Raw genomic sequence first — 247,485 nt, 5'->3', positions numbered from 1 at the left:
AGGCTCTAATGCAAATGCCATAGGTCTTAGAAGATCCTGTTATTAGATTATCTACTTTGAAAATCTGATGAAGCCTATATCTCTTTCATCAGAAAAGTGCACAGGCATTTTTCAGATAATTCCAGAAGGTTCCTAACCCTTCTCAAGCCTACGGACCCCAGATTGAAAAGAATGAGAAAGATAATCTCTAACACACCTGTACTCCTGACTGTGCCAGCACCATTCTAAGTACTTTACACAAAATAACTCATTTATTCCCCCACAACAATCTAATGAGGCAGGTCCTGTGATTATCTTCATTTTACAAATGAGGGAACTGAGGCCAGAGATGCAGCATGTTGGACTTCTCAGGGCTGGTAAAAGGCAGCGGGAGGACTTGAATCCAGCCAGTCTGGCCTCAGAGACCATACCGTGGTGTCACTTGTTTAGGATTCCTGGATTAGAAACCGTAAGGCAAGATGGTAAGAAGTGAGCTATTGAGATAAAACACCCAGTGTTTCCAAATGTTTCTTTTGATTTCATGGACTCTTGACTTCTTCTCTTCTAAACTTTATACCATAGAGAGAGATCTAAAAATCACCTTGTCCGTATACCTTGACAAAAACTCTTGAAACTTTACAAACATTAAGGCTTATTGATCCTCTGAGTGTTCCATGTAAATAAATGTGAAATTCTGTTGTGACCATTTTAATTGGTATCTAAGAGAATGTTCAAATCTGCATATTTTAAAAGTGAAACATTATCAGTTTTGATCTGGAATTACAAAACAACAGCTCCATGCAATGCCCACCAGGCAGACAACAATCCTATAAGTAGTGTGGAACTTACACAATATTCAGAAGGAGTGATGTCAGTCCTTAGGAAGTTCACAGCCAAAGAAGAGTCAAGAATAACAAATATGCAGATACCCCAATGGACCGTGACCAAAACTGAATCGACTGGAGAACTGAGTCAGATTCTCTCAGCCTCGATAATGAAGGTTTTGACATTTCACCAGGAATAAACAGAAACTTTATGACTAACAGCTTCTCCAACTTCTAAACCTATAAGACATAAAAGAGTACCTGTAGATAAAAGATTTAGTTAGCAGCTCTGTTAATAGCAGACACGAATTGTTACTCCTTCAAGGGTCTCTTCCTCCAGCTCTCTTTCTCTCCCAAAAGACCAGGTCAGGGAGAGAATCAGATGAGTGTCACATTTTAATTTTTTTAAGAAAGTTCTCCATTGCCACTCTTATCAATATTATCTCTTTTAAATAGCTTTATTTAGAAATAAAGATTGATGTGTCTTACTGTATCTCTGTATCTGGGTTTGATATAAAGTGTGGAATAGGCAAACAAATTTTGGGGATGCACAGAACACATTCACAAAGTTTGTGTGCTTGTAAAAATATGTGAAAATTTCATGCTAATAGCCAATAAATGTGTACTTGTGTGTGTGGAGATAATTTTGATTAAATATGTGAAATACGTTAGGTTAGACCAGTTTCGAACATAGAACAGACGAGATTTATTAATACAACTGACACATACAGTTTTACAAGTTGCAAGATGTTTTCATAAGCATTATTTACTTTAGCCTTTCTGACCACCCAGCAGATTGGGTTTAATTATCCCTGTTTTATAGATGAGGAAACAGGCTCAAAGAGGTGGAGTGCTTGGCTAAGGTCACAGAGCTAATAAATCAATAAATGTGAGACATGACCTGGGTTTTTGACTCCATGTTCACTGTTTGTTCTGCCCACGACTGTACTCAGAGTACAAAGGATGAGGAAGTTAGATTTTGATGGTTGGCGGTAAAGAAGGTGCTTCAGGAATAACCTGTCTGAGGATTTGGAGTTTGCCTAAAGAGGGGAATAGGTGGGGAAAGTTGGTGAAAATCACATCTAGACCACCGTTTGTTCAGCAGGTCAGCAGCCTCCCTGGGGCTCCCTGGGGATTGATTGACAGCAGCTCCGGCCACGTGGGGAGCTACCATTTCAGAGGCTCCTCATTGGATTACATGCTTCACATAAATCTTGTCTAATCTTCTCAACAACCTCGGAGTATAAGTACTGCACAGAGCAGAGCATAGAGGCTCAGAAAGGCCAAGGAATTGAAGGTCACATAACTAGAAGATGAAAAAATCTGGATTTGAACTCAGGATCATTTGATTCTAAAGAATGGGTCTTTCCATTTCACCACCCAAGGTCCTAGAGTAGCCATCTTTGTGGAAATCATCAGTTCTGTGTCAGGATAAAAGTGGCATTAACTCAAGGAAGGTAGCTGGAAAGTGGGCAAGACAGAAACCTTTATTAGCCCATTCATTTCTTCCTGCTTTCCTATTATCAGAGATAAGTCTTTTTCTGACCATGTTCTCAATAGCAGTCCTTCAGTTTTTTGGTCTTAGGACCTCTTAAATTATTGAGGACCCCAAAAGCTTTTGTTTATGTGGGTTGTATCAATGGATACTCACTATGTCAAAATTTTAAAAATATTTATTTATTAATTTATTTAATAATAAACTGATTATATGTTAATATAAATATTTTATGAAAAATAACTTTTCCAAAACAAAATTTAGTGAGAAGAGTGGCACTGTGTACATTGTTGTGAATTTCCTTAATGTCTGACTTAAGAGAAGCAGCTGATTCTCACATCTGCTCCCACATTCTGTCTGTTCAACGTCACATGTCTGTAGCCTCTGGAATACACCAATGTATACTCAGGAGAGAATGAAAACACAAGGGCAAATGACATTTTAGCATGACTAAGAAATAGTTTTGGGGCTGGTCCTGTGGCCAAGTGGTCAAGTTTGCACACTCTGCTTCAGTGGCCTGGGGTTCACCAGTTCAGATCCTGGGCACGGACCTACACACCACTCATCAAGCCACACTGTGGTGGCATCCCACATAGAACAACTCAAAAGACTTACAAGTAGGATATACAACTGTGTACTGGGGCTGCGGGGAGGAAAAAAAAGAGTTAGATCGGCAGATTGGCAATAGCTGTTAGTTCAGGGCCAATCTTCCTCACCAAAATAAATAAATAAATAAATAGTTTTAACCTTGTGGAGTTCCTGAAAAGGACTGGAGGATGCTCAGAGGCCTCCAGAGCACACTGTGAGAATTGCTGCCCTCTAACCACTTCAGTATGCACTAAGACTAGTGAAATAACTGAATCTTTGGGTTGGAATGAACTTTACAGGTCATTGAATCCAACCATCTGTCTAATGAAACAAAATTCCATCAAGTCCAGTCTGAGCTCCCCATTTTCCAAGGATAAGGACTATTCTATGTTCAAAAGGACTTCAAATGGATAGAAAACTATTATGTTACGAAGAAACTTGCTTCTCTGTGGTTTCCCTCTTCAGTCTAATTCTGTATAGAGTAAGTCCAATTCCCCTTCTACATATTCAAAATATTTGAAAACAACTCCCTTGTCGCCCTTTGAGTGCTGTCATCTTCTCCAAGCTAAAGCCCTTCCTTGTGTTTAAGAACTCTGGAGACCTTCCTGCTCTGAGTGCTCTAGCCCGATATCTGTATCTTCTTTCCAAGATCTTCAAAAGCCAATTTGAGCTCATATGATGTTGCCAGACCCTTGAAAGCAGATTTTCTCACGGCTTATTCTGTAATTGGCTTGGGTCAATGCTACAAATGCTTAACATTCACAAACAGGAAGAAACATATTCTTAACAGTCTCTGTCTTCTGGTTGGGCAAGATCTTTGACACCCTGTTTCCTTTCCTACTCCCTTCTGTCGTCCTAGTCCAGGCTCTGCTTTCTCCAAGGCATCGTTTCATCTGACCCTCCCCTTCCAACTCTACAGAAAGGCAGTGCTGTATGTGCAGCGCTTTAAAGTTTGCAAACAGCTTTACCATCCTCAGCTCATTTAATTAGCACTGAACCTGTGCACAGAATGCACTGATGCAAATAGTATAAGAAAAACACAGAAGTTTCCATTAACCTGATTTTATGGATTACCATTTTAATACTTTATGCCTGGGATTCTAGAACCTGCTTTGCTGGCTGCCCAACTTTCAGCGCCTCCCTATTCTAAAGCTCTCTACATATTGATGCTAAAATCATCTTCCTTCCCTGCTGATCTGAACATGCCACCATCTGGAGTCCATTTATAGCCTCCCATCACCCTTGGGATAATGTATTTGCCTGCGACCTTTGAGACTCTGCATCTGCTAAGACCTCTGTCTTGCTTTCCTCAATTTAGGATACCAGTGTTTAGTTAACCACGATTTGTTCATCCATCTAGCATTCATTCATGCATGCATTTATTAACTTAGCATCTACACTGTGCTAGGCACTGCATTAGACGCTAGAGGGGAATACAAAGATGAGTAATTTCTGCCTCAAGGAGTTTATTACCTCATGTAGGGCTTATATGTATACTTTTAATTCTAAAAAAGACACACTGTGATAACAGAGGTGGTAAAAGTAGATTCATAGTTATAGGTAAACCCTTAGGAAAGAGTATTCACAAATGGGAAGAGCAGAGAAGGCTCCTAGGAGGAGGTATTATTTCATCTGAGTAAGGACAAGTAGGTTTCCACAAGCAGAGCACAGAGGATGGGACAAGATTGCCTTGGCTTTCTTGCTGTCTGTTGGTCAAGCTATTTCTCTTGTTGACCTCTTCTTCTGTCTTCTTGGGCATTCGACCACAAAGAGGTTTTTTATTTGAAAAAGTGTCTTAAATACTCAAGGGCCTGGTAAACTTGCATACTTGACTTTAAAAAAGAAACTTCTAGGATGATAACAGTTAATAGCATATGAAAAGGCATGAATAGACAGATTTTGTTTCAAGATTATCAATGTAAGGAATAGAAGAGGAACTTACCAGAAATGGCACCCATCCTCATCAGCCAGTCTCTAGCTGGAGCCACCAATGCAAATAGTGTAAGGAAAATGTATCATCCTCAAAGTAAATATTTGCATGACACATAGTGTGTGATGTATGACAAAAATAATAGCAGAGTATCACATAGGTTTGTCATGAACAGTTTGATAGCAGATCTATTTATGATTCTCGAAAAATAAAATAAAATTAGTAAGGCCTAACATTTTTAGGTTTGAAACATGTTTCATTATTTTGCTATGTTTCTACCAATTGCATATTCATTCCATAAGAAAACACAAAAATAGTGTTGGTATCAGGTACACAAATGGCTGTATCAGGCATTCTCAGTAAGGTAGTATGGACAGCATTGGGTTTCTTGTGCAAGATCTGCCTTCTGATCTCCCACTGCTCGACCTTGGCCCTTCAGAATGTCATAGTCAATCCATTTTGATCATTACATACTGAAGCATTGGCAGGCTTGAACAGGGAAACAGAATTTTATTTAGGTTTTCTATTTTTGAGAGCTGGTAAAGCAATGCAAAACATCTTAAATGGGGACAAAATTAAAAACAGGAAATGTTGGGAAAGGATGGACTCCAAGGAGGACTCATGGAGGCCCTAACAGCTACGGTGTTAGGAGACTCATTAGCATGACATGCATTCTGTACATTTGTCAGGAGACAAGCAGGTACAAAGGGAGTGGAAAAATACGAGGGAAAGCCCAGCTAACGGATTCTTTTCTTGGTATTCTTGGTAATCATATGGGACCAGAAAAATTAAAGCAGGAAAAGCCATGAGAGTTCACTACGCCACATTTCCTACAACCGAGACTGGAAAGTCATCTGATGCGTGTTCTCCAAGGGCCCAGCTTAGGGAGGGGTAACTGTGTCTGCTCGTCCTCTGTGTCCTGAGCATCCTAGTCTAGTTCCAGCCTTTACCATCAAATTTTTCAACACTGGCATAGCTACATCTGCAGTCCTTTCTCTTGAGTTCCTGCTCACCCTCTGCTGTTGCTGGTCAGATTTTCACTTGGGTGCCCTTTAGTTTAGCCAGTTTAACTGCTATGCAAAGCTAAAACCCTCAAAACCAGCTCCCCCACCTCCCTGACTTCTCTAAATCTGGAGCCATTTTTTAAATTTAACTTTTTGAAGAGGTAACTCATTTACATGTTTTTTTAAAAAACAAAAAATATAAAAAGTCATACATGAAAAATCTCCCTTCTTTCCTTTCCCCATGTAGCCAATTCCCACCACTTACAAGAAATTTCGTTTCTTCACGTACAAATATGAATATAAATTTCCTTCTTTTTTATCACAAGGGAGTATGTTCTTTACACTTTTTTGAACCATGTGTTCTAGTCCTCTATTGTTGCATAACAAATACCTCTAAACTTAGCGGCTTAAAACAATCTATTAGTATCTCTCCTAGTTTGTGGGACTGACTGGGCTCACTGGGTAGTTCTTGCTTTGGCTCCTCACCTGTGGCTGCAGTCAGATGTTGGTAGTACAGGAGTCATGTGAGGGCTCAGCTGGACTCGGGGTCCAAAGTGGTTCACAAATGGCCGGCAATTGATGCTGGTTGTTGGATGGGAGTTCAGCTGCCAGAGTACCTCCACAGGGACTCTCCAGGTGGCTTGGGCTTCTCACAGCAAGGAAGCCGGGTTCTGAGTAGGAGCATCACAAGAGCGGGTATTCCAAGAGGCAGGAAGTGGAAGTTAGCAGACCAATTAAGGGCTACTTACAGAACTGGCACCATTACCTCTGCTGTAGTCTATTGGCCAAAGTAGTCACCGGGGCTGCCCAGGTTCAAGGGAACCGAGAAATAAACTCCATTTCTTCACGAGGAGTGGCAAGATCATACTGGAGAAGATCTTGGGGGATAGGAGAGACTGTGTTGGTTATCTTTGTAAAATACAATCTGTAACACCACTGGAAGTACTTTTCTATCCCCCAACACACGTCCAAGGCCTGAGCAGCTTTCTTTTTAACGTCTGACACATAACCCCCACCCCTGTTTCCACTGACCCCACGAATTCAGATCCTCATCTCTCTGCAGCTCATTAATTGTCAGAGTTATCTTCCTGGTCTCCAATTTCTCTTCACTCCAAATAGCCAAGAAAACTTGTGTTTTCTTACCATAAGTATCTCCATAAACTTTAGTTTTGATGTAAGTAAAAATCGGCTCTGGTAACTCAGTGGTTTTGTTTGACCTTAGTGATGTTGGCATATATAGGATTTAGATTTTCTTTTAAATTTTCAACATTGCAAAATCAGGAGATTTTATGTAAAAATCCAGATTAAGCTCCTTTTGAAAAATGGGTTCTCATATGTACAAAAACTCAACTGTTCAACTAATATGTTCTAGATACTGAACAAGAGGAAAAAAATATTCAGGCCCTTATGGAGCTTACATTTTTATTGTGGGGAGGCGGACCATAGACAAAATGAATAGTAAAATACATAAAATGTTAGATGGCAATATGCTCTGTGAAGGGTCAGGAGTGGATGGGAAGGGCTATGATTTTAAGTCACGTGGTCACAGAAGGCCTCACTGATGGAAACATTTGACTTCAAAAAATTGAAGGAATAGAGATACAGACATGGATTCGTAGAACTTTGCTTTCTAATAAGTAGGCCATAGCCACATGTAGCTGTCTAAATTTATATTAATTAAAATTAAATAAAATTTAAAATTCAGTTTTTCAGGCACACTAGTCACATTTCAAGTCCTCAATAGCCACATGTGGCTAGTGGTTACAAAGCAGAAAACATTTCCGCCATTCTAGAAAGTTCTGTTGGACAGCATTGCAGAGGAAGAGTATTCCAGGCAAAGGGGTTAGCAAGTGCAAACATCCTGGGGTGGGACCATTGCTTGATTTGAGCTAAATAGTGACATAGGTGTTCTGTTTACATGTTCCTACTATTCCCTGTTGTCTGCCTTATACAGCAGCTGAATAGCAATTGTCATTTATCCCTTTAACCCAAGCCTACTTTCCAAAGGCCCTTACTGATATTGAGTTTTAGACCCTTGGTCAATGTCATAGAATCTATGAGGCAAAATCCAAACTCCCTGGTCTTGCTTTGAGAAGCTGTGTAAAAGAGAGCAAAGACCAGGAATCTGGATTAGGAGACAGAACACATGTGTTCTGTTTTGGAGCAGAGTAAGTTCATGGTGTGATTCAAAAGGTATTACCAAGAGTGAAAGGGCACAAGTACCCCCTAATCAGAATGAATGTTGACCGAAAGTGTCCTGGAGGGCCTCTCCTGGACCAGGACTAAAGGTCTACCGGACTTTCAGTTGGGGTTTCAGGAGGAAGCTTGGAGTATGGGGTGGCACTCTGGGGCTAAGGACGATGACTGATTACCAATCGGAGCGGAAGTATTTCAACATTATATAAACTGGGGCAGCCTTATACGGTACATACAAGTGGAATTTCAGCCTTGAATAAATATCTGTGATAAGTATTTGGAAACTGTAATGGACTATAAAGTTTATTGCAGGGCCCTTTCCAGTAAACGCACACAGCTTAAGGTGACAGGATTTAAGGTTTTCGGCAGCGTGTCATCACCATCTGTTCTGATATTTTCTCCTACTTCCCTCTCTCCCACCAGCATGACAAATTCTCAGTGCCTCATAGGTTCTGTATCACCTTGGCGTTTTTCTCACGTTTTCTCTCTTTACTTGAAGGACCTTCATCCCTCTTTCTGGATGAAATCTGAATTGAATTCAGATTCATCCGAATCTGAATCTGGTTGAATCTCCCCCACTCAGCTTTAAGGCATAGTTTAACTCCCTTCATTGACTTTTCTTTGCCCACCCCAGGTCAGAAGCATTTCTTGCTCCTGTGGCTGGGAATGCTCATTATCCGCACTCACTTGGCAGTTACCAAGAGTACAAGGCAATATCTTTGTTTTTCTATATGTTTATTTACTCTTGGGCCAAATCTGAAGTTGGGCAGAGGTCATAGATCATTCTTCCTTTTTCCTTACACGGCCACATCTCCATATATATTTGCCAGCATCTACCTTGTGAGGGCCTGAGGGTATCATGGTAAATCAACTCAGGGCCCTGACACCCTGTTAATCTTTATTTGTCAATTTTATCTTCTTTTTTTTTTTAAAGTGAATAAGCCGATTCAATTCTCAGAAGTCTTAGGTAACGGTGTCCCCAGTGTTCTACTCACTAGGAGTAAAAGTCCTAGCTGCTGGCCCTTGATGAAGACAGACTGAGCCGGGATGTGAAGATTCACAGCCACCTGGATCTTAAGGCCCTGCTGGAACAGCTTCGCTCTCAATGCTCCACTATTCCGCGCTCCTGGAATGGTGTAAACAATGATTCACACCACGGGAGGCCCTCGCAGTTTACCAGGCCCAGTCATCACACGCATCAGGCTTTCAGGGAAGGTCAGGTTCCAACATGTTAACAGAGATTCACCTTCAGGTCACCAGACTCGCACCTATTTTGCTAAACACCTATCATAACCAACAAAAGTTTTCTCGTCTTATCCTTTAATGATGAGTGTGCCAAAGAGGACAGCGGGGGCGGGGGGGGGGGGTGGGACATTCTGTCTCAATGGTGTTCGATTTGTAGCAGAATACAGAGTCTATTTTGAAGTTCTTTGGCAAAAATCATTTCTACGAATAGCGATTACGATTTGGGGCTAGGCTGTGCAAAAGGCAAGGAGGGGTTGGGAGAAGGAAGGAGTGTCCCAGACTCCCAGTTCGCTGGGTTGAAGTCCAACTTGACCTTGGCTGTTAGGAAAAGGGAGCGAAGCGGGACTTTTCAGCCTAAAGGGAACTGATGGGAGATGGAGTCTGGTGGAGGATTCTGGGAAGTCCACACCTGTGGAAGAGCCGGTGCCCTAGGGGTCCTCCCCTCCTCCTCTCGGGCCCGGGCGGGGCTGAGGGCCCGCTGGGCCGGTGGAGGTGAGCCGCGGGGGGCGGGCCGGCGGGGCGGGGCCGCGCGCACCTGGCGGGCGGGGGAGGCGGCGTCGCGCGCCAATGGGCCGCGGCTGGCAGCGCGCCCCGCGCCGAGCCGCAGTCGCGCCCTCTCGCTGCCTGGCGAAGGCGCGGACGGCGCGCGGAGGCGAGCGCGGAGGCGAGGAGAGGAGCGCCGGCGCCGCATCGCACCGCGCCGCACCGCCGGCGGGGCATGAGGATGGCTGTGGGCTCCGTCAAGATGCAGACGCCGTGCGAGAGTCCGGTCCTGGCCGCGGCGGTGGCGGCGGCGGACGGCGCCCTGCGCCGCAGCCCCAGCGCCCGCGAGCCGGAGCGCGAGCAGCCGCCGGCGCCGCTGCGGCCGAGGCTGCGGGACCTGCCCGCGCTGCTGCGGAGCGGGCTCACCCTGCGGAGAAAGCGGAGCGCCGGCGGCGGCCGGGTGAGTGGCCCGGCCCAGCCCGGGTGGGCATGGGCGGCGCACACGTGGAGCCCGCGCCCACCCTCCCGGGCCGCTGAGGGGCGCGTCTCGAAGTTGGGGAGGTAGCAGAAGGGCGCCCTGGTGCCGGACGGGGCAGCAGAGGAACCTGGGACTGCGGCGTCGTGGGGTGCCCACCAGTGAACGACGGTTTCTCCTTCCCCTGTAGCGCCTGACTTAACCCAAGGGCACCTGAATTCAGGCTGCCGGACGGGGGCATCGCCGGAAGAAGGGCTGTTTGCCTCTCCCCCGAGGGGCAGCTGCAGGTGTCCGGGTGTCGAGCAGCCGGCCAGCCCTGTCCCGACAGCAAGCCTGAGGCTCCCCGAGTGGGATCCCCATTTGCAGGAGGCGTGGGACGTGTGCGCTCGTTTCGGACGCCCTGTTGCATGCAAGCTTTGGGCATCGGGTCGGGCTCTGGCCGCTGGCACCGGCGAGGGCAGACCCAGGAGTTGGAAGTTCCCGGGCGAGCGTCTAGCTCCCGGGTTCCAGAGTCGCCAGCGCTTAGGACTTGGTGACGCCCCCTTAGGAGGGTGCACGCCCCCTAGAATCTACAGTCCTGACTTCCTGATGGTGTGTTCCGATATGATCTCCTGGTGAAGGAGTGTCTCTCGTTGGGTTCTAAGTGCATCCAATGGCCTGAGCAGGTCAGACATGTTTTGTACGTTAAGAGAAGCTGGACAGCCTGCTGATCGGCTTCTGGGAGCATGCACAAGCCACTCAGCCGGCCGGCCCGGGCCTCAGGCTTACTCAGGTTTCTCTGCTCGTCAGGGCTTTGGGGCACCTTTGGTGGGCTCTACTCGGTCTTTAAAAATTTGTCATCATTAAGCAGGCTTTATTGGGAAGCTGCAACAATGTAGATTTTGGGGGCTGTAATTAAAAAAAAAAAATTGAAGTCTTGGTTGTCTGCCTTAAAAGAAGACCTCACTGGAGGACTTTCAGCTCTTGCAAAGATCGGTTTGTGGAAACTTGAGAGTGAGGGAGAAGCACTTGTTTTGCTGTGGCTTTCTTTGGGTGGGCGAGGGTCTGAATTGAGGTGGGTCTTCAGCCTCTCTAGGCTGCGTTTCCCTCTCCTGGGCATTTTTCGTTCTGTGTGGGGATGACTGTCCATGATGTACCTCAGAAGATGTTCTGAGGATTAGCTGGGTGTGATAGGACATATTTAAGTCCAGACCAGGGGAGTTTAGAAACTGCCCACAAGTGACCTTAACAAGTGGCATACAGGATTGCCTGCAAAGAAAGTGAGGAAATGTGTCCCAAAGATGAGACAGCTAAGTAAACACAAGAACCAGAGTTATAGACTTGGCAGAAATCTAGGGAAAAGTAGGTCAAATCGCGTTCCTATTATCCTTGACAGTTACTTTTTCATGGCACAGGATACTGAAGACGTGAGGGCAGCTAGGTGCTCTGTGAGGAGAATGGCTGAGGGTTTGTGTATAGCTAGATCTGTAGTGTTCATCTGCATAGGTTCATATGCTTGTGTTTCTCGCTTGCTGCCTGGGATGATTTTCTGCTCCTTGCTAATATACCTACTTATCGTTATCTTCCTAATTATTCTAAATGTAGTTACTTCTAATAATGTATACTTTATTGACCTGTCTTTGGTTCTGATACTGTATGACTTCTCTTTGGGACATTCTAAACACATTTCATTAGCATATGGCCAGTTTTTTATTGGAGGAAGATTGTCAAATTTTTCAATGTTGGAAACCCATAATTTTCAACTATTTTCCCCTTCTTTGTCTTTGGAACCACCTGTGTGATTTTGGAAACTTCACCTTACAAAGAGGTAGGAAGGAATTTGAAAGAAAGAAAAATAGGTGAATATGTACCTGTCTTAGTCCGCTCAGGCTGCCGTAACAAAATACCACAGACTGGGTGGCTTAAACAACAGGAATTTATTTTCTCACAGTTCTGGAGGCTGGGATATCCAAGATCAAGGTGCCAGCTTTTTTGGTTTCTGGTGAGAGCTCTCTTCTTGGCCTGAAGATAGCGCCTTCTCCCTGTGTCCCCACAGGGAGAGGAATGCTGTTCTTTGGTGCACATGGAGGGAGAGAGATAGCTCTCTTCCTTTTCTTATAAGGTCGCTAATTCCATCATGGCGGCCCCACCTTCATGACCTAGTCTCACCCTAAATATCTCCCACGGGCCCCGTCTCCAAATGCCGTCACACTGGGGGTTAGGGTTCAATGTATGAATTTTGAGGAAATACAAACATTTGGTCCATAACAGAATGGGTTTGAAGGAAAGAGAAAAACAGGTGAAATATGTACCAAACCAGTTGGTGACTTGCCAGCCTCCGGGGTCATCTGGTTACCCCTCGGTCAGGGCAGTGATACTGATAGTAACAAATCATGGCATAGATCCTTCTGTGGACCTTTAGTATCTCATGGGCTGCGCTTCCCAATTACAACTGAGTGGTTATAGGGACAAGTTAACACAAATTCACTACCATTGGTTAAAAAAAAAAAAAAAAAAGAGAGAGAGAGAGAGAAAAGCAGCTCTGCATGTTACACAAGTTGGTAAGAAAGTTTGCAATGTCTGTATTGACCAAGATCTGATTTAGGAATACTTGTGGCTCCTGTCCATGCTGCCTGGGGCTCCAACAAATCTGCACAATCTGATATCAACTGTCACCAAGTGAGCTCTTTGTGGGTTGTGTTGCCCAATCTGGGTGCCTTATATGAGATCTCTTACTGGGAAAAATTAAGCTGACATTTGGTTAATACTGCAGAACTCCTGGTTCCTTGGTTCAGTCACTTCTACTTATGTTGAATTGAAAACACAAATTGGTTAAGATTCTTTGCACATCTTTATGCTAAGTGGACTCTTTAGGCTAAGTTTTGCTTTGTGGGAGGACCCTAGCACCTCCTGAAAATCAGTGGTAAGATCAGGCACACCTTGAATTCCCATCCAAACCTTTTAACCATTTTTTTTAGAACTTTGTCTTATGGAGATTGAGAGAGAATAGTATAATAAACACCCAATTCGACAGTTAGAAATTTGGCCAGCCTTGTTTCATATATTTTCCCTTTCCCCACATTTTTTGAGGAATTATATAATTCCTTAATATAATTCTCATTTTCGAGTTTTCTCAAAGATGTCTTTTTACTTATGATTTGTTAGAATCAGGAACTAAACAAGGTACATACATTGCCTTTGGTTGTTAGGTTTTAAAATCTATTGTATTTTATAATGGTCCCTCCCACCCCTTTTCATGCCATTGATTTGATGGTGAGAGAGCGGGTGATTTGTTTAGTAGAATATCCCACTTTCGGGGCTGATTTCTTGCTTGTGGTGTCATTTAATTTGTTCCTCTATTCTTCTTGTTTCCTGTAATCTGGCAGTTAGATGTAGAAGCCTGATTAGATTCAGGTTCAAAGGCAAACATCCTTTGTAGGTGGTGCTGTGTAAAATCTGTTGCATCACGTCGCAAGACACATGATGTCTGGATGTCTCTTTTTGAGATGTTAAGATTGATTAGTGGGTTCAGGTAGAGTCAGCTTACCTTTCACCTAAGATTTTAGCAACATAGATGGTTGTGGCCTAGATCCATTTCATTGGGGGTCGCACAATGGTGATGATCTAAATCTATCGTTCCTCTTTTTTTTTAGTGTCTATACTTTTTTCTTTTTTTTATTGAGGTAAAATTAACACACAACATTATATTAGTTTCAGGTGTACAGCATAATGATTTGGTATTTGTGTGTATTGTGAAATGATCACTACAATGAGTCTAGTTAACATCCATCACCATACATAGTTACAGATTTTTTTTCAAATTTTTTTTTTTCTGCTTTTTCTCCCCAAATTCCCCCGGTACACAGTTGTATATTTTAGTTGTGGCATGTGGGACATCGTCTCAGCATGGCCTGACGAGCGGTGCCATGTCCACGCCCAGGATCTGAACCAGCGAAATCCTGGGCTGTCAAAGCGGAGCGTGTGAACCCAACCACTCGGCCACGGGGCCGGCCCCAGATATTTTTCCTTTGTGATGAGAACTTTTAAGATCTACTCTTTTAGCAACTTTCAAACATGCAGTTTTGTATTATTAACTATAGTCTCTGTGCTCTACATTACATCCCCATGACATTTGTTTCATGACTAGAAGCTTGAACCTTTTGACTCCCTTCAACCATTTCATACCCCCACCCTCACCCCAGCAACTGCCAGTCTGTTCTCTGTATCTATAAGCTTGGTTTTGGGGTTTTTTTAAGATTCCACATATGAGTGAGATCATATAGTATTTGTCTTTCTCTGTCTGACTTATTTCACTTAGCATAATGCCTTCAAGGTCCATCCATGTTGTTGCAAATGGCAATATTTCATTCTTTTTTATAACTGAATAATATTCCTTTGCATTTAATATACCGTGTTTTCTTTATTCATCCATCGGATGCTTAGGTTGTTTCCATTTCTTGGCTGTTGTAAATAATGCTGCAGTGTACCTGGGGGTGCAGATGTTTTCTCAAGTTAGTGTTTTTGTTTTCTTCAGATAAATACCCAGAAGCGTAATTGCTGGATCATATGGTAGTTCTATTTTGAATTTCTTGAGGAACCTCCATACTGTTTTCCATAGTAGCTGCATCAGTTTACATTCCCACCAGCAGTGCACAAGGGTTCCCTTTTCTCCACATCCTCACCAATGCTTATTTCTTGTCTTTTTTGATATCATTCCTCTTGCATTTTTTAGGTGGAAATTCTGTCTATAAAGAACTTCCCCTCATGAACTGTTTGGGTCTCCTAAAATTCAGATTGTGTAGGAAAGACAGGGAAAAGGCTTAACTTTTTCCTTTTATCAATTTTCTGAGTAATGATTTGTTGCCCTAACAACCTCCCATGATAATCAGTAAGTTTTCCTTTTTAAGTATCATTAAGAACTTGTGGATGTTAATGTATTTGTTTCAGTCCATTACCGTCCATAATTCTTTTTGACACTCAATTTGTTCTTACCTTCTGTATACTTTTTACAAGGTCTCGAGAGTCTCTGATAACTTTCTTGCTTCCTGGCACAAGATATTCTAAGCTTAGCTTGTACATTGCCTGCTGTGGACCTGAAGTCAGCCATTCTCCCAAGAAGCACTGATTGTTTTTACTGAAAACTGCTCATTTCCCCCAACTTTTGCCTCTCTTAGTGGTTGGTCTTAAGCCTTCCATCTTGGGTTTTTGTTTCTTTTTAAATTCTCATTGGGCTGTTTCTGAGACTGTCATTTTCTCCTTCTAACGCAATAGCTGTAACTACTGTTGCCTCTTTCTATATATATTGTCAGAGTGCTGGGACTGACTTATTTTGGGTTTCGGCTGCTACTTATTTTGGTCTTTTCTGCAGTCCTCTACCTCCTTCTTCGTCTCCTTGAAATCTGTTTCATGTACAGCAGCCAGAATGATTCATCAGTTGTGCCAAGTTGACTGTTCACCAAAGTCCTCCAGGGCTCCTCAGCCTTTGGGTTGCTCTTCTCCACCCTGACCTCTTCTCTGGAGCCACCCTGCTCTCAGCCAGGTCCCTATGGCATGGCAGGTGCCTTCACACTTTAGAAACTGGAAGAACAGCTAGCTGGTGGCTCTCTGCATGTGGTTCTCTTTTTCATTTACGCTCTCTACCCAGATGATTCCCTCGCAAAGGGGAACAAGGTAGCCCATTTCCTTTGTCCAAACTGGAACGCTTTAGATGTGACTTAGTACCCTCCCCTGCCAGAAATAAGACTTTGTTGACTGGGGAACACACACTGCTCCAAGTTATACCAGTACTCCCAATTTATAGTCATTTTATACATATAACTTACAGGCAAAACATCTAATTTGTTCTTTGTATTTAAATTAAAATCAGTGGTGGCTGGCCCTGTGGCCGAGTGCTTAAGTTCACACTCTCTGCTTTGGTGGCCTGGAGTTTCGCTGGTTTGAATCCTGGGCACAGACCTAGCACTGCTCATCAAGCCAGGCTGAGGCGACGTCCCACATAGCAGAACTAGGACCTACAGGTAGAATATACAACTATGTACTGGGGGGCTTTGGGGGGAAGAAGAAGAAGAAGAAGAAGAAAAAAGATTGGCAACAGATGTTAGCTCAGGGCCAATCTTTAAAAAAAAAATCAATGGCTAATGCTTCATATCACTTAATTATGTGCCATGCATATTCTGATATAAATTTCCTTTAACTCTTACAACAAGCCTATGAGTTAGATGCTATTATTTGCATTCTACAGATGAGGAAACTGAAACACAGATATAATTTACCCAAGATCACCAAGTGGGTGGAGGGAGGGAGGTTTGAATCCAGCCAGTCTGGCTCCATAGTCCATCCTCTGAATTGACTCTCTGGTTTTCCTCAAATGCACTGAGGGCAAAGGTCTGTTTACTGTAAGCTGCCGTAGCCTTAAAGTACTTGCTGAGATGACCTTACTACTCTGAGAGTGATCAGTGATGCTGCTGGTAATGCCAGACGTTAATTTTTCTTTCACGTGAGCACACAGACGCTTGTGATTGACCTACTGGGTGAGGACACAGGGAAGGAGGGGAAGTATTGTGGATACAGGTGAATGGTAACTAATGTTTACGAAAATTAAGAGTAGCAATAAGTGTGTCATAAGCAGAAATCACCCAGGCCCACCTTGATCAAGGCCAATCCAAAAAAAACTTGTGAGTTTGCCCCCCTACTTTGTTCTTATCTGCTTAGAGTAGCCTGTCGGAAGACTAAGGCCATCAAGGGAGGCGTGGTCTGCCAGGGCAGGTGAGTCAGATCAGATATGAAATGATCTTATTGGAGAAACATTGACTTCCTACCAGCTCGAACCTTGACACTGTATTATAAAACTGTGTTGACCATGGCTACAGATAAAGTAAGACTCCATGGAAATCACTTCTGAATATATTTATTTGGGAAGAAGGAAAAGAAATTATAGATTCATTTATTCTATTTTAATTTCATGTGAATTCTAGCAAAGGAACTCAGTGGCAAGTTAATGCTGTATTTACTCTCTCTCCTTCTCTCCCCTTTGACCTCTCGTAAGGCTTTGGTTACATAATTAGATCAGAGGAAAAGAGCATGGGCTATGCTTCAGAAACTGGGTGTGAATGAATCCCAGTGCCTCTGAAATCTCTGTCTTGCATGAGTTATTCTCTGAGCTCTCTAAGACTCAGTTTCTTCCTTTGTAATGAGATATTCCATGGATCAGGTTTTTCCGAGAATAGAGACAATATATGGAAAGTTTTGGGCACATTGGCGCTTAAATTCTTCCTTCCCCAGCAGATGCTTATTCTAGGCAAAGGGACTTTCATAGACGTATTTATGGAAATATAGGCACAAAAAAATTTTGCTTTCATATGCAATGTCAGATCCCACGTTTTTAAAAAATGTGATATCCTAACATATAGTGCATATTTTAGGTGGTGTCTAAATACTGGTACCATAACAAAATAGTTTCACACTTGCACTGTCTCTGAAATTGACTTGGCAGTAATTGGTGACTTGTATGGCTGAAAATAGCTGGAAAGGTGGGAGAAAAGTCACTGGTGACGACTTTGAGTACTTGTGATTTTTTTTGCCCCAATATTGCATAACAACCCTTGTTGAGAATACTGATAATTCCAGTAATGCTATGTGACCTGGAAGTAGTTCATGAGAAGTTCTAAGATTTTCTGTGAAGGCAAAATAGTTAAAATCAGTGACTTTATTTTTTTGTGGCAAATTATTATGATAAATCATTCATAAATGGATATGGGAAAGGGGAAAGTCCACACAGGCCATTGTGGATACTGGCACATCTTTTTCAGAGTGAATTTCAATAGTCCCCTAAAGGTAGGAGGTATTTTCACCTATGAGGAAACTACAGTCCAGAGAGGTTAAGTAACTTTTCCATGGTCACCCAGCTAGAAAGTAGTAGAGGCAGAATGGAGCCTAGGACTGTCTGATTCCAAAATCTGTGGCTTCCCCACAATACCATGTTTTCTAAGACTTTGACTTAATTATAACCTGTGGTGTATTGAAACAGTGGGTGCGTGAGACATTTCAAATCTTAGTGTAAAACACGGCTAGTTTTCTTTCCAGTGTCTTCAGTTATGGCTTCCGGGATCAGTCTTTAATTACTGCCAAGTTTGGCGATGGCTTGAGCAGCAGCTGTCTGTCATCCCCCAGCGGAACCAGCCATTGTACTGCAGCCCTGGAGGTCTGGGATGACTCATCCCAGGAGCCATGGTTTTCTCGGGAGGTTTGGAGCTGACTCGCTCCATACAACAAATGTGCTTTGAGATTTATAAGGCAAGTAGGTTCCTTTTCTGGAGCGTGTGGAAGACTGGAAGAAGAGGTAGAATGAGTTTCTTGTAATCCAGGATTTATGTTTATGCCTGTGACTTCTTTAATATTTAAGAAACTTGATCAGGAAGTGGGAAGTGCGCATACCTATCAAAGTAAATGAACCTATTTACGGTGGAATAAAATCATTGAGAATACACAAATATCTTTCAATAAAATTAAACTTTGGTATATTTACCTGTTAACGTGGCGTGATTACCCTAAGTGATTGGCTCTTAACTTTTTTGTGGATCCTAGGCCTTTTTAAGAATCAGAGGATAGCCCCCCAGAAGAGTGCATGTGGGGATGGAATTTTGCATCTCACTCCGGAGGGCCTGTGGATGTTATGAAGCCTGGGTCGCCACAGACCCCTGGTTAAAAGGGCCTTCCCTACCCTGCCTTCTAGAGAGAAGCACCATCATTCTATAATTATTTTACTGTTTATCTTTCCTTCCTCTAAAAACCTAGCATAGCATCAAGCGCTCATTCAGTTGTCAGTATTTCCTTGAATTAAAGTATTTTACCGGTTTGTTGAATTGGATATTGTTTGCCTTAGAATGTAGCAAATGCTTCAGTGAGCCCTGGGAGGTGGTGGTAGTGGTGGTGATGGTGATGGTGGTGATTACTATTATTTAACAAATCCTTATAGTACATTGATGGTGTCAGGTTGTTTGAAGTGCTTTAAGAACATTAACTCATTTAATCCTCACAGCAGCCTTAGGTGGCAGATGCTCTCACTGTCCTCTTTTTTTTCCAAAGAGGGAAATGAGGTACAGAGAGGCTAGGTAAGCTGCCTGAGATCATCCAGTAAATGGAGAAGCCAAATTTTGAACCCAAGAAATCGGGCTTCATATTAGGAGGTCTCCCTATTCTGCTGTCTCCCCTCTCTAAGTGAAATAATTAGTGTATCTGCTCGATTATAGTCTCTCTCTCTCTCTCTTTTTCATTATAACACTTTTTAAATAGGGATGCATGTTACAACCGATATAATCATTAAATGGGCTGCTTTCTTTTCCCCTGTAAAGCTATTATTAAATTGATGGTGTGTCTTAAAATTGTGGTATCTTAGAATAAAGGAACTATGGCAAGTCGTGTTTCAGTTTTTAAATGTAGCTGTATAGTTTATCTGTAGAAACATCAAAGTAAGTCACAGCTTTAAAACGTGCATACAAACACAAACCGTATCTATTTATGAACTGTGAAAAGTGTGAATTAAGGTTATATTAACAATTTTTATTGCTTAGGTAATGATTTAAATGTCAGAGAAGAATAAATTTAAATTTTTCCTACAAAAAGCATAAATAGCCTCAGAGTAATGTTGAAGGTAGAAGAAACCAAAATTCTTTTAAATGAAATTATATAGATATATAAAGCTTATATATCTATATATTTATATATATAATTATTGAAAAATAATTTCAGATTTTTTAAAGTAAAAATCTCTGAGTCTCCGTACTTTGTGTGGGGAGTTGGCAGATCTTACCTTCTGTGACTCAGTTGGTCATTTTTTTGTATTTTATCTGCTTTGTTCATGAGACATGGCTTCTCCCTTGTAAAATACCTTTCTTTCATTTGGTACCATTTGTGTTATCTGTAGAAAAAACATAATTCAGGATTTCTAATAAGGCAAAACAAACCTTGACTAAAGTTAGAGAGTCCTGAAATTCAGGGCTTCTGCAATCTAGCTGGTTGTCGTCCTGTGTTTTTTTCCTAGCTGGTCTAGCAACTTAAACTCCAGCCCCATTGGTGGTTTTGTCGTTCAGTTGAATTTGACCTTGTCAAATCATTTACCTGCAGCTGTTATGAGGTGTACATGCAAATACTTGTGATTGCCCAACACTTATGCCTTTGGTGCTGACTGTAAATTTGTTTTACTCTCTCCTGTTACTATTGAGGGAAGTGAACAGCTTATCTCTTCTGCTTGGTCTAACACTCTAAATGTTGACGATAATGAACAAACACTACAAATGGTTTGCTTCTTCATATTGTGCTGTGAATTTATATATAGGTATGAAGTCTTCTTTTGTAGGAAAAAAGGGAAGATATGTGATAATTCCTTTTAGAAACAGGGAAAGTATGATGCTTATTTCAATCTGTTAAAATAGAATTTGTCTGTGGTATGGTAGAGAGAACGTTTTTCTGTGTATCATTTCAAGACTGTTTGACCTGGAATAAGCCAACTAACCTTTCTGAGTCTCTGTCCCTAAAGTGGAATACCACTGTTCTATCATGAGAATCGATGGTGGGAGAGGGGACCAGTTTTCATGTCTTGCTCCTTGTCTGATCAGGTCAGAGCAGCGGTCCTTCTCCATTGAGATGCCAACTCAACCCCTAGAACATTTTGAGGCATATCTTAGACAAATGGATCTTTAATATTCACCACATCTCTTGAGTTGGGGATGGGAGAGATAATGCATTAATAGAGCATTTGAAGATGCAGGAGGAATCTGATTAAATTGAGAATTTGTCATATCGAAAGAGTAAAAAGAACATAACCATAAATCTGTTTCTAGAAGATTAAATGGTATGTTTGGCCATAAACAGAATTCTGGGAGAGATGTTGGAAGAGAACTTGTGATGTCATTGCTTTGGGTCTGGTGGGATCTTACCAAATGGTTTTATCTTCTTTTAGGTAAGAGGTTTATTGCTATTTCTTGTCATCAATGAAAGCTATCTCTTAGCCTTAAATTAGCATCAACATTTGTTTTCCTGTACTATTTCAAATTTATCAGAAACCTTCAAATAACACCTGTTGAGGCATTCGAATTTCCCACTCTTTTTGGCACATAACTCCTTAAAAAAAAAAAAAAACACGCCTAGTCATATTCTAATCTACCTTGAATATCTCATGAATTTAGAGCTTAGAAACACTCAGCAAATTCAGTTCATCAGTAGTTGGCTGTTCACTCTGCCATTTATATATTGCTTTATGTCTACAACATGCTTTCATATACTTTCTTGTTTTACTATTTTCATAACTCTGGAATAGATATTCCTTTCTTATGTAGACTCAAAGGCAGGTAACTGAGCTCTTCTATATGCCACAACCTCACCATCTGTGAAGCAAAGGCAGTGCCCACTTCACAGGGTGGTGAGACTAAGTAAATTAATATGCACAGCACTAGTAAGACAGAGCTAGTTATGTAGAGAAGGTTTAGTAAGTGTGACTGCTGTTGTCATTGCTGTTATCATCATCATCAATATCGTCATCGTTGCCTGACATGACAGATCTGAGGGATTCCAAGGGATCTTCTATCCCTTTGAAAGCTGAAAGAGATCGTATTGGTTTTATTGTTAGCAATTAAGAAGGAAACTGAGACTCAAACATTGGTATGTTGCTGACAGTCATAGTGTGGAAGCCAGAAGAGTCAGGGGCTCCTTAGGCTGGACTCCATTTAGTCCAAGGGTCTCTGATAGGTTATCTATGGACTGTTCTCCCTAAAGCTGTCGAAGATGGGGTCTGAAGGAGGACTTCTCAAACTTTAGCATATCTGAGAATCCCTGGATGGCTTGTTAAAACACAAATTCCAGGGCCCCAATCTTAGAGGCTTTAATATAGTGGCTCATGGATGGGGCCCAAGAATATGCATTTCTGTCAAGTCCCACATGGTGTTGATGCTGCCAGTTTATGGTGCATACCTGGTAGCACTGGTCTAAAGGGCCTGAAAAGTTTGGTGACCTTCATCAGAAAATTACTGAGGCCAGGAGACTACCTGGTTTTCTATTTGCCATTCTACATGATGGAAGGCCAAACCAAGATGGAAGACCATGACTGTAAGACCTTTATTGAATTAACAATATTGGAAACTCCACTTCATGGTTTCCACAGAGTTAAAAAAGAAGTGATGAGCATTTGGGACATAAAGGCTCATGGCAGCTCTGCTGATTATTCTGTTTGTCCATCCCGTGTACTCTCTACCGTTTTTTTTCTAATCTGTACCTTGGAGGCTGCCCTCTGTGGATATTCATCACTGGGGCTCTCTTGCCATCTGGCTTTGGTTTGGGTTCAGTCAGTGGAAGGCCAGGAGGAGAGAGAAGTCAGGGGAATCTCTCTCTCCTCCCTCTTTTTCAGGGTGGTGTTGGCAGTGTCTGTGACCATCTGTAACTACAGCTACTGCTGGGCAGTCCCTCCTTGGTTGCTTCAGCTCCCTCTAGCCTCCAGTAAAGCTGTATCTTCCCCTAGGCCCTCCTACCTGTGGCTGTTAAAGTCTTGTCCTTACTAGCCCATGTATGCTGCAGCATCTCCTGTTGGGTCCCTGAACCTTGCCCACGCATCTTTGATAGACTCTTTTCTGATAGGACCCTTGACTGATATAGGAGGCTAAGGAAGAGCAGTGCTGGGAAGAGTGACAGTAGAAGGTGTAGCCTTGGTGAGAAGACCCTCATGAATGGAGTGGGCATTGGCAGTGATTGAGTCAAGCCAGCTGGCCTAGCCCCTGAAGTGAGAGAGAGGACAGAGGGTAAGGAGTGCAGGGAAGGGGCCCGGCCTCTGAAGTGATGCTGGGCTTAACCACAGAAGGTCCTGAGAGGTCCCTGGTAAGAAGCTATAACTGTGCTAGAATGTGACCCAAGAGTCATTTCTGCATCATTCCTGTGCATAATCTTGGATGGCTAGGGTTCAGAATCAGAGATACTTTTATACAAGAAGTTTGCGTTCTTTCTCTACAATTGTCTGACAGGTTTTTTTTTTTTTCCTGCCCCTGCCTTCTTCCCAGACACCCTTAGCATTGTTAGTCTCTACACAGGAGTTATAAGACCTTTGTGTGGTACTTTGATCTTGCTAAATTTTGTCACAGTATATTGAACATGTTCTGAAATGCCTGCCAAAACTACTTTTACAAAGTAACAAACAATTGAATAGAGTAATTACACCTTTGGTTCCTTTGCCAATGGGTTCCAGTGATGGGCGTGTCAATAAGATGAAAACCATTTTTCATGGTTTTGGTGCTCAGCCAAATCATCTTCTACAGTAAGCTCAGCATGAAGCAGGACCACAACACAAACCCATACCAATTCTGTGTGATTATCGGTTCTTTTTTATTGAAATGTTATGCCCAGGTTGAAACTATTTCACAGCTTTTATAGATAATGTTGGGGTAGTAAAGCTTGAATACCAACATCTAAATACCTTGTCTTAGTAAATGAAATGTTTAAAGACAAAACAGGTCCTCAGTCTCAAGTTTTCTATTGTTACAGTTCTTTAGAAAGAAGAAAATTCCTCTATGAAGAAAAGTTAACTCTGAAATTTTTTCCCTCTTTCTGGGTTTTCTTATATTTATGTGTCAGAAGGGTGGATGTGTGAGGGAGTTGGGGCTCTGACCTCATACAGTTGAGGCAAATTATGATGAGTCACTCATGTTAGTCACTGTGGCACAGATTTAAGGCCTGTGAGCCCTTTGTTTTTGCTAGAGTCTCCTTCCTTTCTGGTCATTTATCCAATAAGACTTGGTGGCTGGGCACCCAGAGAAGACAAGCCACTGGAAGCATGGAGGGGAGGAGCCCTAATGTGCCTCGAAGGGGATGGAGCCTTCCCAGATGGAGGCTGCCCAGGAGTGGTGATATGTGCACGTCACCAGTTACTGGAAACTGACCAGAGGGAATAAGAGGGGTTCTGGCGCAGATGACCCTGGAAAGAGAGTCTGTATCCCATCCAGGGAATGAAGAGGAGCTCACTGGAAGAGTGGGCACGACTGGGCTCCCAGGTCATGCAAGCTTCTTTTCCAGTCTCAGACCCTGGGGCGAGGACATTCTTGCTGATCTACCTTGCTTCCACCTCCAGTCTGGAGTGCAAGTCCTCCCCATCCTCCTAGCTGGGGAAGGAGCCCTTTCTCTTCTTAGTATCTCCTTCTCTGGTTTGGCCCCGAGAAATCTCTGGTTAGCTTTTCACCTGGTTTTTTGAAGACTCATCTCCTTACTCACTTCACCTGAAATGAGCTATCTATCTTCATTTTGGGTTTGGTTTCCTTTGGCTTTACTGTTCCCATTTCCTTCTCCTCCTCCCCCAAGCTTTGTTCCCTCTGGCTTTCCTCGTGGGCTCTTTGCCCAGTGTGCCTTCTCTGAATCAGCTCATCCTATTGTTTGTTCTTCTGTTTCACTGCACAGCCCTCCTGTTTGTTCATCCTTTGACCGTTTACCTGGCCCCAAGTGAGGGCCCATTTCACATGGAAGAGGATGCTAGATACTCTTTTCAGGAGTTTGGGTGATTGAAGGCTACTTTTTCGTGTTAAAGATAATTATGTTAAGACACTCAGGAAAGCCCTCATCTAACCTCCCTTAAATCTTTTTAGACATTTTAGCTCTTACAGCATTTACATCGTTCACTCCTCCTCCATCCCTTACCCCCCCAAACACTCCAGCCCAAGAGAAAAGGAACTTTTGGACTCAAGGAACCACTATCTAACTGATCTGCATTAGTGGATAGAGAGTTTATAAATGTACTGATTGCCGATAAGCATTACATTTTCAAAACTACCTCCTTTAAATAGGGACTTCTGTCTTGGTCAGAGGATGTGTACAAGAAGGTATTGCCTTGGTGAGAAGTACGATTGTGAAATTCAAAATTAGTTTCATTTCTTAATAACTAACAAATCTAGAAGCTTCTGTTTAAGCAATTAGCTTTGGTAGTACAAGGCTAAATAGAAGACAAAGGGGATTAATGATTTTGTTAATTGTTCTTTCAATGCAGGAAGCTGCTTGTAATGTAGCACCTACCTCTCATGTCCCAGACTGCCATCTAGTGCAGCCGTCCTTGCTTTTGCATTTCCCGGTATCTTTTCTTCCTTCTGAAAATCTGTATTATGCACCTACTCTGTGATTTGTCAGTCAGGATAGTCTAAGTTTTACTGCAGTAACAAAAATACACCAACATCTTTGTGGCTTGACACAACGAAAAAGTTTATTTCTTCCTCACAAATAGACCATATTGCCTCTGGGTGCTCTCCAGGGTGGCTGTCCTCCATGTGGCAGCTCTGTTTCCATCTTATGATGTTTCCATGTCATCATCTTCCACAGTGACTGCAACATGTGAGGAAAGAATGGAGAATTTCACCTGGACATTTCAATGCTTCTGCCTGAAGTGACTTTTGCTCATGTCTCATTGGCCAGAGCAAGTCACATGACCTCACTGATTTAACTCACTGAAGTGTCCTCTTCCCGGGAGCTTGGAAAGAGAAAAGAACCACAAAGATTAGTAACATCCACCCCAGGCATCAGAAGCTGAGAATCCTGAAGTGAATAAAGGCATGATCCCAGTCTTCAAGTCCAGCAGGGGAGATAAACATGTTAATGATATTACCATATAGTTTTACAAAACTGTAAAAATTACAAAATACATAGCATGGTAACTACATGATGGAACAGAAAGTACCTGGGAACACGAAGGGGGAGAACTTACCTCCCCGGGCCTGGGGAGGAGAGGAAAACTTCAGAGTGGAGGTTACATAAGGGCTGGGGTTTGTCTGTTTGCCAGGTTTACATTGACATTACCTTGGTGAGGGTGGTATCTAATTTTACTTTATGTGCTGCATAACATCTAAACTAATAATTTGGGGTACAGCTCAAAGAAATAGGCTTATCTGTTCTTTAAGACCTCAAGAAAGAAATGAAAGCAGTCTGTCAGCAATAGAACTGACAGTTCACATGAAATGCAGCACACAAGTACCTTTTTAGTGAAGACTTGCAAAAACTACTTTTACTGAGCAATTATGCTACTGACAGTTCTTTGATCTCAAAAATTAAACTTGCTGTTACAGTATGAAAAGAACAAAGCCAAGTGTAAAATGACAATCAAGGTTAGTTATTAGGCAACAAAGGTTATATATACAATACTTTGATTTGCCTAGAGATTCTAACATATTTTACGTTAGACATAAATGGGAGTGGTGTGTTCACGGTGCCAAGAATTTGCTTTGTAGACAAAAGAAGATGGTCTCTTCCTCAGGTCTAATAACACCATATTCTTGTCCTCTTTCATGACTGTAGCCTCACTGGCCTTCTTGCTAGTCGTCCATCAGACTGGGCATGCTCCCACCTCAGGGCTTTTGCACCTGTTGTTTTCTCTGTCTGAAACCCTCTTTCTCCAGATACCCACTCATCTGCTTCATGTCTTTGCTCAAAGGCCATTCTCTCAATGAGGCCCCTTGGCTACCTTATTTAAATTGTAACATCTACATCCTTCCCATGTCCTATTCCTGTTACCACTTTCTAACATAAGTAATTAATAACTAACTTATTTATTTTGTTTATGATCAGTTTTCTTCCACTAGTATGTAAGCTACCCAAGGGCCAGGATGATTGTTTCAAACATGGTTGTACCCCATGCAGTTAGACCAGTGCCTGGAGATAGTAGGTTCTCAACAATACTTGTTGAACACGTGGGGGACATTTTTTTCGTAAGAGTTTCTCTAAACTGTACACAACATTGTATATTTACATATACTTTTCTTTCATAAAGCTTCACCACTTTTTTATTCAATAAATATTACCATGTGCCAGCTTCCATTCCCTAGGGGAGCAAGATTGAGGACCACTTAGGGAGCTCATAGTCTGGTGGACAAAATTGTCTGGTTCTTCTTGTAATATTTAATTAAATCTATCAAATGTTGGAGTGTGTAATACATGTAGATGTCGAATACGATTCCTAAATTCTAGAAGCTTATTCCTTTTGAGAGTGACATGCCAGGACTTAAGATTTGTCTCCTCATATCATTCCACTTTCGTGGAACGCCTTTCCCCAGGGTTGCTGGGTCCAGTCCACGCTCTCAGCTTTTTCTCTGCCGTGAGACATGTGAAGTGTGGGGCTCACGTGCTTGACCATCCTAGGCATATATTGAATCCTCAGTCAACAAATAGTGAATTATTTTTCTCATAACAATTCCACCAAACTACATGGTGAAGTTGGTCTTCACGTCTTGCTCTCCCACTCAGAAAGTATATTGGAAAAAGATGTTTTAGAAAACCAGTCTGCTTTGGCGAAAAAAAATTTATTCATAAACCGCAGTACTTCTCTTACTAATAATAAAGCTGCTACAGCATATGGCAACTAAGTGTGTCATGACAGCTCATTTAAGAATAACTGGTTTAGATAATATATACTATAAGGAGAAAGGAGATTGAGGTTGATTAGCAGGATTTAAGGGAACTATTGGGCAGAGGTAATATTTGAGGACAGGACTTAACTAGTTGGTAAGACTGTAATAGGTAGATAAGACATTAGAATAGGTCAAGGCAGAAGGAAGCATGGCATGTGATAGGGACAGTGAGGGGTGGGCTTGGCTGGGGCAGGAGAGAGCAGGGTAAAAGGGACTGATCTGTAAATTGAGGGAAGGTGATAAGTGCTCTTGAGCTTGTCTTTGTGTTAGTCTTGTTATCAGCAATGGAAAATGTCGATGGGAAACCTGTATACTATAGAGGTTGCCAGACTTTGTATTTAATGCCCTGTGAATTTTTTTTCTAAGTGAGAGCTAACATATGACGTCAGACTTTCATTTTGTCAAATGAGGGTTGAAAAAATGCAATAGCTTTTACATTTCATAAGAGAAGGACATTTTAGCACAAAGGCAGAAAGAACACAACCCCTGAATAAAGGAGTGCTCTTCATAATTAAATAAATTTAGTTTTATAAAAAATTTACTACATTGTCCTTATTCTTATTGTGCCTCATATTGACATTTGGGAACCACTTCATACAGTACATGTGTGGGTTTTGGGGACAGAATAAAGTTGAGACTGTATGTGGATCTGATCTCACAGATGTAAGGTGGCTGTCACTATCAGTTAACAAAGCATTTCTTTAGAAAGATGTGTCTAGGTAGGTGGTATGCAGAATGGAGGAAGGAGAAGTTAAGGCAGGGAAAGCACTCATGGGGTTGAAGTCCGGGTGGCAGGGGCTGAGGGCCTGATACAAGATGGAGGCATTGGGAATGAGAAGTCTGAGAGTTTGGGAAGGATGGGATGCTAGGATTTAGAGATTTCCTTTCTGTTTTTATGGGCAGCTAAAAATCAGCAAGCGCTCAAAATAAGTTCCTGGTGTTAAGAGGAATGTAACTGTTGGAAATATGACCAAAGGTTTTCTCTGTTCTCTATAGAAGGTCTCTTAGATTCCCAAAACTCTTATTTAAGAAATTGTGAGAGAGAGTATGTATGTGTGTGTACATTTAAAGCAAAAGTTGTCTCTATATGTGTAAGGCAGCTTATGTGAAAGAAAAAGAGGGAAAGGGGATGCTTTTTAAATGACTAAATGGCGGTATTTGTCCCTAGGACATGTATTGAAGTTTCAGTTTTTTGGTTTGGGGAAGGAGAGACTAAATGTCAGTCTGCTACCATTCTGATGCATCCTGTCCGAGCTGTGGCCTCCAAGCTGATGGAAATGGATGCCTCTCCCTTTCCCCTTCTCCTCCCCTCCCCAACCCCTTGTCCTCAGGCTGCATCTGCTCTGTGCCAGGTCTCCACCTTCAATGCCGGATAAGCATTGTGCCAGCTGCCCTCAAACTCAGCCTTGGGTTAGGTGAAGGAAGATAAGGTAGAAGATAGGTCATGTGGGAAGAGAGGCAGCTGACTCGGTAGAAAGGAGAGTGTTTATTTCCTTGAATCACTCTTGATGTTTTCCAGTTCTTAAATTTCTCTGTGCATGAAATCCAGGGAATTGTGGCCTAAAGATACTCATAGCTGCTTTTCACAGTAGACTCAGGTAGAAAATTGTGAACTTCTGTAGCTGGCCACACGAAATCCACCTGCATTCTGCTTGAAATTGAGAATAGTGAACCCCATTATTTCTTGCTTTCATAAATTTCAAGATAGTGGTTGCTTCCCATCCTGTAAGATGAGGATTTGGCTCATTTGCATGACAAATATGCCCCTCCCTATGCCTGCCTACCTCCCTGTTCCCAGTGTTCCTCCGGTGATTGACTTCTTATTGGGCCAGAGCACAGTGCAGGCTTTGTGTTCACATAAACTTGCCTCTGTAATTGGATTTGGGACTGAGTCAGTCAGGAGTATTGATTGCAAACAAGAGGAACCAACTCTGAAATTACTAGAAGGATGTTGGAGTGCAGGTCGACCTGCAGAATTATTGGAAGACTGGAGAGGTAGGCTTCAAAAGAGGCAGGAACCAAGGGCATTTCCAAAGAAGAAGCCACAGAATGTAGGGATTAAGAGCACAAATGCCAAAACCAACCAGACTGGGTTTCTCTGCCACACACCAGCTCAATGACTGTCGACACTTTGCTTAACCATTCCGTGCCGCCAAGGGTAATTATGAGTAATAAATGCATTAATATTTGTAAAAAGTGCTTAAGACAGTGACTGGCAAGTAATAAGCAGTATGTCTGTGGTTCGTGAGTATATATCTCTAATTGAGTTTGCGTGTATTGATATATATATATATATATAGGCATTGAGCTGCTAAATATGTGCCAGTTTGTTCTCAGGCTACAGGCTTTCCTTCCACGTCCACAACCTCTTCTTTGCTCGCATGAGCTTTTCCCTTATCACAAATTGCCACCCTTTGTTCAACGGCTTTGTTTCAGTTCTTCGTGGTTCCCTCAGAAACATTGACTCTGGAACGTTATTAACAACAGAAGACGCATAAAGATCCCAGTCTCTACATTTTGGGCTTTAGTTTTACTCTGCCACCCTTAACAATAGTACAGTCAATTATTTCTGCCAGTTTCTCTTTTTTTTTGACGCTGTTTTCATGATCATTATTAACATCCCCCATCCCCCATACTCTTGTCCTGTTATTTGAAGTAAGAAACAGCCAAAATGGAAACTCCTGTAGAAGATAAACCATCCTACCTCTATGAAGATTTTTAGGAGCCCCCCCCCTCTTTTTTAAAGGTAGCATTACTATTTAAAAAGAAAAAAGAAAAGGAGATGTCTACAATACATATTCTATTCCCTCTTCAGTTTGATTCGGAGAAAATTACGTCTATCCATTCTTTTGCTGAGATACTCTTTCCCTTAAATAAGATTGTTTAGAGTGTTGGTTATTCTGGCAAACGAGAGCATGGTCTAGTTATAGAGAAGCTTTACTTAAAAAAAAAAAAAATCAATGACTAAAGTATATCCCATGCATTGAATATGCTGTTTTGGGTCCCGAGGTTAGTTGGTCACTCCCTTTTTCTCTCTGCACACAAACACACATAGCATATCTAGGTATACAGTCATGCAGTTCAGCCTGATTTTGAATATGTAAATATGTAAGTACTTAAGTATGTCTGTTGAATATTTTGAAGATTCAAGTACGTAGCTAAAAAAAAGCAGAAATTTTTTCATGACAGTTTAACATGAGAATTGTAGAATCATTTTAATGAAATGTTAGCATTTACTATGAATATATAATAACGGGCTCAGTTTATCTCATTTGGGAGGCGGTATAAGAGGAAGATTAAAAGCATTTTGTTTCAGTTATATGCATATATACATATGTTTATGTGACTTGGGTCACCATATAAAATGTACTCCTTACTGTGGTTTGCTGTCGAAAAAGTTTGAAAGGTGATGATTTAAAAACAGCCACAGCCTTTTCCAGTTGTGTCTCTACTCCCCTCCTGGTGGGTTGCTCCCTCCGGCATAGAAGAGTGTGACAAAGCCAGAGAGAAGGTGGTTCAAGATTTAATGCATCACCTGATGGTTAATAGGACTGTGATTGTGTCGAAGTGTTTGTTGTCCTGCCTGAGATACAGAAGTGAGACTTATGTGAAAGGAATTGCCTGCCATGAGTCATGAACTTAATTTATAATAGGAAAGCTTTCAAAAACAAGTTTCTTTATGTGTGTCAAATTTAGTCAGTAATAAGAAATGGGGATTGACTTTTGAAAACCTTTTGTTAGCATTGAAGCTTGACTACAGAAATGTGGGTGAGTGGAGGGAGAAAGCTGTTTGCCAGGAAAGAGCAAAGTTCTGTTCTCTGCAGGTGGAACAGTCCTCATTTTCACCTTCATATTTAAGGCTTTATGTATACCGGTGACTTTTGTGCTGCCTTTAAATGCATTTACAAGAAGAAAACATGGGCACACAATTGGGTTAATTAACTCCTGGAGCTTCATTTGCTGGTGATTACATTTCTAACGTTGCCATTTAAAACCTCATTGAAATGAAGACGAAGGTTTGACAAGGCATTAAATCTCCCCCATGGTGTGGAGGCACCGGCAATTCAGGCCAAGTTTGAGAGTGCCCGAGAAGACAACCTTCAACCTGGATAGTATGGCTTTCTTTATGTGTTTACTTACTTAGTTTAGGAGATTATCATTTGTAAGTAAATTTGGAATTTCAGAATCTATCTTATGTGGTTTATAATTTTTTTTGTCTTTTTTTTTTTCGCTTGAGGACAATTGTCCCTGAGCTAACATCTGTGCCAGTCTTCCTCTGCTTTGTACGTGGGACCCTGCCACAGTATGGCTTGATGAGTGATGTGTAAGTCCATGCCTGGGATCTGAACACGTGAACCCTAGGTCACCCAAGCGGAACTTGTGAACTTAACCACTACACCACCCAGTGGGCCCATGGTTCGTAATTTTTAGTTGTGGTAAAATACACGTAACATAAAATTTACCATCGTAACCATTTTCAAGTGTACAGTTCAACAGCGTTAACCACATTCACATTGTTGTGCAGCTAATCTCCAGAATCATATATGGGTTTGAAGCCAGAAGGGTATAAAAACTTTATTTTAAATATGCTTTTACCCTGGGATTTTAAAAATATTTTAGTATTCAAAATTTTCCCGTTACTTGACAAATGTCTTCTAATTCCTGGCTTTTGAAATATGTAATAGAAATAGCAGGAAAAATCCTCAATTACTTGCTCAATGCTGTCACCTTTCTGAATGTACTCCTTTCTTGAAAGTTCTTGGTCATCTCAGTACCTCTTGCAACTATTTTTAATGGAGTCTTGTCCTTTTATTCCAAGGGACACACATAACATCAAACTCAAGAAATACCAAGCTTCTGCAGGCCTCATGCACTAGAGAGGGGCATATCTCTTAGAAAAAATGAAAAGTTTTCAATCTTGTGTTCTTTTTCCAAGACTTTGGTCTAATTCAGTTTTATGTTCGATCTATGAGTTTTAAAATAGTATTCAAACTAGTTTAGGAACTGCTTTAAAAACAACCTCGGTGATTTAATCTTACCTTCACTGAAAGATCTGTGTGGAAAAATAGTTAACTGAATATAAACTTACAGGCTCTTTAAAACCCCTTTTTCTCCCATGGGTTGAGAAATTCATCCCTATCTGCATGTTGAGATCTGAGTACTGAAATTCTTTTGTATTGAACTGGAGAGTTGCCACTTGGAATTCAGGAAGGAATATGATGGGTAGTGAAAGCCGTGAGGCTGGGATCAAAACATAAATTCTTGCTTATGGCTCTGATGAAGGCAGTGTCCTGTATATGAGGATCACAATTAATAAAAAAGCTGGAGTGCAATTTGCCTATCTGAGACTAGTGAATGCAGTACCTGTACCCTGGGACAGAGGAGGAAGTTAGATTTTACTAGAAACTACGTTGACCATGTATTAAATGTAGCTGTCATTTCATAATCCGTTGTGTATCTCTCATTCTTCCCTTGGAAGCTGATATCTAACCTGGCTGTGTACAGACAAATTCAAACACTGAGAACCCCAAAGTTACTGATATTTGACTTTGGGTATTTATTTCCAAATTGTTTTCTTTAGCTGTTGTTAGCTCTGAGTATTCAGAGGTTGTTAGGAAGAGAAAGTGATCCTAAACAATTTGGCAAATTGACCGCAAAATACTCTGACCACTGATGTTATTAGAATAGGAACTTTGGTTAAAGCCCAATTTATATCCTTTACCCACCATGGCCATTTAGAGATGGAAAGGCTGCCCCATCTCTTTTTGCTGTGCTGATGAAATTTTCCCACTAGTCTTTCATTGTCTTCTGTCTCCCTTTATCTCTCACAGAGGGCTCCTTCCACTCACCTCCATAGGTCTTCTCCATGCTTCTGTCTCTTTAGGGCAGGCAGACAGAGTGGCTAAAGGAACCTCCGTGGAGCAGAAAGGGAGAAGGAGTAAAAACATCCTTCCTAGCAGACTCATTGGCTGGTTTATCTCACTTTCCCTCATCCATAAATACACTTATATTAGAGCTAACTTAAGTTTCGATTTCCTTCCGACTGTGGACGCATTCTTAATCCTTTATGTGTGAAGAGTCACCATTTGCATCTGTGTAATCTTGCTTTTCCTTTATAGGGTGAGAGGTGGAGGATAGTGGCATGAGTGGGGCTTTTATTTTGCTTTTAAAGTAGCTTTTTTTCCTGGTTATAAAAGTAATATATTTAATATAGAAAAATCAGAAGTTTAGAAAGATAGAAAGAAATAAAAATCTACCAGTAGTGATTACAAGGAGACCATTCCATTAGCCATTTGGTATATTCCCTTCTGTCTGTTTTTAAAGTATAGTTGACCTTATACTGTCTCTTCAGTTTTACTTAGTTTTTTCTCTTTTCACCAAAATACTTCCATGTATTACAAGTTCTTTAACATATTTGTAATGGCTGCAGAATATTTAATCATGTACCTGGACGGGGACGTGGGAGGGGAGGAGTGTGGGTGGAAGAGGAACTGGAGAGAGGGTGGCAAGGGAGAGAGCGGAGCGTGTTTAGATAACCAAGGATTGTAAAACCCTTTTAAGGGGTGTAAAAACTCTAACAAAGGTATCCTCCTCCGTTATTCATACACATTGTGTCGGTTAATTCCTCAGTCCCCTACTTTTGGATGTAGGGCACTTTATTAACGTTAGATCTTTCATCTAGAAATAGATTATCAATGTTAACATACCTTGAAAGAGGCCTCAAAAAATTAGGGTTGTGATTGACTGTAGCTGAGCTGAATAAGGTTCGAGAAGATGTTAGCTCTGTTACCAAATATTTCATACAGACAGAAAGCACAAAGAGTGCAGTTGGAGGTGTGGAAAATGAAGTTTGATTAAAAGTAAAAATTGAGGGAGTTCTAAAAATGGAACCCCTTATGAAGTACCTCTTAGAGTAATTGTGCTTAAGAGGAGGGGTGAACACAAAAGACTTGAAGTTGTTTTTGGATCTTATATATACTTATAAATTGGAATCAGAATGTGACTTTCCTCCTAGATAATGGAAAATAGTAAAGAGAGGAGGCAAAATATGTCCAGAGAGTTTGGGGGCAATGACAAATCGCTTTAGTGTGAGGATTCGGGAGCTCCGGTTCTGGCTTCTTCTCTCTTGTTCATCGTGGCTGCATAACGTCCTGCCTTTAGAGCTAAGGCTGGTCTCTGCTTGACCTCCCCGACCAGGAAGGTAGGGGCAACATCATGTCTAAACCTGATTAACATACTTACTGAAAAGTCGCTGGGGAACAGGCCAGCAAGAGAGGTTTGGAGGGGTAAGTACAGGCTTTATGATTGTCAAATGGAGGTGCTGATGCTCTGGGACAGGCTTTTTAATTTACTGTTTTCTGTTAACACCAATAAATGTGCCTTGAGATGGTAACAGATGTTTATAAAAATAGATAAAGTTTTTAAATTCCTTCAGATATGTTTAAGAAATGTTGGATTAAACAGGTTTATTTACTGCAGGAATTCTTTACCATCTTCCCTATGCTTAGATGCATTTTTCACCTTTTAGGAGAGAGAATAGGGTAAGCAACATCTTCAAAACTCATTTCTGTTGGTATCTTGAGGGGTTTTTTATGATTTGCTTTAGGATTTGTAGCTGAAGCAGGATTTCATATCTAGGTAGTGTAGATGAATGCTTTTCAAGCTTGACTGTGATCTATTCACCTGGGGATTTGTTAAGCATCATCTTCTGAGTACGGCTGGGGTGGAACCTGAAAATCGGCATTTCCCACAAGGGCTCAGGTGATGCCGATGCTGCTTCTCCTCAGACCACACTTGGAGGAAGGATGTAGATAACTGTTGATTACTGGCATCTGAGATTAACTAAGATGGGGCATGAGAAAGATAATACTTGCCAGGTGGTTTTAGCGGTATTCCAGAAGCCTCTATTGGGAGGCCTCTAATGAGCAGGGAGTACTGATTGGCAGTTACTGATGCCTGTTGCAGTGCAAGGGGGATTTCCAGGGGGGAAACCAGAGAACTAGAGATCCGATTGAATTCCGGAACATCTGAAGACTGCTCTGGTGACCTGTGGGGCCCATTCTCTAGTTGTCCTTCTGTCTGAAGGATCATTGATTATGTTTGCTGGGACTGTAGTGGGCCTTTGTGCCAGAGTAGAGAGTCAGCAGGAGAAGAGAAACAGTTTGGAGAAAGACTCTCTGTCATAACTTATTAGAGAAGAGAAAGGATGTCTGGACAGATTAGAAGAAATAATTTAGTGGGGAGACTCGAAAGAAGGTGATTCAGTGAAGGTAGAAAATCTAAATCAGTGTCAAGGAATTGGAAAGTGAAAGCCTCCAGTCAGAGCAGGAAACTTGGCAGCAGCAATGTAGCACAGTACCGGTTAGGCCCTGCCCATCAGAGAGAGGGAACCTGGGGAGAAAGGCTGTCTCCAACCCTGGGCTCTGTGGAATCTGCTTGCAATAAATCAAGAGAAATGATAGGGTGTCATAGCTGGAAACACTAAAAGGAAATATGCACAAGATGTGAACGAAATTCTGCTTCTCTAGTATGTTACTGTTAGAATATTAGAAAAGTAGAAGGAAGTGAAAGAAACTGGTGCGGCTTTAAAGTGAGGTTTCAATAGACCTCAGATTTTAAAAAGAAGTACATGAGAGGAAGGAGGACATGTGACCCAAGATAAATAAAGTTTCACAAGCCTGTAAGATGCAAGTGCCAGGTTACTGAGGACACGTGAAATAAAGGCCAACAAAGCTAACAGTTTTATGTGTCATCAGAGCAAGAAAAGAAGGAAGGCGTAGGCCTACTCCTTGTGGCAAATGGTAAGATGTTGACTGATGAGACAAGACTATTCCTGTTTCCATCAAGAGAATGATTTTTCAAACTGGAATTGCACATGTTAGGCAGTAATACGCTTCCCAACTGCTTTAAATGACTTCAGGGGAGCTGGAAAAATGACCTTCAGTGATACTGAAAGTCTGCAGGTGGGATCACAGCACTGCTGTTAGGATTATTTGCAAAGTTGTGGAGGATCTGTGTCATAACCCTGGTATTGCGAGTGTCATAAATTTTTGAGTTGTGTATGTGAAATTGTAGAGTGCTAAGGTTCATACTGATCCTGTCAAATTCTTAAATGAATTATTAAGTAAAAGATTTGGGAACACTGAGGAAGATAAGTCACAATAATCAGAAGACAGTATAAATTTAGAATGAATGACAGGATTTCCACTTGGCAGTGTCCAGGTAAAACTTTTGTTTATGTAAGAATTAAGTGTACCTAGAGTTTTAAACAGCAGTGGTGGCAGGTTGTTACCATTGACAGAGGCTTATAGAAATTCTCTACCCATTTGGGAAGGGGCCGTGGTTCCAAGAACCTTATAAAAGCTGACTGATTCTGAGTTAGCGCTTCCAGACTCCCAAGTATGGGAAGTGGGACCTAACCCTTATGGGTCAAGCAAGTGAATAAAATAGCCCATGTCCAAAAGATGCTTGATGTGAAACCCCGGGGGATGTTGCTACTAGGAGAGTTTTCTTTCCCACAAATCCTATTTTCTTTTCTGGCCAAGAGGAACGTTGGGCAAGAGGCAGAGAATTCTGCCAATGCCCACTGGCCTTGCTTTGTGACAGGCGCTCTGCTATGTCCTAGGGATGTGAATGGAAAAGATGAAATCCTGTCCCTTGAGAAGCTGACAGTGTAGTAGGGGAGACCCACATTCGTGTATGTAATAGTAAAGTTTGCTTAATGCTCAACAGCAGTTAGCACTCACTGAGTGCTTTTTATATAGCAGGCACTGTTCTAAACTCTTTACATATTTTTAGTGAGTGGTTCTCAAAGTGTAGTCCCTCAGCGTTAACGTCCTCTGAGAATGCATAGAAATGCAGATTCACAGCCCTGGCCCCAGACTTACTGAACAGAAACCCCTAGGGGTGCGGCCCAGCCATCTGGTTTAATAAACCATCCAGGTGATTCTGATGCACGCTGAAACTTGAGAACCACTGTTTTGAGTCATTTAATCCTTACAACAACCTTATGGGTAGATTTTATTTCACCTATTTAGAGAAGTGGAAACAGAGGCACAAAGAAGTTAAATAACTTGTCCAAGGATGTACAACTTTTAAGTGGAACAGATCGGCTTTGAATCAAAGCATTCAAATGTAGTGCTCTGCTCTTAACCACCATACAAGGCAGCCTCCCAGATAGAAGGTGCTGTGCACAGAGCCCTCAACTCCGGAAGGTGAAAAGAGTTAAGGAAGGAATTTAAAGAGCTGCAGGGTTTTTTTCCCTTGATAAACTTTTGATGAGAATAAACTGATGCAATGAGTCATGTTAGTCACTGAGGACATTTATAAATAGGAGTGGAATATAGACCCTGTCTTTAAGATTCTTATTATGAAGTAGGGGAAATCCAAATGTAAATAAGTATCTGGAATCTAAAGTGCTTTGGAAGTACGTAAGAGAAAATTCTAATGGGAGATTTGAGCTCATGGATACATTTTTTTTTTTTTTTAAAGATTTTATTTTTTCCTTTTTCTCCCCAAAGCCCCCCGGTACATAGTTGTGTATTCTTTGTTGTGGGTCCTTCTAGTTGTGGCATGTGGGACGCTGCCTCAGCGTGGTCTGATGAGCAGTGCCATGTCCGCGCCCAGGATTCGAACTAACGAAGCACTGGGCCGCCTGCAGCGGAGCGCGCGAACTTAACCACTCAGCCACGGGGCCAGCCCCTCATGGATACATTTTAACATAAACTATATGAAAACTTATATGTATGAGGAGAAAGGTATTCCAGGCAGAGAATATTGTGTGCAAGATTGAGGTGTTTGAAACAACATATTCTTGGATGTTGTAGTACTTTTGTATATTTGACCCTTGACAGTTTTTTGTAGTTTAGACTTCTCTGCATTATAGTATAGATTGGAAATTCCTAATTTTAAAAGAAGTGAGTGAAACTGCTCCTTTTTTGTTTGTTTGTTTTAATCTTGGGATCGCAAAATTGTTTTGACCTATTTCTTGCTTTTACGTAGCATGTCAGTGAAGATGGAAATGTGCCTTAATCAGTTTTGGAGGATGTCATCTTAAATTGCAATGGGAAATAATTTGGTTCAAAATGAAATTCTTATCAATAATTGGTTAAGCATTGGAATATATCGCTAGGGAGATTGTAGAGTACCTCCTGCTTGGTAAAATTTGATGATCTAGACCAGGATTGATGCACTTTTTCTGTAAAGGGCGAGATAGTAAATATTTTTGGCAGGAATACAGCCAGAGACCAGATGTAAACAAATGGGCACAGCTGTGTTCCAATAAAACTTTATGAAAAACAGGTGGCAGCTGGGTTTGGCCTGTGGGCCATGGTTTGCAGGTCCCTGATCTAGATTCCCACCTGGCTCACATACTTTAGATGAAGGCTATGGAATGGGCCAGGTAACCTCAGGATGTCCTTTCTGTTGCTACATTTCTGAGGTTCTTTCTGTGTCTTAGTTGAGTAATTGAGAAATAAAAACTACAACTAGTTTACTAAATATTCCTTCCGCCAGAAGACTGTACGTTATCACCTTTATTGTTGAGCACCTTTCAAAAATTTATGTATAAATTAACAAAGGAACATCTAAGACTAATTTGTTTCCAGAGCCAGACAAGGTAAGAAGTGTGGCTACTCCAAAGTGTATTTCTTTTGCTCATTTCTGTCTTGTCAGTAACATACGAAAGGAAAAGTGCATATTTTTTCCTCTTGAAGACTACACAAAGTGACTTAATTGAAGTGTTTTTCACTGAAAAGAAATAATTGGCATTCAAGTGGATCTTTGTTTTAAAACAAGCACATAAATTATTCAGTGTATAAAAATATACTACATAGATGCTTCTCTCCATACGTGACCATTTAAGACAGAGATGAGAAAGGAGAGAAGGGAAAGGTGGTGGCAGTGGTGGTGGCGGCAGCAGGGTTCCAGAGGTGGCAATGGGTTTCATAGATTTTGAGGTGGCAACATCATGCTTTACCACTGGGCTTGAGAGTGAATGGGTTTCAGGCAGTGTGGCACTAGGGAGAAGTCACCATTGGATGGTAACTGCTACGCACTGTGGAAGGTCATAGGTTTACAGAAGGTCTCAGTCCCTCTAGGGGTTTTCGAGGCTGGTTAAAGGCAGATAGCATACACATACAAATGGAGCCAGGAGGCATTATATTTTAGTGGCAAATATAGACAGGTGTTAGAGCGTTTGGAGGAAGAGATTACTCAGGGAGGCTCAGGGCTGGGCTGGGATTCATGCAACGTTTGCATGGATTGAAGGCAAGGCAGCGTGTGGAAAAGTAGTGCAGGGAGCAGAGGTCATGGCAGGGGCTCAGGCACAGAGGTGAGAAGGCACTTGGTTTGCATGGTGAACATCAGACAACCTGCCTGGCTACCGTGGAGAGTTTGTAGGGAGAAGTGCCACGGGGACTAGACAAGTAAGGCCAGTGTTGACCACTTGCTGAAAGACTTGGAACATTGTGAGCACGCAGAGTAAAATGTTTTTGTTTTTAAATAACTTTTGTTTTTAAAAAACAAGGCGATATGTAAGGAGATGTTTTAGGGACATTAATCTGGTTTCTGTGAAGGTGCTAGAGGCCAGAGGGGTCAGGGAAGCAAGAGGGGCCTTCTGTCGTATAGCCTATGATGATGAGGTCCTTGGGAGGACAGCGCAGCTGTTGCAAAGAAATAGATGCTGTATTTTGGAATAATATTTGAATTTTTTTGAGACTTTATTTGTGGGGAAGAAGGAAGCTATTTTCTTTTTCAATTTTTCATTTTGAAATAATTTTAGACTTGAGTTGGAAAAAAAAGTTCCCTTATAACTATCACACAACTTCCCCGAATGTTGGAATTTTATATAACCGCAGTACAGTTCTCAAACCAGCATCCCTACTCAATTAACTTAAATATAGACCTCATTCGGGTTTTGCCAGTTGTCCTACTAAGGTTCTTATTCTAGTCGGCTAGGACAATGCATTGCTTTTAGTTGTCCCTTTCCTTTGGGCTCCTCCAACCTGGGATAGTTCCTGAGTTTTTCTTGGTCTTTCATAACCTTGACAGTTTTTGCTGAGTACAGGCTAATTATATCGAAGAATGTCCTTCAATTTGGAGTTGCCTGTTTTCTCATTAAATTCAGGTATGCTTTTTGACAAAAATACCAGAAGGGTGCCTTTCTCAGTTTATCATATCAGAAGGCAGATGACGTCAACATGTCTCATATTGGTGATAACTTTTATCAATTGGTTAAGATGGTGTCTGCTAAGCTCCACTAAAAAGTTACTGTTTTTCCTCTGTACTTATCTTGAGGGGGAGGCACTTTGACACTATGCAAATATCCTGTATCTCATACTTTTGTCCACTAATGTTAGCACCCATTGACTATCCTTGTCTGCAACATGTATTATTGTGGTGTTTGCCTAATGGTGATTTTCGGTTTTCCTTTTTTTATTACATTTAGTAATTGGAATTATTCTTTAAGGAAGAGCTAGTCTCTCCTCCCACCCTAAACATTTATTTATTCAATTAGTTATGTCAGTATGGACTCATGGATCGTTATTCTGTGGGTTATAAAGCAATACTTTGATTATTTTGCCGCTCCACTTGTCCCAGATTTGGCTGGTGGGAGCTGCTTCCTGTTGGCTGCTGTGGACAGGGTCCATCTTGAAGTCCAGGTGTGACTGGGTGGGTTGATGGTGTTATAAGCCTATAAGCCGGGAATTCTGTGGCAAGTGGAAATAAGTAAGCTTGCGAACTTAACTGTTGTGAAATCCTTAGTGACTTGATTCCTAAATTTTAAAGGCTTTTCTGTGATTGCGTTAACCAAAGAAGCCCACCCTGGTAGGCAAAACTATTCTCTCGTTTGTAAAGAGAGCGAGAAGAAAGATATTTTCCTAAGGACTGAATAAAATCAAATGGACGCTTTGGGGTTTGTTTCTGTTGTACCTATTGTGTTTATTTCCCCAGAAGCTGCTGGTTCTTGCGGATTTATCTCCCTAGGCAGGCAAGATTGTTTATAAGTATTCCTAGAACCCACGTTAATTTTCTACTTTAGCTTTTAAGTGGGGCAAACATGTTTATACTAGAAGAGAGCCCTTTAATAATGGGAAGTGAAAATGAAGTTTAATGCCGTGGATACCATTAAAAGGGTATGCCCTTTCAGAAGGTGTGTAGGCACTGTTACTCTGCAGACATGAAGGTACCTTGGCTTAGGGCTATGTCTGGGATAGGGTATATAGAAAACACATACCACATGAACAGGTGTAAGGTGGGATTTACTGAAACAGTGGCTCTTTGTTTTGCACAAGCCAGACTTGGAAGCTCAGCTACAGATCCCAGTGCTGTTGGTCAAATGACTTGTACCTCTACCGTGTTCTGACCTCAGTCGAGCGTGTGAGGGAGGTGATGTTTGAAGAGAGCTCCAGGCCTCATTGCTGAACTGGATGATGAGAGGTTAAAATCGCCAGTTTCAACCGCTGATTTTTACAGTTTTTCCTCAGCCCTGACTTAGAACTACATGGGGAGCGTGGCAAAAATTGCCCAGGTTTTCCTTCTGGAGGTTCTAATTCCATGGGTCCTGAGTAAGAACTGAACACCTGTTTTTGTTTCCTCAGTTTCCCAGATGGTTCTAATTTACATCCAGGGTTGAGAACTGCTGGATCTAGCAAATATTTTTTGTGACTTCATGCGGTTAGATGCACTCATTTGTCATGTTACTCTTCACTCATCACAATCTGTGTTATAAGATATGTGTATGCAGTAGTAACTAATGATAGTCTTGGGTTGCAAACTCAGGTGAATTTCTTAACCTCTGTGAGTCTGGTTTTGTCATCTGCAAAATAGGATTAATAAAAGTACCTAGTTAATAGTTTTTCAAGGATTAAGTGATAGATGGTGCCTGTAAAATCCTTAGTACAAGCTCTAGAACATAGTAAAAACTCATTTAGTAACATGCTGCATGTTATAGTAGAGTAGTGGCTTTGGAATCAATCCTAGCTCTGTAACTTTCCAGCTCTGGGGCTTTAAGTAAGTTTCTTAATTTCTCTGACCCTCAGGCCTCTTGTCTGTAAACTTATGGATAGGTGGGTGCAGTTACTAATGTGGGACAGTGCTTAAGACAAAAGAGGTGCTCAGTAAGCATTTCTGCTACCTTCTCTTTCATTCTGTTTTCTTAAGATATCACAGGGCCATAGAAGAACATAATTTTGAGACCGTCATTGACTTTGGTGTTGCCAGGCTATGTTGAGAAGATATTGTTACAAATGGCCTTTGTGAGTGTGACTGACTATTGGGAGCACATCCCTTGAAGGTCTGAGGAAAGGGTTGTAGGCTTGAATTGGACCAGAGCTTGCAGAAAGAGTCGTGGTGCCCTGACCTTCCAGTTCAGCATTTGGTTCATGTCTCCATTTTGCATTATGCTTAACTTGTGATGACTGTGTATTTCTCAAGCCAACAGATTGGCTGGGATTCTTTTTAACCTTTTTCAAGCTTTGACTGAGGTGTAAATGTATCCTGGGGCTTAAAAAGGACACACCGTCTTAGAACTGGACAGCCTACTAGATCACAGCCTTTATTGTTTAAGTTTATAATCTCTTAACATATGTGCCCTCCAGTTACTTATGAAGCTTTCTGGCTTCCTAGGATTGTAAGAAATCTCAGTATACTTGTTCCACTTTAACATCTTCATGTTCTGTTGATTACTCAGAATGGGAAAAGGACAATGGCTGAAGGTGACAGAAAGTTGTGTCATTAATGAATTCTCAAGTTATCAATAAATTTGGTAGTTCTTGTTGGTTCCTGTTTGTAATAGAGCAGGTCATACTTCTGTGGTTATTAAAGTGATTCAGTCTTTCTCCTTTCATTTCTCCCTCCGCTTAATAGCCTAAGTACTTGAACTCAGTCTGAGGAGAGTATTAAGACATTTCCTTTAAGAGCTGCTAAAAAAAGTCTTAAGTCTATCATATGTAAGTTTGATAGTTTCATGGTTTAGACAGATATTTTCAGTGACTCTGGAATGAGTTCCCTACTTGATTCAGACCCAACCTTGTAGACTATTATAGTTTAATTTTAGTGGATACCTAACTTTAAAAAATATATATATGTGTATATATTATTGCTACCTAGTTATTCTTTTGTGTTATGCCATTATTTTTTTTTTTCAGGAAATTCATCTGTGACTGTTAAAGGGTTACAATTTTACAATACATGTTTAAAATATGAGATTTGCTAGAATCATTTAGGGAATCATTTTCCATGGTTCATCAAAATGGAAAAGAGAAGAAATAAATTTGAATTAAAATCTAATTTCATTTGTATTGTTACTAGTTTTTTCTCTGTGGTATGTATGTGTCTTTCATGAGAGAATGATTGCATCTGGCTTAAGTATTTGTAGGAAATTGGAAATAAAGGGGGGGAAAAAGAATCATCATCTCCTCTGGGCATTGTATTTATGAGATGTTATGGAGAGAGCAATTTAAAAGAGGACACCCTGCATCAGTTGGACCAGCATGCAAGATTATAGAGTAAATTGATAGGAAATCAGAATCAAGAAAGAGAATTCATGGGTTTAAAGTGTTCTTTAGATCTTATGTCTTCTGGTAATGGATTTCTAAATTAGGGCTGGTGTCTTGTTCATATGTATGTTTCTGGAAGCTCCCACAGCTCCGTACGTGCTTCATAAATGTGAAATGAATGGAAGTTAATTGCCACAGGAGTGGTTGGATGAGGCCCTGAAATGCTGAGAGGAGGAAAAACAAACAAAAAAAAACCCCAAGGGATTCAAAGATGGGATGAAAACAGCTTGAATAACTGTATTTGGGAAAGAATATTGAAATGGAGAGAGGTGCATTTTCAGGGTGTTCTTGTGATCCTTTTACAGGTAAATGCTGGGAGAGCAATTAGTGAGGTGACAGAGCAGTGATTCTCAAATTCCTGTAAGCTGGCCCATGGTATTCCCTTAATAAAATTATGTAACAGTCTTTTCCCAATATCTATTTAAAATGAGCTAATGAATGGATGATTTCTCTGTGTTCTTTAAGTCTTTGGCACTTGCTATTTCTGGTCAATACCAACATTAACATAAAGTGGATTCTCAAAAAGTACCGAGTTATGGTAGTTATTTTAAGTTTGACAAATCGGTACTTAGCGGAGTTCTCCAGAGGGCTCTGCGGCTTCCCCAAGCTCAGCTGAGTTTGAGAGCTGCTGTCCTAGAGCGTTAATGAAACAAAACTCCCCTGGGACCAGTTAAGCTAGGGCTTCACAGGAGTTTCTGACAACAAATCTAGGTATTGTGTGCTGTAAAAGGCAGTTCTTGTTAAGTTGCTCTTGTGGATTCCCCATGGGCTAATAGCTTATCTAATGCTGTTATCTAGTCAGCATGGAACCATCTCATGGCTTTATTTCCTCACCTTACCAATCTTTTGAAACAAGCCATCCACAGGGGAAGTTTCTGTGAAGTGAAATCGTGTGAGTGTAACACTAGTGTTGAGACAGCCAGATTTAGGTTGGCAGCAGAGAGAAAGGAAGTGGTTTGCTTTCTTTCGTGAAAAAACCCCTACCTAATTCTTTAGAACTTGTTTCTACCTAAAAGCTTTCTTTTTAACTAGATCATGTGAAGCAGTTGCTTTCCTGAGCTGTTTCAGGCAATTAGATGAGTAATAAAGATTGTCAGTTCTGGCCTGCTGTATTGATTTTTTGACGTGTCTCTGTTTAGGGGAAAAATATTACTTATCATGATGATTCATCTTCAAATTATAAATCTGGTGCATTTGCAAATTTTAAATTGTTCAGTATTTCAATAAATGAATACATTACCTGGGCTTGGACGACAGAAGGCCTACTAAGAAGGGCCGATTGGGAGTGTGTATAGACTAGACCAGAAGGGTGGGTGGATGTTTTATTTCAATACATGGGAATTAAAAATGACTTGTCTATCTTATAAATTTCGTTTTCTTTGAAGCCATTGCCAACTTTCAGCAGAGTGTACCAGTTGACATTTCCAGAGAGTCCATTTATTTAGTTCAGTTTAGCTAGAAGATGAGTGGTATGAGAGCTGTGTGAAGTGAGGAAGAGGCAGAATGGGAATTTTGTCTTAGATTAAAATTTGGTGGAGGATTCAGATGCTGGAAAGCGATGACTGGCAGGTTATGTTTTGTAAATTTAGCAAATGATTCTAAGAAGGGAAGGCGGCAGACTAAAAACTATGGAGTCTCAAAAGACAGCAAGCCTTGGAATAGAGATGTAAAGAGCTCTTAAACATAGGTTGGAAGCTCAGTAAATGTTAGTTTCTCTGTTCTTTTTCCTATGCTACAATGGGAAATGATAATAGTTTTCTATTGTGCCACAGCGTATGTGGGTGATGGTGCTGCTTACTGGATTGTGAGGTAGGAAAAATTAGCTCCTACAATTCAGGTAATAAAGATGCAAATATCTATAAGTAAAGGAATAGAAAAAGAATCATTTTTGTGCAAGGTTGTGTGCTAGATGCTGTGAAAGCCAAGCAGTATATAAGCTGCCAGCACTCCCTCAAGGAGCTTATGGATTAGTTGGATGAATGCCCACATAGGACAGCCAACAATGCAGGGCACCCGGGAACTGCCACACAAATAGTTCAAAAAACAAAGAGCTGCAAAGAGGGACAAACCCCAGTGGACTAGGGCAGGTGGGAGGAGCTTCACCCAGGAGGTGACTGCAGAAACCTGGACTTCAAAGTGCCGTGAGATTCAGGAAGTATCAGGGAAGATGGAGGGCTTTCTGAGGAGGAGAATAGTGTGAAAGCAGAAGCAGTATGAGTAGCAGGTTCTTCTGACGAGTGGATCTTGTTGAATCAAAAAAGCCGTGTAGGGAGGCAGAAGGGGAATACTAGAAACCTATTCGAGGCAGGCTGGGGGAGACCCAGAAGGGGAGCCTGGGGCATTTGGATAGACTCACGTAAGCAGTGAGAGACCCACTGTAAGTCCAGGGGGCGATTCAGGTACATCTGTTTAGTTGAGGTTTGCAGGATGGCCTGAGGGCAGGGAAATCCATTGAGAAGCTGAAGTAGCAGTTCAGGTGTCTGGTAAAGAAAGCCTGAGTTAGACCGGTGAAGGTAGAAATGCAAAGGGAGGGAGAAATGGAAGCAAATCACACGGAGGATAAAGTGACAACTACAAAAACATCCCAGTCTTTCTATTGCAGTTTTTAAGTTGAACTCTCAAGATTGGGAGCTGTTCAAATGGAATATCCTGTCCCATTGGAATGAATGTTGACCAGATACTTAGATTGAATGAGAATAAGGGCATTAATCCGCCGTGGCCCATGACTTGAGATTTCAGCATGTTTTTTTGGCTTGGACAACTGCTGGGCCTGCCAGTGTTGCATCTATTGTGTCCTTATGGTACAAAGATTTCTGTTTGGTTCTAATTTTTCCCTTTTTCTTTCTTTCAAAATAGACTCTGTCAAGAAGAATTTCCAATCCATACCTTGAGCATACTCCTTCCCAGGTATGATTTTTTTCTCTGTTACTGTGTTTTCTGAACAATGCTTCACAAATCGTGCAGTTGAATTCTCTAGTTACAGCTATTCCCTTTGCTCCTGATGATGCCATCTCCTTCACCTCGGGATGACAACACAAAAGGTGTTTAAAATGCTCTAATCATTGTATCATGGTGCAAGATATTCACTAGATAGGAAAAAAAATTATTTCCCCATCTTCCAAGTCCTTTACATGAATGCATTATCAGTACAGCAGACTTGATATATAATATAAATATTTTCAATTTGCTGTATTGGTAGAAACAGTGTATTTTAAAAATAGTGGATATTTTACACTGAAAACTTTGTACAAAAAGGGGTTATTCATATTTATAGTTACCTAATAGTAGAATATCTCCATATGCTCGTTGGAAAAAAGATGGGGATGCCTTCATTGTGTTATGTTAAAGAATCAATCGGCAAAGAGTTGCCCTTTTTAGAATAACAAGGTGATGAGCTTTGTGAGGGCAAGGACCTTTTTGCCTTGTTCACTGCTGCATCCCCAGCATCTAGAATGGGGCCTGAGAGCTGCGCATTAAATGTTTTTTGAATAACTGAGTGAATGAACGTTGGTACCATGTCAGGAATGGTTAAGGGTCAGCTGACTCGTACCTCTCTTATGGTAGTACTTTCTGTTATCTGTCTTGTTCAAGTTTTTTTTTTTCCCTCCTAATTTTAACATGTTAAAAATAAATCATGTCCTGCGCTTCTCACTTTCTCATCAGGTTGTGTTTAGGAGGTGATAATAGGAAAATTAAACAAGCATAAGGGTGGGGTTGAAGTGTTCCCTCTCATCCTAGTCAATATATTATCAATTTGTTTGCTTTGAGACAAGATATAAAGTATTTCATAGGTGCAAAAAGAGTTCACTAAGAAACAAGACAGCCAGATGTAACCACATACCCCTAATATATGTTGATTTTTATGAGCCTTTTCTTACGAAGACTGTCCTTTTCATTTAGCTTCCTTTGTGGAACAGCACTGTGCTGTGGAGGGAGGTGCCAATTATAGAAAAAGGAGGTAATATGTAAAGTAGGACATAGGCCTCTCTAGATTCAAGGAGTACCCTCCTTCATCCTCCAAGAATCAGAGATGCATATGGGCGAATTAGAAGATTAAAAAAAGTTAAATGAAAATTTTGTCTGCTAGATGGAATCATGAAGTACATGAAACCGGGATGCTTGGGATTAACTGACCTCTACAGTTGAGTGAAGCTTAAAAGCAAAGCAGATAGCAGCCTGCTATCAAATTGTGTCATGATGTGAGATGTTCACTAGATAAGAAAAAATTATTTTCCCATCTTCCAAGACCTTTACATGAATGTGTTATCAATATGGCAGAGTTAACATATAATCATATAAATATTCTTCAATTTGCTGTGTTGATAGAAACACTGTATTTTAAAAAAACAGATATTTTACCCTGAAAACTTTGTGTAAAAGGAGATTATTTATAGTGAAAGCAATTTAGCATTTGGAAAATAGTTATTATACCTTAAAAACATAAGTAGACCAATAGCAAAAATAACATAGGTAGTTCTAGGTCTGTAGCTACGTAGGCTAAAATGTAAGCTGAGGGACTTGGCCATGATTTTTCATATGTAGTATGCTCTTGGCAGCTCACAAACTGTCACATTATTGTTCTAAATTTACAGCGAATGTCTTTTCCATTTAGATTTATGGAGAGAATTCTTCTTGTGCAGGAAGAGCATTGAGAAATATTATTATCGTTCAGGCAGCTGACCTGATAAAGGACAGAGTGAACCTCAAGGGATTTTACAGGTAACACAGTTTCCTAACACATTGTCAAAAATTCTCCTTGAGAAAAAAACCTGAAAACATGTTAAAATCGTAACCTTGATCACAGGAGAGATGGGCTATACCAGTAGAAGGAGGGTTTGTTTGTTGAAACAGTCTATTTGGGATACTAATGGTGACTTTTCTCTTAGTTAAACTTAGCCGAGTGTTTGACAGTTGGACTCCTGGTTCTGAACTTAGGCCGGGGAATCATCATCCACAGATGTGGATGGGTTCCTAACAGAGTCTCTGTGCTGCTTCCTCTGAGATGTGATATTTTATAATATTTTTATTGGGCATGTGCTGCACTGAGACTTCAATAATATGGGTCCCCTCTTCAGGGACCTTATCAAGGCTCTGTGAGGACGCGGGGTCTGTGGGAGAGGGGACTTCTGCTCTAACTTACCAGGTGAGAGTGAGCCACCTCGTTGGGTGCTGCGAAGAGGGGAGGGGCAGGTTGGCATAGGGATGGCATTTCTCTGCCTTGGCTGCTGAATAGGGCAGAGGTATTAGACTAAATGGGTGGGCTAATGGTCAGTTTTAAAGTACAGTTGGACCAGGAGAATGGTCACTTAGAAAGTTTGTAACATGTTTTCATTTCATGGAGCCATTTAAAGAAAAAACAACAATGAATTATCAGCTTGTTGTTTTGCCAAGTAAAGATATTAAACCACACCAAACAATACCAAAAGAAAACTACCAAAATAAAATGGAAAGGGAAAGAACTATTATCATTTATTATCATTATCCTTCCTTACAGAAATGAGATTACAATAACATGAAAAATAGGAAGAGTACACAAAATAAAAGACACCAAAAAAGTAAGAAAGATTCTCAGAATAAAGGGCGTTTCTTTAGGTTCTCTAAATTTAGCTTTATCACAAACTCATTACAATATTCCTGTTTTTTTCCATTTACCACAGATGTGAACAATTTCATTGTGGCCTGGATTTTGGGGATAGTGGTTCCCAACCTATTTGAGTAAGAAGACCCCCTTTTTATTGAGACATGATTTATGGTAAAACGCACAAATCTTAAGGGTACAGCTTGATGAACTTTTTAAAAAGTGTTTTTTTTTTTTTTTTTGATTCTTCTCCCTAAAGGCCCCAAGTACATAGTTGTATATTCTAGTTGTAGGTCCTTCTGGTTGTGGCATGTGGGACACCGCCTCAGCCTGGCCTGATGAGCGGTGCCATGTTGGCACCCAGGATCGGAACCAGCGAAACCCTGGGTCGCCGAAGCAGAGTGCACGAACTTAACTACTTGGCCATGGGGCCAGCCCCAAATTTTTAATTTTTACACACACTTATGTAACTATTATCCACATCAAGATATGGAGGATTTTCACATCCCAGATAATTACTTCATGCCACTTCCTAGTCAGTAACTATCCCATGCCACCACCTTCTTTCTAATCAAAAACTTGGCAGAATCTGTATTTTTAGGTACCGTTGAGTAACTAGGTAGCAAGGGTGGGAGAACTATAATGAATATTAAGACTTTAAAATCCCATGTTAATCACATTGGTATTTACGTAGGCTTTGAAAAATATGGCATAGATTAGACATGATCTGATCTGTTCAAAAACAATGCTTTTGTGTATATGGACTTGTGAACCCCTTGAAAAAGCTCCAAGATCACCCGCCTTTCCTCGTAAGGAGTTCATAGCCCAAGGTCTGAGAACCGCTAGATTAGAGCTCAGGCCAAGTAGATCTGACAGGCAGGGAGAGGGGCGGTGGTGATGGTGGGACTACTTCACGTAGAGCCTCTTATTTATTTTTATTTATTTTTTAAATATTAACTTTAGACACATCTGATTTTTTTTAACTAAAAACTGTATGTTTAAGTCTTTGGGTCTAGTTGTGAGCAAGCTCATAGGATTTGCTTTAGCTGCCACAAAAGGTATATGAAATATCTGTCATTGTTCTCAGTTTTATTTCTTCATGTGGTTTCCATGGATATAGATTGAAAAAAATAATTGGGAGATGCACATTAATCAGGTTAATGGAAAAGACCCAATCCATCCAAGTTAGAACATACTTAGGGTTTAATGGGAGTAGAATGGGGAGAGAGCATGTGTTTTGCTATTTCATATTCTCAATGGTTGGGCCAGAACCTCCTTTCTTTTATAATCTAAGGACTGATGAGTGTTCTGGGTTTAAAGACAAAGTGCTAATATGATGGCCTAGGTAGGTTATTTCATATGTCTGGGAGTAAACTGGGGGAAAATGTTCCCCATATACCACATGAGAATTACTTTCAAAACTGGTCTCTGAATACCATCACCCCATTTATATTTGAGATGAGGGTTCTGTCTATATTACCATGAATTAATTGCTAAAAATGTAACCAGAGACAGAAGGAGACCAAGATAAATCAAATTTTCAACTCCAGAGATTGGTCAAATTAGTGTTTTGTTACAGCAATCACATTGGCCTTGTAACTAATCACCTTCATAGCACAATGTTCCTACCTAGTATTGCAACTGTAGTTAGATCTACATGTACTCAGAACAGTTTCTGGATTCCGTACAAGACAGAAAATATTCTGGGAGAAAGAACTGCTCTCAGTATTCAGATTGCTCCCTTCCAACTAGCTGTTTTCTTCCTCCCTGCTCTCCCTAAATCCTACAGATTTAGGTATTTTAACCCAATTGTTGCAGACCTGATCAGCAAGTCAGGGGAGTATGAGTTAAATGCAGAGGCATCTCACCTCATTACTAATTAATGGTTTCATGGTGATACTGCGTTTTAGCATATTGACTCAGCCCTGCCCCCAAAACAGAGTGCACCCGTCCCAATGACAAGGTAGAGCTCGGGGTTTGGGGGCTTTATGGTCACCAACATGACCTGGGCCCCAGTCTAAGAAACTTCTTCATCACCTGTGAACAAACAAGCATATACATCTATCTAGCCACCTTTTGCACTTTGGCAGTTTAGTTTCTTTAGTAAATGTTTTGTTGTATCCTTCCATATTCTGGGTGATGTCAGACACACACCAGCAGGCTGAAGAGCTGTATTGTTACCAGAATGAGAATTAAGATGATACAGTATTTAATCCATGGGATAAAATTGTTTACAAGCCCAAAGATGCTGGCTAATTGACAGAAGTGTTGAGGAATTAACATTAATTAATTAACTTCGAGCCTTTAACATGAAAGGTGTCCTATAGAATTAGAAGTTAATATTGACTGGTCTAATTGCCTGTTTTGTTGCGATCTGTTTTCTCATTTTGTTTCAAAAAAACATCCATTTGTTTGGCTATTAATCTTTCTAATATGTTAATCCTAACCTGCAACTGAACATGTCTGATACTCCCTTAATTGCCTTCGAGTATCTTTCAAATAGTGACACTTTACCAAAAAGAGTGATGCTTTATCCAAAGCTAGAATATTTGATCAAATATCTCAGTGGGCAAGTGTACTACCTTATTTTTCCTTCACTCTAGAAAATGTAGTACCTCATGGCATTTCTTTGTATTGTTGGTTACAGTGTGATTTCTAGGTATTTGTGACTATGCCAATCACAAGAGAGAGGCAATATTTTTCTGTCTTAGGAATACAAAAGTTGACATCTTTTGGTCCTTAAATGTACTACAGATAGCCATTTATATGATACATCTTTTTTAAAAAAAACATCGTGGTGACATGTTCTCATAAGGGAGAGAGGGATTCAATGAAATTTCTGCAAATGAAAAACCATATTTCAGAGTTTTCTTCCTTTGGTTTTTCATCAGAGGCTGATAAAGAAGGAGAAGTAGGCATGAAGATACTACTTGTAGTGCCCAGATTGGGGTAGTCTTCAGATAAAGTTGTGTATTTTAAGACAATTACAGAGAATATTTTTGTGTGTGTGGTTAATGGAATCCATCACACACATCTGGGTTTGTGGGTTTATGATCTAGGCTGCTTAGCTAGATTGCTTAGACTATATTAAAAAGATTAACAGTCAAATTTATTCTCTGAGAGAAATTTTAGGGTTTTATCTCTGAAGCATGGCAACCAAAACTCTGCACCACTCACTGTGGTCCCAACTTCCTCTAACCTTCTTGGAATTATTTTATTGTCAAAGAGACTAGATAAAAATCTATAAATAGTTGAACTGAGGTTTATCATCACCCACTTGAGGTACTTATCTTACCAAGGCAAGATATAAAGTATTATCTTCATATAAAGGACTGCTAAATTTATTCCTTCATTTATTCAAATACATATATTTTGAGAACTCTCTATATATCTGGACTGTTCTAATTGTTGGGGATTAATAGTTATGTATAGTCCCTTTTCTCGTGAAAATTATTGTTAAGTGAGGAAAGCAGATATTATTCATTTGGAGAGATGCACAGTTACTAAATATTAGGTGATTTGAAGAAAAAGTGTGAGGATATGATTCTGAGTTTCTCGAAGGAAGTGATATTTGAGCTGAAATCTGGAAGATGAATGAGGTACATATCATTTATTCTTGAGTTGCCTGTTTAAGGAAGCAAGCACATGAGAGGGATGCTATTAAGTATCACTTTTTTGGCAGATGAGTGGCAACAATGTCTTTGATTGTGAATGGCTTTGTTTTTGTCCAGGAGAAGCTGCGTTGGGTCAGAACTGGTGGACTGGCTTCTGGAACACTGTCCTTTTGTCCAGTGCAGATCCATGGCCATAGGGGTCTGGCAGCTCCTGCTGGATATGGGAATTATGTCATCAGGTTAGTATTACATGTTTGAAAGGCACAAAATCATTATTTTATTAAGCTACCAGGCCAAAATATACTTGATTTTCCTAGAGGATTTTACAATCTGGGTTGAAATTGTTTTTGCAGGTAAATATTTGTATTCTCTCTTATTATATAAATAAAAGTGACAGGTTATCTTTTTTTCTTTTTCTTTTGATAGGTCATCTTTTGATTGTTTCACACCTTTTGTAAAAATAATTAGGTTCTTGCTGATTCATAGACTACTACCTCTAAGAGTCTTTTCCTTATTCTCTACCTTCTCTACTGAAAATGCAGCTCACATTTTTTTTTTTAATTGTTGACATCTTTGGTTGCTCTAAATGTGTGATTTATCTTGCTGTACTTAGAATCGTCATCAGAAACTGATTTTATGAGTGGAATGTGTATGCCATTTTAATTGACTAAGTAATCGTGAACAGTTAGAGAGATGTCCTATGAAAATTAGCTGTTTAAACAGAACCGAAAATTCATGTTAACTAGAAACTAAAATAGATGGCAGATATCTCTTTTCTTAGTTGAGCCCAGGGAATTGAAGAATTAGAAGTCAAGCAATCTAGGTTCTTTATTTAGCTCTATCATGCAGCTGCTGGTTGGTCGCTGGGAAGCCCTCTTTTTTCTATAGGTAAGAAATACTGAGGCTCAGAGAACACAGCAAGGTTCAGAAAGCATACCCCAAGTCCCATTGTGAAAGAGTGGTACAGATGGGGATGGGGGTGTAATCTTAGTGAGTTAATAACACCTAGCACCTGATACTCTTATTTAGAAAATCAGTTAACTACTTTTGAGGAATGTTATTATCAGCTTGCTTGTGAGGTTCAGGTTTCTGCTTAGCAAAACATTTTGTATTAATGTTTTTTTGAAAAGTCTCCAGTTCTTGATTCCTTTTAAAACAGGGTTTCCTAGCCTTGGTAGTGTTGACATTTTGTATTAGATAGTCTTAGTTGTGTGGGGCTCTCTTGTACATTATAGGATGTTTAGCAGCAGCCCTTTCTTCCAGTAGTACCCCCTAGTTACGGCAACTAGAAATGTCTCCACACATTGCCAGTGTTCCCTGGGGGGGCACAGTTACCCCCAGTTGAGAACCACTGGTCTAAAACTTGTCATAGTGTTATATCTGTGTACCACTAAAGTAATTAAATGTATTAGTTTGCTTTGAGATGCTAAAAAAATTGCTCCCCACTCCCTTTGAATTGTTATAGATTTCACCTGTCCCTGAAGCAGAAAAATTATAAAATGTGATTATACTGGCCAAAGCTTCAAGTAATAAAAATAGGTTGGTCAATAAGTCCATTTTAATGGGATTGTGAACATGAATGGACTTAGAATATATAATTATAGTCCTACCCCTGTCTTCTCCCTGGTAAGTAGTAGGGCTTTCAATTTATTCTTTGGTTTATGACTCTAAATAATATACTCAAAAAAACTGATCCACACCTTTTCCATTTTCAACAGTGGACCAGCATTTATACTTTCAAGATACCTATGTTTTCTACCAGTTTTCGTCTGATGAATGTAGCTACTTGTACTGTGAATTTGAAAGAGAAGAAGAATGGCAAAACGGTGTCAAACTCCTACTGCAACTTGTGCCTCTCATACCCGCTAGAGCTGGCATCTGTGAACTGTAAGTAGATGCTATTTTGTTTCATTGTAAAATTGTTCTCACTTAGAGAACGTTTCCTGTGTCTAGGGACTATGCTCTGCTCTTTAAGATCACTATCTCTGTTAAGAGGTAGTTGTTATATTCCCATTTCTCAGATGTGAGTTTAGAAAGGTAAAATAAATTGCTGAGAATTAAATCCAGCTAATAAATAACTGAGCTGGTATTCAAATTCCAGACGTCCATGTCCCACCAGCTGTACCAGTCTGCTTCTAATTTAATCATTGCTATGAGGAGATGATCTAAATTAGGAATAAACATGGTTTAGCTTAATTTGGAATAAAATAATAACATATCCACTATCCAAGTCGTGACTTTCCTAAGAAACAGCTCAACAGACATTTCTGAAAATAATCTAGAGGCAACATTTGGCAAATTTAAACACGTGAGTCATTATCACATGAAGGTACTGAATCACTATATGATTAAAACGAATTAAAATTAATTCATTAGAGAAGGTTCAGGAACAGGACTTGAGTCGTGACGTGATTCTGACGCACCTTTGTTTATCCAGCATTAATGACAAGCTTATTTCAGTATAATGAATTACAGATTAAAAATTTCAGTTAATAAGTTTTACGTATTCAGTTTTCAGAATACGTTCCCATACCGTTGACTCTTTCAGTTCTGTGAAGTTAGCAGGGCAAGTGGTCTTAGCCCCATCTCATGGGTAAGAAAGTAGAATCAGGGAGAAACACCTACAACCATAACTAAGATAAGTTACTCTTGTTTAAAAAAAGACGGTTAATACTGAACAGTTAATATAGGCTTTTAGAGAAGAAATTTGTCAGAATATTGATGAGACACTACAGTAATAGAAAGATTGATTGTAGAGAACATATTTTATGTCAGGAACTATTCTAAATTCTTTATATTCATTATTTCATATTCAGATGAGTTCTATAAGACAGTTACAACTATTCTCTATTTTATAAGTGAGGAAACAGAGGCACAGAGGTCAGATAACCTGTCCAAGGTCACAGAAGTGGTGAGTGGAGTGTTAGGGTTTGAATGCATGTCTGTATGGCTCTAATGCCCATGGTTTTAACACCTGCTAGATGTGTTCCAAGGAGTTATGGGAGTCATTCTAGCTTCCCCTTCTGAGACGTTATAAACAGAAGCAATAAAAAATGTTAGTCTGACTCTTGAATGGTTATGAATTCACCACCACTGATTATAGAGGCCTTTGCAATGGCAAAGTCAAATTCAAGTATAACTCATCACTCAATTAGTCTAAGTATGGAAAATGTTCTTTAGTGTAATATGCTTTTAATATAGGTCAGAAGTTTCCTGAGAAAAGTCAAGGAGCATTTTAATAAACTTTAACAAGCTTTCTAAGAAGGAGTGGTTTGCTTTTTGAACTGGAGGTGGCTGTAACTTGGCTTTGGCTCTGTGGAACTGGCATTCTCCAGCAGCTCTTAACCATTTCCTGTCCTGAATGCAAGATGGAAGCATGTGCAATCCCATGGGCATCTCCAGATTGATGGGGGCATGAGGGCAACTGAAAAGAACTTGCAAGCAGTCTTCATGATTTAGCTCCACTTCTTTCTCCCCGACTTAGAAAGCAAACTGGAATGCCAGTGAGTGAGATGACCTTGTTAGAGTAGGTCTGGGTTTCCCGACAAGTTCTAAAAATGAAAATATTTAAAAAATTTGGGTCTTAATATTGATTCCAGATTACTTGTCATCTTCTGTCACACTGATCAGTGAACACAAATGTCATGCCTCTGGAGGTGAGAATCACTGTAGCATGCCTCGTTTATCAATAAGTTTTTTGTGTTGGTGTGAACACATGCATTTGGGAGTGATAATTCTTCTGGAAAAATTGTCATTGGGGAGCTGTTGATCTATCCCATATTATAAGTGCTAAATATAAAAAGATAAAATTACGGAACCACTGCAAGGTTTTTCTGGAGAGAAAATATATATGTTTTTTCTCTACTAAAGTTATAAACAAACTTCTAAGCTGTGGTAGAATGTTTTTGGCCAAATTTTGGAAAGCCAAGGTTTAAGTTATACAACTTGGAATAAACTATGGTTAGAGAAATATTGCCCAGGGACATTGTCCTCTTTTCATTGTTGTCATGGCCCTTCTTATGGTCGATACATATGATCCTATCATAGTTTCTGCTCTACGCGGGGCTCACCGGTCATTCTAGCCTCATCCCACACCCATTTATTCCATCGTGCCCCCTGTGATGCTCTGCTCTTTCCACTGCTTCTTTCCTTGTCTAGTCAAATTCTACCCACCCCTCAAGGGGGAGCCCAAGCCCTACGTTGGCCACAAAACTTCAATGGTGTCTCCAGTCCGTGTCAGTCTTACTTTTAGTAACTTACTACTCTTGCTGTTTGCATCAAATTTTTTTCCATTCTTCTGTCATTCTTAGTCCTATGTTATCCTTTATACTATATTATTCATTAATTTTTATCCCTTCTACTGAAATGCCCTCTAAAGTCCTCTTGATTCATTAACTTAGGTTGTCCACTCATGAGCTGAAAACCCAGTCCTGTGGTATTTTTTTTTTTTTTTAAGATTTTATTTTTTACTTTTTCTCCCCAAAGCCCCCCGGTACATAGTTGTATATTCTTCGTTGTGGGTCCTTCTGGTTGTGACATGCAAGACGCCGCTTCAGCGTAGTCCGATGAGCAGTGCCATGTCCGCGCCCAGGATTCGAACCAACGAAACACTGGGCCACCTGTAGCAGAGCGTGAACCCAACCACTCGGCCACGGGGCCAGCCCCAGTCCTGTGGTCTTTTTAATAACCTTTTTGATATTTGAGGGCTGTGAAGGTCTGCCTTTGTGGTTCTCCATTAGGCCCCTCTAATTTGCTCTCTTCTCTCTAAATCTCTTTAAAATTATGAGGAAACCACTTAATGCCTCTATGTAAATGCAGTTCTGTTCTGTACAAATGCATTTTTAAAAAGAAAAGTGGGGAATTTTTTTCATTTAAGAAAGAATGTTTAAAGCAGGAAGGAAAATGGAGCTGTTGCAGCTTTCTAGGCTAATTTGAGGAAACAAAATTCCTATTCTGTACAAAATAACTTTTATATTCAAACTGAGTAGGTAATTTGACAGAAGTGAGGGAATCGGTTGTCAAGGGTACTATCTCTAGGGCAAAAAAATAAGTCATGATATCTCATTCAAACTGAAAGCCAAATCAGGTTGTCCAGAATGTATTGTTTCCTAATTCTTTTTTTATGGGTTGGGAAGCATTAGGAATGCTGAAGTAACAGTGGAGGGAAAAGTAGCTTAATAATTCCTTGAGGACTAGTAAGAAGTTTCTCTCTGACACTGACTGGTTCGAGAATTCAGGCTGTGAGGAGCTTGACTATTTCATTCAACTGCCATTACAGCAGCTCCCAGCTTGCCAGGGGTGGGAGTGGTAGTGCTCTGAATAGACTGAGTCTATGAACTTTGAATACATAAAACTATATTCTACCAATTACATGGCAGTTAACATTTATGCTGTTATTAGAGGAGTTGTAGACGATTGCTAAAATTTAGCTCACGCTACACTCAGACATGTAAAAGAATGTGTAGCTTCTTTGTTTTTCTCTCAGTCATCTATTGTTTGTGGTCCACATAAGCCTCCATCCTGCTAGATAGCCAGAAAGAAGGAAAAGAAGCCTGTTAATTTTAGTCTAATCCAGTAAAATTATTCTAATGAAGTAACTTTACAAGTCCCTTTAGTTAGCTAAAATAAAACTATGTTTAGTTTATTTTGATAAAAATACTTCGTCTCTCTGTGCCATCTCCCTGCTCCTCAGCAGGATGGCATTGGGTATATGGTGAGCAGTGTGGGCCCCTTGATCCTTGCAGAGGAGCCCCTCCTGTCGGGGTGGACTCTTTCCTGTCCTCACTGATCTTGCCTAGTGGATAGGCAGCCAATTCCCTAGTGACCTCTGCAATGAAACTGGGGTGTTCTGTTGTATCTGCTGTGGAGCCTGGGGCTGGTGTAAGTTGGGTCTGTCTCTCTCGTCTTGATCAGTGCCTTTGGTCCTGCCTGGTGGATGTGCCCTCCTGGATGCCTGCTGCCATTGCTGATGCTCCTGAGGTCTGGCTGTGGCTTCCACAGACATCCCATTCAGCCACTTGACCTCTGCTGAAATAGCTCTCTCTCATTGCATCCCAACGTGACTTTTCTTGATTCTAACGTTTTGTTTGTTTGTTTTCTTAAACATCATACCTACTCATTACTGTTACTGGGCAGTATACTTAATTGGGTAGTGTGCTAATGTTCAGATTTCTTACTGATCAACTCTAGAGAAACCTTGGTCCAGTGAGTTAAGATGAATTTCTTAGCATTCATGATTCCATGTGCTAGAGAGAGAAGCAGAAGGGCACTTGTGATAGATGGCACAGGATTGTGAAGTTAGGACGACTCGTGGCGTGTTGAGGCAGTACACGGCAGCTTGATGCGGCAGGAGCAGTGGGCCACAGCCAGAAGAACTCAGACTTTGGGAGGGCTGGAGAACAAGGCTCAGACTGAATGCAAGAGCTTGCAAATCTATCAGGAAGCCAAGCATTATCTCTACATTGAATAAAGAGAATGACTTAACTGTGTATAGATGCTTCTGAAATAAATTAAATAGTTTGTTACTGGAATTCACAGTAACATTTGTATTTGCTCGATCAACATGTACAGAGTTAATGGGTGTGTGATCTATCTCTGTGTTAAAGGGGTTCCCCTGCTTAAGAAAATGGAGAACAACTGGCTTAGTCACTTGGCCTAAGCTGCCCTGGTGGTGGCAACAATAAAAACAATAACAACAATCATAGTCAACACTAACATAGCACTTGTCATGTGCAAGGCACTGTTCTGAGCATTTTACATATAATGACTCATTTAATGCAACAGTTTGAAGGTACTGTTGTTCTGATTTTTCACATGAGGGAACTGAAGCAAGACAGGTTACCTAACTTGCCAGAGAGACAGGCTTCTATTCTTAGTGACAGCAATGTGAATTGAAGGCAGAAGGTGAAGTTGGAAACAACCTGTCAGTGGTTCTCAACCATGGTGCTTTTGAGAAATAAAGAGGTATAACCTGAGAGCTACTGAATCAGGATTAGGAAGGAGAATGAGATGTAGATTCAGTATTTTTTTTATAAAGTTCTAAAGGTGAGGCTAATACATACCAAAATTGAAATCTGTTCTATAAAGTTACCCTTACAGAAAGAACTCTAAGTTATAGGAAAGGGGAAAGTTAATTAAATCAAAGTCTCAAAATGCTATGTAAAGAATCCAGATAAATCTTAGCATGACACAAGGAATATTTTATCAAGCAAGGTGCTTTTTGCCACTTGGCTGGCACTTCTGAAAATTCTATAAATGTAGCTTCATAAGCATTTATATCTGGAAGGGATTTCCTAGATAATTGAATTTGCTCCTCTTAATTCTTAGCTGAGGAAAAGGGGCAGAGAGCAGAGGGTTCGGGAAAAGGCAACCACTTGTCACCAACACTTATCTGAGTGACTTACTCAACAGGCATTCACTGATCATCAGGTTTGCGTAAAGTACTTCACTGGGCTCTGTGAGGAATATGGCAATATGTAAATAATGTAAGGCCTTTTGTGAGGCCAGCATTATTAGGACAAAGTTCAGAAAACAAAAACAGACCAATACAACTCATGAATGTAAACACAAAAATCTTTCTCAACAAATACTAGTACATGGGATCCAGCAGTATATAAAAACGATGCATCATGAAAAAGGGGAGTTTATCCCAGAATACAAGGCTGGTTCAATGTTCAAAAATCAGTCAATGTACTTCACCATATTCACAGTCTAAAAAAGAAACTATATGATAAACTCCATAAATACAGAAAAGGCTTTTGAGAAGATTCAATATCCATTTATGATTAAAATTCTCAGAGAACTAGGACTATAAGGGGACTTCTTTAATCTGATAAAACTGATAGCTTACATCATTCTTAATAGTGAAAGACTGAATGCTTTCCCACTAAGATTGGGAACAAGACTAGTACATCTCTTCTTATCACTTCTTTTCAACACTAGCTGGTACAATAAGGCAAGAAAAAGAAATAAAAGATATACAGGTGAGAAGGAAAAAATAAAGCCATCTCTCTTTGCAGATGACATAATTACATGCGAAGAAAATCCCAAGGAATCCACAAAAAAATCTACTAGAACTAATAAGTGGATTTAGCAAGGTCATCAGATAGAAGGTCAATATACAAAATTTAACTGTATTTCTGTGTACTGGGACAAAAACCCACTATGTAATACTTAGGTATAAATCTAAGAAAATGTATGCAAAAGCTGTGTGCCAAACACTTCAAAATTCTAGTGAAAAAAATCAAGCAAGACTTAAATAAGTGGAGGATCTAACCATGTTCATGGATTGGAAGACTCAATATTAAGATATTCTCCCCAAACTGACCTATTTTTTCAATGGCATTTGTCTCCTGATCTGTTGGCCTCAGCATATCTGCGTAATAATAAAACCTACATTTGGAAACATTGACCTCTAAACAGGGAGTGTCCTAGAGCTCAGTCTGCAATCTTCTTTTTCTACTCTTGCTCTGGATGTGCCCTCACTGAGTCATGTATTTATGATCAGCTACACAGTGATGACTCTCAAAATTCAGATCCCTGTTTCCTCTCAGCACCCTTTATACAAGGCACCACCACTGCCCTGGCACCTCTGCTCCCTTTATTCTCCTTATCCTATCTACCTTTTTCTTTTCCACCTGACATGTATAAGCAAGGTGAGAAACCTATTGGCAGCCTTAATTTCTCAAATGGTGCTGAATTAACACCTTCTCACGGGGGAGATCAACTTCAAGTGTGCCATTCCTCTGTCCCAAACCTACCCTTTGTATTCCTGACTTTTCCTAACTAGATTTTCATTTTATGATCTTTGGAGAGGAGGAAATACTGTATGAATAAACATTTTTTGAGTATTTCTCAGAAAATTTTCTCATGATGAAACTTGGAGTAAGTTTTGTTTTAGGTTATAGGTGAAGAAAATTTCCCTTTATCACTTTAAATTGTTTGTATAAAAATGCTATGAAGTCAGCTGGTCTTAGTCTTCGTTATTACTCATCACTCCCTCTCCCAAGGAAACAGAGTCCTCCAGTATTTCCATTGTTTACAGACAAGGCTTTGTTCCAGGTGTGGGAACAGATTGCTTATCTTTATCAGAGTGCATCAATATTTAAGAGTAATACAAGAATTTTAACAACAATCGAACTTTTAGGCCTGGTCGTGCTACCATTTGAAATGTACCTATTTAATTAAACATTAAGCCTTAATCCCCAAATCCTCAATACAAAATGTGCAAAAGAGGTTTCAGTAATAACCAATTTTATTCAATTTTACATGAATGTGTAACTGTATACCTCAGATCTTTAATGAAACCTGTCACATTAGCAATTTGCTACGGTTTGGTAAATTTTCTCTATAAGCATGACTAGTAGCCTGATGCTATGAAAAATTAACTTGTCTTGAGACGGTTCAACAGCTGTTTATATTCATGATGTCAAAGATCTCAAGAAAAACCCAATTCTCATTCTTCTACCATCCTGCGTTTTCTTTTGTCATAGGAATTTGCTGTGTTAAGCAAAACAGACCTGAGTGAAATATAGATGTTATGGGAAGATATATATGGGACAGTGCTTGAGTGTTAGATCTGACACCGTTTTTACCCTCTTGGGGTCAGTAGGTACTGGACGTAGTAGCGATTGAGTCTGTGCTCCTTGAGGAGCATTCTTTTTTTGTGGTATCTAGGACTTGCTGGCCATGATTTCTTAGGAAGTCCCTGAATACTTTTCCTTACCTAACAATCGGCAGGTAGGGAATGGAGTCTGGATTGTCCAAGGAAGATGTAAAATCGTGGCATCATCAGCTAACTTACTGTCATTCCTTCTCAGCCTGGTGGAGGAAGAGCCCTGCCTTCTGCTCAAGACGCATTCTTCTATCTGGGCTGTGGGTCTTCCCCTCTTTAGAGACTTCCTGTTTCTGCCTTCTCAATCTTGCACTCTCTGTTGGCTGTTCTCCTTCAGGAAACAAATGGTTCTCTCAATCATAATAACAAGAAACCAAACCTACCTTTAATTCTTCTAGTTACTTCTCCATCCATCTGGTTTGCTTTACAGCCAAAGTTCATGGCCCTCAGCATAAAACCAAAACTCTTTAGCAGTCGCAGACAGGGCCCTGACTTTATCTTTTTCTCTAGCGTTGTCTCTTGCCATTTTTCACTTCCTTGTCTGGGTATTCCTCCTGCAGTTCCAGGGCCACTCCTTATCCATCAGACCCTCACCTTGGATATCATTTCTTGGAATGTGACTCTCCCTTGTGTTGGCAGAGTATCTTAAAAATAGATTTTGCTAAACCTACTGGATATTATGATTCTTTTTTCATATATTTCTGTGCTGTGCATCTCCTTTTTGTCATGGGATCATGTTTGAAAGATTCCTGTATGGTTTGTCTTGCTTCTGGTTTATTCCATGCCCTAGAATTTCATCATCATAGTCTGAAGTCCATTCTAAAAACTGTATTTCCCTCACGTCCTTCCAAACCAAATAGAGCAGGTCAGCGTCAGCCTGGCTGAGCGAGGTGGGGATGTGGTGGGAGGTAGTGGACTGGCCTACCTGGTATCCCCTAAGAACATTATCTTTCCTGTCAGAATTCTGATTTGGAGGCAGGTGTGTTCCCCAACCTCATTAGGTCCCAGTCTAGAATATCTCTGTTTAATGCAAAGATCTATGTGTAGTGTATATGTAAAAAGCACTCAGAAACAAATGAAAAGTCCCTGGGATGGCAGTAGTAGCATTTTATATGAAAGCTGACTTGAGGACATGTTTCATATTGTTAGATTTCTCTGTAATGTGCAACATCTGTGCCCAGAATATTGCTGGCTTAAGTGGACCAGGAAGGTCATGAATGACACCCCAGCTGGATTGGCATGTGCCAATTGTGCAGTCTCTATCTTTTGAGCTACTTGATTCCAAATTTTGTCTGTTTCATGGTTGTTGGGATGTATTTAACACATGTTCCTGTAGAAACGATGTTATATGTAGTGGTAGCTCTTGGCAGCCCACTTATGCTATTCAACATTAAGACACAGATAGAAAAACAGAACTAATACATTTTTAAAGTTATATCAATATACAAGTTAAGTGGTATTATTTGGATAATATTTCTGTAAGAAAATGCTTCCAGCCTTCCACCATAGAATGCCAGGAAACTTCTACTTTTGAAAAGGAGATAGGATTTTTCCAACTCTAAGATGGTATTGGTTGCTCTTGGATCTTGAGACACAAATGTTTTGGTCAAAACCTGATTAAGGAGTGTGGTCTCTATCTCTCATATAGCTTTATTTTAAAAAACCTGATTGGAATAATCTCAAACCCATTATACTAATTCTTATGAAGGAATGCTAACTGAGAGATTCTGGGAACCTCTACAGGGCTTCCAGTTAAATCCAAGTTGCTAGAGATTATACTGGGCCTGACTAGTATAAAGTGAATTACATTGCCCCGATCACAGCTCCCATGTGCTGCCTCCTAATGCTCTCTGTCGGAACTCAACCATGTTGGGCTGGGACCTTCTCTGTGGGGAACTTCCTGCTGCTTTTCTTTTCTGTTGCATCATGAATTGTGTAAATGATTGTCAAACAATAGCCTAGATTGGAAGCTGTCACCATGTCTGTATGAATTATTTTTTAGGGGAAGATGAGGAGCTGAGGGTGATAGTGTTGCTGTTATTTTATTTAAGATATTTTCAATGTTACCAGCTCTTTGGTATGAGATATAAGAAAGTCATTCTTGTTGGATTTAGTGACAAGAAGGTCACTGAAAGGAAGACCTGCTGCAGGGAGCTGGGAGAATGATGGAATAGCTAAAGGGAATAGGTCTTGAGTTTAAGCGGGGTCCCTCAGTTGATTTGACTACAGATATCAAGCTAGTATCCTGTGCAGTGGGAGTTCTGGGATGGTGGTTCATAGCAGAGCATCTTTTGAAGTTTAAGGTACTCAGTTAATTTATTCAACAAATATTTATTGAATGCCTCTTATGTACTAGGTTGTGTTGTAAGTGTTGGGAATGTCACCATGAACAAGAACAGACAGAAATCTCTACTCCCATGGAGCCTCCAGTTTAGTAGGGGAGGGGAGACAATTTCATAAACGAGCAGATTTATGTTGGTTAAAGGTAGAAAACTTTATGAAGATAAATGAAGTAGGAAACGAGGGATGTGGTTATGGGTCAAGAAAGGCCTCTCCAAGAAGTTAACAGAGAGACTTGAAGGATGTGAGGCAAAAGCAATGTGGGTATCTGGGGGGAGTGCTCTAGGCTGAGAGGAAGGACAGCCAGTGCAAAGGCCTGAGGGAGAAGCATTAAAGGCAAAGTAAGCGTGGCTGGAGCCAAGTGAGTGAGCGAGAGATGTCAGCCACTGTAGAGACTTCGGCTTTATACTGAGGGAGATGGGGAGTCATTTGAGGAATTTGAGCAGAGGAGGGACATAATCTAATTTATATGTTGATAAGACCACTCTGGCTCCTGGGTCCAGATAAGAGATTTTGTGGCTGGGACCAGGGTGGTGTTAGTAGAATAGTGAGAGGTGGTCAAATAGGAGTATACCTTGAAGGCAGAGCCAGTAGGGTTTCAGGATGGATGCAACATGCAGTGTGGGTGGGTGTGTGTTGGGGGGGTGGGATGCAAGGATGACTTCCTGCTGGAAGGATGGAGTTGCCATTAATTAATATGGGGAAGACTGTAGGGAGAACAGGGTTTCTTGTTTGTTTCTTTTCAATGGGGGCTGGGTAAAATGATAATGTGTCCAGTTTGCTGGTTAGAGGGCCAAGGGCAGAGGATCACAGGCTTTTGCCGTTCCTTGTCCTTGCACTGTCCCTCTTAGATACTGCAGACCTCTTGAACTTATAAAGATATCTACTCACAGCACTAGGTCTCTGCACTTTTCCTTGGAGAATGACTGGGTCAGGCCTAGGCTCTTGGTAAGCAGAGATCATGAGAAGCAGCCATGGAAATTAGTAAAGACGAGTGCCTATTGGGCTGGAGCTTCCTGTTGGCACAACCCCCAGGGATGGGTCTTCCTTCCTGGGGTCACTCCTGTTCTCTTCTCTTTCTGTCCTCTGTCACTTGTCACTGCCATTACCTCCTGATTCCAGCCAGGGTTTCTCTGTCCCTTCTCTAACCAGTGATGAACCACATTGAGAGCTTCTCTCTTCTCTTATTCACTGAGCAGCACAGCCCCCGTTAGTAGTGGAAAATATGCAAGTATTACAATTAATTCTTTTCTTTATTCTCCCTTGCCCCATCTGTTTCTTTGTCTCTTTTGATATGATAGTGAGAACTTGGTCTTCACTGGGTTGCATTGATGTGTATTTACATACATAAAATAATCAGAATTAAACTACATTTTGTAAAATACATTTGCTGGGCAAAGAGTGGTATTTCTGGGTGTTTTGGCATCGAGCTGGGGAGGGGCTGCAGTGGTGAGGAAGGAAGAAGAGAGGTGAGGTGTTACCCTGCTCTCTTCCTTCCACCTGTTCAAGCTCTTCCCCTGTTTGCCTCTTATTGCCAGTCCTGCTCCCAAGACCCTCCTTTACGTCAGGTGAGATGGAGGTGCCTGCTGGTGCAGGGGACATGAGGCACATAGCAGGAAAGGAAGAGTATTTCTGAATTTTAGTGCTTTCAGTAGGCAGTGGGATAATCCCTGAAAGTTTGAAGTCTGGAGAATAGCAGGACCACATCTGGATTTTAGAAGGGTAATCCTGGTAGGAGATTGGGTGCAAGAGGAGAAGCCAGAGACAAGGAAGTTGATTAGAAGATAGTTAAAATAATTTGCAAAGGCGAGGGCCTTGACTGTCATGGAGGCTTGTGGGGAGGGACTGAAGGAAAGCAGAGCTTGAGGAAGAGAAGTGAGAGGATCTGGTCACTGGCAAAGGCGGGGGAGTGCAGGAGGGCGGGAATGGTCACAGGGAGACTGTGAAGCTGAGTCGTGAGAGGCGCCAGTAGAAAGAGGCCAGGAGGCAAGAAGGAGTAAGTTATGTTGACTTCGAGGAGCCTGTAAGATCCCCACGTGAGTGAAAGTAAAGTTCCTGGAATTGCCTCTTAGAGCTACTTTAAAGACAGATGGAAAAACAAGGTGAGCTCAGGGGAGATTCAGGGGCTAGAGAAAGACTTGGGAGTTCTGGGCATAGATCGTGGTGACTGAGGTGATAAAAATGGGATATGGGCTTCGGGACAACCCTTGGGAGATCTTCGCTCTGTCTCTCTTACACATATTTCCTTTAGAAACATTTCAGCCAAGGCGTGTTTTGTTCTGGAAGAATGATGGAAGATAGTTTAGCTTCTGAACAGGGAGTAGATTATTTGTCACTAAACCAGCAACAGTTCAGCCGTTACTCATGAAATAGTCATTATCAGTCACATGCTCAAGGGCTTCCCTTGGAATTTTGAGTTCCTTTCACAGTTTGTTGAAAACACGTTCATGACAGAGTCTCTGCTAATGCAAAATACCTCATGCCCGTTAACTAATCCTTCAGGTGTCTGCTGGAGTCTGAGAACCCTGAGACGGCATGACAGCCCGCACTTCAATACAGACAGACGGAGCGTCGAAGCCGTTGTCTGGTGCTCTCAGGTCTAGTGCGTTTGGCTCTTAATTTCCTGTCAGATCTGTTCAGTCACCTCAGCTTTGTTATATAAACATGGTTTGGTGGCTCTAAAGGGTTGCAAATCTCTTCTTGGTGTAACTTCATGTATATGGAAACCTTGTGAATAGATAATTGTGGTAATAAAGCTCATTGTTTGAAATACTCATTATCAAGGTAACTTGCTTCTTTGGGACTATGGTCAGTTGTAATCCTCAGTTCCCACTGTTTTTATTGGGCAGATTATTTGCTAACATTTCAAACAGTTTGCTGCACAAGTAATTGAGTTATTTGACAACACTGGCATTGCTTCATACCTGTGTCATGCAATTCTCCTAAAGGCAGGAGTTCGTAATTCATTGCTCTGATTTAAAAGGTGTGGTGCCAATGCCAGAATTGATCTGAGGAGCTTTTCCCTCCTGAAAGAGCTGCTTCTTAGCTCTCCGATGAGCCAGGAGAAGCCCTCCTCCTGCACTGCAAGGCTGGCGCTCCGGCTGGCCCACTGCAGTTACTGAGATCGAAATCAATCATTGAACTGCCATTCTGATAACACTGCTCTGCGGGGCACTTACCACCAATCCCTCCAAGGCCACAGAAGGTGCTGATGGGGATTGCTGTGGACATAGATCTGGGAGACAATTATATATAGTCAGTTGCCTCTAGTTAATTTTTTTCTTTGACCAAACCAGGAAAAAAAAGTAGTTTTATAAGATTTGTCTTAAGAAGTAGATAATTTTATATGTTACTTATGCATTTCTGTGGTGAGAATTTTTCATAAGTAACATTAGAACGGTGATTTTCCTTAACAAACAAACAGATCTTATACTATGTAATATGTACGTGTCTCTTTAGTTATATAACATATGAGTCATTGTCTTGGCTTCTTAACTGGGCTGTGGTCTCTTCAAAACGAGTGAAGTGCTGCTTCTATTGTATTCCACATAATTCCTATCACAGTATTAGGCCTATAATAGACCATTTCATAATAAATCTGTTTTGGCTGAAACTCAAATGGAGTGGAAAATTCATGTTTTATATTTTCAAGATCTGGGAATTTCAGTACTTAACCACCTTATATTTAAATCTACTTATGCTTTGTACGTGCCTATTTTAGTAAATCTGGTGTGTCAGGATTATTCTGTGATATCATTTGGAGAACAATAATGGATCCTCAGGATTTACGTGGTGTATTGTAAGGAGCGTCTTGCTAATTGATTTCGAAGGAGTGGTTGGGCTGCAACGGAGTCCTGTTCCCATGACATTATTGACACTACGTTATTTGCATGGGTTCTTTCACTAATGTGTTCAGCAATAATGCCATTATTTGCCATGTATTCCCCATAACTTGGTAGATAAATTTGAGGAACCAAAACCTAAGAGTAATTTGTTCTTTGTTTTTCAAAGGTCTCATCAAAAAATTGAAGACTCTGAAGAAAGCAGCGATGAAATTCTTGCTCGTCTAACATCTGCGGTGAGGCCTTGTGCTTTCCTTGCCTGGGGGTGCAGAAATAATGAGGCCAGGGTCTTTGAAGTGAGGCAGTTTGGGTAGTTGTGTTGAGAGACACTTCCCCTGTAGCTGCTCATCATTGTGGGTGGCCCACATCAAGGCAAAAGAAGACAATGGCATTGACTTGGTAATCTTGATGCAGCCTCTCCTTCGAGATCATAGATATTCGTGGTGGAAAGTTCCTGGAACCTTAGTGGAGGCGTAATGTCTGATTTTTTAAATACGGTATGACACAACCTATGGAAAGTTGCGACCTGCTGCACAAAGGAGAAAAGACTGTATGTTTCATTAGGGAAAAAAAAAAGAGTTACCTCTGCCAACAAAAGGCCAGGTTGTTGGTTTTTAAGGTATTAGATTGCAACATTTTCATTGTGTTTTTTAAAGCCACTAATCAGAGTTGGGAATTGACTTGTTGATTGAAGAAAAGCTCATGCCTTCTTCATGGAAGAGGCTGGCCATGGTTCCTAATCATCGAGCTCCAGTTTTTGACAGGCTGTTGCAGTCCTATCTCACAAAACCTTTATCCGTGGCCTTGGCTTTCTGGAAACTTTTCTAGCCTCCTCCAGGATTCTTTAGTTCTGCTTTAACTGCATTATTAAAATGGTAATTGCTGAAAATCTTGCTGGATTGGGTTATGAATGTGGATGAAACTGATCTTGCACAGAGTTTTATACACTGGGTCTTAGCACAGCTTGGAAGTTAAAAGCTGCCTTTTCTACTCCTCTGAAATGTAGCTTAGAAAAGCATTTTTAGACTAAATACAGTACTGGTGTATTTTTACACTGGTGGTGTAAAACTTCATGTGAAATGGAATCTTGATGGTGTGTTAAGATATTTAGCATGACTTTGGTGGGTTATTTTTTTACTTAAAAAATGTTTTTTATTGGGGCCAGCCTGGTAATGTAGTGGTTAAGTTCGTGCATTTTGCTTTGGCAGTGTGGGGTTTTCAGGTTCAGATCCCACGCATGGACCTACACACCACTCATCAAGCCATGCTGTGGTGGCATCCCACATACAAAATAGAGGGAGATTGGCACGGATGTTAGCTCAGAGACAATCTTCCTCAAGCAAGAAAAAAAAAGGAAGATTGGCAACAGATGTTAGCTCAGGGCCAATCTTCCTCACCAAAAACAGAAATTTTTTAAATTGAAGTATAATTGACGTACATTATGTTAGTTTCAGGTGTACAACATAATGATTCAATATTTGTATGTATTGTGAAATGATCACTGCAGTAAGTCTAGTTAACATCTGTTACCATACTTACAGAATTTTTTTCTTATGATGTGAACTTTTAAGATTTACTTTCTTAGTAACTTTTAAATATGCAATACAGTATTATTAACTATAGTTGCCACGCTGTATGGTACATCCCCATAACTTATTTATTTTATAACTGGAAGTTTGTACGTTTTGACTCACTTTAGCCATTTCTCCCATCCCTAAACCCCTGCCTCTGGCAACCACCAATCTGTTCTCTGTGTTTATGAGCTGAATTTTTTTTTTATTCCATATATAAGTGACATCATATGGTATTTGTCTCTCTCTATCTGACTTATTTCACTTAGCATAATGCCCTCAAGATTCATCTACGTTGTCACAAGTGGCTAGATTTCATTCTTTTTTATGGCTGAATAATATCCCATTGTGTGTGTGTGTATCACATTGTCTTTATCCATTTATCCATTGGTGGATGCTTAGGTTGTTTCCATATCCTGGCTACTGTAAATAATGCTACAATGAACATGGAGATGCATATATCTTTTTGAGTTCATGTTTTTGTTTTCTTTGGATAAATACTCAGAAATGGAATTGCTGCATCATACGGTAGTTCTATTTTTAATTTTTTGAGGAATCTCCATACTGTTTTCCATAATGCCTCCACCAATTTACATTCCCACAAGCAGTGCACAAGAGTTCCCTTTTCTCCACATTCTTGCCAACACTAATTTCTTGTCTTTTTGATAATAGCCTTTCTAACAAGTGTGACTTGATATCTCATTGTGGTTTTGATTTGCATTTCTCTGATAATTAGTGATGTTGCGCATCTTTTCATGTACCTGTTCCTCATTTTTGTGTCTTCTTTGGAAGTTTGTTTGCTGTTGAGTTATATAGTTCTTTATATGTTTTGGGTATTAACCCCTTATCAGATATATGACTTGGAAATATTTTCTTCCATTCAGTAAAGTTGCCTTTTCATTTTGTTGATGGTTTCCTTTGCTGTGCAGAAGCTTTTTAGTTTGATGTATTCCCACTTGTTGGTTTTTGCCTTTGGTGTCAGATCCAAAAAATCATCTCCAAGACCAATGTCAAGGAGCTTACTGCCTATGTTCTCTTCTAGAAATTTTATAGTTTTAGAGCTTATGTTCAAGTCTTTACTCCATTTTGAGTGAATTTTTGTGTATGGTTTAAGATAGTGGTCAAGTTTCATTCTTTTGCATGTACCTGTCCAGTTTTCCCAACATCTTTTATTGAAGAGACTGTCCTTTCCCCATTGTATATTCTTGACTCCTTGGTTGTAAATTAATTGACTGTATGTATGTGGGTTTATTTCTGAGCTCTCTATTCTGTTCCAGTGACCTATATGTCTGTTTTGTGCCTGTACCATAGTGTTTTGATTACTGTAGTTTTGTAACATAGTTTAAAATCAGGGAGCATGATTCCTCCAGCTTTGTTCTTCTTTCTCGAGATTCCTTTGGCTATTCGGGGTCTTTTGTGGTTCTGTACAAATTATAGGATTGTTTGTTCTATTTCTGTGAAAAATGTCATTGGAATTTTGATAGGGATTGCATTGCATTGAATCTGTAGATTGTGCAGTTTAAAATATTGACCAAAGCGTAGTGCCTATTGTGTGCAAAATCATACTGCCATCTATTTAAAAAGCACTCACTATGGACCAGACCATGTTAACATTGTGTTTGTGCATACACATATGTACACATTCTGTTGGACTTCAAAACAGCCCTATGAAAAAGGTAGCATAATCTCTATTTTATAGATATGGAAGCTTGCAGAGGTTAAATACCTTCCCAGGGTTGCTCACCTAGCAAGGAACAAAGCCAAGATCTAAACTCAGAATTTTCTGCTTCCTAATCATGTTCTCCTGACTACAATGCCTCATTTTTTTCTTAATATAACATAGTTGTTGGGATAGTTTCAGAAGCGGGAAAGACATGTAAGATGTGGTTCCTACAGTCATACCAGGAAGACAAGTACATTTAGAGAGTTAATATAAACAGTCATGTGCTGCATAACAACGTTTCAGTCAACAACGGGCTGTATATACCACAGTGGTCCCGTAAATTAGTACCATATAGTCTGGTTGTGTAGTAGGCTATTCCATCTGGGTTTATATAAGTACACTCTTTGATGTTCGCATAACAGTGAAATCGCCCAACACCACATTTTTCATAATGTATTCCCTTTGTTAAGTGACACATAACTTTAAAGTGATTGGCAATGGAGCACCAATAATAGTGGTGTATAGATAGCAAATTCAGGAACAGTAGCAGAAAGCTTCATTGAAGAGACTAGATTTGAACCACTATTGATGGCAGTTAGGATTAGAACAGGTCATGATTAGGAGGATGTGTACCCCAGCTGTGGGGTTTATTGTGTGCAGGCTGAGGAGTAAGAAAGTACAGTGGGAAAATAGTGAGTAGACCCACCTGGCTAGAGAAGATCCTTGTTAGGAAAAGTGAGTGACTTTTTGAACAACAAATTAACATGATGAAGTAGATGTTTAAGAAAGAAGATGAGTCGGAGAAGGGGAGACTGGTTGAGAGGCAGATGGAAACCTAGTTTATGGTGGTTTTTGTAGGAACCAAAAGAAAAACAAGTTAAAAAATGAGCACAAAGATTTTTTAAAAATCAGTAGAACCGGGTAAAGGTATAGGAGGAGTCAGATGACTAAAGTTCTGAACTTACATGAGTGGAAAAGTGATGATATTCTTAGGAAGCTGAGTAAATATGTGGAAGGAGGGATGATATATTTTTGGACATATTGAGTGTGAGGAGATAGGAACATAAAAATAATCGGGAAACACCTGGAGATGTGAATCTGGAGCTCAGAGAGGTCAGGGCTAAAGTTATGGGAACCAGTCACAGGATGTCTATTGAAGAGCAGAATGGAAGATAGAGTCTTGGGGAGCACCCACAGTAAGAGGACAGTAGGGAGAGGAGAGGACAGTGAGAGGAAGTGGAAATAGCTGAATGATTTATACCATGAAAGTCAAATTCAAGAGAGCCTCCAAAAAGTAGGGATGGACAGCAAAGTGTTTGCTATATATTGGTTGAGATAGTCTTACTGGAAAAATCTCCAAGCTAAAAGACTGAATAAATGGAGGTAAGGTGCTGGAGTCCTGGTATTTAGGAATGAGAATAAAGGGCAGAGGAGAAAATTTCATCTTTCAGTTGATGGCTCATTGGCCTGAATTAGTGAAATATCATTGAACTGAGATTGAGGACCTTGATTCTTAAATCTTCCAACAGTGTGCCCTGGCCAAGTTGAGTGGTTGGACTATATATATCTAAGTTCTAAAATACCTTTATTCATTGTATAAGCATTTATTAAGGGACTGTTGTGTTTTACCTCTTCACAATGTAGTTATTCCTGTTGGCAATGGTATAGAAACTTTGTTATGTAGGTGTAAACATCATGCAGGAAGGAAGATATTTACAAACATCAGTCTAGTAGTTCTCATCTACCATGACCCCTAAATGCATTGAAGGAAAGCAAAAGTGACATCCGTAATGCAGAGTTGCTAATGTGCTCGTCAAGGTTGTGCATGTTTTGGGGACACTGGAATGGAGGCAGTGGTCTCCAGAAATACAATTTACAGTGCTGTCCTGTATATTCACCTTTTTTTATTCAAACTTGGGTGCTTTGTATATGACTGTCTTAAGAAAATTCCTATTTCTTTAATCCCAATAATTTATTTCTTAGTCTCAGTTTAGGTTCATCAAAGGAAAGATCCTGTCATTAAAAAAAAAAAAAAACCTGAAATTCTACCCTGGAAGAAAACACAAGTGAGTTTTCATATTAAAGGAACATGAGAAGACAGTATATATGTAGAAACAGAAATGTCTTTATAATTTAGTTAGATTTACAGTTGTTAAATTTACACACACATGAATGATTGAAATGTTCCGGCCGTGCTTCTGGTGATTTTCAGGAAAGAACCACCTTCCCAGATGCCTGGCATGCAAAAACCTAAACAATAAAACTGTAAGAAGTTTTCAGCGTAGGGGGAAATGACATGGCTATAAAGACTCCTTTTTAGAGAAAGTCTACAGAAGCACTCTGGGCATCATTGTCTGAAAATAGTTTCCCTGTTCTGTATATGGTTTCTACCTTAGCACCTTAGCTTCCTTTCTATTATCTTCTGACACTACAAATTTTGCTAACTTGAAAACCTCTTTCTCATTTATTATGAGTCTCTGTTGGTCTGATCAAGCTGGTAAGCTAAGAAGCACCCTTGAATGACACAGCTTATCAGTTCCCATCCTTGAAGTTGTGAGCATTATTCTGTTTTATTTTTAAACATGAATTCTTCCAGTGTTCATGACAAAAAGAGTATTCACAATTGATGACACAGCTTTCATCTGTTTGTATCACAATCCAGGGTAAACTAAATATAGGGAAGAGTTTACAGTGAATTAAATACTGTTCTCAAATCCATAGTTCTTAGGATGTAGATTAGGAAATAAGCTAAACCTTGAGGCATCTCAGAGCACTGAGAGTACTTGGGAATCGTCCAAAAACAGGAAATGGAAACTTGGACATCCTTAAATAGGAGATAAAAAAGGATTCTAGACTTCCATCTCTTGTTTAAAATCAATATCCAAAACAAAGCTTATTAGTCTCTTTCTCTTTCTTTAGGCTAAATTTTCACAATGGAAATTATAAAGATAAGAGAATACAAACATCTTATTTGGGCTTGAGTGACATTTGTTATTTTTGTTCACACAGTCTAATTGTCAACTGAGGTGATGTGAGTTAGGCTATGTTGTGAATTTTATATAGTAGATGCCTATTTGGTGGGATAATTACGTTAGTAGCACTTATAAGAGGACAGGGGGCACTTGGATGGTGAAAGAGAACAGTGTTGAGTGTCCACAATAAAACACGAACCTGGTGGTGATAGTGGTGGATAGTTTGTGGCCACATCTTGAGAGATGAATTAAAATTACAAATCGAGTGTTCAGAATTTAGGAAGAGAGAACAATGGGAATGAGAGCAAAAGCTAATACTCTGGGACCATTGAACTAGACACTCTTACACCTTGTGTTCCTTCTCCAAGCTGATTCAGTTTATAATTTTCATCAGTTTAGATTTCTCTGTCTTTCTGCAGTATTCCTTTGCTCATTTTCTTTCATTCGTCCAACTTTAATGTAGAACCTCTGCTTTTGATGGTATTTTCTTTTTTTTTTTTTATTAATGTTATGATAGATTACAACCTTGTGAGATTTCAGTTGTACATTTTTGTTAGTCATGTTGTGGGTACACCACTTCCCCCTTTGTGCCCTCCCCCCACACCCCCCTTTTCCCTGGTAACCACCGATCAGATCTCCTTGTCAATATAGTAACTTCCACCTATGAGTGGAGTCATATAGAGTTCATCTTTCTCTGACTGGCTTATTTCGCTTAACATAGTACCCTCGAGGTCCATCCTTGTTGCTGCGAATGGGCCAATTTTGTCTTTTTTTATGGCTGAGTAGTATTCCATTGTGTATATATACCATATCTTCTTTATCCAATCATCAGTTTCTGGGCATGTAGGTTGGTTCCACATCTTGGCTATTGTAAATAATGCTGCGATGAACATAGGGGTGCAAGGGACTCTGGGGATTTCTGATTTCAGGTTCTTAGGATAGATACCCAGTAATGGGATGGCTGGGTCATAGGGTATTTCTATTTTTAACTTTTTGAGAAATCTCCATACTGTTTTCCATAGTGGCTGTATCAGTTTGCATTCCCACCAACAGTGTATGAGGGTTCCTTTTTCTCCACAACCTCTCCAACATTTGTCACTCTTGGTTTTGGATGTTTTTGCCAATCTAATGGGTGTAAGGTGATATCTTAGTGTAGTTTTGATTTGCATTTCCCTGATGATTAGCGATGATGAACATCTTTTCATGTGTCTATTGGCCATATTCATATCTTCTTTTGAGAAATGTCTGTTCATGTCCTCTGCCCATTTTTTGATCGGGTTGTTTGTTTTTTTGTTGTGAAGCCGTGTGAGTTCTTTGTATATTATGGAGATTAACCCTTTGTCAGATAAGTGGCTTGTAAATATTTTTTCCCAATTAGTGAGCTGTTTTTTTGTTTCAATTCTGTTTTCCCTTGCCTTAAAGAAGCTCTTTAGTCTGATGAAGTCCCATTTGTTTATTCTTTCTATTGTTTCCCTCAACTGAGGAGTTATAGTGTCCGAAAAGATTCTTTTGAAACTGAGTCAAAGAGTGTACTGCCTATATTCTCTTCCAGAAGACTTATTGTTTCAGGCCTAATCTTTAGGTCTTTGATCCATTTTGAGTTTATTTTGGTGTGTGGTTGATGGTATTTTCTAAATTCCTTCTCATAGGGTCTTCAAATACATTATCATCACTCCTCTAAGAAATAGCCCTGAGCTTAAAAAATCTTACTTGCCAGTCAAACAAAAATTATAAACCAAGGTGTCTTCTAAAAATTCTAGAAGATCTTGAAGTAAATGAAGCCATAAGAAGCAAAAAGCCATACTAGGATATATAACTATCAGTGAAAGTGTTAGAGAAAGAGAAACCTGGTATGGAGTTTCCTTTTGCCCCTCTTTAGGGAAAAAAGATGGTTATAATTGACTGCTGCACATTGTCAACTTCACAAAATGTTTTTCTCTGCTCAGTGTCCAGAAATTGTCATGTGACTCCATCAGCTTTGACATCAACTGTGAACTTGCTCTCTCGTGATTTCTAGCATTCTTTCTAGTAAAAGTCTTGTTCTTAGTTTTTCCCTGTTTGGGATCCTGTTGTACAGGTAAGATGGATCTGATTTTCCTCTCGTTCACCAAGAACTCCACTTAACTTGAGGCTTTGTCTGATTCTCCTCCCAAGTCATCTTTTCCTTAGATAGAGTTCTCTTGGGAAATATTTGTTACAGAGGCACAAGGAACTGGGTCGTAAGGAACAAAAAATTGCTCTATCACTGAATGCACGACACTATGAAACTCAAGGATACAAACTTTTCAGGATTCTCTGTCTTGTGAGCTATCTCGTTCCTCTAATATTGTCTGTTCTTATAGTTTGCTTTCACTCATTTAAAACTCCTGTCCTTTGCCATGTCTAATCTTTCACCTGAAGCTTCAGTCGTTTTCTTTAAGGGTATGTCTTTCACAGGACTCCGTTTTTACCCGTTCTGGGTCCGGGAATCATATAAAGTGGCTAGGATTCCTTTAGTTTGTCCTTCTCTTTTTTTTTTTAATTAAAAAAAATTATTTTATTTATTTATTTTAAAGATTGATACCTGAGCTAACAACTGTTGCCAATCTTCTTCTTTTTTTTTTAATTCTTCTCCCCAAAGCCCCCCAGTACATAGTTGTAGGTTCTAGTTGTGAGTGGCTCTGGTTGTGCTATGTGGGACACCGCCTCAGCTTGGTCTGATGAGCAGCGCCGTGTCCGTGCCCAGGATCCAAACTGGCGAAACTCTGGGCCGCTGAAGCAGAGTGTGCGAACTTAACCACTGGGCCACAGGGCCGGCCCTAGTTTGTCCTTCTTAATGAATCTACAAGTTGGGATTGGTACATTGGAGAAATTCCCTCTTGAACAGTAGTATCTGAAGATAACAATGACAGCTTTTTAAATTGGAAACTTTAAAATTGGTACTGGTTCTGGAAGCAGATATGGCATGGGGTTTGGGTTTTGATGAATCTTGAAAACGTTAGAATTTTAGAGACTTACTTAAAAGACTATATGACAAATTAGCAAGGTCTAGAAATAATGTTAGGTTAGTGAAACTGGGGAGAATCTGTCACATTTAGTATGTGTTGAGTACAATCCAGTGATGATTTTTGCTGTATTTAGAAATATGTTTTTTAAAATGCTAAAATGCTAGTTTCCAGTCACCCTTTTTCCTGGCTGTCTGCCTCCTCCTTCCTGGGGCATGGAGAAACAGAGGGAGTGTAGTTAATCTCCCTTTTCTTTGTCTATCACAGACCTGAGCAGGCTTGTTTGTTCAGAGAATAAAAGTAAGTTATTTTCCTGGAGAATGACTAACCTCTGTCTGGCTGCCACAGGACCATGAACATCTTGTTACCTTATATTTTTTATCTGTAGGGAACATAACATTCCTGCTCGGAGTCCTTAGCCTGGCTCTATCTCTTCCATGGCTTCGGAGCTACTATGTGATTTGGGGAAGGGCCAGGTAGATTGGGTTTTGAGAGAAACTGTCAAGTGAGGCCCTAGAAGACAAAAAAGCACCAGAGGAATTGTAGCACATTTCTGGCATAGTATTCCTTGTTCTTATTGTTTATAAGGAGCCCTGGGGCTTGTTAGTACATTCCCTGGTTGTTCTTTACAGCTACCCTTATCAGCTAGAGTGTCCAAAGGGCCTTGGGCTATGGATTGTCATCTCTGGGACACTTGGAGAGCTGGTTAAAGCTCTCTCAGATTCCCTCAGGTAGGATCTCACAGGAAGACTTCACAAACCCATGACTGTCAATACCCGAACAGATAGTTGAATAGTATATTTCTATCCTTTGTCAATAAGAAATGGGTATCTGTTGCACATCAGAATGATTTTATTCATTCTGGGAATAGATCCCCAAATACCAAAAGATAAAGATGTACACAAACACAACTTGTAAAATTAATTACTAAGTTATCTCTTAACTTCCAAAGGAACCGTATGCACCTACCCAGATTATGCAGTAATCTAATTTAACTCTAGCCTTGAGAATTTGGTTTTGGTGAGCAGCATAATACATGTTCTTTGGTCTACTGAAACAGTCCAATATCGGGACATTTATTTAAATGCATCTATTTAGAAAGGCATAAGTGTGTAGGACCCATTCAAGAATAAAACAGGTCTCAATGAATCGAAAGAAATATGTGTGTACACATGTGTACATATACATGTGCATTATGGTATTTGGATGTCTAATCCCAAGATGAAGAAAGTCATTTCGATATGCAATACTCATAGAAAACATAGACATTTTCAATTGACAAGGAATAGAAATACGCCATTCAGCTATTAGTTTGTATATTGACAGTCATGGGTTTGTGAGGTGTTACTGTGAAATCCTATCTGAGGGAAACTGAAGGAGCTTTAAAGGATGATCCATGAACATTTCATATTGGGCTGCTGCCTTGTGCATTTGTTTAAAATAGAACTTCTTACAGCTGCTAAGATGAAATGTAATTTTTTTGTCCTTAAGTCAATGTTGTAGCTTTATATAGTTTGTCCATATGTGCAGAAGGACCAGGAGACGTATAAAAAAGTGAAAATTACTTGAGTTTTTTGGTGGTGATGAAGTAAGGTAGTCTTTACACCAGTTTGTATTATTTTATATTGTTGTAAAAATTAGAATATAATCAAATTTAATGTGAATACTCGTATGAATTCTATCTCTAAATTTGAAAGTGTCAAAATGATGGTAATCCTGGTAGTGAGTTGGCATTACTGTGATTACGCTTTGCAGTTTTCTTCTGGTTTATCTGACACTTGGATTGTTTAGCTTGAACTTAATGACTTAAAAAAAAATTCAAGAATAGAAAAAATGCCCATATTGAAACTATTCAGAAATAACTCATTATTAACACTTTAGTGTTTATTACTTTCTAGATTATTTTTCCTGTGTGTATATTTTTTTACAAAAACAAAGACCCTTTGATTTTATGGTCTGTACTTTTCACTTAATATGTCTCAAGGCTAAAAGTACCTCCTACGACATTTATATTGGTTCCATAGTATCCCATTCCACAGATTTACCATTTTCCCCTATTTTTAAACATTGTAGTCATTTTCAATTTTTTGATATTATAAACAACACAGAGATTAATTCAGTGTGTAGAAATTATTGAAGAAACTTGCTTACAGATGTTAATTTATTAGCCATTGTTGATTTAAGAAGACCACGTGAGAAATGGGTAAAAGGCTAAGAATGGCTAACATTTGTTGAGCTTTTACATTGTGCAGGCATTCAGCTAATGCTTTTCGTGCACTATTACATTTCAGTCTCACATAGCAGAGTGTATTTTCATTTGCATTGGAGAGATGAATTATTTGAGACAGGAAGCATTAATTAAGAGTCCACGTTAATTAAAAATAACAATTTAGGGTTCAAAAATCAATTTACCACATTATCTTCACTTAAAACATTTCATAGTTACCGAATAGGTTTCAACAGATTGGGTTTGGGATTTGATATAAAATTCTCTTCTTATTTGAAGAATTTTATGAAATGAGACCTATGAAGTTATATTAAATAGCATTTTAATTTTTAACCTGTTCGGAGTCATTAAATGCTGGCAAATATGGTTGCATGGCTTAGCAATTTAGAAATTTATTCACACTGGTTCTCAGGGCTTCTGGTTTCATTGTGCAAACTCAGGGGTGTGCTCTGGTAAAGATTTTATAGGAGGTAAATCATGTTCCAGAACTAGACTCTATTAGCAAGTTACTGTGAGGCCCTAAAAAGGTGTTGAGGGATAGTTTTTCAGGAAGGCTCGGAGGATCTATGTTACTAGTCTCTGGTAGGCAGAATGGTCCCCCAAAGATGAATACCCTTCTTGGCACCTGTAAATATCACATTACATAGCAAAAGGTACTTTACACATATATTTAAGGCTACGGATCTGGGTTGTCTTCATGGACCTAGTTGAATCCCATGAGCCCATTAAAGCAAAGAACTTGCTCTGGTGGGAGTCAAAGAGAAATGGCAGAGGAGAAGGTAAGAAAACATTCCAAGTATGAGATGGATTCAACATAGACAGTACTGCTGGCTCTGAGAAGTAGGAGCCCACGTGCAAGGACCAGAGAGAGGCCTCTTGGAGCTAAGGTTCCAGGTGGCAACCAGCAAGGAAACAGTCTCCTCCATCCTACAGATGCAAGAATCAGATTCTGCCAACAACCTGCGTGAACTTGGAAGCGTGTTCTCCCCCAGAGCCTCCAGTAAGGAATGTGGCCCTGCTCATATCTTGATTTTGGCCTTGTGAGTCTAAGCAGAGGACCTGGTTGAGCCACTCTGTACCTGGACTTCTGACCTATGGAAATGTGAGATAATAAATGGATATCATTTTTAACTGCCAAAGGGGTGGTAGTTTCTTGCACTGGGAATACAAAATTAATACACATTCTTTGTTGAGTATGTACCCACAGTCCCTTGAATCATAAAACAGCAGTTATCCCTCAAATGTCAAAAAACTGCTAGGCCACAGCTGATTGATACCTGTGAAGTTTCAAGTGAAACTTCCAAAACTAAAGTCTGCCCTTCGTGCCTTTATAAAAGCTTTGGAATTCTGTGGAAATCTAAAAGTTCATTTTTAAAGTAAACTCTGAAAATGCAAGCACTTTAAACACTGTTGACAACTTTTCGCTGAAACACATCAGTCCCTTTTATCCTAGTTGCAATGGGGGGTTAGATAGATGGAATATAATGAGCAGACACAATACTGGTTGTCAGGGAGTTTATAATTTAGCTGGGAACAAGGGCCTTAAACGTGGAATATTAAAGCAATTAAGGACTGAATTGTCTTCTATTTTGCTGTTAAGCTCAGCTATATTAATTATAGTAATGTGATGATAGGCAACAGATAGCACTTACTCTGTGTCAGGCACCATTCCAGATGCTTTATAGGTATTAACTCATTTAATTCTCACAACAATCCTGTGAGGTAGAGGGCTGTGACTCTGCCCCACCAACTGGAATGCTAGAACTTCTGTCAAGGTTAGCATAAAATAAAGAGAGATTTCCTACTCATGTTTTAGGGTTTTGGATCTTGAGTTCTGAATCTTGTTCTCCCAGGAATCCTTCCCATGTGAGCAATTTTTATAGATAGACTTTCTAGTTGGGAAGGGTCTTGTATTCATCCCAATACAAGTGTTTCTAATGTGACACCCCTACCCGGTTCTACAGGAATCTACTCCTACAGATAGGAGGCCCCAACCATAGAAGATCCCTACAGTATCTGGGACCTGGCTGGTCTTGCACTTATACTATTGCACCAGTTTAGAAGCTTACCTTCCCAAAGCACAGTGACTGAGAAAAGACATTTTACCATGTAAGCAGTGAGATGTAATATGGAATAAAAGGTATTATAAGACATGTTTGCAAATTATATTGTCTATAAAGACACTTTGTTAAATAAACTGTATCATGTAAATCTACTGAAGAATCAATTAAATGTGGTATGGATTGAAAATACTCTGGGCTTACCAGAAAATGGAAAAAATAACTTGAGACATAAAAATTAAAAATTTAATGATGTTAACATAATTGTTTTATTTCATTATTATGGCAAAAATCAGAATGTCCAATATAGACTTGTTTCCTTAAAATACATTTTATATATATGAAATCTTTATGTGTCAAGAAATTCATGTTGATCAGCAGTTAGGGCTTTGGGGAAATCCCTGACCAGGAGTAGTAAGAGCAGCTTTGAAGACTGAAGGAACAGATATATCTGCTCTTTTGAAAAGATGTCAGTGTTTTGGCTTACTCTTTTCAGATTTATTTCAACAGGTATATCTGTAGCTTCTCCTATTCTTTGTGCCATGAAATTGATGATGTTTCCATAACAAGAAATGGTCTCCAACAGATATTTTTCGTCTATTTCTTAAGATTTGCACCACCTCTATCTCTGTTGGATGGATTAGATGGCTATAGTATCACCAGCTGTTAAACTGCAGGCTGACAGGTGTCACCACCCCCGGGAGGCTCATGCTTGTCCTCTGTTGATGGTGGATGATTTGGAAAGGAAGCATTCATAAAACAAATCTTTAGAACAGTTCCTTGGTCTGGGTATTTCTGATATTTACCTTCCCATAGGAAGCATCTTCTACTAAACCTCACATGTACCATTTCCGCTGTGGACAGCTCTGATTATTTGAAAGTTCTTAGAGGTAAAACAAGCCTTTTTTGCAACTTCTCTTCATTGGTCTGAATTTTACCCTCAGCCTTTCAAATATTTGAAGCTAACGGTCATGTTCCCCCTAAGTCTTCTCTTCTCAGCAGCAACTAAAAACACTTTACTTGTATTCTTGATCACTAACATATGTACCAGGATCAGTACCAGGAGCCAGGGTCAGAATGATGAATAAAGGAGTCAGTATTCATGGGCTTTTAATCTACTATTGGAGACCCCCAGCTAACGAGGGGATTTCACTAGCCTGTGACAGAGCTATAATTGAGGTAACTGTAGAGTGTTATTGGAGTATAAACAGGGAAGACTTCACTGCATGGTGGGAGGTGGTTGGCCTTCAAGAGAAGATGGTAACTAAATTGGGACCTGAAGGACAAGTAAGTGACAGCCACACAAAGTGGGGAGGTAGAGAGGCATTCCAGACAGAGAGAAGAGCATTTGGAAAGCCCCAGAGGGAAGAAAGAGCATGACCCATTCAGAGAATTGCATGTGTTCTATTTTCCTAAGTCTGGAACATTGATTTTTTTCTTTTTTTAGACATGATTTTCTGAGGAGGGATGGAGATAGAGACAATAATGAAAACCAGATCAGAAGAATACTGTATATGCAGTATTAGACATTGGACTCTGTCATGGTGTCATGGAGAATTCTTTGAAGAGTTTTTTAGCAAGAGATATAAAATTTATGTTTTAGGCTGATTAGTCTTGCTGTAGGGTAATGAACAGTGTGGTATGAAGAGAGATAAATTACAGACAGCAGTCTGAGTGGGAGAAGATGGTGGGCTGAGCTAAATCTGGGATACCTCATTTCTTGGCTTGAGATCCAGGTATATCGTGGTACCATTCACTGACTGGGTATATGGGACATAGAACAGATTTATGGGGTGGAGGGAGATGGTAAGAAAATGACCTCATGTTTGGAAATGTTGAGTGTGGGCTACTAATGGGGCATTTAGGTCCAGGAGGTGGATAGATATTGGGCTCTAAGGCCCTAGAGATGCAGACATAATTGCAGCCCAGTGAGTAAATGAGATTGCATAGGGAGAATGAGCAGAATAAGAAGGAGGTCAAGAAGGCTGAGGATAGATCACTAAGGATCATCAAAATTTAAAGGTAAAGGAAAAGGAGAGCCTTGGGAGAAGAGAAGTAGCAGCCAGAGAGGAAAGAGAAAACCCTGGAACATGTGATGTCATAGAATCCCAGTGGTTAAGAAGAGAATGGGTAACAGTTAAATCCTGCAGGGAGGACAAGGTAAATGGAGACTTCTGCATCCATCGCATTTAGTTACAAGGAGGTGGGTATTTCCTTCTTGTCCTTTTGTGGATACTGGCTACTCCTCATGAATCTAAACAAATGGTACTCCATACCAAGTACAATCCAGATGTTGATCTTTCTGGAGTCCATCATTTTTTTGTGACCTGAATGTCATTCTTCTAGTAATATTCCTAAAAACATTGTTATCCATTCTAAGTAATGTCATTTCCATTGTTAACTCATACCATGAAAATGATCAGATTTTTTTAATGTGAACCTCTCTCAAAGTAGATGTATGTACATGTATCAGACTTAAATAACAGGCTAAAAAACTTAAGTGTAAGACTTTATTCCAGTTCATTTTGTTACTTTCAGGCCACTTCTACGTATATATTTGTCTTTGAACAGTCAGCTATTGTCTAAGTTATAATAAAATTAAAAGGCATATCTATATGTATTCAACAAAAAATCTAGATAAAAGATTTCTAAAATATCCCTAATAACTTTGAAGTAGATGAGTAAGTGTAAACATATTTTATCATCTCAGCATGCTTAAAAACACATCTTTGCTGTGGTGACAGCAATTACTCAGAAAACAACTATTTGTTAAATAAACTATTAGGTGGAGAGTAGTAGTGTCTAGACAGATGTATAAATAACTTTCTAAATTTTCTAATTATTGGTTAACATTCACAGGTAATCACAAGATTATCTGTGTGTGAGACCTGTGGCAACATTAGCTCTTCAGAACAAAATGACTTGGAAATGGGAAAACAGGTCTCTGAGGAACAAAGGAAATCATTGCTTAGCTCATGGTATTCCTTCATGGGACAAAAATCTAGCCGCCATCACCACTCAGTTTTTGTCTTATCCAAAAGTGCATTGAGAGCCAGCCCTGATGGCCTAGTGGTTAAAGTGCAGCGCTCTCACTGCGTCAGTGGCCCAGGTTCACTTCCGGGTCGCAGAACCACACCACCCGTCTGTCAGTTGCCATGCTGTGGCAGTGGGTCACATAGAAGAACTTGTAGGACTTACAGCTAGGATGTACAACCATGTACTGGGCCTTTGGGGAGGAAAAAAAAAAAAAAGAGGAAGATTGGCAACAGATGTTAGCTCAGGGCAAATCTTTTCCTAAAAAAAAAGTACATTGATTATTTTAAGAAGCAGATTTATTTGTGTGTTGTTTTTTTCTGGAATTCTTAAAGTTCTCACTAGCTTAAGATTTTATAGAGATTTAAAAGTGAAAATATTTGAGAATAAAACATGGACGAGTATTAGATTATGTTTCTTACATTTAATTTAGGTAATTGAGAAAATGGATTCTGTGTTTTAAAAACATTTCCATCATGGTATCAAAATTTAAATCTCTAATAGATTTACTAAAAACCTTTGGGAAATTGTGAATTGGTGATTCAGTTCAAAATTAGTTTGTAATGACAACTCTTTGGTTAGCTAAGACCTTTGCCACTATAGGTATGTCCTCCCAAAATGACCTTCATTCTGTCCAGCTTCTCACTTGATTTTCAAGGGCCTCTTCCTCCACAAAGTCTGCTCATGTCTTCTCGGTTAACTTCTCCACAGAGGTACTCCCTGTCACCCAGAGTTTGCATTTGATGCTTTCTGTTGCCTCTTAAGTCTTGGCGTTGATGCAAAACAGCTTTGCGAGCATTTGGATTTTGAGGCTGAAGGCACCATTAAAGTGCCAGAGAGAAAAGAAGACAAAGTGCTGGAAACAAGACTGACTCTTATTCTTGTTGAATTTCAGGACAATTTTGTGAACAGCCCTGCTGCTTATTGAAAATAGAAAACCAAAACATTTCAACATGTTTCTGATGGGTAACCGGGGGAGAGGAAAAAATTTGAGATATGTCTTACCAGTCCCATCATTATCTCCTATTTACATATTCACAAGAGCAAATATACCCTAAGCTACAGGTGTGTTTTGAATTATGTAGTTCTTTTTCTATTGAGAAGACTATATTTTAAAGTTTAAGCTTCCTAAAAAGCGTCCTTGCAATTTTCCTTGTGCTTGAGTAGATAGTGTCTGTCATAGTGCTGACGCAGTAACTGAATCTCATCATTTGATTGTGTTATAGCATAATGTTATACCAAAAATACAGTGAAGGCCATGTTCCTTTACAAATGAATTAGGGGAGAACAAAATAAAAAGTAAAGATTGATTGTCAGTTGAAATGATTATTAAGATTAAAAGGTTGAGTCTTAGGAAAATTACGATATCGTATTCAATGGAGCAGTGATTCTCAACCCTGGTACAACCTGGATCACTTAGGGACCTTTGGAACAACAGCAGCAGCAGCAAATACTGATGCCTGGACCTCTGCCCCTGAGATTCTTATTTAGTTGGGGCCCAAGTAGCAGTAGTTTTTTAAAGCTCCCCAAATGATTCTAATGTGCAGTCAGGTTTGAGAAATAGGTAGGTGAAAATCCAAGCTATTTAAACAAAGCATTTCTTAGTAGACTAAAAGTAGTAACTACATAGCTCTTTCACAAGAAGAAACGTAAGAAAAAGAGGAGGGAAAGAAACTTTTAGTGTAAAATCAGTAGAGGTTTACAACCCCTTGTTCAGTTCTGAAATGTAAAAGCTCTGAGAAACAAAAGGTTTTCATAACTAACTTGGTGACAAACTCTAACCTACACTGAAGATATTTAGTGGAAAATCCTGAAGCTTTTTCTAGTCTTTCTTTATCCCATTTGGTGTGAATAATCACACATATCATTGCAGAAGTATTAACGTGTCTGATTTCTGATTACAAGTTTCTGCCCCGGACCTCACTGAGGGTGTGATATAGAGAGGGTACTTTTCTGAAATGTATAAAATTTTGAATTCTGAGATCCATCTAGCCTCAGGGGTTTCAGATCGTGTTAGGGAAGAGTTGTGATTAGAGAAGGCCAAGGTAATAACGTATTTCCCGTCAGATTAAGAAGAATGCGTTTCTTCTGACTACCTAGGCCGTGGTTTAGCCCCCACATTAAATAAAAGCAATGGCTAACATCAGAACGTGCCTCTTATCCCTACATGTGTATACTTCTTGAGCCTAATCTGAGAAGAGGGTTCCATCTCAGTCATGGTGAAAGAAACAGGTTAACCAACAACATAAGCAGATAAAGTAGAAAAATAATCATTGTTCTATAGAAGACTCTTCAGCATACCAAACTCCTTCCAAATATAATGGTTTAAAACAGTACGTATTTATTATTTTAACCAGTTCCTGAATGTCAGGAATTCAGGAGCATCTTATAGCTGGATGGTTTTTGCTCGGGGTCTCTCAGGAAGGTGTTGTCAAAATGTGGGCCAGGCTCTCAGTCATCTGAAGGCTTGACTGGTGCTGGAGTATTGTATTTCTTTTTCAGTGCCAACAGGTCCCTTATGAGTTCTTAAAGAAAATTCTAGTTTCTCTTTCTACAGTTGCTCAAAGTTTTAGTTTTCAATGTAAACCTGACAGTTATTTGCTAAGGAGTCCTTGAGTTCTTCTAGTATGTTCTGAAGATTCTTGCTGGCACTAGCTTATTAGTGGGGAATGCTTCTCTTCTGATTTTCATTGTTCTCCCTCAGGCAGCTTTTTCTGTCCCCTAGGTCCTTTCTGTGTTCTTTTAAGGTTGCCTATGCATCCACCTCCTGCGGGTCAATGAATGAGTGTTGATTGCCCTGGATAATACTGTAAAAAGACAAATAGGTCCCTGACTTAGTGGAGCTTCCATCCAGAAGACAGGCATTAATCATACAATTGAAAATGCCAGTGTACTTAAAAAAAATTTTTTTTAAAGAGTGCTGTGAAGGTATTATAGGAGCGCATAATGGATCTTACTCAGCTTGTGTTTTTGCTTGATCAGTGCTCTGTCCTTTGTGTTTTGTAGGAAGAATAACCTATCCTTGGGGTTTTTTGTCAAAAACCTTTCCCATCCCAAGGCAGAAACGTGGAAGATATTATACACTCCACTCTGCATAAAACGCTCTTACATCCTCCCTGACCGCAGACATTCAGGAAATTTAGTGTAGTACAGTAGAGTAATCTCATTTATTTTATATTAAAAAAAATTTTAGGTTCCTTCTAAATTAAACTGTGAAGTTCTTCCTCATTGCCATCTCTCATCTCCTTCCCAGCTCCCCCAAAATGCTGTATTGATTTCTTGCTGATCCCATTCCTCCTTTTCTTTCCCCACCAAATCTTTGAAAAGATGTAGTGTTTAAAAAAAAAGATGTAGTGTTATACTATACACTGGGAATATAGTAGTTTCCTTCTTTGAGCTGTTTATATTTTGAGCCTTATTTCCAATTAGAGAAAGAAAAACTGAAGCTCTCGTGAAGAGAATTTCAGGTATGGAAAACTGAAAGAGGAGGGTGGAGAAGACTGTTTTCCATCCTCTGTAAGCGAATTAAATGATCCACCTCGTGCATCATTTTCCTTCTCTGCTTTCTCCCTGTCCCTGAGCCGTGGTGGGATCTTCCTTGGAAGGTCATAAAATCAGGGAGCCGTTGACGAGATCTCACTGAATGTTTATAGCGTGCATCTTTGCCCTACCCCCAAGTATTTGCGACACTATTAAGGAGGAAAATGGCAAACTGTCATGAACCTTACAGTTGATTTCAATATATAAATATGCAATAATTGATGTTTTATTTTGTTGCTGTTTTTGACTAGCCCTGTAAGCATTTATAAAGGTTTTCCTATGGTCACTCATCATTTCTGCCTCCTCCAAGCCTGTTTTTCCCCATAAATTCTTCAACTCAAATTTTCCTACCATGAGCAATTTCAGAGCTCAGACTTCCAAGGTGGAGAGAGGCTGGTTGTCTTCTCATTACTGTATAATTTTCCAGAGAGAGTCTTAAGATATCAAAGAATCAGCTAAATCAAGAGTATACTCTTTAGAGTGGCATTCGTAGTAGCCAGCCAGGGAAAGCACAGCAGTGAAGCAGTTCTGGGAAGAGCAGTTCCTCTTCTTCAGGAGAGGATGGCCTGGCCATTGTGAAAGCCGTCCTAAGTAGAGTCCTGTCTCTAGCATATATTGCTACTTTTGCCTCAAGTAAGTGAATATAAATTAGATTAATTTCAACAGCAAATCTTCATTAACCTTGAACTTCCACGTTCTCCCTTTAAAACATCATTAGTGTAATGTATAAAGCTGCAGGACCCTTCCAAACTCAGCACAACCACCCCTGTCTCTACCCTCTCCAAACACCTGAACACACACACACTTCTAAGCTGAGAAGACTGTGTCCTGAAGAGGAAGGAGCTTGCTCATTATGGAATTTTTATTGCTACCAAACAGATTTCCTGAAGATGATCCTCATGTTATCTTTTTTTTCTCATGTTATCTTGAGAGTGACCATGGTTATCTTTTCTGTCTCTATTTTATGTTCCTCTTAGAGAATGCTTTAAGGAAAGGATTTCAGCATTCAAAGTGTGAGTGGGAGAGAGAGTGAGCAAGCAAAAATCTGGACAAATAAGTGGGGCTTAAGGCGCTTAGGATTTTAAAGGTCATCTTGTCTATTTCCATCTCGTCTATTCCCATTTCACCTCTCCTAGGAGTTGTTTTATGTGGCGTGTTCTCCGAAATGGTTGCTATAAACCTGTCAGACTTCAAGTGAACATTCATTGTGTTTGAGCAGAGGTCCAGTTAAACCGGGATCACCTATCTTAATTTTACTAGAGTTTCTGTATTAACTACAATCTTTGAGGGGTAAATAATAATTAATATCTTTGCCAAAGTATCATGCTTGTTTTAATAATTTATTTGCATTATTTCTGATTGTTTTATGATTATGTTTTTGAAGCTCCTCCCATCATCATGGCAAAAATACCAACGTTTTACAATGTATAACTCTGGCAACGATCTAATTTCTTTTTGAAGTCAGTCAGTATGATTATTCCAGATTTTGGGCCTCAAATTCCTATGCAGAAATTTTTCCATGTTATTAAAAACAAATGAAATCCCTAAAAGTGGCAGCAACTTAGCTTTATTTGCAATAGCTCTTAATTTTGGTTGCATATCTAAAAACAAAGTACTGCTTTTAATAGCTACATTTTTCTTATTCTAATTTGATTTTTTTCCCTAATATTTTATTTAGGTGCAGAGAGAGCTAGCAGCTGTTATTGCCTTGAAAGCAAGAAAGTCTGGTGAGTAGTTTTCATGGCGCTGGAGGAAGATTCTGCTTTTTTGGGGATATTTCACATGTCACGTGGTCGTGAGCACTTGAGTGTATCTCAGGAAGTTTTGGTGTAGAATGCAGAAAAGTATCACTGTCTGTTTTTAAAATCAATTATTCTACCATCGGAATAGCACAGGATGTTATATATACTTCTTTAAAATCTGACTAGCTTGTTTTAATTTATTTCCTATTGCAAGGAAAAACGAAATTAAGAATATATCTGTAGTCCATTGCAACATGAAAAAAGTCTAAGTACACAGCAAAAGAAAGCAAACCACGCTGCATTACCTATCATAATTACAGAAGAAAATTAAGAAAAGACCGGCTTTATTCTATTTAAGGATGTATTTTTTATCTCAAAGTCGTTTCTTCTAAACATAATTGTGTAAGGATATGTAAAAGCAAGCATTTTACATAGGACTGATTGCATGGATCAGATTCCTAATACCTGTAGGAAACAATCTGTGGAAGTGATATGTGGAAAGGAAAAGGGAGCTTTCAAATACATTTTGAAGGAGAGAAAGCCATACTCTGCTGAAATCATTATGAAATGGAGAGTCACTGAGGTAGAAAAACACTTAGAGAGGAGGCACAGAAGGAGGCATCCTTTGCTATTCAGAGGGAGGAGGTCACTGCGGAATGGAATGACAAACAGAAGAGATCTTGGATAATGTTAAACTGGAGTCAGACTTTTCAGATGGAAAGACTATGATAAGATCAAAGAGATGGGAATTTGGAGAAATAAATGGAATGGAAATGTCTTAAGAACACATACCATACGTTTTACATCTTTCTTTTTCCAGTTAGAAACTCTAAGAATTTGCTTTTCTCTCAGGTACATTTTGAATCACACCCACCTTAGTATGAATTAGCTTATTATATTTATACTGCTTCCTTTGTTGATTTGGCTGATGTAGAGGACACAGAGACTAGATGCTATAAAGGTGAAGAGCAGGATGCAAAGAAAGCCATCTAGACCCACAGGGTATTGAACAAAGAGGGCAGCGTGAACGTGGCTCCTCAATGAACAGCTTTAGATCATGGATATTGGCATTTGTGGAGGCCAAGGTGGAGAAAGGACATCAGTATAAAGATTGTAGGAGGGAGAGCTTAGAAATAAATTGTGCTAGAGCTGATCATGGTTCCTGTAATAAGGAGACAAAACTTCGTACAAGTTTGGATGGCAGTGCCTTGGAGGACAGGATTTGGTTTTTTTTAAGTTTCAGAAAAAGTTGGGGAAATCAAAAACTTATAGTGTGTGGTTGCTGGAGAAAAACAGAGCAAATAAATACAGAGAGGGAAGCTGGAGAATGGGGTTGCTAATTTGCACAGAGTGGGATGGGAAGGCCTCTGATAGGGGACATTTGAGCAAAGCCTGAAGTCAGTGAGGGGCTGAGCCCTGTGCATATCCAGACAAGAGCATTTGGGCAGAAGTGTGCGAGAGGAGTTGGAGGAACAGCAAGGAGGTGAGAGTGGCTGGAGCCAAGTGATCACAGTGAAAAAGGTAGGCTTTGGATATCGGGCTAAGAAGTTTGCACTTTCTGGAAGTTAAGAAACGAAGAGGAGTGAACAAGACCCATAATGTTAGATTGTGCAAAATAAAAGAGTGGTATGAAGTCAATTTTATTATGCCTTAATGTGGCTGTATGAAGTTAGTATGTCTGTTTTCCATACTTATTTGATCTGTGGAGCTTGGAATGTGAACACAACCTTGGCAAATTCTCAGAGTGAAGTGGTCTCTTACTCCTACACTAATGATGGGGACGTAAATTCATAGTTGCTCAGGAAAGTAATTTTTCATTATGTTCCAGTATCCCTAACTCAATGATCCATTAACTCCATGACTGGAGGTCCGGCTGTAGGGTATAATCAGAGATGCAAGTGAAGGTTCCGGTAGAGGGAATCTATTATTGTGTTTTTGTTTTTTTTTTTAACAATAAGAAATTAGAAACAATCTTAAGTCCTTGTAAGAGAGAAATGGTAAAATTGCTAAATCAGTGTAAGGGAACGTAAAACAGCTTTTAAAATGATATTTTGAAGAATTAATATAGTAAAATGTTCGGTGGAAAAAAATGTATACAGTGAGCATGTATTCTCTTTTTCATAATAAAAATAGTTTTGTTTTTTCCTTACTATTATAGTATAGGATGCTCATTGAAAAAACTTTGGTAATATGTGAATATATGAAGAAATTGAAAAATCACCCATCATCTCACCAACAGAGATAACCACTATTACTCTTTTCTTGTATATGTTTCCAGACATTTCTCTATTAATATGCAGATTTTATAAAAATGGGATCATTTTATATGTGCTCTTTTAATTGAGATAATTGTGTATTCATATGCAGTTGTAAGAAATAATACAGAGATCCCACGTTCCATTTTCCCCTAATGGTAATAATATCTTGCAAAACTATAGTACAACATCACAACCAGGATATTGACATTGATACAGAACATTTCCATCACCACATTCAAGTACATGCTTTTGTGTGAACTTTAGTCTTCATTTCTCTGGAATAAATGCCAAGGAGTACAATTGCAGGGTTGTTTGGTAGTTGACTGTTTAGATTTTTGTTTTTTTTTTCTTTTGAGATCATAATAGTTTATAATGTAAAATTTCAGTTGTACATTATTATTTGTCAGTCACCGTATTAAATGTGCCACTTCACCCCTTGTGCCCACTGCCCAACCCCCTTCCACCTGGTAACTAAAGAACTGTTCTCTTTGTGTATTGGTTTATCTTCCACATACGAGTGGAATCATACAGAGTTTGTCTTTCTCTATCTGGCTTATTTTCGCTTAACATAATGCCCTCAAGGTCCATCCGTGTTGTTGTGAATGGGACAATTTTGTCTTTTTTATGGCTGAGTAGTACTCCACTGTATGTATGTATGTATATATATATATATATATATACACACACACCACATCTTCTTTATCATCAGTTGATGGGTGCTTGGGTTGTTCCATGTCTTGGTTATTGTGAATAATGCTGCAATGAACATAGGAGTGCATAAGTCTCTTTGAATTGTTGATTTCAAGTTCTTTGGATAAATACCCAGTAGTGGGATAGCTGGGCCATGTGGTATTTCTATTTTTAATTTTTTGAGAAATATCCATATTGTTCTCCATAGTGGCTGCACTGGTTTGCATTCCTATGAACAGTGTATGAGGGTTCCCTTTTCTCCACAACCTCTCCAACGTTTGTTATTTTTTGTCTTGGTGATTATAGCCATTCTAACAGGTGTAAGGTGATACCTTAGTGTACTTTTGATTTGCATTTCCCTGATGATTAGTGGTGTTGAACATTTTTTCATGTTCCCGTTGGCCATCTGCATATCTTCTTTGGAAAAATGTCTGTTGATATTCTCTGCCCACTTTTTGGTGGGGTGGTTTGGTTTTTTGTTGTTCAGTTGTATGAGTTCCTTATATATTATGGAGATTAACCCCTTGTTGGATATATGATTTGCAAATGTTTTCTCCCAGTTGGTAGGTTGTCTTTTCATTTTGATCCTGGTTTCCTTTGCCTTGCAGAAGCTCTTTAATCTGATGAGGTCCCGCTTGTTTATTTTTTCTTTTGTTTCCCTTGTCTGAATAGACAGGATTCAAAAATATCCTTTCTAAGACCGATATCAAAGAGTGTACTGCCTATATTTTCTTCCAGGAGTTTTATGGTTTCAGGTCTTACCCAAGTCTTTGATCCATTTTGAGTTTATTTTTGTGTATGGCAAAAGATAATGGTCTACTTTCGTTCTTTTGCATGTGGCTGTCCAGTTTTCCCAACACCATTTATTGAAGTGACTTTCCTTTCTCCATTGTATGTTCTTCGCTCCTTTGTTGCATATTAGCTGTCTGTAGATGTGTGGTTTTAATCTGGGCTTTCAATTCTGTTCCATTGATCTATGTGCCTGTTTTTGCACCAGTACCGTGCTGTTTTGATAACTATGGCTTTGTAATAGATTTTGAAGTCAGGGATTGTGATACCTCCAGATTTGTTCATCTTTCTCAGGATTGCTTTAGCTATTCAGAGTCTTTGGTTGCCCCATAGGAATTTCAGGGTTCTTTGGTCTATTTCCATGAAGAGTGTCATTGGGATTCTGATTGGGATTACATTGAATCTCTAGATTGCTTTAGGTAGTATGGACATTTGAACTATGATTATTCATCCAATCCATGTGCATGGAATATCTTTCCATTTCTTTATGTCATCATCGATTTCTTTCAGTAATGTCTTACAGTTTTCATTGTATAGGTCTTTCACCTCCTTGGTTAAATTTATTCCTAGATATTTTATTCTTTTTGTTGCGATTGTAAATGGGATTGTATTCTTGAGTTCTCTTTCTGGTAGTTCGTTATTAGAGTATAGAAATACATGTTTAGTTTTTTAAGGAACTGCCAAACTGTTTTCTAAAGTGGCTGTACCATTTTACTTTCTCACTAGCAATGTATACATGATCTAGGTTCTCTGCATCTTTGTCAGCATTTGGTATTGTCGCTATTTTTTATTTTAGCCATTCTAATATGTATGTACTGATATCTCACTGTAGTTTTAATTTGCATTTCTCTAATGGCTAATGATATTGAACATCTTTTCATGTGCTTATTTGCCATCTGAATGTCATCTTTGGTGAAATGTCTGTTTGTGTCTTTTGCCCATTTTCTAATTGGATTGTTGGTTTTTTATTGTTGAGTTTTGGCAGTTCTTTATATATTCTGGATACCAGTCCTTGGTCAGATAGGTGGTTGGCAAATATTTTCTCCCAGTCTATAGCTTGTCTTTTCATCTTCTTATCAAAGTCTTTCACAGAGCAAAAGTCTTTAATTTTGGTGAAGTCCAATTAATTTTTTCTTTTTCATGGATCATGTCTTTTGGTTAAGTCTAAGAACTCTTTCGCTAGCTCTAGATCCCAAAGACTTTATTGTGACTTTCTTTTTCCTTAAAGGTTTTATAGTTTTATGTTTTACATTTGAGTCCGTGATACATTTTGAGTTAGTTTTTATATAAGGTGTGAGACTTAGGTCAAGGTTCTGTTTTTTGGTTTATGAATGTCCAATTGCCCCAGCACCATTTGTTGAAAAGACTATCTTTCTTCCATTGAATTACTTTTGTACCTTTATCAAAAATAAGTTATGCTTATTTGTGTGGGTATATTTCTGCCTTCTCTGTTCTGTTTCGTTGAACATATTCCATTGGTATCCACCAATAATACATTAATGATAACTGTAGCTATATATAATCTACTTTTTATAGGATTCATTTTCATGTCAGTAATATAGATCTGCATCATTTTTATTAGCTATACATACTACACAATTTATTTAATTCTTGGTTGTACATTTAGGTTTTTTTTTCCATTATAAATAATAATAGACCTGAATATATATTTTTGTGCATATGTCTTTTTACCCTTTTCCAATTATTTTCTCATAATAAATTGCTAAAAATGGAATAGCTAGGTGAATCGCTAGGTGTGGACGGTGTTAAAGTTTTGTTTTTCACATTTAGGACTTCAAGTCATCTGGAATTTATTTTTGTATTTGATGTCAGGTAGAAATCAAATTTTATGTTTTCCTTATGCTAAGCCACTTACACCAGTAGCATTCACTGTATATGATGCTAACTCATCAGATGTGAAGTTTATATATGTTCTTGCCTTTATTTCTGGTCTTTGTATTCCTCTGATCTGTTTATCCCTAGGTCTACACTATCCTGTTTCAATTACCAACACTTTATAATAAAGCCTTTTTTGGGGGGCGGGGATAAGGCAAATCTCTTTTTACTTTTCTTGTTCTCTTGAATTTTATTTTGTCAAGCTCCATGAAACCCTCTATAGGAGTTTTTTTTAAAGTATATTGAGTTTATAGATCATTAGATAAATTTTGACACTTTGGAGATACATATTTCCTTCTGCTAGCCTAGGATATCTTTCCATTTTTTCAAATCTTCAATACTATTTTAAAAATTTCTCCATAAAGGTCTTGCATGTTTTTTGTTTGATGTATTTTTAGATACATTGTGGTTTTGATTAAGTGAACTATTTTTTCTCTTTGTCTCTCTCTGTCTCTTTTTTTTGTTTTTGGTTGTCCTCTTCTCATTCTGTGATGATTTCTCAAGTCTTTGTCTTTTGTGGCACTTTTTTTTAAATAGGCTTTGCTTTATAGAGCAGTTTTAGGTTCACAGAAAAATTGAGCAGAAAGTGCACAGAGTTCCCATATATCCCCTGCCCCCACACATGTACAGCCTCCCTTACTGTCAGCTTCTCAGAGTGGTACATTTGTTGCAGTCATTATCACCCAAAGTCCATAGTTTACTTTGGGGTTCTCTCTTGGTGTTGTACATTTTATGGGTTTAGACAAATGTATAATGATGTGTATCCACCATTATAATATCATATAGAGTAGTTTCACTGCCATAAGAATCCCCTGTGCTCTGCCTACTGCCTCCCACCCCTGGCAACCACTCATCTTTTTACTGTCTCCCTAGTTTTGTCTTTTCCAGAATGTCATATAGTTGGAATCATACAGTATGTAGCCTTTTCAGATTGGCTTCTTTCGCTTAGTAATATACATTTAAGGTCCCTCCATGAATTTTCATGGCTTGATAGCTTGTTGCTTTTTAGCACTGAATAATATTCCATTGTCTGCATGTTCCACAGTTATCCATTCATCTACTGAAGGACATCTTGATTGCTGCCAAGTTTTGGCAATTAGGAATAAAACTGCTATAAACATCACTATGCAGGTTTTCGTATAGATATAAGTTTTCAGCTCCTTTGGGCAAATACCAAAAAGCACGACTGCTGGATGGTATGGTAGGAGTCTGTTTAGTTTTGTAAGAAACCCCCCAAATGGCTGTACCTCTTGTGTTCCCACCAGCAAAGAATGAGAGTTCCTGTTGTTCTGTGTCTTTACCAGCATTTGTCATTGTCAGTGTTCTGGATTTTGGCCATTCTAATAGGTGTGTAGTATTGTTTTAATTTGCATTTCCCTGATGACATATGATGTGGAACATCTTTCCTTATGCTTATTTGCGATCTATATATCATCTTTGGTGAGGTGTCTCTTAAGATCTTTGGCTCACTTTTTAGTAAGTTTGGTTGTTTTCTTATTTTTGAGTTTTAGGAGGTCTTTGTGTATTTTGGATAACAGTCCTTTTTCAGATGTGTCATTTGCAAATATTTTCTCCCAGTCTGTGACTTGTCTTTTCATTGTCTTCACATTGTCTTTTGAAGAGCAGAAGTTTTTAACTTTTGATGAAGTAGAGTTTATCTTTCTTATCTGTCTTTTAAGGAATCTTGCCTTTGGTATTATATCTAAAAAGTCATGCCATACCCAAGGTCATCTAGGTTTTCTCCTATGTTATATTCTAGGAATTTTATAGTTTTTCATTTTACATTTAGGGCTGTGATCCATTTTGACTTAATTTTTGTGAAACGTCTAAAGTCTGTGTCTTGATTCGTTTTTTTGCATGTGGATGTCCAGTTGTTCCAGCACCGTTTGTTGAAAGGTCTATCTTTGTTCTGTTGTATTGCCTTTGTTTTTCTGACAAAGATCAGTTGACTGTATTTGTGTGGGTCTATTTCTAGGCTCTTTATTCTGTTCCATTGATCTATTTGTTTATTCATTTGCCAATACCACACTGTCTTATTACTGTAGCTTTGTAGTAAATGTTGACATTAGGTAGTGTCAATCCTGAAACTTTGTTCTTCTCCTTCAATATTGTGTTGGCTATTCTGGGTCTTCTCCCTCTCCATGTAAACTTTAGAATCTACATCTATTGATCTTGTATGTATGTATGTATTGATATTGTAGTTGATATCTACATCTGTTATCTTTTCTAATTGGTTGTTTTTTGCTATATGAGGATTCTTGATTTTTTGTCTAGCAAAAATGTTAAACTCAAATGAATTCCAACAGTTTGTTTTAATATGATCTTGGATTTGGTGTATGGGCAAATGCGTCATCTGTCGTATAGTCAATAATGACTATTTTGTCTCTATCTTACCAATCCAAATAACTCCTTTTTTCTTATACTGTTTCATTAGCCAGGGTCCTGCAAGATAAGGTTGACTAATATCATTGGTAGTTGGCATTCTTATTTTGTCTCTGACTTTAACTAAATATAATATTTTCTGAAGAAAAGTAATGTAAGTGATAAAGATTGTTTTAGAGAAAAACAAAGATATTTCTCTCCTGCACCCCACACATATTTGGGAAGCAATCTAGGGACAAAAATAACCAACAAGTTGTATATTACAATATACAAAGAATCCAAATATGGAAGTACTAGAGATACCTACCTGTTTCACCCTATACTCTGACTGCTTGAGTTGGCATTGAGTAGATGAGAAATGACAATTCCAAGGTACAAGAGAGGCTAAGTTATAGGTATTGTGTTCATTCATTCCTTTATCAGATTCTAATTTGGCACCTACTGTATGCCAGGTACAATGTAAGGTATGAGGATACAGTGGTGAGCAAGGACAAATATGGCCTCTGCTGTTTTCAATTCATAACGTATGTTTTATAAATAAAAACATTAATAATTGACTGACTGTTTGAAAAGGAAAACTTATTACCGTGTAGTTAGGAGGGGATAAAATGCAGAGACATTAAGCACAGCCTTAATTAAACAGAGTTCCAACTGCAGAATAGTACTTTCTGTCTATGCATCTTGTTTTTTTAAAACTATTTTGAGATTTTTTTTAAAAAAGAGGAAGGAGAAAAAGAAGCTGGTATACATCTAATAAAAAAGTATTAAAATGATAGTTGGCACATCTGGGGTTTGACAGAAGGAATTGATTACTCTAATATCTTATGTCTTGCAGTAAAACTGTTAATTAGGGCTCAGGTGGTCATGCCAGATTTATGTCTCACTGCAAAGGTTATTAAAACAATAATTAGTATAAAGTGAAAGTTTTTGGTTTCAGCTCATCATAGAAACAGAAATAAAAGTAACTGCCAATCAATAGATTATATAAATGATTCAAAGCTCTAGCTTTGTAAAAAAAAATCCGTTTTGTTGTAATTTTCTAAGAGGCCATTAGGATGTGCCTTTAAACAGTTTTCTCAATGCTAACCTTGGTGAATGTGAATAACATTTAAGGCTTCACAGGATTTACAAAAATTAGCACAGATATCCTTATACTTCTTTATTTGTGTTGGATTGCTTATTTTACTGCTAATGTTAGCTAATTAGAGTCTTGGAAGATATGTTTGGGTCTTTTTTTCCTTTTTCAGAGAATCCACAGCCAAAGCACGTTTAGCTCTCATTATCTTTAGATCATGTGAAATTTGTGCCATGATGGGCTTCTATTTCTGGAAAGCCAGAAATCTCCTATTGGTAAATCTCCTTGGCAGTTTTTTATATTTCACTGTCTCTGCTTAGCCCATAGCTAGTTAAGTACTTTAAGTATCTAGGATATTAAAGTTTGAAAAAGAGAGAAGGTGTTCTAGGCTCTGTTTATGCCATTAAATGTCATTGTGACCTTAGCAAAGTGATTCCGATTTGTATCATGAGGGGGTTGGCATGGAATCTGGTAACCTTAGAGATTCCTTCCAGCTCTAATATTTAATTATATAACAATAAAAAATTTTCATTAGTATCTTCCTTATCCTTCAAGGAGTCACCACCTTGGGAATATTTTATCCAGAACTCTTTTAGGCGCAACTGATAGAAAAAGAAACTGAAAACCGCAAAGGGAATGTGTTGGTTCAAAGAATCTGTGGAGTTAATCTCAGCAGAAAGAGAGGAACTTGTTCCTGGTAGACCCAACAGAAGTCTTGGTAGCGACCTGGTTGGAAGGGTGAAAGGCCCACCTCTGGGGCAGGGGAAGCATGCTGGGGGGAGGATGGAGAATCAGGTCAGCCCCAAAGGAGCCATTGCACTGAGGCTAGGGTGGGTGTGGCTCCTCAAAGAAAACCAGCAGAAGGGCAATGGCTACTGGGCAGGCAAGAGCAACAGGTGCTCACCACAGGAGGAGTTGTTTGTACTGTCCCAATCTCAAGGTTTAGAGAGGAGAGGTTGTGCCTAAGATCACTCAGGCTAGAAGGTCTGCTGTCAGAATGCAAATCCAGGCTTTCCCATGCGCTGTCTCTGGTTTTCCAGCTATGCTATGCCCCTCTTGTTAGTAATTTTCTGGGTTAGAAGAATAAAGTTGTGATTTGTGATGGCATTCCCATTTTCCACTGTTGTTCCTGAAATGGAAAAGAACAGAGTAAAATCTCATAAACTTTTTAAGTAGCAGATAGCAGCAGTTTTTTTTTCTTTCCAGGATGAACCAGTCTGGGATTCAGGTTAATGTGTTATTTGTGTATCAAGATATTTTATTATTTCTTTGGGATGGTAAAATATATAATAGTATAAAATGGTTTTGCCTGTTGTGTTTAGTTTTAACTTTTTATAAACATTATTTTTAATATGCTAGAAAGGATGAGAGGGAAGCCAGTGTTTTACATTGGAGTTACATGGTCTCTCCTGGTCTTATAGATCCTGTTTGTTGTGGGTGTTTTTGGGTGTTTTTTGCCGAGGAAGATTAGCCCTGAGCTAACATCTGCTGCCAATCCTCCTCTTTTTGCTGAGGAAGACTGGCCCTGAGCTAACATCCGTGCCCATCTTCCTCTGCCTTATATGTGGGATGCCTACCACAGCATGGGTTGCTAAGCGGAGCCATGTCAGCACCCGGGATCCAAACCGGCGAACCCCAGGCCGCCGAAGCGGAACATGCGAACTTAACCTCTGTGCTACTGGGCCGGCCCCTAGATCCTGTTTTTTGAATCTTATATTCAAGCTTAATTAGGTATTTGAATGGGTGTGTGATTTCAACAGCCTGGTTACTGCTATTTGCCATACATTGAACTCTGCTCGTGTAACACGTTCCAGTCATATCCCCTGAATCTGTTGGTCATGGTGGACCCATCAGACAAGATGAGGTCTTTTATCACCCTGATAGTCTGGCTCAGTTCCCCACTTTGAAGATCTAGTGTTAGTAACAATCACTGGTCATCAACAACACTTTTTAGGAAATTTTAGCAGTTTTAAGCTCCCTCCTTAAATACATGCACTTAAGACTGGGGCAAATCAAACATTGAGAGGAAGCTCTGGTGTGAGGTTCGGGGTCTGACACAATTGAAAAGACATACTCTCCTTCAGGGCGGAAGCATTCAGAAGAAAAACTATTCATGTTGCTTTGTCACGAGAAGTGAAATAGATTGACTGATTTTTTTTTTTTTTAAAGACTTTATTTTTTCCTTTTTCTCCCCAAAGCCCCCCGGTACATAGTTGTGTATTCTTCGTTGTGGGTTCTTCTAGTTGTGGCATGTGGGACGCTGCCTCAGCGTGGTCTGATGAGCAGTGCCATGTCCGCGCCCAGGATTCGAACTAACGAAACACTGGGCCGCCTGCAGCGGAGCGCGCGAACTTAACCACTCGGCCACGGGGCCAGCCCCTGACTGATTTTTTTTTTAACAATAGAGAATAAGGCTTTTCCTTTTGCACATTTAGAAGAAAAAATAACCATTAAACCTATGGAATTGCTCCAACTTTTATGTCCTCTACATTTTTACTTTTTGTTTTCAGTTGACAGATTCTTCTTTTAATGTAATGCTGTGCTTGCCTTGACTCTTACCTTTTGTAAACACATTGCTCGTATATAGCATGATAAAATGGGATTTTAGAGTGGAAGTTAATAATCAAATTATGGGCCAGCAAAGACAGGCTCACATGCTAGTTCAATTATTGCTATCTCAAACTGCTTCTACCTGTCTGATTTCCTGTGATAATTGTTTATTGAAAAAATTTATAATGCTCTTAAAACTAAAAGCTATAGTGATCTTCTCTTGAGTATTTTTTCATGTAATCCCTGAGTGCTCTAATAATGACTGTTCACGCTATAAAATACAAGTTCGTAATGGCAAAAGTCTGTTAGCTGTATTTTAAGTAATCAAGATATTATGCTTAATTTTTAGTGATATTTTCAACCACTTAAATTTTCCCAAGTCTTTCACAGCCTGTCCTCAAAGGATGCGTCTTGTTCTCTCAGAACTAATGTTTCCACATGGTTTGTTTTTGTCCTTTTCTTCTCTTTTGCCACCTCCTGGATGCTGTTGCCGGCCAGTGGCCATCGCTCCTGTTTGTGGTCAGCACAGACCTACACTGATTGTCTTGTAACTCCCTGAATGTGTTATTTAGCGTTTGTCAACCCAGAGGAAAGAAGTAGTATGTGTTTTCCCCTAAAATAATCAACACAACATTCTGGTCTTCCTGATTGATTGACGATCTAGGATGTTTCCCCAAGAAGAGCGAGCTTTGCCTAACACCATGCTAATTGTTGCAGTTTCTGAAATCTCTCTCCTTCTCTGGCACTATAATAACTCCTTGTTCTAGCATTTCCAGAGACTATTCTTCTGTCCCTGCTTGCTGACAGATTTTGTGCATTCACATCCCATCTTCCCCCGTGCATGTTCTTATTGAACAGCGATTAATTCAGGGCTTGACAGGTTGTATCTTCCTTTTTTTTTTTTAATGGCATAAAACCATAATAAGAGTCTTGAAACAGTAATTCTCAAAGCACTGTAAAGTTAGAGGATATTGGAAAATGTAAAATTCTTACAATCAGGAAAATAATAGCATTGGTAAAACCCAGGAACAGTTGAAAATGTGTGCAGCAGATGCTTTGTAAATTTTTCCTAACTCTCCCACTGGGATACAAAGAAAATTGCCTTAAAAAAAAATCCCATGACACTGTCTTTTGTAATTAGAGCTATTAAGTCGAAATGATAAATAACCATTCAATGACATACTATAAAAGAAAATAGCCCTTTGCCCTGATTTCTCCTAAATAGCAAGAGATCTGAGAGTGTCATCTATAAGAAGTTGGATTCCTCTAATCCTGAGAATTGTTTAGAATTTAGGAAATTAGAAAGCAAGGCAAGATAATTTTCTTTTTCATCCTTCAACATGATCATGTCCATAAGATTGTAAATGAAACTGATTTGCCAAGGAGGTGAATAATTATAACCACAACAAGAGTGTACTTGAGAATGCAAGGTTTTTAGGCCTTTGTTTTCAAAAACACGCTACAGGGTACTTCAGTGGCAGTATGTGATGCCTGTAAGGCTCAACAGACAGAAGTAATTATCTCTCTAAATGGCAGCTTGTTCTTGTTTTAGAGAATCAGATACTGGGAAGGAGAACTGAGCGCTGATGGTCTCTGCCCCCAGAAATGTGAGGGCTCAGGGACCAGGTTCTTTTCTTGTCTTGTGTGGTCCAGGACAATGATTCTACATCATTCAGATTCCAGCCTGTTATTGCCTGTGTTTTATAAATGTTGCCAAGCCCTGAGAAACAGTTTCCTGAGGTTCGGTGCAGAGAGGTGGGTGTAAGGCAGGAGAGAGGCATTACAGGGAGAGTCGAGTTTTCTGTTTGAGTGCTGAGAGACAGCTCCTAGCATTGCAGCTCCTGGGAACATATTTTCTGTGAGGAAACTAGATGAGTATAATGAATGTACCCTGTGCATAAATTCGATATTCATTCTGCACCCAAGGTCAAATGAAAGTTAATGACCATTTGCACACCAGAGATCTGAAACCCACATTTTATTTCTTTCTCATAATGACAAAAAAGGAGAGCAATTTATATTTAAATTGATTTAAATTTCAAAGCATAAACACAGAGGTCTCCCTGGTACCCTTTTTTTGTAAGTGAAACTTCCTGGCAGGGCTTGACTTTCATTAAAAATTAAGTCCCATCCCATTCCAGTTCCCCAGTGTGGACAGTTTTTTGTTTTCTGTGGAACTACCCTGTTCCCACCCTGCTGGGTTAGTGACACCAAATCAGAAGCCAGCAATGCAATCAGGGCCACTTTCTTTAATGATTTAGTTTTGTATTTGTTGAACTAATTAGCTGATTGAAGCAACTAATGGGTGTCTTTATTACACTGTTGACTGGGCAGCTTCTCCCCATGCCTGCCAGCTCCTTTGTTCTTGGTCTTCTGGGGAGTGGGAACTGCTTCCCAGATGAACATATGATATGTGCCACCCAGTGTCCAGAGGCCAGCCCCAGAGGCTACTATGCTAATTACCAAGTGCCCCAAAAGGATATGCATCCACTTGCATGCATCCACTTGCAACCCTGTATCTGACTGATTCTGCATGTTTGAAGAAAGGTTTACATTTGAGGGGTGCATGCTTGAGGGGGAGGAGGAAGATTGCTTCTCTGTACACCCCTAAGGTACAAAGGAAAAGCAATCTGCAGATGTTTTAAAATATTGACTGTTAGAATATTTAAGGAAATATTAAAAGATATTAGATAATTAAAGGGAAAGCTATATTAATGGCTACAATCATCTCTCTTATGAACTAAAAATTCCTTAAGAAGAATCCTTGCCATATGCTGTTTTTATAAAGTTATGAAATTCTGCAGTCTGGTAAACACCGTCTCATACCAAAATCCTGCAGTCCTGAGCATGTAGTTAGGAAATTTGACTCCCACACTGGCCTGTGTTGACTCTGGAAAGTCACTGGCTTCCCCCACCCTCAGTTTCCATTTTTCATAAAAGGAAGAGGGCAGGCTTGGTCAATCACTAGGCTGCCATGCTTGGCCTGTGGGTCCTGTCCTAAGTACCCAGTCCGAGGCAGCTTTGCTGCTCTTAATTGTACAGTGCTATCTATTCAGGAAGAATATAGGAATAATAACTGCTGATAATTTAATTTGCTTTCCAAACTTTTTTCATTTCACTGACATTTTCTTAGTGAAAATCTGCGGAAGGTCCCCCCGCCCCCCAAACATTTTCTTCTGTGATTTGTATTGACAAGTAAGAGCTATCAAGGGAAATCTTTGTCTTGGCCATATGACCCAGCTATTGTCCATCATTCGTCACATTAAAAGTCTAATTGTGTAAACAGCCTTGAAAATGGAGCTGTTCTCAGTAACCCTGGAATGACAGGAACACAATGTATGTAAATATAAGTAAATAACGTGCCATAGTACATAACACAAGGCAGGCATTTGATTCAGCTGAATTCTACCAGAATGAGTGACGCTGTTACAATAATTGAAATTTACTTCACATGCTTTTCTTTCCATTTATGTAACACGTAAATACTTAACATTCAAGAATATCTAAATCAGACATTTTCTTTGTAAGTGGCTAAACAAACCGTGATTCTAGCTATTTGCATTTGTAGGTTATAAAAATACTTTATTTTAATACTAGATATAGTGATTGAGATCTGTTTTTGGAATGAGATTGGTGATAGAAACGTTGACCCTGGAGTCAATGAAGGCTTGTATTATGCAATTTCAGCTTCAACAGTACATTTTGACTTAGCTTTCTTGTTTGGAGTTGAGGAAATAGAGATGGATGGATATTTTCAAAAATAATCCTAGGTTTCTTTCTGAACCATTGCATGAAAAGTCCTCCTTGACTGAATAAAATTTTGTTTTTCTAAAGCAGTGGTCCTTGAATTGAATTTGCATAACAGTCACCTGCAGTGCTTGTTAACAACGCCAGTTCCTGCCCTGACGGCCCCCACCGCCCCTCCCAATTCAGTGTGGATGGAGGCCCTGTCACCAGAATTTTTAACTAGGCTTCAGCCCTGGGTGATTTAGATGCCACACTTTGACAAACATGTTCCAAAGTCTGTGTGAGCTGCAGTGGCAGGGAACGAGCTGGTATTTTATGAAGGGCGTTGGTCTAAGGAACCAAGCGTGGTAGAGGGAATCAAAATGTTATTTATACTTTTGCTACTGACTCATTTATTGGACAACTGCCTAACTTTTCAGTGTTCCTCTACCTGAATGGAGATTTTCTCATGGGAATGATTACAGAATTATAAAACTCTCATGGCATTGACAATAAATGCTTCATAAATGCAGAGAATTATGACCCAGCTTTATTTGGTGGGCAGACTCAGGAATAAGGAGATATTCTCATTGAAGTTTCTATACTTAAACTTACCAGGAAGACAGTTTTGCAGGGGGGAGTGGTTTGTACTGGTGTAAAGGGGAAGTGAATTTAACCTGACTCCCGATAAGTGCGCCTGAATCAAAGCCATAGCCTAGTAAATTGTGGGCAGATCCCACGTCAATAGAACTAAAGGGCTTGTCTGGTTCTCTTTTTGCCAAAAAGTGGCTATCTTCTATCTATTGAAAATGTAAACATTTAATAAAAATGAAGCATTCACTTTAAGACCCATGAAGATAAATTGAGGAAGCTTACACCCTGTTATTCTTTTCCAGTAGAAAAATGACTGTGAGAAATTTGAGATTGAGGAACAGATGGTAGTTGTTAGAAATGTCGCCTGTTTGCCTCCACTCTGACTGCAATAGAGAGTAAAGCATGACAAATATGATTGCCATCTTAGTTTTATGTGTTCTTCTTTTCTTCATTTTGATTTTTAGTTTTGTTTTCATGTGTTTAAAAGGCCCATTTCTATATCATAGTTCCAAAGGTGGAGCTCAGTGCAAGTTCTTCTCTGTCCTGGAGGACCTTATACAGCAAACAGAAATTTATCATGTATTAGTAAGAAAGTAGACTTCCCCACCCTTCAGCTGGGGGTGTTAAGGGAGCTGGGAGAGTATGGAGAAGCCCTCTTGCTGGCAGTTGGCAGGGGGTAGGGCATTGTCCCAGCAGCCTGTAGTCCCCAGGGAGTGGTGTGTCTACTTTGTCTGGTCAGGAAAGGGGCCGATTCCATCATTGGGCCTCATGGTGTTAGAGCAGCACACCTAGGCTGTAGGCTCGGGTGCTCCAGTCCTCTCAGAGTCATAACTGGGACTGACTATGGGCATGGAATTCAGGCTTAGCATTTGTACCTAAATCGAAATTATCAAAGTTGCATCATTTTGCTGGTAACACTTGGCCTACATGAATCAACTAATTTCAGGGCTAGTCTTGTAACCAAATGCACAGTTTCATCAAAAGATCACATTATTTGAGTGGTCCAGGCCCCTTCCAGGGAATTTTCCTGGGGCCTACTCTAGTGCAGTTTTTCATTACCTTGATTCAAGAAGAAAGTCAGAATGATAAAATAACCTATAGTTTTATCAATTTTATATGAAAATTCAAAATACATATACTTTTATTTGAGAGGAAATATGGCTCAGTGCCTTCAGCATGCATGTTAAAAATAGTTTGGGCTGATGGCCCATACTGTATCAGAACTTTTTCATTTCCACATACATTTTCTTGGTTTTGTTCTCTGGTAATCGTATGAGACTATTTTATTATATAAGCCATTAAAGCACTGAAATTGATGCTCAGAAATGTTAATGTAACAGGCTCTCAGAATTATTCACTACACTGAAATGTAGTTGGGGAATGCTGTGTTCTTTATTTTCAACAAGTGCGCCATGGTCCTCCTAAGCTGCTACCTACTGCCGGGAGCAATATCTTGGCTGTTTCTGATTTGAACTCTTTTTGTGATAAATGGTCTGTTCAGATGTTGCTCCTGCTTGGGGCTAGTTTAACCCCCTCCCACCTTTTGGGTCATTCAGTCCCTAGCACGTGGGAGTTGTTGCAGCCCCACAGTGCCCCTAGGCTCCTCTGATCTCTGCAGATTGGCTGTGCCATTTGCTGCTGCCCCTGTGAGGTTTGCAGTGGCCATCAGGGGCCCACCTTGGCTGAGTCAGGGTCTCTGGGCCTTCCTGGCTGTCTCACCCTATATCTTGCTGGGGCTGTAAACCCCACCTCTTCCTTGCCACATGCTCCATCCAGCCCCTGGCCCTTTGGAGGGCAGGCTCCATTGCAGGCATCTGTCGCCAGGGTATGTAGAAACTACTGAGTTCTTGAAACTTCCCATCCTAGGAATGAAGAACAACTCAAGAAAAATAAGCTCTGCCCCTAGCCTTGCTGTATTCACTGCTGATCCACTGTGAGCATGTGGCCCCCTCTTGGGGCTGGAGGCAGACTTTGAAGTGATCTCTGCTGTGTGCCAAGGCTCAATGTGTATATAAACCAGTGCTCCCGTCCTCAGTGTCCCCTCAGCCATCTCTCTTAAGTCGCCCTCTCAGAGCTCAAGCCCAGCCAGGGAATATTGGGTCCACGGCTCTTGTCTTCCATCTCTGCTGCCTCTTTACCCTTCTCCCGCCTACAGTCCACTTGCAGCAAGATGGGGCAGCCTTGACCTTTTCTAGCCCATTACTTCCTGACCGCCTTCTTCAGGGGGACAGGCCTGTGGCTTAGCCATCCCAGGAGACTTCCAGAGTTGGCTCTTGATATGCCAAAGAAGGTAACATTTCTCTACAGATTTTACCCTTTCAAGCCTGTTGTCTTGCTGCAGCCGGATAGATTTAGATGAGGGTTAAGGAAAATTTTCACATCTTTCCTGGCCTCCTCTTGGGATGCCCACCCCTGATTGATTGATTAATGATTGATCGAACCATTTGGTGTCTTTGCTTGTATTTGCAAACACAAGGACTCTTGGGGAATTCTTGGTGGTTCCTCTGCATATTTTAGAATTCCACTGTAATGTCAATGGGAAGAGTTAGCAGTAGAATTGCTGACAAATCAGGAACAAAAAAACCTTATGAGCATCTTATGAGTAGCAGAAAGTTGTAATATTATTTTTAAAATGTAGATTCCTGTCTCCCATGCAACCTTAGTTAACAAGGCTGTCAGTGTAGATCTGACTTGTTGCTTTTTCTGGTTTACAATCCCAGAGGCAGATTTGTGTAGCTGTGAAAAGCAAATCAAGAGACTTAGGTTCAGTTGTGGCTTAGCCACTTGCTATGACCTAGTGGCTTCCAGAGGTTCATTTTCTTATTCTGTGAAATAGAGCTAATGGCACATGCTTCTGGGGCTTATTAGGAGTGTGGAGAGTTAGATGAGATGGCATACAGCCTGTAGCTTCATGTTGGCGCATAGTTAGGTGCAGAAATTACTTGTCTGTTATTCCCTCAGATAAGTCTTTTAAAATTTTAATTCCTGAGAGAAATTGTATAAAGTAGAGTAGTGGGGTGCATTAGGATCTTTTTAAGTGAATGAACATCTTGCAGTGTCTGAGCATCATTGCTGCTCATATCTTTTACCATGTGACTATGGCAGATTGACCTGCACCTGTCCTGTCATAGGAACACATCCTTGAAAGACACTTAAAAAACCAAAAGCTTTACTGTCTCTCAAGAAAAAATGATGAAGAAAAATTGTAGCTCCGTTAACTCAATTTTTTCATTGAGCTTTTATTTTTAATTGGGTCATATACAAACCTTCTTTGCATTAAAAAGAAACTTTTTTTTTTCTGGTAGGTTTCCTCATAAGAAGGGTAACCGAATAGGCTACTGGGCTCAAATACTGATTAACTCTTTATTACCCTGGCCAATCCAGCAAATATTTATGCTCTAATTAAAGTATTTGATGCAAGATACATTTTGCTCTGGTGACATTATCATTTTTCTCTGTTGAATAAGTTTTCCATTAACTGGACATGTATTAAATGTTATTGAAAAGAAAACATTGTAAAAGCCTAAGTGGAGGAAAGGAAGTTTGGAGGCTCTCAGCTACAAGACAAAGGCATAGAATTGAAATGGAATCCTCTCTGCCTTAGGGTGGGGATAAATCATGCAGTCAGCAGAGCAGCAGGTACCAGCCCAGAACCGTGTCTCAGTGACTAGAGCCGCCTCCAGCCAACTGTATGAGCATGGAGCAGCTGATGGGGGGAGTGGCAGTGTTTCAGCTACCTCTGATTTTAGCCTCCTCACTATAGATTTATTTTGTTGTCTGAGTGCTATCAATTTCCAGAACATCAGCACACCTCTATTCAAATGTTAGTAAAGTAATACATTTCTTTCGTGCAATGAACATTATCTGCTCTATATAAATCCACGGGTTGGGAGGCATGGCGAGAGTTGGAGGGGAAGGGGGTATGTAGGAGAACTTAAAAATAACTAAGTCATTATGGCCCTGATTTTCAAAGAGACTGAAGTCCTAGTAGGAAATTCAAGTCAATTCTTGCTCTGACTTTGCAATAAACCCCCTGCTTTTTTTGTTTTCAGTGTCCCTCCTGTTCAATTCATTTTAGACAGTTTAAATCTTCATGGCATACTGGAGCAGATAAAGAGTCAGACGTGGGTACTTAACTAGCTCCTCCACTGACTTTCTGTGTAATTATGGGCAAGCTATTTAGCATCTCTCAGCCTCAGTTTTCTCAGCTGTAAAATGAGGATAACCATAGTAGCACTTGGAATCTGATGAAGCAGAAGGCCAACCGTAAACCTGCTGTAAAACATCACTGCGACAGCGGAAATAGGAGCTCATTTAACTCAGATTTCTACATGAAATGAATCGAATCACTGTTAAAATGTAAATGGGTCCTGCTCTAGCCAAGGAAGTTGGTCATATCTACTGGAAATTTATTATTGCTCCTTGCTGGATCTGAATATCACTGGTGAATACTTTGTCAGTGAATATAAACACATTGCTGAAGGCCCACCAAGGCAGCTCCATCAACCTGTAGACTTGCTAGATTTTCATTCTGAAACCAAATAAAGCATGGGGTGTTGTTGGGTTTGGGTAACATGATAGTATCCTTGTACGCAATTTACCTCTCTCCTTAGTAAGTGTGTTGGAAAAATTACATGTGGGAAAAATTAAGAATTAAAGTGCCAGAAAAATTACCAAATGAGATGATTCAAAAGAAGTAAATTGCTAAATTCCAAGAAATGGTATTTACCTTTTATTAATAGAAACTCAGTTTCTCACTAGCCCTACTAAAAAAAGTACTGAATAGATATTAACAAATGTTGTCATAAAGATGTATTAAATTATTAACGTCATACTGGCCACATACTTCAATCCAGCCTTGCCAGTACGTCTACCAGAAGGGTATGGAGAAGATGAAGTGAGATAATCCTCATTAAGAGCATGTGTCTTAAATATAGGAAGAGCTCAAGAGCTGTGCCTGTTTAGCATGGTGATGGTGATATTTCCTTTGCTCACATCACCTCACTTGCTGCTAAAGGACCTCCAAGGTCCTCAGCCTGATGTACAAGCCCATCTAACTCCTCCAGCTTTGTTTTCTGTTACTTCTCAGCACTGTGCTATTCACTGGTCCCATGTCAGATCTGGTGCTTTTCTCCCCATTCCTCTGTTTATGCCAGTTCTCCACCTTGACTGCCCTTCTCTCCTCCCTTCATCCACCTATCAGAATCTTTTTCTTGAAGACTCTTTCATAGTCTTACCTTCTCCCTCAAACTGGATGTGACATTTTATTCTTTCTGTATCTGCCTTATAATTGTTACTTTCTGAATTGCTTACCTTTGTTCAGTTCAACAGACAAGTACTTAACATTATATTCTAGATATTACTCCAGGTATAAGAATAAGAAAACATACTCTCTCCCCTCGAGAAGGAACTCATAGTGTAGGTTCGTAAAGACAGAAGTTTGTGTTGCTAGCTATAAAACACTGAGAGAAAAAAATGGTGAGTGTACAGAAAAAGAGCTTTGTTAGGCCAGGAGGAAGGACTCTGCATTTTGTCTAGGTCTGTGGGTGATAGTGGTGAGAACTCAGAAGGATCCTCCCTAAGGAAATGATGGTTGAGCTGGAGAGCCCAGTGGACAAGAAGAATTTCACCTGGTGAAGGCGGGGACAAGGGCATTCTAGGCTAGAAACAAAGAAATGGGGGAAGGTGCACCTGGAAGGAGAGTCTGAGACCGATGGCCTGGTCTTCAAGGCCAGGTTGAGGCTTCAGCCTGAATGTTGGCCATTGTTTAATAGAGTGGGGCCCGTGGGTGTTAAAGCTCTCAAACCTGCACATCGCTGGGCTGAGTCCTACTCATCAAGAATGCTGGGGGTGGGGCCGTGGAGCCTAAATTGGTATCGAGCTCCCTGTGTGACTCTCGTGTTCTCTAAAGGACAGAAGTCTAAAGGGATGAGGGGATGGCATGATCAGACTCGCCTTTTGGAAGTGGAACTCGGTCAGCTGTGTAGAGAACGGATTGAGGGAAGGCTGTCTGGGGGGGGGCTGTGGCAGTGGCCCAGGTGAGAGGTGGTGAGGTCATGAGCTATGACAGTGGTAGAGAGGAGGAAGGATGGAAACATTACAGAGGTAGAAGTGACAGGATTTAGTGAGAGACTGATGTGAGGGTTAAGAGGAAGGAAGAACATGAAGATGCCTGGTGGTGATCTAAACCCAAATACAGACTCCAAGAGGAGGAGGAGGCTTGTGGCATATTGTGAAGGTGATGCGTGCGATTTCAGACCTGTGTGTCCTCACACCCTATTAAATAGATGACTTTCTTGAGGACAGATTGTGCCACTGTACCTATCATAGCAACGTATTTGTAGCAAATACATGATGGTCTGTGAAATGGAAATATTCAGCATGTAACTGGAGCTGTGTGCCTGGAACTCTGAGAAGAGGGCAGAAATGGAGACGCAGATGTGGGAATATGCTGCATAACGGTGAGAGCTGAAACCGTAGGAACAGATCAGATCACTGAGGAAAGAGGCCGAGAGAGGAAAGAGCCTGCAGGAAACTTGTGTGTTTAGAGGATTCAAGGATGATAAGGACCCAGAAGAGAGTTTTAAAACAACAGTCTCAAGTTCAGCTGACAGGGACAGACTGGGAGAGAAAAGAATGTTGGGACAGACAGATACTGGTCATTGCTCAGCTTCCAAAGAGGCGTTCATGTGGCACTGGATGGGCCAGATTAGAAGACTGTGTGAGATGGCTTGATGGTGAATACAGACCACTATTGTTCAAATTTTAACACTAAAACAAATACAGTGATGAGGCAAAGGTTGCAGTTGTTTTTTTCCCTTACTTTTTAAAGAATAGAAAAGATTTGAAGATTTTGAAGCATTTGTGATATGTTGGTAACTGAAAACGAATAAACTTGATCAGCATTTCTTGCTGTAAGCTCGTTGCCATGCCATCACAGAGGGGAACGTATTCCTTGCTGACCGTGGATGAAGTGTTGTTGAGGGGCCTCCTAAAAGAAATATTGTGGTCCCACTCCAGGAATGGTACAAAAAAAAATCACTAGTTATTTAGATAATGAAGAACTAGGTTCTGCTTCCTGTGGCCTGGAAACACCTCAGTGTTTTCCTAATTTTTTATGTCTACAATCTACAGAACACACAAAAGGGCCTGGCCTGATACACTGATACACATCTCACCAACATTTGTGAAAAATACTTTACTAGTTAGGATGCATTTTGATATTTATTTTTTTTCCCCTATTGTTCTATTATATTCTGTTCTATTCATTTAAAAAATGAGGGGCCGGCCCGGTGGCGAAGCAGTTAAGTGCACACGTTCCGTTTTGGCAGCCTGGGGTTCACCAGTTCGGATCCCAGGGATGGACATGGCACTGCTTGGTACGCCATGCTGTGGTAGGCGTCCCACATATAAAGTAGAGGAAGATGGGCACAGATGTTAGCTCAGGGTCAGCAAAAAGAGGAGGATTGGTGGCAGATGTTAGCTCAGGGCTAATCTTCCTCAAAAAAAAAGAAAGAAAAGATGGGCCACCCCAGTGGCACAGCAGTTAAGTTCTGCTTCAGTTGCCTAAGGTTTGCTGGTTTGGATCCTGGGTGCAGACATGGTACTGCTTGGCAAGCCATGCTGTGGTAGGCATCGCACATATAAAATAGAGGAAGATGGGCACAGATGTTAGCTCAGCAAAAAGAGGAACATTGGCAGTAGATGTTAGCTCAGGGCTAATCTTCCTCAAAAAAAAGAAAAGAAATACTGGTCAGGATCCCCATGAAGGGATTTGTGAATGTGCCGTTTGACCAGCAGTGTACTGCTCCATCCTTGACTGAGGTGCACTTGGACCACCACAGATACATACATGTTACATGGAAGGACCAGGACAGGTCTCTGGACCTCATCTGTAAAATGGGGATGATTTTACCTGCCCAGCTCGTCAGGTTGTATGAACATCCGATGAGACCCTTTATGAAAGAGCTTTCTAGCTGTAAAAATGCTGCACAGGTGAAAGATTTTATTATTGCCAAAACTTTCATTCTTCGCAAAGTACTCATTGAATTGTTTTTTTCTTAACTATATTTGCTGATTTGAGCACATTGAGATTGAGACTTGAAATTCTAAATTTGTGGCTGTGGTAAAATTTTTGGTTGCCTTGTAATTTAAGACAATAGTTTGGTTGATTTTTAAAGAACGCTCTCAGCTCTAGTCACCTAGTGCGTTACGATCAGTGTGTGTTTAAGTTCTTAGTCTGGCTCTCACCGTTACAAAATTGATCAGCAGAAATTTAATAAGCATCATTTTGAAAGGACATCAATCCTCTTTGTGTTTAGACAATAATATTTGTAGGGTTATTAGACTTTTCTTAGCAACCGTCTTAGTAAGTTGTAGGGAGAGAAAACCTGTTGTCCACAAGGCAATAAGAAAGGGATGTCAAAGCAAGCCGTAAAATCTTTGGAGGCTGGCAACAGTGCTCATCTTGAATCAGTCTTGCTAACTTATAGATAGATACATTTAAACTACATACTCTTATGTGAATTCCTGCTAATTAATCGACATATATTCTTAGTTCTTATGTGGGCTGTGATGTTCACTATTCAGAATATGTGCTTTAGATCTTGTGCTTGTGACTTTTGTTGTGGTAAGTTATTTTCAAAGGGCTTTTCTTGCTTTTAGACTCTGTGTGTTGAGAGATAAGGGGATGGTTTGTGTTGGCAGAGAGTGAGATTCCTAGCCTTCCTCAGTCCCAGAAGTTGTCATTCCTGTGGACATGTTCCGCCAGAGGGAACTGTCCCAGAATCAATATTTGCATAGGAAAGTTTCCTGACTCTTACTCTGATCAGATAAAAGAAGAGTTACACTCAGAAATCTAAATAGCTGCTTCCTCCTCCTTCCACCACATGAGCTGCACGACTAGAAGTCTTGAAGAGAGAAATTGTCTCTTTATATCTTCCTGACATTAATCTTCATATTAAAGGGTCAGTAGAGTGCTCCCTTTTAGATGACTTTAACTGTGGATTTCACACACGAGACTTGCTGGGGCGATCATAAATCCTCAAAAGTCCAGGATAAATAAGTGTTTGTTCCCAAATGGTGTATGTGAACCACTGGCTAAAATGCATTCTTGGAATCATACTTTTTCAGTATTTCCAAGAAATTGATGTTATTTATGTCTTGGAGGAGACCGCTGTCTTTTCTTCGTCATCAGGATGCTAAGATTGAGTCCACCAGCCCTTTGAGAGTCTCTCCGGTATGCACATTAAGATAGATTGCTGAGTTAGATCTAGATAGATATATTTGCCAAGTCTCTTAACTTGCTTGTGTTTCTGGTTCTTGCTCTATTAACCAAAGTGTAACACTGGGCAACAGATTTTGAGGTCTTCAAAGATGTGGCAATAAATGTAGCATTGTTGTTGGGGATAAGCTAGAAATATAGGACTGAATTTTTATCCCAAGTATGCTTCTATGCAAATCTCTTTCTCCTTGGATTCTATTTGTATATATTAAGAATTATGCCTAAATCTCAAAAAAAAGTGTTAAGTGTCAATCCTGAAATTGTTATTCATTGTCCTGCACATCCTATGTCATGTATAATAAGATAAGATAAGGAAATTTCTAGATGACAGAACATTGTTGTTTTAAAAACAAAAACATGAATTTACTAGGCAGAAATATTCCAAAATTTAATTTTCTTCATTTTTATGGAAATTAAAACTTTTTTTTTTGAGGAAGATTAGCCTTGAGCTAACATCTGCTGCCAATCCTCCTCTTTTTGCTGAGGAATACTGGCCCTGAGCTAACATCCACGACCGTCTTCCTCCACTTTATATGTGGGATGCCTACCACAGCAGGGCCTGCCAAGCGGTGCCATGTCCGCACCCGGCATCCGAACTGGCAAAGCCCAGGCCACCGAGGAGTGGAACGTGCGCACTTAACAAGGCTGGCCCCTTAAAATTAAAACTTTAAAGAGCAAAAATTCAAATAAAGCATACATTAAATGCCAAGGTATGCTTGGTACTTCATGAGGGTGAAGTTGTTCCACATTGGTATAGTATCAAATTACTCTCCAAGAAAATTACTCCCCATTACAGTATGAGGAAAGATTTCTCTTATTATTTCAATTAGTTAAGTGGCGTTCCTTACTTCTACAGCCCACTGCATTTTTAAGTAGAATTTAGGATGTTATTCTATGTTTTATTTTTCCCTTTGTTAAAATTGTAAATAGGATTGTATTCTTAATTTCTCTTTCTGCTACTTTGTTGTTAGTGTATAGAAACACCACTGATTTCTATATGTCAGTTTTGTGTCCTACAATTTTGCCATATTCATTTATTATTTCTAAAAGTTTTTTGGTGGATTCTTTAGGGTTTTCTATGTATATAAAATCATGTCATCTGCAAATAGTGACAGTTTCACTTCTTCTTTTCTGATTTGGATCCCTTTTATTTCTTTTTCTTGCTTGATTGCTCTGGCCAGGACTTCCAATACGATGTTAAATAAGGATGGTGACAGTGGGCATCCTTGTCTGGTTCCTGTTCTTAGAGGGATAGCTTTCAGTTTTTCTCTGATGTGAATGTTATTAGCTGTGGGTTTGTCATATATAGCCTTTATTATGTTGAGGTATTCTCCTTCTATACCCATTTTATTGAGAGTTTTTATCATAAATGGATGCTGTGTCTTGTCAAATGCTTTCTCTGCATCTATAGAGATTATCATGTGATTTTTATTCCTTGTTTTGTTAATATAGTATATCACATTGATTGATTTGCAGATGTTGAGCCATCCCTGCATCCCTGGAATAAATCCCACTTGATCATGATGTATGATGTTTTTAATGTATTTTGCTAGTATTTTGTTGAGGATTTTTGCATCAGTGTTCATCAATGATGTTGGCCTGTAATTTTCTTTCTTTGTGTTGTCCTTGTCTGGTTTTGGTATCAGGGTAATGTTGGCTTCGCAGAATGAGTTAGAAAGCTTCCCTTCATCTTTAATTTTTGGGAACAGTTTGAGAAGGATAGGTATTATGTCTTCTTTGAAAGTTTGGTAGCATCCACCAGGGAAGCAGTCTGGTCTTGGAATTTCATTTTTTGGGTGGTTTTTGATTGCTGTTTTCATCTCCTTACTGGTGATTGGTCTGTTCAGATTCTCTATTTCTTCTTGATTCAGTTTTGGAAGGTTGTATGATTCTAAGAATTTATTCGTTTTTTCTAGATTATCCAGTTTGTTGGCATATGGCTTTTTGTAGTAGTCTTATAATCTTTTGTATTTCTGAGGTGTCTTGTAATTTCTCCTCTTTCATTTCTTATTTTATTTATTTGAGCCTTCTTTTTTTTTTTTTTGTGAGTCTAGCTGAAGGTTTGTCAATTTTATCTTTTCAGAGAACCTGCTCTTAGTTTCACTGATTTTTTTTCTGTTGTTTTTTCAGTCTCTATTTCATTTATTTCTGCTCTGATTTTTCTTATTTCCTTCCTTCTACTGATTTTTGGCTCTGTTTGTTCTTACTTTTCTAGTTCCTTTAGGTGCACTGTTAGATTGTTTATTTGAGATTTTTCTTGTTTGTTGAGGTAGGTCTGAATTGCTGTAAACTTCCCTTTTAGAACCGCTTTTGCTGTATCCCACAGATTTTGGCATGTTGTATTTTCATTTTCATTTGTCTCCAGGTATTTTTTGATCCTTTGCATTTTTGCCTCTAGTTTTTGAGAGAAAACATGAGTTTTTTTCTTTATTCTAAAGTTCCCTCCTAATCAGGCAACAGTAGCAACAGGGAACGAACTCCCTTTGAACAAGCACAAATGGAAGTTTTTGCTGAAAATAGAGGAACAGCTTCTGCCCACTTCTACTGTTCCTGCCGTGCCTTTGGATGCTCAATGGTAGGAATTATCCTGGTTATCCATGGAGTTTAACAGAAGAATTTCCCTTCCTTCCTTTTTCATAATAGTTATAAAAGTAGTAGCTAATATAAGTAGTTGGAGTCAAGTTGTGCGATTTTGGTCACTTGGGGAGGAATTGTTCATTCCACTTAGTTTTCACAGAGCTCACACTGTGTTCACAGCATTTTAGGTGGGTTCCATGGTAAGCACCACACAGTGGGCATAAAAGGCACACACAAGCAAAAGGTACATGAAATCATATTTTAAAAAATACAGGGCAGCGAGCACAATATTTAGAAATACACAAAACAATGCAAACTGAACCCAAAAGTATAGTGGGTGACCTCACTGTCAGCAAGTTTGGTGTGTTTTTGGCCTTCTTTTTGATAGAGAGAGGAAAAAGAGTAAATGGTATGATGCGTACAGGGAGTAACTTACTCTACTTAGGAGTCACCCTTGATTGCTCCTTCTCCATCATCTCCCTTTTCTCCCCCGCTCATATTCAATTTATTGGCAAGTTATGTCCATTTTGTCTGAAAACACAGCTTAACTCCTCCGTGTTTCTTCACCTTGTTGCCACCTCTCTGGCCTGAGCCATTGTCATCTCTACCAAGGCAAGAGCAACAGTCGCTTAACTGGTCTCCTTACTTCTTCTCTTGCTAATCTTACGTCTGTCCTTCACAAAAAAGGCAAAAAGAACTTTTGAAAATACACTTCAAATCATGCACTTACCAATTTAAAATTTCTTAGTGCATCCTCATGTTCTTAGGCTAAAATCTGAATTTATGGTGGTCCGTGCTCTCCCTAGGCTTGTCTCAGATCACTCTCGCCTGCCATGGGTGGCTCCATCCCAATCTTCAGGTCTCAGCCCAAAGACTGCTTCTTCAGAGAAGTACCATCCATGGCCCCTCCCTGAAATGATCACCCCTAGTTGGTTTTCTGTCCTTTCCTCATTTATCATGACCTTTAATTCAATCTTATTTTTTATTATTATTACAGTTATAGTTATTCTTGTTATTATTAGTTGTGGTGGTAGTTGTCATTGTTCATTGGCTGCCTCCCCAGCTAGTCTGTGTACTTTCTGAAGTTCACAAGTCACTATCTGTCTTGTTCACAGGAAAAACCCCAGTGCCAGGCACATAATAGATGCTCAATAAATATTTGTTACCATGAAAGAGCAAACTGTATAGAGAGGAAAATAACTAGATCATTGTGCTTGGATCAGAGTTGGTGGTGAATGTCAGTGTGAAGTTGGAGATTAGGAGGAAGCTAGAGAATTCAAGGAAGACCTTGAGTAAGGAACAGAGTTCAGACTTGATAAGATAAGCAACACATAGGCCAAAGCGTCGCCCTTGTTGTTTTTGTGTTTCTTGAGACTGGTTATTTTAGAAAGTGGTACCCAAGCTGCATTGTATCAGGGAGAGGCTGGAATCAGGGCCTTTGAGTCAGGAAGTTATTGTACCAGCACAGAAAGAGTGACAAGGACTTGGATAGGGAGATGCTGGGGAAATATGCGAGAAGAGGTGGATTCAAGACTCCACGATTTGGAATTTTGTGGTAATAACGCACTGAGCAGTCCAAACGTAAAATTATATGACACGACCAGCCAACAAACCACACTTTTTTTTAAAAAACTTGATAGAAACCTTCATCTTCACCCCAACTCCCTTGTGGGTGAAGCCCGATACTGACATGATGATGTCTGATGGGTTTAGGTGAAGAGGAGAATTGAGATCAAATTTTTCCACTGCCATTTACTTAATAAATGAGATAAGGTACATTAAAAGTACCCAGTGCTATGAGTTAACTTTTCATTCAAATAACAAAAAAATAGTATCAATATTTACATTTTGTGAGCTAATCTACCTAACATTATTTTTTCCTGACAGATTACTATCTGAAAGAATATGACCTCGATGCTACATTTAATATTGTTTTTCTTTGTTTCTTTTTTGTAGCACTTGAGCAAGATGAAGAAAACAGTGACAAACACGTAACTGTGACAGAAGCTGAAGGTGTTCCAGATTCTCAGGTATGATAGATGCTGTGACAGTTCCTCACTGCACCCTTCCCCTGTATTGGGAGTGGTGGACAGTACAGGTGTTGGCAAATGATGAAGGTTTTACCTTTTGTTTTCTGTAAATAGAGGTATTCCTGGGAAAAAATATTATTTTTTATTTAGAGGCATTTTACAAGAAAGGCCCTAAATTGCTAATCATATTTATAATTCATAGAGATTCATGGAGAAGGGACAGATAGGGAGACATACTCCACTTCCCAGAGAAAGCAAGGAAAATACGTGAAGAACCCGGGGATGCCACTCTTAGGGCAGACCATCCCCTGGAGATGGCAGAGTCGAATCAGCTAGCTGACAGCACAGCTGGGACTGGGCCAGACAAATTAGTGTGATGCCTCACCTGCCGAAGATTCTGCGCCAACCCCAGTATCTAACTCATGGCACAGATAGGCTTTTGGTAGCAACTTACCTTCAAATACTGTTGCAGTGTAAAAACTTTGGACACCCTAGTGCTTTCAACAGTTAACTTTATGTAAAAGCACAGCATCTAAAGATTCTTAGCTTGGTTAAACCATTGCATTTCACCTTTAAAGTTCTAAATCTGTTGATTCTGGTCAGAATAATCACATTAGCTTTTTCAATAAATGTTGCGTAGGTTTTAATATTTTGTTTTTGTTTTTGTTTTTTTTTTATTAATGTTATGATGGATTACAAGCTTGTGAAATTTCAGTTGTACATTTTTGTTAGTCATGTTGTGGGTACACCACTTCCCCCTCCGTACCCTCCCCCCAACCCCCTTTTCCCTGGTAACCACCGATCAGATCTCCTTCTCAATATACTAATTTCCACCTATGAGTGGAGTCATATAGAGTTCGTCTTTCTCTGACTGACTTATTTCGCTTAACATAATGCCCTCGAGGTCCATCCACATTGTTGTGAATGGGCCAATTTCGTCTTTTTTTATGGCTGAGTAGTATTCCATTGTGTATATATACCACATCTTCTTTATCCAATCATCAGTTTCTGGGCATGTAGGCTGGTTCCACGTCTTGGCTATTGTAAATAATGCTGCGATGAACATAGGGGTGCAACGGACTCTTGAGATATCTGATTTCAGGTTCTTAGGATAGATACCCAGTAATGGGATGGCTGGGTCATAGGGTATTTCTATTTTTAACTTTTTGAGAAATCTCCATACTGTTTTCCATAGTGGCTGTACCAGTTTGCATTCCCACCAACAGTGTATGAGGGTTCCTCTTTCTCCACAACCTCTCCAACATTTGTCGTTCTTGGTTTTGGATGTTTTTGCCAATCTAACGGGGGTAAGGTGATATCTTAGTGTAGTTTTGATTTGCATTTCCCTGATGATTAGCGATGATGAACATCTTTTCATGTGTCTATTGGCCATATTCATATCTTCTTTTGAGAAATGTCTGTTCATGTCCTCTGCCCATTTTTTGATCGGGTTGTTTGTTTTTTTGTTGTTAAGCAGTGTGAGTTCTTTGTATATTATGGAGATTAACCCTTTGTCGGATAAGTGGCTTGTAAATATTTTTTCCCAATTAGTGAGCTGTTTTTTTGTTTCAATTCTGTTTTCCCTTGCCTTGAAGAAGCTCTTTAGTCTGATGAAGTCCCATTTGTTTATTCTTTCTATTGTTTCCCTCAACTGAGGAGTTACAGTGTCCGAAAAGATTCTTTTGAAACTGATGTCAAAGAGTGTACTGCCTATATTCTCTTCCAAAAGACTTATTGTTTCAGGCCTAATCTTTAGGTCTTTGATCCATTTTGAGTTTATTTTGGTGTGTGGTGAAAAAGAATGGTCGATTTTCAATCTTTTGCATGTGGCTGTCCAGTTTTCCCAGCACCATTTGTTGAAGAGACTTTCTTTTCTCCATTGTAGGCCCTCTGCTCCTTTGTCGAAGATTAGCTGTCCATAGATGTGTGGTTTTATCTCTGGGCTTTCAATTCTGTTCCATTGATCTGTGGACCTGTTTTTGTACCAGTACCATGCTGTTTTGATCACTGTAGCTTTGTAGTATGTTTTGAAATCGGGGATTGTGATTCCGCCGGCTTTGTTTTTCTTGCTCAAGATTGCTTTAGCAATTCGTGGTCTTTTGTTCCCCCATATGAATTTTAGGATTGTTTGTTCAATTTCTGTGAAGAATGTTCTTGGGATTCTGATTGGGATAGCATTGAATCTGTATATTGCTTTAGGTAGTATGGACATTTTAACTATGTTTATTCTTCCAATCCATGTGCAAGGAATGTTTTTCCATCTCTTTATGTCATCGCCTATTTCTTTCAAGAAAGTCTTGTAGTTTTCATTGTATAGATCCTTCACTTCCTTGGTTAAGTTTATCCCAAGGTATTTTATTCTTTTCGTTGCGATTGTGAATGGGATAGAGTTCTTGAGTTCTTTTTCTGTTAGTTTATTGTTAGTGTATAGAAATGCTACTGATTTATGCACGTTAATTTTATACCCTGCTACTTTGCTGTAGTTGTTGATTATTTCTAATAGTTTTTCTGTGGATTCTTTGGGGTTTTCTATGTATAAGATCATGTCGTCTGCAAACAACGCGAGTTTTACTTCTTCGTTACCTATTTGGATTCCTTTTATTTTTTTTTCCTGCCGAATTGCTCTGGCCAGCACCTCCAGTACTGTGTTGAATAGGAGTGGTGAAAGTGGGCACCCTTGTCTTGTTCCTGTCCTCAGAGAGATGGCTTTCAGCTTTTGTCCATTGAGTATGATGTTGGCTGTGGGTCTATCATATATGGCCTTTATTATGTTGAGGTACTTTCCTTCTATACCCATTTTACTGAGGGTTTTTATCATAAATGGGTGTTGGATCTTGTCGAATGCTTTCTCTGCGTCTATTGAGATGATCATGTGGTTTTTGTTTTTCATTTTGTTGATGTAGTGTATCACGTTGATTGACTTGCGGATGTTGAACCATCCCTGTGTCCCTGGTATAAATCCCACTTGATCCTGGTGTATAATCTTTTTGATGTATTGCTATAATCGGTTTGCCAAAATTTTGTTGAGGATTTTTGCATCTATGTTCATCAGTGATATCGGCCTGTAGTTCTCCTTCTTTGTGTTGTCCTTGTCAGGTTTGGGGATCAGAGTGATGTTGGCTTCATAGAATGTGTTAGGGAGTTCTCCATCTTTCTCAATTTTCTGGAACAGTTTGAGGAGAATAGGTATTAAGTCTTCTTTGAATGTTTGGTAGAATTCTCCAGAGAAGCCGTCTGGTCCTGGACTCTTGTTTTTGGGGAGGTTTTTGATTACCGTTTCTATTTCCTTACTTGTGATTGGTCTATTCAGATTCTCCATTTCTTCCTGATTCAGTTTGGGGAGATTGTAGGAGTCTAGGAATTTGTCCATTTCTTCCAAGTTGTTCAATTTGTTGGCATATAGTTTTTCATAGTATTCTCTTATGATCTCTTGTATTTCATTGGTATCTGTTGTGATTTCTCCTCTGTCATTCCTGATTTTATTAATTTGCGCTTTCTCTCTTCTTTTCTTGGTGAGTCTGGCTAGGGGTTTGTCAATTTTGTTAATTCTTTCGAAGAACCAACTCTTTGTTTCATTGATCCTTTCTATTGTCTTTTTTGTTTCAATATCGTTTATTTCTGCTCTTATTTTTATTATTTCCCTCCTTCTACTGACTCTGGGCTTTGTTTGTTCTTCTTTTTCTAGTTCTGTTAGGTGTCGTTTGAGGTTGCTTACGTGAGCTTTTTCTTGTTTAGTGAGGTGAGCCTGTATTGCGATGAATTTCCCTCTTAGGACTGCTTTTGCTGCATCCCAAATGATTTGGTATGTCGTGTTCTCATTTTCATTTGTCTCCAGATAATATTTGATTTCTTCTTTAATTTCTTCAATGATCCATTGTTTGTTGAGAAGCGTGTTGTTTAGTCTCCACATTTTTGCACCTTTCTCTGCTTTTTTCTTGTAGTTGATTTCTAGTTTAATAGCGTTATGATCAGAAAAGATGCTTGATATTATTTCAACTCTCTTGTATTTATTGATGTTTGCTTTGGTTCCCAAAATATGGTCAATCCTTGAGAATGTTCCATGTGCACTTGAGAAGAATGTGTAACCTGCTGTTTTTGGATGAAGTGTTCTATATATATCTATTAAGTCCATCTGGTCTAATTTTTCACTTAATTCTATTATTTCCTTGTTGATTTTCTGTCTGGATGTTCTGTCCATTGGTGTTAATGGTGTGTTGAGGTCCCCTACTATTATTGTATTGTTGTTGATGTCTTCTTTTAGTTCTATTAAGAGTTGCTTTACAAATTTTGGTGCTCCTGTGTTGGGTGCGTATATATTTATAAGTGTTATGTCTTCTTGGTGGAGAGTCCCTTTTATCATTATATACTGTCCCTCTTTATCTTTCTTTATCTGTTTTGCTTTGAAATCTACCTTGTCTGATATTAGTATAGCGACACCTGCTTTCTTTTGTTCATTATTAGCTTGGAGTATTGTTCTCCATCCCTTCACTCTGAGTCTGTGTTTGTCTTTGGGGCTGAAGTGTGTTTCCTGGAGGCAGCATATTGTTGGATCTTGTTCTTTGATCCATCCTGCCACTCTGTGTCTTTTGATTGGGGAGTTCAATCCATTTACATTTAGAGTGATTATTGAGACGTGGGGGCCTCCCACTCCCATTTTGTGTCTTGTTTTCCAGTTTTCTTCAGTTTCCTTTGTTTCTCGTCCCATGGTTTAATCTGTTCTGATGTAGAGCTGCTACTCTCTGTTGTTGTCCTTCTACTTATCTCCTCTGCTCTTGGTTTTGTAGCCCCTTTCCTTTTTTGGATTTTTCAGGAATGAGGGTTTTCCTGAGGATTTCCTGAAGAGGAGGTTTTGTGGCAATGAACTCCCTTAATTTTTGTTTATCTGGGAAAGTTTTTATTTCTCCATCGTATTTGAAGGATATTTTCGCTGGGTAGAGAATTCTCGGCTGTAGATTTTTGTCCTTCAGATTTTTGAATATATCATTCCACTCTCTTCTAGCCTGTAAAGTTTCTGCTGAGAAATCCGCTGATAGCCTGATGGGGGTTCCTTTGTAGGTTAGTTTCTTTTGCCTGGCTGTCCTTAATATTTTCTCCTTGTCGTTGACTTTTGCTAGCTTCACTACTATATGCCATGGAGTTGGTCTTCTTGCATTGATAAAGTTTGGAGATCTATTGGCTTCTGTCACCTGAAGATCCATCTCCCTCACCAGATTTGGGAAGTTCTCAGCCATTATTTCTTTGAATAGGTTTTCTGCCCCTTTCTCCTTCTCTTCTCCCTCTGGTATACCTATAATCCTTACGTTGCATCTCCTAATTGTGTCTGATAATTCTCGGAGAGTTTCTTCATTTCTTTTAAGTCTTGCTTCTCTCTCCTCCTCTGCCTGCAACAATTCTATATTGCCATCTTCCAAATTGCTAATTCTTTCCTCCATATTATCGGCCCTACTGTTCAGAGCATCTAGATTTTTCTTAATCTCCTCTATTGTGTTCTTCATTTCCAATATTTCTGTTTGGTTCTTCTTTATCGTATCAAACTCTTTTGTGACATAGCTCCTGAACTCGTTGAGTTGTCGGTCAGAATTCTCTCTTAACTCATTGAGAATCTTAATGATGGCTGTTTTGAAGTCATCGTCATTTAGGTTATATATCTCATTTTCTTTGGGATTGTTTTCTGTGTATTTGTTGCTTTCTTTCTGTTCTGGAGATTTAATGTATTTTTTCATATTGCTTGATGTTGTTGATTTGTGCCTCCACATGGAGATAGAGTTTAGTTGCTCCTTTCACTTGTTTCAGCTGCTGTGGTGGGAGGAGCAGCTGTTTATATTTCACCAACCAGGAACCCTGTCCATAGTTGCTAACTGGGCCTGGGCCCCTCTTCGTAGCCACAGTGGCCCTTTGGATTCCCTCCTCTGCCGTGGGGGCCGTCACAGGGGGGCTTCAGGCTGCAGGTGCCTACTGTTGCAGCCCACCTAGATGTGCTCTCTCCTTGGGGTCTGCAACGGTGTTATGGGCTTTTCCAGCGGCCAGGGGTGGGATCACTTATATTTGTCGCTCCGTTGCTGTTGGCACCCACCAAATCTCACTTGTCCTCTATGGGTCGCAGGAGAGCTATTGGCATCTTCTACAGTCTGTGGTTAGTACACCTAGCTATGCTGCTTTTGCCCTGGGGTCTTCCAGCCTTGTGGCTGGCGGCTGGGTGTCTTCTACTGGTGCTGTGCAGAGGCTTTCCCTAAGGCTGCTGTGAGCCTGTAGGGTTTCCCCCTAGGCTACTAAGCTGGGTCTCTGGAACTCTCTCCAGCCCCAGTCCTCTCTGAGATCTCTGGCAATCCCTAGCCTCACGGGGTGGGCAACGGCAGCTGGGGGTCGCCCCGCCCTCTGGGATTCTCTCCGGGCCTCTCCCGGAGCCGTGAATGCTCAGCGTGGCCCCTCTGCTAACGGCAGACAGAGAGTTTTGTCTGCTGCCCAGGCGGAGCTCCGGCGCTTCCCCTCCGGGTCGCAGAACCGGCCTTTGAAAGTTCCCCCGGCCCTGGTCCTCTCCGAGATCTCCGGCAATCCCTAGTCCCACGGGGCGGGCAACGGCAGCTGGGAGATCTCCGTGCCCTCCGTGTCTCTCTCTGGGACCCTCCGGGCGCCCCGAGCACCAGGCTGGGTCTCCCCGCCAATGGCGGGGAGAGACTCTCCCCGCGGGCTCAGGTGTGCAACTCCAAAGTTTCCCTCTGCATTTAGGAGTAATTGCAGGGGGTTTAGGTAGGGTTCTGGTCACCTGTTTCCACCGTCGCTCCTCTGTTGTGTTCTCGCTCCTGCCCTAGATGTGTGTGGATCCTCTGGGGGCGTCCGTTGGAAGAAAGCCGCTTGCGGGTACTAGGCTGCCCGTCGGGGTCGGAGAGTTTTCACCTATTTCCACATCCTCCCGGAGGAAAGTCCATCCGCCTTCCGATGTATAGTTGCGTGGGTGTCTTAGACGTCCTGAGATGCTGTCTGGATATCCTTTGTCAAGCGATAAGTGTCCAAATAATTGTAGACTCGAAGGGCGAGAGACAAAGAGGACTACTCACGGCGCCATCTTGGCTCTTCTCCCCCGGTTTTAATATTTTGATAAATTCATGTAAGGAGTTGTTTTGCTGTGCTAATATTGAAAATGCTGCAATCAACAAGTTCATACTGAAATTACACTTTAGGGTCCCAGGCAAAGCTGGGCAGAGATTCCCCTACTCAGTGTATTTGACACTTTCTCAAAGGTTTCTTAAATCATTAAATTATTAATGGGACAGATGTTTCTAAACAGAAATTGTTGTTGTTCTTTATTTGTTTTGAACTTACTCTATAGAGAAAAGTTTGTTGTAATGCAATTTTATTTCTCTGTATATCTCAAAAGGATACACAGACCTATTAGAGTCTTTGTGGCTTTCTTCAGTAACAGTGACATAAGCACACATCTAAAGGATGTTCAGAGGAATGAAATCATGCAACCACTGAATCAATAATTAGATAAGGAACAGATTCTGTTTAGATTTGAGAGTCAAGAGTTCAGTTCACTGGGAGGCATAATTATGAGTGTTAATAGGCCTAGGCTGTGGAGGGAGGAAGGTGCTGTCACATCCTCTGAGGTGTCTGAGAAAGCTTGATCTGCTGTGACAGTCGAAGCACCAGTTTTCTTGGTTTGATTCTGCAGGTCCATCTATACACATGCTCTGGGTAGAATCATCAGTAGTTCAAGTCATATAAGGTGAGCTTAAAGAAAACTTTCAGAATTTCACTATCAGATATCTAGGCAGAATCAGAAATAAAATGTATGTATGCTTATGGGTGTTAATACGTGTGCACTTTATAGATAAATTTATTAATTTGATGTTTGATGTATACACATATAATTGAGTACCTACATACCAGACTCTGATAAGTATTTCAGATTATTGAAGTCTTCACTCCAGATTATCTTTTAAACAAGTTAAGTGGAAATTGGTTTCTCTTTCGTTCCCCATATGTGATGAAATATGTCACTATGAGAAAAATGCCCCTAGGCTGCTGCAAACTTTGGGTGTGTAAAGGGTTAAGACAGTCACTAACCCCAGGGAGACTGGGCCTTGTTGTGCACAGGTTTCCCACCTGCCAGAAAACTCTAGTTCCCCCCTCATATATTAGCTCCTTTCTTTTCTTTCTCACTAAAAATATCTTTTCTGCCTAAGAAACTCCCTGTTTTAACGCAGTGATGTGTGGGTGGAGTGAAGAGAGCACGTAGACTTAGGTTTGCATCCCAGCCCTTCTTCCTCATAGCTGGTGCCTTTAGCCAAGTTCTCTACCGTCTAAACCTGTAAGTTCTTGTAGGGTAGCATCTGTGTCTTTGTCGCCATAGTGTCCCTGCTGTGCTGGGCAGTGACTAATGTGCTTGGTTTTCATCTCTGTAAAGTAGAGATATTATAAAGTTGTCATGAGGTTGAAATAAAGCAACATAAAGATGCCTGCAATCCTGGCACAAAAAATAGTTTCAAGAAATGTTAGGCAGCATACATGAGGTATAAGAGTGCTCTCTCCAGGGCCAGGCCGCCTGGGTTCTCTTCCTGGCTCTGCCACAGTAACCTTGGGCAGGGTCCTCTACTCTCCTGAGCCCCGTGTTCCTTTTCTGTCGTAGTGTTGAGAGGTGACACTTATGCAGCACGTCATATGCACTAGGCACTCTTCTAAGTTCCTTGTTTTTTATTAATGTATTTAAACCTCACAACAAACCTTGTGAGCTAGACAATATAATTCCCCTCACTTTACCTAGGAACTGATGACTCGGGGGGCCAGGAATCAAACCAAGGCAGTCTGGCTCTAACATCCTTGCTTTTAACCATTGTACTAACTGCTTTCTAACATCTGTAAAATGGGGATAATTGTTGGGTTGTTATGAAGATTAAATGAGTATATGTGAAGCAATTAGAACAGTGCCTGGAACATAGTAAGTACTCAAAAGAGTTATCCTTTATGAGTTATTATCATTATTATGATCATCTCTCACAATGCTTGTGGTGTGAACGTTTACGGTGTCTAACACAGCTGGGCTGCAGTGTTACTCTCTGCCTTCCATCATGGTATCTTCACATACATAAACATTCTAGACCCTTCACTCTTTATAACTCTTTATATAGGACAAAAGGATTAAAGAATCTTTATCAAAATGTATAGAATTTTTGCCGAGTTCTACTTTAGGCTTCTAATGAGATCTTCAACGAGTAATTTATGACGTGTTGAACTTTGGAAATTCTTGCTTTGGTTCAAGTAGCCATTGACCACTGGATTCAGTAATTATTTTCATTGTCTCTCATCCCCCATTGGAATCAATCATTTTAATATTAAGTGATGATAACTATTAATTATACAAATTAATTGCCAAATATTTGATGATTAGTTTATCAGTAGCCAAAGTATGACTTTTTTTTTAATAGACTGAAGAAAGATCTTATTTAAGACTGTCATAGCTGTCACAGAAAACACATGATCCTTTTAAATCCTTTGTTAGAATTTATTAGAATTTGTGTATTTTCTCTTTTTACTTCTTTATTATTTGTCAAGTTTGCTGCCCTGCTTAGTAGTATGGTCAGTAATGTATACAGGGCTGAGCTGTGATTTCTCTCAGGTCAAAACAAGATAAAATATTGATGGTCTCCTTATTCTGGTCTGAAAGTTCGAGGAATCAACTATATGTAATGAGTGAACACCCTTTTCTTCATCAATTATGTGAATACATCATGTATTTAGTTTCATCAGAAGAGATAATTATATAGGTGTAAAAGATTAAGAAAGTCTTTGAGGGAAATAACAGTAATAAATTTCATGAAACTATGATTTCTGCCTCCTTCTCTGCTCCCAGCATGCTTTGGCAGGACGCAGTATCACACCGTGTTTGTGTAGGATAGGTCTGTTTGAGCAGCGTGGTGTATTAACACAGGTAATTCCAAAAAGGAGGAAGACCAGAGGAGTGAACTTCCCTGAACTTGCATTGCCTCACCTGTACAGTAAGGGACTAGGAGTCACTGAATGATTTCTAAGGCTCTATGACACCGCAGCATGGTGTTTGAGGCCTGTACTAGTGATGCTCTGGGCATTAGTACACCTGCCTTTACCATCACACTTTCTAGCATATGCGCTTTTCACTGTGAATGCTTCTTGGTCCTTTCCTCAATTATTAAAGGGTATATTTTTCTATTCCAGCTAGGAAGAAATTTTTCATAGTCGTCTTTCTCTTTCTGAATAAATTTGAGAACATAAATATTTGCTACCCTAAAATTATTGTTATTATTTTCTCTTATGAGTTTTCTTCTGAATTTTTCTGGAAATAATTCTTAATATTTTCTGGTTTGGAAATAGGTGCATACAATTGAGTAATGTAATATACCATCCCAACCCATCAGTATTTTATTCTGTCATTAGGATTTTCTGTTTGAAGTAGCCAAAAAAAAAAAAAAATTATTTCTTGAAATTCTATTCAAGATTTAATTTTTGAAGAAATGAGTCTCTTCTGAAGTAATCAATAAGAATTTATCTGAATACTCTGAATTTCTATTGAATAGCATTCTGTTATTGCAAAAGTGCTGTCATGAAAGGTGAACTCTTTCATCCTAGTTTTCCTTCCCTTGATAGCAATTTTTGCGTGATGTTTTTTCTAGGTGTTTTAGAAAAAGTGATTTTTAAAGTTAGGATAATGCAGAAAATGTATTCATACGTAGAACTGTGCTTTTTTTTTTTTTTTGCAAGGAAGATTCGCCCTGAGCTAACAGCCGTTGCCAATCCTCCTCTTTTTTCCCTTGAGGAAGATTAGCCCTGAGCTAACATCTGCACCAATCTTCCTCTGTTTTTTTTTGCATGTGGGATGCCTCCACAGTGTGGCTGATGAGCAGAGTAGGTCTGCACCTGGGATCTGAACCTGGGCTGCCAAAGAAGAGCACGCAGAACTTTAACCACTCCCCCCAGGGGCTGGCCCCCTAGAGCTGGGTTCTTTTTACCTTTTGTCATAAAGCTTGTTCATTTATCATCCTTGTAGCCTTTCCTAAGGGAATCCTGTCCAAGTCTCATTTTACCACTAAAAGAATGGACCCAACATTTTATGACTCCATTTATAAAGGAAACAGACTTTTCATTTACATTCATAACGTTTCTCTTCTCCAATACTGAAAAATCATATGAATAGCTTTAATTATATATTATGGAGACTTTTTTTTTCTTCAAAGCAGACCTTGAAATAAGGTTCTTAAATAATTCTTCTGACGGTTACACATTAATCTTTTATTTTTTTCTGGCCTAGCAGTGTTAGGTAAACTGTTTATAATTAATTTCACATAGAAAAATTAAGTAGTCCAAGAATGGGAAAGTCTAGTCAAGGACTGTTAGTTATCTTACTTCTCCTGCCATAACAAAGCTCCCAAAATATATTAATAAATTCTTGGGTTTTTTTAATTAAATCACTAAATTATGGAGCTGTGAAAGGGACCCCCCCCCAGAGAAGATCTGGCTTAGTGAGGTGCTTTCAAAGAGGACTGCCTTATGTAACTATCTAGGATGTGCCAGCACCTCTCTGGGCTTAAAGTTCTCCAGGGAATTTAGAAACAGTCATAAATACTCCTTGAAAGCCTTTTTTGATAGTTGCCAACGTAAGGAGTGCTACAGAACTAATTATCTTGTGAAAGTACATCTAGAAATTATGCAGAAACCAGAAAATCAAGACAGCTATATTCCTTTTTTAATCATAAGATGATTTAGTTATCAATATGAAATAAATCAATCTGAAGCCCATTTTTAAAAGTAATAGCATTTTGTGTTTAAAATACTCAATTTGTGCACCCATGTATCTGATTCTAATAAAAATGTATTTCCTCAAGAAAGAAAAGTCTGTATTTAGGATCCTAAGCGTGTGAAATGAAGACTGTTTAGAGTTCTTTAAAAAATCCTGCTCACACAGAGACCAAAAGAGTAGGCAAGTTCTCTTAAATTTCCTCTACTAAGTCCCACTCTTATTGCTGATGATATTATTGGTTATTTTTTTTTAATGTATTTGGGACCCACAGACAGAAGGAAAGACTCTCCAAGCAGAGTCTGTGGGAGCTTAACCCAGTTGCTTTGGAGCCTGTGCTGGTGAGAAGAGAGAACAGGCTCATTCCCACTTGCCAAGTTAGTTAGCTCCAAAGTGCTTTCCTCCTGGGTACCACCCCTGCCTGGCTCCAGTCACATGCATGCCCTCTGTTATACAGGGGTGCCACACTGAGGAGCAGAGAGAGATTAGGACTAACCCATTTCACTACTGAATAAACAACCACGGAGCAGGTCCTGAGGTTGCAGGGTTATTCACATCCTCTCTCCACCAGCAGGACAGTATGTTAAACACTGGGGGGAAAATATGGATGGAAAGAGAAGAAATTCTAGATGGTCGAGATAAATGAATTTTCTAGATAACAGAAACTTATTCCTTTGTGTGAAACAGTCGAAGAATATTAATCATTTTTGTATAGAAATCTCCCTGAATGGTTTCCTTGTCTTCTTAGTTTAAAGGAGAATATGTAACACCTCTGATCCTCTTTTACTCTCTAGTATTGATTAAAAGAGCATCTTCGAGATGGCCCTATGTGTAGCATTATCACAGGTATGGACTCTGTTAAAATCCTGACAAATAGAAATAGGTCCCAAGGAGGATGGCTAGGATGGAAAAAGGACCCAAAAATAAAATCAAGTGGGCCCTTAGTCATTATTGACAGTCTTATTCTGCAATCCTTAAACCACTGTCCAGTTTCCTCTTCTCTTAGGAGCTGACAAACCACAACCTACTGCCTGTTTTTGTAAATAAAGTGTTACTGGGACACAGCCATGCTCATTCATTTACATATTGTCTCTTGCTGCTTTTGCACTAAAATTGCAGAATTGGGTAGTTTCACCAGAGACCATATGGCCCACTGGGCCTAGAATATTTACCCTCTGGCCCTTTACAAAAAAAAGTTTGTGAATTCTTGAAACCGAAATGCCTATTACATGCCTTCTTTTTGCATACCTCCAGCATCTTCTCACAGTCCTTACTCAGCTAATAACTTGATACTATTTTTCTGGGAAATAGGGGCCTTCAGAAAAGAATTTCCACATGTTCCCACCATGAGATATGCCAACCTACCTGCATGTTTACCCCTGTGCTTCACCTTCCCTCCTGTTAAAGTGAGTGAAATACTCATATTCATGTTTCTGTCTGAGAGTAGATCTTTATGCTCTCTTTCCCACTCAAGGACACCGCTCCTAAAAGGGACACTCTCTCCCTCCTACATCATCAAATTTCTCTCTGTTCTGGATGATTTCTAATAAAGATAAATATGCTGGACTATCCCTCACCTTAAGCAAGCAAGCAAGCAAGCAAGCAAAACTCCCTTCAATATCACTCTTAGGTAGTGCCCTGTTTCTTGTAACAGACCTAGTCAAAAGAGTTGTCTCTCATTCTCTGTTAAAGCCATGCTCATGAGGGTTTTTGTTTTCCCTACCACTTTTTTTGTTTAAAAAAATGGTATGTTCAAAGTCACCAATTAGTTTCATCAAATTCAGTGTCAATTATTTTGAATTCATCTCTTTTGATATTTTAGCTGCATTTGATACAGTTTTTACTCCCTCCTCCTTGAAACACCTTCTCCACTGCTCACCGGGTTCTCCTCCTGGAGCCGCTCCTTCTTACTCTCCTTTTCTGATTGCTCCTCATCTTCCCAATCTCTCAACATTAGACTCGGTTCGTGGATTTCTTCTCTTCTCTGTTTACATCCACAGGTAACCTCACTCATTCCTCTGGTTTTAAGTACCATCTACACTGTGATAACTCCCAAAGCCTTATCTCCAGCCTGGACTTCTCCTTTGGACCTCCAGGCTGCCAACCCAGAGCTCCACTTGGATGTCTAATAGGCATATTCCTTCCCAGACCTTCTCCCCTAGTCTTCCCAATCTCAGGAAATGATAACCGTACCCTTCCAGTTACTCAGGCCAAATATCTTGGAGACAACAAATTCTGTTGGCCCTGCCTTTGGAATATATCCAGATTCTAACCACTTCTCACCATCTCTGCCGTTACCACAAGTTCCAAGCTATCTCTTGTCTGAAGACCGGTCTTCTAATTGGTCTTCTAGCTTCAACTACTTCTCCTCACCTAACAGTGTTTTCTCAACCCAGAAGACAGAATGATCCTATTAAAGTATAAGTCAGATTATGTCAATCTCATTGAAACCTTTCAAAGGATTTCCATCTTGTTCAGAAAAAGAATCTAAACTCCTTACACATCCTGTAAGGAAGCTACATGATCTGGTCTGACATCACCTCTCTGGCCACTCATACTGGTCTCCCTCTTACCAGCTCTGCTCCAGCCGTGCTTTTCTTTGCTCTTCCTTGAACATGCCAAACATACCCAAGCCTCAGGACACTTGCACTTCTGTTCCTCTGCCTGAAACACCCTTCCTCACTTCCTTTAGGTCTCCACTCAAATGTTATCTTACTAAAGAATCCTTCCCAGACATTCCTATCTTAGTAACACTTCAATCATTTCTCTATCTCCTTGCCCTTTTTTATTTTCCTTCCAATAATGTATTACCATCTGATATTTCATATCTCTATGTTATATAATCTACATCCTCTATTGAATGTAAGCTCCGTGACAGGTAGGGCTTTGTTTTTTGTTGTTGCTGTTCACTACTATATTCCTAGAACCTATAGTAGATCTTGGCACATGATTGCTGCTCAGTTAAAATGTCGAGTGAGTGAATGAATGAATGCATAAAGTAGGAAGATGGAGAAAATATATATGGGGAATGCTAAAAGGATATCATAAACAGTGGTATTTAAATATTCAAAAGATTGTCGTATTGGATAAGAAGAAGGTATAGTTCTGTTGCTTTAGAAGGCAAAACTAGTACTCATAGGGCGAAGTTCAGTAGTTTCAGAGTTTTGTCTAATGTGATAGGGGACTTTCCAACAATCGTGGCTCTCCAACAGTGCACAGGCTGTCTTAAGATAAACTGAGATCCCTGTCCAAGGAAACCTTGGAAACAAACTGGAGGACCTCTTGTGAGGGATGTTGGAAAAATAAATCTCTGACCTTGGTGGAGGAATTCCACTTGCTGTCCTTTGGGAATCTGTGATTTGGGCCACTTCAAGGATTTGTTAATATCCTTCCTAGTTGTTGGAGAAACTTCTAGAGAATAGTCTTTCTTTGCATGGGTGGTCCCATTTCTCTGATGCCCACTCAACAAAATGGTTATCTTTAGCACAAAGCGTTAAGACCATGAAGCTGTGATCACTTACTGGCCCCCTCTCCGTATTTGGTCATGTTGCTGAGTCCATTAAAATTCTGTAGGTTGTATTGGGTGAAACAAAGATTCCATGGTTTTGGCTGTTCTTGCCAAGAGTAACTTCAGATTTCTTTATTAGATCATGTCCTGATATGGCAATGTGAACCATTTTTGAAAGAATTTGAGCAGAAACAGTTTGTAATTTTTGTGTTGTAACGAATGCATTTTTTTTTCTAATCAAAATCCTTGATTCTCCTCCATATTACTCAGGTACTTTGGTGTAATAAAAAATATGATGCTTTATGGATCATTTCCAAACCATGATGGAATTTTAAGCTTTCTTTTTTCAGTTTATTTCTAATAAACTTTTCCACCATATTTTGTGCAGTATTGGAAGTATTTTGCTCATAATGCCCCGTAGTAACTTTCCAGTTGTGAAAAAAAATTATCTTGTGATCTTCTTAACTGTGTATTTGTACATGGAATGGTCTGGTGGAGCTAAAGAGTTAGGAGGTTGTGTTCTGTTATTTTTAGTACTCTGTATCACTTCACCCTTATGGCCGGAGTAGTTCCTGGCTAACTTTCCCATGAGTTTTTAACCTCTTGCTAGGCTTATGTAACAGGAAACAGGCTGTCAGGAACAAATACTGGGATATCAGGAGCAGACTTCAGTAGCAAATGATTTAGTTTGCTCTGCCCTTCACCCTCTTAAAGTAGACTGATAAATGATCTCAACTTTAAGTCTTTTGGTGCTGCGTTTCTAGATTAAAATAACACAGTTTCAGTTCTGGAAAGGCAAAATATTTTACCAAGACCATGATTTAATCCAGGCGACGGAGAAGATGAGCTTATTATAAGGTGAACTTTTCAGTGGTGTCATGTCCTGGGACTGTGGATTTAAGTATATCTTCGCTTTTTCTCCAACTCTTAAGGCAGGGGTGATGTGCAAGCTTCAGGAGAGAGATGATATCGGACGAATTGAACTGGTCCAGAAGCTGGCAAGAGAAAACTGTCAATTTCTGCAGACGGACAAAAAAGAACAGGAGAAATCTGAACACGTAAGCCCTTTTCCTCTTGGGGATGCAGGTTTGAAGGAGTGGAAAATATTTCTGCCCAGCTGTACATTTGAAGGAAAGAATATTTTATTTTAAATTCTTTAGGTTTTGTTTTTTTCCCCCCTCCAAAAGCATCTGCCTTAGTAAAGTCACAGCTGCTCATAGCTCTGAGCCAGTGGTTTATGACACTGGACTTGTAAGATAACTCTTCTCAAAAGTAAATCATGTGGAAATATAAGGACACGTGAGTAAATATGAATCCGTGTCTATTTATGATCCTGATTTGATGGCTTTCAAGTTCGGCTTGGGGAGTTTCACCCTATCTGTTTGTAGAATATGAATTTTGAAAGAACATTCTGATGTATTTTTATGTTTGGTACACGGGTGGATCTAGTGACCAAGCAAATGTGTCTTAGATCACTAGAGATGAATAAGAACAGAAGACCAAGTGAGAGCATCAGAAGGGCGTTGTCCCGGTATCTTATGAATGTTTGTGTTCCAACAAGAGTTATATTGTTTGGATGTAGTGAAACTGGAGGAAAGGGACACTCTGCTCGGTTCTTCTGAAAGCGGTTATTCAGATTGAGCCTTAGAACTGAGAATGCTGCCGTCATGCTGGGAAGACAATGGGACTACTTTCTTCTGCTACATGTTATTGTCTGTTGACTTTTTGTTGTTGTTTCTAAGACTTGACACTCAGTGCTGAACTATCCAGGATTGCTCATGAAAGGGAAAATTCCTTAGTGCTTATAAACATGTCTCTCTCTGACTTTAATTTTTCCTTGGAATTTTATTTTCAACCCTTTCCAAGGGGGAAAAAGTGCTTCAGGCTTTTTCTGTTCCAAGGCCATCAATACAATGTTAGAGTTTTACTGAGCAGGAGAGGAGGTGAAATGTTCAAGAAGGGCAGGCTGTTTAGTTTAATAACATAACACATCTCTAACAGTGGGACATCGAATCATTACAATTGGTCTCTCAAGGGGAGGAATAATTAGGCAGTTTCAAAGCCTTGTAATTGCAGCTATTTCAGAGGTGACTATTGAGTTTAAGTGCAAGTGGAGGTCTCAGGAGCTTTCACTTAGCTGGGTAGTATTGATAAATTTAGGAATTTGTTTAAGTTGTTAAAAGTATCCTAAAATTTGACTCTATCAAAGACTGACTCTTAACCTCTGCTGTGACCTTAAAATATTTGAATATCCTACTATGTGGCTTAAATTTCTCAAAACAATATTCCTTTTCATTCATTTTAATTAGAAGAGCAGTAGTTTTCATAAGCTATAGTTTATTGATTTCAAGATGCATGTTTCCCCCACCTTTTAGCATCTCTGAAATCAGAATGGGTCTTAATTATTGATGGTATGGAACGTGTCATAGTTTACAGTAGTCCCCCTTATCTGCGGTTTTGCTTTCTGTGGATTCAGTTACCCAGGGTCAACTGCAGTTCGAAAATATTAAGTGAAATACTCCAGAAATACACAATCCATAAGTTTTAAATTGTGCGCCATTCTGCCTGGGACGCTATATCACAGTGCTTACATCATTCACCTCACTTCACCTCACTTCACCTCATCACGTAGGCATTGTATCATCCCACATCACCACAAGAAGGGTGAGTACAGTACAATAAGATATTTTCAGAGAGAGACCACATTCACATGACTTTTATTACAGTATATTGTTATAATTGTTCTATTGTATTATTAGTTATTGTTAATCTCTTACTGTGCCTAATTTATAAATTAAACTTTATCATAGACGTGTATGTATAGGAAAAAACAGTTACATGTAGAGTTCAATACTATCCACGGTTTCAGGCATCCACTGGGAGTCTTGGAAAGTATCCCCCATCAGATAAGGGGGGACCAGTGTAATTGTGAGCATTTTTCTTTTTCAGTAGTCCTTAAAATGAATGATATATTTTGCAATGGATTGTATATTCAATTCAACGGACCAACAATAATCTGAGGGTAGGGCAACATCTTTTAAATCAAACAAACAGTAGAGTACCACTTCACCAAGGTTAGAAATCATCTGTCTCAGGCCAACAAACAACTTATTGAAAAGGTACCTGTGTGCCTTATGTTTAGTTCAGTCCAGAATATTACATTCAGCTAATGAGAATATAATATGTTCCAAATATAAAATAGAAATCGGAACTTGGTGCTGATAATTGTAAATACTTTTAACATGAAACAAATTTATGGGTAGAAGGTTTGCAACTTTGCTTATGGTTATCTACTCTCTGTTATCTTTAAACTTTCATTTTAAGACAGTAAAATAGAACACTAAGGATTTTTACTTCTTGCGTGAATGTCATAATATGGATGCATTAACAGCTCTGAAGTGTTTGTGCTGCTGAGAGGAAAGATGGTGTCTAAATGAACATGGGAATTATGGCCTTCTCTATGTAGACTTTTCTACTGAAACTTAAAGTAAGGAAAGGTGAATATTAAGGATCCTTCTTCTTTAGTGATAAATAGAAACTTAGGCATTCTGTGACCTCCCTCCTGCAGGAGGACAGCAGTTGAACTAATCAACTCTCAAGGCTGATATTTATATAGTACTCCACTAAGTGCATTATTTGATACTAGATGCTTACACTTTTAACAATAATTTATTAGGAATAAAAACCATTTGGGGGGCTGGCCCCCTGGGCTGGTGGTTGAGTTTGGTAGGCTCCACTTCAGCGGCCCAGGTTTGGTTCCTGGGCACAGACTTACGCCACTCACCGGTGGCCGTGCGATGACAACAACCCACATACAAAGTAGAGAAAGACTGGCACAGATGGTAGCTCAGGGTGAATCTTCCTCAGTAGGAAAAAAAAAAAAACCCCAACAAAACAAACACAAAAACAATCTGGTAGATTATTTTACTGCTTTTTTTGTCTAAAGCATTTGATATATCTATACCTTTGCTTGCACATGGAGTTCACAGTGTCCATGAGATGGATGTAACATTTTCATTTTTCCTGGCCTCACTTTCTTTTCAATAGGGGCCGTCTACTCTTGCTCTTGAAAGCTCAGTTGTAACACAGAATGAATAGAGGAAACTGCAGTTTACATAATGTAAACCTAGTTCTGCACTTTCCTCTTCTTGTTATGACAACAACAATAATGACCAAACCCTAGAGTTACATATAGATTTTCTTTCTTTTATGATTTTAAAATGCTTCAAGTACTTCATCTACCATTCCTGGGCCAAAGTTATTTAAGTGGACAGTGGTGAAATTTGAGTTAGAATCCAAGTCGCTTATTGACTCATTCTTTTACCAAACCGCAGTGCTTCTCTGCTTCTGGAATGCCACATCCCTTTTTGTACATAAGTGCCAAAGTGAGAAAGCTACTTTGAGGTACTGCTGCATAGAGATAGAAATGAATTTGATGGAATAAAGCTTTTGTTGCTGGTATGTCTTGTTACAAATTGAAGGGGCTTAGGGCTTTCTAAGTAGCCATATCTAATATTTTCTTAAACTGGTAAATGCCATGATTATAAATGCATGCAATTAGAGAAACACTTCACTCTGTGCTTGTGCCAAGATGTTTCTGAAATAAAAAAAGTTAAATGTATAATTATCACAAGTTTCTCGAGAAGCACTTGGTTTTCCTCTTTTATATTAACAAGCAGTAGGCAAAATTAGCCAGCACTCATTCCTAAGTGTTGAAAATTATGTGAGAACTTTAAGAAGGGGTCAGGAATTGGCTATTTCTTTTAAACATTATAAGAATGACATTAACATTGGGTTATTTATTCTTTAAAGAATAAAGAGAAGGTAATCTCTTATGGAGGCATCACGTTTTCTAGCCTTAATCCTATGATTATATCAATAGAGGAAGGGGCTTGTGTTACCAAATGAGGACGTGTCGGCTTGACCTTGAAGAATGACCAATGTTCATAGAAGGGCAGTGCAGGGAAAAGCATTTAAGGCAGAGAGACCAGCAGGAAGATGCATGACTAGATGATTCATGGGGAATGAAGGTAGTGGGCTGTATGGGAGGCTAGAATTCAGTTGTGAAAGACCGAGTAAGCCACCCGAGGGAGTTTAGACTTGCTTTTCTGGCAAAGGGAAGCCATCAAAGAAGGGAAGTGGCATAATCAAAGGTGGTCTTCCTAAAATCCCTCTGGCATCAGTTTAGAGGAAAAATGGAGTGGGGAAGAGGGACGTATTGGAGAGAACCCTTGGAAAGCTGTTGTAGTGAGTCAGGAGAGAGATGTAAGCCTGAACCAGGGCGGCAACTATGGGAAATGAGAAGTCCGCAGATGTTGAGAGTCATTTAGATGGTAAAATTGGCAGAATTTGATGACTGCTAATGGGAAGGGATATGTGCTAATTTATATTAAGAAATTTTGAATTTTTATTGTTTTATGTGGTATAGTGGTAGACATGAGAATGTTCTGTTTATCACCAAAATGGTTGTTCACTTTTGCCAAAAAGCTACATAAGACATTTACCTTGCTTTGTTTTCCTGTAGTATGTTTCCGGTGTCTGAGATACATTCTAAAGCACTTAGTGTTTATCTCATGAACAAATTGTTAGATGGGGGTTCTGGCTAACAGTATGGGGACCACATAAACCTTCTTCTTAGACTAGACACTTTGACAATACCTTAAGGACGGAGAATCCCTGGTAGCCCCAAAATAAACTGAATTATTTGGCCAAATCTTTGGCATTTGCTGCAATGTTGTTTGTACTTCAGATTTCACGGTGACTCTAGAGGTGCTCTCCTGACCCATGTAGACTGAGTTGGTGTTACTAAACTGTTATTCCAGAATACTCTTGGTCATTTATTTATTCAGTACACCTTTATTAAAGCTGATGCTATAGGGATCCAGAATAACTATGATAGCTCTGACCCTGAAGGAGTATAGTCAAGTTGTAGAGAAGACGTTGACACAAATAACTGAGACACAAGGAGGCAGTGATGATTTTCTCAAAGAGATACATAGGAGTTAGAAGAATTTACACCTAGGGAAACAGGATTCTCTATATGGTAGAGGTAGAGTTTGATGTGGACCTTAAGGTAGGTTTTAGGTTGGATTTAAACAATTCAAGTGGAAGAAAAGCATTCCCAGTGGGAAGAATAGCATTCGAAAATGTACAGAAGTGTCAAAATACAAGGTGTTTTTTGGAAATCCAAAACCATTCTGTGTCACCAGAGTACCAAGAGTGGGCATGAAGGGGGAGATGGTGACAAGGAGGCAGGTGAAGGAAGATTTAGTGAGAAATGACATTGGGACCAGACTGCGAAGGGTATTGAGGGCTGAGAAGTTTCACTTCATTCTACAAATAAAGAGGAGCCATTGACTTGTTGGTCTTGTTAGTTTTCATAAAAAAGGAGGATGAGTGGGGCCTTATGTGAGGTAAATGATATTATTTCAGTATAACAAATTAGAAGGCTGAGGCTGATGAGTGATTAAGCAGAACTGGGCGAAGCGTGAACTCAAGTCTGATCATATGTGGAGCACATCTTCTCAGCAATCACCCTTGCAGGGAGGACTGAGAGGAAGGAGGACAGGAAGCCAGGCTGACAAGAATCATGATAGTCCTCAGAAAGACGAACAACTAGGAGGACAGCCCTGGGGGAAAGAGACAGAACAATAATGTATTGAAGGGCTGGTGGTGGTAGATGGGGGAAGGTTGAAAGAAAAGGGAATGCTAAGGTGCTTGCTTAGTTTGAGTCCTAACTTAGATTTGAAAAGCATATAAACGGTTCAGATTTTAGTATCTGTGAAACAGCTATATTAAAATATATATATCTAGATGTGAATCCTATTTTCTGGAATGCAACTGCACTCTTTACTGAAAGACCGAAACTATTTTTCCTGAAATGTAGCTTATGCTTGTAGAGTAGAAATACCAACAGTAGCTCCTAAACTGAGTTCCTCATTTCCAAATTGCAGACATGAGAGTCTATAAAGTGTATGTGAAAGTCGTGCTAAATGCCGCTTTCCCTAGGGACTCTGTCCTTATCCCTCCCTTTCCCGCCCGTTTTCTTTCAGTTCCTTTGTTAAGTCTGGGGACCCACCCCACTTCCTTCCCTTTTCTAATTCACTTATGAAATATGGGTGGGAAGGGGATTTTGCACATTCTGAACCTGAATCTTGGCATAGTCTGCGGCCAGGGTAGGGTCCCTATCACTCAGCCTCAACCGGAATTTCCTTTTCCCTGTTTCCTGCAGCCTCATCCTGGAATTCTGCCTGCGTCAAAGGGTCCCTTGTTCAAGGATTACAAGGGGAGAAGTGGTTTGGGGTATTCTGGCTTCTGCCACTCTTATTTCACATACTAAAAAGTTGGTCTCTGCCTTTTCCCAACGTTTATTTCCCATCTATTGCATTGTGTGTGGTTTTTTTAAAAGCCTAAATGTAAGATGAAAACTCTCTTTTTACACTATAAGAAATACTAAAAGGAAAAGTAGTTTTATCATTCTGTATTCAAACTTGCATTGTACATCTAGGCAAGTGAAATTAAGAGCAATCATGGCATTATTTGAAGTTTAGTAGTAATTTAGTTTAACCAAGAAACTACTTAAAGATAGATAGAATTTTATAACCTTATTGCTTAGTATTGAAAGCCAGAATTCAGATGTAATAGTCAATTCATAATATATTAAGTTGCCCACCACTGAGAAATTGCTGCATAGAAACCATGTTACTTGTTTTAATAGCAAAATCCTGACTATGCGTAGGTTTAGTACCAAAGTACCTTTTCATAGGAAATAGGCTTCCGTGAGCAAGTTGTTATAGTTTATACTTAATCAGAATTAATATAGTCACAGAGTAACATAAAAGTGGTAGAAGATAGTTCTTGCCTCCAAGAAGTTTTCTAGTTGGGGAAAAATTCACACATGGAAAACAAGTAACCATTCAAGACAGTATTTAATAAAGTGTTTAAATAATTCCACAGGCATTCAGAGAGAGGGAAATACCTCTGGTAGACGTATTTCACATTGCAGCAATCCATGCACTCCTTTATTCAAAAACAAGGTTTACAAGTTTGGTTCGCTCATGTACTCTTTAAATTCTGTGTGGGTTTTTTTGTCCTCTAGAAAGTCACCGATGTGCTCGTGCTGTCTGGTGGAACCATCTGCTCATTAGCTGTATTTTTAGGTTCTCACAAGAAGCCCATTGCAAGTCCCGACAGTTTTAAGAAATTGGTTTCAGCATTTTGAAAGATAGAAGAATTTGTCATTATGCTATTTATTTATTTTTCTGAAAATACTCAAGTTTATTTTAAAAGGCCCAATTAAGAAAGTTGATACTGGCTTTGAGATTTATCAAACTCATGTTCTCAAAGAATCTTGCATTCCCAGTGGTACAGATGCTGCTCCTTAAGTTTATTACAGTCTTATACTTGTAAAATTAAAATAACCATAGCCTCTCTGTGTGAGAAATAATTAAAGTGAGATATGGAAAAATAAGTTATCTTTCTTTGGCTTTTGCCCCCCTCAGTGGTATATCTCACTCCAGACCACTGGCAACCTTATATTCTTTTCTTCTCTACCCTGACCAAGGCCTAATCTACATTGACATAACAGCATTATTACCTTGTGGATTGTTGTCTGATCAGGTAACATTAGAAATCTTTGGTGGTTTGGTTTCATTTGGGTTTATAGGGGATGCTTTCAGACAAAAAGGTACAGAAAAAAATGCAGACAGATGGACAGTACTTCATGATAGCTGTGCACTTCTGAGGCTTGGAGAAATAGAAGCCTGAAGAGATGTCAAGGAGTAGGGTGACACATGTACCAAGTTAGAGTGTGCCTTGCTCCCTGGGGCCTGCCCTGATACATCGCTGCCTTCAGGGGGTTAAGGCTTGCCAAGAATTTCAGAGACTGAATTCACAGTTACTTGTACAATAAGTGTTATGCAGGGTGCTATGGAAGCTTCTCCCAGGAAGCTCAGCTGGTCTGGGAAAAAAGGCACGTGTTCCTGAGGAAGAGACAGAATCTGAAGGGTCGGAAGGGTTACAAGGAGAAGTGAAGAAGGACAGGAATTCCAGGCAGAGGAAAGAGCATGTGTGATGACGTGAAGAGGATGCAGAGAGAGGATGCTGCAGCTCTAGAGGCAGAACCAAGTGGCTGGAGCATAAGGAGGCAGGTGGTGAGGGAAGAGGCTTAGGGGCCAGAGGGCGCTGAGCCTTATAGGCTTAGCCAAAAATTGTGTGCTAAGAGCAATATTGAGCTCTTGTGAAGAATTTAGTAAGCAACAGAGAGAGAGAGAGATGGTTAGATTTGAATTTTAGAGATTCCTCTGCTGCAGAGAGGAAGTGGGTTTGCAGGGGAAAAAGGGTCACACTCGCTCCTTTCAGAGCTCTAACTCTCCTCACAGTCCTCCCTGTTGGTTTTGCATGAAGCAATAACCTGCATTAACATAAAGGCTTTGCTGTGAGGAGCTCAAGTCTGGAGCCTTGAGCAAAAGTCCCAGTGAAGATAGAGTGTCCAATTACAATTCAATTCTAATTTATTAGCTTTACCCTAAAATATACTGCTACATCATCATTTTCTTTAAAAAGCTAACTTTGATTCAGTCCTGTTTTTGTTGAAATGAATTTTGAGCTTGCATGTAATGTGAATCCTTTGTTAATAAACACCATGCAGGCATATATGTTCACTTTAAATATATTTACTTGGCTGTTTGATATTTGCCACATATTGATTCCGCCGAAGTTCGGTGATTTCTGAGTGATTCAGACACTTGAGATGATAAAGATAAGGGAAAGGAATTCATAAAAGATTTCCATGTAGGATGCAAAGAACCTTTTTTTCCCTTTTGCTATGGGAAGTGGGTGGAAAGGAAAAGTTCCATCTGGCGTACAGCAGCCCTAAATGTTGTTTTAAGATAGCAAAAATAGAAGATTGCTGAAAATATCATAACAAGATAACAGACTGTGGGCAAGTGTACAGTATATATTTTTCTAATAAATCATGATAAATACCCATATTTACTTAAAACATGACTATGTTCTTATTTGTCATTACATAAAAATTTGCCTTTAATTTTTAAAACATAGTGCAATCCAATACTGAAGCAAGAAGCACTTGGTTTTTTGATCTATAGAAGTCAATGCTGTAACACTTAGGTTTACCTGGAAGAGGTTTTTATATTTTGTTTGTTTGTTTGTTTTCTTTTCCAATATTTCCCTCCTGTATTAAACAAATAGAGAAATAAAGTATGGCATGTATGTTCATTTATTGTACGTTTGTACATAATTAAGTGAGCAAGGCTCAACAGTTTTAACAAACCCTTGTAAATGTCCTCTTGTTCAGGTTCCAGGAATGGCTGGGCATGATTGAAGCAAGCTGAGTCAGAACAAAGGATTAGGGACTCCTCAAGATCCAAGAAACACATAGAGGAAGAGAATAATGGTGATAATGAGACAATTAAGATGGCAGGAAGTGGCTTAGGGGTAGGGATTTGTAAGGAGGTTCATGAAAACTTAATGAGTCATAAGAGCATATCTTGGTGACCTCAAAGGTGGAGATAGGGTGGAATGTGTCAAGGTAAAATTTTGTCCCTGTGCAATCAAAGAGGGGAGAGAGTGGTACTTCATACAGATGATTTTTTAAATCTTTCTTGAGCTTGCCTTAGCTACAATTTATAGAGGTAAAACAAGCTTTATATTGAGACTCTTATGAATAAAGAATTCTAATGATCCCCATATGGTGCAATACATAATAAAATCTCAAACTGAATTTTATGGTTGATAGATGCTATCACTTTCTCCCTGTTCAGTGAACTTATTGTTATTACAAGTTGGGGGATTGTGATGATGCGTGATTTTTTTTTTTGCAATCAACCTGAGTATCCTAAGTTTTCCCCTGAAAGTCATAGGCAGTGGAAAGAACTTTTGATACCATGTGTCTTGATTGTTTGGGTAAGAAAAAATTTTGTTCAAAAACTGGAACCTGCTAAATAGGATTATAAAGAGTTTCCTCTATAACGGGCAATAAATACTATATAATCCATTAATTTTGTTGGGAGTTTGTTAATCACAAAATTTAAAAATATTTCCATTGATAATATTCTAGTAAAATAGATACCTTTTAGCCTCTGTAATCAGAAGCAAACAATCGTTAATAAAAATAGTAATTACCAGAAATCCTTCAGGTTTGTTAGAGAAAGTTGTAATTCAGTCTTTGTGTTCCTGAAGTTATAGTTTGTGGAGCCCTAAAGTGAGGCTAGCCTGATTGAAATCACCCTTGCCCCAATAAAACATTTCTGTTGAACTGTATTTCCCTACTTCTTAGCAGTTACCCTATCAGAAAATTAACACAGCAACTCCTGAAAGGAGACACAAACAATTTTGTCAGCAAAAAATAAATGGGATTATTCAGTGCTTCTCATTAAATATCCAGAGGGAAGCACAGATCTAAATATTATCTCAGTATTAAAACAGTATTTAGATATAACTCTAAAATCATGGGAACCAAGAGGGTAATTGAAGCCATGGAGATAACACTGTCTCCTCTAGTAAATTGTATGACTGAAATTTTAAAAGATGTAAATGCGTGGAACCACAGAATATAAAATGGCAGAGACGGGAGCACACATGGCCCAAGTTGGTGGTGATTTATACCTACAGGTTTGAGATTAAGGAATAAGTCAACAAGATGTTGAAGGGTGGATTTTGACCTTGGATGAGGCAGAATTCTGACTAACCCTTAAAAGCCAAGAGAGGAAACCTTGGCACAAAGCAAAGAGCCAATTTTATTCTGATTGTATTTTAAGGAATATACTTGAATGCCAGATACTTGTGGACAGAAACCTTTCATGACTTGTTGAACTACTAAATGCCATTTCCATTGTAATTTGGCAATCAAATCTGACCTTTATCTCAATTTTAAGTAGATCCCATTTCCATCCCAAGTCAGTACATCTCGAATTCCTGTCCTTTGGGTGTTACTCGTAATCTTGGCCTATAGAGGAGACCTGCACAGACCTGAGAAAAGCTCACCACACCCTGGAAAAATCTTTATTAATAAAGATCACAGCAGCCCTAGGTACATTCAATATCTGCAGCTGCTTATACCCTTCTGCCCCACCCTCTGTGGTGTGCCATTTTTGCATCTTAGCTCTGACTTCTACTTTTGTGCTCCACATGTGGCTACCTTTGGGGAAGAATGTAATGAAAGAGTGTTTTGTTGGTCCCATTTTGGCCCAAAGCTAAGTTTTGAGACCCCTTCAACCCAGAAGAGAAAAGTCAGGAATGGTGTCTTTTCTGACAGAGGATGGTGGGCTCCAGACATCTCAGTCTGAGGGATCCTAGAAAGAAAAGAAGAGTTGGGTAGCACAGGCCTGTGGAAGATCCAGAATGAACTGAATGTGCCGCCTTTAGCTGAATGTGGTGACCCACCATCACTGGGGAATTCCATCACTTACCTAACTGCACTGAGGACGTCAGACAAAGGCCAGCGTCCCTCATCAGTCAGACACTTAGTTTCTCCATCATTAGAGCTTATCTCAGATTCCCATGCTTGAGTTCATGGAGATGATTGGAAAGCATCATATCAGGTGAAGATCGGGCACAGTTAAATAGCTATTTAGCTTGCTGCCTCCAGGAGTGGTTCTTCAACCACAACACATAAAGCTGATTTTGTTGAGGTCCTAAATAATTTTTAATCTCTGTAGAACTTTTCCCTTTTCATATGTAGAACAAATTTTTTAAATATCTGGCTAAGATTAATTTATCCTTGGCTTTATTCACTGAGAAAAGCATTTGTTGAGCAGCTATGAGCCAGGCGTCACACAAAATAGAACAGAGACAGAAGTGAGCAAGATCTGATTGGAGCCCCAAAGGCACCCACCATTTAGGGAGGGAGAAGGATGAGAAAACAAACACAGGAGAGTGAAGAAGGGCAGTATGCAGACAGAAGAAAGAAAGAGGTGTCCTTTGAATAAAGTATTTGTTTCCAGAAAATTGTTTCCTCACATTCTTGTGAGGTATTTGCAAAATTAAACATCATCTTTTTTACTTCGTGGGTTATGACCAGGTAAGGACACAAATCATCAATGGCAAAGATCATAAATATCCAATCTAAAGACAGTTACGTATTGTTGGCATTTACCATTCTCCCCTTCCCTCAGTTTCTAGCTAAAATATATTTTTCCAAAAAAAAAAAATCAGTATATTACAGATAGTTGTTGACCTGTTTTACTGATTAAATTTGTTTTCAAAAACAAGCTTCATTCTCGAAGAAGTTTATAGGTGTTTAACAGTCAAGAATAAGGTATCAGGCAGTTTGCTGGAATTTATAGCACATTTCTGTTAAAGATTTTTTTGTTTAATGTTCTACTGATTGTAAAAGTAATACATGCCTTTTGTAGAGAATTTAGAAATAATAGAAAGCTACTAGGAAGAAAAGAAAAGCTTAGTGATAACTAACCACGATTCCCCCTTGCCTTCCCCATATATTACTTAGACATTATGAGGCTTTCCTTATGTGTCCATAATATGCTTTACTTAATGACCTTGCCATTTGGGGGCAAATATGTTTTCAAAATTTTGCTGTTCTAAATGATCTGACATGCACATTTCTACAAAAATCTTTACCTAAGTTTAGATTTCTTCAGGATAAATTTCTAGCTGGGTAATTACTACTCACAGGTATGAGCTGTGTTAATCTCTTTTATGTTTTTTGCTCCACTACTTGCCATAAAGCTTCTGCCAGTTTTCACTTACATCAGCAGTACATGAAAGTACTTGTCTTGTAATGCCCTCAACCTCACCCTCACTCTCATTTAGTGTTATGATTTTTAGGATGAGAAACTAAGTATTTTTGTTGGATTGATTGGGGAGAAAGTATTATCTTGTTCAAATTTACATTTCTTTTCTAGTAGGGTTGAATATTTGCAATGGATAGCAATCCATTTATCTTTCTTCTGTAAATAATCTATTCACCTCCTTGTCCATTTTTCCATTTGGATTTTTCTCATTGATTTGAATAAGCTCCTTATATATTAAGGATATAATATCTTTGTCATATTTGTTGCATATAGTTTTCCCCAGTTTGTTTCTTCCTTATTTACTTATTTTTATACATATATGTGCAAAACTATTCATGTTTTTTAATTTTAAAAATTGCCTTTAAATTAGAAGGTCCTCAGGCTGGCCCGGTGGCATAGTGGTTAAGTTCGCATGCTCTGCTTCAGCAGCCCAGGGTTAGCTGGTGCAGATCCTGGGTGTGGACCTACACACTGCTTATCAAGCCAGGCTGTGGCAGGTGTCCCACATATAAAGTAGAGGAAGATGGGCACGGACATTAGCTCAGGACCAATCTTCCTCAGCAAAAAGAGGAGGATTGGCTGCGGATGTTAGCTCAGGGCTAATCTTCCTCAAAAAAAATTTTATTTTCTTCTCTTTCTTCTAGGAGTTGTACTTTTCACTCAGATCTTTAATATAGTTGGGATTTGTCTTTGTAATGTAAAAGTAAGATTTCTTGATTAGCTGTCACATGCCAAATTTTTCTTCAGTTAATTTGCTATTTTGTTACCAGCATTAAAAAATCCATTTTATTCTGTAAGAATTGACATTCTGTTAACAAACTTCCTCCACATTAAATATGAGAACAAATTTAGTGAGTCCCATTACCTCTCAGAGCTTCAGTTTTTTCATCTATAAAGTTAGGATATTAGAGATCTCAGATTTCTTCTAGATCTAAAGTTCCTTTCTTAAATTGACAACCCCTCCCCTTCCCCCTAAATTCACCAGCATCCATACTTTTGAATGTTGAACACTTTTGGGAAAATGTTGCCAGTTTTTAGTGGATACCAATTGATTACTTGGAAGGCTTTGAGTAGCCATTTTTTGCTCTGATTGAATATGCCTGTCAATGCCAAAAATCATTCTGTTCTTTTATGTACTAAAAATACTCCTGTGGATAGAACTTCTAAAAATTTATTCTTTGTGAAATGGTGCTGATATGGGACAGACGGCTGATCTAGCATATCCAGCTAGAAGTATCTCTGCTATCAGGGTATTAAAGCCATATTTCAAGTCGAGTCATTAAATATTTGGAATTGTTTTTCTGAGTTCAGAATGTCCTGAGGAGGAGTGAGATACAGAACTCCCAAATAACGACAAACTAAAAAAATGCTACATCTCACTGCCTTGAACTCTTAGAAATAACAAGAAAGCGGTCTAATTATTTATACTGGCTAAGTTCATTAACTAATCACTATCTACAGCCTAACTCCAAACCACTGCTTTTTAAAAATGTGAATTTATATCTCTCCCATGTCTCTCTCTCTCATAAACAATTTACTCTTTGAGAGCAATCCTCATGTTTTCTTTGAACTTTTATCCCCAGTGTCTAGCCACTAGGCTTTCAATCAATGTCTGTTGACCTGAATCCACTAGAGAAGGCAATTGCGGGCGGTTTAAAATCTTTCCAAAGTTCAAGCACTCAAACCAAATCTGCACAAATCTCAGGTTGTTCCAGCTCCAGGATTCCACTTCATCAGAGATGGAAAGTTTTAAATTAAAGGTTTTGTAACATGGAGAATTAACCTTGGAAAGGACAAGCAGAAAAGATAGGGAGGTTCATCTAGAGTCAATTTGTAACTGTAGACAAGCCTTTGAGAGAATTCAGACTTGGTAAAGAGTAGACACAAACTTTCAAACTTCACTGAGTCACAGTTTATGGAGCAAGGATCTTACCTGGGCGGGTTTATATGTGAGGATTTCAGTTCTCTTTGGCACACAAGTACATGTTAGTATTCAGGAAAATAGAAGATATTTTTGTCTGTATTGTCACTTAAGTACTTCCATTTCTTTTCAATCCATTCTTCTCTTCCCTCCACACCCATGCTTCACCCCAGGAAAAGAGAGAGAGAGACCTACTACTTGCAACCAAATTTATTTTTGTCTTACTTTAACCATTTCTCTTTCTTTAATATTATTAACTTTATTTATTTATTTATTTATTTTGAGGAAGATTAGCCCTGAGCTAATATCTGCTGCCAATCCTCCTCTTTTTGCTGAGGAAGACTGGCCCTGAGCTAACATTCATGCCTATGTTCCTCTGCTTTATGCTGTGGGATGCCTACCACAGCATGGCTTGCCAAGCGGTGCCATGTCCGCATGGGGGATCCGAACCTGCAAACCCTGGGCCGCCGGAGCAGGATGTGCGCACTTAACCGCTGCGCCACCAGGCCGGCCCCTTCTCTTTCTTTTTACCTCCTAATTTTGTTTGCCTCTCAAATAGTTTTAACAGTATTTCATTGCATTTTAAATTTTCTTAACCTATTTTAATACCAACTCTCCATGGCTGTGCAATGAACCAAGAGCGACACAGTAATACTTGTCTCCCAGTCTTGTTTCAAACTGTGAAATGAGGTTTCTGAGATGGTTACTGCAGAGACCAAAGGCGTGCCTCTCTGAAAACACCAAGGAATGTACAAAACATGAAAAAACAAGAGTGTTTACTTAAGATGCTTTGTATCTCTTTGCTCCCAGGCCATGTGATCTCGCAGTTGCTATGGTAACTAGGGATTGTTCATTCCATAACTTGCATGAGTACTGAGGCTACCCTTTTTCTTCCTGTTTTGTCCTCTCTGAAGTTACACATGCATGCACGTGCAGACACACACAGGCATATCCACATGTACACACGCAGACACACACATGTAAATTCACATTCACATACACACAGAAGAGATATGGAAAGAGTTTGTAGAGTTCCTTGACTTGAAGCCTTCCCTTTTTCTAAGTGTATTGCTTTATTTTTTATTTTTAAAATTTTTTTTCCAAGCTTTATTGAAGTATGATTGAGAAATAAAAATCATATATATTTAAGGTCTACAATGTGATGTTTTGGTATACATATACATTGTAAAATGATTACTACAATTAAGCTAACTAACATATCCATACCTCACATAGTTACCGTGTGTGTGTGTGGTGAGAACACTTAAGATCTACTCTCTTATCAAACTTCAAGTATTTAATACTTTTTAAATTTGAAGAATATTCTGCTGGGTCTGTTCAGAGTTAAGAGCTAGCCTTTTCAAGTAATTTCAGTTTATAAATTAGGTCTTTACTTGGTTAGGAGGCATTTCCAAACACAACTGAGTTTCCTATAAGAGGAATTTGGGAAGACAAGCCAAAGCCGTAGGAAGCACTCAGGGCTAGTTATCAAGTGCTGCTCTAAGGATCCATACGTCCTCCTGTGGTTCAGACTTTAAAGGCTTCTATAAAACTGCTGCTGTGAGTTATTCAAACCCCAGATGACAAGTGTATCTGCCACCAGAATGTAGAAACTTCATCTGAGTCATGATTTCACATAGGTTTTCAACCCATCTTTGGGCTGCTTGGGAGAAAGTGTAAATATTGATATTTTCCCTTTAGAATAGCTTTGCATGTACGACATACACACACACACACACACACACACACGCACTTGATTTGAGAATTCTTGGAAACTAGAAGGTATTTCGGGGTAACATTTATATTTGTCATTTCTGGACAATCTCCTTGGAAGCAAGATTTCAGATTTTGGGGTTTTTAAAAATTTCAGGTAGTATGTAAATTTTGAGGACCATCAAGGTATACTACTAATGAGAGAAGGAAATAAGTACTGTTCTCAGCATTAAGTCATCTCAGTTTTCTGCAAATCCCAGTGTGACAGAATCTGTCGTGAACATATCGTATAAGCAGTCTGCCTGGATGCCATGGCTGACAGGATTCACATATTCAAAGTATTGACAGGCGAAGTTTTTCTCCAGTAATCCCAGTCGTTGACAGTTTTTTCCCTTTTCTTCTGCCACATGTTAGGAAATGCTTAAGGATCTAATTTAGAATTTGAAGGCATCCTCATTTCTTCTGAATTACCTTCAAATAGGCCTCCATCAGATCCTCTGTGTACAAGGCAGTACCCCTCAGTTGCCCTTTGACCTAGGCCTCTTGATTCTAGAGAAGCCAAGGGGTAAGTCTTAGTGATTTCCCAGCTCAGCTGACCCTTCTCATATTCCGTGGGGCCTGCTAACCGTGACCAGTGTTTATAACTCATGAGTCTTAGCTGAACGAAATAACCACCATATCCAGAACAGAGGGGCAGCAGAAGCAGGGGAGTTCACCCCAGTGACCATGGCTGATATCACGCCTTGTTTGTTGCTGCTGGTGTTTTATCCCGTTTATACTTTAGGCTTGCTGATGCTAAAGGATGCTGATTACTCCCCTGCAGATAACCAGGAGCCCCACCCAAAGACAAGGGGCTCATAAGGCATTAACTAACTCTTGAAATTTTGTTTTAAAAATATAAAAGTCAGGAACAACTGAATTTCGTCCCCCTTTTAGATGCCACCCTCTAGAAGTGGGTGGCTTCTTGGTGAGTGAGATTTAGGGTCGAGGGGTGAGGTGAGTGCCAGAGTGCCGTGAAAATGATCCATTTCCTCAATCCCACTGCTCCTCTAGCAGAAGGGCTTTGAGCCTTCTTTCCTCTAGGTTCAGTGAGCTCTGTAATTAACTCCCTCAATGGTCTCTGGCTCTCAATGGTGCATACAACACCATAGGGAGCAGTTTTCAATGCAGCTGAAAAAATTTAATGACATCATTGTGTGTTTCCTTAAATATGGATGATACTTAAACACATATACACATGAACAAAATTGTAGCAAGGCCCTGATACAAATCCAGTTTGTAACATTTTGGTGTTAATATACTTGGATGTCATACAGTTGCAATATAGTTTGTATGTTTTTCTGCATCTGTTTATTGAGGGCTTTCTCTGTGTCCAGCACTAATAATTGGGTCAATAAGATAGGCATTATCCCATTTCACAGGCAAGAAAACTGATGCTCGGAGAGATTGAACAACTCAGTTAAGACTACCCAGCCAGTAAGTGGCAAGTCTAGGATTTGAACCCAGGCAGGTCTCTCTTCACTTTGGTGGCTATCAGTTTAATTTAATTCAGGTCATAAGTGCTTTGAAGGGCTGCCATCATCTGAGTTTAATTTTTGTACTGATTAAGAATCGGTTGTTACTCATGGGATAGAAATGGACCATACCCCTGGCATGGGTCTGGTGGAAGGGAGTTTGGTAAGGCATGTGGATTGTTAAATAAATTGTTTTATCTAGTCATTGGTGATTGAAGGATAGTTGGAGTGGGACTATGCTAGTCCTTTTGTATTCGCTGTCTTTTTTAGTATCTAAAAATCTTCTGAGGGGTATAAGAGCCTCATATTCTGGATGACACTTTGGGATTTGGGGAGTACCTTTTTTTCCTCTGGAATACAGCTATTAAACGGTGGTCAGGATTTCACTCCAGAGAAGGCAAGTCCCATGGCCCCTGTCCTCTCAGTACAGTTTGAGGCCTCTTCCGCAGCTGTGAACTCAGCCTTTCTCTGAGGACAGGACTTCCCTTGGATGAGAAGTGGCTCAAAAGACCCCAGAGTCAGATTCAAACTCCGTTTCTGCTGTAAGTGAGCTGTGCCCATTAATCAGACTTTTTGCGCACATCTGACTTTGGAGCGTTGGTTCCTAGCCACAGGCGGTCTAGATCTTGACCTTTTGTTCTACAGCCTTCTCGCTTGAATTTCTCCCTTCTGCCCTAGCCTGCTCTCTGGACTGAGTCCCTGTGTGGCTGAACCTTTACCTCCTTGCCTTTGGTAAGCTCTCTCTCCGTGATCTTGGGCCACTCTGATGTATGGTATCTGTCTGCACATCCATCATTCACTAGGTCATTCATTCATTTAACAGGCAGTGTTGTTCTGGATGGTGGGACTGCACAGAGAATGAAACAGATCAAGCCCCTCGTCTCATGCCACTAATATCAGAGTGGAACTTGTCCTGACATCGCTCCTCTCTTCTCCCCTCCATCCCCACCCCCAAATCTGATCATCAAGCAAGAACTTTTATCCTCGAACTAGAGGACTTGCTGGGAAAGATTTAATAAAAATTTGTTTTTATGTTAAAAACAATAACACCTGTGTAATTTAATAACAATTCTCAAGGGTCATGTGGGCAGTGTTGAGTATGAAGCAATTGGAGGATCTGAGTTGCAGTAAACTGATGTAAGTATTAGACAAGAAAGAGTGTTAAGACAGTAAAGCATGCAGGAATTAGACTACGTCAGCTAGTGAAATGCTAACAACATACCCTACTCTAAAGCTATTAGATTTTTTGAGTTGTTTTCCTAACAGCAAGATGATGGACGACATGACCTGTAAGGTGGGCATCTAAATTAATGATAAGTTGACACAAGCTTCTCTGGACACTGAAAGGTCAAATGCACTGATTGTCTTCATTTGCATGCCCTGCTTCGCTCTCATGTCTGCTCTCTGGTGGTGGGCAGTGAGTCCTGACCCCTGTGCACTGTATCACCCTGGATCTCTTGCCTTCCACCTCCAAATGGGATTTGGCCAATGGGAGATGTCGCAGGAGGTCAGAGTGCAGGAGGGAGAGTTCAGGGAGTTTCTTTCCACCTCTGTCCTGCTGCCTCCTGCAGTTCTGGCAGTGATCACGTCCCTCTGTGACTGCCCCTCTTCCTTGGGAGTCTCTCACTCACTCTTACCTCCTCTCACCCCTTCAGGCCCAGGGGTAGTCAGATCTCCCTCTTTGCTGGCCCATGGTTATCTCACCATTTTTTGGTTAATTTCCTCAAACCTACCCACACTTCTGTAAATTGTTCCTTCATTAAACACTTTCAGAACCCCAGCTGAGTCTGCCTCTCTTTTTTGCCAGAATGATCCATCATGCTAATACTGCATATTGAAATATACTTGGGATGAAAAGATACTGACTTTATATTTCAAGATATTACAGTCTATCCCCATGTTTCCTGCTATATTGTGAAGTAGGTTTCCCAGCTGAAGTTGCCCTTAGGATCAAATTCCTAGGCTTTCCCTAATTTTAGTGTTCTTAGACAAGTTGTTTTACATGATAATTATTAGAGGCAATAGGATTTAGTAAACAGAGTTCTTCTCTAGCAGCCAGAAGCTTTCTATCCTGTCATGTTTACTGGTTTTCTGTGGGAGTTTGGTCATATTACATAGCAACTTTATGTTTGTTTTCACACTTACGAAAATCAGACTTTACCTAGATTTTGTTAGTTTTGATATGATGAGTCCTATTAGTGTTGTTTAGGCTTTAATTTGAGTCATTAATCTTAATACATGTGGAATAAAAAAAGAAATCCGTTGTCATTATTTGAATACTCTCTTTCTGCCAGAGTAGCCTGTACAAAGATGTGTTTGTAAGGCCACGACTTTGCAGTCTGGTAAATCTAAGCCAACGCTCACCTTGACACACATCTGCTTACTTAATCTTTCTCTTAGTGTGCTCTCTTAGTCAGGTCTCTCTTGCCAGCAATATTCTTTTGACCTTTTTTTTTTTAAAGAAAAAATCTGTTTACTTTTTTTTCCGTGAGAGAAAAGATTCAGGGGATACATTATCAGCAAATTCCGTGAAGGTTGTTCTCAGACAAAATTGGTTTTGGCTGGAGGAGATTTTTTTTCAGATAACTATTCCAATTCTGCCATACCCACATTTACAGTCCAAGAATAGATGTGGGCATTTGTGGTTTGGTTTGCTAAGCTTCTGTGTGAATTTCCATAGGACAAGATGAGAAGAGATACCTAACTGCTAAATCATGTGCAATTTTCCTGTTTAGGAGAGCCAACATGGGGCTTCTGTGAGAAAATTGGAGTCAAGACAGCTGAATTTTGTGGAACCTTAGTGTTGGGAAAGATGCTGAGATCATCTTGTCCAGCCCCATTCTCACTGAAGAACCATCTTCACGTTTTCTGTGATACTGCTGACAGGCTCTGGTCCAGCTTGAGGGAGAGCTCATTCTGCCTCTGTTGTCAGTACTTCCTTAAATTGAGCTACAATCAGCCTCCTTTATCTAGCCATCCATTAAAGGAAGGTCACCTTTCTAGAACATCCTGAGTAAGCCTATGGCTCCCTCTCTCACAAGGCAGGGTAGCTCAGAAAGTGGAAATTACCTACTACAGTTTCATTCTTCTGGTCTTTTCTTTCTTAGACATTCCAGGTACCTGGACTGTACCTCATTGAGCATGTTTCTCAGACCTCCTTGTAGCTTCTTGATGCAGGGTTCTGTGTACCCTCCATCAGCAATCCCCTGTGCCCACAGGCTCATCGCAGCCCAGGTTTTTTGTTTGTTTTTTGAGGTAAAATTCACATAACATAAAATTAACCATTTTAAAATGTACAATTCAGTGTCTACCCAGCACTTGAGCCCGTCGGGCCTAAGGCAGCTTGTGCACTGGAAACCCCACCAGCCTTAACCTGCTTGTCTCTGTATATCCAAGTTGTTTGGCACAGGTGCCCACAGACTTCCAGACTCCTCTAATCCCTGCTGTGTTTAATTCTATTCCTCCCAGCACTTCATTTTCACCTAGCTGGGTCTTGAGCTTTGCCCTGGCCTGAGCTGGTTTAGCTGTGATCCTGACACCACGCTCAGCCCTTGTCAACCCTCCTCTGCTCTTGGAATTCAGTCCGTTGGTGGCTTTCTCAAACCAGACTGGCCATCTAGAACTAAAAACTGGCCACTATAATGGTTTAGAGCCTCACCATGACTTAGACGTACCTGTTGCGTGACCCATGAAGCAGATTGGCCTGCTTTGGCTGTGAGCTCCAAGGGTAAACCAAGTCCTTTTCGATAGTTGTAGTCTCTAATGTGTATTATTGACCATCTTTAGGGGACATCTGTGTTTCTGGTTAAGCTCTGTGCTTGAGCCCATCTGGGTTCAATCTCAGCTTTACCATGCCCTTGCCCTGATCATTCTTGGCCAAGTTACTTTATCAAAATGGGAGTTTTAATAGTATTTACCTCATAGAATTGATGTAGTGATTAAATAAAATAATGGATGTTCAGCTCTTAGCTTTGCCCAATATATGATAAACTTTCCATAAATGTTTGTTGTTGTGCATTTATCTGCCTGCCATGGCTTGATTCCCTCCTTTCTTGTCCCTTCCTAGTGGGTCTGTTTGTTGCATATGGCTGTGCTATCCCCTTAATTCTTGAGTTGTGGGTACCTCTACCACTGTGAGATAAAACTATATTAGCTTTTAATGATCCAGTAACTAATAATTACATGACGTTTTATACTTCAAAAAATACTTATCATGCGTTTTCTTATATATTGGCCAAGTCCTGGGGCTGCTTCACAATGATTTTTCACATCAGTTCTCCTCAGGCTAAGATCCTGAATTAGAGCAGGTCATTTGATCTGACGTGTAACCCCATGCCTAGCTTTATCATTGTCGAGTTGGAAGAGCATGCCAGCTGTTTTCAGTTTACTCATATCTGTTTGAGTGCTTCATCTAAGTTGATGGTCAAGATGCAGAACAGGGCACACTGGTAATATCCTTAGGAAGAGCTCCTTTCAGCAAAATAGCCGCTATCTCAGCACCATCAGAATTCACTGCTTGAAATGTTTTCTTTGAGATTCAAGGTGGTGGTCTCTAAACTTCCACTCTAAAATGTGCATTTATCCGTTCATCTTTTTGTTCATTCATTTGTTCATTCAGTTAATGTTCTTTGAGTATCTGTGAAGTGTCCAGACCTGGCTATTTGTTGGGAATTCACTGTTGACAAAGATATGGTGCCTGCCTGCAAGTGAGCTTATGCTTTAGAAGGGAGACAAAAAAGTGTATCAATATGTGCTTTTCAGAATGCTGAGTCAGAAGGATTCACGTGGTGCTGTGGGGTCACAGAGAAGAGCCAACCAAAGCAGACTGGAGGTGGAGGGGGCGGGTTTCCTGGAGGAGGCAGTTCTTGAAGTGAACTTTGTGAGATGAATAAAAGTTAGACCAGGAAGGTTGTGAGATGAAAGGAGTCGTAATAAGCTGTTGGCTATAAATGCTGTCTTAGTTTGTCCTGGCTGCTATAACAAAACACCACAGACTTGGTGGCTTATAAACAATAAAAATTTCTATCTCACAGTTTTTGAGACTGGGAAATCCAAGATCATGGCACTGGCAGATTCAGTGTCTGATGAGAGCCCGCCTTCTGCTTCATAGAAGGCCATTTTGGTCTGTCCTTGCATGGCAGAAGAGGCGAGGGCTCTCTCTGGGACCTCTTTTATAAGACTACTAATCCCATTCATGAGGGCTTCACCCTCATGATACACTTACCTCCCAGAGGCCCCACCTCCAGACACCATCACATTGGGGCTTCATATGTTTCAACATAAATTTTTGGAGGGAGAACACAAACATGCAGTCCATAGCAAATGCCTTCCTGTAATTAAGTTAGCATCTTCATTTAGTGTATTCTCAAACTTGAAGGAAAAAAGCATTGCAGCTTGGGTTACTTATATGACTTCTTGAATGCTATGGCATCACACTAGGTGATTTTTTCGTGTTCTCCATTTGAAGTGTTCTCTGATGCTGCCTGCTTCAACCAGGTTTGGTTATGGAGCACTGGGCCAACGTGAGGAGCATTGAGGTTCCTCGTTGGGACCCAGTGTAGCAGGAAGGGAAAATTAGAGGGCACAAAATACACATCTTGCCCAGTTCACAATGTAGCCCACAGTTTAACCTGTTCATGCCTACCCCTCTTTTTTCATGTGCCCTAGACTGAGGGGCAGTGCCATTTACTGAATGTCTTTCTAGTGTTGTGTTAGCTGGGTGGCCTTTTATATGTTAGTTGCGTGGAGCTTAGTTTGGTAGAATTCTGACAGATGGGATAAATAATTATAACACTCAAGTTCAAAACACAATTATCTCATGTGATGAGCACTGTAATAGAAAAGTGACTAAGTGGAGAGGGTAAAGGAAGCCTCGTAGTAAGAGTGACCTTTGAGCCATGTGAGATAGAATTCTGCCTTTTAAAGGTAATTCACTGACTCTCTTTCTCATTAATTTGCATGTTCAATAAACCTTTACCAAGTGAGTATCACATGCCAGGTCCTAAGCTGTGTGTTAGGAAGAAAAATGGAGGTCACATCTCTGCCCTCAAGATGTCATCATTTAGTGGAGAACACAGAAGAAACAGATGATTAGAGGTTAGTGTGGTGGATTTCATGACAGGGTTCTTTGGGCATCTTGTCTGGATAGAGTGTGTTAGTGGCAGGACACTTGTCAAAGGAGGCTCCTTAGATGAGGTAATAAGTATGAGTTTCATCGTATGGAATGCTTTGTACCATTTGGGATTCACTGACTTCAGTGAGCCTTAAAACTCTGGACTCTGCCAGAAAAATGTGCCTACATGTAACAATTTTATATACTTTCAGAGGGTTCTCTGAGTCCCTAAAGCCCATCCATGAACCCCCAGTGAAGCTCTTGTAGGAGTTTTGCTCACAGAGCAGCAGGGACACGACGCCATGGAGAATACCAGTGGCTGCTTTATGTGAGTACTTGGGAGAGGAATATTTTCTGTAAGTTAGCATCTTCAGTTACTGTGTTCACAAACTTGAGGGGACGCGGCATTGCAACTTGTGCTACTTATATGACTTCTTGAATGCCATGGCATCAAGCTAGGGGACTCTTTGTGTTTCCATTATCTCTGATAATGGAAAATCAAGCAAGTAGTTGTGACAATTCCAGCAGGCCTGAGAAATCCCTTAGTAATCACTTTTTCTTGTTAGTGCTGATGATGAGTGAAAATATAAATACAGTCAGATCCTCGGTTCAGGACAGTACAAGTTAAGACCTGCTAAACTGTGAGCATCAATTCGTCACCTTATGTACTTTAAAAAAATCAATATTTTTATCACTCTGTAAGTATTTTCATCCTAAAAATAAATCTTTCATGTGAATAAGTGAAAGAAAAGTTTTATTTAGAAATACCAAAGCTGATCATGATCACAGAAGTTAGTCTAAAGTAAGTCAAAGGTACCGGTTCTATTCATTCGAAATTCACTGGCAGGATAGAAAGGTAGCCATAAAAAGAAAATAAATCAGAGCTACTCGCCCAAAGAATGGAACACAGATGAGGAGCAGAGAAAACTTGGAGGCCTCTTCTGTTTTCATACTCTTGATGGGCTCCATTCAATGGTCCTGTGATTGTCTGATCAAACAGCTTCCCTTCATCCCTCATCCTCCCTCACTTTCATCTGAGGACACATTTATTTTTGCACTTCCTCTGCTCCCCTTCTCCCCACTCATCCCAAATTACATCCCCCTAAGCAAAGCTATGAAGAATCCATCTGGCCCAGTTGTTGGAGTTTCTTGTTCTTCCCACCATCCTTTCAAGAGAAGAGGGAAAGAACTGGTTTCTGCAGATCTGGCGGCTAAATTGTGTTTTTGGGAGAGGGGGGAATTTCTCATTGAACGTGTACAAACCAGGGCTGAGCACCATGGACAAAGGCATAAAGGAACATGGTGCTTTCTGGGAATACACCCCATTCCCCACTTCACTTTCCACATCATTCTTGCACCTACCGAAGCCTCTTCTCTCCTGACGCCTGTGCCACTTGCTTGGGTCATCTTTCCTCCACTGCAGTATGCTCTCCCACTTCCATTAATAGCTTTATTATCTGTTTCCTACTTCACCATCTTCTGAGCCCCGTTCCCTGCAATCACTTTCAGGAATATTCCTGTGTATGACTCTCTCATCACCCTTACACGGAAATGCTTTTTATCCTTGACTTCATTAACCACCATCTCCATACCACTCCATACTAATGGCAAGGCAGCATCTTCTGACTCTTGTCAGTGTCCTCTAGCCAGAGATCACCAGGAAAACAGAGTTGAATAAGTTATGTTTACTGCTTGTTGCAGTGAGGGAGACCTCACACCATGGGGAATTCTGGAGCAGCTCAGTATTAAGAGGGTGTTAAGAGAAAAGACTTGTGGGACTTGGGTTTGTGTTAGGTGATTTTGGGGAGGGTTTAAAGAAGCAGGGCTTTTCTCTGGGTTAGATGTTGTCAAGAAACAGGGTAACTCTATGATTGGACTATCTGTGGGGAAGGAAGACTAAAGCAAAGCTACAGCTGTAATTGGGCAAGAAGCAGCAGCCCCTCGGTATCTGGCTTTCTGGTATTTTCTGGCTTGGCCGATGTTCTTGCTTTGTGTTCCGATATGATTACTGAGTGGCCATGTTTCTGTCTTTTTCCATCCTGGTCACAGAGTGGCCTTGTCTGATGTTGATTTTTCATGAAATCATTGATGTTCAATAGGAGAACACCAAGGCCCAGCTGTGAGTGCCAGGCCAGCTCCTGGAGGTCAGGGGCTGCTTTTCTCTTCCTCAGTTTTCACTGCTCTGAACGGCTCCACTTCCGATATTTAACTTCTTGATCAAAGCCTCTACCTCCTTCCTCCTCTACCATTTGCCTGCTCCGTTAGCTCCTGTGGGGACTTGTCCTCGGTCCCTCCACTTTTCCCTAGTTTATCAGCTTCTTTCTTGGCTCACTTCTTTCCCTAACCAGATATCATGTGGCGATGAGCTGTTTTCGTGGTCTGTTGACCACTGCCCAGAATCCCTCCCCTTGTCACCTCCTCTTGTCTCCTTTGCCAGCACCTTCTCCTGGGTGGACTCCATCATTCACTATTCTCCTCTAAGATTTCTGAGTGCTTCAGCAGAAACCATAACCATGTGTTTTCTACTCTCAGCAGTCCACAAGGCTACCTGGCAATCCTTTTTTCCATGACTTTTTTTATCCCCTGTTGCACCCCTCGAAGCCATTTTTCTAATAATATTCTCTTTAGGCCACCAACTTCACCCTCAACCGCCTCACTCTACAAGATGGTCTCAATTCCCACTCTATTAGGAAGATAGAGACCACCTCATGTAATCTATCTCAGCTTCCTTATTTTTCCTACTTTAATTTTTTTCTAAATCTCCACCCATCCTCTTTCCCATGATCTTCTCTAAAAGGAAGAAATCTCAGGGCTGGCCCCGTGGCCGGGTGGTTAAGTTCGCGCACTCCGCTGCAGGCAGCCCACTGTTTCGTTGGTTCGGATCCTGGGCGCGGACATGGCACTGCTCGTCAAACCACGCTGAGGCAGAGTCCCACATGCCACAACTAGAATGACCCACAACGAAGAATATACAACTATGTACCGGGGGGCTTTGGGAAGAAAAAGGAAAAAAATAAAAAAAATCTTTAAAAGGAAGAAATCTCAATCTTTTTATAGCCCGACCCCTCCACTTGTGTTCCTGACCCTGTTGCCTCTTCTCGATGCCCCTTCACCTCGCTTCCTTTCCCAGCCATGCAGACTCTTCGGTCTGACTCCTTCCCTTCAAAATGAAATTCCTAGGAAGTGGTCTTCCCTGTCTGTTCACTTCCTCCACATTCACTCACACATTAACACTTCTGTTCCCACCCCTGGATCCAAAGTGATCTCGTCATCACTTTTCCTTAGACTTATCATCTTTGTAAACTTGCAACGCATGAGCTCTTTCCTTGAATCTCCTGAGACAGTGCTGTCCAAGTTCTCTTTGTTTTTATTTCTTCATAATCTCTATGAGTAGGTTTCCTCCATGGCTCTGAACCCCCACATCCTACTCCCTACTTTCTGTGTTTTTTCTTCCTTTGTCCCCATCTTCGTAGTTCCCTTTCTCTCCTGTTCCCCCTTGACAATCTTATCCACTCCCCAAACTGGAATAATTCACGGATCTGTCTCTGTCGTTGACCTTTGTCCAGAGTCATCATTCTTTATTTCTAACTGCGTGCTAAACATCCACAGCATGATGTGCTATCAGTACTAAAACATCAGTATCTGAAACTAGATTCATCAGTCTCACCAGAACCAGTTCCTCTGTACATTTTTGCCCCATGTAGTGACATTCCTGTTCTCTGTCCCTGCAGTGAGCTTTCACTATCAAATCCCATGGATTCTGCCTTTGCACCGTCGCTTGCATTTGCCCTCATCTTAGGGTGCTCACAGAGTTAGCCTTATGTTGTTATGGAGCCTATTAACTTGTCATTTAAGGGCAGGGTACTTAACTTACTCATCGTTGCTTGCCTCTTGGGGTTCAGCAAGTGCCTTACCCAAAGGACACCCTCACTATTTGCTGAAGAATGACTATAAATAAGCATTTTAATGCTTTACTTGCATTCCATGAACTGTTTGTCATTGAACATATTTTCCATCATTAGTTCTCCAGATACTTTCATTCTTAACCAAGCAAACACTAGAATAAAGTTTCATACCCAAAACCTCAACCATGGTACTTCTGCTCTTTTTCAGGAGGAACAGTTAGGTAAAGGTGCATGGGTCAGGAGGCATTAATTTAGCCTTCCTTCTTGAGAGCCAGACTTAATACATAGGATTATTATGTTTTCCTGGCAATTTTAGATGACTTTCATCTTTCTTTATACATTGATTTTTCTGCTTTTTCTCTTCTTTATTTTTTAACAGGTTTTCAAAATGGAAACTATCACTATGACATAAGATGCTATTGATAGTACATCAATATGATTCAGCTCTTCCCCTGCCCAGCAGAGTGTGGCTGCTCTGTGCACAGCCCTGTAATACATATTAGTTACACAGACATTAGAGAAGCCCTTTCCATCCATATGTATGTGCATGGCCCGTGGAAGTTAATAATGCCATATATCACGTGCACGTAGAATGTAAAATGTACTTCAGAATGACAGCAGGCTCATGTAAAATGAGTATGGCTTATAATGAGAGGAAAACCAGGGAAAGATTTTTGTCCTTTCAAATCTGCAGTTTACTAAATTATTTCTGTGTGTCTCAGTATCCCAGACCTACATTCTGCCCCCTTATTTTTTTTTTTTTTGGTCAATATATGCCTGTCTCTCCAGGCACCTTATTTCACTTCAGCCATATGGATAACAAAAGAAGCCCTTTGGAGAAATGAAAAATAGCAATTACACATTGGTATTCATGTTACAGGAGTCACACTGCCGTCCTCAGGGAGTTTAACAATGAATATCCAACATTAATTGCCACAGTAACTGCATGTCTGACCTTGCTGAAATGTAATACATCAGTTTTACATAGTAAAATTATTTGCCACCAAAAGATTAAAAAATAATCATAAAATTATATTGCTGTTTAGAACAACTAATATTTTTTGTTTTTAGGAAGATCCTGGAAGACTCAAATGACTAGGTCGCTACCTTTTCTCAGGAATCAGGACACCGGGAATGGAAATCACAGTTTTATCACTGATTGGTTGGCAATTATGACAAGATTAATGCCTTCCTTTTCTTAGGAGAGGGGAATAAAATACATTGACGTCCTTGATAGATCTGTGGAACTGATTAATAAGGCACAAGGACAGAGTACTTTTTATCCATTGGGGGAAAAATATCCTTTTTTTGTGTTTGTACCTAATTATAGGTAGGATTTTCTGCCAGTAGCAGAAATGTGCTAGGAACCCTAGGATATATTTCCCTTTTTAAAGAGGCAACATCATTTTTAAGATGAAGCCTACTTGCTATCAACTTTTCTTCTTTTAATCTTTTGCTCAGATCCTCAGAAATAGAGAGGCTAAATTTTCTTACGTGTATTTCACAGTGCTTTTTTTCTTGGGCTACCTTACTCTTCCTGGGTGTCGCACATCAGGAGAATTTCACGCTACGCACTCTGGAAGCGTTCATCTCTCAGGGCCAGGCTGCACACTGCTGGGTCAGCACGGAGCCCGACTCCGACAGCCACGTCAGCGGGCCATGCTGGCTCTGGGCTGTGGAAGCTGTGTGTGCAGAAATGAATGATTGTTCAGCCTTCTCTCCTTTTTAAAACGGACTGAAGTGAAGAAAGTCTGTGCACTCACCCATGACATCCGAATTTGAGCCTAGATGAGATTCTAACTAGAGATCCATTTTTGCTTGTATTCTGGCAAAACAAGCACACGATAAATTTGAAGGCCATCTCAAGTCGGGGAAAAAAAATGAGCTGAATGGGTAGTTTTTTGCTCACCTTTTAAAGTAAGGCTGTGATGTAGATGAATATATGTATGTGCTATAACTACATAACATGGCTTATTGTTTTAGTGTTTAAATGATGTTTTATAGGACCTTCCAATTTTGATACAGTGATAGTTTCACAAGCATTAACCAGATAAAAGAGAATATAGTACACGTGCAGTTAGTGTGTTGTGTTTTTTAAAACTTCGAACTTTAGATTCTTTCATTCAAATCATTCAAGTGGTTTTAAAAACAAACTCTGAATCCCATCCCCACTTTATGTTCTTTCCTATTTCCTCTAAAGTACTTATGTCTCTCTAATGCTTTATGTGTCTGTAGAACTTGAGCCTGGACACTGTACCATTAGAGGGAGATTTTTGAGCAGACTCCTAATTTATTCTGCATCTTTAAAGAAATTACAGTGGACAGCAACTCAAGAGAATGCAGCTTTAGTTAGCTCCTTTTTTTCTTTTTAATTTTCTCTCCTTTTTTCCTTCTTCCATCCCTCACTCCCGTCCACAATTAAAGCAGGACGATGAAGTGACGACTGTTCAGGTTAAAGACCAAGAGCAGAACGTCCTGGTGCTGAAGAAAGTGCAGTGCTGTGGCCCAGCCCCCCCAGCCGGGAGTGCGGAGAGCGATTGGAGGTGAGAGTTTCCACCGAGGCACGCGCTCCTGTTTCCTTCCCTCGCCTGCGTTCCCTTCTCTGCTCCATCTCACTCGCTCCCTCTGCCTCCTCTTCCCTCCCTCCTTTTTTCTCCGCCTCTCGAGCGTTCTAGCTGACTGCAGAGCTCTTAGCAGCCAGATGGACTCAGTTCCCAGCGAAAGGACAGAGATGGCAAGATCTTTTAGCATTTAGGGGATGCCTTTGTTACTAGCTGTTCACAATGGGCAGCTCCCGGCTGAGGGTCTTTGACTCTAATTTAGAGAGGAAGGAATCCGCGGCGCTCTCAGACCGAGAGCTGCCCTTGCCTACCTTCGATGTGCCTTATTTCAAATACATTGACGAGGAGGATGAGGATGATGAATGGAGCAGCCGCTCGCAGTCTTCAACCGAGGATGACTCGGTGGACTCTCTGCTCTCTGACAGATACGTGGTCGTGTCCGGGACCCCGGAGAAGATTTTGGAGCACCTTTTGAATGACTTGCACCTGGAAGAAGTCCAGGACAAAGAAACAGGTAAGGCAGGGGGTGTCTCCTCCTTCCACACTCACATCTGTGGCTGCCCTTGTCAGTATCCTTAGGGGCAAGGCTCCTACTGTAGCTGAAACCAGGGTGGGCTGAAATAGCATATGCTTTGTGCACCTCCCCCTTACGCTCATGCTGTTTTGTTTAAATCCAGTAAATGGACACATGTAGACCCAAGCAGCTGCCTGGAAAATAGCTGTACAAAGAAAATGATACGAAGGCAGGTGTTCTTGTTTCTTTGGCAGTTTTTTTACCAAATCTCACCTAAAGGCAGTTGGCAAGAGGCCAACATTCAATAGCCAGTGTTTAGTGGAAAGAAATAGAAGGAGTGGGGGTTAGCAAGCATTCACCTGGCCTGTGGAAAGCACTGAGCTGGGGGAGGAAATGTCAACAATTAATGCAACTACCCAGCAACTGTAAGCTTAGCAGCAACTTCTGCCTTTTTCGAAGTGCTGTACAAATTGCTGGGGGCAAGCCCGGCAGTGCAGAATATGATACTGGTAACTTCTTAGACCAGAAATTCTTATTCACTGAAGACTTATTGATCTGACTTCTTGTCCTTTCTGCTTATTCTGGGAGAAAAATACCCATTTAGCCTTTTCACACTTGCACTTGTGGAAACACTGCATTGCATTTACAAAATGACCTACCCACACTTCCTTTATCACAGAAGGGCAAGTACTTGCTTCTCTTAACCAGAATTGTAATTTCTTCCAGCCTGGAGCAATTATTCCAATAAATAGGCCTCTGGCTGTAGCCTAAATTCTGTAACTTGATCCCCTGACTAAAAGGCACTTTTTCCTGCCATCACAGCACCTGTAATGCCCACAGTTTGCAATATAGTGACTGCATTAATAAAAGGTATTGGTAGGTTGAATTAGTGCAGAGTAACTCCTTAGGTTTTTTCCATGCAGGAAGGATTGTAAAATGACAGCTTAGGTGCAAGCAGGAGTTTCCTTGTGTCCCAGTAGTTTTTCCTGAACATAATTGATGTCTGGCTCTTCACTGCATTATAAAGGACACTAAGAGAAACAAAGATATGTGAAATATATAAGCGGGTAAAAAAAAAATGCAAAATGACCCAATCAGTATCCTAGTATAATGTTATTGTTCAATCTCAAAGTTTAAATAAATACCTTATTTGCATATAATTGGGGAGGGAATCAATACTTGTCATTTATGCACAAGCTAAAAGAAAAATGTATTCTTGTGGCATGTGCTGGGTTGTTTTTGTACGTCTATCGATATTTTGTGCATTTGAGCACAATTCCCATGTTCTGCTTCATCAGATATAATTATCATGGAACTGGGCATAATTTTCCATGTACTGATTGCCAGACTGCTTTACACAGGTGGTTTGGACTAGATTACAGGCAAATTATCTGCCCTGAAGAGGACGCCCTTAAACGGGTAGATGTTTTGGGGGATTGAATGCTTTCTTCTTCTTAATAGCACCACAGTTCTATTATACAAGACTTTCGGTCTAGGTCATATTAGGAAGTGTAGAAATTATTAAAGCCAATTTTAGGCCTTACTTGATTTCTTTTTTCTTTCTGTTGTCATTAGTCTTTTTAGAAAGATGGCCTAGGTGCCCACTAACAAGTTCCCACTGTTTAGCACTGAGAATGAGAAATCGCTCTGATTACTGTTCCTAATGTCAGGAGTTGCGTCCTGCTGAGACATGGTGTTGTGCATGGTGTCTAGTGGCTGTTATACTGGCCCTGGGATCAAATATGTCACTTTAGCCACGTGCTCAGCACAGCAAAAAGGACAGGACTCAGTGGCTTGACCTGAGCAGGGCAGCAAGAGCCTCTTCAGGGTCAGCATCTCCTCATTCCTACTCATTTCCTTAGAGTTTGTAGAGGACACATATAAACTTCAGATTTTTGCAAGGATACTTTAGGGAAAAAATGGTAACAACTCTCCCTTCAAATAAAGGAGAATTTTATGAAAATGAAAAAGTCAACTTTGAAGAGTGATTGATGTATATATAATAAGCACACCTAAGTGGAAGTCACATACAATTCTTCAAAACTTTACAACACTCAGAGAAAATACAACAGAAAAGCCACCCTGTGATTTTTGTTGATAAAATTAAGAGAAATATCATAAATATAAAATAAATTTCATGTGCATATTGAAGAAAAGTGGTTATTAGTTTGAATACGAGATGAACCACGTGTTTAAAGTAATTGAGGCCCGTTATCACTGACAAAGGTGAATTCTAGTTCTTTATCTTGGTCAGGCTGTGTATTATAAAAGGACTGTGTGTGCAAGAGCCTAATAATAAACATATGGAAGACAGATGGAGGAAAATGAGAAGGGGCTGCAATAAAAGTATACAGCAGCGTTTTTATGTTCTTGAGCGCCCCTTTTAGAGAGATGGAGCCATATGGGGCGGGGTGGAGCCATATGGTGGTCGTCTACATGGCCCCAGTGGCAATGAGGAAGAAAGGGTACATGGGAGGAAATAAATGGTCCTGGAGGCTGAGGTGAGCCTGCACTGGATTCTTACATTCCTATACCCTCCAGAGGCTGGGGAATATAGCCAAGCAAGTTTTTTCCCATCTCTCTCCCACAAAAGTCACTTAGTTGTGAAAGTCTAGGTGCAAGGCACAGTGAAAGAGACCTTCTGTATCACAAAGGACAAGATGAAGTGATTACTAATTGATGTTAACATGCGAGTGGAGACAAAGTTTACTTATTTGAATGGAATAGGAAGGAGAATGCCAAGGCAATTGAGATAAGGTATTCCTGTTGCTACTTGACTCAAGAACAGAATTGAAAACAACAATTCATATGGTATTCTATCACCAAATCGAACTGAATGATAAAACCAAAAATAATATTAGAGATGCTTAAAAGCAACCTACTGGTGATTTCGCTAAATGATTAGATCCATACAACACTTACCATGCTCGTTTTCATAGCCCTATGTGCATACCTTTCCTCCCTGGTGGTACCAGGCGCAAGGGGTCATCCAGCGAATATCTGTGGAATGAATGAATGAGTAATTCTTCGTTGTTTAAAATGGAACAGCTATTTGAGTCTAGTAACTGGATAATTGTTTGTGAACATGGAAAGTGATTAAAGCTCTTTTCAAAGATTTCCTTTTCTTTCAAGGTTCAGGTTCTGACTTGAAACATTGGGAATGTTAGAGAAAAATCAAGCAGCTCTATCTTTCATCTTCCCAGAAATAGGGCAGACATCACTGGGCATTCCCAGCCCAGGAGAACTACAAGGAAGGCAAGAAGGAAGAGAAACAAGCTGTGAGTAGAGGAGCAGGGGGATGGAGGAGCAAGTTTGCAGCAGCCAGGCCTGGTCTGCAGGGTGTGCGGTGGTTGCTACTCCTATTTAACCCTTTCCCCTCCCTGGAAAGGATAAAGTGCTTTTTGCTTAGAGATGCTTCTGAGAATAATGATCTCTCTTTCAAAGCAAGGGAAGAACTATGTGTCAGATGGATTATATAGAGAAAAACCTTATAGATTTTTCTTTCTAAATCTGCATTATGATGTGTCTACCTTAGGGAAAACACAAAAGGAGGTGCATTATTTGCTCCACTCTTTATTTTCATTTCCTTACTCTATTCATCTTTTTGAAGAAAATTGGCTTTGATTACAGGTTTCCAAGAAAAATAAGCAAACAGAATAGGATAGTGGGACTAGGTAAACCCTACCAGCTGATTCTTATTAAGCTTGACCTGCTTTCTTCAATGCATGGCTGATTTCTTTATTTCGTGAGGTTATCCTTCAGTGTATTCTATTAATGTGTCCTTGGTGTGGAGCTGTCTGCTCAGCCTGCTTTGATCTGTCGTGGATGCCTCAGTATTGGTGGTTTGCTTTCAGCAGCCCCTAGTAGGTTGAGCATGTCATTGAGGAAGCGAGTACCTTACCCGTCTAACGAGGCAATAACATCTCTGCAAGTACCTGGATTTTGTTATAGGAGTGTCTCACTCAATTGATAGAGTCCAAAAGTTATTCTCCGTTGCCAGCTTAATGGCTTTTTTAGAGCAAAGCACTGATGGAACCTTGAGTAAAGCTAGGACAGGTACTTTATTTTTCATTAAAACTTTTTTATTGTCTTTCCTGCCAGCACAAAGCCTGTCGTATGCACTTGATACAAATTTCTTGTGAGGAAAAATTAATAATGCTTTCTTGTGATCGTTGGAAAGGGAGAGGACAATTTAGGTGAACTTCTTCCTTGATTTTCTTACCTTTTAGGATTTTTGGAAAGATGTTTGGTGCCTCTGCTCCAGGTGGCAAGACCTTAAAACCCTGTAGCAGCATGGCTTTTGCAGGACTAAAACTTTGTGAGGGTAGGCACAGAAATTTTTAGGTGGTGGTAAGTCTCTCCATGATTTTGTGCAATTAATATTCACGTAAAATTATCTTGTACTTATCTTTTTTATTTAGTTTTATAATGTAACATTAGACCAGTGGATCTTATCTGTGGCTGCATATTAATAGCTCATGGGGCACTTTTTGTAAGTACCAGTGCCTGGGTCCCATCCCAGAGATTCTGGTTCAGTTGGGGCCTAAGCCTTATGGGCTTTAAAAGCTCCCCAGATGATGCTAATGTGCAGCCAGGTGTGAGAGCCACTGAACTAGAACATTGACTTTGTCTCCCTGGCCTTTTATTTTTTCCTGATAGATGTGTTCTGAGTTTCTAATAGTTATATATTTGCCTCTGAGAGTTAGGAACATCATTCCCCCTTTACTCTACCTGCCCTCCCCACTCCTTGCTCAGGGCTTTATGTCCAACCTCATATCCCCTGGTCCCTGCTCTGAAGCCTTTGGAGGCTGAGAAACTAAAAATTTACGAAACTGCACTGCCGGTCCATCCACTGAAATGGTTTTGAAAAAGGAAACAATCAGAGGAGACAGAGGTACTGGATACACAGCTGTTCGATTTCTCAACTCTTGGAATGAGGAGGTGATGGTATAGTGAACAAAACCCATTTGGATTTTTGCCAGGGTTCTGTCACACTGCAAAAATCTCTGGGTGGTCTTTAGGTCTCACAGCCAGGAATGCTTGCTTCTGTAAGAATAATGTTTTAAGGAAGGAGAAAACACACATAGCTGAGTAGAAAGGATGCTGGAGTGAAATTCTGAAGGCTTGAGTCCCAGATCTGGGCTCCATTAGGAAACAACCTAAGACCTTGAGCAAGTCATACATGAGAGACGATCTCCAAAGTGTCTTTCATCACTAAAACCCTCCAACTCAGAGGGCTCTCTATAACCCCTTTCCTTTGAGAAAATGTCACAGAACCGTAGAATTCTAGATCTGGAGGAGAATTTACATAGAAAACCTCCAGAACCTTGGGGTCACTTTATGCTGAAATCACCCTCACTTAGCCGTTGCGCAGGTCTTGAGCTATTTGGTCTGACTTATGTTAGTTTGTATTCCTGCTGCATTTCTTTAACGTCATAGAGCAGTTAGAATGTTGATGGGATAGGAAGCTTGGAATCCAAGGTCCAGTGGCCATGCCTGGTGATGATTTAAGTCTGTTTGTATATACCCTTGTCCAATGGGAAACGTTTTAAGAAGTTTTTTTGAGAAATTATGCTCTAACATTTCCAAAGAATAGCTTTGATTTATCACCTAATAGTAAAATCCATTTGCAGAGTTTTATTACCAAGCCATTTTGGGATATTCAGAAAGAGTCTGCTGCATAAGAAAAGTGTAACTTTTCCCCTAGGGATGAAATTTACTGCATCCTACCTCTTATACTAGCCATCTCTCTGTAATTTCTTTACTTTTAGCTTTGCACACTACTTCTATAATAAAATATTACAGTGCATTTTCAATTATTCAGTTTCTATATGCACATGAATGAATGCCTTAGAAAAATTTAATTTCTTCGTTCTACAAATATCTTTGACCTCCTATTATGTAGGCACTGTTCTAGATGTGGGGGACACAGCTGTAAACAAAACACATTCCTCACATTCGTGGGGCTTATATTCTAGTGGAGGGAGTCAGACAAAAACCAAAAAAGGGAAATAGTGGATATTAAATGATAGGTGCTAAATAACCAATATCATTACAAGTACTCATTTAGGATGACTATATCCACATGTCTTTAAAAATAAAGAACCTAGAGGATATTTTAATGTATTTAAAGTATTTTAGAAAATTAACATGAAACTGTTGGTTATGTCCAACAAAGTTCAGAACCAAAGAAAATAGACTTAACTGAAGAAAAAAAAAGAAGTAAAAGAAATTTGGAGGAGGTGTAGTTATCCCAAGGGTACTAGCCAGGGCTAGAAGCCATAGAATTGGCATCCATGGAAATATTCAATATCGGCCTTTTATCATCTTGACCTGTGAAAATAGCTTTCTCAGAGACAAATAACTGGACTCAGTTGCCACTTGAGGTCTTTTTCAGCTTTATGAAACTGTCACTTTTAAATATTAGGTTAATTTTGTTTGCATAGATGAAGACTAACTAAATTCATTAGCGCCAACTCCAGCTGCCCTGGGTGTGCCTCAGATGCAGATGCAGAGCGCCACTGTTGAGTGAGGGCTTGTTTATCCAGATAAAGGGAAGGCTTGAAACAGCTATCTGCAGTGACAACGAAAATCCCTGAAGTGCTGTTGAGAGAGAGCTGGAAGTAAAAGTGCTTGCATTAGAATATGGTTTCTGCTCTGCTCTATCATTGTGGTACTATGGGTTTTGTTCGTTTTGGTTTGGTTTGGGTTTTTGGCCATTCTGTTAGCTTCTCTCGTAATTACTAGCATGGAGAATGTAATATATTTGCTGACCATAATTGAAGCATTGGGAGACTTTATAAATTAATATTGACAAAGTGATAATTAGAATCTTGTAGAAATTTTCTTCTCGGTTTCCTCATTTATGAAGGCAGAGGATTTAGACCACATGACATTTGAGGTTCCTTCCAGATTTGAGAGCTGGGATTTGAAGATTGCTCAAGACGCCACTCCTTTTAGCCAGACTTCCTCTCCCTTAGATGGATCCTTGTACAGGATAATTGTCTTCATCTAATGGACATAGGAGCTAAGGTAGAAGAAATGAACTAAGCTGCTTCAGAGATAGAGTAATCATTTGAATCTGGAAATGAACCCAGGTGTATTCCTAGCTTTACCCCAGAGATCATTTTTGTCTAGTGACTAGAATCATAGATGAAAGTCATAATTCAAGTGAAAACCTACCATTCAACTCTAGCTATAAACCCCAAATCAGGTGCTTCAGTAGCCACTTAAGAGCATGTAATCTCCAGCACAAAGACCTGTTTCTTGGTTTCCAGCTGTGAGCATGATGGCCACTGGGTGAGCTAGCTACTTCGAGAAGGTTACAAAAGATGGGGGGTGTGGAGGAAGGGTCCTAGTTCCAGCTGATGCTATATCAGAGCACTCATTTGACAAGTGATTAAAAATCAGATTTTGACTTTGGATTTCATTTGAGGTGTTCATCTTCTGAACTAATCTATTCATACCACCTTTGAACATGCAATATTATGTATGGTAACAAGGGAATTGACGCTTTTACACTGCCAGTAGATTGTGGGTTAATTAAACTCTTGTTGGTAATGAAGCAAGGTGAAATGAAGTGAGACAGAGCTGAAGCATAAGGTCATTAACATACACTGATTAATAATGGAAGTGTGGAGGTTGTCATTACAGCATAACCAGTGGGCAAAGGAAGATGTCTAATGGATAAGGAGATAAGTAGGAGTATACAGCATGCTTTTCAGGGAAACAGTCCCTATTTAGAATGAGGATGGATCACTGGAATGCATTTTTTTAAATTGCATCATTTTCATGTTTACGCCACTGATCTCTTCTGGTACTCTGAGTTCAAGTGTAAGTCTAGAGTACACTGGAAACAAACTAAAGTATTGTACAGCTACGGGAAATTAATTTCAAGAGGATCTGCAGATAGGAAATGGAAAATGAAATAGACCAAGGGCAAGAATTACCTTAGAAATTAGATCTTAAGCCTCCTGACTAAGGATTTTGAAAAACTTGGATGTCTTAACAAGAGTTTTTAGTCTTTCTTTGAATACTTTCAAGGAAAGTAGCAACCGCTTTGTGAAGGGTTACGGTGAAGGCCTTGTCCTAGAGCTGGAGGGGAGATAGAGGGTCTCTCCAAGTTTCCTTCATGCTGTATTCTAAAAGAAGCACGCACGTGACTGCTAGTTTCTGTAAAATCGATCCTGATGATGATTCCTCAACCCTGAACCGTGAGGGGCTTCCCTGTGTAAACTGCAGCCAGTACGAAAAACTTAGAAATGAATGGACTTTCTTTTTTTAACATTGGCACATTTTATTTGCTTTATTTGCCATATTTACATTTAATTTGCTGCACTTCAAATACTTTCCCTCAACCTCGGATGCCCATTTGATACTCATCTTTTTGGATAAATGACTGTGAGGAACCTTAGGTATTTCTTTCTTTGTAGCTCAGTAAATTTCTAGTTTTCTAGAATGGCTGCATTATTTGTATTTGTATTACGAATAAAATATTCTGGTTATACTGAAAGTTGCCATAAATTGGCATATGAATTGTCAATTTTCAAAGAATCAGAGTATGTAAAATTACAATCTTATTTTTAAATATAAAGTATAAAGGTCCTGTCTAATAAGTCACAAAGTTCATGTAGAATTATGAGGTCCTAATAGTCTTTGGTTTTATTATTGTATGAATCAGATACTGACTTGAATCTATCTAGTCTGACATGGGATGAAGGTTGCTTTTGAAACACAAATCCTTAATATAACTTGTATTTTTTCTCATAAAAACAGATTTGAGAAAGATAACAGCTTTGTTTAATTTTCTCTTTACATTCTATTTCCCTAATATATACTCTTTAAGAGTAAAGGCTGCTACTTTTATTTCCGTTCTATCTAGTTCTATATGTATAATCTCTGTAGCACAGTTTCTCAGTTAGTTTGGTGCTGATTTTTGTTCTTGCAAATCTTTATCTTTTTTTGTTCTTTTAAAAGGGAAATGGAGTTTTGTTCTTTTAAAAAGAAAATGTTGTTCTCAATTCTTAAGTTTTTAAAACTACCATATTTTCTCGGTGAGTTTTGGGTCTGTTGCATACTTAATATTGTGCTTTAGTAGAAACACTTGTAATTTTGAGTCTACCTGTATTTCCAGAAACTTGTTTAAATGTGTGATGCAAATCAGGCATTTTTGGAGCAGCAAATTGAAAGGAGCAACAGATTCTGAAATTCACACAGAAGAGATATTGTGTTTATAGTGAGTTTGACAATCTAATAATTTTAGCAAAACCATAATTTCACTGTAACATCAGCAACTGAAATTACACAAACTGTATTTAAGACAATGTTGAAAGATGAAAAAACTCTCTTTTCTCTCTCTCAGAGTTCTTGTTTGTCATCTCCCCAGACAGTTGATGGATTTAAAGTGAAACCGTCAGATGTCCTTGTCTTTATTTTAAAATACTGCGACATCTTCCTGAAACAAAATTTTGCCTCCTATTAGAAAATGAAAACTACACAAGTGATTTGTCTGTGTAAGAGAGTGTACTTCAGATAATCTTATAAGTGAGGAAGGAATGTTAGTGGATGATAATTTGTTGATTATAATCACTTCATGTTAATCTCTCATAGCATGTTTCAATCAAATTATTGCTTCATTTAAAGGGTGCAATGCCACACAATTGCTGTAATTGACAAACACGTGTCTAAAAGAGATATTCTTTGAGTGGGAGAATTTTTGCCTTTAACATACCTATAATTGAGCTTTTCCTCATTTCTCTTTGCAATCTTTTTCCTTAAAACCTTCCCCTCCCATTTCCCATTATCCTCATTTTCTGCCCTTGGGGCTTTCTTGCTCTACAATTGAAACCATTCTTTTCATTCTGTTTGCTGCGTTTTTGCCTCCTTCTTAAGGCTGCTACTTGGCTGGCAGTCCTTCCCTCAAATCTCAGAAATAAACATGAAATTAGACAGAATTGTTAAATATGGGTGAACAGAAAGTATGGAAAACTGAAATATCTTGTTGTAATCTAAATAGTGACAGAAAATTATTTTCAGAGCAATTCTGTATCCTTTTCTGCTTCAGACATTCTGTTCTTGTCTGTCTTCAGCATACAGGATACTTGGTGAATCTTCTAACTTTTAAATCTTTTAATCCTTTAAATGAGCTTCTCTTAGTGTGAAGATGAAAAGTACAAATTAATTGCACCCTGTGTACCTGGCTAGATATTTCTACTTAAATTCTCAGTCTAAAAATGAACGTAGTTTTGGGGAATGGGTGTATGTGTCAGGACCCATGATAGATAGTGGCTCTTATATGAAAGCATCTGCTATTTTCCTTCTTAATACATCCCTTTCAGTGTGCTTTAAAATACCTGTTATGAAGAGAGAGTTACATAGCACGTAGAGCAAATTGGATTTTTTTCTCCTAAATTTTCTTCCTGTCTTGCTTAATATCACATATTTTGTTTTTGTGTAGCAGGCTATAGATATTGTAAATCTAGTGTCACATCATACGTTTTGTTAAGAAAAAAAGAACAGAGTGAAGATCTTTTCATCCTAATTTTGGATCTTCTCTCACATCACAGTTCAGTTTGATCTGAATTTGAAGGCATTGCAAGCCATTTTCATTTACCACTGATGACTTGTAGAAAATTTTAGTAAGCTCAAATTCTTCTAGTGCTGACTGCCGTACTGGGAGTGTACATCTCAGAATTATGATGATAATTTACACTATTTGACAGTCTTCTGGGCAGAGTGTTCTTTTTTAAAAAAAACACAAAAACAAAAATATGCAAGGCAAATATGTCTTCATCAACACGTTCTAGAAATCCACGGTAGTGAGATCAGGATAAATTCACAATACTTATCTTTCCTTAAATGTTTCCTTAAATGCTTTTGTTAATTGAGAAACTTGAGAACCAGATCACATTACTGATCATGTGTTTGAGTTTCTGAAAATTTTCTGTGTGTATGCATTATTTGTAATTAGGCATGGTTCCGTATAACAGGAAAATTTTAACAGTGACTTGAACAGTATAAATATACTTCTCTCTCATATGAAAATAAATATGGAGAAATGCAGTCCAGGCCTGGTAAGGCCACTCTGAAATCAGCCAGGACTGAGATTCCTTCCACCTCTTTGCTCCATTTCCCTAGAGTCTGACTATCATTTCAGGGACCAGGATGGATGTCAGCATCCCAGTCCAGGCAGCAGGATGGAGCAAGTCATGAAGAACACATATCTGTTTATCACACCTGGCTCTACTTTTGTCTCATGGACCAAAACTTAGTTTTGTGGGCATATTTAGCTGCAAGTGAAGCTGGGAAATACATTGTTTTGTTCTATTTTTTTTTTTTAAGATTTTATTTTTTTCCTTTTTCTCCCCAAAGCCCCCCGGTACATAATTGTATATTCTTCGTTGTGGGTCCTTCTGGTTGTGGCATGTGGGACGCCGCCTCAGTGTTGCTCAATGAGCAGTGCCATGTCTGCGCCCAGGATTTGAACCCACGAAACAATGGGCCACCTGCAGCGGAGCACGCAAACTTGACCACTCGGCCATGGGGCCAGCCCCTGTTTAGTTCTATTTTTTAAAATATCTGGGAAGCAATATGCCCCAGAAAAATCAAAGTTTGATTCGTAAAAGAAAGGAAAATGGCATATAATTTTATAAGTGGAAGTTCATGTTAATTTGTTTTGATACTTTAGACTCAAGGCCATAATTATATATTTCTGTTTCTTCAAGGAAATATAAACATACTGTGATTTAAAGCGTTGTATAATCATTTTTTAAAAAGCCTATAAAAGTGTTTTGGATTAGCTCTTATGTTCTTCTCAACAAGTGAATATTTAGAATAATCTCATGTATTCTTAACATGCAAGGTTTACTTAACTGTAAGTACGTTTCTCATGTCTGATTTGAGCCACTGAACCCATGTTTGAGAATTCTACATCTTTTACTCCAAAAGTCTCCCTAGGAGGAATTAGAAATATTTTTCATAAAATAAATCAAACATATACTAAGATATTTCATATGTTACAGCTTTGAAGAGGTTTTTTTTTTTTTAACAATAGCACAAATTAAATTTGTTCTTTAGGAGTAGCTTATAGTATATAATTGTATAAATTCTGATCTTATATTCTTGGTGATATTTCAGAACTTGCTCATTACATATCTGCTTTGTGGGTCAAGTCATCATGAATCATCTGATTTCAATGCTAAGAGAAAGGCCTAAGGATGTTCTTACGTGTGGGAGTAGTACATTTATTTTAAAATGAAACAACACTGACTTATTAGAATTGTCTGAGACCAAGGAGCTTGTATGAGTGCCGTTAGCCCAAAGGCGAAAATATCTTGGCCAGTGGTAACTGATACCTGTTTAATGGCATGTTTACCCAGATGTTGGCCTGATACGTGCAGATGATAACTGAGTGAGGGACAGCCAAGACCTTGACTTGAAAGTCAATTCTTTTGATTTAGGAAAGAGTGAACAAAATATAACGTGACTAATGGCTTTCAATATCTGTAATGTTTAATACTGAGAAGTTTATTTAGAAGGAAAGGAAGAATTTTATGGTTTGACCTTTTAAAAAAATTGTTTTAGTTTCTGCTTTTACATTTCAATTTTTAACAATATAAATATGTATAATTGGCCACCAAAACATCTTAAAAGTCCACAAAAGGTATTTGTGGACTATCTTAATCCTTCCATGATATTGCCAGTTCTACCTTTAGAAAAGTAAATTGTCCAGTCTCTTATATCTATTTGCTATGGTCAGGTGTTCACTAGAAAATAAAAACAGAATAAAATTTGAGTAGGAATAAAGGAAGTCCAGCACGCTGGCACATAGATGGAAAACAACTTCGTAGGCATGTGTTTGGCGATTCAAGGCCAATGAAAAAACCAAGTTCCTGTATCAATGGCGCTTCATCCCTTCCAAACTCGAGATTCTGTGACTTTCCTGCCCTTCCTCTCACCTCCCCCTGATACAGACTATTTGGATCCGCCTCCTAGGAGATAGGCTCAGCTCACCTTGGGATGTAGGCCCCTTGCAACATTAACTTTCTGGGGATCCTTCACCTTACTTCACCTACTTCTGTGATCATTCACCTTACTTGTCTCAGCCTCGGTGTCATCATCTCACAAAACAGAATATAAGACCTATCTCTTGGGGTGGATATGAGGAGCACAAATCACGTGAGTAAAGCTCTTGGTACAGCATGCAGTATGTGGTCAAAAAAAGGTGGCTGTTGTGATTATTTTCAAATAGAGGAGCTACTGTCTTCCCTTCTCTACTTTTCCTCATTGCCCACTGAGGCTGCCACCAGCTGGAACCACTGGATGTGGTTCAAAGCACATTTGGGGCTCTCTAGGGCTGGAACGTTTGTGCTGGGTGGTGGTGGTGGGCAGAGATTTGCTTAAACATTCACATGAATGGACTATTCATCATCCTGGGGCTTATAGGCTGCCTTGGCAGTCCTTTAATGATCTCACCAACCAGCTTCCAAACCCCTGTGGACATTGAGACTTTGTCTTACAATTTTGTCTTTTTCAAAGAGCACAGTGCTCAGAGCATAGTGCTCAACCCTTAGTGATAGGTGTTCAGTCAACAGTTGTGACCAAATCTTTCCTTATGACCCTCAACCACAAGTCTCTCTTTCACCTGTGTGAGGAAGACAGCAACTGTGTGTTATTGAAAAGAACTCGAATGACTGTTCCAAAAACCAGAACACAAAGGCATGCCTGCTTTCAGTCACTGGTTGAAATATTTGTCCTAGAAATATTTGTAAACACAGGCAATACATTAAAGTAAATTTTATTGTATTGGAAGTTTTCAGTTTGTGTAAGATCTTGTCCCAGATTGTTTAGAAAGAGCCTTAGTTGTATTTACTTTAAATTAGTAAGTTTGTACAATATCTTATCTTTAATATATCTAGCTATCATGCCAATTCTTAGCTTTAAAATAGTTGACTATCCATTGCTAAGCTTCTCTCTAGTGTCTCTAGAGTTTGTTAACCAGAAACAAACAAAATTTTACTTATCTGAAGCTCAGTGCTAATGATTCATAATAACCAGGAAAAAAAATTAACATTCAACTGGTGCTATTTTTCAAGTTTTGAAAGAAAGTTGATAATACAGATTCTTCTTGGTGCTTAGGAGATAAAAATATCATACTTGTCCCGAGGCTGGCCTGATGGCCTAGTGTTAAGTTCAGTGCATTCCACTTCAGCCGCCTGGGTTTGGTTCCCGGGTACAGACCTACACCACTCATTGGTGGCCATGCTTTGGTGGCAACCCACATACAAAACAGAGGAAGACTGCCATGGATGTTAGCTTGGGTTGAATCTTCCTCAGGCAAAAAAAAAAGAAAAAAAAAAAGATTGGCAACAGATGTTAGCTCAGGGTTAGTCTTCCTCAGCAAAAAAAATATATATATATATCATACTTGTCCTAAGTTGATTCAAGAGTTAGAGTTATTCCTTGAAAAACTATGCCTGAGACTTGTGATTTAAGATTTAATGTTTAAATTAATTTTTCTTTGTTTCATGAAATTTTAGAATGTTTAATCGGCAAGCACTTAGGACCATAGTGTCTATCTTAAGAATGCAGTATGTGATGTTAATCATACTAAATGGAGCAACTTGGAGAGGTCACTTATGTTAGACTGGGTGAATCTTAAAACCAGATATTAATTTTTGTTGGTAGATGCTGGCAGATTGGTATTGAAGGCTTTATACCCATGACAATTCCCATGTTCTAATCTATACTGTTAAATAAAATGGTACTTGCACTGATCATGAAGAAATTTTTCCTCCTGGGTCATTTGTGAGAGCAAATGCTGTTACTAATCAATGAGCTGTACAACTGCAAGAAGAGTCTTTGGGGAAAAACAGTGTGATAGATGGTGTGAGAGCTGATTATCAGAATATCCTCAGTTCCTTTCAGCCTAACTAGAGCATGCTCCTACGATTTACCAAGGTGTATCTCTCTAAAGCCTTCAGACCAGGGACCATCCACACACCAAATGCAGTAACCTTTGAATGCTCAGTCTATGAACCTCCTTCCAGCCACTTTTGACACTTAGGATCTGCTCTCTTTTCCAATCCTTCTTTCTTTTTGCTTCTGTTACATTTCTGTCTCCCAATTCTCCTGTTTCTCTCCTGTTTTCCTCTTCTGTAACTTGTCTTTCTCTTACCATTGTCCAAATGTGAACATCCACCCCAGCTCAACCCTAAGATCACTGCTTACATCTTCCTAGGATTGTATTTGAAAATTCACGTTGTTCTCAGCCTCTCTTTATACAGTAGTCCCCCCTTATCCGTGGTTTTGCTTTCCACGGCTTCAGTTACCCGCAATCAACCATTGTCCCAAAACCTTAAATGGGACATTCCAGAAATAAATAATTCATAAGTTTTAAATTGTGCGCCCTTCTGAGTAGCATGATGAAATCTCATGCCGTCTTGCAACATCCCACCTAGGACATGAATCATCCCTTTGTCCATCATATCCCACACTATATACACTACCTGCTCGTTAGTCCCTTAGTAACCATCTGTGTTATCAGAACAACTGTCATGGTATCACAGTGCTTGTGTTCAAGTAACCCCCCAAAGCACAAGAGTAGTAATGCTGGCAATTTGGATATGCCAAAGAGTAGCCATAAAGTGCTTGCTTTAAGTGAAAAGGCTCCCTTTAATAAGGAAAGAAAAAAAATCACACTGAAGATGCTAAGATCTATGGTAACTTTTATTATAGTATATTGTTATAATTGTTCTATTTTATTATTATTGTTGTTAATCTTTTACTGTGCCTAAATTAAACTTTGTCATAAGTATGTATATATAGGAAAAAACATAATATAGAGAGAGTTTGGTGCTGTCTACTGTTTCAGGCATCCACTGGAGGTCTGGAAACATACCCCTCTGGATAAGGGGGGCTACTGTACAGTAGCTCCTGTCATTATCCAGCCCTCTTTAGCAAGCTCTGGTTTTTTATGTTTTTACCCAATAGCTTTGCTTAAAGTAAGCTAGGGAACCCAAGCTTTAATGTGTTGAAAAGCAAACTCATCCTCCCTCTGCTTATTCTTCCTTTGTCCAGTCTGACTTCACTGAAGCAGCAAGCTTAATCTCTATCTCTTGTCACTTCTCATCTTGATAATCTCCGTTCACTTCCCTTTTCCTATAGAACAAGCCCCCAGCTCCTTAGTCTAGCACTCAAAGACCCTCCAGGAACCAGCTCCAATCTACTTTCTAGCCTTACGTTTGAGTTATACCATGTAATATCTTTCGTTACTCTTTCATAACTATGCCATAGACCAAGACTTACAAACTCTCCTGTCCACAGACAGTCAATATGTACAAGGGAAGCCAACTAGGGCAGAACCATATAAACCAGAGAGTGCACCCTGCATAAAAAGGATAACTCAGCTCTGAACTATGGTTGCCATATAAGATGTGGGCCTGATGTTGCCAGATCTCATTTTTAAATATTGTTATCTAACAAAAAATATCTTTGAGGGCTAAACAAGGCCCAAAGGCCCCAGGTTTGTGACTCAGCCACAGACACACCCACACTTCACTTCTTTGCTCACATTTACTTTCTCTCTTTCTCCACCAATTCTTCTTGGAAGTTTTTAGGGGTCATGTCATCCCACCTGTTTGGTAATCCTTCCATGGCATATTGGAGTCTCTCCTTAACCCCTGCGACATTTGTGGTTGGTGCTGCTCAGCTGAAATGTTACCTCATTAAGTTCATTTCATGGGGATACATGTTTCAGCTCCTCACTCATTATGAGCTTGAAACCATGACTCACTCTGCACTTTCCTGTCTCTCAACCCCTAACCTCTTAACAAATGCCTTATATTTAGTCAGTTCTTAATACTCAATTTTTGTTGGTTGGTTGGTGGCACTTGGAGAATTGGGACAGGATCTAAATATTAGTTTATGAAAATAAAGAATAGGTGGTATTTATTGAGTGCCTGGCGTATGCCAGTTTCTCTGCCATTTGCTGTAGATACACTATTCTGTTTAACCCTGACTACAGTTCTGCTAGGTGTGGATATGATATCCACTTTACAAGTGACTTAGCTAAGCCCCAAAGATGCTGAATATTATGCCTAAGGCTACCACGTAGAAAGCTAGCTCTCTGATTCCTTTTGCGTTCTTTACACTGTTTTCTGAGCTTCCCAGCAAGCTTGGCAGACACAGGTGTGAGCCACAAATGGGTTATAATTGTGCCTGGATGCTGAGAGCAGCTGATTGGCACTGGGACAGCAGGAGCTCCTAAGGCCTGTCCACCTCTCTTAACCCCAGGGCGACCTGCAAACATGACCTTTTGTGTGGAGAAGGTGGGCAAGCATTATGTTTATTACTCTAAGCTCCTTATAGTGACATTTTTAAAAAGCAGCACATGAGATGTAATATAGCTAAGAACGTATACCTCTTGTATTCAAGTACATCTTTCCTAGAGAAAGAATGATTAGGATTCCCAAATCCTACAAATTAAAGTAAAACTGGATTTCATTATTTGAAGAGTGCCACCTAAACCCTGTCTGTAGTAATTGCCTCTCCTTAAAGGAGTGTCTTTTAAGATTTGATGTAGAAACAGCATTAAATGAATAAGCATTTCTTATGCAACCAGTATGGAAAAATTGAATTAGTTCTCAAGATTTGGTGGTTGTAGAAGGGCTAAGGATTACTCTCATGAATTGTAAAAATATGCAGAAATTGAATGAATTTAAAAGCTGTGATAAACAGCTGCACTTGAGGTCATTAATATTGCTTTCAGAAAGGTAAAATACACTCAGAAAGAAGCATAGCTTTTAATGGTGTAGCCCTTTAACCTATGACTCAAACATGATTGTTAAATTTTTTTTTATTTGTGCTTAATCAAATTACTTGGTACATTTTGGCACTGCTTCTCAGAGAAGAATGGTAAGTTGTAACATTCCAGGGCCACAGATGGGCCCTTTCAGGTACAAAGCTTTTCTTGGCTCCTTGAAATAAAGGTTAAGTAGAACATATTTTAGAGTGCCTTAAATTCCATTGCATCTGAAGTAGAAATACAGGTGAAACAAATCTGCTAACGGTGCTTTGGGGAATATGAGTTAGTACAGAAATGTTGATTATTCACGTTACCATACTTCGATTAAATGGCTGATATAGGCAGTTGTCTGGCAAAATTCTTTTCATTCTCTTTCTTGGTAATTCACTTTAACAGGTGAATGGTTTCACTATTGCAGTGCATTTTGCTTATGAGTGCTGAAAAATAACTGAAGCAGATGTCGCTAATTGTTCCTAAGTAACCCTATACAGTCATGCGCCGCATAAGGACATTTTGGTCAACAGTGGACCACATATACAACGGTGATCCCATAAGATTAGTACCACAAAGCCTAGGGGTGTAGTAGGCTATACCATCTAGATTTATGTCAGTACACTCTATGATGTTCATACAACGACGAAACTAACTACATGTTTCTCAGAACGTAGCCCCTGTTAAGCATGACTGTACTCCTTATGGTTTCTAGACTTCAGGGTTTGTTTTTATGTTTCTTTATTTTTTACCCAAAAAAATCCCATTAAATTTAGACCTTTTGAAAACATTTAGATCAGTTCCTCTGATTGGGTTACATTTACATGCCAGAACCCTCTAAAAAGGATCTGTGGCAAACCAATTACTGTGCTACCTTCCGCACAACTCTAGGAAGCTCTGGAAACACTTGGGTTTTGCAGAAATAAAATGGAACTTTTTAGTGCTTGATACTCTTAAAATGAGACTGAGAAAATATTTTAATTTATACATAAAAGAAAAATACATTCAAGTAGAATCAAATAAAAGTAGACAATTCTTTTCTTATACCTTAAAATTAAAACAATTCCAGATGATAGGGAAAAGTCCTATATTAACATCATTATGCTAATTATAAACATGAATTTTAGAGCCATTTCTATCAAGCCTTTAGATTTTAACAGCACATTGATATATTTTATTTCAAGTTACATAGTACTTAAAACTGTAATACTATTTGCTTTCCAGTTTTGGTTATCACGTGTTACTTTTATACTGCAAGAGTACTTCCTGCATCTAAAAAAGCCACTATGAAAATATTTTTTTTATTTTGGGGGAGGGTGGTATTCCCAAAAGGATAGCTGAATATTTCTGCCAGTGATGAGCCAAGATCTTGGGATTAGATTTAGTGATTGACTTAATGAATAGAATTTCAAAGAAAAGTTTTTTGTATATTAATACCTAGGTTGTCCAGTTAGAAATCAAAATGAATAAATCTTTTTATTCAAATGTTAGTGTATACGGCAACTATGAGTTTGTTTAAATGAAAAATGCTTTTATACACAAAGGTACTTTTCTGCCCAGAGTCTTAAATTACTATTAATTAAGCACTGTATAACATAATAGATAATTATAGTGTTTTAATGTGGATGCCAGTGGATTTGCTAGTCTTTCTAAATGGCTGTTGTTGGCTAATAGTCTTCAGGGGATCATTTATATAGCCATTGTGGTTCTAAAAATATCTCTAAATACCAATGGGACAGCCTTTTTTGAAGCATAGCTATTATAAAATGCACTTTTATTTGAAGTGTGTCATTTTGACTATATCGCTCAATTACTTTCATGTGCAGCAAAAAAAAATACCAATGCTGAAAAAAAAAAAGGAAAACTCTATCTAGAGAAAATGTTCAGAATAGTATGGTGTTAAATAGAAAAAGATTTGAGTTAGGAGTATTGGGATTCTCTTCTATTCATTAGAATTTTTAGCTATTCTATTCATTAGGATTTTAACTAAAGATGTTTTTATGTAGCTTCATTGTTTTTATTTTAATTAATATTTCTTAGAGAGATAATTAGGTAAATGCTGTTGAATATTAAATGTGGTAGTAGCTTGGAGGAAAATAAGCATTTCGGGGTCAAAGCCCTTAACAAAATATTGTCATATGAGCTAATTAATTGAATTGAATTCCAAATGGTTTTGCCATCATCCAGCCACTCTCATAGTCACTCAGTTCATTATCTAAGGCTGTTCCGGGACGGAATGACTGGTTATGTCAAAGTTACTAATGGAGTAAATCTTGATTAGAATGTAGTTCCAACCTCATTAAATTAACTAAGTGTAAGAACATCCCAAAGAGTCTGAACCTGTGTATCACATCAAGCATTTTAAATGCTAAATGTGTGAGGTTCTCAGGGCTGTCCCCCAGTGGTGACATTCTGTATATTGTCTGATCTACAAGGGCCCCTTGAAAACCCTAAAACAGATTCTAGGCTACTCTGTGGTCCTTGCTGCCTATATCTAACATTGAATACAAAAAAGACTCCATTTCTGATCAGACCAGAGAAGTTGAGGATTTTCATCAACCACATTTAGTATAGAGAAATATGAGAATTTGTGAACATTGCTGTTCAGTAGCGTCCCAGAGTGACAGTTTTCAAATTGTATTGTAAAATATCCTGAGAATTCAGGCATTATGCTATTGTTTGATGCTAATTTAAACTATTTTTAAATCTGTAATAAAAGACACACAAAGTTTCAAATATGTATTCCAAATTTTTCATGCAGTTGACTGGTGATTAGCTTGTGCTGCCAGGTTAACTGGTTTCGGGGCAGATCTTAGAATAAAGCTTCACCTGCCTTTTTGTGCAAGTGTTTGAAACTGCATATAATCTTTGCTATCAATTTGGAAATTATATTGGAGGTCAGAGTTTACCTGTAACTTTTGTAAACAGGGACTCTAGTAGAGAGCGCCTAGCTCGTCTGTGAATGCAGGCTATGCTTGTCCACTCACGTTAAATTGTCCAACCCACCGCATTCCCACAGTTTTCTTGTACTGGACTTAGTTTACGCCCAGCAAGTCCCAGACACTTCTGTTTGAGAACTTGCTTTTGCCATAGAGTCATTCTAAGTTAGACCAGTGACTGTTGGCATATTGCAGTGTGATACAATATTCTAAGTTAGGCTTATTTTACATTTTAGGTGCCAGTTGTCAAATTTATTTTTTTAATAAGGAATGCTCTTATCATAAATAAATATCTTTTTAAAAAATTCCCTTAATACTCTTCATTAACACCTCTGATTTATTTTAATTAAGAATATCTTGGGGCCAGCCCCTTGGCCAAGTAGTTGGGTTCATGGGCTCCACTTTGGTGGCCCAGGATTTCATGGGTTCGGATCCTAGACGTGGACATGGCGCTGCTTCTCGGGCCATGCTGGGGTGGTGTCCTGCATAGCACGTCTGGAGGGACCTGCAGCTGGAGTATGCAACTATGTACTCGGGGGGCTTCAGGGAAAAGAAGAAGAAAAAAGATTGGCAACAGATGTTAGCTCAGGTGCCAATCTCTCAAAGAAAAAAAGAATATCTTGCAATTAGAAAGCAAGCTTTTTTTTTTTTTTATTTTTAAACAATACGATTTACAACCACTTCCCTGTGTGGATCAGGATTATCTTGATGTTCTGCAACCAAACAAAATATAGAAATAAAGTAACCATTGCAGCTGATAATAGGACTGTAGATGTCATTCACAACTTTTATATCAGAGTTTTGTATTCATAAACATAGCCTTGTTGTTTCTCATTGATCAGCTTTTAAAGTAAATGTTACTGGTTATTTCTAAAAATTCTGGAGCTTTTCCAGTCTTCAACATTGAGCTGTCATGCTCTGCACTGGGTAATTCTGTCTACTTACACATTTTTAGGATGTAGATCTTAGAGAGCATAAATCCTATTGAGTATACAAGCTCATTATTCTTACAATTTATTACTGTTTCAAATAACTAAAAGCTTGATGTCCAGAATGTAAAAGATACAAAAATTAAATCATATAGTAAAATGAATTTTAAGTTAAGGAGATTAGATGAAGACTATTATGGCAAAAGCTCCATTTTGCATTCTGCTTGTAATCTTTTCTATCAGTTTGGAATTATATTGGTGGTCAGAGTTTGCCTGTTTAGCAGGTCCATATTACATGTAAGCTAGACTTTTCCAACAATGCTCAAGATAAAGAGGCAGTAAAAATGGAACCTGTTTTTGTTGAAGAGGTAGAAAAGGAATTAGGAAGGAACATGTTGTGATTCATTGTACCTGCTCTCCATTTTTAACTGGACTCAGCTCTGTCTCTCTTCACAGCATTAAGAAAATCACTCACCACTTTCCCAACGTCTTACAGTTGCGTTTGAGAGATAAAGGTGAATGGCCTTGGAACCTGTTCTGTGTCCTCTGGGTTTTATTATCCATTCTTCTTGCCCTAGATTTAGGTAAATGGCTTTAGAAAGCCTTAATTTATTAGAACATGCAGGCTTCATTCCCTGTAGGACTGGAGTATGTACCTGAAAAATCTTCTAAAATTTATTTTTAAAAGCACATTATTTATGCGGTATAATGTCTTTACCCACAAATAGAAATAATGTTTTAGAAGGAAAAAAAAAAGATGACAAAAGTTGTATATTTAGAGAACCTTACAACAAAAAAATCTCCTTGCTTGAAGCATTCTGTGTAAGGAGTTTTAAAAAATCTTAACTTTAATAAATAATGTAGGGACTGGCCCCTTGGCCAAGTGGTTAAGTTCACACACTCCGCTGCAGGCGGCCCAGTGTTTCGTTGGTTCGAATCCTGGGCGCAGACATGGCACTGCTCATTAAACCACGCTGAGGCAGCGTCCCACATGCCACAACTAGAAGGACCCACAATGAAGAATATACAACTATGTGCTGGGGGGCTTTGGGAGAAAAAGGAAAAAAATAAAATCTTTACAAAAAATAAATAATGTATTTTGTGGTTAAAATTCTCCTATTCAAACCCCTCCCACTACCACTCCCATTTATCATCTTTCTGTTGTGCTCACTGTTCTGGGCCTGGATGAGCAGTTGCCTTTCTTATTACCGCTTTGCTTACCTTGTGTTTGTTTCTCTTCCTTTGCAGAGACCCTCCTTGATGACTTCCTTCTCACGTACACTGTCTTCATGACGACTGATGACTTGTGCCAGGCGCTGTTAAGGCAATATCCTTCATTAACTTCAGGATGCTGTGTCGGCTTTTTCTCCGACAGATGTCTCACATTAGGAATTAACTGCCTTTCTTAATTTACTCAACCCACAGTAGAGTGTGGATATGTTAAATATTAATGTAATGATATCCAAGGTAAAAGGTGAAATGAGACAGAATAGACAGGGGGAAGTAGAAATGCAGAGCTGCTGTTTTCACATTCTACATTGCGGGTAAATTGTACTATTTATATTATATCTTCAAACCTATGTCTCAAGTCTTTAGAAACCCGGAGGGAAATTCAGCCTACTGAATAAACCCCAGAATCGAGAGGTAGAGTGGATTGGCAATAAGTGAACTTATGAGACAAGCAGTCAGTTAGTGCTCTACCACATATGTGTGAAAATGTACATATGTGCTGTCATGTTTCTGGGCAAATGTCCCAGGGGACAAGCCATTCCCCACATATGGGAGGTCTAACTACCCCATGTAATCAAATGTCATCTTTTCAGAGCTTTGTCCCAGCTCTCTTAGAATGATGGATGTGATTAAAAGGTTAATGACGAGTTAAGGAAGTGTTAGGATTTTATCCACTAACTAGAAGAGATGCAACATAGACACATTGAAAGGCCAAAAAGCTAAGCCAAGTAAGTAAACTCAGAGTCTGCAAATGGGCTTCTTACCTCACAGTGTTTAAGGAAGCAGCTTCAGAAGCATTTAAGTAACCGGTTAACTGTTAGGTTTTTATTAAACCCAACTAAAGGTTCCACTAGAGCCCATATGAAAATTTTTAGGAAGATGGACTTTTTTTTGTATATACTGAAGTTTTACTGAACTCTGATGATAATGGTCTTGGTAATATTCTTTTCCTGTTGGATAATTGTTACATTTCTCCCCACTTGACAGGCCTTTCCTATAAACGAGTACTCTACAACTCCATCAAGGACATAATTGAACTAAAATCTCTCTTGATAAATATGTAAGCTAGAAATGGTGATTACTTTTTAGTCCTTTACTATATTGCATGGCTAAGCCAAGCTAGAGATATTTTGAAACTTTTTAGAACCAGTTCATAAAACTGATCTTGAAACATTATTAGTTATTTTGAATTAAAAAAATTTCAATAAGACAGATTTCTTCCACAGCTTTCAAGTGGGGTGTTACTAAGAAATTTAGTAATAAGTACAAGATTTTCAATTTCTCCTTCTTTAAAAATGTTTTAGAAAAATATCTATGAGTTAATTTTATCTACATTTTAATAATATATTTCCAAAGGAATTACCATCATTAAATAACATAGTTTATTTTACAGCAAATTAGATGCCTTCAAACTATTGTTTTCAAATATGATCCTTATATTATTTGTGATTATTGTTGACTAATTCAATACCTCATAGAATTTCCCTAAAGAATCTCTACAACTTTACTTAGATATAAACATGTTTTGGGGGGGTTTTTTTGCTGAGGAAGGTTCACCCTGAAGTAACATCTGTTACCAATCTTCCTCTTTTTGTATATGAGCCACCGCCACAGCATGGCCACTGACAGAAAGGTGGTGTAGTTCTGCACCCATGCCACCGAGGCGGAGTGCACCAAACTTAACCATGAGGCCACCACGGCTGGCCCTATAAACATGTTTTGCATCTTTGATTAAGACATTTTATATGAAAATTTAGTTCTGATTCTTAGCAGCCATTTTACTAAACATCAACACCCATGAAATCCAGAACATTTTAAGCCGGGAGTCTTCCTACATGGCTATTTCTGTATATCTGCAGACTCTGCCTTTTATGAAGTAATACAAGCCACAAACAAAACTACAGTATCCATATTTAATCCAAGTATTTTTAGATACATCTTAGTGAAGATACCTTTTCTATCCCGCTACTATCAACTTCTAAGGAGTGGTCCAAGCTATTTTTTGTTGCTTTTTCCCCCATCATTTTTGCACATTATTTATAGATTAGTTGCATTTGTGCTATGTCTGGATATCTTGGATGGATATTTTTATTGCAATAGGATTTAATACCTTTCAGCTTTTAGCATTATAAATAGCATTATTTAAGCTCACAGCCCTAGGTTGGCTAATGTTCAGTGCATTACACTGAGGTTATAACTCACCCAATGCCTTCCCACTGTTCCCCTCTCTCAGCAAAATTTATAAATCAGTAAAATCTAGCATGGGAAAAATGTGAAAGAATGAATATACCCTGATACAGAAAACCAGAATAAAACAACTGCAAATTTAATCAGTTAATATTTTTAAAAATACAGCTTATAGGATGGAGAACAAGATTAAGCAAATAAATGGTAGTAACTATGGGTGGAGAAGAGAGTTGAAGTTTCAGTCCCTGAAATTGTTTTATCCTGCAGGTCCGTAACTGCAGAACGGATATGCAGCTTTAATAAAAAGCTGCTCTCTTCACTTACACATGCTGACCTAAAGAAAGAAGTTGTTAGTATTTCTTAATTTTCCAGATTGTTTTCTTTATATTATTTGAAGCCATTATATTCACAGGAAAAGAAGAAAACATTTGTATAAGTGGAAATAATGTGGAATAAATTTTTATAGTTTGCCTTCTAAGTGAAAAACTGGAAGAAATAGATACTTTAACAGATTCTTTGTGTATTGCTTGGGTTTATTTCATAGGTAGAAATGAAAGAAATCAGATCATCTTAATGTGTTTTCGAAAGTTGAGGAGACAGTGATTGAATGTTTTAATATATTTACAAAGCCTGATATAGAATTTATTCCTATTTTGCAATTATATACCAGCATTAAAGAATATAGAATCCTGTCCAACAATACCAAAGCCTACATGTGTTTGGTACCATAGCATTTCCTGTTCCTAGTTAGCTCTCCATGTGTCCAGATACTCAGAAATGATCATTTTGGGGACAAAAACACTAAGTCAGTTTGGAAAACACCATGCTTCTATCTCATTCCTAGGACTTTAAGCACAATGCCTTTGAGATTGTAATTTTTGTATAATTTTAACAACATAGTTAACATGTGGTCATTGTATACAAATTAGGAAATTCTTATGAGTATAATTATTATAATTTATAATTATTTATATTTTATTATTACAAAATAATTCAAGTACTCTGAAATCTCATTACCTTGAGAACCCTGTGTTAACTTTCAATATATATTTTTCCACGTAATGAAACTATTCACATAAATAAGCATTGTTAATACAAATGGATCATCCTAACATATTCTTTTTTTAACTTGCTTTCTACTCAACAGTATGTTGTGCATGTTCTATATCAGTAAATATACTGCTGGACCATCATTTTTATGGCTGCCGAATAGCTTCCTAAGTGGACATGTAATAATTTAGTTAACTGTCCTCAGTGGTTGAGGCATTTAGGGTATTCTTTTTTTTTTTATTCCAGTAAAAAATGAAAATTAGCAGTCTTTTTTTCTTATGTTTGCACATTCATCCAAAACTTTTTTTCAAGTGAATTCCCAGGCATGGGCATTTGAATCATATCACAAATTATGCTCTAGAAATCTGGGCTTATTGGGGGCTACTTGAGAAGTAACTTGTTTTACAGAATGTGAATTTCTGAGGATCAAAGGGTATTTGGCCTCGTTCTGATCTAACCATTATGGAAATAATGTTCACCTATGTAGTGAGGCCAGATCTTCTCTTGGAGCCACCCTTGGAATCTTTGAGGTGGTGTTAACCTGTGCTGCCTGTGGAAGTATGTCAGCTCTGTCAATGGGATTGTCTAACCCTGATCTTCATGGCCTGCCACTGAGTGTACGTAAATCATCTTTCTCCATTTACTTTTGCTTTTCTCAGTGCACACCTTTTGCTCTCCCTACAAGTGTTCTTTTCTTCCTGCATGCTTAGATACTAGTAGATTCTTTGGCAAATATGCTTTAGCAAGAATAAATGGATCTCTTATATATTTTCATTTTCAACAACGTAATATTCTTTCTTAACCATTTGCACCTATTCTGCTAAGAAGTATCAGGGCAAAGAAGAAAACTCAGATGTTCCTTGTCGAAAACGTAAGGTCTTACATCTTGTTTCCCAGTGGATTGCTCTGTACAAAGACTGGTTACATGAAGATGAACATTCAAAAATGTTTTTAAAGGTAATGTAATACTTCCAAATATTCTTTGATGCCAAATAACAGATTTTATTCTCAATTATACATTAAAAAAATCTCATTTTGGGTAGCATTCAACTTTTTTGTGATATTCAAGTTGTGATTCAAAGAAAGTATACATTTATTTTGACTTCTGAGGCCCAGTACTCTGTACATAGTTAGAAATTTTCTTTTAATTTTAAATCATTCATTATGAAAAAATGTAGACAGCAAATTTTACATTCACTAATTTAAGGTTATTGTACATAATTCATGGGAATTTTTTATTGCAAAAAAGTAATTAAGGAAGGTAAAATAAAACATACTTTAAAACTTGATACTATTTAATATGTTGAGATTTATTAAAAGTTTGGACTAACCAGTCTCATATATACAATATTTAGATAAAATTTTATCATTTAAAAACTACATTGATAATATATACATTATAAACCTTTTTCAGAGTATGATGTATTTCGAGAATTTTAAGCAATAATAACTTATAAAGGAGATACTAACCTAGATTTACATTTGGAGTTAGATAAACTGATATATTTCTAATCATTAATAGGCTTTTCAACACAGATGATTCTCTGGAGATAATCTGTAGACAGTTGGAGTCCTTTGGCCACCAAAACCATACTAGGTGTGTAGGTTAACAGAGAGAAGGGGTAGAATGGAATCTGTGCAAGGAAGAGTTCTATTCCAGAATAGTCAAGTGTCTAAACTGATTCTGCTTTTCATGAAGGAAACCGCTTTGAATTCAGAATTCAGATATCATTTAGACACCTGCTTAAGAACTGGTTGACTAAACTAATGTTATTTGACTCAACTCTTTGACTAACTCTTTGACTAAACTTACTATTTTCAAAACAATTGGGTAATTCAATTGATTTTTCCCTACCAAGTGATTCCATGGATATTATTTTTTAAAATATAGAGTAGGCACAGAAATCTTGAGTAGTGAGCCAGAGATCTCCAAGTTTCCAGCACTCCCTTCCTACAGCCCCTAAGAGCTGCTAGAGAGCCGTGCCAGTTGAGTGAGGGGCTAGGAGAGGTGGAATCCCACTCAGGGTCTCATGGTACCTGGTTTAACTCCCTCCCTTGTCCTGGGTTCCTCGTTATTTCCCTGGGCAGAATGACCAGTGTATGAATGTCTTAATCCTTACAAAATGGGCATTAAACCAATTCAGTTGCCAGTTTTCTTTTTCCCCCAGACCATATACAGGAATGTACTGGATGATGTATATGAATACCCAATACTTGAAAAAGAATTGAAAGAATTTCAAAAGATACTTGGAATGCACCGTCGCCAGTAAGTATTTAATTTTCCTTATTGCAATTAAGGAAAGAAAGCAGCAAATGTGACAGAATTTGAGGTGTCTTATACAGTTCATTTTGAACATTTTGAATCTGGGATTCATCTTGATTCCTTATCTTTTCTAGTAGCAAATTGTGTATTTTGTTTTTATATCTCAAAATGAATGAACACTAAATCAAACTCATTTTGACTTTTTATTTTTTTTTAACCCTGCTTGATACAGTAGAAACAAGCTGAGCCATAACCTGGATACACAAAAACAATAATTTAATAAATTATTATTTAATTTCAAAAGTGTAAATATTGAACTTGTCATTTTGGAGGCTTTAATGGAGTAGGAAAAAAGTTTTATAAATAGGTTGCAGCAAGTCATGGAGCATTTTAAAAGCTCAATTTTATGGATTCCCTGAGGTTTCTTTATCAATTTAGAAAGAAAAAAGAAAACCATTTACTCAGTGACTTTGGGCATGTGCAAGTATCCTCAACGTCTTTGATTAGTCTTTCAAATTGCCAATACCTGACTTTACTCTGATTTACCACTAACTCTCCATATTAATTTTGGTAAATGAAAACATCAAGTCATTCTTCAGTTTTCAGATACAGCTGCAAAGTTAATCTGAAGGGAAAAAATGTTCTCTGATTTACAGTGTAGTTTCTACTTAGTAAATGTGAAACACATCTTTTGTCAAGTTGTTAAAAACTTCTAAGATTTCAGTAGTCACAAATGCATTTCTTATAGAAAATGTTGGTTCAGGCCTTTCAGATTACTGATTTGACGTTTAAAGCCTGACTTAATTTTAGTAAAGGGAAATCCTGTTGCAAATTAAATGTGTGTATAAATTAAGATTAGAGAGAAAACAAATCATATGTAACCCTTAGTCCACCATCACAAAAATCACACATTTAGAAATTGAGAAATGAGGTGCAAGTTAGGACAGTGTGTAAGAAATGTGTTGTGAATTTTGCGGTTCTTTCATCACAATTTACACTACAGTAAGTTTCCATAGCCTAAGACTAGTGTGAAAATATGCACAAATGAACAAAAAAGAAAAAGAAGACAGCCTTTAAATCAAAATAATCCCCCAGAAGTTGGTCTGTGCTACAAGTCAGGCCTGTTGGGAAACTTTAATTCATGGTTTCGTAGGTTTAAATGCATTAATGGAATTTAATACATTTAATACATTCCATTAAAAAAACACATAAAAATGGGAGATAATAGATTAAAACAAGAAAATGATATTAAGGCATGCTTCTTGCCTTTTTGGTATAAAATTATGAAATATCTGTAGATTCTGGAGTAAAATTTGAGCTAGGGACCTGCGGAATGTCCCTCAGGTCCACATAGAAACATTATCTTTTAGATGTGCCTTGGCTGACGTATTTAGCTATCTGAATAACAATAATTTCACCTAAAATTTGCTAACATATGAGAAAACTTTTCGAGTTTTTGTGGACTGAATAAATCCAGTTCTTCCCTCACTGCTCACTTTCTGGGGGTAGGAAGCAAAATATACCTGTTAAGTAGATAGGTTTTTTTCTTCCTGGTTCACTGGAAATCTAGAGCCCGATGTCAAGCATGTTATACATTGTAAATTAATGTGTTTCATCTTTTTGAAAAGCAAAAACCTCTGCCCAGTGCCTGAAAATTAGTCTTCCATGACAATAACTGCGTTATTCTGGGTTTGAGACAAAGACTGACTTCCTGTCCTCTTCCTTTCAGCACTGTGGATGAGTATTCACCGCAAAGGAAGGTAAGGCAGACTCTTCTCTATCTGAAGTGCAGTGATCTGGTTTGGAGACCTTGCCTAGCCTCTTTTGGCATCTCTTCGTGATTAAAATGAACAGCACCTCAAGCAGAACAGGGCTGTGGTGGGAGAAGCCTGGGGCTGCGGCTTGCCGGCATTCTCCTGTGCACTTCAGTTTCCCTGTGCTGGTGCAGATCCGATTTCACCATGTGCCTTTGACATTATGACATTCTGCATATTTTTGTGGTGCATTTTGGAATCTCAGAGTTTCCCCAGTGTCTCTAGAGTGATATCAATTTGAATTTTAAATGTCAATGCAAAAAAGGAAAAAACCCAGGCAAGAATCTTGACTGCAAGAGTAAGGAAGTCCTGTAAGGAAAAGGTTTGCACTTCTGACACAACAGAAAAACAGAGGAGCGCAAGAGGGAATGTGTTTCCTATTCGACTTGAGGGGAAAAATGCAAATGAGATGTCAGGCACAAGTTTTGTAGAAGCTGATGTGTCAGGTGGATAATCATATTGAATAATGAAGCTTTTTCCCTTAAGAAAGTCTTTGCACTACAGCAGAGGTATGAAACCATCTCAAGGTTGCTTTATCCAAAAGCAAGGTTGATGTTGGGATGTGGAAACAATGTCTTTTTCAGGAGAAGAATCTGTGGATGTTTGTAGTATCTAGTAAAAATCATGCCGATATTCTCCAGGATGTCGCAGGGAATAATTATAGGGGCTTTTTGCCTACTACTGGCCTTGGCCAAGGTCTGTCATAGTGCTCAGACTCTCCACCTCCACATGCATTAATAGAGGCAACTCCCAGTTTATTCCTCTAAGATTGGATGGGTGGATTTCATATTAAAAAGAAAAAATTGGCCAGCTCTTTTGGAACATGTTGTAAACAGCTGTGGTTTTCCAAAGGGCAGGAATACATTCATTCATTGTTCTCTTTCTCCCCTCTCACAGAATAAAGCCCTTTTCCACCAATTCAGTCTTAAGGAGAACTGGCTCCAACACAGAGGAACTGTGACTGAAACAGAGGAAAGTGAGTATGATTTTAACAAGGGTTTTGGGTAGGTGGAGTCGCAGTTAATCACCCTCATTCTCCAACATTAACACATCAGCCTGCCTTTAACCATTTCCAGCTGTCACACTCTGAAAGGCACGTTAACATCAAAAATGATGGTTTTTCTTTTCTTGCTTTGAGCATTACAATTTTCTTGATCATATACCTGTGCCCCAGGGACCAAAGCCATTTTTAATTTGGAAAGTAAGGAAAGGAGATTGCAAAGAGCCTCCTGCGTTCTTAGGGAGAGGTGCAAAATTGCCTGGACATGCAACCTTTTCCTCTTGGCCGCCTTCTTCCTTGCTCTGTCAGCCCATTGCCTATGACTAACTGGAAAGTCCACTAAAGCCAATGTGCAGGGCTTTGCTGAGTCAATCCCTGAGATTTAGAGAAGAAAATCTTGGAGAGAATAATTAAAGGAAGGATGTGCAATCGCAATTCCTTCAAGGCAAGGCTGTGCTGGGCAGTGGCACATAGCCAGTATGTCCTCAGTCTCTGCCCGTCAGTGCCGAGAGGGCTCGTGACCCACCCTGAAGAGGGCTGCTCAGTCAATACAAGGGAAAAGACCTTTTTAGCGCCCAGAAGGTGCTGACGTGCTGTTCTACGTTAGTATTTTATAATGAAACAGGAAATGGTTTCCTCCTGTTTGGAAGAAGGTTGAGTCAAGTGCAGAGCTGGGAAGCACTTAGAGCAGTTAAAACGTTCACGCTATTGTGACTTGGAGACTTTCTCTGTTAACTTGCCTTTCTCAATGTGCTAAAATTCTAAGTGTGCACATTTAATATTTGCTCAACTTCTTGAACACTTAACCAGCAAAATGTCACAAGGATGCTTCTTCTGTTATGTTGCGTTTGTATATAATGATGCTCATCAATGGGACTCTTGTATCATAAGTAGCATCTGTACCAAGTGAAAGAGCAAAGGAAGTGACCTTACCTCCTAACTCCTTACTTGCTGACCATCCTTGACCATTTGCCTTACGGTTTAATTATATAGTTTTTCAAGCTGAGTTTCAAAGAGTTTGAGTATTTCACGATCCTGGCCTCTTTTCGTTCGTCAGTTTATCAAGCAAACTGTAAACTTGCCTCATCTTTAGTGATTTGTAGAGCAGATCTTTGCCTTGCTCAAAAATTCCATTTTTCTATGGAAGGTAAAAAGCCTTTTTGTCTCTCAGAAGTCTGTTGACAACGTATAAAACACCTGTTTGTTAGATGCTATTGTTTTAGTGACACACTCAACCAAACCAAAAACAAAATGCTGTCAGTGCCTCCTGGTGGTGTGTTTATTTTGACGTTTGTACGTGTAAACTCAGTTAGGTTTTGGCTTCATTTGCATTTCTCTGAAAACATTCCTGGGTTTATTTTTGTGGTCCCATTTAAATTGCATATGAAATTTCTCTAGGAGCTGTACTCTCACTCCCCCCTTTTTTTTTTTTTTTGCAGTATAGAAGAGAAGAGTATCTAAGTATATTACTGTTCTTCTGTCTTTTCTAAAGAAGCCAGTGGTTTATACATTTGGAATAGCTGAGATAGGAAGCAGATAACATGTCAATTATCTCCATTGCTATTAAAACAGTTTCTGCTATCAAATCATAAAGAAAAATTTTTCCAGGACCTGTTCACCCTGATAGTGAAATGTCCTAGTAATAATTATTCACACTGCAGACAATAAAAAGGAAATTAAAAAGACTAGAAGTGTGACCTCTATTTGGAAACTAAACTCACCACGATCTTGATTCAGGGGCTCATTCTTAAATGATCAAGAAGGCTGAATACAGAAACCATGGCAAATGACAGCTATTTGGATAAGCTTATGAGAGTTCTAATAACAAACTGTAGTGTTCTTGATTGGGCCACAGTGACTGTCCAGAAATGGAGTATAAAATAAAAATGTATGAGGTAGACTTTTTTGTGTTTTTTTTTTTAAGATTGGCACCTGAGCTAGCATCTGTTGCCAATCTTTTTTTCTTCTTCTTCTTCTTCTCCCCAAAGCCCCCTAGTACATAGTAGTATATTCTAGTTGTAGGTCCTTCTGGTTGAGCTATGTGGGGTACTGCATCAACATGGTTTGATGAGCAGTGCTTTGTCAGCGCCAAGGATCCAAACTGACAAAACCCTGGACCGCTGAAGCAGAGCGCGTGAACTTAACCATTCGACCATGGGGCCAGCCCCAAGTTAGACTTTTTAATATACTGCTTTGGGAGATCTCAATAATGCTCAAAGAAAGGACTCAAGAATACAGTCCATGTCCCACAGATTCCAGTGTATTCTGGTCAGGCCATCTCCACCATGAGGGCATACTTGCATGACGTGGGTCTCTCATTGCTGTATGAGAAACCTAAGTACTACTCATGCTTGTTCACCAGCTGTATAACATCCACATCTCGGGTGTGCAAGGACACATTAGTATGCATATACCCTCAGGCGCCCATGTGCACACATAAATATGTAAATCTAGTTGTGCATGTTTAAAGAGACTAGTAAGGTGATGTCTTGGTTTGGAGAAGTCTGTACCTCATGTCCACAGTTCTCTGTTTACTAACAATTCTTTTGCCTTGTACAGTTTTTTGTCACGTGTATATAACAGAGCACTCCTATGTCAGTGTGAAGGCCAAAGTTTCCAGCACAGCCCAAGAGATCCTGAAAGTTGTGGCAGAAAAGATCCAGCATGCAGAAGAGGATCTGGCTCTGGTGGCCGTCACATTCTCTGGGGGTAAGTTATTTTCTGTACTTGAATATTAATCTTTCACTGGATCTGCTCCAAAAGGTGAGAGTTGACATTTTTATAGAGTAAACATGCAGTTCATCCCTTCTGGGTCCGCAGCTGGGTGACCACAGTGACAATAAGAAACTGCCTACCAGAGGTGTTTCCATGACAACAGTTGGGCACTGTTGGATTCTGGATTTCTTCCCCAAGAACTGCATAAAGAGGCATGCCAGTGTTTTGAAATATATTATAAAGCTTTTCTTATTTTGCACTCTAGATAAGCCTTCTATTTTCATATTTAAATTAACTTGGGAAATTGCTAAAGGATGAAATTACTTTACAAAGGAAAAAGAAAGACGGCCTAGAACTAGTCATATTGCTGGCTGACAATTTAATACTTAAAGACTCCCTGTTGAAGGAAATACAAACTATACAATAAGCCAAAAGCTCACAGGCAGTGTTCCTTTAGGTGGACGTGGGGAGTGAGGTCTGATGATAGCTTTTCCTTCTGTTGGGCCTTATTTATCCTCAGAGAATGGTTTATTGTCTGTTTTGAATAAGATCACCCAGATTACAAGCTGACGCTATTGATCTACGTGACCTGAACAGGCCCTCTCGTTTTCACTGGAGCCTGTCAGATCTCAATGTCGCTGACCTCTTTTTTGGCTTACAATCTTTGTTTAATATCTCATTAACCCCAAGAAAAATACGAAGACAGTGACTTAGCATCAGTAGTTGAAAAATGGGCATGCTATGTGAACTAATCAACCAGAGATGGGGCAGGCCGGGGAGGGGATCAGATAGCCGCTTTCCTCTTACCTTTGTTATCATTCTAGAGTCGGAGGATATCAGGATATATTTGATGTTAAAGCATCACGTGACAGAGGATTGCTTCTATTGCTTTGTTACTCAGAGGCAGGTAAAATGGTCCAACAAGCTAGTCAATTACATATGCAGACAGATACAGCCCATCTCCCAAGGCCTAACAAACAAGAGTCCCTCCTCCCTCTCCTAGGGCCCCAACTGTGCATCCATCAAAACACTATCTAGAAAAAAAGAGCAAGAATTTGATAAGCATGTGGACTGCATGAATTTTAATCAGGGAGTGGTTGAGTTTTTAATAAAATATTTCAGATAGATCTATGTATATTTAATTTTAAGTGACCAAAAATATTAAATGATTCTAAACAGTATTAAGCTTCATCAAAAGCAACATTTGCCTCTTAAGACAGTGCCTTTACAAAGAGGAATCATTGGGTCCCCATTCAGACAGAAGGTACTGGAGAAGGAAGGACCCTGAGTGAACTTGGTAGCACAGTTGAGGCCCATCTCCTTCAGAGTCTGACTCACAGGTAGGCCAGGGCCACATGTGAATCTGGAAATTAACGAGTAGCTCTTTACTGTCCAATCTATTTGATGGCTGTGAAATGCCATTTTACACTCTATGAAATTAGATTCGTCAGGGTGGGCAGTGGCAGTCTAATGTGTACACACTCATTGCTAATCATCACTAGAAGTATCAACTTATCTCTTGAATTATCTCACAGTTTTGGAAACCTGCCATCACTTTACATCAATTAGTAGTTTTGTCTGTTAAGAACCTTTCTGCCTGCAGCTTAATATCCCCCAAATAATAATCTTTTTATTAAGGAAAAAACCCAGAGCCTAATGTATTCCTTGCCCTAGTTACATAATTTTAAATAAATAATATTTTAAATGCTACTCCAAAATGAAATGACAGTGAAATCTACTGTTATTTTCTTTTTTTGAAAAAAAGTTTAAAGATGTTGGCAATGATGTTTTGTGGATTTTTCTAAAAGGCCCGGTGCTGTTATCTCATAGCTTTCAGGAGGTTTCTGTTTTGTACCCAGGGTAGGTGTATGGATATAGTACAGAAACCTAGCCAGTTATTCAGAGCTTAAAATTCTATCAGCTTTAATCTTCTATAGTCTAGTGACAAACCTGAAAATAAGAAAAAAATTTCTTAGTAAATGGAAAAATTACTGTCAGAAAGCCATGCCATTTTATTCCATAGCAAGTGTGGAATAGCTCTCATAAATTCAGATTTAATGTGTACACATGAGCACACAGAGGGTTGCAAGAAATTGTAGCTAAACAAAGAGGGAGGAGATGGAAGAACTTCAGAGCCCCGCTGTGTGGGACCATTTACTACACACGTCAACAGCCCAACATGACAGTACTATTGATCTTCATGATGCTGGGCCATAAAAAATATATTAGATTATCATTTATGTACTCCATATTAAGCAGAAATGTTCAAAACAAAATTTGGCATTTGAACTAATTAAGTTATCTAGAAAAAGATATGTAGGATGTTGCATTTCCCAACCATGCTGGATAACTGAAGGGCTACCTCAGGAGAAGCTGATTATGTTACAGTGGAATAAACTTGTGTTTTACTTTAGTCGATTTCCATCTGCATTTTGTAAAGTTAGGAGGAGGACATTTTTCTGTGAAGAAGGCTATTGTGTTACAGGAGAACTCCAACTATGGTAGAAAAAAGGTCAAAGGATAAGAACAATTTGCAATAAGGGAAATAAATTGAAGAAAAATATATGAAAAATATTCAGTGTCCCTAGTAGTCAAGAAATATAACTGGGAATCTATTTTTGGTTTTAGCAAAATAGCAGACTTACCAAATGTAATGATCTCTGTTGGTCAGTGGACAAGTTTTATTCCTATTTTTAGGAATTCGATGACTAATTTTCTAAAAAATAGGAATTGGAAAGCAACTTGGAAGTTTGTATCAAAACCTTTGAAACTATTTATTCCTTTTGACCCAGTAGTTCCACTGCTGGGAATCTATTTTAAGAAGAGTATCTATAAGCAGCCAAAGATTTATGCACAAGGTTATTGACTTCAGCAATATATATTGTGGCTGCTATAATAATAGATTCCATTCATCAAGACCCTATTATCTGCCAGGCCTGGTGCTAGTATCTTGCCATCTAATTTATATGACCAAAAAAATTGGAAACCATTAAATATTCAACAATAGAGGAAAGATTGAATGATGGTATAATGGACTATTCTGTAACCAATTAAACATACTTATATAAATAATTTTGACAAGTGGGTAAGTGCTTATAATAAAATCAGAATGTAAAACCATATATGGAATAATTGCAAATATATATGTATATGTGTACCCATAACGATTATGAATGTATATGTATAAATAATAATTGTTACTGTATGTGTGTGTGTGTGTATGTTCACACACACATTTACATAAACATCAGAACAAAAATATTCCCAAATGTTACCAATATTACCATTGTATGATTTTCTTAGAGTGATGGGATTATGAGCGAATTCTACCTTCTTCCCTAAACTGTTCTGTGTTATAAAAAATGACTAAGTATTATAAGAAAGAATCACAAGAGGGTTCCACTTGAGGGATAATGAGCAGTGATGTCCATAGTCCCACTGGTATCATTGTACAGAAAATGCAGAACTGAATTAAATCTACTTTACATCCTATTTACTTTTAAATATGTTTCTTTGGCAAATTTCACTCTTCTGATGTACCATATATGCCTACTGTTCTTCTTGTGTTTCTAATTACCCTTTTTTTTTTTAAATAAAGAAAAGCATGAACTTCAGCCAAATGACTTGGCCATCTCTAAATCCCTTGAAGCGTCTGGTCGGATATATGTCTATCGGAAAGACCTGGCAGACACTTTGGTAAGGACCTTTAGCCTTGTACTTGAAACCATAGCCACTAATGTCAGACTCAAAGCATATTTTTGTATATTTTTTAATGAATATTGGAAAAATATATTGAACTGTTTCCTCTGTTAGCCAACAATACACTCATCAAATAACACTTTTGCAAAGCAAAGAGAGGCCCATCTTGAGAAATTCTAAACCCTTCCTAAGTCAAACCCTGCTTCTTTCTGAGCCCCTAAAATAAGGGATTTTAGAAAAGTGACTCCCTCACCCAGGGAATCTTATTTCCATTTCTTCTTTTTTGGTGCATATATGGAGATTAGGTTGAGAAATGCACCCTGTGTGGATTTAGGAGAAAAGAGACTCTGCTGTTTGTTTCCGTCCATTTACCATTCCTCTCAAAGAGAGGATGGGTTATCAGCCTTCCCTGTGTAAAATGGCCTCATAATAGGGGGACATCAGATGCCATAGAAGAGTAAGAGTATGAAATGTAGAACCCGCACTGTGTTATTTTCAGTTCTAAATTTAAGAACATTTACGTCTAAGCCGATGATTTGTTATTATTATTTCTAAAAACCTCAGAATTGTGGTTGCTTTCTGAATGGTAGGATCAGGCCTCAGATCCATGACCCACAAAAAGCAGGCTCTACCAGATTGTGATTATATCATCCAGACTCATGGCCCTAGTCTGTTTCATAGAGTCATTGCTGGGATGGGCCTTTTCAGCTGGCTCCTGTTGTATACATAATTGAGGAATGTATGTACCACATGGGTTAACAAAACTGCTTATAATAAAAATATGTAAAATTATCTACAGGATATCAAGCTACCATAATAATATTAGTCACTGTCATTTTTTACATTTATTACCAGATTCATATGTGCTGAGTAATTGACATACAGTATATCATTTAACATGCCTAATAAGGAATTCTTTATTAGGCATGTTAAATGAATAGGAGTGTTAACATTCCCTATGGAATTTAGAGAGGCTGAGTAGCTTACTCTAGCTGCCTACAGTGCTAGGATTTCAGACTGATGTGTTTGACTCTGGAGCTCCTGCACATTCCTTTCATTTGTACATGATGAGGGAGAAAAGGAGAGAAGGGGAAACCTTTTTTCTTACTGGGCCTTTCAGTTCTGAGTGTCCGTCAGCAGGTCACAGGTCCTGCATCTGTACATGATGTAACTCCATCACTGAAACATGACAAACTGGACTCTGCACAGCATCTTTGAGCAAATAATGAGAATGATTTGACTTTACCCCTCCCCATGAAGGAGGACAATGTAATGTGTAACTGCTGTGGGCTCCTGGTGATGAAGGGAACCTGGACTCTGTCTTCCACACCCTCCTCCTCCAGGCCACATACAGCTCTCTTGCATTTCCCTTGCATGCATCTCCAGAGCTCTCCTACCACTGTCCAGGGCCAGCTCCAGAAGAACATAATCTGGGCCGGAGGCAATGTCTTAATGGAATAAGTGGGTGCTATGAAGTATTCTGAGATGAGCCAGATGCCGTCCTGCCCTCACATGTTTGCCCCACCAACTTTGCACACCATCAAAGTTTCCCTGTTGGAATCATAACTTTAGGTATTTCATCTCTAAAAGATTTCAGTTGAACTGGAACCTTGAAACGACCGCTAGTACCCACTATCCTTGCACATGGATTAATTAATCTTCTTGGAAAGCGGGAATTAGAGCCCTGAATGAATGGGATAGAGAAATATAAAGTGTTTCTTGGAGAAAGCGGTGGACAACCTTGAATAACCAGAGGGCAGTGCCAGGGTAAAGGGCACATTTAGAGAGAAAAAGCCAGGTGAAAATGCCATTACACCCCTAAATTAGTGAGTAGAAATTTGTGTTACTGCCCAGCTCTTGGCTCTCCCTTGGAATGTCTGCAGTGCAGCATGGCATCCATCTGGTCCCAAACTAACCAGACCAATCCTTGAGAAACGTGGGCTTGTCCCCCATCTCAACACCTCAGTATTTTCACATGCATTCATTCCGTCCGCCCTTACTAAGCTCCACTCTGTATCCCACTCTGGGGATCCCGGGATAATTTGTACCTTGACCTACTCTGAAGAGAATCAAGGCTGTGGAAAAGCTCTGTGAAGATCATTTGTCATTCATTTTTTTTTAATTAGGAAAATTTTTTATAAATGTCAAACTTCTAAAATGCAAATAATTTGTTTCATAGTTTAAAAATAGATTAATATTTGGAATCTGAAATATTTCCTTTATCTTACTATGTCATTTATTTATGTAGAGTCCCATTCTTTTTTTTCCAAGTCATTAACTATTTTAACATCATTATCTCTTCAAGTCCAACCCTTCAAATGGGAGAATTTATATTTTAATAAGAAAATATCAAATATCTTGGAAAGATGTCAGATAATTTTTAATAAATGTAACAGTGAAACTAATGCTGTGGCGGCATTTAATAATTTCATGCCAGATTTTAAGGAAATCCTGTTACCAAACTCATACTATTTGTGTCGGGAAAGCAATAGATACTTCAGATAATCATCCCCCATGGAATATAAATGAAGTAACTTTGATCTTTTATTTCTTGTTTAAATTTCTATCGCTTTCCGCAGGCATTTTAATAAAATTTGTAAATGTGTGTCTGGGATGAGGCTTGCTGAGCATATTTCCTGTAAAAGCCATGTCTGTCTTTATTGAAGTGCACCATGACATTTCTTTTGTTTGTTTTTATACTAGCCTTGCTGGCACATTAATTCTTACCAGAAGCCAAGTGATTTCAGGGCTTTTGCTTTCATTATGCTGTCTGCCAGGCAGTGTTTTATAATCAGATTTGTGCGTGCACATGTGTTGATGGGGAGGGGGCAGACTAACTCAGTGAAGTATCATTGATCACATTCTGCTGTTTCCAAGGCTGTTTCCTAAATTGGCTGTAATTCACTGAAGGTGAACAGACCAGGGAAAATATTAAGTGCACTCAGACAAGATTACTTTTCTAATTTGGGCCTCTAGTGCCTTTCTACAGCCAGTCAATTCAGTGCCAAACATTTGGGAATTACTGAGGAGCCTTTCGCTTCTGTCTGTCGGTTTAGAACCCGTTTGCAGAAAATGAGGAGTCACAGCAAAGGTCGATGAGGATTTTGGGAATGAACACTTGGGATCTTGCTCTGGAATTAATGAATTTTGATTGGAGTCTCTTCAATTCAATTCACGAGGTAAGTGGAATGAAAAGATAAAATAAATGCTAGTGCTATTTTAGCTGTAAATTCTTTTTGAAGACTATTTGTGTGTGACTAGGTTTTAAGAAGATCCATCATCTGGTGATATAGTTCTGCTTAGGATACCATGGCCCAAAAAGATATTTGGAGACTTGAAGTATATTGAAAGACTGACCACACCTAGGAAAATCAGAATACACGATCATGCTCTATTTGCTTCTAATACAGTCATATGTTTGTATAATGCAGTATAAATAGGCTGTATTTTTATGTGTGAATACATATGTATTTGTATATATGAAGCTCTAATAGGATTGAAGAGCCATTTTACATTTGATACTTTTGATATTGATATTTTAATTTTTCCGTGAAGTTTACAGTGGTTATACAAGAATCATATTTATGTACATACCTGCACACACACACACACACACACACACACATTCTTTTACTTAAGAACATACTATAAATTTAGACTCTGCTGTGAGACTTCAAGTGCTTTCTTGAAAACTGAGATATCTTTCAAATTTTTATGTCTATCAACCTCTCCCTTGAGGACAGCTTTAACATTTATAAAGCAATAGGTTAGAGGCAAAATGCTACTGACAATTAATAAATAAATTTAGCCAGTGGAAAGGCTCATAGGAATCGGGAGATGAAAAATGTGACAGCTCTGTGCAACCGTATGTTGGATCTGCTTTGCCATATAGTGAAATTTTTCATTACAAAATAGCCTTTCCTTCTGAAGAAGGATCTCATGCCCAACTTAGGGACCCTTGAGCTTCACTTCATTTTGGAATGTCTTTTAAATGTCCTTGTATTTTCTCATTAAAAAGCATTGAGCGTTATAATCTAAATTTGAGCAAGTAGTGAGTTCATTCAAGCCAAATGACTTGTGACTTTGCAAATGTTGATAGGGATGTGTCCCTGCTTATGCAGTGGGAGAATGTGAATTACTTCTGTAAAATACATATTCACACGCACACCCTTCCATTTAGAAGCAAATCGCTTCTATTGTTTTGCATTTGATCCGTCCATATAAATAGTTACTGGTCTTACTGGATTTTGTAAATTTGGGACCTTGCCCTAATCTCATTCTCTGTTTATGATTTGACAGTATCTTATATCAGTGTGAGTTGTTCTCAAAGAGTGGGTTCCCAGGCCAGCATTATCAGCACCACCTAGGAACTTGTTAGAAGCACACATTTTTGGCCCGGCCACAGACCTACTGAATCAGAAAATTTTGGAGGTGGGGCCCAGCAATCAGTGCTTTAACAGCCACCAGGTGATCCTGATTCATGCTAACATTTGGGAACTCTTGTCTAGAGAATGTACCAGTGAGGGTCTAATGCGCATCTTAATGAATACTGGTGGTGTTCATTTTCACTTGTATTTGCCAATATAACCAGTTTGGGAAGTTTCCATTTGATTCAACTTGTGATTTAAACTTTAGAATGTCTTAGATTTTCATGTAAAGGCATCATCCTTACATTGTAAAAAATGACATTTATATAAGGATTCTAAGTAAACATTATTTAATGAAGCAGCTCTAAAACTAAAGATAAATTGTATCAAATTTAATATATTGTTATTTTATATTCTCATAGCATTGTGATATGAGAGTGGCTTCCCCAAGTAGGTCTTAAAGATCGACTAACTTTTGTATCACTTTGACTTTGAATGTGCTAAAAATAGATGCTGGCATGAATATGTTTTCTTTCAGCAAGAGCTGATCTACTTCACGTTCAGCAGACAAGGAAGTGGAGAGCACACCGTGAACCTCAGCCTCCTGCTCCAGAGATGCAATGAGGTCCAGCTCTGGGTGGCCACAGAGATCCTGCTCTGCAGCCAGCTAGGCAAGCGAGTGCAGCTGGTGAAAAAATTCATCAAAATCGCCGCCCAGTGAGTTTCTTGTGATGAAAAGGGCAATTTCTTTCTTCTCCTTGAGAGAGTACATTTTTTTCCTTGTGATGATAAGAAGGGTTGGGATGTAAAAGTATAATATTGAGTTAAGTGACCAAAGGATTGAAAAGGTCTGTTCTTGAATATTTATGTCTTTGCTTCTAAGTATTTAAGGTAAATGTCAAACTGCCAGACGAAAGCACTCTACTCTGTTTACAGAACTAATAAGCAGGCAGTGCACACACGTGGTATCCTGCAGCTAAGTCATAGTGTGGCCAGGCGAGCTACCGTAGGCTAGGAAAATGGGGGAAGACGACGTGAGGGGGTGAGAATCATTGAATATTAGGTGAGTTCTAGGATTCTGCTCTTGGCTCCTTGCTACCCACAGAACGAACTTTGCAAACTCCTTAGCAGGACCTGCATGGGCTGGTCCCACCTGACCTCTGAGCTTCATCTGCTGGGTGCACCCCATGCTGCAGCCACTCTGAATGACTATTTCTTTCCTGTGCACAGCATCCTCCAAGCCTGGACAAGGTGCTATTGGCTCTGCCAAGAATGACCACTTCTACCCAGCAAATTACTGTCATTCTTAAGTAATTTCTGACTTTCAGATGCAAGGTCAACTACTCCCTACCTCTGCCCTCCTCCCCCCCCTCCCCCCCCCCGCCCATACACACATGCTTTTTTCCTTTTTTAAAAAATTTCCTTATTTATTAAACTTATCTGTTTATATTAGGATTCCTTCACTGGGCTCTGTTAGCCTCCAAAGAACAGGGATTAATTCTAATCAGTCATTGTACCTAGGGTGCCTGGTACAGAAGTTGGTAAATAGCAGTAACTCAGTAAATGTTGGTTGAGTGACATTTTAGTGGCTTGCTGGGAGCATCTCTTAAAATACCGGGTTAGTATCCTGAGACTGCTCTTCAGACAGCTTCCCAACAGAAGCAGGCAGCAGGAGTCAAAAGCTCTCCCAGTCTTCCCATTTTATTTCTCCTTTGTCTTTCAAAGTAATTTTTATATCAAACAGCTTTGAAGTACCTGCCAGGGTAATCTAGTCAGGAAATAGGTATTGATCACTCAGTATATGTGCAGACTCATGCAAGGTGCTGTGGGGAAATCAGACTGAGCCCACACCCGCTCCCTGCCTTGGAGGAGTTCGCAGTGTGCTGGGGTGTGGGGGACACTTCTTTAACTCAAACAGCTAATGTGCAAAATAGAACAGGGGAGTGCCCCATTATGAGGTGAAATTCTGTTGGGGGCTTTAGAGGAAGGGAAGTTCATATGCCAATGATGTAGTAAAGGAGGATTCAAGAATCGTTTGTGAAGGAAGTCGCATCTGAGGTTACATTTGAATTCTGGGTGGAATTTGACAGGTAAGAATTTAAAAGGGCACACTCTCCCCAGAGGTCAAACTCCCTGGAGGAGAGAAGCAGAGAAGCTCACTGGAGGCAGAGAGCCTGTGGTCAGGGAAAGGAACCCCATCCAGCTTGGCCAGAGTGGAGGGTATTTATAAGGAAGTTGTGGGAGATTGATCTGCAAAGGAAGATGGGGCCAAATTACAAAGGATGTTGAGTTTCAGATTGAAGAGTTCGAACTTCATTGAGAGGGCAGTAGGGATTCATTGGAAGTTTTTGTGCAGGAGACCCATATAATGAGAGTCATCCTTCAGGAAGGTTGATCTGAAAGTAGCACATAGACTGAACTGTGGGCAAGGAGACCTCCCCAGGCAGGATATTTTGTTTACTTTGGTGAGAGATAGTAGAAGTACATGAGCTGGTGTTTGGTGTAGCAGGGACTGGAATGAGAGAGAGATAATAGATATACCTAAATCTTGGACCGTGTTTATGGTGAATGCTCCTTTTTTTTATTTCACCAGTGCTTTCCAAAATAGTCTGTGAAATTCCTAGAGGTGAGGCTCTTTTGGATCAGAAACTTTCTTTTAAATGCCAGTTACTTGGAGAAGTGGGACATTAACGTCCCAAGGAATAAAATGACACCACACAGTTTAGTTCCCAGTATAAGATTATATCTATCCTCAGGGAAATGAAATATATTCACATCGTCTCCATGTGGCCCCATGCTTTTGAATTATTTACTGTACTGATCTCTGTCCCTAGTCCATGGAATAGAATGCCAACAGAAACATAAAGTTAAATTCCTCATAATCACAGTTGTAGGAATAACCAAGGGAACACAGTAATCTCCATGATCACGAAGTGTCTTTCCTGCCTAAGGCATCCATTTGCATATTCATGTTCCCCTTCTTTCTCGCCATCCCCATCCCCCACCTCTGTGGATTGAGTGGATTTTATTTCCTTACACAGACAAAGGAGTGTTTGCTAAACTGGAATGTTTTAGTGTCAGACAGTCTGTTCTTATCTTGGAATGAATGAACCTTGATGACAGAGAATTCCAGACTGGAATGACATCCAGTATTTGTACTCTCTCAGTGCGTCTTCTAGAGAAATCGTGTCTGTGTTAATTCCTTTTTTCTTTTTACAGATTTAGATGTTGGTTATATGTGTTTTTTTTTTAATTTTAAGTATGACTAAAAAAAGAGATCTGGACCAGGAAAATTGTTTATGGGGAGCTAAAACATGAAAAGATGATACTTATATCTAAGATTTCATATAGGTAAATGATACTTTACATATCATTACATTACATACATACATATAGGTAAATAAAAAAGGGAAAATAAACCTTTTTATAATGAATAATAATAAAACCATTTCCCAGGAAATCTTGTTTCAACTCTAGCAAATGCTCTCTGAAAGGCTTGCTGTATACTAAGCATATTTGGGTGATGAGCCGAATATGAGAATGAAATAGACATACACTCTAGCCTTAAAGAACCTACTGTCTAGCAGGACCTCTATCATGTAGTAGGAGAGAGCCTCCAACTGAGGTGCTTCTGGCGTAGAGATAGAGCTAGTTCTCACTGACCACAAGAGCCTCGACAGAGGAGCCTGGCACTTCAAGCCATCACATCAAGAGATGGGGCTGACTCAAGTCTGTTCTGGCTGGTGTGAACTTTCCAGGGGTGTGATGAGACAGAAAGGGTACAATGAGGGAAGTGAATGGCAGAAGGGAAGTAGAGTCACAGTATGGACGCCTTCAGGCACCAGTGATTCTCATAAATGGATGAATTTCTAAATCATAGACCAGGAAGTATCTTGTTTGTTTGTTTATGGAATATACCAAGCTGGGTCCACCCGGGAGAAGGTTGGCAGAAACCAGGTGAAGGAGCCAGTTAGACTGAGTTCCAGGTCCTCTTGGCTACCAGCAAACTGCAGGCAGAGTCGAAAAGCTGGACAGGAAGACTATAAGAGGAACAGACCATGCCCAGTGGAGATTCAGTGGTGAGGGGCCTGCAGGACTGCTGTGTTCACCCCAGATATTTTGGATACTAGGTGTGGAGGCAGCAGTGCCTTTCCAGGTTCCACTGTTAATAGAAATAGAACTTCCAAAATGCTCCCAAGCATGACCCTCACTCCTTCTAGTCCAGGCGCCACTGTACTTTGGCAGTATCTATTCCACGAGGCTGGCTCTAGGAGCAGGCCAGTTCAGCCAGGACCTGCCAGAGCACAGCCAGCTAGGTGTATTACTACGTTAACAGCCCACACCATTTTCCTAGTTCTGAGCTAGATGCTCTTATACACAACTTCCAATGCGAGAAATTGGTATAGTTTTGGGGGACAGAAGTTTTCAATATGTGTCAAGAACCTCCTACAGTCGTGATAGCTTTTGACCAATCAGGTAATGACTGGAAGTCTAACTCAAAAAAATCATAAGTACAGTAAAAAGTTTTATACACAAAGATATTCATTGCAGCATTCTCTGTTGAATTGAAGATAATTTAAATGTCAACAATAGTGAAATGAATTAATAAATTATGAAATGTTTTGATGAAGTGATATATAGCCATTAATGATAGTGAAGAATTCATAATATATAACATAACACAGTATATAACTGAAAAATTAGAATACAGAATTATATATACACTGTTCCCAAATTCCATTTGAGACATTGATGGAGATGTCATGGAAGAGATGGCATCTGAGGGAAGCTAAATTAATATATACTAGGTACTTTTTATGCACCCAGCTAACTGCTAAGCAGTTTCGTATTTCTTCATATGTAATTATCAAGTTAGGGTAATTTCTTAATTTTGAAGACTTGCCTCAGAGAAGTTGTTTTCTACTGTGCCCCCGATAATGGAGTATTTGGAATACACAGGCAATTCTGGAAGCCCAGCCTCCATCTTCTTATACCAAGCCCCCTCAGCTGGCTTTGAAAATCAGTGGAATTTTGACCAATTAAGTCGAATGATTGACGTTATACAGAACAGATAACCTTACAGAGTGAATGGAGGTCAACATGATCTTACTTTGCATTTTATTTCCTTTATTCTTTAAATGAGAAATGTGAGACAGTATCTCATAATATATACCATATTTTAAATATATACATAATATAGTAGTTATTTTGTTGATAGCAAAGAAAATACATCTAAAGGTAATGGAAAGGGAAGCTTAGACCTGTGAGGTTAGAGGGGCTTGTCTATCAAAAAATAAAGACAGCATACTGATTAAAGAGGTGGGACTAAGCTGTTATAATAAGAGTGTGGTATATATAAAGAAACAGAAATTCAAGAGTTTTCAGTTGAAATTGTAAATGCATCCAAAACAGATTTAAAAAGGAGGAATCTTTTGAAGTATCCAGAGGATATCAAGAGCACAGATCTTTTCCTAAAGGTAAGGATGAGCTGAAGCATTTGGAAGTGTTTCCTTGGTGTTAGAAATAGTTGAGAGGAAACCCGCTCCCACAGGGGCAGTCAAGGCTGTGTAGACCCTGGAGCAGAGTTTAGCCCTGCCCTAGAGGTCGAACTCTGTGGCCTAGGAGAGTCTTTTCAGCTCATCTTTTGTGGTCATCTGGCAAAAAGATGTTGCTTCAGAGTGCTTTCTGCTTTCTTTTATTCCATAGCTGCAAAGCCCAGAGAAACCTGAATTCTTTCTTTGCTATTGTGATGGGTCTCAACACTGCTTCTGTCAGCCGGCTGTCGCAGACCTGGGAGGTGAGCCTTGGGGGTCTACATGGGGTTGGGGGGGAGGGGGGGTGGAGGCAAATAAAACTGAACAGGAGTTGTTCCAACAAAAAAGCCTATATTTAAAATGTTTATTTAAATGGTTTAAATGAGATAAGTACTACTAGGAAAAAATGTTAAAAATTTATGTGTCAAGTTGGTAGGAACTATTTTGGCCAAAGGTCTTCCAAATGGTTCTATAATATATATGAAAGATAAAAATTGTAAAATTCTCCCCAGCTAGAATTAGTTTTCTGATCTGCTCCCGTGGTAACGTGGTTCCACTTCCATGGTGGTCCTTTCAAAAGCTCACCTGCCTGAAGATATACGAATGAATTTAAGCTTCAGGGCCTCTCACTTGCAAGGCTTCTGGCAGTGTGTTCACATGGATGATATGTATCTTTGTAAAATTTGCAAAAGTACGATAATTTTGTATTTTTCTGAAAGAGGGCCCACAAAATGTTGTAAGTTTCAGGCCTCCCTAATCCTGGCTCTGCCTCTGTTAGTGTTGTACAATAAAGGCTGTTTGGGTTCAAAGATGGAGAGGCCCACTCAAGTTAGCACAAGTTCTACATGGACCCTAAGGATATATGTGAGAAGGACTGAAACTGGAGCGTACCTAAATTTAGCCAGACACAGATGTAGGGCTCTTTGCCTCTCCCATGACCCCGTCACCTTCTTTCTTTGGGCTTTTCTTTCTTTCTCTCTCCATTCCCTACTGACTGGCTACCTCGCTCCATGTACCATTTCTCTCCCTCATCCTTTCTCTTCAACCATCACGTCTTCTCTCTTATAGCTCCAGCCTGCATGTGGCTCACTGTGGTCTCCTTAGCCTCTCTCCAGGCCTCTCAGATTCAGCCCCTATCACTATCTGCTCCATTCTCTTCAGGGTTCCAAGTTCAAACTGCTGCAACAGAAAGTGATAGGCCAACGATTTTTTTTTTTCTTACACTAATTTCAGCATAGGTCTCTGGTCAACTTATGGATTCACTTTCTTTGTGTCTGGGGTCATACTCTGATGGAATCCACTGTGGTGACCTGAGGGTCAGAGTCAGTGCTTCTTAAAGGAATTCGAAAGAAAAGAAATGAAAGGCCCGCTCTAGTTAAGCAAACAAGATGTACACGCACATTATAAGATTAAAGGAGGTGGGCAAGAATTGCCGCAATTGATCAGAGCAGGAGGGAAACAAATGACTAGCCAGGGTCAAGGGAGAGTGGAATTTTGAATTAACCTGGAAAGAAACTTTGATTTGCAAAAATTCAGAGGAGAAATAATTCAATTAAATTCCCACAGCCTGCATTTTATGTGCATATTGACTGCCTACTATGTGCAGGGCACTGCATCAGCGCAGTGGCAGATGGAAAGTGGGTAGACAGTTCAGGGCAGAGTATGCCGTGATGAAGGACGTCTTGAACCAGTTCCAGTTGGAGCACAGAAGAGCAAGTGGAGGGACTCATTCTGCCTCAGGTTAGCTGAGAAGACCTGAACAGCAGGGCCTTAGAGGTTAAGTTGGGAGTTGCAGGGGACTCTGGGGAGAGGTGACCATCCCAGGCAGAGGGGACCACAGTATCTCTAGGCCTAGAAAGTGGTCTTACTATCCCAAATAGTCAATATAGGAAAAGAAGTCAGATTGAGGAATTAGAACAGAGGTCAGCAAACTTTTGGGGTAAAGGGCCAGATAGTAAATATTTTTAGGCTCTGTAGGCCAGATGGTCTCTATCTTAGTGACTCAACTCTGCCATTATAGTGCGAGAGCAGCTACAATGACTCTGTAAATGAATGGACATGGCAGTATTCCAATGCAACTTGATTTACGAAAGCAGGTGGTGTGCCAGATTTGGCCCGTGGATGACCCCTGGAGTAGATCAGTTTGGCTTTAGATATGTTGAGTTTGAGGTGCCATTGGGACATTCATGTGGATTGTTCAACAGACTAAGATATGCAGCTCAGAAGGAAAACTGAAATCACTTGCACATGTCTACATTTTATCTTTTCTCATTTGATTTGTCCTCCAGTCATTAATACCTGTGCATCTGTGTGTGTAACAGTAGTTTCCAAACAGATTAAACTACCTGTGTGCTATGATAAACTGAGCTCAGATTCAAAATTATCAAATTGAAAAGTCTATTTCCAAGTAATATAAAAGTCCAATTGTTGTGGGGTTTGTCTCATTATTTTGATTTGTTTTAGAAACAGAGAATTCCAGAAATATCTTCTGGAACATTGTCCCTAGTGTTAATAGCTGGAATTTGTTAAGCACCAGCTGTGGACTCTGTACTCTTTTTATGAGTTGTCTCCATGTCAGTCAGAGAGTTTGGAGACTCGCACCAAACCCCACTGCTGGAAAGGGCAGAGTCAGAATTCAAATTCAGATGGGACTTATTACTAAGTCAGTGCAGAAGCCATCCAGTTTTTCACTTAACAGTGTTCAAGGCAGGCTGGGAAATTCCAGACCCTTCTTCCTTAGCCCTAAATTTTTATTTGGGAGGATGACATATGTTTCTGTTAGGGAGGAAGAGAATTCCTCTACCCATTCTAGGTCTTTCTGGCTGGTCTATGAATTAAATTGACATGAGACAGAATAACAGGAGAAAATCAAACAAAGCTTTATAACACGTATATGTAGGAGAGACCCAGGGAAACTGAGTAACTCGCCAAAATGGCCAAACTGCTAGCTTAAATATCATCTTCAGCTAAAGACAAAGGAGGATGTTGGGAGTAGTGATCTGGGACTTCAAGGGGGTGGAAGGCAATTACATGGAGATGGAAATGTAAATGGGCCAACTACACCCAATGTGACCTGAGAGACACTTTTTATGTCACATTCCAGTTACCTTATGGTATTAGCTCCTTCCTGGAACAGGACCTTCTGTTTCACTTCTTTTAGGCAGTTGGGGAGGAGGTCAAAGTTTCTTTTAGTCTTTTGTTTTTAAAAGTAATCAAGCCAGAGAGACACATTTTGGGGTGGCCAAGTCTGATCCCCAGATTTCCATCCTCTGTCGTTTTATATGCCACCTGTTGGTGTAGCTGATCTTTACAATTTAGTGATTCGACTCATTAGATTGCAGGCTTCATCATTCAGGGTTTTCATGGCCTTTCACTATTTAGCCCTCTGCTGTGAAACCTAATTATATCATTTATACAAAAATGTCAGCCAACCTTATTGTTTCCCACTCAGCAAGACTATTTAAGAAGATAAGAGCATTCATCAAAGGTAGGGTATGGAACTGAAATCCAAGTTTTTATTAAAAAGTCGCCAATGTGTGGAATGTCTAACCAAGTAGATTCCTGAATCATATGGCTGTTATTTATTTTCAACTTTTTAGCAACATTCCCAAGGAATGTTACATTAAGGGATGATGAAAATTGCATAATGAGAAGCAGTCAGGGTAGAACCAGACAAGGGAACGATTTGTGTTTAGAAATGTGAGACATGTAAGCACAACTTAATGAAAATTCCCTTTAGTGCCTCTCAAAATAACTGATTTCTTTAACCTTTTCTTTTATGTTTTTTGTTTATTTTTAGAAAATCCCTGGGAAGTTTAAGAAACTTTTCTCTGAACTTGAAAGTTTAACAGTAAGTAGTTGAGCCAAAGGAGACTTATTCTTCAAATTAGTTGCTAGTGTCAGGTTTCTGTCTAGATTTCAGGGGTCAGTACCTGTGCTCCGCCATGTCAGGGGGCTTAGACTTGTTCACTTGTATGTGGAAAGGTAGCTTTGCTCCTCATGGAGAGAAGTAAGTTGACAGTAATGCTTCCTCCTCTCCATGGAAAAAGGTAGTGAGAATGGTTCTTTTGGTATAATTTTCAGAAGGCAGATTTTTAAGTATAGTCCGTTTCAAAGCCTACGAAATTAGTTGGTATAAATTTTGTGTGCAATGTGTGTTATGCATTATTTTCTCCTTTTTACCGTTTCTTCAATTTAGATACAAAATGTATAGTTTCTTTTCAGAATACAATAAAACAGAGTTCTCTTGTTTCCTCTGCATTGTCTGTGCATTATGAGGGCAGTTTTTCTTGGCAGTGTACCTAACAAAAGACTTTGGGGTTACCTCATGATAGAAATTAGGCAGAGGAAACGCTACTGAAAGGATCTATTTGAGGAAGATAATAGGGCAATCAAAGGGTGTCTCTCTTTTGCAGTCATCTCCCATTATTGTAAACCAATAACTTGACTTTCATTCATTGCCTAGATTTCCTGCCCTAATTTGGTGAGTTTATTCTCCTAGGAAACCTTTATCTACTTCATTCTTAGGAAGAACCCCTGATAGCTAAATCATGTTCAAATTGTATAGCAACAGTGGATTTAGAATTGTTTCTATAGCACATTGATTTTTCCTTCTCTTTGTCATCTGCTTTGTTTGGCAGGATCCTTCACTAAATCACAAAGCCTACAGAGATGCGTTCAAAAAGATGAAGCCACCCAAAATCCCTTTCATGCCCTTATTGCTTAAAGGTAACAATTTTCTCTCTTTTGTGCTGTGTAATTCCATATTCCAAAAATTTATCACTCTAACTATAGAGGGCAAAAAAAGGACTCTCCGTTTGTTTCTTTAAAGCAGTTTTGACATTCAAGCCTAACTGTGTTTGCTTGTGATTGGTCTTCAAAAGAGCAGTTATTTCAGAGATACCTAAAATACTTAACTGTACTTGAGTAGACATCAAAGCATTTTCACTTGACTCACAAAACTTGGCACTGGAAACGTGTGTTTTTATTTTACTCTGCTTCTAAGCACTATCTTATTTTCTTGGAGTTTACAATCCACTTAATTCCACCAAGAATAAGACTGGCATAAAGAACCCAAACGGTGATCTATCCTGCTCTGTGTTTGCAACCTAAATTTCCGAGGTACAGCCCACGGCCTGCTGCTGTGTGAGAAGTACCTTTGGTCAACACGAGCAATATAGTGTATGAAAATTATTGGTAGAGATGTACTTTCTTCTTTCCAGGAGTGGAATCCATTTAGGAAAGTATGTGACAGCTCCAAGTTAGTCCACTGACTTCTCTTCTGTAGAGCACCAAATAATTCATCAAGAAACATGTTAGTTGAATTTACTAATGAGATCTCAGTGGTCCCTTTTAAACTAAGGGGATTAATGACAGGGAAGTTCTTTTTGATCTGGCCTACACTTCTGACATTCAGTATATATCCTACCTATGTGCTTTCCAGGGAAAAGGGATTTGGCCATTTTCTTGGGCATATTTTGATTCTTCCCAAGGGATTTTATAGGACGACTCTTTTATACAGGCTCTGCCCTGCAGAGGCTTATAACTTCTGCTGGGTCAGGCCCCAGTGACTGGATCCATAAATGTGATTCTGGAAATGAGTTACCTAGGAACTTGATTGCTGGTTGGCGTGGCCATCCTCCTGCCCCACCTGCCCCCATCGCCAGCCCCGCTGGCACTCAAGCTGCTCTTCCCTCTTCGTCTTCTCTCCAGAACAACCACAGCTTGCAGAACTATTGAGTTGCTGTGCATCCCCGCAGGTACTCACTCAGTCTTCATCTAGTATAAAGCAAGAATCTGTGTGAAACGGTAATGTATTAGGACAACTGAGAGATGCACGGGTGCTTCATTCAAGCTGCAAAGATTCTGCTAAATGTAAATGAATGAAATAAGGAGAGATTGTAATACCAAAATAACATTTTTAAAGTTCATTTGATTCTTCATATTTATTTTCTTTTAAGATAAGTTTATTCAGGTTTATAATTTTTATTTGCAAAATAAATCACCTTCAACTAGAGAGTAGGGGTGGCAGGTGGGAAGTAACACTTAGAATCACACAAATAGGAAAAATAAGAAATGAGGAAAAATCTGGGAAAAGAATTGATTTTAGGAAGAAAAAATTTTGAAACAATATTTTTAAGGTAATGGGGAATTGGTTGATAATGTCCCTTTAACTTAATTAGATATAAGCAGAGCTTTCTGCTGTATATTAGTGGTTTTCCAAAAAAAAAATTTAATGTAGTCAAGTGTCTCAAACTTACATCTTAGCTCAGATGCAGTTCTCAGTTTTACACCTCTTTTCTGGCAGCAGAACAAATTTTCCTTTTTTCTACTGAAAATACGTTCATTCATTTGCTCTAGTAAATTAAACTTTTTGTTTTTTTCATTAGAAGCTTTCTTGAGTTTAAATAAGCATTTATTTTTCCTTTATCTTAATTTTTTGCCATCATAAAAATAAATATCAGTAGTATTCTATCATATTTAAAGTTCCCATTTTTGTCTGAAAAAATTTCCAAAGGAAAATAGGATGAAAATTTAAAATATGTAAGACATTTTGGAAAAAATAAACAACGTTAATTCTTAGGTTTTCTTAACTGCAAGATTATTTTAAAAGTTGGAGTAAACTGGAGCCGGCCCGGTGGTGCAGCGGTTAAGTGCACATGTTCTGCTTCAGCAGCCCGGGGTTCACCGGTTCGGATCCTGGGTGCAGACATGGCACCGCTTGGCAAGCCATGCTGTGGCAGGCATCCCATGTTAAAGTAGAGGAAGATGGGCACAGATGTTAGCTCAGGGCCAGTCTTCCTCAGCAAAAAGAGGAGGATTGGCAGCAGATGTTAGCTCAGGGCTAGTCTTCCTCAAAAAAGAAAAAAAGTTGCAATAAAATATTTTAGAGCAATCACATTTTTAATGAAAACTCTTTTCCCCTCTTGTGTTGTGCCTCCTACTTGAGGTTGCTTTTAGTTAGAGAAAAAGGACCAAAGTGGACTCTGTGAGTGTTAAGAAGGATCAGGCCCCCCCATGTTTCATTTTTTGAGATAGTCAATTCCCAGTAAACATGCAGATGATCAAGTATGCCCATAACCTGAGGATCCTTCCAGCCATCAGCTTTCCTATTTCCCAGTTGAATTTCTTGCTTTTTGATTTACTTTCCCCTCTACTGTGGTGTGGAATCGGGTGGAAAGTGATGAATGGGAATCCCTAAGTAAGTGTTGAGGAAAGGATCCAGCTGAGCTAAAGGTCAGACAGAGTAAAACTAGTCCATATCATTCAGTGTCTTTGGAGATGGGAGTCCCTTCCAGTAGAGTGAGCAATCAACAGGTGTTTGAAGATAAACTGAGGTCCTCCTGGTAGGTTGTGTGTGTATGTTAGAGTAGAGATTATTATTGCATATTTGTGGGTATATTTAAATAAAAGGGATGTTGGGTGCTTGTATGTTTCTTCCTCCTCTTTCATTTGCCATCTCTTCAAATGGAGTAATTTCACCTGGAAGTTCTAGTATATGAAGTGTTTGGAGTATGTTCAGGTGTCTCCAGCTGCAAGGAGCCGTGCAGGTACTCATTTCCCATGCTCTGAACCTGGTCGGTACTCTGAACTACTTCACAGCCCATGACTTAGAGATCCCAGTTTCTGAGCTCAAATGCCCATTGGCTTATCTCCCTCACGCCTTCCTCATCACACACCTGCCGTTCAACTGTGTCAAAACCTTCAGCCACTTGAACTCCCTTCTCCAGGGCGGCAGCCCCTTCCAGCCTCTCTTCCCTCCCCATCTGGCCGCACATACCTTCCCTGCCTTATCCTCATGGCAGTATTAGCCTGACAGCCGCCACCCTCACTAGAGCACCCATCCTCATCAGCTAACCTCCACAAGTCCCTGAGAGCTGAGGTTAAGTGAGACCACCCGGGAAGAGGAGAGACCTAAGACTAGAGAGGCTAGAAAGAGGGAGCCACGGAGGAAACGCAAGTTGCAGAGGAGCCCATAAGCCGGAAATTCAGCAAGTTAACTGTGACTAGTTATAAGAAATGTCCAAGTCCTTTCAACTTGAGGTACCTGAGAGGCACAGTGGTGAGAGATACAGGCCCCCGAGTTTGAATCCTGGCTCTGACACTTAGAGCTGTGATCGTGGGCCAGCTGCACACGGTCTTTGGACCATAGTTTCTTCACGCTCTTTCCCGCTAGGGCTTTCCCTTATAGTCTTTTGTGAGGATTCAATGAGTTAATGCCGTGTCTGATGCTGTTAATAAATATAAGCTGTCATTGTCATCACCCCTCCTCATCGTCCTTGGGAACGTAGGCAGGGGATGATGAACCTTGTAACAGTGGGAAAATAGACCAAGTGACTCTGAGAGGGTGTTTGTAGCCGAATTCTCGGGAAGTTAAGAGAGACTAGGCTTTTAGGTGGTGTTTAATGTAGACAGTGCACACAGTGCTGTATGTGGTATACAAAAAGGGAAAAGCTAACTGTTGACTGCTCTTTTCTAAATGTTGTCACAGAATGAACGCCTGCAATTCTTTTCTGAAAGCAAAATCATGAAAGATAATAAAATAACCAGAGAATTTGTCAGATGACTGTGTCATTTTGAATTGTTTTCCTGCTAGAACATCAGTTAAAAAAGAAAAAGAGGGGCTGGCCCGGTGGTGTAGTAGTTAAGTTTGCATGCTCTGCTTCAGTGGCCGGGGGTTCGTAGGTTTGGATCCTGGGCGCAGATCTATCACAGCTCATCAAGCCGAGTTATGGCGGCATCCCATACACAAAATTGAGGAAGATTGTCACAGATGTTAGCTCAGCAACAATGTTCCTCACACGCAAAAAAAAAAAAAAAAAAAAAAAAAACAACTTAGGAAAACATTGCAGTCCATACTGGAAGCTGTGTAAAAGGGATGTCTTGAGGGAGGAGTTCTATCAGTTTATGATGTAACTAAGTAACTGGTGTCGCCCTCTGGCGGGCAATCAAAGCTCAGCAGCTAGTGTGTTAGAGGTGGGTTACCAGAGCACCTATCTTATAATTGCCCCCATCGAGAGCAGCAGAATCAAAATCTTGATTAAATGCAAATACTTTCCCTTTCTGTTTATAGGAATCTTAATCTGTTCTTTTCCCTCTTTTACATCAGGTTATTTTAACAAGATTGCCGAAAATTATTTTCATTTGGTTTGCCCTCTGTCTGTGATAGAACATGATTATTTGTATGCTCTTTAATTGCAGTTTATTTCTTACTTTGATTCTTGTCTGTATAGATTCCCTAATGCTCAGTCACTGACCCTCTGATCTGAGTTTTTATAAATCATCCACTCCCAGAGCTTCGGCTGCTGTCTTTATTGTAATTCCCAATATCCCTCTCTCTCAAGGAGGCACTCCTGTGTTTATTACAACCAAAAGATTTTTATTTGAATGTCTTCCATCACTTTAAATGGAATGAGGCCAAAACCAAATGTAACTTTCCCTTCCTCTGAAAATGTCCCCTCATCCTACTTTCCTTATATTATTTTCATCAGTGGTGCTGACTTTCTACCAGTTAAACAGGGCCAGAAACCTTGCCATTTTCAAACCTCTGCCTTTCCTCACTCACTTCCGATACACAATCAGGCACTGGATCTGAGAACTAAAAATCTAAATTTAAACATCTAAATCTTAACATTTTAAGTAAAGCAGATCCCATACACTTTGCCAGGGGTAGTTAAAAAGCAAACACATAAATATTAAAATCCTGTTGTTTCTGGGTACTCAGTTCTTTTCTGCTCAATGTTCAGGTCTAAAAACATAAGGGACTGGTCAGGTTATGGAACAGTGTTGGCTTATATTAAGCAGGTTGAAGTCAAACACTTCATTGTAAGTGCAAAATGTATACTTGCATTAATGTTAATCTTTTTTCTCACCACACACACATAAATTAGGCCCTTTCACATCGAATACACTACAGAGTCAATACTCAAATATTCTTGTCAAAATGCATAGAATAATCCATAATGTTTAAGAAAAATGAATGTTTCATTGCATCTAGACCTCTTCAGCCCTAACTTATGATCCACTCCTAAAGGTGTCTTTTTATTTTTAATTTTCAGATGTAACATTTATTCATGAAGGAAATAAAACGTTTTTGGATAATCTTGTCAATTTTGAAAAGCTGGTATGTAAATTTCGTTATTTCTCATTTTTCCCCTGTGTAAGGGAAATGTATGCTTTTCTCTCTTGCTCCAAGAAACAAATACTTTAAGCACTTTTTTCTGCTGAATCCATGGTGATTTCCAGGAGCTTATTTGCTGCATGTCGTGCATTGTCAGTAAAATGTATTCCAATTAAAAATGTGTGCCACCAAGGTTTTGAGAACCAAATATGAAAATCTGCTTTTTACTTCTGAAGATGGAACCTCATTAGATTAACATCACTGTTTGAGAATATGTTGTGGCACTGGAATTAAAGCTGTAAAGTTGCTGTCGGGAGAGGGTCTCCATGTGAGGGGAAGCACCACCCCTTTATCAGCCTGTGGACAGTGGCACCTCAGGCTGGCAAAGTGCCCTCCCTGCTCACGAGTAAGGGGTCCCAGGCAATCCTTCCTCACAAGTTACTGAAATGCCTCTTCCTGAATTATTTCCAGGACCTTCCAGGTGCCTTGTCATGCAGTGGGCTCCTGTAGGCTTTCTAACTGGCCTGTGGCAGAGGAGGAGTTGCCTCTAAGAACTGAGCATCTGTAAAATAGGAGTGCTCCAAAGAGACCTGGTTGACTATGGGAATAATGGGTGTCTGACAGATGAACTTTAGTGTCATGTATTAGGCTATCCTTCATGGTTAAAGATGATACCAGTGACCCCTGTCCATAGATCCTGACCTTTAAGTGACCTTTTCAGTAATGGTAATGGATTTGTGTGAACTCTTTCAGGAACTGACCTTCAGTTCCCTGTGAGACTGAGTCAGGCATTTGAGAGAAGGTCAAGTGAGGCAGGGGCCACAGACCATGACCAAAGAACAGTACAAACTGAAGAGTCCAAACGAGGTTTGGCGTCTGACCTTTGCCTCCTAAGTGCCCTGCTCCAATTGTCAGGTTAACTCACCACACATAGGATGAGGCAGCACAGAACCCCTGTTCAACCTGAAAACCCAAGCACCTGGAATCTGGAAGACAGACATCTTGGAATATCTTGCTATAGCTCCGTTTTAACCACTCGAGGGTGATCACTTCATGGCTAGTTATTTTTAAAGTAAATATGTCTGTAACTTTTCAAGTCTCTCTCGGCACTAAGTGCCTTGGAATCAGAGCTCAGTTGTTTTAGATAGAGCAGTCAAACCAACATAGCTGGAAATGGGTATTTAAAAGAGTTGAGATTTTGTACTTATTCTTTTAGAGATTTGTTCTGCATCACTGTGTAATGCTCTGAAGATCACAGGGCACTTATTTGTAACCAAAGGCTGTTGGCGCTAACATTTAGTCTCTAGGCAGGTTAATCTCCAGTGTTTGGTATTAATGAAATGACTACAGGAATATGAAGGCTTTGGTCTATATTACTTCAAATCCTGGCCAACACATTTGGTTAAGAACGCCAAATAAGCTTTAGAGAACATGTGTGAAGATGTGGGATGAGCTGTGTCACACCAATTGGAATTCCCTATAAAGTCTGGTAACTTTCCTTCTGACTAACCCAGAGGGGACATAGGAGAACAATTGTACTCTTTATAAGTAGACTGTTGTCTATTGTTAAGAGCAGACTGGTGGTTGACCTTCTCCCCAGAGTGAACCAGGGCTTTGGTTAACATTATGTCATTTCCCCTCAGATAGTTCTACCGAAGTGAGAGGACAATTCCATAAAGGCACAACTGGGAAAGAGCAATGGCAAGATCCCTACACCCTTCTCTCTTTCATTCTCACCAGCCTCTCTGGTCTTCCCCTGATTTTCCCAACAATCCAGTGGAAGCCATTTAATGCAAGCTAGTGTAGTCCAGGGTCTTGCTTGCATATGTGCCAAGACTTCAAACTAACTGTTGGGACTGAAACAGAGAAAGACTAACTCATGGTACTTCTATTAGGGTCAATAATTGTACCCGTAATTCCTTAAGAAAGTTTAAGGAAATAACATGGCATAAATAAGTAATATTCCATTTTAAATTTTAAATTCCTGAAGAGAACTTGTATTAAAAAGACAGCTAGAAGGGGCTGGCCCCGTGGCCGAGTGGTTAAGTTCGCGCGCTCCGCTGCAGGTGGCCCAGTGTTTCGTTGGTTCGAATCCTGGGCGCGGACATGGCACTGCTCATCAGACCACGCTGAGGCAGCGTCCCACATGCCACAACTGGAAGGACCCACAACGAAGAATATACAACTATGTACTGGGGGGCTTTGGGGAGAAAAAGGAAAAATAAAATCTTTAAAAAAAAAAAAAAAAAAGACAGCTAGAAGATGAGTGCAGTTATACATGCACACAGCAGGCCCATAGCGCACACATGCACCCTCAGGCGCTTGCTAGCACATCATTTCGAAAGTGAGCAGATTTTGTAGTATGAGTGAATTCCCAGTCCTCAAAGCAGATGGCACTTAAGATACAACACACCTCATCCTGACCCCTTCCTTGCACAGAGAAGGAGGAGTGAAGTTAAAATTTTCTCTAGAAGGACAAAAATCTATTGTACATTGGATATAGCCCTATGTTATACTTGGATGCCAGAGAATGAAACTGAATTTCCTAGTAGAATCAGTATTTTCAAGGAATGTTTCTTAGCAAAGGACAGGGTTTCACTTAGGCTAAAAAAGGATCATCTTTCATAATAATGAACCAATAGAACCTAACTGAATTAACTTATGAGAAACCAATTCCTCATGAGGGATATTAGCTTAAGCCAGCTTGCAGATAATTCAGTGTATTATCTTTATCTGGCTGATACAGGCCAACACATTAAGTCAGATGACATGAAGACCCAGAAGCGCTCACTGGGTCTAATAAGATTCCCATTGTTCCCTATGCTGCCTCAGCAACTCTGAATGTTTCAGTCTCAGACGATTAAATAATGAAAAAACAAATACTTCCTCCTTTTCTTCTCCTTATCCCTCAATGTTAAATGCATCACCTTTTACCACACCTTCCCCCAGCCCCTTCAGAAAGCCTGAAGATGAGGATCATGACTCAGGTTTCAATGCCGCACTCAGTACTGAGCCTCGAGTCAGCTTGAGCCTTGCGTGAGCTCACAAATGGCGCATGATAGAAATCAAGTGATGCCATAGCTTAAAGCAACAAGAGAACTGTTCTGGGAATAGTGGTAAAATTTGGGGAAGGAAATTTAACAATACACTCACAGACAGGTCTCATTTCCTTTACAAATGCAGCTTGAGCCACTGCTGTAAGCACTGTCCTATTTAATTTTCCACTATTGAGTAGAAATATGTTAGAAATACAGTTGTGAGAATAATTTAATAAGTAGGTCATATTCAAATAGTTTCTATAGTTCTGCCAGATATTAAGTAAAAAAAAAATGAGTATTAACATTATTCTTTCAGCAATAGTTCATTGAGGGTTTGCTGTATATGGATGAGCCTGTGTCCACTGGATATAAGCAGGACATGAGAGATGACAGCCCCTTTGGGGAGGTTTGGAGGACGAGATACTGAATAATGTTGATTCTTGAATAATAGGATGACATTTGGATCTTGATGTGAAACAGAGTAGAGAGTCACTGTAGACTTTCCAGAGGACTAAAGCATGACGACAGTGTTTGGAGATTATTCTGGCAACTGTTTAGGAGGAACAGTAGCGGTGAATGGTCTTGTCCTAAATGCTATCTTTTCTTCATCATGGAAAACTGAAAATGATGCAGTTAGAAGACTGTTGCAGGACACAAGTATGAGGTGATGGGGTCTTCTCAAAGCAGCTGCGGGTTTAAGAAGACTGCCTAGAGATCAGTGAGAACTTTAAAGAAAGAAATTAAAGTTGAATGCTGAAGACTAGAAGGGAATGTAAATTACAAACAGAAAACAGTCTCTGTAAAGATGGTGATGTTTTAGAAAATGTTTATCTTTCACGAATATCTCATTTCCTGTCTCCATTGGAGATTCTTGAGTCTTTGATTCCACAAAAATTCCTATCTCCATTCAGCTCGTATGTGTGAGTCAATGTGTATGATGTATGGTAGGCTGAGCATGTGACGTCCTCTAGTGGTACCTGGTCTAGAGGAGGAGAAAAGTTACATAGCAGTTATGACAACACAAAGCCAACATGTATTGCACAAAGAACAGTGGGGATGTTAAGAATGGAGCCTCTCAAGTTCAGAAGGAAGATCTCAGAAAGGCTTCATGGAGAGAAGGTGAAACATCCCTGAAGTGAAAAGCCTAAGCAGATTTGGACAGGTAGCTACCGGGTGGGAGTGCTGAATTTATTCACAGTGTGTTTTCCCAAGGCTTAGTTAGAATCTGTGCGACCAGGTCTGGGAGCCACTGTTTCTACAGACAAGGATTAAATATTCTCTTGTAATCCAAGCTCAATATTATCATTTAAAGTTCCAGCTCCAAATATAGCTTTTCAGTTTACACCCGAGGGTGTAAATATCCTTCCATCATAGCAGGCACTGTTACTTCAGCAACACCCTAAATGACCGTTCCACTGATACGTCTCCTGCTCTACCTTCCAGCATATGATTGCAGACACTGTGCGAACCCTGAGACACTGCAGGACTAACCAGTTTGGTGAGTAATTGAAGTCGGGTGTGGAATGTAAATTTACCCTTCATTGGTACAGACTCTGCCCATATCCCAGGTATTTGGTGGTAATAAATTTGAACCTGTGAAGTATGATATGCATATTGTATGCATATACTATGTTCTCTCTGTTTCATCACTGCATGTTTGAGATGCAGAGGAAGAAAAGATACAGCAATCTCTATCTTCTCATGGCAGCAAGTTTACACTGTGCAGAGTGACTTTAGATAATCAGAGGCTACCCACCCCACCCCTGACCCAGAAAGTCTTGTTTGCTTGCCCATTGGCTCAGAATTACCAATGGGTTTACTAGGGATGACCCCATCCCTAACCTCCTTGCTTGGAGCCTTCCTGGAATAGGAATATAGTTTGAAAAAGTACCTAAAGCAGCCTTCCAGCATCTTTCCTCTGCGACAAAAACTTCCCGTCTGGAGGTGCCGTTCACTAAAGTATTTTTCTGAGCATTTGTATAGACTCCCCACTGAGACTAATGTATGTAGGAACATTTGTTCCTTTTTAAATTTCAGGCATAATTTATACTATGTTTAAATGGTGTTAAAACATCACAGGAAAAGGAAGTCAACTTTATTGAGTTCAAGGAGCTTTCACATGGGCATTGGAATCCTGACACCAGTATTGGTGATTGATGGTTGGAGGTTGTTAACCCTGAGCGTGCAGAGCAGGAAAGGAGGCTCAGAGAGGTTAACTCATGCAGCCATTGTTTAGATCGAGTCTACCTGACTTCCTGGCCCCTACCCTTTCCTTTGCTTATGTGGATTCTATTGACAAAAAGGGCAATAAAACAAAAAATAGAAAGTTGAGTTTAATAATTACAAATCAATCAAAGGTGACCATTAAGTAAAACTTACTTTAAGTAATGCATCATTGTAAAACAGTTTTTTCAACAAGATAGCATGTACATAAAGTAGAAAAATCAAAATCCCACTTCCTAAGGATAGGTGCATATTCTTAAGAATTGTTTTTCTATCTTGGCTGGCAATGTTGTCCCCTAACAAAGCAATTGAACTTCTGTATGAATTACAAAGTTTCTGTTTGAAAAGTAGAATTACAGGGACCTAATTTTCCGAATAGTAACATCAATTAATACCATTTGAAATGTGCTTACATAATTCTCCATTAAATACACAAGTACAATGCAGTTATAATGGAAACAGTGAAATTAACATTGTCATGGAGATTAATTCAAATGTACAAGCATAATGTTGCTGATGAATAATGGGTTCATATTTACTTCATCCTCCTTTGGTTCCCAAGTATTTGAGTACTCAACTGATTCTAAGACATCAGTCTCATTTACCAAGGGGCTCTGGTTTATGTACCCTGCAAGTGTGGACAGGAAGGTTATACTGGCTTGGCTGGCCTTGACCCTCTCTTGAACCTCCCATCACCAGAGAGTAAGTCTGCATAGCACAAAGCAAAGGAAAAATGTAAATAACTAGCAGGCCTATTCGTATTCTATGTTTATATATCTTTTAAAATTGGATGTAGGACTGAATTATCTAAATTCTTTTTGACAGTTTATATAGGCATGGTAAACCAGTATCAGCATTTGGGGTAAAATGAGATATTGTTAATCAAGCCACTCATAAATTGTAAAGTGCCATTCAAGTGTCAGTTGTCAGCCATTCATTCTGACATCTTTTTAAGGCCAAAAAATTAACAACAAAATTATCTTTGTCGCATCGTGTTTTCTAAACCAAAAGCAGTCTGATGTCTTCCTAAGAAGGCATTCTATAGAATAATACAGCTTTTTGGTCACTTTCAAGCAAGTGGGACAGGAAAAACTTTAACTCCTGGTGCTTTTACCTTGTGAAAGCAGGAAGCCTTGTGTCTGGTAAACTTAAGAATTACAAGCCAGCCATGACGTACAAGCCTTAAATTATAAAATGCATTTGCCATGGGGGAGGAAAAAACGGGTTTTCACCAAGAGAAAAAATTGTTGCATTAAAATGCTCACCCTCCCACGGGCCCCATCCTTCTGCTCAAGCTGAGCTCCAGTCTCACACCCTGCTTCTCCCATCTGAAATTCCAGGAAGAGGAAGTGGCGTCACTAGCACTCACATTTACATTGTCTCATTATTGTGAGACAGACATTATTGTGCAGTTTAGCCAGTCTCCCAGTGCCTTGAGGTTTTGGGTTCTTTTTGTTTCGTGGGGGGTTTTTTTGGATTTGGTTTGTTTTTGACTATGGGAAGTGGGCTTGCCCCATTTGCCACATTGTCCCAGCTACTTTGTCTCTGGTTCCTTAGCATCCTGTCACCAACATGGCACATACGTGTTCACAGTGCACTAAAGCCTTGGGGGCCCTTTGATTCAGTAACCACCCTGGATTTGGAATGGAAACCCCCCTTGCCTTGTCCTCCGCTGGGTAGATGTTAGCCCATCCACAAATTTTTGGAACCTGCTTTGCCTGTTAACCATACCTTAAGTTCAGTTATGTGAAATCTGTTCATTCAATTGGTCCCTTAATTTTTTTTTTTCCAAATCTTAGGACACCAAAGGATCATACAAAACCTTAAATAAAAAGGGAGGGGAGGAACTATTGTGTCTGTGCGCTCACCAGCGTAGCAATGATTTCTGACAATAGCAGACTGAGATATAAGAGTGAGTGAAAGCTATTTAAATGGGCAATTGCTGTGACATGAGACTTCAGACCATGGACTCGGAGACACGTGGCCTAGGTTCCAGTCCTGCTCTGCCACTTGCTTGCTGTGTGTCTGTGCTGTTTGCCATTCTGTCGAGGGGGATGATAACATGATCACTAAATACTAATAATGTTAGGTCGTAAATGCTATATAAACGTTGGTAAAACAAATACCTTACCAGTCTAATTACCTGACCTGAGGAATCTAGTCTGAGCTGAACAAGCATCTCCACTGTTAGAATAAAGAAGTCTGCTCGGATTCTGACTAATGCGCGTCTACCTGGTAGATTTACTCTAAGCCTCAATGTGGGCTTTTGCTGGTGTTTATAAATAGCATTACTGCTCTCCTGAGATCGACTCCTTTTTTTCCCTCCAAAAAATAGGAAGTGATGTGTCTCCAAAAGAGCACCAGGAGTTGAAATCCCATGTTAATCACCTGTACGTCATCGACAGCCAGCAGGCCCTGTTTGAGCTCTCACACAGGATCGAGCCTCGGGTGTGAGCCCCCGCCCCGCCGCCTCCCCTCCCTGTAACCGCAGCACTTTGAGCTATGGGAATGTCAGTGCCAAGCACGTCGCTTTCCTGTGAGAAAAGAAGTTGCTGAGTTTTATCAGCATATCACACGACACACACAGGAAAGCCAGCCAAAGCGTGCTCAGGAAGTGATGTCAGCCACCGGAGGTGGGGAGAGGCCTCCCCACGCTGCTCTTGGAACGAGAAGGCAGAAGAAGAGTCAGAAGCATTCTTGAAATGGAGAAGTCTGGTCTCTTAGGGTCACGTGGTTGAGCCAATCCAATTTTCAATTTGAGATGGGCCAGCATCAAGACAAGAGAACATGTCTTGTCATACAGTGACCAAATATTTCAGTAAAAGTGTGCATGAAACAGGGAGAAGTTTTACTTTGCCTGGTAGAAGATTGCTGTTTATAGGCTGTCAAAGGAGGAGCTCATTTGAACATCTAAAGACAGTGATGGCATCTGTAGATTTCCAGGGAGAAGGAATGGTCTCTGTGGATATAAACTATGACATCACCAAAGCGACTTGTGTCTAGGGAGTTAGTGAGGACCAGCAGCTGGCATCCATGCTCTGATTTCCAGAGGAAATGTCAAGGCATGCATTTCTTTGCATCCACAATCACTTATCCGTGTACGCTTGCAGGTGAAATTTGTTTCAGCACAACTGATTTGCAACTATAGGCAAGTTAGACTAAGTTGCTTTGCCAATAAGGAAAAATAGTAATCTTTAAGAAATTGACTCACTGTATAATTTCCGGGGATTGTCTTTACATGTGCAAGCAGGCTCTCATCTCTTATTGGGAACAATGTGATTTTTGAAAAAGTACAGTGCCTGACACATTGTAGGTACTCAGTGACTGTTTATTGGGGTGACACAGTCACAAAAGTCTGCATTCTTGTGCCTGATGACACCCTACTGTTTTGCATGACTCCAGCAGGCTCCCTGCCCACAGTGTGGAATGGTAACAGCCAGCACAGGGAGGTCAGGTGGGTTTTCATGTGTGGAGCGCTTAGCACTCCCTAGAGAAGAGCAAGGGCTCAGGTAGCGGGGACTGCCCATCTTCCAGCAAATGAAAAGAACCCTGAATATCCAAATGTCTGATTTACACTGGACACTTAGAAGTCCTGTCTGTAGTCCACCTCCCAACCAAGGCATGGAGCCTTTCCATAATTTGTCATTCTTTTCAAAGCCTCAGAGTCTTTTAAGTCTTTTTTATTCCCATTTTTACCCATTGGGGCTCCTACAGTAAATAAAACCTCTTGCTATTCTCAAGAACTGATTAGAGGATTTCCCCCCACCTTCAAATGAACAAAAAGCCTGTGGGATACAATGAAATCCACCCCTGCCAGCTAGATACTCGTCACGCTGCTAGAATACAAGGGCACTCCTCGTGTATTAGGTCCCTTCATTTTCCACTCGCGTGGATCCTGGTGCACTTCTCCCCACTCCTGCCTCTGCATCTCTCAGGTGCCCGTACAGAACTGCTTCCTTTTGTCTCATCAACACCTCATTTCTGAGGTGTGTCTGATGCTTTCTGACACCTAGATAGCGGTGCTGTTTCCTGGGCTCAGGAAACACACTGATTTGGAGAGAGCACTGGAAGGAACCGTGTCTGTCTGGCACGTAGAACTTCATTCCTGAAAATGAACAGGGTTTTATAGAAAGGCACCATCCAGGGCTGGTCCCTCAGAGAAATGCTCCAGGCTACCGGGAATGGAATGAGACCCACTGGAGGAGGTCAGAGCCATCGGAACCAGGGAAAACAGACTTCTCTCCTGGCCAATCAAACACTGGACCAGAGCCCCCCCGTGGCGATTACTGGACATAGCGTGGGCTTACAGCACAAGCGTGTGTCCTGGTCTTTTCTCTATGCTAGGGAGAAGCATTTGGCCCATCTAATCATGTAAGGCCATTTTGACATTGTCTCTTTGTTTTACAGTGTAAATTTTTATTCACATTAGATTTCCATTGCTCCGACTAGAACATTACTTCTTCAGGACTAATTTTCAACGGAGAACTATTTCAGCATAGCACCTGCTGCTTAAACCTCCTTCAAATATGTACACGGCCAAACGAATCCACACATGCATCATGTTTAAACACATTTGGATGGTAGTCAGAGTATCCTGTGTGGCGTGGGTGGAAACAGGCTGGGGAGAAAATGGTGCTTGTTCACTGTTACTCCAGCCCTGGTCTCGTGGCTCTCAGGCAGCAAAGGGAAAGGAGGATTTTCTTTAGATTTGCTTTTCCATCCCTGTCTTCTGAATGTCAGAATCCTTCTGAAATTTAACAACTGTCTCCAGAGATTTCCCAGGCAGCAGCTCTCAGAAATTTCAGAAACTCTGAGAAGACTTAAATCTGGAATTAAAGAATTCCAGGCGGAATTGTGGGGACCAGATTTAGCTCAACAGGAAGCTCTTTCCAGCAAATCTGAGCTGTCCAACAGTGAACAGGCCACTGCAGGACCTAAGCGGCTCCCTGTTAATGAAGATGGGCTGTATTCTCTCTCCAGATATTTGTCAGAGCCTCTGGAATTGGTTTTGTTCTGGCTAGAAAGGTGGACTGGAAGATGTCTACGCTACTTTCCAGCTCTCTTAGATTTTTATCATCCATAAAATCTCCATTCCCTCTGAGAATCTTCTATAATCTGCCATCTTCACCAGCGAGGTGGTGCAGGGGCATGTCTAAGTGGCTTCTTTTTGCTGCAGCACAGCTCTCAGACAGTCCCGCAGGTCTTTGGATCTCTCAGCATTCCAGCAAACCAGCCCTGCTTGGAAGTTAGCACAGGACAAGTTCCTGTAGGCAAAATCGCAACCTTTCTGAATTTTTTTTGCCATATACATTAGCAGATGCTCCAAAGGGTACAGTGTTGTAAGTTCACTCTTTGTTATAATCTGTACAATTGCCAAATGGTTGTAGTGATATATATTATGGCCTACCTTCATGTTATTCTAGTACCGTTGATTATGTTTAGAATAAATTCATTTTCCTAGACTCCACAAGCAAGTCAGGCAGAATGTACATTGAATTCAGAAGTGTGAGGATAAAGTAAAACCCACACCTCCCAGCTGGTAGGGGGAAGATGTTGCACTAATGTATCCTCGCCTCCACAGGGGGAGAAACAGTTGCATGAAAGAGTGGGACCGTGACTTCTGATGCCCGAAGCTGGGCTTTTCTGTTGCCCTGCCTCAGCCCCGTCGTTCTGGTACAGCCATCACATATGCCACAAATCCCAAACTTAGTGCTCCCAAATGGCACAACTAACCCAAGCTTCTCAGAAACTAGGCAAAAACATTAAAATGGGGCAGACCGGGTCCGCTGCAGTTGTGTAACAAGGAGTTTCTTTTAAATGCTTCAAAGACATGTCCTTAAAATTTCAGCCTGCTTATTAATGAGTGGGCCATTGTGCTTCAAAATAGTAGTGGGGGAAGAAAAGTTTTTAAAAGTTGCCAAAAAGTTAGATGAAAATGTACTACTGTATAAAGCAAAGCTGTATATACTAAACGTTTTTTAGCAGAGTAATATTTATTTGCATAGCCTATTTATTGTATTCCTATTACACTGTTATTAAAAACTGGGATGAAATCGATAACCTGAAGTAAAGACTCTTGCCTTTTACTGTATCATTAACTAGGACTGCTGTGACATTGTCAGCTTGTGTTAACAATTAGCATATAGGAAACCTGCAATCAGGGCGTCTACCTAACTTCTCAGGGACTACACTTCGTAGTTTTCCACCATTATAAGAGCTGGTAAATATGAAACATTTGTTGAATTACCAGAATTGCCATTAACAGTATTTTCTTTCTCATATTTCTTGCTTTCTGCTTCTGTATATATGACTGTGATGTGTATTTATCGAAGCTAGTAAGCAATAATTTATATGTAAAAATGGCCAAGCAATATAAGGTGAAAACTTATATAAGTCACTGTTACCTTATCTTGTATTTTCAAGTGTTTTTTTAAAACTGCTTTTCCAAATATAAGATGTTGAAGATACTATTCATGCCTCGTAGCTTCTTGCTTTGTCTGTGATGCTTGTGGGCTACATTGCCTCTGTTCCAGCAGCGTATTATGCTCAGTTGTTTGGAACTCGGAAATTCTTTGCTCCCTGAGAGAGCTACAGGTGGGTGAGGAGATTCTCAGGCAGCCTGTAGAAGCCTAAATCACTTATGCTGCCATTGAGTTATTGGAGAAACCAAACACCCTGTGTTGGAAATTGCAACAGTATTCTCATATTCTCGGGTTTGGGGATGCCAGCAGCCCCTGTCACCCACTTGAGTAGGACCAGGAACTCTCCCTTATCAACCCAGATACTGAAGGAGGCTCCAGGCCCTGACAGCACAAGAGCTCTGGGTGGGATGAGAAAGCGAAGGGGTCCTAACCATGCTCTGGGGAAGTGGGAAGACTAGCTGTGTATACACTATGGCAGGCTGTATCACTGGTCAAAATCTCCACCCGTCTCTATGCGGGCATTATCTATCCTGCCTGTTGATGTCAGACTTGGCCTTTGCCATCTGGTAATCCCTTCCCGCAAGAGGATTCTATATCTCACCACATTGAACTCAGGAGTGGCCACATGTCTTGCTCTGTCCAGTGAAAACGGGAGTAGTGACCTGTGCAGCTTGTAAACTGAAGCTTTACGAGGTGGCCTATGCCTGCCAGTCTCCTCTGCCATGAGACCTGCAGTGTTCCAGGTAAAGGCACCTCCATCCACCTGGTCTCCAGCTTGTGAAGGCTGTGTAACTTGAGTGAGAAATAGCAGCATTAGAAGCCACTGAGATTCAGGGGTGGTTTGTTACCTCAGTGGAATTTCTCCTAAGCTGACTAATGCAGTCTCCCAGGACACTTCTTTCTTGATAACGTGTCCTTTCAGTCCACGTGTGGGCGATAGTCTTGGCTTTGCACAGTCCCTAATGGGAATCCCCTGTTAACACACATCCATGCAAAGGGCTTGTCTTCCTGTGACAAAAGGTAAAGACCAGAAGATGATTTTCTTTGGCTCTTAATCACCAGGAAGTGGCCCTTCTGCGAAACAAGGGAAAATGGGGAGAGAGAGCACAGGGGGTATTGCCTCTAAGACAGACAACTGGGGAGCAGAGAGAGGAAGACCACAGGGCTTTACCGCTTTTGTCCTGGCCTGTAATCACTTCATCCATGGGGGCAGCCTGGAGTCTGGAGCGGTGCCGGAGAGGAAGGGGGAGTGGAAGCTCTAGGCTCCAGCCTCGGAAGGCAATGGGAGAAGGAAGGAAATTCCCATTGCTTCAGACACTCGGGGGTTTTCTTCACTGTGATTGCCCATCCTGGAAAGATGGACGAGGCTCCTGCGGACTCAGAAGCCAGTTCTTGTTTAAATTAGCAAACTTCCCAATGAATTTTCTGACCCTGGCCCTGGTGCGCTGGCTATAAAATCCTGTTTCAGGGACTGAGAGCTCCATGTCTGGTCTGGCTCCTCTTTGAGGTCTTCTCGATCCCAGTGAGCCGCTTGTGTATTTGCTTTCCCTTCACTACTTTAAACAAACAGCATTCCTAAAGCTGTAGACTTGCTCATTTTTTTCAGTAAAGTGTTCCTGTTCCTGAAGGCAGCACGAATGTCCCTTACCTAACAGAGGAGCAGCCAGCTCCCCTTCCCGGCCCAAGAAAGGTACTCCCAACAAACAGGGCAGACCTACCGTGCAGGAGCGTGGGGTCCGGAGGGCAGTCCCAGCGCAGGGCTCCGGCGTCACTCAGCTTCTGGGGACACAAGCTGAGATCCCTACTCCAGCCACACCCAGAGCTGGGTCAAGTTGTAGCTCTTGATTTTGTTTCTCTTATGGTGACTCGCTGTTCGCTCAGGGGGAGCTTGACCTACTCTTCAGCCCGACTGTGGCTCCTAGATATGCCTTCCATCCCTCGGGCTGGGGCTTCTCCCAGGAGTTGGGTTAGGGTTCCCTCTGGTCAGTTTTTAGGGCATTTCTGCCACAAGGTCATTTCAGTCCTCACCATGGCAGTCCCATAGTAAGCTCTGCAGCTACCCTTGCAGCCACCTTCTGAGTGTATGGTTTCACCCCTGCTTGGAGGGAAAGGAGCTTCTGGGTCATCCTCAGAGGGCCCTGACACTCCAAGGTGAAAGCAGGACAGGGGCAGCCTGGGAAATATTCCAGGCCTTTCCCTGCTGCCTAACTGCACCACCTCGCAATTTATTTTCTGCTAAAATCCAACCACGTTGCAGGTCTTCTTGACAGACCTAGGCATTTTCCCCTAGGAAGAAAAGAACAAGTCCTCCTGTTGTGGACTCCCCTCCAATATCTCGGGCTGTTTCTAACATCCCCAGGTTTCCTACACAGAAATAGGGAGGGTGGAAAACCAGGCGCTCCAGACTGGCCTTGTCTTCCCCCAGGAAGACCCTCAGGCCACCCCAGCTGTGAGCCTTGCTGCCCGAGATGCTACCATGGGAGGTAGGACTGAGTCCTCTTCTCCGAAGGCTCCTTTTCTGCTCACGGACATTTGGAAGTTTCCGAGATGTCTGTGTGTGGTTAGAGGCTGTAATTTCTAATTAGAATTTGAATAAACATAGCCATATTCTGAGAAAATCCCTGCAGTAGATGCTTTTTTTGGAGTCCTGCCCCCACCCCCACCCCCCCCCGCCCCCCCGCCTAGCCAAAAAAAACCCAAAACAGAGAATGAAGTCTTCAAAGCAATTAACCATCACGGGAGACCTGAGGCTGTGGCAAGATCTTTTCCCAAGTTCTGTGGCAACAGTAGCTCTCTGGTGTCTCATAACTGGGAAATCCCTTTCTCTAGGAAAGTCAGTGGTGCCACCACCCAGCCAAGTCCAAACCCATGGAACTATCCTGGCTCCGCGCACCAGCACCCCTTGCTCAGGTTCCCCACAGCTGCCCCATCCCACTTCCCCACCTGAGTTCAGGCCCTTGCTGTCCGTTACTTCCGTCATTGTAGTAACCTTCCGTCTAGTCTCCTTCCCTCTAGTCTAAATTTTGCCCCCATAGAATCTCCAAACGGCCCTGAAAAATTTTTTTTCCTAAAACACAAATGTGATCATCTTTCTCCCCAGTTCAAAATCCTTCGATAGCGCCTCCCAGGCTGCAGACCTAAACCCCATGTGCAGACAAGTTCTTCACATTCTCGTCTCTACTTACCTGTCCAAGGCCAGAGAGATCAGGAAGATGCCCCCAGGAGACTAATAATTTGGTACCCACTTTCACCTGATAGTGTACACGTGGCGAATAATTGATTCCTACTAATGAAAATGCCTGTTGAAAATAGCATGCACCAAACATTTGCTAAATAAATAAATGTCTATGAGGCTTATTTCCTACTTTCAAGGTGTTGAGTCTTGAAGGAAGACTGATATGGATGCACAGAGAGCTGAGGTGGGGGCTCCCTACCAGGAAGAGCCCAGGCCACCAGAATTGCCTTAAGGATAATGAATTCTTCCCCACCAGAGATGGGCAAACAGATCTAAAACCAACCAGCAATTCACTCATCAGATGAGGGCTGTGCTAGGCGACCTTTACGATCCTTCCAGCTGCTGGCTGTTAAGAAAGCTGGTGCAGATCTGTGACTGTTGGAGCTAATTAATTTTTGTTTAGTTTGTTTTTTTTTAAGGAAGTGACTTGGCTGATGTGGGAAATACGAACTGTTCATGCTTCTTTGTGTTCAATTGACCTGGGCCTGGCCTCAAGCTGGAAGGGAAAAGGCAGTGGGAGGATGCCGGAAGGCAAAGCCTCACCCCTTCCCTGTCCTGTGCCCGATGCTGACTCCGCAGTCCTCCCAGAGATGAATGCCTGCAATAAGGAACTAAATAAAGTCCCTGGAATCAATGTAGTTGAGCCTGCTTCCAAGAACAAGCCAGCTCGTGCCTCCTGAAGGGTAAGGAGGGTACATGGTGAGGGTAAACTGTGTCCGTTCAGCTGTCCCTGTGTTCCGGCTCTGGCCATCTGGCCCTACCACACCTTCTCTCCCAGGCTCCCTGCCTGGACCCAGCACTCAGGTCTGGCCAGGCTCTTCTCTGCCTCCTAACCAGGACCCCTTCTCTACCTCCCAAATAAGGCTCATCCACTCCAAAGTCCTCCTGGATGACCCCACCCACACTGAACCCCGTAACCCTATGTGCATTCCTACAGCGGGTCCCACCCATTTCTGTTTGCGGAACTGCTCTGCATTGCCTTGTCTCCGATCCAGCATGGGCTGCCTCGAGGGTGAGGAGAAGGGTTAACAGTGTAACCTCTGAAGCCAGACTGCCAGGTTCGAATCAGGCTTGGACCTTTAGGGGTTAGGACAACTGGCGGAAGTTTCCCCCTTGACCTTAGCTGCTGTTTCTGCATTTCATAAAATGGGGGTTAATGCACCCCCTACTTCACAAGGTTGTACGAGAAATAAAATGAGAAAATGTATGTAAAGTGCTTAGTACCATGTCTGGTACATAGTAAGCACTCAAATGATGAGAGATTTCCTTTTGAATCCTCAAGTGCCTCTTAGACACAGGGACGAAGCAGCGGCTCCCTAAATGTTTGCTGATTGATCTAAACAAAGATGCCTGCACATAGCCTGCAGAACTGGGGTGAAACTAATGTTAACATTAACATTGTCAGTGACATATTAACTCAGGAAGGAAAAGGGCTGATCAGACCTTGGGCCTGTTCTCATCTGATCCAGGGCCACAACCTCTCTGAGGATTCAGTAAAGCTCCCAGGAAGGCTTTTCCTTGGCTCCACCCCACCATCTCCCTGTGCCCCTCTGCCCAGACCACAGGCCCAGGAACTGCTGGACAGCAGCTCCACCTCACAAGCATCAGGCTTCCTGGTGGCAACACAGAAGCGTCGTAATTCTGACACGAGACTGAGAAGGACAGACGCTCACTCTTCTCTAGTTGTGTCCTCTGCGGTTGGGGGAAATTTTCTCTGGTTTCATTTAGAGTCAGTGACACAAGCACTAAAGGGCTGAGCCTAGACTCGGAGCCCTGCGTTGAGACGAAGTTCCCCTTGGAAGAAAGAAAAGCAGGAGAGGCCAAAAGAAGGAGGGACAGCTCACCTTGGGCCTGAGCTTATACTTGCCTGGTGTTTTCCTTCCTTAAATCAACCAGTAACTTCCTCTCTCTCTTCTTCCTTCCCTCCCCACCTCGTTAGTAAGCTAACATTAATCTAATAGATATTTCTTGAGCATCTAATATGTGCAGGTGCTGTTCCAGGTGGTGGGAAACAACCATGAACATAACAAAGATCCTTTCCTCCTGGAGCTTTGATCTAGTTGGAGAAATAGACAATAAACAAGACAAAGTAGTGAAATATGTAGTAATACCTCAGATGATATGACCTTCCTCAAGAGAAAAAAGCTAAAATGGGGAAGGGGAGAGGAGAGTGCCGGGAAAGTAGGTGGCATGTTAGGGAGGGTAGCCAGAGAAAGCCTTATCGTGGGTTGAATTGTGTCCCCTCAAAACTCACATGTCGAGGTCCTAAGCCCAGGATCTCAGATTGTGGTCTTATTTGGAGATAGGATCTTTACAGAGGTTATCAAGTTAAAATGAGGTCAGGTGGCCCTAATCTAGTATGACTTATGTCGTTATGAGAATGGTAAATTTGGGGACGCACACAGGGAGAACACCATGTGAACATTTAGAGGCCATCCACAAGCCAAGGAGAGAGGCCTGGACCGGATCCTGCCCTCACATCCCTCAGAAGGAACCAACCCTGCCACCACCCTGATTTCAGACTATATAATGCCAGCTTCCAGCACTGGGAAACAATACACTTCTGTTGTTTTGGCCACCCAGTTTGTGGTACTTTGTTATGGCAGCGCTGGGAAACTAACATGGCCTTGCTGAAAAGACCTGAAGGAAGGGAAGGAGCCAACCATACAAATATCTGAAGGGAAAGCATCCCAGGCAGAGAGAACAGCCGGTGCAAAGATCCTAAAGGTGCACCTGGAGCTTAAGGTCCAACAAGGAGCCTGGTGTGGCTGGAGCCAGTCAGTAAGGAGAAAGAAGTAGAGGTCAGAGACAATGCAGCTAGATCACTTGCAGCCTGGATGTTTCCTCTAACTCCGAGGGGAAAACACTGGAAGGTTTCAAGCAGAGAATGACACGATCTGATCTGTGTTTCAATAAGATCACTCTGGCCGCTGAGTTTTCAACTGACCAAAGAAGGGCAAGGATGGAAGCAGATAGATCAGATAGGAAGCTGTTGGAATAATCCAAGCACGACACCATGACGATTTCCACTGGGTGGTGGCAGTGGGGTGGTGTGATGTTGAACAGTTCCAGATATATTTGGAAGGTAGGGCTGACAGCATTTGCTGACAGATTGAATGTGGAGAAAAAGAGGCGTTAATGTTAACCCTAAGGATTTTGATTTGAGAAACTGGTGTGATGAAATTGCAATTAATTGGTATGAGAAAGACCTTGGAGGTGGCAGATTTGAAGGAGACTATCAAGAGCTCGGTTTGGGAGGTGTTGAGGTTGAGCTGTCCATGAGGCATGGACTGGAGCCAACAGGAGTTTCTTAACACCAGGTCTGGCTTGTTTGTAGACACACTGGACCTTCATTGAACCCCACCCATTTCTTGGATTTTCACCAGGGTCAAAGGTGACAGCTGGGCTGTTGTGTAGGATGAGTATATACTTTCGGTTGACTTAAGCTAAATAATGATCCTTCAAACTCTAGAGTCATGCTCCAAGCATTCCCAGCCCAGAAGCCCTCCAAGTTCCACCAAGCATGCACACCCCACCACCCCCATCCACTGGGCAGCAGGTCATCTCGTGGAGCAACCAACTGAGGCTCTTGACACTCTTCCTCTGTCAACCACACCTTTAACTCTGACTTCACAAATTTGTTCAGTGGTTGCCTTCTCATTTAGGCTTTCCTTCCCAGAAGAAATGCAGAAATATGAGTTACAATTCTGTCATCACAGATTCTGGAGGCTGCAACTGGCCAAGGTGAAATGCAATATGCCTAGAACACAGGTAGTAATAGGCTCTCAAAGTGAGCTTTTTAAGGTGGTCCTGAGCTTTCGGTTCAAATGTTCCATTGCACAGCCAGAGACAAACTTTATCCCTTATGGAAAATAACCTTCTTTTATCCTCAGAACAATCTGCACACTGCACATTGAAATGAGGTCTCTGCCATTGTCATAACCAAAATGTAAGACATTAGCGACATCTGGTGGGCATGTGGTGATCCTGTGCAGAATTTGTCTCAGTTGTAAACGCTGTTCTTGAGGGCCCGGCTTAAGTCAAAGGACACAATGGGGCACTGTTAGTGGCAGAGGGAGAAGCAATGGCTTGGCTGCCTCACTCGGCCACGGTCCAGTGGGTTCTTGTTTTCTGTTTTTACAATACAATGCAGAATCTTTTTTTAAAATACAGAAATCAAGGGAATGGAAAGGAGCCGAACGAGAGAATACTGACACTTGAAGGGGTCAAGGCAGGCCTGTGATCTGTTATCTCCTAAGGGGATGAGGAGGGTGAGGACGGGAATAGGCTGGATCAAGCGACTCCTCACTCCTGCCCACTCCCAACCGTTGGCCCTCAGGAGAAAGTGAAAATCCCTGAAGGTGGCTCAGCGGCCACCCCTCGATGTGCCTGCCTCCTTCCCCAGCTTCCCCTCTGGGCACTGCTCCCCATCCCCACCTCACTCCCCACGAGCCCCACACTTTCGCTCTGCTCCAGCCAAGCTAACCCTTTCAGGCACCCTCTCTCCAGGCCTTTGGACTCTGTTCAGTGACCAATTAGCCCATGGGTCCTCCGTGGCACTAGAAGGCGCTATGACAAACATGGGGATGTATTGGTGAAGTAGACTCAGGGTCTCCTTCTCAGGGAGCTCACAGTGCAGGGTGTGGGCTGCCCCCCTTCCTCTTCTCTCTGCTTCACTGACTCTTCCTCAAGCCCCAGGTCTCAGCACCTGCAGGGGAACTACCTGGACCCCTCCGGTCGGCTTTGGACTCCCCTCCACCAGGTGCCTCTCATCCCCCAGGTGTGCCCCCCTTCAATTAAGTAACAGCCTGTGCCCTGCTCGGCCTCACCTACCCCGCACTAGACTAGAGGGCCCCTGAGGGAGCAGGCTGTCTTTTTTACCGCTGATCTGTCAGTGTTCATCGCAAATCCAGGCACGTGGCAGGTATTTGTGTGGCTGTCTTCATGTTGTGAGCTAAAGTGACTGTCACAGACCCAGATAAAGGACACAGTTGCTACACAGAGGTGCTGCCACCTCAGGAGACGCAGCAGAACTTACCACCACAGGTGAGCTCCAGTCCCAGGAGGGTGGAGAGAATGGTGAGCCTGCCTGATGCAGTGAGAACCTCCTGGACCTGGGTCCCTTTTGGCTCCTCCCAGCATTCTAGTGTCTGCCTGCAAAGGAGCTGGTAGCAATTCCAGAATGTTCCTCAGCGCTTATTGCTAAGGTGACTCCAAGTTCACTTTTCCAGAGCAGGTTCCAGGTAAGCCATGCCTGAGGTCTGTACCAGCACCCATCAGTCCAAGGGTCCTTGGACCACCATTGTCACATTCTTCCTTGAGGCTCTGGAACACAGTCCACAGTTCAGAGGACACAGTGGGTGACATTGATCAAGCTGTGCTCAGAAACAACACTCTGGTTGATTATTGTCTGCTCAACTTTCACCTCTGCACTGTCACCCCTACAGTTCTGCCAGCGTCAGTTGCTTTGGCTGCTCACAGATCCCATGAGGCAAAGAGTTTCCCAACTTTCACAACAATGGCTGAGCGACTCTGCTTTCTTAGCCATTTATAAAGGTCTGGAATATGGCCAGGTGTGGCCTCAGTGGGTGGCCTTGCAGGCCGCCAGTGGGGTGGGGGCGGGAATAAAAACACAAAGCTTTATTTCCTTCCCTCCTCCTATCTTTCCCATGAAGTAGCCTCTGAGGCAGATCCAGAATGACAAGTCATCAGCTTTCCATCCCTCCGTGGCTCATATTGGCCCCAGTGGTCACTCCTTTTGTTCTTTGGCAGGGGCAGGGTCGGACCCACACTTCTCTGGAAAGGCCAGAGTCAAGATGTCGGGACCAGCCGCTGGCCCTAGAGGAACCCGTGTTTTCCATTGTGCATTCAAATTCCCATTTGCCTGGGGCTGAGCCTCCCCTCAGAATCAAAGAGGTCAATAGAGGCCAGGGACAAAGCACAAACACTGCCTGGAAGCCAAGAGACGCCCATAAAAATGGAGATAAACTGGCATCTCAGAGCGGTGCCGGCGGTGGCGTGGGGCACTGCCTCTTCGCTGGCTGGCAGCGCCTGGCACTTGGTCTCTGTACTGGCCTTCCATTCGGGAGATGCCGGGCTGGTTTGGACCCAAGGCTTGACTGTTTCGGGGTGGCAGTGGGGAGGTAAATTCCCAATTTTAGGGGGTTTTGAATGGTGCAAATCCTGGCAGTTCAGAACTGCTTAGCATCCTCGGATGTTAAAAAATAGCCCAGTCTTCTCTATTTCCTCTGCCCTTTGGGTTATTTCACTCAGTGGCTCTAGCAGAAAGATCCCCAGAGTACAAGTCAGGAAACCTGGGTTCTGGTCCCTGCTCAACCTTCTTCCCAGAACTGTGACCTCCAGCAAGTCATTTATCCTCTGAGCCTAATCTTCTAACATTCTGTGGCTATGCAGAATCACAGGGAGGAAGGAGACCTGGCTTGGTTAGTTCCCTCTGTCACCATGTAATAACTGTTTTAGTTCTCTGTTGGAGAGTTCATTCATTGATTCACTCACTCATCCATCAAATATTTAATTTATGCAGGAATCAGGACAGGCGTGAAGATACAAAGTTGAATAAGACGTGGACGCTGCCCACGAAGAGGCATGACGTATGCTGGAAGGAGCACTGATTCTCTGAGGGGCACAGCCAGCTCCTGGCACTAATTAGTTTTGTGGGTTTAGTGAAGTTTTCTCCAAACTTTAGTGTTCTCATCTGTGTCATGGGGTTATTGTTCAGGGTGACGAGCCATCCTGGTTTGCCTGGGACTGAGGGATTTCCTGGGACACAGGACTTTCAGAGCTAAAACCTAGAAAATTTCAGGCAAACCAGGATG

The 247,485-nt window shown here is 40.0% G+C and overlaps 1 protein-coding gene across 4 annotated transcripts; it reads left to right on the top strand.

Moving 5' to 3' along the window:
* The first annotated feature begins 9,864 nt into the window (after nucleotides 1-9,864).
* Nucleotides 9,865-237,462, top strand: RAPGEF5 (Rap guanine nucleotide exchange factor 5). Of its 4 annotated transcripts, none has more exons than XM_014830572.3 (26): nucleotides 9,865-10,204; nucleotides 47,028-47,078; nucleotides 48,784-48,890; nucleotides 53,481-53,602; nucleotides 55,082-55,250; nucleotides 69,328-69,394; nucleotides 90,887-90,935; nucleotides 120,727-120,800; nucleotides 137,008-137,133; nucleotides 167,440-167,558; nucleotides 168,002-168,090; nucleotides 191,001-191,079; nucleotides 195,032-195,176; nucleotides 196,388-196,485; nucleotides 198,212-198,242; nucleotides 199,194-199,272; nucleotides 201,856-202,005; nucleotides 205,610-205,707; nucleotides 208,767-208,889; nucleotides 210,616-210,794; nucleotides 215,784-215,874; nucleotides 219,411-219,461; nucleotides 220,252-220,339; nucleotides 225,670-225,734; nucleotides 230,213-230,267; nucleotides 233,328-237,462. In XM_014830572.3, the coding sequence occupies exons 1-26, from the start codon at nucleotides 9,980-9,982 to the stop codon at nucleotides 233,444-233,446; spliced, it is 2,649 nt and encodes an 882-aa protein (XP_014686058.2). In that variant the 5' UTR covers nucleotides 9,865-9,979; the 3' UTR covers nucleotides 233,447-237,462. The 4 variants fall into 4 exon arrangements, with proteins under 4 accessions (XP_014686058.2, XP_044621990.1, XP_070366213.1 ...); XM_044766055.2 differs by having other exon boundaries at nucleotides 9,867-10,204; nucleotides 167,443-167,558; XM_070510112.1 differs by lacking the exon at nucleotides 9,865-10,204 and adding an exon at nucleotides 10,804-10,884.
* The last annotated feature ends 10,023 nt before the right edge of the window (nucleotides 237,463-247,485 follow it).

Source organism: Equus asinus, chromosome 1, assembly GCF_041296235.1.
Source record: "Equus asinus isolate D_3611 breed Donkey chromosome 1, EquAss-T2T_v2, whole genome shotgun sequence".
In the NCBI taxonomy this organism is placed as follows: domain Eukaryota; kingdom Metazoa; phylum Chordata; class Mammalia; order Perissodactyla; family Equidae; genus Equus; species Equus asinus.
This window is presented reverse-complemented; position numbering and strand designations above follow the sequence as displayed.

Bases quoted from the DNA above. Each gene is read 5' to 3' on its own strand.
- RAPGEF5 (XM_014830572.3), top strand. From the start codon at position 9,980: ATGAGGATGGCTGTGGGCTCCGTCAAGATGCAGACGCCGTGCGAGAGT. The intron at 55,251-69,327 runs GTAAGTAGATGC...TGTTTTTCAAAG, and splicing joins AGAGCTGGCATCTGTGAACT to GTCTCATCAAAAAATTGAAG. The intron at 198,243-199,193 runs GTAAGGCAGACT...CCCCTCTCACAG, and splicing joins AGTATTCACCGCAAAGGAAG to AATAAAGCCCTTTTCCACCA.